The sequence below is a fragment of the Manacus vitellinus genome, unplaced genomic scaffold (assembly GCF_001715985.3).
Source record: "Manacus vitellinus isolate BGI_N305 unplaced genomic scaffold, ASM171598v3 scaffold_15_pilon, whole genome shotgun sequence".
Lineage (NCBI taxonomy): Eukaryota > Metazoa > Chordata > Aves > Passeriformes > Pipridae > Manacus > Manacus vitellinus.
Genome location: NW_021939122.1, coordinates 13,201,597 through 13,489,954, shown reverse-complemented (window position 1 = coordinate 13,489,954; position 288,358 = coordinate 13,201,597). Strand labels below are relative to the sequence as shown.

Sequence of the window (288,358 nt, the reverse complement as noted above, 5' to 3'; positions counted from 1 at the left end):
TCAAGATCTGTCACTTTGCATATGGATCCAATATTGGCACAGGTATGTCTGCCCCATCTTCTTCTCTAAGTAAGTAAAGGATCTAACATCCAGCAAAAGAAGTTGCAGCTGTCCAAGGCCAAGTATGTTGAAGACATTCACAAAAAGCTCTAAAATAGGAGCAAAAATTACTCAGTGAAATGGCCTGTTGTGAAACTAGATAGACATGAAGTGCATGGAGGAAATCCAGCACCCTGCTAATTGTGAACCATGCTTTTCTGTAAAAGTGGCTTCATTAACCTCTGGAGCAAGCGAGGAAAGCAACCCACAGGCAAACTCAAGTCTAAAATATTAGAACTAAAGCTACCTCCTCTACCCACTTTTGAAAGCATCTCATTCTCCAAATATTCCCCCTTGACATGGAGAGCTGCTGCTACAACTCTACTTCAAAAATGATTTTGTAAAAAGTTACCGGGGAAAAATTGAAAATATCAGACAAAGATACTTCTAAAATTTCCTGTTAAAGGTTGTTCTGAGTTACTACACAGACAACATGACTCTTCTCATGGCAGTGATGTAAAAATATCTCTACTGTCCTGTGGGGTAATAACAGAGTTGGACAGAGCTCGTTAATCACAATCCTTGGATCCTGTTGTGGTTTTACTTGGTGTAACATATAATTTAATGTATTAAAATCTTCCTCTAAGTTTGCATGCAAAATTGCTAATTTTCCAATCCTAAATTGTCATGTCCTACTAACAAATTGAGTTGACTACCTCATGTCTTTTCACCTTCAAAAAAAACTAAGCTCTGCCTGTACCATTAAGAGCATCTGACAGTGCAGATAACTATTGTTATAGGCCTCTTTTTCTTTCTCAATTTAAATAGACCTTATTTTGATTGCTTTTATCTATAGGTCATGTTTCCTCAACCTTTTATTATCTATACTGCTTTCCTTTGGACTTTCTCCATTTTGCCTAAATGTCTGTTAATGTAGGATGTATAAAATTATACCTTACCAAAAGGCCTCATGAGGGTTATGAAATAATTAAATCGCAGGTCTTGCAAAATCATCAACAGGGGAAGAAAGGTCCAGTACAAGTTATTAAGTACATAAAGACCACCTTCCCTGAGTTTTAAACTGGTGGTGGTCACAAGCCTATTTTGGAAAGAGGTCTACCTTTCTGACAGCAATGTGCTGCTGAATCCCATTCATTTGTGGCTGACAAAAATCCTCAGAGGCTTGTGTGCAGCCTGGCAGCATAGCTCTCTCCTCCTCACTACATTTCACCGAGCCTACTTTTCAGTTCCTCTCTGGGATATCTTGCATGTATCTGCCCTGAATTTAATCTAATTATAGTCCAGCTCCTCCTATGTAAACATAATCTACCAGAGAAAGAGAAATAAGCTGCTTCTTTCCATAGGGCAATTGTTCCCCTGTCACATGTTTGACAGCTCCTTTAAAACCTTGATTGTGCACAAAGAGAAGGTCCTAAAAAAACAGAGCCTTTCCAACAGGGTCAGTAAACTTGTTATGTAATTAAGATGTGTAGAACAAAGATCTACAGGTCTGGCCATCTGTCTTGACTTGTCTGGCCAGGACAAGTGACCCACAACAAACCTATATTTAATGCTTGGATGTGGTGTCCGGTTTGTCAATGCTCATGTCCGTCTGTTTGGAGGGCATGCTGCCCATTATTCGTTACTGAGGCACTTGGCACTGCTTTGAGCACAGAGAGCCTTGTGCAGGCAATACACACTGGCTAGCTGGGTTGCATCTGTTCTTCTGGATCTCCCACTGATGTGTTTTCTGGCAGTGCAAGCACAGCTGCCACAGGTCTAGTGTTTACCTCATCTCTGCTGAAAGACCCATGCCAAGGAAAACCAACAAGGAGCACGGAGAAACTTGAAAAGACGAGAGCTTGTGATAACTGACTTTCTTGAGCTGGGCTAAAGGGAACTCACCTTCATGAGTTAAACCCAGAAACACCCTTTCCAAAAGCACCGGGGCTGTATCAGCCTCAGTAGAGAGGCTTGGGAGAGAAAAGAGTAGAGTTGTCAGACCTGTCACCTCAGAGGGAACCTTGTCACTGTAACAGACTCACATACTCCCACTGACTTCGGACCTAAAAAGCATGTCCCAAAGGCTTTCCTGTACTTCAGCAACCTTGATGCCTAAACATGCTATGTGTTTCCCACAGTGCTGTAAGCTTGGAAGTGCCTAAAGTGTACACCATGAGCTCACAATGCCTCCAGTACCCAGAGGTTATTGCTCTTGTTTGTCCACCTTGTGTATCCTTGGCTACACAGTGATTCAGCCTCAGAAAAAGAGGAGCAAAGCTGCTTCATTCACTCTACTCTCAATGTCTATTAAACCAGACCCTTTTAGAAAAAATGTGAATTCAAATCCAGACAGGTTGAGGAGGTATAAAGACTTCAGTTTCACAATTCTTTGGCAGGTCCCCAGTCTATTTGTTGAAAAGGTTAGGACTTTTCTCTCTGCTTTCCCCAGAAAAAGCTGAAAAAGGTGCAGCTGATATGATGCCCAACATTATTTGCAATGCAATTAAATAAAGGAATCTCTCCTTGTGTAATAATTAAAGTAATAATTACAGTGACTTATTATTTGTATCCCAATACTGGTTTGCAGCCCCAGGTGAGAACCCAGTAAGACAAGAACTTAGAAACACAGAATAAGAAGGCAAAGAGCAATTTTAAAAGTATATAACCACTACGGTTTTGTTCCACAAGCACTTCAAGTTTCCTTTTGCAGCTACAGAGCCAAATTCTGAAGGAAGAAGTGACATAAAATGGATTTACACAGGAATCTAAGAGAAAAATCACCTCAGTGCTCATCCTTTTCACTATCCTTGCTCTGGGCTGTGGGATGGAGCAAGGATGGAGATGTCATGTTGCAGCACAGTCCCTCCTTTCCCTTCTTTAACCTGTCAGCAGCACCATTGCATTGGGCCATGGACCCAGCCCTGACATATGACAGGTATTTTGGAAGCACCTGAGACATAACAAAGGCAGCAAAAAGGTAGGTGAAAGAGTAGGAAGGTAAGAAGAATATGTGAACTACACAGTCACAAGAAAGCTCAGGAATGGGACTATGAAGATAAGCACTTAGGATAGTCTGGAACAACTGACAAAAATACCAGAACTTACTCTCTCTGGCCTTTGGTGTGGAGCTGGAGTTGTCCAGTATATCAGTCATTCTGCACAAGACTGACTGGGATTATCTCGCCCAAATTAGTCACTAGTGCTGCAGTGCAGGTCCCCACTTATATAGTCTTAAGTGAGCGAGTTGGAGTGGAAATAGTGTGAGTGCAGAGGTGTAGGTGTGGTACAGAAAGACAGGGAGGAGGGAGTTCAGAGATGGTGCTGTAGGACTCTCATGAGACATCTAATGTTCATGATTCTATTATATTATCAGTATCATTCCTTCTGAATGGGCTAATAACAGGATAAATTAAAAGAATTAGGTGCTTTGAGAGGAGAGTCATTACCAAAATCAAGCTTTGCTTGTTTAAATTCTGTGTAACAACTGTGGAAGTTTCTCCCACCCTTACTTCCATCCAGCATAAATTTATTGGCAGTTCTCTTTTCATTGTTGAAGTTATATTCAATTTTACCAGCAACAATGTATTGTGATTGGAGTGAATTGAATTTTCTTTTCCATTCAAAAATTATTAGATGCACAGTGTAGAACTGAATAATAAGCACCTGTTCATAAGTGTTTTGCCTGTGGTTACACGGCATCATGTGCCTTCATCACTGCTGTACACAGAAAATATCATTACAGGGACTCAATATGATTGAGCCAAATGGTCGCTTCTTTTTAGTTATGTCAAACACTATACCAACATTGTAACCTTGGAATAGAATTTCTTAAACAGATACCAAATATGGGCTCCTAAGGAGAAAAAACCCTCACTCAGTTAGCAAAATCAATTAAAATTATGTTATGAAAAAGAGGTTGATTTCATTTTCCTATTTTACAATTCTATAAATAGATTATGGTCCCAGTGTTAAGTGAAAGTCTGCAATTTAGATGGTTAGAGGCAGGGAGCAGTGGTAAACTGAACTTTGTCAAAACTCAGTGACATTCTCTGCGTCTGCCTCCAAAATATTTTTGAGCTTTTTCTTGGAGGAGGGTCCAGTTTCAGGAAAGAAAAGCTGTTTCTCAGGGTCAGGGTGAAGTGTCCAAGATTTCAGCATCACATTACTTCCCATCTTATCCCATTTTGACATGTCTGTAAAATGCACATATAAGCAGATGAACTGTATTAGAGCTGGGAAAAGGAAGGGAGAGAAAAAGAACAAGACCCAGAGTACTGAGACCCCAGAATTTCTTACCACACACACATCATCATAGCATTACTTTGCCTTTCACTTCCTCCTGCTGTCAAACTTCAGAGAGATTAAAGTCAGAGAAGTCTGGAAAGGAAATGAGGCTGCTCACTTTATTGCTCTTGATTAGCAGCAAATTATTCTCCTAACATTTACTTTCCCTTCATTTATTTAAGAGTGATTACACGCAAATAGCAGTTAAAAACGTCACGTTTTTAATAATAGTCTTTATTTACCCCTGTAATTACTTCTGTAGCATCTCTGAAGTCTGAAACACACCCCTCCTTACACAAAAACAAAATAGCAGTGGTGTGTCTTTCTCTCCCTAAAGTACACTCTTCCAAAACATTATGAAGAAAGTTGTAGGAGTTTCTTATTTACCATATTTCTATGTATTAAGTATGTTATTTACTATGCTTGATGCGGTCCAAGCTCAAATGCTGTACCTGTAGTCCCATATGGACAACTCTTAAGACCCATTTTAATTTTCTGTTCCCTCAGAAGCTTCTCAAGTGAACGAGTTTACTTAGCTAACCTGTTAATCCATTCTGCCCTATGCTTTACTCCCCACTATCATATTTGAAGTGCAAAATCTCTGACTGGTAGGACTGTCCTGCAGTTCAGGCAGACTGCAGATGGCATTGAAGTGTGGGAGCTTTTGCTCAGCCGTGGTTTTAGCCTTCCAAACTACAACTCCTATTAAGCAACACCAGAGGTAACGTGGTCAAGTATTCACTTGGATGTTCATTGCTAAATGTTCTGCGAACATCTTTTTTTACCCCATTACCTCTAATGAAAAATTCCCCACCAAAATACCCATACAGACTAAATTTCAGCTCCAGCTGGTGGTTTCTGTCCTCCTGTAAAATCCATGACTGGGACAAAATCTGAGAGTCTGTCTCAAAAGGGAGGATGTAGCACCTGCCCTCAGAGAAAATTCTTTAAGCTTGGTATTGTTGTGTCCTTGTCTTTTTTTAAATTTTTCTTCCCTAAATGCTGTTTATGCTTATTCCTTCTGCATCTGAGGGCTAATCCAGACTAAATGTCCATAATTCTCCAGAGGTACTGTATCTCCAGGAGGAGTTCCCAGGATATCTATTAGTACAGATTCACTCGATTTCTTTTCAATAAAATCTAGCACTGGTGGGAACTCCAACAGCATCATCTCAGAGTGAACATGACCTTCTGGTGAAGGAAGTCAAGCAACCTTTCCCCTCTGGGATTAGAGCATGGTTGTGCCTCATTACTGCGAAAAAATTTTCTACATGGGTTTCTGCATGCATGAATATCTGGGCAACTTTACAGTATATGCAGATGTAAATAAATAATTGCTTCCTTTAAGTAGAACCACAATGTTTAGGGGTAGAATGAGGGAAGTATCCAACTTTCTGCATTCTTAGTAAGAGGTGTTTAAAAAATGAGAAAAAGGCCTTTCTCATCAAACCCACAGGTCTCTGAGGAGTTACAAGGAGTAGATTTGTTAAAATCAGAATTGCCTGTTTTGCACATTTACTCTTGGAATACCACCACATTTTAAAACAAAGTTTATTAGAATTCATATCCAGTTATAGAGCTGTACAGAACTCCTTTAACAAGCACAGTCTGGCTGGAGGCAATAAATCTGTCTTTGTCACTAATGATGTTTGTATTATTTTAACGTTGTTGATACTGGGGATTTGTGGGGGGGCTTTAAGCAATCATCTTTCAACCACAGCACACCTGCCCTGCATGCTGATTTAAAAAAACACTTTTCCCTCTGAATGGCAGGAGCACAGTGGAGTACAACAGGGGACATGTCAAAGTATTTCAGTCACTAATTCTGGTAGCCATAAAACCCCCTTGCAATTCCAGTGACCTTTACCTCCTCAGTGGAGGGAGTGGGTAGAACTTTTTTGGCAACATTTTTCAGTAATCTGCATCTTTGTCATATTGTGAGTGTGATACTCTGCAGGAGGTTTGTGATGCGGTCATTTGGTAGATAGTAATTTTCTGAAGGACTAAAGCAACCCTCATTTTTTCAGATGTGAAGGAATCCTGCGCCTAGGCCAGGTCCAAGCTGTTCAAATGCTGTAAAATGTGTTTCCAAGGTGCAGTTCAACTGAATCCATTAAACATGTTTATATATTATATACTATATACAATATAGTACACATTCTATACTATATATTATGTACGATATAATATATATTATGTAAAAGCATATATATTTAGAGGTGATTTGGTAACAGATGGAGACATGCTGTATCTTTTCCTTCTGTCTTGTAATGCTACTCTGACGATGCCCCACATGTGATCCCCCAAATACAGATTAGCTGTATTCTTTTGCTTTAGCCATGAAAGAGAGACAACTACATCTGCATCTTCCCTTGGCAGATATATCTCTTGCATAAAGTTTCTTTTGGTTTGCCTGCTTTGCTTGAAACAATGGCATTAAATACAAGGCAGGGATGTGATGGTGATGTGGAAAGAGGGTCCCACTCCTTGCCCTAGTTTCTGGGAGCAGAAAGTCAAGCGGTGTTCCCTGGATGAGAAATGAGTGTGACTTAAGAGTCAGTTCTAGAAGATGGAGGAGGAGAGAGCAGGGAGAGGTCCTGCATCTGTTTCTGCTCTGTGATGCTCTTTCTGAGCCTGAGAAAGAAACTCCCTTGTCACACTGGAGAACATATCCCTTTGAACAGCCTTGGCCATACAGCTATGCACAAGTCATGGTCAAATGGAAAATTCAGTGTTGGGATTACCCAAGTGCTATTGCCTGACCCCAAAAACCCTATAGCATGGCCCAAACAGAATAATTTCACTGACCTGTGCTAAGACATCACTTTGCCCTGAAAAATGGACAAACTCTTGGCGTGAAATGCTGACTGTTGTCTCCTCTCCAGCTGCTTGTCATACCTCAGTTGTTGTGGATCTGGTAATATTGAGGCACATGCAATTTTTAAAGTAATATATATAATTTCTTTGCTGTTGGCAAGTGAGCTTAAAGAGCACATCCTAACACTGTTTTTATACTTTTCTTCTTCAGGGGAGAAAAACTCCCTGTATGTTTTAAGCTAGAAACTGAGATCCATTTAATTTTGAAGCAGGCAGGTAGCACTTGTACTGAAACCTCAAAGAGAATGACTGTAGTCATAAACATGGATTTGTAGAGCTGCACTTTCTGCCACTGCTGCTTTAAATGCTGGGGTCTAGTGATTCTATTTTTACCTTTCTGGTGAATCCTTAGAAACTTTTGTATTTTTTTTCCTTCATAAGATTTTTTCTTAACAAAACCGAAATGGAAACTGTAGACAGACATAGACTTTCTGAATATGTTTTCCTGAATTGAACCCAAGTCTCCTATTTTTAACATGGATGCCCCTGCTAAGCTATTCTACAAGAAGATCACCCTTAAGTCCCTCTGATTGCCTTTGCTGCTATAGGCAGTACTTCAAGTATTGAAGACCATCGTGAGACGGGTTAGTTTTACCCCACTGATTCTATGAAGTGACTACTAAGTTTAGACCTTATATGTGAGATTTAGACAATGTTACAGGCAAATAATATCAATGAGCAAAATGGAAAAAGCAAGGATTTACTGATGAAAAATTAGACATCTTTCATCTGAGGATTTTCAGGGTAATCACTGTTGATTAAGCAGTAATATCGTGTTGTGGGTACCAGAGTTGCATAAATTCACACGAGATCTTCCCCAGATCTGAAACAAGGAACAAGAGGGCTTTTGATTTCCAGAGGAGGTGTACAGGGTATTTAAGATTCTGTCATGCTTACATATCCATCCTCAGTTTCTTGCCATGGCACGATGGAGGATGGCAAGCATTTCCCTGCTCCCTTTCAGTATCCCAGCCCTCTCTGCTGTGCTGGCTTGAACAGCAGGCAAAGATCATTTGTGTACCATATTGGATTGTGAACTACAGTGGTAGATACTTGTCCCCTCATGGCATAGAGGGATGGGTAGTAGCTCAAGGCTATTTACATAAAGAAATATTTTTCTTAGTCTTTGAAATCTGTTGGTTTCTTTAACCTAGACTGGGAGACTGGCCACAAAATTAAAGATCTTCTCCTATGCTCCAGCCCTAAAGAGGGCACTGAGACCTGAGTGAGCAGGGGTCTGTTCGTAATCATCCATAGAATGTAGGAAAGTGTCAGCACAATTCATTTTTATTCCCGTTATAAAAGATGCGCTTTTTTGATGAGTAGATAAGGCATTTTGTCAGGAAATGGTTCTCAGCAGACACAAGTCTGCCAGGTTCAGAGAGTGGGTTGGATGTCTACTTGCACTTGATGCCCTAAAGAAATGAGAGGGCTGTATACCACCTGCTGTTGTTGGACTCTGGAACTCAAGAACCATGACAAATGGTGCACAAGGCAAAAATAATGTAATGAAAAAATGATCCAGAGTAACCGAGAAAAGAAAAAGGTTAATATTCCTTGGCAGTTGTTACTTAAATATTCTTTTTTTTTCTTTCCTTTTTTTTTTTTTTTAGTGTTTAAATTTAACAGAAATGCCCAGGAATAGAGTGAGCATTTGACAAAAAACTTCCTGGTTTTGAAAAAAATGAGAAAGGAGAAACCAAAAGTCCTGGCACTAACAGAATACTAATCTGGGCCTGTAGCAATTAATTAAATTGATCTTAATTAAATTTTTCCTGCTGGATTCATGAAACAATCTGTAATTCTACCATCTATGCTGTAAAAATGTAACATATTCCCTTTGCATTTGTAAATATTGCTAACTGTTATTTTTAATCAAAGGTCCACCTGAGCTTAATTGTTCCACAGGTTTGGTGAGCTTAAAATACACAAATTTCAGAGGTTACTTGCAGGCAAAATGATAATGTGATTAACTTTGCCATCTGTGATCTCTTCTTCATTACCATCACTTGTCCACAGACCAAATATTCAGAATATCATTTAATCCTGAGTCAAGTCTGTGAACTCAGGATCAGAGTCCCAAGCCTGTGTGGTCAGTTCAGCAAAGTGAACGAGAAACAATTTGTGAGTGACAGAGACACAAACTGACACCCTGTGCCATGGTTGTGTATCCCCTTTCTGGCTATCTGAAGGACAGCATCCACCATTGTGCATAGAATATGTCATTGAGCAATGACTTGCTTGCAGGAAATAAAGATAGATTAATTGAAATGTCATCAATAGAACACAGTTGTATTGATTTTTTTTTTTTATTTTTTTTTTTTGGTAAGGAGTAGTGAGGCCTCCAGGAACATCTACTTAGGTAGAAAGAAAATCCCTTTAAAAAGTCTTAGAGAGCAAATCCTTTCTTTCTTATTTCTTGGAGCAGCACTCTCTATATTTTTCCTTCCATACCAGACCAGAGAGCATAAAAGATTCAGAGATGTGATCTCCCACTCTCTCTCCCTTCTTCTCTCTCTCTGTTGTAATGGCTAAATTTGACCCAAATAGAGCTACAAGGCCCTGTGTGACTCCTCTGAGCCAGTGTACCTCCTAATGAAAACATTCACAGTCCAGATGGCAAATCCAACTTCCAAGAGATCCACGGACTGAAATTCACTTATCCCTAATGGTATTTTGAATAATATTGAATGATTTTTCAGAGTGCTACTGTACTGGGCACTCTCCAGATATCTCAAATGTAAAGGTGGTTGTTCACTTTGGAACCCAAAAAAAAAGAATCATTACTTTTATGCAAAGACAGAAGACTGGAACTGTAGGTGACGGTTCTGCATTACTTACACGCTTTGCAAGCTTTGGTGTGAAACCTGTTTGTAGGGTTGCTCACAGGTCTTCAAGGGAGTTGTGATGGAAAAACTGTTTGAATTTCTTCAACTGGCTTAGTATGAGGACTTAAAGAGGATTTTGCATAGACAATAGTGAACTTTGACTACTTTGACTTATTCTTTATTTTGTGTTTTTAAAATAATATGCACCCCAGGATCTCTTAATAGTTGTCACTCATAATAGACTACTTTATTTAAAATGAAAATAAAAAGTATCCAAGTCTTTATTTTTCTCTTAACAGACACAAATGTAAAACCTATTTGCACATTTTCAGTTAATCATATCTCTCAAGAAAAAAATGAAACTGAAATCTTTAATCACTTTACCATTTTTTAATGAGGCAGCAAGTGTTCAGCTCTCAGCTTTCTAGTAGTACCAGTAGGGAGGCTGCAACAACTGCCTAATCCAAAGGTTAACTACCAAACAGTAGGAAAAGGTATTCTTGACAATTAAGATTGCCTCTCCAAACAAAGATTGCTAAAAAGGCTCAGAGCTTTGTTCTCAAGCAGTGCCTGCCAGGAATCACTTCCCAGGCCTGAACGTACAGTACTGGATAGAATTATCTTCTGCTGGCACATCCATCCCTGAGCCTGGTCAGGACTCTTGGGATACCATGAGGAGGATATGATGTAGTTCCCCAGGGCATATTTCTAATCTCTGTCCCTAACTCAGCAGGATCAGCTCAGCTGTGATAGCAAGAGCTTAGAGAACTTTCCACTAGAGCCTCTCCAAACCCTGCTGTCTGGAAGATATAACAGTGGTGCTGCAGGTGGTCTTACTGGACACGGGTGGTTTTGACATCAGGATTGTGAATGATTAAAAGAAACATAATCAGCACTGCTTTTAACATAAAGCTGCTGAAGATTTCATCAGAGACATGATGGATCTACCAAAGAACAGTCTGGTAGCTGTACAGTTCCTGTGACAGGTTTGCCTGCACTGGGCTCTTCCTGGGAAAGCTGCTCCCACAGGCCAGCTGAAGTTCTGATTTGACTCTTACAGAGGCTTTGTGGCTGTCTGAATGTACCTTTCTTTGCTTTTTCCAAACTACCTCTGTTCTTGCTCTCAAGAAAAACCACTGGCACTGGGGAACATTGGACCTTTCCAGGTTATGAGGATAGTCCATTAAATAGATAGAAAAAGACAGAAGTCTCGATTCCTAGTCCAATGAGTTTATTTTTATCCCATGTTCTTGTATGCATACAAAAATTCTGCATTACAATCTTTGATACTGTCTGTTGCATTCTTAGTGGGAAATTTCACAGTGTGTCGGCAAATGAAATTCAGCTGGTTTGTGTTTACTTATCCTATCTAAGAGCTGAAAATGCTGCAGTAATGAACAATATATCAAAATGTCAAATTTACATTCAAGCTCTTTGGAATTCTCAGTTTCCAAAACAATAAGGCAATAGCTTTAAAAAAAGTGATGTCTTATGCACCATCATTGCAGTGCAGCTAAAACTCCTACATATTAAATGCTTCCTTCTCCAGGACATAAAAGCATTACAGGCTATTAATTACACTATGATTAGCTGAGACATCGTAACTGTAAATCATTGTTGCTTAAATACAGGCTACAAAGGATTAATTGGCAGCCTGCCAGTTGAGGGAAATGAAATCTAGCACTAGAAATACCATCAAAGCTAAAGCACCTGTGAAAGAGCCTGAGAGCAGTCTAGAAGCACACACCATGTATTTACACCATGTATTTACATCATGTATTTACATCCACAAGCTGAGTTCCCCACACCTCCTACAGTCCCTTGTGACAGATGGCACTGAGGGAAAAGTCCATCTCACTTTTATTCCTGGTGCTTGCCCCCATAGCATCACTGCAAAGCGTTGTGGACTTCATGTCAAAGCCTGGTCACGGCCACCAAGCAGCATCCAAACACTGGATTCGAGAGATTTCAGGGAAATTTAGTGATAAGTAGAGATATAGCCACAGTTTCTGGTTCTATCTGGAAAGGTTCCTCTAGACAGGTACTTACACCCACCCAATCAATATTAGTAAATCAACACTGTGTGACAAACTTTTAACAAACTGCCTTTAGAATTTACAATCCAGAGCTCAGCCCTGTGAGACATCCAGAGATATAATCTTTCAGATATGAGAAAAACAGAGATTGCTGCAAATCTGATATCTAAAATTAAATACAATTAGCAGCCTTTGTAACTTATCAAACAAGGAAATGTATCCATGCTGTAGTACAAACAGAGCCAGCATCTGACAATAATCCTATTGAAGTAACAATCTCTGCTCATGCTACTATCTTCCGTACCATGTTGAAATTTCATTTAGAAAGATTAAAAATGAAATAAATGTCATTCATGTTTTTTTATTTTTCCTCACATCTCTTCCACATGTTTAGGAAAGACACTGCTTTTCTCTTTTAAGGTCATAGAAGATGTCTGGGGTCTGTTTTCTATGAAATACAATTTTCTATACACTCTGGGTAGATATCATTGTCCTTAATGTCTGTAAGATGCTCATCGTATCTATTGCAGAGAAACCCCTTCTGACATCTTCAGAAATCAGGATGGACTGTGTTGCTGGGATCCACTCCAGGTTTCCTTCCCACAGCATGGCTTTCTTTCAACCAGTGAATTAAAATCATGGAGCTTTACTCCAAACTGAAACGGCTGCCCAGGAGCAAGGTGGACATGATCCAGCCACATCTATAAAAGAGACCCTCTGTGTATCTACCACAAAACACTGAACTGTTGCCTCCAGCTTGAAGTCATGGCCAAACTAAGATCAGCAAAAAATAGTGCTTTGTCTCACTTCCTTGATGGCACACAACAGAATTCAGCAAAAGTTTTAAATGAAATGACCTTCATAAATGACTTATAGGAACTGCATAGTTGTGACTTACAGGAACTGCATAGTTATTACTTCAGGGATCCTAGGAAGCATCAATAGGCATGGAATTTCTTTAGTATCACCTCACTGTCTCTCTACCGGTTCATGAGAGACATAAAGGGTGAGATTCATAAAGCAGACAGACATCTCTAAGTCACCCTCAACATTGTTGACAGTCAGTGGAGAGAAACAGACACTTCTAAGATGCCATTCATCCAAGTTGTATGAGTTGTGCCCTATTTTTCCTTCAGTAATTAGCATGGAAGCCTAAGGTGACTTCTTCGGTTAGTCATCCAGAATTGTATGGGAGGAATTCCAAACACAATGAATAAGTTCCTCAAGAGTAATAATCTTATTTATACTACAAAGTATTTTGTGCTTCCTCAGGCTGCAGGAAGGTTTTAGCTGGTGTAAACATATCGCCAAAATGGATCTTGTCCTTGGCTGTGCAGCCTCTCCCACTCACTTATGCTGGGGAGAAGTCTTGATGTGACTATGTAGTAAATTGCATAAATTGCTGTGGTTGAAAACAAATGAATTTCAAGGCTTCATATGCTGATAAATCTACCATATCCTTAGTCACCTTGTTCAGTGATTCCTTTCACTGTTGCAAGATGGGTCATGCTTTATGTTTTGAAATCCATGTCACTAATTTCTAATTGGCCTTTTCTTGCTAGATTATGTAGTATGTACTGTCAGCAGTTTCCCTCGACATATTTTCAAAAATCAGAGTCAATAATGTCATGGTGAGGCACTTCTTTAAACAAACTCAAAGACAATAGTCAGTGCCACTCCATCTGATGTTCTACAGTGGGTCTACTCTGATTTCTGATTGAACAAAAATTTTCCTTAGATTTGGAGATCTAAAAGGATCAGTTCATAAAACACTGCATTTCACATCATGTGACAAGTAGCTGTAACTCTACAAATTCATTTCCAGCTGGTGCTGGAGACAGACATGTTCCGCGTGGGATTTTTTCAAAGCAAATCATCATAGTCTCAGTCTCTATTCACTGTGTGTTGTAAATGAGGCTTGAGAAGTCCATTCAAAAAGAAGTTGTCCACAAATACACAAATTAAGAAGGATAATGCAACGTGCCTTGCCTTAGAAAATTTTACCACCTTTTCTAGCAAGAGTTTTGTAGCTGTATGAATCAATCAATGATCCCTGTCTCTCCCAAATGAAGAGAAAAGGAGCGCTGTGCCATACACAGTGGGGTTGCAGGGGCTGCAGAAGACTTGGATTCCTGGCAAGGGATGTGTTGTGCCCAAAACACAAAACCAGTATCTCCCACTCTTCTGGCACTGCAGAGCCTTAGAGGTTAGACACTTGACACTGACATCCAGGTTAAGCTGTGAATTATCACAGGTGGATGGATGAATCACGAGTTGGTGAAGGCTTGTGTTAGACATGACATTTTCTCTTTACTGAAAAGCTTGAAAGTTTCACTTGACTGGGAACTAAGTCAAGGTGTCAGAGGACTACAGGGTTATGGATGCTCCTTCCACAGCCTTTTGAATGGATCCTGAGCCATGAGTGAGTCTATGAGATACCTATGGGCTTGCTACCATCCTCTGGTCAGCTTGGGTGACTCAGGCACTCTTGTAGCAGAGTCACCCACACTTGCTATTAACATCAGGGTGCTTAGAGACAAACTGCAGCCTGCTTTGACAGTGTTCCTTCCAGGAGATGAAGTGTAGGGGTGTGTGGGTATGTCTGTGTGTAGCAGATTAATCAGTTATCATTCAATTCCAAGAAGGAAAGTGTATTTTGGAGCCTTTACTTGGAGCTAGTTGCTTATGAAGAGCATGCACACACTAGCATAGGCCAGAGACTTGGGCATCAGGCACCCATGGAAGCTGACAGCAAACCTCTGTATGACCTTTCCTAAATTTGCCTCTTCTCGTTTTCAGCCACTTTCCTCCTCTGATAAATGTTACATTTATATTCCTTAGCACACTGTCTGGAGGGCTACTCAGTGCTTATTTTGGGAAGTGCTTGGAGACTCACCAACACAAGGAGATAAGAAGGGAAAAAGTACAGTTCAAAACTGAAATGGTTAAAAATGATCTTCAAATGTCAGGCTGCCTCAGGGAAACAAGAGCTCACCTCAGCTCCATTTAGAGTGATGTCGGGTAGAGGGAATTTTATTCTTTCAAATGTATGTGCATTTATAATGCATAAAAATGTAGTTAAATGCAGGCCTCTGTGTGACTGAAGAGTGAATATTAAACATAAACGGGTTGCTTCACATCTGGAAGGAAAGCAAATCAGCATTGCTTCTCCACAGGGTGAAACTTAAATGTGAGCCTTGCAATGTTATTACTAGGCCAAAGAGAGATGAAATACAGAGTTGAGGATCAGTATGAGGTAAAATATGCCATTAAACTATCAGATGAAATCAGGGCAAAAGAGAAAAAATGCAGGTAGAGGAGAAGAAAGAACAAATTTTGTCTTTTGGACAGATTGAGGGATTTTTGTGTGATGGCCTAATGCATGTTTTTAGGAGCTGCTATGTCTCAATGAGTAAAACGTTAATTTGACAGGAGGTTTCTATGATCTTCAGCAATTTTTACCTCTTTTTTCTGCTGTCTTCTCTGACAGTTTTTTGTGTGCTTTGTAACTTAAAATGAGGAATTTAAATGAAAAGTCTCTTCCATGAGCTGGTGTGGTAGAACACTAATCCAACCCAAGATATCAAGTTAGTTGGGAAAATGTAGCTTCCTTACATGAAGAACACAAGGGCTTGACAAACAGGTAGGAAATACCTGTGTATAGATGCCCTTATTGTAACCACAGTTTGCATAATCCTTTTCCAGCTTTTTCCTTTCCCCAAAAAACCTTCCTGGGAATACAGTCTTATTCAGCAGATAACATGAATACCTTCACTGAATAGGTACAGTGGCAGAGACAAGAGTCAGCTCTCATTAGCCAATGAAAAATTCTGCTTCCAGTGAAAGGAATGGTGTAATTGGTTAAATCTATTTAATCCCTTATTATTCTTATTATTATTTTCCTCCTTCAGTTTGTGAAGCTTTCCCCTTATATAATACAGTTTCTAAATACTGATGTCTCCACCAACATAACCATTTAAGATTTTTTTTTAATACAATCCTGACAATGCTTATGCAACGTGCCTGCCTAGAAGTATGAAGACAGTTTATTTAGAAAAGCAAAACTAACATCTATCTTTTAAAATCAGAAGACACATCATCAAAATATGTGCAAAACATGCCTCCAAAGCTGTCCATATGTGTGTTTAAATCTCCATTTACTGATCCTTATTCATTGTCATGAGGTCCTAATCTCTGGTTCATCGTCATTTTTGTCTGATTTCAGACAGTTACAGGAAAGAACCAAAATAAATTTTCTGTCATCCAGCCCACCAACCGAAGTGAAAAGTGGAAGATTGAAACAAGCATCCTCTCCAGAGGTTACTGCCAGCACTCACAGAAGCTCCACAAATATCAGGTAAATCTGGGATTGCTGTGCTTTGCCTGCAGGAGGTGGTTTACTCTTCTGAAAGTAGAATAGGTTTAGAAAGGACCTCAGTATGTGATGACAAGGAATAGGAATATAAATCTTTATATCTAGAGGCTGCTATTAACTTCCATATGCTCCTCGGAGGAAGCTTATGTGTGAATAATCTGCTGAATAGGACTGGACTATTTAAAGTGAATTATTTGAAAGACAAAGTGGGAACAGTTTATTGAAGAATTTGCTCAGAGCATATACTGATGCTGGTTTTGTTTCAAGTTACCCAACACTGTTGCAGTTTACATGAATATTTTTTAGGATTCTAGAGTGGTATTGGCCCATTAATTTTTCCTGAAGAGAGAAGACAGGAAGCAGTTTGATGAGAAAAGCAGGATTAGGCTGCTGTAGAGTTGTGTAGGTTTTTTTTCTTTGAAACCTCTCAGCTCTTACTTTAAATTTCAGACCTGGAAAGATTGTATTTCTCAAAAATTTGTTTTGTTTGGGTTCTCTATCATACTGCATTCATCTTTCCCCTTAGTCAAGCAAACACCACCACATCTGTGCTTTATCATGAAGTTTTGTTAACAGAAATTAAATGAGCCAGAAGGTGTGAGTCACAGCTCTGGTGAAATCTCTCCTGCTAACTCAACACTTGGCTGTACCAACAGATTAAATAAGGCTAAAGAGCACTCCCTGGCCTAGTGTTGGCATAGGTGATCTAGGACTCTCCAAAGTTATTTTTAATTTCTAGGGAGATGATCAGAGACAGTTGCAATAAGCAATTTTGTATACATTCATCCTATTTCTGCAGAGTACAAGACTTTAGTAATATTGTTAGAAATATTTTTTGATGTCTGACCTCTGTTCCACATAGGAACTTAATATTATACATAACGCACCATAATGCACTTCTGATTTTTCATGCAGTGAATAAGACTGCAGACATCTGCTTTATTTCATTCATTTTGTTACCCCGCATGCTAGAACTTTTTGCCACCTGGTTCCTCCTCTTCCTTATGCATCTAATTTACAAGTGTGAACCCCACATTGTGATTGGTCTTTCATTTGTAGTAGTCAAGAAAACACCCAAATGTAATAGTTCTTCCTCTTCATTGGTAGCAAAGTTTAAATTCAACCCCAGTGCAATCCGAAATCTTCACTCATGCTATATCCAAGCTGCTGACTGGATTCACTGAAATCTGCAGAGACTCTAGATTGTTCCTGATTGATGGGAGAAGATATTTATATTCTATATCCAGATACGGAATAGGATCTGTAGTTATGAGTGCATTATGATTTTTGTCACTGAGCACTTCTGGTGAAAAGTTCCTTTTCTTATAAGCAGACTTTTGAATACATCTAGCTTTTCAGTCACCCTTCTTTTTTTGTAGTTTAATAATTTACATTTCCTTCTCTTGCTAAGAATGAGGTATTTCTTGGGCACTGGTCATAATTTCTGGGTCAGTTAATAAACCCTCTTTTTATTTCCTCCTTAAATGCTGTGTATTAGAGAATTGTTGAGTTGGAAAATGTTAGCTTCATTTAGCTATTATTAAGTTTTGCTGAGAAAGGAGATGGCTAGTTCATATACTGTGTCCATTTTCAGAGGTAAAATGCATTTAATTGGGCTATTTTTGCTGCAAGTTCACAAAGTTTCTCCAGCATGGACACCAATTAAGCAACTGTATCTTATATGGAGTAATTGAGACTGACCCAGCTGTCTTGTAGCACCGCAATGAGTTGCTGTGGATGATGAGAGGGATCAAAGTTCCCCAAGAAGTGCATTCACATCACATAAAATAAAAGATGCATATGCTGAGGTCCCTCTAGGAGTTCCTTATGAGAGTGGGTTAGAGAATGCAGCTAACCAATTCAAGCAAAACAATGTGAATACCTTCCACTGCTAATAGCAATGCTTGTGAGATGTAATGTCAGGAATAAGTAAACTCTGATGCCTCACAGGATCAGACCTAGGGCTGTGATTTTCCTGACCTAACTCCAGTTGTTTACAGTGTGAGCATCTCTACCTGTGCTGGTTATCACACCTGCTTCACAGTCAGTGGTAAGAATTAAATACACATCTGGAACACAATCTATTTGTCTTCTTATAGATGTCTGGTTGATGTTGAAATAAATTGTGCACAGTTCCTCTCCTCTCTCCCCTGAGGTGATTAGCTCAGATTCAGGAATCACTTTGTAGATATTTACTTTTAAACAGTTAAAGTCTACACTATTACTCTCAAGTTGATCATCCAGAATCAGTGACTGATCATATCTGCCCTCACTCCATCTCTGGGCTTTCACACTGAATTAAAGAAATCTCCAGGTTTCTGGAGTCAAAGAGAACAGAAAAAAAGGAGGTTCTAGAAGGGTTCTTTATGAATAAATTTATGAGGCAAACTGAAGATAAGAAGTTACTATTCACTTCCCTGTCTAAAAGCCCTGTAATGTAACAGCAGGCAGTTCCATAGATTACAGTCGTGATAGATTCTGTTAGGAGCTCAGTTATACCGATGACACAGTAAACCCACAAATAATTGTATATGCATAGTTGTTGCTGGCTTCCAGTACGTGTGCCTGGGCATCCCTAAGCTGGTTTGGGATATTTCTATGAGTGTAAACTGTTGGCAAGGAGGATTGATTTCTGCTATAGAGAGCAGGTGGGTTGTGAGGTCTGGCTCTCCGGTCATCGTGGTAATCAGTTGTCTCTGCCATAGCATATACAATCCCAGTAAGCCTCTGAAGTCAGGAAGAGCTTCTTTACTCCGGCATATTGGTTATCCAACCCAATTCAGGTATCTGACAAGAGATGTCATCAATATATTAGGTGAGTGCACACTAAAGGAGCCAGTTTCCCTACATGCAGAGAATGGACTTTCTTAACTTCGGAACACAGAAGTCTTCACGAGTCTCTAGATCTGATACATATCTCTTTTGGTCTGAAAAGTCCACTTGCTGCAGGACCACCCTTATCTCAGTAACTTCCCATTCTTTCCTGGACAAGATCCTACTAAAGCTCTGCTTAATCAATCTCAGTCTTACATTATGTACCAGTAACCTCTGCTATGATGCTGTTTGTGCAAGTTCATATGCATTTTCCCAGCAGTCACTTACTGAGAGAAACAGGCAAATAATTAAGTAACTCTTGCTCCATGAGTTCTCAGGCCATGAGATCCTCCTTAGCAGTAAGCCATTTTGAGCATAAATTCAATGCATCTTTTATTCTGACAGTCCTTTTTGAAGAGTAAAATTTCTTTTTTCTGTGTTCCCAACACTGGTTGCTTGAGCAAGATTTGGAAGATCCATGATGCATTGTATCCCCTTGCTGCAGAAAGCCAGACTGGGCTCTGGGATGCAGGCATGGAGCTGTGGTTACTAATGTGGGATGGAACTGGTTTATCATGGCTTCAGCTTTTGGCTATAGAGCAACTCTTCAGTGCTAAACAGCTTTCTAAAAGAGGTTCAAATTTTCCTTCAATTAACTATGTTTCAGTTATTTGAGCTTGCCAGCAGCTAAGAATGGCTAGAAGATATATTGCTGGGAGATCAGAACACCTCACCCTCTGCACAGAAGAGAGTTTTGCTTTAAATCTCTCCTGTCTCTGCAACTTTGTTTTCCCCTGGGTAGAGGGAATTCCCACTCCAGTTTCAATCAGCTTCCAACATCAATTGCAAGGCCCGCAGGTTTGATTGAAGTTCCTGAAGCCATCTTCAATAGTATAACATGTTGTCCCGTGCTTAGAACTGCTAAAGGAATCTCTGTAATTTTCTGGGTGCAGCAGCCTCTGCAGCATCCTTAGAATTGCCAGGTGCAATCACATCACCAGTATATCTTACCCAGCACTTTTTTGGGTTATTTTTTTCCTTGGGAAAACCAGCAATACAGGAGCTGCAGAAAAGTATAAATCTCAGGTAATACATGGTTTCATTGCCCATTGCTGAATTCCTGTTATATCTCCTGGTCTCAGCTTTACTTAGCACACCCATCTGTCTCTCTGAATATCATTCTTAGCACTGCAGTATCTAACTCAATACCTCTACAAACCACTTGTGGACTTTATGAAATGAGATACTTCAGCAGGAGACAGTCTCTCTTGCAAGGTATCGCCAATACCTAAGATGGAAAGTATTGCTAGGCTGTTTATCCTTTGAATATCCGGCAGCACCAGGATCTCTATGAGTGATTATCGGAGATTTCTAGAAGAGCTGGTGGAGGACATCTCTTTTACCAGAATTATGCAATAGGTTGTGAACAGAGAGGTTTGACCTGTGGCCCTGTAAAACCCATGTTCTTCAAAGGATACCCCATATTTCCCTCTGCACTGTGTGTCACCACCCAGCCCACAGCCCCAGTACAGCTGTGGAGAGAGAGCACAAGGGACATCACGTATTTTGTAGGGGAATGTGTAAATGGCTGAAGACACACAGGGGCAAGAAAATATTTACTGCACTCCACATAAAGATCCCACTGTGAAAGGGAAAAAAAGTGTAAACGTAGATGAGAGATGCCAAGAGAAAGAAACAGAGAGTACTGTCATTTACTTCTATCTGCCTTCAAGATCAGGTGAATTCTCTGCCATCTCATTTGTCCTCCAGTCCCATTTTCTGTTTTGATTAGTTCCTTAAAGGCAGATCACTTTGCTCTTTTATTTTCCCCCTGTAGAAATAAGACTTTTGATTATAAAATGGAATTAAAACTATACTTTACCAATTTTTTTCATGTGTGGAAAAAGATTTAACAGTTGTCTATGTAAGCTGGAAAAGTATAAGAGCCCACTTCATAGATCCCAGTGTAAAATCACTTTCCTGGAGAACACTTTAATGTAGGGTGTCCTTTCTCCCTTTCTTCCACCCCCTCCTCTGGTGTTAAATATTGCAACATAAGAACTGAAAGCCCACTGATGAGGGCTGAAGGAATTTAAGGGCCATTAAATCATTACAGTAATGGGTGCAGTGAGTGTGTTCTAGGGAAAACAAATATACTACTAGAGGTAGAAAAATAGAAAGATGATTGGATGAAGTCAATTTAAAGAGACAAATGTACCTGCATGGCAGGAGAAACAGAAGATGCTGGAAATAACAAGCATTTGGGGAATATGTGGTTCCAGGAAATAAAGAGATTTTTCTCTCTAGAGACCTGACTATGCTTTTACTTACAACATTGCATAAGTGTGTTGATGTCAACAGAGAGGCTAGATTAATTGTGAGCAGAATTGGGAACTACTCTGTAAATAAGGATAGCTGCACTGGAGTCATGAACTTAAGCAAGAATCTGTCATTCACAAACTGATTTAGTTTCAGAAGTCATTACTTAGCTATGGATAGAGTCCTCTGTAGAAGGATTAGATTAAGTCTTTCAAATTCCTAGTGGGCATCTATCTACATCCGAAGTCCTTCCACCTTCCCTATTTGTCATTACACCAGCTACTCCACCAAAGATGTCAGAGAAATCAGACTGCAGGAATCAAATTTCTCTTTGATATGGCTTTAAGCTGTTACAACAGCCTGTATCAATGTGTGGAGTGTAGTTTTCGGCCAATGCTGGACAACCTGAATAAAGAAAAGCTTCGGTCTCCAGAGTTATTCTTCTACCACTATTCACTAACAGAACAATTCTTTTTGATTTTAATCAATTTTCTTCACATCTAGCCAAGCTTTCTTTCTAGCTTAATCCAATAATGGTTATAATCCTTCATCCATAATGCAGCCATACAATATTTATGCTGCATGGCAATAGACAAAAATGATCACAGCTGTCCCAAAAGCTAGACAGAGCACATAACCAACAGGCAAAAGCCTAAGGTGTGACAGCTCTTCTCACTGAAGTCTGCTACCTTCAGAAACAACTCCAGCTACACCCACCCAAAACATATTCCCTCAGCTCTCCTACATTTGCCAGTAGTGCCTTAATGTCTGTTCTTGAAGGAGAAGGTGAGAAAACCAGAATTAATCTTAGTGACACCAAAAAAAGCAGCACTGCTCTGTGCAGTGCTCTATGCACTGAGTATCTGCACAGGTTTTGGTGCTCAGTTGACCTTTGGTGAATTGGTTCTGCTCAACAGGTGATCAGAAAAGCCACAACCAGCAAAAAGTAAAGTGTTTTTTGCCTGCTTTGAGTGCTGAACCAGTTCAGCAGGGTCACATGAATTGGCACAGGGAAAGAGAAAAAATCAGGATGAGGAGGATAAGGAAGAACACCATCTTCCATATTAATAAATTCTCAGTTAAAAACCGCTCCTCATGCCTTTATATAGTAGTTTCTATGACTTGAAAAGGAGCCCCAAGTATTCCTAGTGACTTCAGAGGCAGATGGGCTCAGGTATCAGAGAGCAATAATTGGAGCAATCAGTGTGAAGTAATGACAAGTTCTATCTCTACTCTTCACTCCTAATAAATGCCCTTTTCCTTTTCCCTCAATGTATCTTGTTTCTGAGAAGAGCAGATCCTCCAGGACCATGGGCACAACTCAGAAAATAAGCTAGATACTGGACTAATTAAATATCTTTTCCCCCTCCCTCCAAGACTCACCTCAGACAAGCAACCAGTGGTGCTGACTGGTGCTAATTGCAATGGGTTCATAGGAACTCATCTGATTATACTGTTCATTACAGCAGGAAGAAATTTTTTTCTGTTTCCTTAATAGTATATGGGTTAATGTATTCATAAGCAAAATCAATACTTTTTTTTCCTCCCACTGTTAATCTTGAAGGGCGTCATGGTGATTTTTCTAATTATTAGAAACCATATAGCAATTATATTTCTTTATATCTCCTTTCTCTGGAGTCTTGTTTGGTTAGAAATTAATCATTAATTGATTTCAAAATGTAAGCTTTGGGAGCTTTTAATTTTAAAGAAATTTGAATTCTAGTGCTTCAGATCCTGGCTCAAGCAGAGAGTAACCTCTATACTGATTTTTAAAATAACTACATTTTACTGTTTTTCAGCATGTGTGCAAGGTTTCTAATAGATTGTGAGTAGCTGGGGTAGTCAGTAAAAACTTGCATATGTCTTCAGCTCTCATTGTTAGTAGTACCCTAATTTTTCTATCTGGCCCTTAGCTGTGAAATCCTCTTGTGCACAGACCCAGTGGGAGCGTCCCAGATCTCTCTTTCAAGCAAAGAGAAGGAGAGACAAACTGTACACAAACACAGGCACACACAGACACACACGCTTCTGTTACTAATACTAGTCTGGCAGCTAGACATACACAATGACAGCTCTAGCATGCTGATAATCCAGTTAGCAGGGATTTTATGAGACATTTAAATATTGATAAGAGAAATACCCCAGCTTCCTTTTGCTACTTAAGTCAGCAGATACCAAACACCTTGTTAGGCAGGGGATTACCAATAAGTAACATGTAATTCCACTCCCCTTAAAAATCCCCGCAGGGTGCATTATATAACGAGGATGGATTTTTATTTCTTTTTTTGTTTTCTTTTTCCCTTTTCTTTTTTATTCCATTTTCTTTCTTTCCCTTTTCTTCCCACTTTCCAAATGCTGAGGCAATTTTGTTGCACAGAAAAACATTATCTCCTTTCCTTTGTAGTAATTTTATACGTTCTAATAAATTTTCCCACACAGATAAACATTTGGTTAAAAAAAAGTTAAAAAGTAGTCTTCTTTTGTCTAGCAGGAGGGAGCGGGAGACCTTTAGACCAGATCTATAAACATCTAGCATTTTTGAGTCAGCTCATTTATCCTAGCTGATGATCTGGCTGGTTAGAATATATGGGGAAGCATCTATGCCTGATTTAACTAATGCTTTAGGAATATAGTTCCTATACAGCCAGTAAACATAGACCTCATTCCAGGCATAGTCATTTTTAAGGCTCATTCAAAAAAAACCCAAAAAACAACAAAAACCAACACCACTAACAACAAAAAAGTCAAAAAGTCTCGAAACTCACAGAGCAGCACCCTTAATACTGGAAGATGTCTATGGCTCAACTACTAAAATTCATCAATAAAAAAGTACATTCACCTCATGTAAGTTATTTTAAAAATGAGTGGACTTAAAGCTTTATATTCCTATTGCTTCCTGAGCCTAAGGATTTTGTGATTTCAAGGAGACTGTTCATCCACCTAAGCCAAGAGGTACATAAGTTTCTGCTCCAAAACCATGAGAAAAAAAGAATTAAATGACTCTTGCTGCAGTTGCTGGATATGGCATGATGTAGAGGGAAGCAGCGCATAACGGATGGGAAAAAGGTGAGATGTTCCCTTGTACCATAAGAGGAGCAACAGCTGAGCTACGTGTTCTGTGCATGAATTAAAAACAACCTCTTGCTTAGCCAATTGCTTATCCAAATGAGGAGAGCAAGGTGTAAGGCGAATTCATTACTTATTGGCTTGGTTGAACAGTCCCATAAGTACTCAAACCTAAGAGCCATGTAATAATCAGCAACTTCCATTGGTGGGTACATGAGTAAATTTCTACAAGTGTCAAATAAAGTTTGATTATAACCAAGCTGAGCCATAATTGAAGATAATCGGCAGATGCACAGTCCAAGGTATTGATAAGCAAGGATGGCAACATTTCAGTTTCTCAAGAAAGGTATCCTGAAGAGAGGCTAAAGACTGGTTTATGAACCTTCAGGAGGCACATTGAATGCTTTCCGTCACCTGTGAGCTCTGAGGTTAAGGTGTAATATCAGAATGCTCCTGAAACATGGCAGTGTCACACTTCAGGTATCAGTGTTCCTGTTTAAAAAATAACATTTCAGTAAAGAGTAAATGCACCAGTCCAGCCCAATATGAAAGCAGATCTCACTGAAGCCCTTCATCTGGACCTGTTGCAGGTCTCCCCATGGCACCAGGGCTATGCAGACTGGCTAGTAATAAACAACAGAAAAGGATGAAGGCGAAAAAATGCTGTAAGACAATCCCTTCTACTCTTTATTCTGCAAGAGAAGCTGCTGTGGTCCTGAGAGACAAGCAAAGATGAGGGAGGTTAAAGCATAAAAATTTAGCCAATTTGCAAATTAAAATGCAGATCCCCTTCCCACTCACCTCCTGCCTATCCACACCTCCCAACTGCAGACAAATAGAACTGACTAAACCCATTTTTTTACTTATTTAAGAAATATTGTAATGCATTCTCTGAGGAAAAGAAAAATCTCTGCTCATGCATACATCTCTGCTTGCTCCAGTCATCCTGAATATGCATCACTGACTGCTACTTACAGCAATGTTCCAGCTCCTCTCCTCTCTTCCCCTCTACTCCCCTCCTTTCCCCTCTTCTCCTCTTTGCCTCCTTTTAGGGTTGAGCCAGAATAAGGAGAGGACTCTCCAAATTGACCCTCTCTTGATTTCCTTTTTCTGCCCACTTTCTATCAAAACATGAATCCCATCCAGGTTTGGAGAGCTGCAGGCAAGGGAGAACACTGCGTTCTGTGCGTGAGCAGAAGGAACTACCCTGTGGGAGATGCCCTCTTCCTGTTGTAGAGCCAGGGCTCCCAGTGAGCTGAGGGAAGGGCAAAAGCCCAGGAACAGCACAACAGAGTCCAGGAGCCAGACTTGGGAACAAGGCACTTAAGTAACTGCATCATAAGCCATTGCTGATCTTTATCCCCAACTGGGAACAAGGCCTTTGATAAGAAATGAGCTCTCGGACTTTGAAAAGGCCAAGCAGTTATGCAGGCTGCATCAGCCAGGTGTAACCAGCTGGCTTGCAGTCTGAAGTTGTCTGAAGCAAAAGCTCTGTGAGACTGGCACATTTAAGAAGGAGTAAATAAAAGTCTTGAAAAGCCAGAAACATATCTGCTCACTTTGGAGACAAGATGAATTTATTAAAGGAATATGACTCCAGGAAATGGTTCATATTACAATCCACCTCCTGTACCTTTATGTAACACCTTTCAGACAATCATACTCCAGATGTTTTCTCACACTGACAGACTGAGGTTGTTTCTTATGATGGAAATGCTTAGGTACTCCACTCTAGATCACCACTGTGCTACACAAATGCATGGAAAATCAGAGATCAAACAGTCTAAATAAAAACACAGATGGGAAGGGGTGGCTTGTAAAGTGACTTTTGCAGCATGACCCATCACAGTCATTGACAGATCAGCAAAAGGATATCAGATTTCTGAATCTGGCATCTTGGCTAGTGGCATGGACTCCTACTGTCTGCCTCTCATTCTGTTGTCATAAATACCCCAAAACTGACCCACAAAATGTTTAGGTGTATCTCTTTTCTTTCAAGTATGGATGAGACTCTTGTCTTTTTTGTAGAGCTGCCTCTCTACTTGTGTACATGTGCACTGACAGCTTTATACTGCCAGGGCTTTCCATCAGAAGTTTGGGGTTGATGTCAAACTATGTCAGCACGATCTCTGATGTAGCCCAGTGCTCATCTCTCCAAGGATGCACCACTGCATAGAAAAGGAGAGAGTCAAGGGACCTTGCAGTTACCCTGGAAAGCCAGGATCCTGCTGACTGCACAAGTCAGCATGGAAGAACTCCAGTCTTCATGCCAGGCTGGAAACCCAGCAGCTTTTAGGTTGAAATTCAATGCTATCCTCTCAGGGGCTGTGTCTCAACACTGGCAAACACACAAAACACACAGACTTTCCAAATTAATCAGGTCCTTGGTAGATGCAAGCCAGAGCTGACAGGCCTGCAGTGGTACTGGTTTCCTCCTCTCCCTATCTGTGGGCTCTCTGGAGTCTCTCTGCTGAGCTCTCCCCAAGCAGATCTAATGCCAGCTCCAGTGGGGGCCCAAATTCCATTTGCTGGGTAAGACTGGCCCATGTGGCAAAGTTAACACATTCTTCATTTGGGCAATTCTGTGTTCAGGGCCACACATAAACACTTTACTGCTGGCCATTAAATTTTATTGCTCTCTCTAATATGCTTTGAGATAACTAAACTCATGCCTGAAAGAGGCATTTAAACTGTTTTAACAGTATCTACTTCACATAATCTGCTTTATGGCAGCATCTTATGGTTTTACCCATTTAAAATGTGTTTGTTGTTGTTTTTTAATCAAGGGATTTGCACTCTGACCTTTGAGCAACAGCAGTCCCTGCTAGAAAACAGCTGGCAATGCGGTGTGCAATACAATCTATGGAGATTAAATTCATTTCATTCCCTCTTAAGGTAAATGACTGGGAGGCTGGTGGATCCACTGGGATTTTAGTGATTGAATTATTTTTTATTTTAAAAGGAGAGCTGAAACTAAGAAATAATAGACATATTTTTGCTCAGTGGATTTATCCCTGACCTGAATTACTTGGCTGACCCGGATAAGAGAATATACATCAATATTCTTGTGCCAATCCATGGGGAACGGGTTGGAAAAAAGTGTTGGTTGTGTGTCATGAGGGACAACAGTTTTGTTCTGATGAGCTGCTCTTCTGGTAGGTGTCGTGAGGTTCAGTATAATCCTCCCTTTTAGAAAACTGAGTTGCTCTGAAAGGTTAATAACAAGATAACCTGATCTTCTGCTGTACTCCCTGGCACGGGGGCTCACATCCTTTTGGTGAACACAGAGCAAGTCCTGTTCTTTGCTGTAGGGAAGAAGGAGGAAGGGAGTTTATCTGGATGCCTTGTTGCATGCAATCTTTGGGACACAGGTACCCGGTTACAGAATGCAACTCTCTCCTGAGATACTTTCAGCATTAATGATCTATCTTTTTTTCCATATAGTGAAGCAGCTGGTGCAAATAGCTCAGGTTGGTCTATTAAGGTGTGCAGGGTGTTTCCCAGGAAGCTAGAGAAGACACAGGTTTGTATTTCTCATGGGCAAAGACAAGAATTGAACATGTTCTTCACTGTGGGGAGGATCAGAGAAGAGGGAAGGAGGCAGCAGGCTCCCCACAGACACTAACACCACACCATCTTTTAATAAAAACATCAGTTATGAACTCCGGCTTTGGTAGATAATGTGTGTTTGGGTGCATGAGGCCCATATACAGAGGAAAACTTTGTTCAGGCTCAGGTCTAGGACCAACAACAAGTTTCCAGCCCTGGCAATACTGGTATACATCTAGATACCTTTGTGCAAAATATTTAAAAGCTAAACCCAGCATTTTGGCTCTTCCCAGCTTAGCATGGAGCTAATCTTAATTTTTGGTTTAGTTACCTAAAATGAGATTTACTCTGTAGTCAGAAAGGAGTTGCTTGATATTTCTGTTTATTTCTTTGTCATAGCAGACAGAAACTCTCATCATTTGAGTGATGTAGGTCACTCAAATGTGTGGGTGAACCTGAGACTGCCCCAGAGCCAGATTGAGCTTCATCAGAGTGAGCACACAGCAACAGCTTCCCCAAAAGCTGTTGTATTTCACAACAAATACAATCCCATAATTACAATTATCTTCATAGCAGCTGCAGGTTGAGGGCACACAGCCACCTTCCATCACTCAACTGGCTCAGCTGCCCACAGAGCCCATGAGACTAATGTGTGTCAGAGGAATGTGCCATACAGAGAGTTGAGCAACAAACCAGAGAGATAATTTGGGCACCTAAAAACTTATCTCTGCATACACCTTCCAGGTAATTAAGCTACCTTTATTGATACATCACTGGGCTGTCTTTGAAACAGATTAGGCAATGCTTTCTCTCCAGCATAATGCAGGGCTCCATCATCAGTTAAGGCATAGCAAAAGGCTGCATTAAAAAATTCCTTGTGTCTCAAGAGCTTTGGGATTGTTTCTCCAGCTTGTGTACATGCCTGAAGGTTCCTTGAATGCTCCACATGACAGAAACATGGCATGGCCATTCTGAAAGCATTTACTCCTGTCTGTCTTCAAAAAGCCCTTTTGCCATGATGAGAAACACCCTGATGTTTTGTCTTACAGGAGAGCTCAGAGCTGCCTCAGAGAGATTTCTGTTGAGCCTTCAAGTCAAACTAAACATGACCCTTCAGCGTCAGCCTCCTGCCTGAACTCTAACCTTGCCTTCCAAGCACAGGGCAGACATGAAATGTCAGCTGATGTGGGGAAACTTTCCTAAGCTGTTCCTGGGGTGCATATTTTGCTGGTGTTTTTTCACCCTTTGGACAATTTCTATAGATGCCATGAACCCTCAGGAAATAAAAGTGGCCATCTATCCCTTTCCACACCTTTATTAGTTTGCCAAAACCACATAAACTAATGAACTAACAGAGAACCATATAGGTGAAAATCTGCCACTGTGCACAAACACACAGCAAAAAGGTTTCCTGCTTGCCAAGATGAGAAACATGTTTGGGATGATAAGGATGACTGGAAATCAGAGAGTGTGGTGGCTGCACTGTGGGGTTTGTAATTGTGAGTGGCCTTTCCATTTTGGGGGTCAATGTGCTAAATTAACAACCTACAAGAAAGCATTTAATTTAGGTTAATGGGGTGTTTGAATGTTAAATGGATTAAGGCAAATTATATATTTTTTTCTTTTAAAGAGGAATTAGCCCCACTAATCTTCAAGGTCAGATTCTTAGAGGGTGTAAATCTGTGTAATACACCAAAGCTCAAGGGAGCCTGTACAGTTTTTCACTAAATGAAGGAGTCTGTGCTATTGTAATTTTCCCGTGTACATATCTATGAAACATGTGCTTGGCTTAAATTTGTTCTGTCTTTTTTTCCCCCATTTTGAGGTTTAAAAATGAAATTATATGGTTCCCTGCTTATACTCTTCGTTTCCAGCCCATTAACTTTATCCTTTTGCTTTTCAGGTTCTACAAGTAGAATGGAAAACTTCCTTTATGCATAGGGAATTTGGGGAATGATACCATGATATATGGGGGGGAAGGATGCTGGTAGAGTATTGTTTGGAATCACAATTTTCAGGACTATGTTTTAATATAAAATGAGGAGGAAAATGTCTTTCAGCAGAGCTATTTGAGAGTACATATTTGAAATATTTGGTGGATGGTTAGTTTCCACTGCAAGAAAAATATGCAGTGGGAAAATGTTCCCACTGCTTAAAATCAAAATCATATTTTTTTCATCAAGGAAATACTTTGTTCCATCTCAGAAAGTGAAAAGCACTGCCCTTATGCTCAGAAGAGGCACATTTTAAATTTTAAATTTTGGGGAAGGGAAAGTCTTCACTGTAATAAAACAGAGTAAATGTTTAAAATGATTTTTAAATCACTGCCCCTTCACACCACATCGCTAGGTAGGCTTGTTAGCTCAATGCTACAGAGTTTCAAAGCCTGGTATTTCACATCCAAGACACAGCAAAATGGTAACTCTTGTCTTGCTTTGGGCTGAATAATTTTTATTGAAAGAATATGATGTCTTCAGGGTCTTTTTTCTGAAGATATTTCTGCATCACAAAAGTTACCATCACACAGAGACATTAAGTGCTTCTCCTCATTTGTAGCCTCGACAGAGGGGGCAAGGACTAAATGGGTCAAGATGACTAAAAAGTCTGGAAATTAAAGGTAGTAGGAGCACTTAGTTTTAATGAATGTACTTCCAGGTCAATATTGTGCTAAAAGATTGAGGTTGGTTTAGCCTGTTGTCCTTTAAATTCCTTGTGATTAGTTCCTTAAGGCCAAGTTTACTGGGCATATTGACAATTCTATAGACTTCTGGAGGAGGAAAAAAAAGTCTTTTCTTGAGCCATTTTACTGGGTTCATGATACTAACGATTATTTGAAACTCTTTCTGTCCCTCTACTTTTGGCCAATACTGCAGCATAAGATTTCCTGTTCATATGTCAGATCAACTTTGTATTGTAATGTAAAGAGCAGAAAAAGGCACACTTTTGCAGTTTTATTTAATTGGTCACCATTTGTGCTTACAAGACAAATGGTCTCCAGCATCAAAGCTGATCTGCCATATCAGTTCCTGATCATGCTATGAGTATGCAATAAAGAAACTAAGCTGGTATTTCTCTCAGTAGCAAAACTAAACAGTGAAAAGAAGTGGTGAAACTTTTTTTTTTTCTACACTGTTTTCTCATCATTCACCACCTGGTTCAACTTGTCTGCTCTCTCTAGACTAAATGTACACCCCTTCTGTGATTGTCCACCCTTAACCCCTCCACACGCCTATAGAAAAGTTAAATTTTACATTTCATCAATACTAAGGACAACCTGAAAAGCTAATCACACATTTAAAATTTTGTTAACTAAATTATAAAGGATGTATTTTAACATGAACCTCTTTTGCCGAACTCCCAAACTGTTCTGAAAATATCTTCTATTCAGAGCTTGCCATGAGATAAGTTGTAAATATGTATCAGCAACCAGATTGAGAATCATTCAGTCTTCAATACTAATTATAATCCTGCACAAGAGTAAAAAATTATATACATCCTGACTGCCCTAGAATTTGCAAAGTCCCTGTTGCAAAGAGTGTTGTTAATTCATGCTAAACACACCTGAACACACGGCTTACCTTTGCTTTCATTTTTATTCTTAAAAAAAAAAAAAGAATCTACAATAAAAAAAAATTAAAGTCAACTTTAATACTTGATTTGCTTCTCCTGAAAATACAAAACAGCAAGTACTTTCTTACTGAATTGTCGTAAAATGAGAGGTATAGAGCAGATTTGGGCGACACTATCCAAAAGATTTGATTTGGCTTGGAATGTCCTTCCTAACAGAGTAATGGAATATTGCTAAGCAAGTGTTTTATTGAAAAAATGAAACATTTTCTGAGGTTTTCATTAATGATTTTCATGTATGTTCATTATATGTTTTTATTATGTATACAAATCTGAAACAACAAAGAAAGTTGGAGTTTTTTAAAGTAAAATGTTCAAAATTTTGTAAGGAAGAATAATAATTTTGCCTGCACTGCTATCAGCTAATTAGCCTCCACTGTGCTAATTGAATCCAGTGAAGGATCTAGTCCACTGCCTTAAAAACATCCAAAGAATTTTCTTCTTGCAGATATTCCTGTTTTCCAGGAAGATTCTTCTGCATGGTAGGCAAATGAAATGAGGTTCAAGAATTCTCCTGATATGAAATAGTCTGGCAGGGGGAGTGTTTGAGGGAAGTTGAAAAACCACTTGTCTCATTCTTATTGTTCCCTAGGCACTTGCTGATGGCTACTGCTGGAGACAAAACTCTGACAGCTCTTGATCTGAACAGGTACAGATATTCCTATGTTTTCATTGTACTATTAATATGAAAGATCAGCAAAGAGACTAATAGTCCCTTCCAGGACTTTGGAAAGGATGAAAGTAGTGATGTGTGCCAAATATTTTGCTGCCAATGTGTCAACTGATGTTGCATTCACTCCAGTCCGGGATGGAAACTAGGCTTGGGGTAAGATTTCTAACTCTTGCTGCTTGAGGTAGGAAGAGAAACATGGCTCAATTGTTGGCTTTCTCCCCCTGAGACCTATTTCCAGTGTGACAGTTTCTGTTTCTGGTGAAAAACTGCAGCCTTTCTTATAGGTATTTGTTTGAACCTCAGGATTACTTGAGGACAAATATATACTTACTGAAGGCAGAGCATCTTCAGAGTTAATCTGAGCATTGCCACATGCTGTGCAGCAAATGAAGGTGGAGGATAAGAGGAACACAGGACATCTACACAGGCAAGGAACTTACCTGGACCATGTCTTCATAAATATATGGTAAATCATATCCATATTCCATATTCACAACATTCTCTGTCTTCTGAAAACATATGCTCACAGTTCTTTGCAGAAATACAGAAGTGAGTTTATTTGAGTGATTACAAGCCGCTCACCACCAGAGAGCCTCACAGTTGTGTTGGCAGTGCCCTGTGCACTATCTGGCCTCTCAGGCAGTCTGGCTGGCCCAATAAAGGGGCTATGATGTGCCTTGAGGCTTCTGGGGTAAAAGTGTCTTATGTCCTATCCTCTCTAATAACCTTATTAGAAAAGGTTTGAGATCCTCTAAAATTTTTAGATCCAAATGTATCTAAGGAAAACTTCCCCTCATTAGTAAATTGGTGATCCTTCTGATTAAAAAAAAAAAAGACCTCTAGTTCCTTCTGTCAGTCATTGTTGCTCACAACTCTCCTTCACTTAAATTTTGGCCTCCTAATTCTTTAAAAGATTTACCATAGTCTAATTCCCAGAGCAGAGTTTGGAATAACTCATGTGCCACAAGGAACCTGTGGAGAGTGAACTTGCATCTCTGTGCAACAGTGAGTGGACACAACCTAAAACTGTACTTCTTCAAAGGAGAACAATAGATAATTCAGTTCTCATTCAAAGAATCATCACTGGGAAAAAAGATTTTAGCTGTTAAAGTATCCTTTATGTTTTGTTACCTTTTAGGTTGAAATCTAAATCATAGAGGTAAAGAGACGGAATCTTGGCATCCTTAAAATGAATCTATTAGAAAAAACTTTTTTCCCTGATCTCACTTGACCTCTCATGTTATTATCTATTATATTCTCCCCAGATTTTCTTGCCTCGAGCCTTCAGACCCACAGAAAAGATTAGGGAATGGCAAGACTGCAGCTATTTATAATAATAATCCATTCCCAGGCTCCACTGTGGTAGTTTTAATCATCAGCTATTGTCAGGCATCAAGATCAAAAAGATTTGAGATTTGATTTGTTTGGGTTATAAAGAAGTCCTGAATACCAAAGCATTGTTGCTTAAGCTGCAAAGCACAGCCCCTGTGCGAAGTAGAATGAACTGGTATTGCCCTCTCTGATCTGATTTGTAGCCATCAAAGCCCTTTAAAGTTATCTGATTTGACATCAATTAGGCAGTTTTCACAAGGGGAAAGACTCTTTTTGCATTTAGTCCAGTATCAATGTCATTTTCCTCCTAAAATGTGACAAGGAGCAGACTGCTTCAGTGTGCTTTGCAACTGGCACGAAGAATAGGATAAGGAGGAGAAGAAAGGCTTCACAAAAAGGAAGAGAGGAGTTGAAGGGCTGAGAAAACATTTCTACTCCATATTCCTATTTGTGGAGACATACATACACAGAGAGACAGAGACAGTGGGGGGGGGGGGGGAGAGAGACGAGACCTCCTGCTCAACATGTGTATTTTGTCAGTACACTTGCAAGTATTGCAGTCACTGTAAGGGTGCAGAGCACTTCAGACCTTGGAGGACAGCAAGTCTGATAAACAGACAAAAGCATTTGTAGAACCTGAATCCTGGCTTCATTTCATCTTTCAATATTCTGCCTATCCTGCACAGTATTCTGCCTATCCTGCACAGTGTCCAAGGATATATATAGAGTTACTGTAGCAAACTGCTGGTAAATGTGTTGCATGTACAATATTCTGAACTAATGCACCGAAGCAAAACGCTCCCAAGAGAGAAGAGCCAAAGTGATTGGAAATTTCTAAGTACTAAAGGTTTTCTAAGAACAGATGTCAAAGAAGATGACCTGTTTTGCTGAGCATCGTGATATATCACAATTGTTGTATTCCCCCCTTGTAGTTGGATGCAGCAACAAGATGGACACTGTGTATATTGATGGAGGGAGAGTAGAAAGAGTAAACTGTTCTGTACATGAAGGAGCTGAGGCATTTTGATGGACTAAACAGGGGCTTGCGAAATCAGGAGCTGAGACAAGCGCAAGTCCATATTAGAAGATGCAAAAAGGAGAAGAGAAGGGAGCAGAAAAAATGGCCCAAAGTGTAAATGAACACTTTATGAAAGCTGGTGTCTCCAGATAAATGTTATACAGGTTTTCAGAGTGGGTTTTTGTTCCTCCCAAAAAGGAGATACTGCAAAAAGCTGCCTCTGGGACATCTCTCATCATATTGTTTATCTTCATGCTCACACATCTGCTGTATTTCTGGACTGTACACGCAAGTCCCAGAGGGTAACAGTACTCCACAATTTAGATCCCTCCTCAGGGTGCTGAATGATCTATTTATTGGTTGCTTCCTTGGCTTTTCCCAACTTGTAATGTAAAATGTTGGAAAAAGATAGAGGAATACTCTAACACGCACTGAAATCTACTTAAACCTTTTTTTGCAGTCTCATAAGAACACAGATCAGATCTGCCACTGCATGATAGCTTTTATTAGAAATGTCACACATAGGCTGAACCTGGGACACTACAGCAGGTCAAAACAGCTGCATTGCTGGGGAAAAAACCCAAGGATATCAGTCAGAGGAAAAGGCATTTTCTCAAGCCAGGGTGATGTCAACCTTCAAATGAACTGTTACTTCTGAATCCTTTAAGCACATCATGTTAAAGCCATTTAGCTATGGAAGAATTCATGATAGTGCAAAAATTTCCAAAGTGCCTAAATATTTTTTGCCTTTTGGGAATGGGTATTTCGATGATGCCAAGCACCATGCAAGATTCAGACCTCACCTATAAATTCAGAGTAAAGCAGTGTAATAATTCTCTGTCAGGAGAAGGCAATGGCCTAGCCCTGAGCAGCACAAAAGTTTATCAATAAGGATTCCTCTCTAAATTGTTAATCGCAGCTCTGTCTCTAAAAGACACATGGAGTCGTAAGAGATCCATAGGCTTGCAGGGTGCATTGTGACTATTTCACACAAAAGGCCTCTTTCAATCCTAAAAGTATGAGACCCTACTCCAATTAATGCACAGATCAGTTACCAGCACTGAGTAAGTACCTGAGACTGCATTCTTCTAGAGATGCAGATAAGCAGTACACAACTTGTTTGTATCACACATTTGCATCTTTACATTTCTAAGGAGAAGTAGTCTCCATTTCGTTAGTCACAAATGAACTGAAATACAGAAAGAATGCCTACAATGAGATTCCCATAACTGTGATTCAATGAAAGGATAGAAATATTTACTCACTTGTCCAGTGTACAAGCAGCTTTCCAGACATGCTGATCATGGCTGTAGCAACAAGACTGCTTGTTGGTGGTAAAAACACAGTGATGGAGAAAGTCCACTTGAAAATAAGCCTAAATCTTTTGGGGGGATTGACCCATCCCACATATAAACCAACTTTCTCCTCAGTCAATCAACGTGTGTTACATTGTGTGCAAGGCAACTTGTCAGGAAGCTACAAGTAAAAAATGTCCAAGGTAAGGTTTATTTCCAAAATCACTTCCTCAGCCTTTAGATGGCAACTGAAGGCTTCAGTGAGTGAGGGAGAAATTTTGTTTTATTTTCCATTTGCCTATAATTCAGTCCCACAAGAACTCCTCAGATTCATCCTACGTTTTTTGCTGTGTGGCAGCAGGGAGTGAAAGGCATCGCAGAAATGTTCCCCTGTGCTCTGTCCCCGAGATTTTGCTGATCTCTGAAAACTCCTTGTGCCAGAGATACCACTTCTGTGGTCAAGGATGTTTTTCATTCCAGTAGCTTAGTTCTGAAAGGTCTTGGTGCTGAGGACTTGCTAGAATAATCCCTCTTTCTAGGTTTTGCTCAGGAACATGCAACTCATACCTTTTAGTTTCTGAAACTCAGATTGAAGTGGGGCATATTTGCTTTGGAGAAGAGGCAATAGAGTTGTTAATTTGGGCTTGTAATTATTTGCAATTAGCACATTTTTCCTTCTTTTTTTTCCTCCTACTTATTTAGTTATCAGATCCAATTACAAAACCAAATTACCAACCCTAATTTTTACTAACAATTATTCAGACATGAATAACAATGAAACTGAAGCAGCAGAAGGGTGAGGGAAGGCTGGATAACTTAGCAGGGTTAAATCAATACTTGATAAATTCTTTACCTAATAGTCCATACAAAGCCTTATCCTGCATTGATAGACCTACAGCATTAGCAGTAGATTAAAGCCAGTGGAGTCTGAAGGAAGCTGCAATCTCAGCTCTGACTGCAGGCCATCGTAACAGAGTGTTTAAATCAGTGCCAACTGCAACTCCCCTCTTCCAGCACCTCCTCCTCCTCCTGCTTAAATCCCATTTACGTAAAATATCAGTTCAGCTGCATTGATGTAACCATCTGGTGAATTACGTTCTCTGATCAGTCACTCAACTGATGTAGGTTAAAAATAAATCTCATAAAAAGGGGTAAGGGAAGGAGTGGTTATTTTAAACCATGTCAGTTCTGTGATCTAGATAGCCCTTAGAAGATCATGATGAAAAGAGACATGTGGGATCACAAATACATGGCCAAGGGTGGGAAACAGGTGACAAGGTACTGGGTGCTTAGGAGAGGAGCCCATCTAAAATAGGAACAACTGCCAGAAATGCTTTTTGTAACCACAGCCTCTGGAATGGGCAGACCCACAGATGAGAGGTGTTATGGCTCTCATTTCATAAATATGGACCTGGCAACAGCATTTACACCACTGACCAAACAAAGGTTGATGAAAGGGTTTCTATGTCTCTAACTGAAATCCCTTCACTGAAGAATAACCAATAATTTATAAAAAAATAGTTTTGATTTCTGTCATTATTGTAAAGATTAAATAGTAAAAATTCTATAATTGTTATTTCCAAAAGAAGAAATGGAACTTCTGCAAAACCTTTGACTCAGCACAGCAGAGCTCTTCTCAAGTTATTTTCTCTTTTTGCTTTTTTCATGTAAATGATTCACCCATAACACCTTGAATTTCCAAATTCATTCGTTCTCTAGCTGCTCATCTGAAAAGGTTCCTCCCAGCTCAAGATATAATGAAGGACTGTGAATAATAGTGATCTGAACTGAGAAGTAAAATATAGAGTATAAAACCCAACAAATCACCCCATCACAACTCTGTATGAAGGAGGAAAAACTGCATGAACAGGCAGATGTTCTAGATGATGAAATGCTTATCGCTGATTAATCCAGGGGTAAGTTTGTCATTCCTGGGACACAAGTAGAACAGTTAAAGCCTGTATTTGTGTTTGCAGGTTTTGCATTTTTTGGTTTTAATGGATACAGGTTGTCTTCTGCTGAGTTAACCCAATTCCACACCCACACCCTGAGACACTGCTTATGTAGATAATGCAGAGAGTCCAGGGAGACTATCAGTAGTCAAATCCAGATCTCTTGAGTCTCATTTCCATGTGTGAATACTGCAAGACTCTCCTTCTTTGCAAGTAACCTGGTTATTTTAATAGGCTTTTAAAAAGGGAGAACAACAACAAAAAATTCAGGCAGAAATCATAAACCTTGTTGGTATGACAAGAATAGCATTAGCATGATACAGCTTTACAAGGCAAAAATACGGTCACATCGTTGGGATGAATGTCTGAGACTTGAGCTGCATTTTTCCCACTGAGGAATCATTTAGTAGTATCCTACCATAAAAAGAAGCCTTGGACCCCTTCTAACATTTCTTTTCCTTTTTTACTTCATTGATTTTGGACTAATATATTCATCCCTCTCAATAAATTCTAGTCTATTCCATTTTTAATTCAGAGTTTTTCTTGGTGCTTGATAATGTGTGTGGTTTGTCATATCCATCAAAAGGCAGAGATGCTAAATAAAGAATCCAGGCTTGACTTCTTCATGAAACTCTCCCTGTTTTCACGTCACCCTTTGCCAAAAGGTGTTACCAGGAAATGGGAATCCATTGTGCTATCTTTTCTTTTTTCTTTCTGATTGTGATATCAGAAGGCTTTTTCTAGGATTTCAGTTTGATAATTTAACATGCATCACCTCATTCAAGAGTCTTGGTTCCAATTCAGGATCTACAAGGTTTTCCTCTGATTCAAACCCAGACCTTGACAAAGGAAAGAAAGGCAGAGTGTCACTGGTTTCCACTGAGAAACAAACTGAGGCACAGGAGAGATCTGTATGGCTTTTTTTTATGGACTCAATGGTAAGAAGGGGCTGGACACCAGGAAACCTCATTGTCCCCCCCTGCCTCCCCACTCTTTCACTCCCAACCTGAGCTCTTTCCAGTGAAATGAGGACAGGCTTTTCTAGGATGCAGCTAACAGGAGAAGAGCTATGACCCTGGCAGTCAGTTAAGAATGCAAGTAAGAAGTTTTTGGGCTATGTCTGTCACGACTTCTGTTCAGTGGGTTTTGGGTCCTGAAAAAAAGAACATCCACTTCAGCCTTCTCCCTGTCCTACCTGATCTTATTCGAACAGCAACTCCAGGCTAATGAGAAAAAGGCTTATTGGACTTTGTTTCTTACATGTAACCCGTGTCCAGGAAATAATACTGAAGATTGTGAGATACTGAGGTGTTCTGTCAATATTTGCATTTTATAATTGTTTCTCCAGAGAACTGGGCAGGCGAGACTCTGCTGATGGGGCTGTGGTCACCTGCTCCGTGACTTGGGAGAAAAGACGGAATATTAATAAGGTTCATTTTGGTTCCCTGTGCAGATCATTTACTCTTTCTCTCTGTTAATTGCTCTTTTATAAATAAAATCTCCGAATGAGTGACTGGAGGAAGCTGGCAGCCAAGGAGGAAGGTGGGGGAAGTTTGCACACCAGCACAGCTGTCTGGGAGCAAAAATGCCCTCTGAAAATGTATGTCTGTTTGTAAATACAATAGACCTGTCCCTCAAAGCCAGAGGGCTCCAGCTTTATATCACTATAATCAAAAGTAGACTCCAGCCTATAATCCTCTGAAATTCAGCCTGAGCTGTGCAGTCTGCAGGAGCTGAGGGACTGGAGTAAAAGAGTTGAAAAAGGGTATTTTCTACCCCAGATCCACTCTTGATGTTAATGGGGATCATGGAGATGTACTATCTGATCTTTTTAATGGGACTAGTGGAGCTCTGTCTTACTTTACAGAGCAAAGATAAAAAGCACAGAGAAGTACTGGAGAACATAGAATAGTGTCTAGAAATTGTGTTTCAGTAGGAAGCAATTCAGGTAGCATCTTAAAAAGCTAGTGCACAACTGTTGGCCAGATTGGTAATCCATCACTGACAAAAAAAATACATCAGATTCACTTAAAATGGATTCCTGACAACTTTCCTTAGCAATGGAGTAGAAGCACACCTATGTCCCTCTGCACAGCTGAGCAGTCCTTACTTATTATGTGTAAAATTTGGAGACAGTTGTTGCTTGAATCCACATGTATGAAAGATTATTTTTTTCTCTCAGAAGGTCTATATGAGGAGTGGCTGAGGAGATTTGCTCTGTTCAGCCTGGAGGAGACTGAGGGTAGACCTCATTGCAGTTACAACTTCTTCCTGAGGGGAAGAAGAGGGGCAGGCACTGATCTCTTCTCTGTGGTGACCAGTGATAGGACCCGATGGAACGGCCTGAAGTTGTGTCAGGGGAGGTTTAGGCTGGATATTAGGAAAAGGTTCTTCACCCAGAGGGTGGTTGGACACTGGAAGGTGATGATAGTAAAATATGGCCAATAAAGAGGATAAAAACAGGAGCAAGAGTTGCCAGTCTTATAGATGGAATATTCCAATTTAAAACAGAGTCCTTCAAGCCTCAAGCAATGAAGAAAACTCTCACTGTTCTTCTGCTCAGCTGTCATACCATCTTATTAGCAATGAGCAAGTAACTTACACCAGTTTGACAAACCTCATCTCTTTTTTTCCTTCCACTTTTGAAGAGTTCTTCAGCCTTATGCATTAATCAGAAAAGAGACTCCCTGGAGGGTTTTCATGGTTTTCATCAAGATTTGATGACCAAGAGCTATCTGGGTCTGTACGGAGTTGAGCAGCATATTGTCTGGGCACCATGGAGCATGTGGCAATCAGTCCATCCCCCTGACTGGCTGAATGGCTCAGGTGCAAAGGCTCTTGCAGTTTACTGATGTTTTCCTGGAGTATTTTATTAACAGAAAAACTAAAAGGGCAATGTGGTCATTTCAGATGAAGGCTTGGTGGGGCTTGCTTATATTATGATCTTAAGCTTTCTCCTGCACCAACTCTCTTGGGATCTTGTGTCAAGCCTCATGTCTGTGCCTCTATCTATCTGTCTGTCCATCTATCCACTTTTAGATGCTTATGAAATTACTTTAAAATGTACATACTTAAAAATGCTAGTTTATGAAACAGGTCATCCTAAAGCCATTGCAGCCAAGATAAGCAGCTGTGAATGCAACTTACATCAAAACAGAGTTGATTTTATCCCACAAGGACTTGTTCTGTGCATGTAAGCATGATCTCTAACAGAGGGAAGAGGCCAGAGTAGCTCCAGTTCAAGGATTCACATTGCTCAGTGGGAATAATTCCCACAACTGAAAGTGACCCATATGGTGGATTATTAAATGCTGTGAAGAGCAGTTTTGAGGATGATGCAGGTTAAATACACCACCTGGATGCATGCATGAATGAAAGGACATCAGGGATTTGCTTGTAGAGACAGTGCTATACACATACAGAAAAGGGCCAGGAGTAATTCAGTAGCTTATGGCATTGTTTGCCTTTGGGATTTAAATGCATTCCTCCAAGATACTCTTAAAATTCAGACATGGCTGGAAGTCACAAACACTTGTTTTTGTTTGCGTGGATTTTTAATTCTCGGGAGCTGTGCACTGTAAACATTAGAGAAACCAGGCCTGGTCACTTCCTGAAGCCAGTCAGTGAAAGCCACATGCACCAGCTGTACCCATCCTCTCCAACAACAAGGGTTTAAATGATTCAGCATTAAAAGAACATCTAAGCACTGCTTTGCTCGTTATGCTGTGAACCCTTTGCTCCCATACAGCATTAAGCACATGAACCTGTTGGCTGCAGACAAAGACCACCAGTTTTTCTGCATAATAATAAGGTGATCCTGGAAGCCATTCTGCACTTGTCAATGTGGGTCTGTTTCCGTGCACATACTTAGGTCACAGAATCACTCTAAACACCATGTCTCCCTTTGCTAGCACAGTATGGCAATTTCAGTCCCTTAACATCTCCCTCCAATGTGCTTTAAAGTTGTCTGCCAGTCTAATTTATATAGGCACAGTGATTTGATGGTGAGTGAGATGGTTATGAGTAGATGTCACATTTTGCAACTTCTCAGTTGTCAAAACATCCCTCCATTTCATAGTGTACTAGATGGGGGATGGAGGACAGCAGCTCTCTTGACTAACTTACACTAATATTAAGGTCAAAGCTCTTAAAAAGACGGTACCCTTTTTGGAGCAAAACTGATCACTTATTACTACTATTATTATTTTTGAAATGAGATCTTATCTTCTGGTGACAGCTTCTTCTGCCTACTTGTATAACTTATTTGTTTATTGTTTTGTTCTGAAAGAGAATTACGGGTGACACTGCAGAAATCTTAGTAGGGCACCACATCAAAGCTGCATCATAATGTTTCATCCCACCAGTTCAGCGTCTCCGATATTAGAAATTAAAAGATCCCTAGGAAGAATATTAGAGCAGGACAAGGAAGCAGCAGTACTTCCTTGATACACTCTCTCAGGCTGCATTAAGCCACTGCTTCTATAGTTCTTAGTTTTGATGGATTTTCTTTCATGATTCTGTTTGATTCTATGGGGATCACTAACATTCACACTGCATACGTGCTTCTTTCCGGCTACACAGCCTTCAGATGCAATGCAGCTTTGTCTTTAAATGTGGAGAGAGAAGCCAGCCATTTTCACTGGAAAAAAAAAACAAACAAAAAAGTTTGCTTTCCTCTACCAAAGACAGTCTTCTAACACTACCCAGGCTACCGCAGGGCATGTGAAACACACTCTCATCATCATAGTAGGAAAACAACAATTTGGCAGGCTGCAGCATGGCCCTCTCATTATATCAGGCATTTTGAGCTGAAACCTGGAGCTTAAGAGGAGGCTCAGAGAAGTCCTCAGCTGTGTGTATGGCCACTTCAGTTGAGATGGTGCCCTCTGTAAACATGTAGCCAGGAGGCAATCTGCATCAATTGCTGGGGATGGCCGTGCCCTCTCCCTCCTGTGAGTGTTTTGCCTTCAGGAACTGAAAGACCTTTGCATCAATGCCTGGTGTCATCAAAGCATGGTCAGAAAAACTGTGATATCATGTGGATATAGAGACCTTGCTCAGGTCTTCAAGCACACTGTGTACTCTGCCTTGGGGAGTAAGATGCTTCCAGATGGTTTATAACTGTGTTATAACTGTTCAGCTGAACACCTGGATCTGATGTTTTTTTTTAGCAGAGCCAGCACAGGTATTTGATTCACAGGGTGCAGAAGTTGCTGGTGCAGAAACAGTACTTGTCAGGGAGCGTGAGAGGTTGGTGACAGACAGGAGCAGTATGGGTTGGGTCTCATTGATGGGATCAGCATTCCAGAGAAAGCTGTTTTCACAACCGAGCACTCCCTACAGAAAATCAGGTCAATTATTGACCGTGTGAGATACAGAATATACCCCAACAAAACAGCTATCAAGATCCTTTCATCAAACACAGTCAGATGTACATCTCAAACCTGTATTTTGTAGCAGTTTATCGCAGGTTTTTCTAGTCTATATTTTCCTTCTTCCTAACTTTCAAATTTGAGAGCTAAATCAAATTGCAACATTATCACGCTATCTTACTAGCACATATTTTTGTGTGTGTCATACCCTCATAATTCTTTTTTCTAGCACCTTGTCCCACAAGATCGAATGAGTTAAATCCAGGAGAGCACACACTGCTGGATTGTACTCCTTCAAATAATTTTCCCAAACTCATTTAGTTATTGTTAAACAGGAACCTGAGATTCTATTCACCTCCCCGTTCAGCAGCAAACCACTTCAGGGCAACAAAATATTTGTCTAATGTCCCCCAGCTTTGAATTTTTAGCTCTAAGATGAGGATCGCGAGAGTCTCTTCATGCCTTCATCTGGCTTGTCAATTTAAACAGTATGCTGTTTGAGATAGGGATTTTCTTTTACTATGTGTACACATAGGGACTGTACAGTGACACTAGTCGTCCTAAAACATAAATATTATAGTGAGGATTAAGAGCTAATACCATTACATACAATTACATATTCCTTCCTAAAGGAAAAGCATGCCAGACTGTTTCAAGAATTATAGTAGAGCTAAATATAAGGCATTGCTTCTTTCTCAAGATAATAAAAAGAATGGGACTTTATTTCAAACTTCAAATTTTCACTGAGATCACAATTTTCTGATACAATCTGTTCTTGGAAACTGGTAATGCTTTAGACAGAGAGTCTTCATAAAATTGAATCCATCCATCACCTGTTTCTGATCACCTGTAGCCAAAAGTTCAAATGCATTCTCCTCCACGATCTTCAGAAAGAACAAACCAAGGGAAAAAAACAACCAAACAAAACCAACCAAACAAAAAACCCCAACAATACAGGGAAAGGACTATGCAGTGTGTATGTGGTGAAAAGAAAATAAGAATGGAAAGGAAAGAAGTGGAGGCCTGAAATATGGCTGCTCTGTGTTGTTGTGTTATACTTGAAAAATTAGAAATTACATAGTAAAGGAGGTGAACTTTGTGTTTACAGTAGTGTACAGAAATTTAAGCTAATTAGCTATATCTGGGCATTCCATTAATTTCAGACTGTGGCTTCCAGCAATATAGTTCAAAGGCTACAGATGGGATATGGAGAAGCAGGAGATTTTGCAGCTGTGTGAACAGAAAAGGCTACTTCCTAATTTCCTGTGGGCTGAGCTGAGACTTGTGCATTCTTTGCCATTCTCTCACAGGAGCTGAAGCAGCAAAATCTGGCAGCAAAACAGAGAGCCAGTTAGAGACTATAGTGAGTCAAGAAATTAAGTGAAGCATAGCTAAGACTGATAGTCTGATGAAGCAAGGAGGAGCTGGCAAAAAAAATAAACCAGTCAACAGATTAGACCACCTTAAATCAGGTCTTGTCATCCAGCAGAACTTTAAATCCTAAACTATGACGAAGGGTTACTTTAGAAAAATAGCTGAGCAGTTGTCTACCCAAAGAAGAGGACAGTTAATCGTTGTTGATATAACTGAAATTTAGGAGTTAGTTATTGTTAACACATTAATCTTCCTTATTAGAAATTTTTATTGTTTTTCTTTCAATCTGATCTCTACTTACTAGATCAGTGGTCTTTCAAGGAAAGAAGGAGCTAGGTTGCTGCCAAGCCATGATATCCTCTGCCCACCCATAAATGCTCAATCTACCCTGCAGCACAGTTCACATAAATGAAACTCTTGCTATTTGGAGTATCTCATTATCCATCTTCTCTTTTTCCTTTCCATTTAATTGATTTCATAAAAATTCCTTGGTTACTTTCTTTCTTCCTTTTGATTGGACTAATTATCAACAGTACATAACCGTAATTACAGAAAATTACTTCATTGTGCATCAGTTGGATCATTTCTTGAAAGTGCTACTTACAATCACAGAATAAAACCAATTCTATCTGTATTTACAGGCTGCACTGAGCCATATTAGTATATGCTTGAGGGGGTAAAAGTGCTTCATTAAGAAGGCAAGAGCTGGGTAGACATCCAGTTCTTCAGAGTAGAGCCGAGAGCCCGCACTCCACTTCCCTGTCACTCCTTGTGCTCAGTGATTTCCTCCCTGACTTATTCTCCAGGATCAGAAGGACCTATTCAGATTGGCTTGAATATCAAAACTATGACATTTCATTAATATTACTAATTGATAGCTGATTATCCAACACAAAACATATCCTTGGACCAACATATCTTCCACAAAGGCACCCTTGATGAGAAGGCATCAATAGTGAATGAACATGTTCCTTGATAGTGTGTTCCTCTAATAATCTATCATAATCCTAGTATTTCTACTTTTTTCATTCTTCCCAATTTCAACTTATCTGACATTATTCTTAAGCTTATGTGCATTGATTTTAAAAGCTGGAATTTTGATCCATTCCTAGTAGGTAAGTTTAAGCACTGGCTTTCATTTTTAATACAGTGCACTGGTTTAAAGGTAAACCAGCAGGGGAAATGAACTCAACTCAAAAGAGAGATTAAAGCAGAATAACAATTTAATAAAATAATACAATAAGTATAATTATACAGACAAACAATTGGTTTTAACCCACAAAACCCAAATGTATAACCCAGCACCCTGGGGCATGAACAGAGTGGTGCTCTTTAGGCCCTGAGTCCAAAGTAAAAGGAGAGGGGAAAACCCGTTGTAGTCTAGTTGAAAAGTGGTGGTTGCAGTCCAGTTGAGAGTGGTGGTTGCAGTCTGGTTGAGAGCGGTGATCTGCAGTCTTCCTCTGGATCCCATGAGTGGTTAAAAAGGTCCCAAGACTCCAAGATTATATATCCTCCAGTTCAGGCAGGAATGCTCAGTACCTCCCTCAGGGCGGGGGGGTTCCTTAATGGGCGTGAGGACAAGAGCAACTCCTATCTCGAAGACCTCTTAGCACCTAGTTTATAGCCTGAGGAGTCAGGCTCTATGTGCAGATGGTGTAAATGGTTCGTTGATAACAGTTTCTGGGAAATGGCATGGAAGGCTATAGAATACACAGTTTTGGGTTACATCCATCCAGTGATGAACTGGTCTCAGCTGTCCTAACTAGGACATACAGCCTTTTCTGTGGAACAATATACAGACTGTATTCTGCAGCTTCTTCTTGGGACAACTGGGGATTTCTTGCGATGTGAGTTGTTTGCTTAACTGAAAAGCATTGTTCTTGGTATTGCTTCTAGTTCTGGAGATGTCTTGTTTCCAATAGCCTGGATCTCTCCTCTGGGTCATTATATGCACAAGTTTAATGTTTTAAGCTTGAACCTATTCATCTAAGATGACCTACACCAGGGATCTAAGAAAGGCAGAACCACTGTTTGTAAAAAAAGAAGGTAAAAACCTCTTCCCTAGTAATACTATCAGTGATTCTTAATTGCCTCTGTTAACCCATCTTGACTGTTGAGTATCTGTTGGCTTCCCTGGTGTAAAGAGTTACCTCGAAAGGAAGATACTTAGATTTATATGAATCGCTGCTAACCACTGACTTGAAAGGCTCAGCTGTAATTTCTCACTGCTACTGAAATGAGTTTTCTCATGCTGTCTTTATTTATTCCACCATCTCTCTGAACAAAACATTTATCCTACTATCTCTCCTCCTGGATATTAAGCACTTGCAGTTCTTCCAAATCACCAAGAAGGAGAGCTTTCTTTCATGTTTGTTTTTTTGTTGTTGTTGTTGGGGTTTTTTTGGTTTTGTAAATGAAGATTAACTGCCTATCTATTACAATAGGTTGGTTCTTAAATCACTGTCACCAAGGACTGGAACCATCATGTGACTGTCTGGGTGTAAGAGACATATACATTCCACTCATCATTCATTGTTGGTTTAAAATTCATTTTTGCTGTTCCCTGATTAGGTGACAAACTCATTTCCAAATAAGAGAATAAGGAGTATTGGGGAAAGCTATTCAAGTAAAAACTCTTTTCTCTTGCACATACCATTCTCTTGGCTAGGTAAGTGTGCTGCTACAGAAAATTCTAATCCCAGTGTTTTCAGGAAAATGATGAGGAGTAACCAGGGTAATACAGGAGACAGACATCTTGATTTAGCTGAGTAAAACCTGCAACAGAGACAATATTGTTCCTGAGGTAATACTGGAAATATAGTTTGGCTCCAGTTTTCCCTAGAACAAAACATTTTCTTTGTTTCTCACTTCACTCCCATTCCTGGAATCACAGCATGACACTAAAAGGTAGAGACTATGATCCAGACCCTATGTTGAATTAAAGGACTTATTGCAAGTTCATCCCCTTATCACATGGCCCAGAGATACCCTCCTTTTCATTTTCATTTGTAAAACTGGTAACCCTGAAAGTGTGACTATGTTCTTCTCAGCACAGCACAGAGTTGCAGTTCCTCAGTGGTTCTATCTACAAGCGCCATAGTGGTGATAATGCTGACTTCACCCTGCAACTGCACATTCCCCAAATGAAGAAAGATAAGGAGACAAGGTGGCAGTTGGTTTCTCTGAGATGTACTCAGACAGATCCTCTCTTTCTATTGGCTTTCCAACTTTCTGTCACCTAGCAATGCAATTTGCAGGTATATCTGCTCTTGACGAAGAGCAAACAGTGTCATCTCTGCCTCTGTGACAACTAGGCCACTATTCCTCCCAGCATTTACTTAGATGGAAAAGAAGTCATAGATCTATCAGCTTTTTAGGTTTTGTAAGTGCATTGAAAGTCATCAAGGAGACTAGAAAGTTCAAATTTTCCCTCTTTATGTGTCATACCTTGAATTAAAACATGACAGAAACCTTGCTCAAAAATGCAGTGCCTGGGATGACAAACTTAATGACTGACTTCTATGCCAATGTCAGCCCTGAAAGCAACCTCAAGCAGAAAAAAACAAACTTTAGCTATTACAATCTCACATCCAAACTGTTGCTAACATGCCACGTACAATATGTACACAATAAATAAATGTAGATCAGATTCCCACTTACTGTTTACAAAAGAATTATTTTAAAGTAGCAGAAAAGCAATATGCCTAAGAATAAAATATCTATGACGTAGTGAAACAAAGAACTTCAAAAGAAAAGAAAATTGAAAGCTTTAAACCACTTTTATTTTCTGCCTATAAAAGTCTTCAGGTGACTGGGCAGTCAAAAGGAGAAAGTTATTCTATCCCTTGCCTTTCCACAATATCAGGTGAAAGTTGAACTTTACAAATGAATAGGACTTAAACTCTGTGGCTTTCCTTCTTGGGATGGAAAATGGAGCCTAATGAGCTAAATGCTAAAACCAGTGATGTCATGGGGTAACCGAACAGCCCAAGCCAGGACACTTTCTTTATAGATGGGAAGGTATTTCTCAGAAAAATCAGAGCCCCATGTGCAACCTAAATCAAATAGTAATTTCTGTACAAATAGTCTTACTGTCTTAGTAGAGAACTCATTTTGAGACTGAAGAGTAAAGGTGAGAGGAAATGTCTGTTCATGAAGTTTGAGTGAAAATTGTTCTGTCAGGTGAACTTTCATAGTAAGTAATTAACATTATTGTGTGAGAAAATACACAATACCCATCTGCATATATCATCCTATTTGTAGAAGAAAAATAAGAATCCAATATCTTGATCACTGTAAGATTTAAAATGTTGCTTTATTTCTCATCTGTTTTTTGTTCTTATTTTTTCACCTACCAGTACTACAAATGATGTCGACGGATGCTAGCTGATCACCTTTGCATTTCAATGCAAATCTTTAAGAACCCCCCTAACCCCAATGTTACCTCTCAAAACAGGAAAGATATGTTATTTCTGCAGCTTTTCTAAGTGGAAGACACGTCATATGTAATTGCATCTGTTCCTAAAAGAAATGTGTCTTTAATAACCAAGATGACTTCTGTATCTTCTTTTAACTTTAGTATCTTCTTTTAACAGAACACTCCAAATGTGTGGAATGGAGGTCTTCTCTGTGTTGGATAGCATTTTCTGCACTGTACCTATACTGGACTGCAAAAGAAGGAAAGTCTTCAGGGCAAGAGATTGTTTTCTGGAAGCTACAGGTATTACATCTGCTAGAAAACCATGAAAAGAAAAAAAATAATAAGAAGTATTTTCTTATAATTTCACTGTGAAAATCCTCTCAAGTGTAAGACAGCATTTCTGGAGACTGGAAAAATCTGAAACCAGAGTCCATTCTTGAAGACAGAGGAGTGGTATGGTCTGGCAGTAGCAGTGGTAACACTAGAGAAAGCAGCGAGAAGCACTTACCTTTTAAGTGCCAGGAATCTCTAAGGCTTCAGAGAGGTGGGGCTGAACAAGGTGTCTCTCCCCTTCTCCATCACATTAACCTTCTACTTCCCAGGTGACATGATCTCTCTGGGAGCCAAGAATGGAAAGGCCTTAACGGGCTTCTCCCCTTGGTGGAGACCTTTGAGCAAGATTAATATTTCCTCTGAAGTAACTGAAAATTTACTATTATAATGGCTCAGTCCTTTGTTCCTTTCAAAGCAAAAGGCCTAGCATCACTCAGGAGAGGATTCGATCCAGGATTGAACTCTAAGTTGCCCAGAGCACAACTTTATGGGCCAAGAAGAGGAACTGTGTGTGCCCTCAGGTTGGGTTTATGCTCAAACAGAAAGTAGAAACACCCCAACGCACCTAAAGCTTCCCGATTCCGGAGGGGAAAGATACTGCAGACCATCTCAGTCACACTATTGAGGCTAGGTCCAGCCCTCCCCAGCACCCCAAAGTTCAGACTGGGCTGAACAGATATTTGTGTCTGCTGCAAAAGTAGCAGCAGTAGCAGACATTTCTGTAGAATAAAAAAATCCTTCCTTCACTTCAGCAGCAGGACCACTAACCTTTCCATACTGTCTGTTTGCTTCTTCCACGAAGCAGGCACTGCCTCCTTCTGCATCCCTGACCTTTCCTCAATGTCTCTCTATCTCTTGCTTCTGTCCTTTTTAAAAAGCCTCTTATTGATGTTTTTAAACTGATGGAGGAACATAAACAAGTAATAAAGAAAGGTTAACAGTACTGAATCGATACTACAGAGAGAGGCATCAGGGAGAGAGAATTGAGGAGGTTGACTGAAGGAAAGCAAAAGGCGAAATTTAATCACAGTGCTATTAGTAATTAAATTACATTTTGGGTTGATGTTATTTAAAAAAAAAAAAAAAGTAATGAAAGCACAAACTAGCATTAGGGTTTCACAGAAAGGAAAAAGGATGAATAGAAATTATGACCACGGGCTTTTTCATATCCTTGCTGTGAACAGAATGATTTATTCCAGATTATTGTGATCTTTTTCAGCTGCAGCGGAAAGTAAAATGCTCCTGATGTTAAACTGGACAGTTCTGAAGGCATGGGCTTAGATCTGATCCAAGCACAGGAATGTGGAAATGTGTACAATCTGTATGTTCCTGAGAAATTTTCTGTATCATAGAATCACAGAATAGCTGGGGTTGGGAGGGACCTCTGGAGATCATCTAGTCCAACCCCCCAGCTAAGGCAGGTTCACTCAGAGCAGACTGTAAGGTATTGCATCCAACAGAGTTCTGAATGTCTCCAGAGAAAGAGATTCCACAACCTCTCTGAGCAGCCTATTCCAGTATTCTGTCACCCTCAAAATAAAGAAATTCTTCTTCATATTCAGATGGAACTTCCTGTATTCCAGTTTGTGCCTGTTGCACTTATCATGTCACTGGGCACCACTGAAAAGTCTGTAGTCCTGGTAGTCTGTTTCCACATCTAAAAAATACTGTGAACAGAAAGGGTAGATTCCAGTTCTGGACCAGATAGTTACAGCATATCACTGTGATTTGCCTAATGACGCCAGTGCCTAGTTTTGGCAATTCTCTGTGTGCCGCAATTACACAACTTTCTTTAACTGGTCTCCTTTACTGACAGATTGTTTTTATTTTATTATTAGCTTTGTCATCAAAACAAGTTTCCAGTCACCTCTCCACATTATTCTTTAAAGGTTTTAAATATGTGTAAACACTGAATCTTGCAGACAGATCTCTCTCCTCTATTCTTGCAGTGTTATGATCATGTCCAGCAGCTTAACGAGTGTGCAAACAGACACACTGTACTCTGAACTTCATCTATTCCATACAATCTCTCACTTGGCCAGGTGAGAGGCTCTTCACATATCAAGCCAAATTGCCTTTTTTTTTGGAACTGGTATTTCTACCAAAGTCTTGAGAAGTCTTCGTTGTGATTGTGATCCACACAAGGTATGAGATCCACAACAAACCATTCTTTCTTGCCTTGCATTTCGGGGTTAAAGGGGTGGCACACACATATGACTAGGTCAGCTGGTAGTGGTAAGAATGCCACATCTACTCATGTGCCTCCAGAGCATCTCCCTATACGAGCTACCAGCTGGAAAACATAGGCTTATTATTTGCTTGGGAGCCTGGTTTTTGTTGTACCAGGCTTAGTATTTTTTTATTTTCTCCTTGCTAATGGTCTTCTCAGAAAAAGCATTTAAAGGCTCAGATGCTAATGAGTAGGTCCCTCTCATTATGGAAGGCAAAGCTGCATAATGGGAGCAAGAAAAGAATTAGTTAGAATAAATGAGGGAAGGATATTGAGGATGGGAGGGTGAGGAGTGACTGTGTTTGTCAAAACTGGCATCATCGCCATCCAGAAGCAGCTTTGAATGAGAGGTTGCCAAGTTTAGTTTGTGTGCTGCCTGTGGTCTCCAGATTTCAGATGAAAGGCGCCAAATGTGAAAAGAATGAGAGATGCATAAGCCCCGTTAGGCTCTGTAATAGGAAAATGCTACTTGCTTGCCCTCCACCAGCTGCCATTCAGTCACCTTTTCCCCTTGTCTTCATCGGCTCTCCCTCCTTCCATAGGAATTGATGAGATTGTTTCTCTGCTCAGTAGCATTACGATCCTCCACGTGCAAGACCATTTAATTCATCTCCTTCCCTTGACTTTGGGCAAGCATGGCAGCTGGCTGCAGCAACAAGTCTGTCGCACAGGCGTTTTTAGTATTCCTGCTATATTCCCAGCCTGGACATGTAATTAACTGAGGGCAGGAGGGAGGGAGGCAGGCAGGACAACTACAAACACAAGACTTAGAGCAACCTGGAGAGCTGTGTGGTTTGCATTTGTTTTTCCTTTCCCTCAATTTTTTTTCTCCACCAAAAATAACTCGTGGCAATGCCCCAACTGCTGCATTGTGCATTGTACTGACGGTCTACAGGAAAGGGTGGATTGGCCACAATGTGCTCACAGATCCAGCTGGCAATGACTAATGTGCTCTATAATCCAACAAAATGCACCTGATCTACAAATAATGTCCCATATTTGACATAAATACTTTAAGGACACCTATCAAGGATCCCTAGAGCTGCTTGTGTTGCTAAAACAAGGAGTGGTGGTCACAGGTTTCAGCTTGGACAGTCCAAATGGGACAGCAGGCAAAACTTCTTTACAAGGAGACTGCTGCAGAACAGGAATAGGTCACTAGAAGTGTGTGATCTCTGCCCTTGACAGATTTCTAGACTCAGCTACACAAAGCCACATCTGGCCTGCTCCAGCGTTGGTGACATTCCTGCTTTGAGTGGGGAACTGACCAAAGACCTCCACAGGTCCCTTCAAACCAGCATTTCTGTGATTATTTTGATGGAAAATTCTGTCTCAGGAAGTACTAGAAATCTCTCTGACTTGAATTTTTCTGCTCATGGCTGTAAAGGCAACCTAATAAAATGTACCAAATGCAGAAACTCTTACAAGTGGGGATTTTGTAGTGTCCACCGCTTAACACAGAAAGAAAAGATGTGTTCCTGGAGTAGATACTACAGCCCTGAAAGTCAAGAGGGGTACCTAAAGAGCCAGGTTTGGCACATGTTGGCTTTTATCGTCTTCCTCATTCTGGGATTCACATAAGCTACAAGACTAAGCCTTTTTGAAAACACCCACTATTTGCTTTGTTAAATAGTAACTTGGTGCTATGATAGAACTCACTGGCCCAGGAATGGGTACAGACTCCTGGCTAGTGAGAAACCTTCCAGCTCCCCCTCTGGTCCTTTTCAATTTAGCAGTAAAAAAAAAATTAATTATTAATAAAAATATAAATAAATATTAGATTTTTTTTTCCTGGGTTAGAATTAAAATCAGAGGCTGTCAAGCCTCCAGTTTTGAAACTTGAGAAAAACTATCACATCCAGCCAAACATATATCTCCCCTCCAGGCTCTGGAAGAACATTGTAATACGGACTTGCAGGATGTGTAGCCACAGCTCTGTCTATACCAGCTGATGGAGTTAGGGCTTGAGAGAGCTAAAGGATAACGTGTTTGCACCACCAAGGCATCCAAGAATCAATGTGCTCCTGCTGCTCTAGGGGAGCTAATAACTAATAGTGTCACAAGCTTCATGTGGTATCAGTCTTCCAAAAAAACCAAAAAACCACCCCAGAGTCAACTTCCAGTCCATAGGTTGATAAGATACCTGCTGGCAGGCTCAGACTGAGGATGGTCCCAGAACAGTTTGTCTCAGCAAGAATCAAGAACAGCAAAAAGTGGCAATTTTTTTAACAATCATTCACTTTTACACAATGTCTTTGAGTTCTCCACTGAAGAGAGAGCTTGCTCTGCTTTCTGCCATGGAAAAATCAATGCACTGGGCACGCACAGATCACAAAGAAAATGACACTGCTCTGGTGGATGCTTCTTTATGGCAGAGACACTCAGGTCCTCCATTGCCTGTGAAACGGAATTACCTGTCTGCAGAATTTGTGCTAGGGAAAGGCAGAGGAGGACAGACTGATGTTTGATCTGCTTCAAAAAAAGAAAAAAATGTTCTCTTTCCAAATTTGGCAGCATCCTTTCAGAACTCTTGCCTCCGATATGGGGCAGATTTATGCAATTCCTTTAAATATTTACCTCCATAACCATGCCACATAGATGCATTATTACTTTTTAACCAACATTAAAGTTTAAAACTAGAATAAAAGCCTTGCCTCATACAAGAAGAGCTTGTCCTTCAGAAAAACAGGAAGTGCACCACATCACGTGTCTATGAACGTAAAGATACTCTTAAAATTCCATTATTTTTCGAAGAAAAAGTAACCAAAAACTTAAAAATGCACTTTCTGTGGAATTAGCTTAAATTTCATCTGTGATGGGTGTTTTTAGTGGGGAATGCTTATTCTTAGTATTGGTTCTGGACAAAGAATTAAAATCAAATTAGAGCTCAGAATGATTACCAGTGTGAAGATACATACATACACTTCCCGAGATGAGAAAGAGTGGAGTGTACTATATGATTTCTTCCCAAACAAGTCGTATTACAGGCATATTCCCCAGCTTCTCCACTTCCTTGAGTCTTGAAATATTTGCTCCCTACACCCTGTGGTAGAAGAGGAAGGGAAGACAAAAGAATTCAAAAATTGCTGAAGACCCCACCTCTCATCAAAGACTTGTTCTCCTCTTTTCAATAGTAACTTTTAAACAAACTTGATCCATCATTTCTAAACTGAATTTCCTGGGGAGAGAGGTATATATTTTTCTTCAGACTGATAGTGTTTGCAGATTTCAGCATAAATTGTTCTGCAGGGTTTCTCTGCATTTGAAATTGTGCTCTTTTCTACCATTGCTGAACAAAGTATTCCTTGGGGAGATGTCACCCAGCTTTAATAGGGATCATAACTCACAGGAGAGACCTATACAGTAATTTCCATTGGGATTAATACAGCCTGGAACAGTTGCCTGCTGTTGACGTAACATTGCCAAATATCTTTTCAGTGCTTTATAAATGGCAAAACATATAGTTGCTTATCAAAGAAAAAAAAATAATTCAGCAGTGGATTCTATTCATGGAGAATCAAAAGGAAAATAAATCAGGTGAGCCCTTATTTGGCAATATGGATTAAGCAGCTATGACTTGGCAATATCACTGACAGGCGCAAAGGGAGCAACTGACAATTAGGACACTCTCTTCCCACACGTCAGTGGCCTAGGGCCGGCTTGATTGCCTTCTTCAGTTCACACCATCAAAGTGTTTTGCTCTTCACATTAAAATTTGAAGCCTGCATTTTCCCTAGCATTAAAAAAACAAAACCCAAGGAGGTGTACTCGGGTCCCCAGAGACAGTGTAATTCAGCTCTAGCTTAAGATTTGCTAATGCATTGAGGTCATTAATGTTTCATGGTGGTTCCATTTCTGCATGTGTACAAAGCCTTTACACCACCCTGGCTTTAATTAACTTCTCCTGTTTCCCAGGAGACCTTTGGAAGCAGGAATGGTTTCCCCTAATGAAACAGTCCTAGCTCTTTGTTTTGATGTTGTTTACATAGTTAATATCCCCTTAAGGAGAAACAGCAAAATAGAAACTTGTATGTAGAGAGTTGCTGCACAGATAAAGTACACAAGTCACTTGGGGAAATAAATCATTGAGTTGTGAAGATTTCGGGGGTATGGTTTTTCTGGGTTTAATTTTTTTTTCCCCCAGCTAAAAGTTCATCTCCACAAAGATAAACAAAGATTTTCCCAGAGGGATGAGGAAAGTGAGAGAAGAGACCAAGAGGGATACCAACCATCCTACAAACCATTTGTTCCTTTTTATTAGAGAAACTTCTGCTAAAACCGACCCTACCTCTTTGCTCCAAGTTCTTGACTGAGCATAATTTAGGACAATAATCATGATTTGGATAGTCTGGGGGAGCACTAATTCTAGTGTTTATGGTCAGAACAGCCCTCCCTATCTTTTCTGTTTCTAGGTGAAAACTTCAGCATCTCAGCAACTCTCTCATCATTAAGTCCTGTTATTTCAAGTGCAGGAATTAGTAAATTAAACTGAAAGATAAGTTCCTGGCCATGACAGAGAGTAGTGGTCCTGGCTGTTGTCCCCTTTGCCCACCTTTTATCTGCATCTAACTCACTAAGCCCATTTCCATGACAAAATTCAGAAGGAGTTCAAATAGTGAAGGAAGGTGTGTAACACTCTGTAACTGTGGTTTCTGATAGTTACCATGGTGGCTGTTAAACCTTGAGAATAAATAAGCAGCCTATTATTTCTGAGACTGGAGCTCGATAAAAGCAAACCAAAACAACACCACACACAGGCAAAAACCCCAAAGAGGCATTCAAAGTGTCATTTGTATAACTCACCTGACACAGTCCTGGTATTATAATTTCACAATGAAATATGCCTATAGCAAAATGATCCAAATTGTTAGTGTCACAAGGCTGATAGTAAAATGTCTAGGAAACAGCAGGCTCCTGATGAACAGCTGAATGTTTGCATTTTTAAAAGAGAAGCAGGAGAGGGGAAGAGGACTGGGACCAAACTGCCTGTGCAGAGAATGGTGTCTTGTCACAGCAAAAGAGGAAATGGTCAGGCAGAAATGAAGACAGTGGGACACATTGCCTAAAAATTTGAGAGGAGGTGAGTTGTTTTTCAAGATAGCTGAGCTCTCATTTACCAGGTGAATATATTTTAATCAGTCCTTGGTAGAGGGTCCCTTGTGCTACATGGGTTCATTTGAAAGTCCCAGCTGATGTGGCATAGATTTTCTGAATATCTCAGACAACCGAAGGCCAAAAGAGGTCTTTTATAGGAAGCCCAGAGGTCCCCTGCAGGGAATTTCAAGTAAAGTTTAAAAGTAACAAATTCTCATCTTTATTCAAAATATGATTTTTTTTTTGGCAACGCAGAGTGGGGAAAAGTAGAGCAAGAATAGACAGACGAGATGCTGCTTACTCCAGCTGATAGGGCCAGTGAAGGGTACAGGTTCCTCACAAGCACTTCATGTGCTGTAGCATAACAGTCATTGGAAATGAAGCTCTGGTTTCTGATTTGGAGTTTTCTTTTCTGTTTGTCATGCAACCAGATTGTGCAGGCAGTTTCAAATGGTGCATACACCTTGCTTGGCTTAACTGGGAATGAACTGGAACAACTGTAGAGCTCCTGGACTCAGACAGTTGGCTGGGCAGGTGGATGAGGCACAGGCTGATGAGTCATGCCATTGTAAATCATTTTACTTGTTGGTTTTGACCCAAACTAGCAGGAAACTGTAATTCTACCTGACAGTGAGAGGTCAGGATGGCATTTTCTAAACTTCACCATCATCTTCTGTCTATTTGACATGAATAGATCACAAATAATGGTGAATGTTGTCTATTTCGTGATTCTCAGCCCAAGGTGATGCACCATGCCATAAGTCTGCCCCACTCTCTCTTAGCCAAACTATCTAGTGCTTTGATCCCAGCAATTTGATGCTATTTTGTCTTCTATAGAGGCTTCAGTGTATTTAGGTAAATCAATGCCCATCACTTCAGTTTTACAACTAGTGCCACTGCTGTAACAGTCTGATCCACAGCAGAATCCTGCAACTCAAAGCACAGCCCACTGCTATATCAATTTTCCTTGCCGTGGGGATTGCAAAATTGCTCTCATCTGTGGAGTATATGAACCTGTCCTAAACAAATCAGGGATGCCAGCTCCCCCTTCAAGATGTTCCCAAGTACACAGAGAAGATGGGTCTCAACCTTTCTCATGCCAACACTGTGGATGTCTGTCATCTGTCCATGTCAGGGCCAGGGTTGGCATAAATCAGCATAGGTCTGCTGGGAGTCATGATGATTCACTGATGTCAGAGTAACTATGTTTATATGCAGCACCTTGCAGTAAAACCGCACATCCACTTTTTCTGTATGGCCTATGCCATTCCCATTGGATCATCACAAATAATTTTCAGCTGTTCAGAGTTCAACTAAAGTTGGCTTAGCCAAAAAGCCATCTGAGTGCATGAACGCAAGTTTATGGAGCCTATGAATTCACCAGTGACACCAGATAAAAGACCATGCAGCAGTCACCTTCCTGTAGCATCTCAATTGCAAACAGGAAGAAGGAAGCAAAAAATGAATGTAAATAACATTTTTTTATGCCTACTTATCTCTCATGTTTACATTTTCCATAGTTCTAAACAGCATACATGTAAATGAACTCCCAATTTTTTGTGGGGTTTTTTTTGTAAGATATTTTTCCTTTCAAAAGAGAAATATCCCAGACTGCGGTTTTTGAATGGCAAGGAGTATTGTGCACAGGTACTATCTAATTAGCGCTAATTGAACAATAGGAAGGATTGCTACATTTTCACCAGAAATGAAGACTTTACAGCAGAAAACTTTTAATTGTAGGGAAAGCACTTAAGTCAGGGCTCACAGGTTACACCTGTGCACACTGAATAACTAAAGAGCACAGTCTATTCTGTCAAGTAATGATCCTTTTTTTTTTTTCTGCTAGGGAAAGAAAAAAAATTATCAACTTTTAAAGTACATAATGAGCATTTACTGAAGGGAAAAGGAGGACTAAGTCTTCCATTCACAAGCCAGATGTTCCTATTAAACAATGTTTTCAAGAAAACTCTGCTCATGTGGAAAGAGAGAACTCCAGAGTTTAGAAGTAGGAAAGAGAAAAAAAGTTAACTTGTAAAATAAGGGCAACTGCTGAAGAGATTGTTCCTGATTTTGGCCTGGTACACATCAATCCAGCACTGCCAGTGGTCAGAGCCAGGGCTGGCATAAATCAGTGCAGTTCCCTGGAAGTTGGTGTGAGTGACTGGTGTCAGAGCAACTCTGATTTACACCATCCTCCCAGTCCAGCAGCTTCGGGAGCTGATGGGCTGTGACCTCTTCTTTAATACCTTTAATACCTCAGGGACCTGCAACTACTAGCACATTTTCTGGTAGAAATTACATGTGTGAGATTTTTCAGTATTTTCTTACGTGAACTTTAGAACCTCCTTAGGCTTTTGCAGAGGTCTTGGAAATTAAGAGGTTTAAGAGTTCAAAACAAAGCAGACACCTCCGCAAATTCCTCATAGTCTTTGTCCTGTTGTTAAAAATAACACTCACTAGCACAGGCATAGTGTATATGGGTACTGATACTGAGGGCATAGCTAGGATATCTGGATTAAGGGCATAGCTAGGACATCTGGATTAACTTAAGCCTCATTTGATCTTGGGCACAGGCCGAAAACTCCTCATTTCATTTGGAGTAGCAGCCTGGCTTGAAAGAGTTTGCTCCTATGCTATTTGCCTCCACTAATTGGTCATCTGCCTGGTTCAGCCCTGCTGCTCAATCAGCACGAGAGCAAACCATGCTGCCTCAGCTACCTTTCTCTCAGCATCACTTCATAATTTAGGAAGAAGGAAGAATATTCAAATCACAGGTATGTGATTTCTCGTTGGACCTCTCACAATCTGTTTTGTCAAATAGGTAAATCAAGGGCTACATGGGCTAAGTTTAAACCCCAACTTTCTTTTCTGAACTTCACAACAGCAAGAGGGGATGAAGTTTGCAAGTATTATGGTTGGGGTGAGGCAACCAGAAAAACAGACTTTGCTATGTGGCCAAGGACACAAAAAAAGTGTATTAAGGCCCTTTATGTTTTCTAAAAATATATTTCTCACCCTCACTATACTAAATTGGACCCATTTAATCTAAAGTGACAACCACCATGTCACTATTTTTTTCCCTGGGTCAGTTTTTCATTATTTTATCCAGCTTTCCTGAACTTCAGTGGAGATCTTAATTACAGTTCTCCTCTCCCAGGCTCCTCTCAGTTCAAGTTACCACCACATGCCCTTGATAAGTCAGAGCTCAGCTCTGCTCCCATTGCAGGGGTCCATTTCCCATCAGAGGCATGTTGCTGCAAAATGACATATGGCTCAGTGCAGATCATCTAACACTCCTTGTTATGGAGCAAAACAAGGATTGGTAGGTGTCCAGCCACCTGCACAGGCAGAAAAATGCACTTGTGTGTCATGACAGGAGCAGCTGGCTGAGGAGGGCTCTGTGTGGTTGTGTACAGTGTACCAGTTCTGCAGTGAAATGCCTGATGATACTTCTAGATCTGAAATGCTAGCAAAACAAATAGCTGTACAACAGCATTTGACATCCTTAGATGATATTATTGCATTGCTGGTTTTGCTGCTGTGGTGCTACACACTATTTGGTAGCCCTGCATCCAGAAATGCATAACAAATTTGGTGAAAAAGTTATCTGTGTTTAAATAGAGCCTGTGTCATGAAACTGGAATCACACTTCATAGGCTATGAGGAGTATTATTCACAGAGTTCCGTCCTGCTGAAGGTCATAGCACCTTTTTGCAGACTAGAGGTGCAAATCCTTGTTTGTGGGATGTTTGCAGCAACACTACAAATTGCCTCTCCTCTTGCACCCACATCAGCACCTGTGACACAGGTATGAGAGAGGGCCTCAGGACTTTTCTCCCGTCTGTTGTACTTTTGAGGCCCCTTGGTGTGAACTGGCTCTTTTAATGCATTTGAAAAGGACCAGGAAAAAAATTAAACCTTTGTTTGTCAAACATAAAATGGGCCAAGACCCACCCATGTCATCAAGACCCACCAGGAAATTCAGGACATCTGCAAGCCCTTCTTACTACCCCTTCTCAGTGAGTTTGGGGATGGTGCTGCCAAGTTTGTGCCCTGGTGCAACAGCAGCAGGGACAGCCCTTCCTCCCTTGCAGGGGTAAGGAAAGGGGTGACAGCTGAGACTGCTGAAAGCAAGGCTGTGCCACACATCCTGCATGCTGTCAACTCAGTCTGCCTGCCCCAGGGATGCCCTGCTCTCATTGCTGACCACTGATCCCTGTGCAGGACCTAAAAATGGTCTATTTTCCGTCATACAAATTGTTGGGGAGTTGCCTTCCTACATCTTTGCCTCAAGACAGCACAGTTCATCCTGTAAAGGACATGTCTTGCCTGTGCACATTAAACACACCAAATTCACTTCAAAACACCTTTCTTCACACTCCAAGTGTTTATGGCATCAAAGATCTTACCTGCAACTGCAAAATTAAATGAGGCAGGTCAGTCAGTCACCCCACACTGAGAGCTGCAACACACCCCACATTGAGATCTGCAACACACTGCTCTGCCCAGCTCATTTTGAACCTGGACACCCGAAAAACAGGTACTAGGGAAGCTGTGAGCTGATGATGAACTCTCCCTCTGAACAAGCACTAAGAACCAGAGCAAGAAAATGTCACTTGTTCCCCTAGTACTGATGGGGCAACACAATACTCAGGGAAGATTTTATGGATCACATCTCAGCTCCTTCTTATCTCTTGTTCAAGTTGTTGACAATGGCAAAGGAGAACATATTACTTTAAAAAAAAATTCTGCTAGAGCTTTTGCTGTCAAGTAGGTCTCTTAAACCCCATGGGTAATGTTCTCAGATGACAAAGCTGCTCTCCTTTTTGGTAACAGTCTTTTATCAAGCGATACAGCAGCACATTTTCAATCATCTCCGTATCACAATGAAGAGACAAACCCTGTTAACATTGTTCTCCAAAAATCATAAAATGCAGTGGCTCAGTACACCTAGGGACTAGGCTGGGCTTTGAGCTTCTGAGAATCTCAGCAGCAGTGGGAGAAGTGTAATTCAATCTTTTTAACTTGGTGATATATATTCATGTCAGTGGCTTTAAGATAAGGAAAAGACTTTAGTTGAAGAATGAAACTTTTGATGAATAACTGAGAGTACGATGAATAATGTACAAATATTTCTTTCCTCTCAGTCAAAATGATTCCAGATCCTTTTTCATTTTAATCCCTGTTGTATTCTTCATTTTAAAAAAAAATAAAATAAAATTAAAAAATGAAAAGAGAAGAAAAAAACCCTATATTTTTAAAGGACATTGGAGTTCTAAAAGAAGAGCTTCTAAAACAATCTTTCCTGATTGCACAAAAAGATATTTTTATGGTTTCTTTCTTACTGTTAGAAAACAGAAGATTGGATACTGGCAGTAATACAAGTAATAATGATGGATTACTATGCAAAACCTCAGTCTACCTGTTCATGCTCTGCAGAAAATGTGTGATTGATCAGAGAAAAATATGTCCCTTTACCTAGGAGATATTTCTCATCAAATAAAAAATGAAACTGTTACAAACATTTTCTTCCCTTGCAACTTCATTCTTAATTCTGTCCTGCTAAAAAGTGATGAGACCAGCATGTTTAATGGTAACAGGGTTTCTAAAGAGAGGCAACAAAATCAGCAAATATAAACATCATCCCTTTGTTGTCCAACAGAATTGGAAGGGGGAAGCAAGATAAACTGAGCATTACTTGAGAGTCCTGCCCATTTCTTCATATGTTGCATCAAAACCTGGCCTGAGAAAGACGCTTTCAGCAGAAGGGTGTCACTGAGATACAGGCAGACACAGCAGGTCATGTTTTCCCTGAGAAGGAGGGAGGTCACATTGCCTGGAACTTTTTGAACTCAAATTTTGTGACAGTCAAGTTGCAAAAGATGGCTGTCCTCTACACCCAGATTTCTCTTCTTCCACACCTTTGAACTAACAAGGGCGAATTTCACCTCCCCACTAAACTGGCTGCATAGGTGAGAATTTCTGAGCAGGGATATGATGCCATTTGAAAAATAAGGAAGGCAGAGAAGTAGCTGGTGGTGCAGGAGATGAAAGGAAGCAGTTAACTAGAAAAGCAAACCATAACACAGTCATTGGAAAGTATCTGATTATTAAAAAGAGAGAAATGCAATAGGTGATGTTAGTTCTGACCGTGGCACTATCAGCAGGAACTGGAGACCCATTTGCTGCAGTCGGGAAAACAAGGTCCAAAGCAATGCCTGGTGCACTGTGTAGGAAGTGTTACAGGTCCATGAAGCAAAAAAATATTTAATTGTAGATCTCAGGGGGATGACCATATTATCTGTGCTTGACCCAAATCCCACTGTACAGAGCTCAGAGCAAAGTCAAAACTGACCTTCAGAAGTTTCTGGAGCAAATCCATTCCTACCACGTGCAGGTTTCTGTCCCCTCTTATTTATGGAATGCAGGCATATTGTGAGACACGTTATATGAAATTGCTGGAAGGAAAAATTAAGAAAAAAATTGTTTGCTGAAGCCAATGAGGGTACAAAAAAGCCCTTACTGAATGGAGTATAAATGATCTCTTGTTTGAAGTTGGTCCCTGGAGGGACAAAAGCCTGTCAACAAAGTATTTTTCTGAAATGAAGATGAGGGAAACACATTTCAGAATACCACACATGAGAATAAAACCCTTTATTTCCAAGCATGCTGACAAGGAAGTGGGTCACTGTATGCTTTGATTCACTGACTCGTGCCTGCTGTAATCACACGAGTGCAGTAAATGCAGAGATACCAGTCCAGTTGCTGGTGACAGCTGGCCCAGGATCTTGGCAGTGGCCGGTTCTTACCATAGAGTAGAAAGGTTTGCCACTAAATTGTTTGAAATCTAACAGGGGAGGATTATTTTCAAGGTCAGATTGAATACTAATTGTCTGCATTAGCGTCAAGTACTTTAGATGAACTATGGTGAAGCAACCAAACTGTCGTTTAGCTTTCCATCTTCACTGGCTGGGGTGGCCTTGCTGTTCTGCAGATATGTTGGCAGGTCCCTAGGCCATCTATTCATCCACCCATTTCAAATAAACATAAAAACACCTTTTGTATGACAGAAGGAGTGATATTGCTATTACCCAAGCCAAGGAAGTAACAGAAAAGTGGAAATCAGGATGCCAGTCTCCTAAGGCATCCTGGTCAATGGGAAGCAGAGAAGATTTTCTTCTAAATAGTATCTTAAAGTATGACCCTCTTCTCTGGAGCAATTTTGAAAAGCATCCTTAGGGTTGCACTCTGCTTCAGACAAAATTTCCACTGTTTAAGGAGAAAAGGAAAAGGAACAGCCAAAACTTCTAAAAGTCACTTTTTATGCAGATGTCTACAATGCCAAACTGCCTCCCTACACACAAAGACTTTACTTGCTTCCCAAGGATGCTGTGCTGAGAATCCAGGGCATTTCCCTCAAAAACTGTGCTCAAGTGTGATTTATAGTGCAGGGACAGGCCTTCAGTTTGCTCCCCAGACTTTTCAGTGATGCTTTCATCAAAACGTTTTTGGTTGCATTAAGGTCTAGGGTGTTGATTTATTTTCATGAATTCATTTCCTTTTTCCTTTTCACATTCATAGATTTATGAGGTTAAAGAGCATGAAGCTAATTAAATAATCTGACTGGTTGAACATCTGTTGAAACATAATAATAACTTCTGAAGCCAATGTTCCTGATGAGCTATTAATTCTGATTTAAAAATTAGAGTCTTCATTTTACTATCAAAGAAAATCAACAAAACAAAACCTTAGCAGCCTTCTGAGCTCAGAGTGAACCTTCAGCCTCCCTTTGAAACCTTTTCCACCCACTTACACCTTTCAACACCTTCCAGTCCACTGACTCAGATGTCCCTTTTAGACTTCCTCTCAGTCAGAGTTCCTGATGTAAGGAAGCTGGTCTGTAAAGGAGGTCCAGTCCATCTTGAAGATTGTTGGTGTGCAGCAGCTACAAACAGAAATTCAGATCCAAATATGATGGAGATTCATGCAGGGATCCACCTTAGCCCAAACCAGAAACTAATGCATGATCTTATGTTAGAGGTTTAAGTCCAAATAGCCATTTAAGTGAGGAACTAAGCCTTTTCTTCAGTTCCATCTTGCTCTCCATCCCCACAAAGCAGCCCTGGACTTAGTAGTTCCCAAGCCCAGAAACTTCCATCAGACTGACATGCAGGGACCTGGTTCCCAGCCCAGCATAGTCTGCCCTAATTTTCTTAGACTTTGCATTGTCTTCACATTTTGCTCTCAAAGTAACTTGGTAAAAATTCATTAATGGAACAGATAAGTAAATAAATTAGATCAATTACCTCCCACTACTCAGGATCAGTTAATGTTTCAAGGCTGATGCAAATAATTTGAATGAATAAGTAATTTGCAGTAGTTCTTAAATCCCCCTCATCTGCTGGTAAATTGTGGGAGCTGTGGGAATCATATAAGTGTTCATGCAGAGTGGGGATGTCGCCCAAGGACTATAGGAGCTAATGACAAACCCACAGTGAAAGTGCCAACTGATGCCAGAAGTATCTCCAGGCTCTCCAGCACCAAAGCCACAAGACTGCACGTTTGCCCTTTCTATGACTTTTTCTTTTAGAAACAGACAAATTGTTCATACTGTAAATATTTTTCATACCGTAAATTATTCATAGTCCCAAAGTACAATGGGTGAAGGGAGCATTGAAGCTTATGCTGCAACTTTGCTGCATAACCTACAAAAGGAAGGGAAGTTTTATACAAAAATGAAGAGGAAAGTCCCTCAGCACCTTACAGTTCAGTTCAGATCTCTAGCAGCCTGTAGACTGAAACTGATAGGAACATTTCAAGGTTAAAAAAAAAGATTAAAACCATAGTCTCACAAGTATTCCTAACAACATCTCAGATTATTCCAACTGTAGGTGATATTATTAGGCAGTAAGGTCCAGAGCCATAAATGGATTTAAACTCTAAAATTTGCCTGCAATAAGCTTTAGACACTTTACCACATGCATGCTGTGGAGCAGAGCTCTCGAGGTAACAGAAATCTTTCTCCTTCTGCTGGCAGCACTGTCTGTACCTCAGCATCCCAGTGGTGTGCTATGGCCACATCCTTGTGGACTCTCAGGAGACCCAGAATCACTCTGAAAAGAGGGGTGTGTATGTTTTGTGCAGTCAAACATTTCCAGATCTGGCAGCAGAAGGAGCTCCCACGGTAGATTTTGCTTTATCTTGGTTGTCAGATTGTCTCACATTCATTTTCCCCACCTCTTTTCCTCCTTAAAACTTCTCTAATATCCCTGGTTTCTCTCAAGGTCTCTTCAGGGAATGCTCATTTCAGGGACAGGTAGCTACACCCCTCCTCTTAGTCTAGTCAATTGTCTTAGTCAGTTCTTGATGGCCCATTCATTCCCTGTAAAAGCTCATCCTTGTCTCCCATTCCAGACAATGATTTTAACTCATTCCCTCACCCAGCATGCAGTCCAATTAATATCAAGGAAAGAGGAGTGAGTCCCCTGAACTGACAAATATTGCACAGTGTTTCATAAGCCCATCTTCCTACCCTTTCCCCACTGACCTATTTAGGTTCATTTTCCCTACATCCCACATCAGGAGCCATTTCTTTTGCATGGCAACCACCCAACCCATTGAATACAATTACATCCAAACCTCGGTTGAGCTTTGAAAATGACCCACAAATTCTGCCTGAACCCTCACTCACCCACCACTGCTCTCCAAGGAACCTCAACACTCAGCACTGCTATTTCAGTAGGGAATAAGTTGCTTAAAACTTGAATTTCAATGCTGAGTGTCAGAACGTGGAAGCAGAGACAATTCCATCTTATATGGCCTGCGTGTGCTACATCTCCTGTTGATTCAGTTGATCCAGCCTGCAATTTTAGAAATTTTCCATGCTAAAACCATTAAATGATTAAACAACCATGTGCCTCTCACTGTGCCTCCTGGTCAGCCACAGGATCTCAGCCAGTCTGGTCCATCTCTTTTGTTCCTCACTCTGCTTCACATCTGGTTTCCAGTTTTTCTCTCCTTTTTGCCTTCCAGGTTCATGTAACAACACAAGATTTTAAAAAACATACATCGTCATAACATTTTTGTTTCATTTAATGAACATACTTCTTCAGCCTCCCAACTATGTCCTTGTATGTGGTTTTTTATTAGTAATAGTATTACAATCTCCCTAAATTTTGATTTGAAAACTACTTGACATTCACAATGAGGTATTAAAAAGGATTTATTTTGTCCTTGAAGTAGGCACATAACTCCTCTTAATGGTGAGAGCTCAGACTGGTGTAAATCAAGACTAAATTCACTGATATTGGGGTGCCTGAACAGGTAGAACCAGGATAAAGCAATGGTGAAGCAAATAATTTTGTATTCATCAAGGGTAAAATCCCAATAGCAAAGAGAACAATTGCTTTCTGTCCTGCCTCTACCTGAACAACTGCCTTAAAAATATAGTCAATAGAACTACTAATAATATTTTCTTCTGAAATTCAGGAACAAATGTTTTTTTGTTTCACAAGGACAAGCCTTTCTTTTCTGCTCACAACAAGACACTGACACATACTAATCTCATGAAACAGTTCACAGTGAGCAATTGTTGCTTCCTCCATGACCCAAAATAAACCCATTTCTATGGTCTCATAGAGAAACATCAGCAGATTTGTTTAATTAATTTTTCAGGGTCAAGGGAAAAATGTATAGATAAATATATTTAAAGGCTTTGAAAGCTTCATGGCAGCAGTCCAACACTTTCTTTGCCTTCACTTGCTGTCTAAGGGGAAAAAAAGCAGCCTACAAAGCTTAGAAAAGTGATCTGTCTCTGGGTCTGGGGTTCCTGTCACCTGTCAATTCCCTGATGTAGCACCATGATATATAACAGCAGACCAGCACTCAAGTGATGTATTACAATAATATGTCAGTAATGCAATGGTGCTTTGATAGTCCTTAATAACCAGAGTACTTCACTGGGGAGAGGGCCAAAGGAAAAGGAAGACCTGGGCACAAGGCACATTCAGCTAAATGCTGCCTCATCCTGTTGAAGTATGTAGTGCCATGAGCTCTGGATGGGAAACACCTTGTTTGTCCCCAGAACAAGGGTTAGAATTTGAGCAGCAGCATTCACAGGAAGGTACCTGGCATACAAGGTGTCTTATCTTGGGCATGAGAATTTGTATTTCTGTTTGCAGCAAGACCTGGACTGAACCAAGGGAAAGAGGCTCCTCTCGTACCTTGCCAAGCTGGGCACACTGCTGGCAGGCAGGAACACGGGGAGTAATGAGGATTTTAGAGGGGCACTCATCTTTCAGAACAATACAAAAGGTACATCAGGTGCCTGTCAGATTCTGCCTTGCAGCAGGAGAATCCAGCCTAGTGTCCCAAAGAGGGGGAAAACAGAGCCTGGGCTGGTCCAGGCATGCAACCCCTCCATTCCTGGGTGAGGATGCAGCCAGGCCCAGCCAAGCCTTGCTGCACTGGTGCTCTCCATGACAAACATCACTGCAATGTGGTTTATTGGTGGGGGGCACTGAGGGATGTGCTCTCAAGCAGGCCATCTGAGTGGTGCCATTGCACAAGTAATGGCAGGTTCTCCCTGCATAACAAGAGCATTGTTGTGCAGAGAGCCCAAACCAGGTCAAGCTTCTCAGTAATAATACTGAGGGAATAATAATAAGCCAGGGAAAATGGCCTTTATTTTACTTTTGTCTCCTATATTAGAGGTGTCCTACACCCAGCATGGTAGCCTTGGGTCATATTGGTGTTTTTGAGCACCACAGTAAGGACTGAAACAAGACAGTGATGTGCTGACTCCAGGAGTACTTATGACACACTTTTCCTGACAGCACCATATTCCCTTATAGAGGGGTATTTGGCACAGCCATGAGAATATCAGATGTAGTAAACAATGCTTACACTGCCTTTAATAAAGGGAATGAGAATTCCATGCAACACAGCTGGATTCAGGCAAAGATTGAGCCATTGCTCATGTTTCTAGACTGTGATGAGGGCTGATGTTTAAGTGCCTGCATTTGACTCAACAGCTGTACTTAGCTGGGTTCCTAATCACTGGGTCTCAGTGGTAGCTTGTTAAGCTATGGTAATTTAACCACTTGTGCTTGTCTGTTCATAACTTGGATTTCAGGATCCCATGAACAGAAATGTTGCACTAGCATTGCTGTAAAGAGTGCCAGACACAAATATTTCAAAAGCCTTAGCTTTTGAAGGTCTTCTGCAATTCTGGAGGTCCCTCACACATCACACTCAGAGAAGGCCAACCTAGTCCTTCATTGTCTCACCCTTTTAGCTTTCTGACATAAAGGAAAAACAGAAACAACTGAGCTTTGGATATAAAAGGGAAAATAAACAGACACCACTGTATTCTTAAGTAATATATACATAAAAGTTTAGCTGCATCAGGTCAGAGAAAAGATTTGGACCATTAGTCTGGCCTCCACCAGTGACTAGCAGTGGGCATCTGGGAAGGAGTATATGGAGGAGATGGCCATGGAGAAGAGATATTTCCCAGGTAGGTCTGCCACACTCCTGAAATTTGCAGTTTATGGACCTACAGAGCTAAAGGAAAGGGGTGGGAAGGGGGGGGGAAGATATGTATGCATGCATGTGCATGGGTACAGTTGGTTGATACATATCCAGAGACATATTTCCATATTCTTTTTTCCTTTTTAAACAGTCTCTTCTACCACGGAGCGAAGAAAATACTTTTTCTTTCTTTTATTCTTTTTTTTTTCCCTACATAAACACTCCACAGTCTCTTACAGGCTAAAGTCTGTTAGGTGAGAGTATGGGGGGTCATGTCTGCACAAGCAGATAGTTTGCCCCTTCTATTCACCTCCAAGGCTCCAAAGATAATCAGCCTGTAGAATGGAAAGGTAAGAAGATAATTATTTTTGGAGGGGAGCAGTAAGAAGGAATGAGAGGTAGTTGTTTTCTCTTTTATCTTAAAAAATCTTGCCTTAGAACATTTCTCTGCTGACCCTCCATGTGCTTTGCATGACCCTGAACAACAGAGTTGGAGGGCCAGATATGGCAAGGGAAATTCAGAAGAAAGAGCAGACTTTGCCGAAAGGAAATATAAGAAGAACAAGGACTGAAAAAGCAGCCAGGGGTAACTCTGATGTACAAAAATACATTTATTTTCAACAATTTCAAAACCACTGCCTTTTTTTTACAGTAGAAATATTCAAATGGAACAATAAAACCAAGAACAGTATATATATATGTATATATATGACTCATGCAGTTGTGTTACTGTGTTCAATACAGGTATTGCAATTGTCTGTCTCATTTAATCCTTTAAAATCATGGTGGTGGTTTGGGTTTAGTGCAGTGTCTGACACGTGAGGATTCTGGTTTGGTTTGTTAGACCTGGAATGTGTGTGGGAGTTGATTGAAGGAAAAGAGGACATCAGGGCATCTTTGCACATCCATGAAACCAAAGCTTAGTCCAGAAGAAAACACACACTTACTGCACATGGTCTTGTTGATGGCAACTGTGTCTGAAACCCTCTGCAGTCTCTAGTCGCTCTAGTCTTACCTCTGATCCATCTGGGCTTAGTGCTGGGGGTCTCAAGCACTAGTTAAACTAAGCAGAGGATCTGTTTGGTGTTTACATCAGGTTGTCAGCCATACAGAGCCAGAAGTTGCATCTAGTCTCTATGCCTTATGCATTATTCTGAAATTATAGCTAATACAGTAGAATCCATCATGGGGGAAAGGCTGGCAGTGATAGAGGGCACTGACCCAGTTTCTTGCTCTCTGTGTGTTTCTTTTCTTCTTTTTACATAACTAGAGTGTGGGAGCTATTTATGTTCTAGTCATGCCATGGTCTCTTTCCCTCATTACTCAGGTAAGTAACAGTCTACAGCTTCAAGGATTCCCAGTACATTTTCCCCAGGGGGGAATTTTTCCTGCAGGGGAAAAAATCCTAATGACAACCTCAAGTTATCTTGCAGCAAGACACACACAAACAAAAGTGGCCAATGCTCCAGTCTGTGCTAACACCACAGCTCAGTACCTTCCAAAATAGATGAACAGTGTTGATTGCCCAATGCAAACCTTACAGAGGTCCCATGGATAGATAGATACAGCCTTCAGTATCCCACTGGAACACAGTAGTTACCCTTTTAGTATCCTAAAGGAGCAGCTTTCAGTTATGAACACAAGCTTTTTTCAGCTACCATCAGCCATGACTGTGCCCTAAGGCAGCAGGTATTATTTGGCAAGTCTAGTCCCATGCACACCCTAGGGAGCTCTTTACAGATGTGCATGGAGCACACCCTGGTCCTGACAGCAGTGTGACAAACTACCCAGAGAGGTAGTGACACCCACTAAGTCTCATGGAACATGAAGTTTGAGTGAACTCAAGAATCAGTCAGGTTTTTTTGACATTCAGTTCTGGCTCCACGGATCTTTTTTATCTGCTTTGTAGAATATTTTAGGATCATTTTGGATTGAAAATGGTTTTCTGGATAGATGTTTCTCAAAAAATTAATTGTATCATTCAGAAATTCCCTAACCTTCATTGAGATTAAATTTCTTTTTGAGAAGTGAAAATGTTTCCATTTTTTCATCATCTTACTCTCAATTTTCCCTCTTCGCTTCCTCCCATTTGTTATGACACATTTAACAGCCATCTTTAAAAGTGTGAAAATTAAATTGCAAAAAGAAATTGTGAAAACTGCAATACCCTGCCTTTCCTGTTAAATCAACATGATATCAATCCCATGAAAAACCTAGAAAACTCCAAACAACAAGGAATATTTTAACTTTGTTTTGTGTTTTATAAAAGAGAAAGTTAATACAGAAAATAATGAGTACTTTACATTCAGTTCTCTGCAGCAGCTCCCCAAATTGGTCCTTTGAACCCTAATGATCAGCAAAGACTAAGATCAGCCCACAGTTTAGCTCAAGGCCCATGGGACCACTGTTTATGTACAACATCCCTCCCATCTATACCTGAATAGAAGCTATGGCCTTGTGCTAACAGTCTTATCACCAGACTAGGCCATTACTGTAAACTACTTTGATGTTTCAGTAGAACAAAGACAGTAATGCAACAGTTTATGCACATGTGATGGATGGAAACTCAAGGTTAAGTAGAATAACACAGCCATCACTCTCCAGCTTATACTAGAAACCAGAGCAGAAAAGTGAGGGAAGAAATAGTAGAGAAATATTTTTAAATCAAAAGAAAAGGTCCACAAGCCTGACTGAAATGAAGAAGAAGAATTGAGAATATTTAACTTTAGCACTTCTCACAAAACAGTATTTTCCTAAGTTTTGGTTTTACAATTTTAATCTTGAAATACCTCCTGTGTTTTTCTGCCAAACTGTGTTTAACCACTTTTCTCTACATCTGCAGACCCATCAGGATTTTAACCTTTGATGTGGAGTCCTGCATCCAGATCCTAAAAAATTACAACAAACATTGTCACCTGGTGTCATTTCAGCCTCCTGTTATCACGCAAAAAAAAGAACATCTTCCCAGACGCGCGTTCAACCTTCCTTTCCCTCCAGTGGGGTCATACAACTCAATACTCTGCAGAATAAGGTTCATTTTTGACATCATCAACTCAAGAAAAATGGATAAAAGTAACTCATCACTAGGTCAACTTCTTACCTCAGAACTCCATCACTCCTAAGGGATATCTTCAATTCAGTGTAGTAGAAAATTTCTAAAGAGCTTTTTCAATACATTTTCTTCATTACCGTCCTTGCTCTAATTAGGAAGCATCAACTAGCACACAGAAATTACTCTGATGGCATTTCCACTCTGAATTGGAAGCTGCTGTTCTGCAGCACTCATAAGAAGGACTTTTCATAGCTCATTTATACAAGTCTGACCCTTCATTGCCCTCTCCAAAGAGCAGTCCCTAATCGCATACATCTTGTTCAGCCAAAATTTACTACTCTTACACATCCTAAATAGCACTTCACTTCATCAGCTTAACTGCTAAAAGCATAACTTCTCCCTGGGAATAAAGCTACTGCAGCCTGCCTCACTGTTGAGTTGAGGTTGTACTAGGTACTGCAAGGCCACTGATATTTGTCCACACTGAGATGGTGATAATTTCATGATTGTTTTCCTCATTTTCACTAACAAATGTCACCAAGATCCTTCTCAGAAGTTGACAACAGTGACAGAGATGAGTAAACAATGAACATCGTAAAAATATTTATGACAGGCTCACAGTCTGTCCCACTAATATCTTCTGCCCCATCATAGGAAATGACACCATATATATATATGTTAAAAAAGGCTTGCAGTTATACACAGAGAAATAAACTATGCTGCTTATAGACAGCTGTGTCAGATTGAAATATGACAGACAACTGGAACACACTTGGAACCAAAGCGTGATTCAGCCACGGTCCCTGGTTGGCTGACGTGTACGAGCACACACGTGTGTGTGTGTGTGTGTGTGTGTGTGTGTGTGCACGCGTGTGTGTGTGCGTGCATGTCTGTGTGTGGTTCAGGTTCTGTTTTAAACATATCTTCTTTTACTAAACATTAAATTATTTCCCAAGAAATAAAAAGCTATGTACATTGTAATTATCTACAGTAGGCCTTCAGCATCCTCGCTATTCACATGCACAGGGTTTAGGCTGCATTCATAAACTCAGGCGTGCTCCTCCACTGCTTGTGGTGCTGCCCCCTCCAGCCAGTCTGTAGTCCAAGGAACACTGATGTGTGTGTTTGCTCTGATTTTTTTTTCCTTTCTCAGCAGTCAACAGTGCCAGAGGGTGACTGAAATTGAAAGCAATTAAAAGAGGCAAGATCCTGCAAAAAGCTGAGACATGCACGTCATCGGGAAGCAAGGGATGTTGGCATGTTGCAGAGCCTGGTCTAACAGCCCAGTCTGAACCCTCTGGCAGAATGAAGTAGATGATTCATGACTTAGTTTGAAAAGGGCTGAAAAGGGACAATTTACTTACAACATGTTGCCTAAGGTACAATACCTATCTGTTGGATTTGAATACTTAATTCCTGTTCTGTGTTTAACAGGAGGCTGGCATTCAAATCCCATTGCACACTGGACTCATTCTTTGCTTTTTATTTCTAATCTGATGTGTATTTCCTAAATATGAAGAACCCCTGCTATTTATGAATGCAGCCCTGGTAAACACAAAAAGCCCACCCCATCCCCTCCCAAATGATAATAATGACATATAACTCTTTCTTTTTTCATAATAATAATAATAATAATAACAATAATAATTACAAATAAAAAGTCAGAAATATTGTAGACCAAGTGGATTCTCAGTATTAAACACTAGTGCAGTTGGGGATTTCCTTTGTGCTTTCACTGTTGGCAATTGTTGAGATGCTTCCTGTGGAGGAGAAAATGGAGAAGAAAGTCAGTGCAGTGGCTTTAACAGTTTGGTCTATATTGCTTCTCACTCCTTCTTAGGATGTGCTTGTTTAAGTGTAAAGACAGCAAAGGTGTTTAGAAGTAAGACATCCTCTTTTGTATTTGCAACAAGTAGGGAGCATGCAGAAAACTCATTACTACAGCTCAGTTGACCAGCAGTAAACTCATTAAACTATTAGGGACATATTTGCTTGCAATCATAGCACACCAACAGTGTAAGCTTGGCTCAGCTGATTCTTTGGAGGGTTCAGCAAATTTGGTACTTCACAGGAGAGGCAGAGTCATGAGCAGGCATAAGTGAGAGACACAGGCATTACTAAGTCCCATATAGCTATTGTTGGCTACAGGTTCCTACCCCGGTCATGTAACACTGTGGGAAAAGTTGTCAGAAAAACTCCCTGTTACTATGTTGCAGAGAGAGATTAACCCCTATCTCAGTGCCTCAGGCTCTACTTGTACCTGGAGTCACAGTCACTGCTTCTCTAATACCCCAGTGACCAACATCCTCATCCAGACTGTGGGAAAAAAAAAAACAGTGGAGGGCTCTCACCCATCACTCTTGTGTCCAGCTCTTTGTCCATCAGCTCCTCAGGGTCTGTGAACTCACTCAGAGTGATTTTGGGGGCATTTTCACTTTGGCTGACAGAGCCAATCATTTCCTGCTCCTTGTCATGCTGAACTTGGGCATAGATGTTAATCCAAGGGATTTTCCTGCACAAGAAAGGAAAACAAGAGGCTATATTTTGTAACACAGGAATCCTCAGCATGTCATTTTTTACTCAGACAAATTAAACTGAGACCAATCCCAGAAATGCAGCTCTGGCAGTGAGCCCTCAGAATGGTGAAAGCAACACAGAGATGTTCATCTCTAAAAGTGCCATTATCATCCACTGATTCCAATACCAGCCTAAAGCTACCCCAAATCCCAGGCCACTGACAGCTGTAAACCCAAGTGTTCTGGTCCTGTCCTTTTAAATGAGAAGTCGCACACACAGTGGACACTGTACTCAGCTCAGAGTGCAGCAATCAACTACGTACAATCAGCTGCAATTGTCAGCTCTCTCAGTATTTATTATATGATCAGTGGGGCATTGGAAACCAAAAGTAAAAATCCATTTGAGCACTACTATCAGTTGAGAAAAAAAAATTGCTAGGCTTGCTGCTGTTGACAAGCCCACACTGACTCAATAGGAATTGTCACAGAAAGAGTTATAAAGAATTGGTCCTGCCTCAGAGTACAGGATTTGGAACTCATAGTACCCTTCCAAAGTCTATTTGTTACCATTGCATTGCAAAAAAAATGTTTGTCATGCTATGGATCATGCAAGTTTGCAGGGACTTATTTTCCCTTGCTGCTCAGGAACCCAAAAAAGTTAAGGGAGTATTTCTTCTTCCTTCTTCCAAGTGAAATTAACTTGGACTGTTAGAATGGTATCCTGGAAAGTCAGTTAGTTAGACAGTCCACGCTGCTCAAAAAAAGAAAATCCGGAGAATATTTTCAGTTCCTAAAAGCACACAGGAGAGAGAAAGAAGATATGTTCAAAAGAAATTATATAAAATGTTATATCTTTATGCTAATCTGTCTGCTGTTGGACATGTCAGAGACTGAAAGCAGTGGAAATTGCCTCAACTCTCATGCATTCAATAGATCTATGCTGATACTACTCCAGTGAAGTTTTGGCCTCAACCAACTAGTCCTATTGGCTTGAGCTGGCATTCTGTTCTTAACCAGCAGCAGGCCAGGACATATTGGGAATGTTTAGTAGCAGATAACAAATCTCATTATCTTCTCCCTTTCTCCTAATCTGTAATGTTAAAATATGCCTTACGTGACACTAGAAGACATAAGAACTACACAGGGAATGCAAGAGAACTAAGTCATTCCCATAGGATTTAAGTGTCCAGAATACATCTGGAGATGTGTAGAGACATGGACATGAGAACATGCCTGGAGATACTGGAAGACTTAATTTTGCTTCCAAACAATGCGATGGCAGAGAAGTGATTGTCTTCTGAGCTCGGAGAGGAAAGGTGAGAAAAGCTTTTTAGAACTGTGAATAGAGACCCCTCCACTTCAGAAGGGGGAAAAAGAGTTAGGGAAAGTTAGGGAAAAAAGAGGTGGCTGTACATATGTGCATCCATACACACATACCTAATTCTGCTGTGCCTCGCAGTACAGACACAGGTGGACACAACATCCCACCACACAATTCTGAGCACACACACTCCTGCAGTCCTGTCTCAGGACATGCACACTCCTCGACTGCTCCACCACTGCTCACCACTCATACACACATAGTATTGACCTGCTCATACTACTAGAAATGAAACCACCTCTTTACAGTTTATTTGCATACTCTTCCCTCTTCCTTCCTTTTCCACCTGGACCTGCTCAACAGGCATCTCTCTGGCAGCAGTGTTTAACATGCCTGCTGAGTCTATAAATTGAGGGATTCATAATAAGGAGTCTGTGTGCAAACCAGCAAAGTACCAAATCTGTGAAGTTGTAGAGTTAAAAATTCATGCAGGCCTATTCTCTCCCCACAACATTTCCCTGTACACAGCAGTCCTGTATTCAGGCTGGGATCACCATTAATCAAAAAAGTACACATGCCTAATGGACCTCTGCATCACTGAGAGGTAGAGGAAAGCTTTTGGGTTTGCCCCCCTTCTTCCACTAAGAATTGTTGCATGCTCTCATTTCTGCTTCATTGACCCAGGGGTTTTAGAGAGAGCTGAAAACCTGCTTTCTGTTCTGAAAAATCAAGTAGAGAACTCTCTGTGTATCTGACTTAATCCTAAACTTTGTTGGTTCATTCTGGGTTCATCCTCTTTGGGACAGACCAGATAAGGGGGGACAGCAAGTTGATGAGCTTTTGTGCTAAGCAAAACTGATGCTTTAACCACCTTCCTCCTCACTCCCAATTTGTAATACCTTCAATTTTCAGACAGATTTTAACAAGGCAGGTCTTCCCAGCCCTGGAGCACAGTAGAAAGCTGATGGCTGCGATGCTCAAGGCTCAGGATGCTAAAGTAGTACAAGAGTCAGTTTTATGAGCTGTAGTAGTATAACGTGACCTGGAGACTGCCAAAGCAGATTAACAAGCTCCTCACTGTTTCTGGCAGCTGGAATATACAGATCCTTCTTTCTCATAACAAATTGCTGACAAAGACATCAGTCCAAACAAGAAACCATCTCACCAAGAAAGAAAGGAAAGCATGTCTTACACAGGTTTGTACCTACACCTTGACACATCCCCCAGAAAGACTTCTTTGCCCTCCTCATCTTACATATGGGCATGAGAGAAATCATCAGATGTCTCCCCAGCACATTATTAAACCAATGCCTTAAACAAGTCCCATGTCCCATTCCCCATTCATATGGGAAGCTGTATTCCACCTCACAGAAGCAGAGAGAGGATTTCAGACTGCGATTAGGAGGTCATGCTGAAGGCCTTGAAATCTGTGTCTGAGCAGATTCACATAAATGCATTCTCTGGAAATTATCCTGGGCTACTGAAGTCAGTGGGAGCTTGGTCACAGATATCAATGTGCACAGGATGAAGCACTAGAAGCAGGGTCACTCACTGATTTTGACAATGGTTAACTAAGAGGTTAGAAATTAGGGAAACTTTAAATCTGAAGAAGAGGATACATGTAGTATTATCATTCCATTTTTAATATTGTTTGTATCCCACTATGATCATTAAAGAGTACTAGTATTATTCTGGAGTGCAGAAAAGCTGGAGAAAGAAACATAGCTGGAATTGGACAGGAAAAGCTGTAGTTTCCCCCTTTGAAGGAACTACTATGCCCAGGAAGTTTGATTTTTTTTTTTTTTAATTTTTTTTTCTTTTTTTTTGAAATCAGACTCAGCTTATGCTTCTAATACAGTATTTTACCACTGGGCAGGATCTGGGCACATAAATCATTTTATATAGTAAGTACTGTACTGAATGCAAAGTTCCTTCTAAGGAGCTCCATCTGCCTAAAAGATATTCTCATAAAGCAGCCCTAGAGCAAACAGGTCATTCTTATCACATATTTTGTTTCACAGCTTGCAGCAGCCAAGTGCCATGGGCCAGCACTGGTCCTACCTGCTGCTGGAAGCAAAAGGTTTACATTAACATCTGTCAAAGTAAATCTCAGCACAGATTCCCAAAGGCATTTTGATGCTTTACACAAAATTTTCTGGCTTTGAGTCTCCCACCTTTAACATAATCACACCTGTTCCTCTGCAAAACTAACCCATTCACTTTGCAAGATACAAATGAGATGCTGCAAATGAGAAGGCAGATGGCCAGGTGGACATAGGCTCTATGAAGCCACATACTATGTGGTTTTTTGATTAAGCCTGCCCTGTGCATCTCAGTACCCAGAGAGCACAGAGGATTCCCGTTTCTGATGTGTGGTTCAAACACATCTGCTGAAGCAGGCTACAGCTTGATTTCTGAGCTCTTGATGAGCTTTTGGAACACTGAGTTTGTGGTCAAAGGGCAGTAGATGGTTTTCTCTTGTAGAAATAGGGAACTATACTGGTCTAAGTCTCAGGCCAGCATAACTTGCTCTACGTTTGCAGTTCAGGCACAGCTCTGCCTAGTTTTTCTATAAACCACTCAGTGTCTCCTTCTCCCATCCCAAAGTTTTTCAACTTACCTCTTGAATTTGTAGATTAAAAAAACAGCCAAGCCTACAAACACCACAGACAGCAACATCAGCATCGCAGAACTGCTGTGACCCGAGCTGGAATCAACAAGGGGTGCTGCAGGACGAAAAGCAGAGCATTATATTTTCAGGATTTACAAGGGAACACATTAACTAACAGAGACTTGAGCTCAACTCTGTCTTTGTCACATCTGCTTTATCATCAGTGCATGGTGCACACTGTTTTCGGAAAAACTAATCAGTAGGAAACAAATTGACTCTCTCGTCCTTCAAAAGTCAAGCCCCCTTTTCAAGACAGTGCAGTCTAACATCTCCGAGTGAAAAGGCACAGCAAGACATGCTTAGCTGAATGCCTGATCACTCCTGTGTTAACAGTCTGGGCTATTTCTCTTCAGGCTTTTCCAGGGACTGGAGTGAAAATGAATTTTATGAAGCGTGTCTTAATGCATGTGTATTCCCCTTTGGAGAAGCTACCTCAGAGCATCAATGAACAGCACGACTCCCATCTTCCAAGGACGTATGTCTGTCTCACATGTGACAGTCTTGTGAGAAGCCTCAAGGCTCATCCTGGTATTGGACCTTAGAGACTTTTAAATCGAGTCAGTTTTCATAATGTGGAGGAGCCCAAGCAATAATCCTGGACCCAAGCACGCAATACATTATAACATTTTGGAGATTTGATCCATCAATCCTTGACATTTTCGGTGGTTTAAATACAGTATATTCCTATACCTTGTTTATGCAGCTATTCCCACAGCTCATCAGAGCACACCATCTTAATGGCCTGAGCACTGTGCTGAGAATCAAGTGTCTGATGAGAAGTCTCTAATGAGGCACAAATGATTATAAGTAGCAGCTAAGTGTTTCTCATTCTGCATAAATATTTGGTTTTGGTGTTTTACTATTCTCTATTCTTTTTCTGTCACCCTGAAGATGGGAACAAAGTCATGCAAATATAGTCACTTCTGATTTTGTTGCCAAACTTCCACACCTAACAATCTGATCCTGCCAATATTCTGCTACTTATACTTCTGACTGTTTTATGGAAAAGAGTGTCACTTAATCCAAGGCAAAATACTATGGGAATGGTCATGAAACATACAGTACCCACACCGGAAGGGGTGCAATAATAGTTGTGCAATATATGTTAAATGTGATGTCTTGCTAGAATAAATCCGAATTCTGGAGAATTCGAGCCACCTGGAGACTGCCGACATTTGTATCCCACTCCCAGTTTTTCAAATTAAATAATTCCAGCCTACTCCTGTTAACATCTGACTCTCATCCCCAAACACTGTTAAAGAGTGAAGGTAAAAAGATATTACCTGTAGGGAAAGTCACGAGCTTTGATTTCCCCCAGTTCTTGGTTCTCTCAGAGCCTCTCATAAAAAGAAGCTGAAGTGTATTACTGTGGAATAGGAATCCCAGTCTTTCAGAGAGGCTATCAGCAATGGTACTTGCACAAGATCCCACATTGCAGACAATTGCAAGGGCAGTCATAAAAATCAAGGGCAAAATTAAATCCATCACCTCCTTTGTAACCATGACTGTCTCACCAATAGCTGAGAGCTTCACATCAGGGTAGTTTAAAGCAAAGGGGGTGATGAAGCTTAAAGTGACTGTTGGTTACTCTGTTCAAAAATGAAGATAGGTTGAAATTTAAATAAATTCCAATTTGTAGAAGTCAGTATTCAGGCACATATTCCCTGTAAGAGGCCTAGATCTTCCTTTCACGAGTACTTTGCCACTTTAAAGGTTTTAGCTAGTAATAACTGTAACAAGCCCTTTGCAATAAGGATTTGATCCAATATCCATGTAAGTTAGCAATATCTCCCCTGAATTCCACATGTGCCCAATGAGGGCTCTATAGAACACCATTCACCTGGTTTTCTAAAACACTTGAAAAACACCAATGCACTGGTTGATTAAACCATAGGGAACTCTTACAAGGTACTTTTTATACTTGTACAAACTGGAGCATGAAGATGCCCCTGATGGATTGTTTTTAACACTTCCTGCTTCTACCACAATGCCTCAATGAGTCCTATGTGTCCCAGTAGCACATACCAAACTGTGAGTGCTCTGATGTAAACTGGTTCTCCTAGAGTTGTCTGAAGCCTCAAGAGAACCACAGCTAGGCATTTGACTCCACACTCACCTAATGTTAACTGAGTAACATACACAACGACTTCAACACCAGGCTTCAGTTCAAACTGGACCAGGTTCTGGTTGAGAGCATTAAAAAGGATTTCTACCACCTGAAGAAATAAGAAGAGGTACAATAGTTACAATATAGAAGATAGCAAAGTCTGGAGAACATTCAGGAATGCACATAAGCCAAGAAAGGTGGCTAATTTCTCTTAGTGCTTTCAGGAAGGACTGAGGAAGTGGAAAGATGTACATGTGTTCTATATGGAACTCAGTGTTATTGTGTGCAAATCGCCCTTACAGGACTTTTGAGACTTACATAGTATGTTGTTATATCTCTCCTGAGGAGCAAATCAAGAGGGTTAGCAAATTTTTTTTTATTTTCTGGGGAGGCTACAGGAGGAGGAGGGAAAATAACTAAGGATCTTTTTACCCTCGACAATATCCTGTGAGTTTGATCAAATGCATTTGGCAATCACTGACCTATTGGCCTTTTATTGGTGGATAATGGAACTAAGTTAGTCTCATCTTACACTTCTTTATTCATATTGATCCTGTCATATAGCTTCTATTTAAATAGGCTATTGGAGAGATGAGACAATCCAGTTTTTAAGATTAGTGAAAAATTTGCCATATTTCTCCATCACTTAGAAAAGCAGCCTTAGACTGAAGTTTACTGGAGTTGCTGAGCTGGGATATCAGCAACCCTGCTATGATGTATTTATTTGGTCGCCCCAGAGCACACACTTGGCATGTCACACTGGAACCTGAGTTTGTTGATTCCTGATCTCCATAGAGTAGTTCTCATAGACAGGGCACAGCTACTGAGTAGTCTTGATAACCTACTCTCCAGGGCAGAGCTCCTCAAGCAGAAGCCAACAACAGGTGCCAAGGTACAACTGAGTAGACTGTCAAATAAAATTAGAGCACTAGAGCTTCAGGCCTCATGCCCACTTAGTCAGAAACCTAACTGAGCTGTCAGCATAAGACTGATATATGAAATATTTACACAATAGCTTGTTCAGATGGAGTTCTAGTACTGACAGGTCCTACTGAACAGGATAGACATGACTCCCAGAACACCTCCTCCAAAAAATCTTTCAAACCTTCCCACTTCAGTGCATCTCTTCTGCACTCTGAACACCATAAATTTGAGAGGCCAGCTTTGCTACCTTTCTAGGACAAAAGTACTACTCTACAGGAACTGACTTTACTCAGTGGGTGATAAGAACTCCCACTGAATTCAGTAGTCCTCTGAATTATTTAATATTTGATCACAGAAAACTTAGTCTTCCAAGAGTTATGTGGCACTGGGCTTACCCATAGCTTGCATGCTGCTGCATAGCTTGTATGCAGCACTGTAAAAATGCTGCATACAAGAACACTAGCTAGAGCTGAGCAGCCTTTCCAGCAGCAGTACTTCACTCCTTTGCCTTTATAGACTTGATTTAATCACTTGGTAATTCTAACATGAAAGCTTAGCAGACTAATGCTGTTGTTCCTAGCTCTTTCCTTGCCTGCATATCACTGTTGCTATTCATCACCGTAATTACCTATTTATCTAAATGGATGGATATTGTAACTTCCAAATATAGTTTGCACAGGACATTCGCTGCTGCAGAAAAAAAAAAAAAGAGGTCTTGTTCCTGTGATATATGAGCTGAAGAGCCTGATTTATTTTTAGTAAACCTCAGTATATTATCTTGCTGCTTTGGCCTCTGTCTATTAGCATTCCTCCAGGGACTAGAGGGAGTACATATTCAAGGTTCCTTTGGCCATAACTACCGTAATAAGGACACACCACTGATTTAGTAAGAATTTCTTCTAGTGGTAGACTGTGACATATTTCAGTGAGGTATTAGAAATCCTGTTTTTCCTCTGAAAATAATTTTCTTTAATGCCATAAACTGTAGCACCACAGTCCCAGACGCATCAGTTTCCACCACACTTATTGTAAGTATTTTCAATGCTGCACAACTTAAGGGGCCCATCTGCAAATGATACAACAGGAATAAATGTTCCATTAATTCTTCTTTCCTTACTTGCTCTAGATCACCCTCACTGCTTTTCCTCCTTTCTGTTGTGTTTTTATGAGGCAGTATGAACAGTTCAGCAGAAGTAGGTAGTCCAGGAAACACAGCTACCAAGATCTGTTCATCAGGGATACCAGTCACCTAAAAAAAAGTAAAAGAAAAGCAAAAAGGAGGGCTCTAGCTGCTATTTTGTTAGTCATATTTCTATTCACTACCAGAAATGGTGCTGCTGTTAAATTTTTATTTGCCCATTCCAGCGTAGGTGTTACGGTCCTAAGGAGCCAGTCTGCCCATTTACTGGGTCAGAAATTGAAGTTCTGCTAAATATCCACTCTATTTCCTTTCTAGAAGTAAATGTAGGCTTGACAACATCCCTGGACCCAAAGATCTCAACCCAAAGTCCAGACACAGCATGTCTCCAGGTCTGAATTTTCCATACAGTTCTTGCTACAAAAGAATGACCCAAACTCAGATCCAGAGAGTGTCTCAGAGTGACCACTGGTGAGTGTGCAAATAACAAGGACATATGAAGAAATTTACTGCAATCACTTTATATTATCAGGTTGTGGGGATCCATATTTGCCATACATGAATAACCATGTCCACAGTGGGAGATTTTTTACTAATGTGGCTGATCAGGAGGGCTGTACAAGGGGCTGCTCAGTTTACTGAACCAAGAGTACCCGACGCTCACAATTGCCTTCAGCACGACCTGCCCACCAAGGCTGCTGCTCTCTCTCCCCAAATCCAAGCTGTGCATCCTCCATAGGGCAGGAAGCCTCCCCTCCCTCAGAAATGCTCAGCTACCTGAGGTTAACTCAATTAGCCTAGCCTTTGGTCCTATCCCACCTCAAACTCCATGGCCTCATTCATGAGCTGAAATATATTAGCAGGGCATACCATTCCCAGTGGGATATACAAGCAAGCACTTCTACAAGATTTCTACTGTTCTCTGTAACCCTTCATAGTTACAACCTAATTAATCTCTTTTTTTCCTGCAAGCTTGACTCTGAATACAGTAAAAGGGAACAACAGTTTAAAAAAATTAACTTAGTGTTTTCTCAGGATGAAAAAACAACGTAGGAAATCTTATAAACTGTGAATTTTGAGTGGGCTGCAGATGAGAAAAGCTGAGCAGGTTTGTACTTTCCCAGTAAAAATAATCAGCCTCCATTTCTAAGAACAGCTGTAGCTGAAGAAAAAAAAGCAAGATACATTTTTGGCAGGATGCAAAACCCACAAAAGCTTGTCTAAATCTATCTCCTGATTTCATATAAAACCAAAGTCCCTGACTATTTGATATCATAAATTATTCTGTCCCCTTTCCTGCAAGAATATGAGTACTAATTTACATATTCTAATTAATCCCAAAGGAAGATTCAGTATTCTTCCTACCCACAGAAGTCTCTCTTTATCCTGTATTTTAAAGGTAAGTTTATTTTCACTCTGAATTCTTATTTTTTTGTCCCAGTTGGAAAGGGAGTAGAGCTCTAAAATGTTCAGCTGCTACATGTAGCTGCATGTGGAACTCCTGACTGAGTATCAGGAAGAGATAAAAATATCTTCCTCCTGCATCCAGCCTACTACAACGCCTGTCTTCTGGGATGAGGTAGATCAGCTGTTTAAAAACACACAGTAACACTAACCAAATATTTGGAGTAGAAAACAGTAGATAATGTCATATCAATTTGTCAAGATAAAAATAATGACAATCAAGAATTTGCAAAATCATCAGGGATATTAAAAGCTAAAAAGTACCACAGAAATATTAATAAAGGTAATTGTAATATTTCCACAAAATTACCAATATAATTTGCCTCTGTAAAAAGATCCAGCACACTAAGAAGCTTTTTATTGATTTTTAATGATAGCTTCATTACTGCTGTCCTTTCCCATTCTTTCAAGCTAGTATGTCAAAAAAGTGCATGTTTTAACCACCTAGTCAATATTAGTAGACACAAGGAAACAGATGCTCACCTGTACTAGTGCTCTCTTGATGACTTTCCCAATGTCTTGTCTCCATTCAGGGATGTCAGGGTTATGGTAGTCCAAGTTGGGAGAAAATGAAAGGAGCTGAGATTGGAAATACTCTGGAATAAAATTAAATGGGCAGTGTTCAGGCTACAGATAAGGGTGCAGAAGACAACAGGAAGACCATAATTATCTTAAAGTAAGAGAGAGAAAAGGTTGAAGGAAGAAAAAGGCTGGCTAACACTAAGCAGGATGGAAAGCTTGTAAGGAACAAATTCTTATAATGGTTCTTATAAAGGACATTCTGCCATAATGCCAGCCTCTGGCTTTCCCCAAAGAGACAGAAGCAAGAATGAGAGAGGTGAGGAGATGTCTTCCCTTCATGATGCCTCTGAGCTTTGCAATTTTGCCACTCAACTTTGTCAGATTCTGCTTGCAAGGAAGTTGACCAGAAAATAAGGCAGCACCTGGCTGAAATTTGGAAGGTCTGTATAATTGTATGCATTGTGGTCTGCAGAGCAAACACTTGCTGTAAGTAATGTTTTCAAAAACATATTATCTGTTTGCTCTCCTGGAGGGAAGCCATGAGTGGTTAATACCCCAACAAAGCAGAACACAGTGGTGCTAATGACTGGCTAATCAAGCAATGGCTATTCACAAAACACTTGGAAATTGCTTCCTAATTGACTGATTGCTGGGAAGAAGAAAAACTTCCTAGACTTCAAATACAGAACAATTTATTTTTTTTTCCAATTCCAACTCTCCCCTCTGGTGTCACCAGAGACCAAGCCTGGAGTCCTTATGACAGCTGTGCACAATGGATTTGGGCCAGTGGAAGGCACAGATCCAGGACAGGAATCAAGCTCAGATTTAAGTTATCAGGGCAGAAGACTCTCCTTTATGTTTCTGGAGATGTGCTGTGCCTCACCTTGAAGCAACTGATCTCCAGGCTCTTCAAACAAGTACCATTAATCATTTGTAAGAAGGCACTAGTTTTAGATCAAGATAAGCCAGCCAGAGTATAAATGAGGAAATCCACAGAATAGCAGGGATGTGCCAGCACAGCATTTATTTGGCATCTTTTGCAAGATCTGTTCTTTCTGTCTAGATAGTGCAGTATCTTTTAAAATAAAACAAGCACCAAAGAGAGTAGGGAACCTCTCTCAAGTTCTGAAGGTTTATCCCAGAGCCTGATATATAAAATCTACTTTTGACCCCTCAGTACCATGTCCAATTTATTTTTTGAGCAAATTCTTCTCTGTTAATCTCAATTTGAGAAAATCCTGGATAAATCTCCTCCACTGATAGCACCAGAAATCCATACCTTCCTGCCTAGAGCCATAATCACTTGACATAGGACACTAGGGAACAAATTTAGCAAAGTGCATGTTTACTAAATGTGTCACTCATTTATGTACTCAGATCTGAATTGATCACCCGACTGGGGGATTGGAAGGACTCCTTCCCTAGACCAGGTCAGTCTGCAGCACAGCACTGCACAGGACTATTTGGACATTTCAACTGGGTCAATTTCTCTTTGTGTTAAAGCCAAAAGATTTGGATCTTTTAAACAGAATGGCAAGATTTCTTCCAAGGTGTTTAAAAACAGAGTCAGGAGAACACTCTCTGGGACGTACTGGGACAAAAGATTGAGATCACCTGTGGGGATCCCTCTTAGATATGCCTGATTCAGGTTTATTCCAGAAACTAGTAGAAAGATGGAAATTTCCCAAAAGTAAGCACTTTGCAATGCTCAAAATCATCAAGTTACTAATACTTGCTAATAGCAAGTTTGGGTATTATTAAATCATATTAACAAATTATTAAAACCCATTGTATTTTATGGCCAGACAATCAATAAATATCTGTTTAGTTGGTTGCTAAGTCTGAGAATACAGCAGGACATTTATATGTATTTAATTACTGAAACAAGACACACATAGTTCAACTACACAGTGCTGGACTTCAAATCAACCCAAATTATTTGAAGCCCAGGTCTCTCACTAAAACTTGCTATCCAAAGAAAAGCTTGTCCTCAAATGTTGTATGCCACTAACTGGATAAGGAAAATGAAGACTGACCCAGGGTGGAAATTATTCTCTGGAGAAATCTCAAAGTCCTGGCCAGAGCTGCTGAGATAGCCCTTTCACTCAGGATTTATCAAGCCCCAAACAGGGTAACCTCTCTGGTTGGCCAAAGGGTCTTTTTTGGAGCCCATGGAATGCAGATACAGCAAGAACATACCAAACATTACCCATAGGGAAATCCCATGGGCTCACTCAGACCTCCAGCTGTGACATGGAAGATGGGCAGAGATAGCAACAACAGTCATTTCTGTCCCCTCTTTTCCAGACCCCTCCAGACTCCTGTCATTTATACAATCACTGATAGAGAGAGACACCAGGTGCATTCAGACCACCTTAACGGTGAACTACGACTATTTCTTTCCACAGCTGGAAAGCTGAAGGAAGGCAGTCTGATTGCAGCTCCAAGTGTTTTTTATTTTTGGGAGTTGCCTGTCTGGGTGTACAGACAGACCAACAGACAAAGGAGACACCAGCCACCTTACTATTGCTGAGTTTACAAATTTGGCTAGCTGCCACACCCTATTCACTTCTGTATTCTGTCATCATGACACATCTTTGTCATCAGAGGTTTATCTCCAGAGGTTCCTCCAGACACTTATTAGTTCCCAGAGTTCATTTTGGATCAGCAGTGTCTGTCTGTCTGTGCTTCAACCCCCTGAGACACAATTGTAAAAGGCTGAGGGTACCATGCACTGCGATCTCCTTGGTGTCTTGGATGAGGGTGTTGCCTCCAGCAACTTGCACAGTTACAGTGTTCGTCCCCTCCACAGTGAACATGTACGAGATGCTGCTCTCCAAGGTGATGAGGGGCTGTAAGAAGCAAACACAGATGGCAATATCAAAATCAGGGTGAGATTAACTCAGGATCACAATGTGCACTTTAATCTACCAGGCAACAACATCCTTCCTCCCTGGTACAGGCATGGTGCTACAAGCTGGCATGTCCTGCCAAGGACTAAACGTGGCTCAAACACAACCCTGTGAGAAGTGTCCCATAGGCAGAGGTTTCTCTCACTTCAGTGAACGCTTCCTGAAATATTCTTCCACTGAACTGCAACCCATTATACTATAGAATTCTTGATACAACACAGTTGGCAATTGCAGAGTTACTGCTGCAGAATGCAATGTTGTACACACATAGACACACACACAGACACACACACACATTCACCCAGCACAGTTGCTATATCAGCTGCCCGAAACACAAGCTCAAATTGAAAATAAACCTAATATGCAGATGCTTCTTCAAACAATCCATATTGTTCAGATTCAGGGCCAGCCTCTGCTTTTATGAGCGTAAATCCATTTATCTATCACAAAGCAACACTGCTCAGGTCAGAGTGAGGACATCCAGCATTGCCCTGTCCATGCTTTGAACCTGTAAGCCAGCTTCAACCATAAGCTGGCAAACTGTGCTAACCAGGCTGAAAGCACAGCATAATTCCTGCTGACAATGCTGACTGAATGTGGCTGTGGAAGGGACCCATGCTGGAGCAGTACATGAAGAACTGCAGCCCATGAAGAACTGCAGCCCATGGGAAGGGCCCACATTTGAGAAATTCATGGAAAGCTGTCTCCCACAGGACGAACTCCCTCCCATAAGCAGGGGAAGAATGTGAGGAGTCCTCCCCCTGAGAGTGAAGGAGCAGCAGAGACAATGGGTAATGAATTGACCACAGCCCCTACTCCCTGCCTCCCTGCACTGTTGGGGAGAGAGGAGGTAGAGAATTCAGGAGTGAAGGTGAACCCAGAAAGAAGGAAGGGATGGGGGAAGGGGTTTTAAGATTTGGTTTTATTTCTTATTATCCTACTTTGATTTAATTGGTAATAAATTACACTAATTTCACCAAGTCAAGGCTGTTTTGCCCGTTACAGTAATCAGTGATCACTCCCTGTCCTTATTGTGACCTGATTTTTTTATATTTTATGTCTCCCGTCCACTTGAGGAGGGCAGTGATAGAGAGGCTTTGGTGGGCACTTGATGTCCAGACAGGGTCAACCCACCACAATTGAAAATCAAAGGGCCATCCCTCACAGTGCCACTGATTCGACAGCTGGTCTCCAGACAAAACTCTTAGTTTAGATTAAACCATTAAAATCGGAATAGTTATACTAATCTCCATTGCACACAGAGATCTAAGAGAACAGATAAAGCCATTGTACCATTGCTATTGTCCCTTCACTACACTGCCAGTTTGTTTCCAGAGGAAAACCTCTAAACATTCACCTTCCAGCTCTCTTGCTTTATCCTATCAGACTGACAACCTGACTGCACTTCACAACAGCAGTCATATATGTCATTTTCAAAGCCAAATCAAAATTTCCACCAGCATAGACCAGACTGGCAAACACGTTTCTCTCTTTGTAGAATGCCACATTCTTTTCACTCCCTCATCTATGAGATGAAAAAGCAGTAAAAAAACAAAAAGTCTGAACACATGGGACTCAGACCAAGGGCTCCAGCTTGTACCTGGCCAACATTTACTTAGATATATGTGGATCTGGGACAAACCCAATGGGCCTGTATCAAACTGCAGTGATATTGATATTAGTAATCTTCCTGGAGGTTACAGGTTGTGGCTCTGTGCAAAGGCAGATAAGAGGAAGCAGTCTGGCCTTTAAAATTACAGTTTTTCCTTTTGGTATGTGTGTATGCTGTACATTCCATTATCATGGATGATTTCACCTCCATCATAGAGTTTTAACATCCAGCCAACTCCTTAATTTTAATTCAAGCACCAACACCTAGATGCTAACTCCAAATTAAATTAAGTAGTTTAAGGTTCATTTGCTCAAACCTATTAAGACAGTTGGATACATTTATTAAACTGGACCTGTGTTAATCCAAGCAAATTGGCCTTTGAGCATACTGCAAAAATCAGCACAGTAGAAGAGTTCCAGCAGGGTGGGGAGAGCAGTAGCAGAGCCTCAGCCAGAGTCCTTGAGTCTGAGACAGAATTCACCAGTGCAGGAGCACAGAGAGTGAGACTGCACAGTGACACAAGACACATCTAGTTCTGCCTGGGATTACTATGGGCTGAATAGGAAAAGCAGCTGCAATCCCTCAGCATGGAACTAGAATATATTATCTAACAATGCCAGTCACTATGCACAATATTACATACCTCATCCTTTAATTCACACACAAATCAGTGTCCCCATTTTCCAGTTCTGCATAGAACACCAGAGTTTATTCATGAGTGGGCACAGAGAAGAATCTGACATGCACATAAAACATCCCAGAAGGAATTTGGATGTGGTGCAGACTGTTGTTTTGAAAAAAGGGTGGCTGTTACTGTTATGTCTATATCCTTTGCCATACTTCTCTCAGAGTTGAAGTACATTTGATGAGGTAGCTGGAGTTAATGCTTTGGAAAGAATCTTAGATTTGGCCACAAGTAATTGCTACCATGTTTACTATTCCATATTTCAGCAATGCGTGCAATCATGCCAGCTACTCCATGCACAGCTATGTCCAAAATGTCTATCCCAAACACACCCATATCTGTTTGTACTCTGTTGCCTATGGTCTAAAATTTAAGCTAGAAGACAAAACAGATCATATTTGCAATCCAGGTGCAAGTACCATGAGAACTGCACAGAAATCTTCAGCAGTAAACACCACTGCTTTCCTCTACCTTTTTCAAATTACTTTCTATTACAAAAAATCTTTTTTAAGGCCCTATTCACAATCATCTTCTATATTAAGGACTAAAACGATGGAAGGAAAAGTCTGATGCCTGCATACACTGGAAGGCTTAAGCAGATGAGCAAGTTACCAATACCTAAATTGTTTCAGATTTACTTTGACGGCTGGCTGTGTGTGAGCACTGAGCCAAAAATATCTGAACTTTAATGTGATTTTGCATCCCTCTGTTTCAGTGCAGTATAAACTATGTGGAATTACCTGGTACTTGTCATGGACTAGATGTGTGTATGTGGGTGGTTGCCATAGCTCAGCTAGGGCACAGCAACTTGCCAAGTTACAGTAAGAGGTTTTTGTTCCTGAGCTCTTCCAGTGCCTCAATTATGCTCCCACAAAAATAATCAAGTTCTTACAGTAAGCTTCCTAACTTGATGTAAAATCTCCATAAACACAGCCTTTCCTGTTCCCCCCCCCCCGGCTAATGTTTGTACCTAGGGTAAGAGGTTAAAACTCAAGCAGCTTTGTCAAAGAGAAAACAAAATACTTGTTTGCTTGCTATTTTTTATCTCAGGTTCCATATTTCATGTAAAATCCCTGTTTCTTTCTGCTGTGATCTCACCTCAGAGTACACCTTCAATTGCAAATGTAGACAATGATGTGACTTGAACTGCTTTTGTAAATAACAGCAGATACTACATTGCAAAATTTTCATCTATACAGTTCACAACTGTAAGAATAGAGAATAGTGCCTGTCTCACTCCTAAAGCCTAAAATAAAAATTGTAGCTAATAAGCAATCCTGCTCTCTCCATTTGAAACATGGCATTAACTTGTAGTTTCACTTACTTTAACTATTGATAAAAAGGCTTTTTTTGATACATTTGTGCCCATCTTTTGAAAATTTGCTACAAAGAAATCTCATCTCCCTCTCTAATACATTCCAGACTGTGAACAATAGTCATGGATCGACCCAAACAGTTCATTCAAGCTAGACTCTTCTAGCATGAAATTCTAGATGCAACTTTTTATTTGAACACCAAGAGCTTTAAAGTACTGTGTTGGAATCCAGCATTATATACTGCATACTGGTACATAATGGAAACCCCCATGGTTATTTGAACACCAGCAGTTTTAAAACAATGCGTTGAAAGCCAGTATGATTCCATATATAGTGGTATATAGTTCAGTTAAGTTGCAAGTGAACATTGGTAATAACAGTGGTCTCCAGAGCTCAGTAGGGCTGATAACAACCAGGTGTAAAAAAGTAATGACTCCTAAGAACAACACAATACAGGAGGAAATAAATTCACAAAGGTTGAAGTTCAGCTAATGACAACCCTTTTTAGACAAGGAAAAAACTAAAATACAAAACAAGCAAAGATGAGAAGTTTTTATTAGGGCTGAGAGAGTTCCCTGTCTGGTGGGACAAGCTTGGGAAGTGAAAATAAACCAAAGGGTATCTGTACCTTGGTGCTGTTGCCAAACCACCAGAAGTAGGTAAGTGTGCCTGCCTGGCTGGGCCAAACTACAGCAGTAATGTTAACATCCTTATTTCTGATGGCAACAAAGGGAACACTCAGATGGACGTGCTCCACTGGACCTGTGGGAAGAGAGAGTTCATTATTTGAGCCTTTGAGTTAAATCCTCCCTGCACAGTTATGAACAGCAAGAGTCTTTAAATGAATCACATGTTCTATGTCAGTAGCAAGACTCTAGTTTAGCAATAAAAGAGAATTTCAGCAGTCAATAAGCAACAGAAAAAGATAGATTAATAAACACTAAATCTTATTTTTTGTTTCCTCTTAATTCTAGAGTAGCCAGAAATGCACATTTTCCAGAGTGCTGATTTCAGACAGGGTCAGCACTGTGTATAGAAGAATTCTTTAAAATGCATTTTGTGGAATAACAATGAACTGGCTTTGCACTAAATAGGGAAGTTTCTATTGAATGCTAGAGGGATAGGACACGAGAGAAAGAAAATATAGCCACTGAGCTACTAAGATTTGTGGGGAAATCATTTTAGCCAACATGGCTTAAATCTGGTTATATAAGAGGCATTTATGACTTGATTAAATACCCCTGGCAGTTTTTTAAAAGGTCTCCAAAAGAAAGATTTATGATTTTTAGAAATCCTTGGTATGTTTTTGACTTTGGCTGACTTTGGGAAGTGTTTGGGGAGCCAGTTACCACTAGCAAAAAGTCATGAACTACTTGAAAGAAATGTGCATTGGTGTACCAAAGCATCTAACGTTCAGAAGCACTTGTTTCTGAAAGATTTAAAAAAATAACAAAGTACCAATGCAAAGTTCTATCTAATAAATGCAAACACCCACAGTAAACCCAATGAGTTAAGTCCAGAATTAAGACAGTGCCTCTCTAGAAAAAACAACAGGAGTAAAAAATACTGAGGTTTTGTTTGATAGTTTGTTTAAATCTTTAGTATCTCCATTGTTCTAATTCTCGTTTAATCTTTTGTTTTTGCTGGTACTGAATTTCAGCTGATAACTGCTGTCCATCAGACAGTGCTACCTTCTGAGTAGTACCTTTAAAACACCTTTAAAACTGACAGACTATCCCTGTGAGATGGAAAGGATGAAATAAGAAAGACATGTTTTTCTAAGACATTCATTCTGGGAAGCAGAAACTTCAGTGATTTTTAACTGAGAATATCTTCTTGTGTTACCTCTCAGCTCTTCAGGCATGAAACGGGGACATTAATCACTTCTCCATCTACTTAGATTACAAAGATTTTGGATAGCAAAAGCTGTTCTTTTACCACCAGAACATACAGTTCCAAGCACAATGGGACACTATTGCTGCTTTTGACTCCTTAAAATTTGATCTTTTTTTTCCCCCCTTTTCCCAAGGGGTGTCTACCACCAAGTCACTCCTGAACTCTGATCATAGAAAGTACTTTGGGTGCTCAAGAATAGCAGGTTCCCCAAACAGTTTGTGACAGTGAATGTAAGAAGAAAAACAATAGTATCTCTGCTTCCTTTAAATGTCAAGATAAGCAGCTTGACAGCAGATTCCAGAAAGCTGAAAAGTTGACTGACCACTAATAAAGCTGCAAGGTAGAAAACTAATGTTACTTGAGGCCGAGGAGCTTTTTTCTCTTTTCATTTTTTTTTTTTTTTATTTTCCAGCAGAGGATTTCAGTACCAGACAGATCATATAATAAGAATGATTCACAGGCATTTTTGTCTGTACATTTGAGCTTCAAGGTCAAACATCCTATATTGACTGGTACATCAAACTAAATTAAAAGTCATCTTATTTCAGCATTAGCATGAATGTAAGAGTTCGCAAAATATTTCCCTAGAGATAAGGATAAGCTGGCTACCTAAGAACACTATAAAAGTCAAAGGAGAGATCTGAGTAGCTGATGAAGAAACCAGTGGAATAGCACAACCAGGCCAGGGAACTGTCCTTTGTTGCATTCTGCTTTAAAATCCTCACCATGAAAAAGTAGTTCCTATGAGAAAAATCAGAGAATCCATACAAATCTGGTTGTTATTACCAGGTAACCATCACTTTTGTCAGTTAATGGCCCAAGGTGAAGGTAAAAACAGTTAATGCTCTAATAACAGGTTGTTAAGTGCAGCCATGATTGACTTTGAGGGAATTATGGGCATAATAAAAGCTTCAAGGAACATTTATTCCTTCACACAGGGAGCTTGAATGTAAAAAGGAGAAAAAGTTCTTGAGTTTTGGAAATTTCTAACTTGCTACCTTCCAGCAGGAAAGCTCAAGTAAAAGATAGGCTAGGGGACATTCTAACAGGTAAAGAGGGAAGACAGACATGGCTGTGAATACCATTAGGGGTAAAACCAGATGGCATTCTCTGCCCAGAAGATCTGATAGTCTGAGAGCAGGACGAAGAACAGGGCTGTTCCTGTTTCATCCTGAATTCCATACCCTCTGCTTTCTCCTGTGGCTTTGAGAAGTTGGCTGGGAGCTCTGTATTTGAGTTTGCTCATGTGTCAACTGGAGGGAAATTGCACTGATTTACCAAACAGGACAGAAACATCAGGAATGCATGGCAAACTCATGAAATATGGAAAGCAGCCCGTTAGCCCTCGGCACGTTCATATCCCAGGAAGCATGCTCAGCATAATCTTTTATTTCATTTAATAAGCACTGTGAACTCGAAAATCCTGAATAAATGAATCAAATTTTAGTAGTTTAATCTAAACCTCTTGGAATTAGACATGTTTTGAGAATACACATTTAGACTTTGTTTCATATGCTGCTTGGTCTCTGAACCTTTCAGGAAGACCAAGAAACTTTTTTCTGTATCACTGAAGACTGCAAATATACTTGTGTTTAAAAAAAAAACCTTCCCTTTATCTCAATTCAATAATTTATTTTACTATCTAGAAGAGTGCCTAAAAGGCCAAGACTTCAGAAGAGCATGAGCTGCATGTGTATGTGGTTTTGCAGGTATACTTAGGCACCACTGAAGTTGCAGGGATTTTCAGTGAAGTCAGATTTCACCCAAGGAATCCAGCAGGTGGAAGTACTTACAGACCACATGAAGGAAGAGGACAGCAGTGTCAGAGCCCAGGCTGTTCTCTGCATATGCTGTCACCTGGAAGATTCCAGCATTCTTATACACATGTCGGATGCCATCCTCAACAGGGCTGAAATTAGCATAGGATACAGCAATGCCATCTCCAAAATCAAGCTGAATGTTTGTCCTTTGGAGATCACCCTGCAACAGAGAAGGCTTAATTAGGAAACTGGGTTGACAAGAGGGATTTATATTACTCTGCATCCTACTTCTCTGTTCCATTTCATTAGCACATACATAAACTTGTAACTTTTCCAAAAAAGCCTAGCTTTGTTCTGTCATTTACCAAAGTGGCCAGACTCCAGTCAGCAACTGGTAATTATATACAAGTAATGCTTAGAATAACTGATCATTTACACCTATAAAGAGATGTTACCCTCCATCTTGGGTTTAAAGATTTGGGGAGGGCAGAGTGTTCAATGTGCACATATAAAGGGGACCATGTTTGAATCCTGTAATACAAGGCATAGTGGGGGATTAAGTGTTACTGGAGTGGCCAGGGCTTTCCACAGCCTTTTTTTGAATTGGTGGTGGCCAACAAGTACCTCATCAGAAGCAGTGAGATGGGAGACACTATGCTGGTGGTAGGTTAGATGTTAACAGGAGAGCAATTCCCATGTGAACATGGGAGCATTGGGAACACTCTGGAGACAGGACAATGGTTGAAGTGGCTCCCCCATACATTCCAAAGACATAGAACCTAGTCACTGAGTCTAGCCTTATCTAGTTTTCCAGGTTTCCTGTACAGTCAGTGAAAGAGAGAGAAAGCAAAGACCAACACTCCATCCTAAAATAACTGAGACAGGTGACATGAATCCCTGCAAATATCCATTCCTATACCCTGATGATAGAGAGTTTAGAAGACTAGTTTCAGCTAGACATGTAACTTCAGGATGGCTGAATTTATACAGGTTGAGTCTCACACTGAGGACTGACAGATTTTTCTGTCTAATGTCAGTCAACACAAAGACAGGGCCTAGATACACAGGAGAATGAAGTAGATGATGAGAAAATCTCTTCTAGGATTACTGTCAATGACAGTTATTAAATGAAGGAGAGAAAAGCAGACAAGAAATTCCAGCACTGCAGGTATTGTCTAGAGGCAGTAGTTGCACTATTTTAATTTAATTCATGCTTTAAACTGCTGCAGTTGAACTGTAGAAGTGTCTGTTATTTCAGTTTCTTGGAGCCTTACTTTATACTTGCCCCCAGCTGACTAATGGTAACACTAAACAAGGCTAATTTAAACAGAGCTAAAGCCCACTGCAGCAATTTCACTAAACTGAAAAAAAACTAGAACTCAGATAAAATCTCTGTAGCTTTAGCTTTCTGCATATAGATAAGATGTTTTGTCACAAGTCCCTTTAATGAAAGGTCTCCACTTTATTCACTATGGATGAAGAAGATATCACTACCTTTTGGAGATGTTCCTAACCCCAAACTGAAGCCAATCCCTAGATATATGGAGGATGAAATTAAAAGTTTAAAGAAAAAATTGAAAAATCCCTACTCCTAAGGTAACCATTTTTTTAAATAGGGAATACAGAAATATTTCACAGCCATCTCATAAAGCCCATTATAGCTGTAAACACACAGGGTCAGGATCAAAGCTAATGTGCAGTTTTAGCACATACTGATGTAAGTAAGGGAAGCAACCTTATCTCTCACTGATGATTCTGACAGACCTCCAATCCCTCCACAGCCAGTTCAAATCCTACAGGGTCCTAAATCCACTGAAAAGGACCACGTCACACTCATAAAAGATTTTTCATATGGTCTGAACACATTCATACATAGCACAGATCCATTTTGGATCATGACTTCTTACCACACCAGGACATGGAAAAAGAGGTCCTTAAATCAAGATTAAATAGCTGTCGGGCTGTTCTGTCCCACATGGTCAGCAACTGAGATCAAAGGTGCACAACAAAGGCACACATGGAGACAGAAACATTCATTAAAGGCAAGGAGTCCCAGTTCTTGCCTTCCACTGACTCCAGACTGACTCATGGGAGCTGCTGTCTGACTGGTAACTGCCATCAGCCTGTATAAGTGGCAACTGCTATACTGACACAAGCAGGATGCTATGTTCTGCAACTTGTCCCTGTCCTGAGAGTGCATCTGACCTTGCCCTTTGAATGGAAACCCACAATGAAACACACAAGAACACAGACCACAATGAAGCAGGTCCCCTGTGAAGGTGATCAGGACCACAGCAGCCCCCACAGACTTCATCCTCCTCATAGACTATGCCTGCATTAACAAATCAGTGTGCAGGAAGGGTATTTTTCAGATGTGAATTTGCTTTGAGTCTGTACTAGGGGTCTTCAGATACACACCCATATAATCAGGATTATTGCATGTAGTTTCTGAAATATGGATATTTGATTATATATGTTAGATCACCCTCCTTCCTTGCTCTATCATTCACATTCCACAAGAGCCAGGGTAGTTTTGGCTACTGAGTTGATCAGGGCATCCTTTTCACCTCTGCCCTTCTAGGACATTAAAAATCCAGTATAAACTGAAAAGAATACATGGAGGGACACTAAATCCTATCTATAATATTGAGTAGTCAATAACATTCTTTAGACAGAGAGGTTTTTAAGTCACTAAAAAAATTCTCTAGCAGGAGCAAAATGACACTCTTGGGATATTCAGGTATTTGATAGAAAGGCTCCCATAGCTTGGAAACCTTTCAAAATCATTTCTCAAGGGAATGTATTAAGACTGCAAGTTCATCTCATATGGAAGACACTGAACAGAGGATAAAAATGTGATCTGGGCTGGATTCATAGCCGATGACCTCAGGCTGAAATCTCTTGCACCAATCACAGCAACTCATCTCCCTTGCTCTTTTCTATTTCCTCCTTGCTTCTTCAATATGATTCTATCTGAAATGAGAAGGTTTGAAGTAGAGAAGCAGGAACAGATTTTTTGTGACTAAGCAGTAGCAGATGATCTTCCCACCCAGTTATGAATTGGGTCTTCAACGTAAAGCCTGCCTATCACACTAATTATGTTTTCTTTCTTCTTTCAACACATCTGTATCCAGTATACAAAATACTAAAACAAGCATGCTAGTCCCACACAGTCATATCAGATATTCTGGAGTTTATGAATATAGATTAAAATCGAAATGGAGGCATTTCAAATGGAAAAAAATCATTGCTCTCCATATATATTCAAAAGGCACATTTTATTGCTTTAAGTCCCATAAACTACTGCAAGGGAATGAGGTAGGGGCTGTCATAAAGATTGGAGCTCTGCTTACTTCAATCAGTGAGCAGACAAAGGGTAGTGAAACGGGTGGAGAGGAGTATTGCCATAGAACAGCCCTTCAAAGTCATATCACCATCAAGACTAGCCTGGAAAAGTTTTCCTGCCTGGAAGCCACACTAGTGAAGTGACAAAAACTCTAAAGTCAGAACACACAAGAACTGTAGTTATAGGTTGAAATTTTGGCTTTCTGAAGTTAGGAGCCAAACTCTCACTGATTTCAGGAGGGCTGTATTTCATCTAACATATGCCTGGGGAAGGGGTGAGGGGAGTGTATCTCCATGAGGCATTTTGGTTCTTTTCTAACGAAGCTCTCAAACTTTTTACATAAAAATATGACATGGTTTAGATTAGATATTGGGAAGAAATTCTTTACTGTGAGGATGGTGAGGCGCCGGAACAGGCTGACCAGAAAAGTTTTGGGTGTTCCACCTTTGGAGGTATTCCAGGCCAGGCTGGATGGGGCTCAGAGAAACATGGTCAAGAGGGTGGCATCTCTGCCCATGGTAAGGGGGGTGGAACTAGACAATCTTTAAGGTGTGTTCCAAACCAAACTATCCTATAATTGTATGATGTGGTTATCTCTTTCTGTAAACATAGTTCAGCAATCCTTTAACAGATGTGCAGAACTTCAATACTTGCTCAGTGCTGGTCACTGCTTGCCTTCTCAGCTCACTTGCAACTACAACCTTGCTACAAAGCCTTGTCATCCCCTTGTAATGATTGAAAGAGGGAAACTATGGGGTGACATAAACAGCAGATAAGGGAGCAGAACACTTCAGTAACTGGAGCTGCCATATAAACAACCATTAACCCTCAGAGGAGTTTATGTACCGTTCAGAAGGGAGCTGAGGATGCATGGCAAGATCAGGTGCAAAAATAGATTCATAGATGTGGTCAAGAACACAACTTCATACAACAGCAATTTGGCAGTCTATTGTTTCTTCATGATCAAACCCAAACTCAGATTAAAAAAAAAAAAGTCTAAAAAGGTTCTTATCTACTTCACATGTATACACAGTCCAAATCATAGTCCAGTCCCATATTTCTAAAAGCACAGCAAAACCATCAGTCATTCTGCATTTCTTTGTTCATAGTCATTGCCACACACGTATTCTGAATACTGCTATGAACAGTAGTACTAAAGTTAATTCTATAAATCCTGAGAAATTCAGATTTTTTATTAACTATGGTGAAGTCTTCATTTACCATTGACAGCATTACGGTCAGTCACATCAATATATTGAGGGTGTGTACTAGAAGGTAGGGAAGAACTTGTTAGGGTTAGTCTGAAACAGTTGGAAGGCTGAATGAAGACCACACAGATGTATCCATAGGAGGGTTTGTCAGGCTGGCTCAGAAAGTCAGTTTAAACATAGGTACAAAACAAACAACCTGTTAATAAACAGACTGACCAGAGAAGGTGGAGGAATTCAGGAATGAATCTGTATGACAGCAAGGTAGGTAATAATTAAGACTTCTGCAGAAATTTTTTCTTCCAGCTACCAAGGAATCCTTTGATGACAATTCTTCTCAGGTTCACACTAAAAGACTGGAATACTTTTGTCCAAAACCTAAGTGCTCCTTTTATTTTCGTCTTGAAATGTCTATTTTTTAAGAAACAAACTCAAAAGGCAACACATCTTTCTGTGGAATAAGCTGTTCACCTACAAAGACATGTTCTTGAAGATCCTCTTCCCTTAGAAAAACAATCATTTCAATGAAATATTTTTCCAACTATTGTTATTTTTCAACTACGGACATAGAGTGAATGCCCTCACATATTTATTCAGCTGCCTCTTCACTCTCTAAAGTATTGTAGACTCCACTCTACAGGTACCTTGACTACTGCCTTATTCCCCATCTGTTTATCATTCTTTGTACACCACAGTTCCGCTTGAGTTCCTTAATAAATTACTTCTAGATTCCTAATTTTTAGATTATATCTGTTCTTTTATGAACTCCCACTCATAGTGTCTATACGAATCATCTTACCATGTCAAGTCTGCAGAATATAAAAGAATCAGCCAAGTAGACAAGAAATCCCCTTTGTATAAAAGCAGAGCATGCATGAATCTCTGAGGAAGCATGTAAAGAGGCCCTGTCAGTTTAACGTGGTCGCAATGAAACACTTAGTTACTGTACAAGAATTTGATTTAGCGTGAGTGTGCGTCTCTCTTTGTCTGTCTGTGGGTGGTCTGCCTCCCAGCTCTCTCCAGCTACTGTCCCAAAATTATGTACACAGGCCAGAGTAGATGACAAAATATACTTGTGGTCCTCAGTCCCTGGCTGTCCCTCCTGAGACACCTAAGGATGTTAGAAGTGAGGCTGTGAGTGGACTCTTTCATTTAACCAGAAAACAGACGCAACACAATCCACTGTGGTAAGATCACTATTGGACCTCCAACACCACCTTCCATGGGCAGTCAGAAGCCAGCAGAGGAGTGCATCGGCTGCAAACTCACTAGAATTTTTTTGTGGTGTAGTCACATATATCCCTAAACCCCAAATCAAATCACAGGCCAGAAGCAGCATAAGATCATTTGAAAAAGCCTCCTATCAGTCTGAACACATACTAAGTGCCTGCTTTAGCTCTCCAAGTCTGAGTCACAAACCTTGGTGACACAGGCCACACCATCTGTATTTGCCAAACAGACAATTACCTGACTCAGAGAGACCACCAGAAGTGCCTAAATATTTTGATGCTTTGGGCAGCAGCATGGCCTGGTATCATTTATGCTGCTGTTGGCTACAGAGGGAACCATACCAATAAATAAATACAATAGATATGGGCTGGGAGGGTGCTTTGAGGAGGCTCAATTCCTACTGCAAAACAACAATGTCCCTCACTGTTCCCTATGAGTCTGAAAATGTTCAGACTCAGTTAAAGCTTTGAATCTCAAACACAGAATTATTAAGCATAGAAACACCATTTCAACCTCACAAACACCATAATCTGCAGTTCACTGGAAGCAGCAAGAGGCTAGTGGGGAAACAAATTTTTGTCCAGATCTTTCTTTCTTTAATATTGACTTCATCCCCCCTGATAGACAAGATAACCTGCCACACACCAGCTTGATAATTTGCTTGTATGTTTCACCCTTTTCTATTCATTCTCATAAATCTCAGGACTGTTGACCATTTCATAATCCCACTTGATTGCTATTTTCCTCTCAGCAACCTGAAAAGTGAAGGAAAAGAATGCCAGTCCTGCCACGCAGAGAAAAGTTTGCTGAGACCACTAACACACCTCTTCCATAAGGATGATGAAGGTGGCATTGTGTCCCTGCTCCATGACCAGCTTTCCATCAGTAGTGAGGATGTGCAGTCCCCGAGGTGCTTTTCCAGGGCACTTCTCCATCTTGGCCATGTACTTCTCTCTCAAGCCATCTGTGCAGTTGTTAGACACAATCCTTCGGTACCTAGGGAACAGTCAAAAAAGGAGATTGGGCTCAGACAGTGGATGGAAATGTTCCTTTGTGGTTTTTTTGTTTCTCCTCATTTATGGATGTGTTTTTTAAAAGGCTAACTGCCTGTATGATTCCCTCACTGAAAGGAAGAATCAAAACCCAACGTTTTATTAAATGGGAGAAAGCCAAACCAATCACAATCCAATGTTCTCCAGAGATTCTCAGCAGCATCACTGAGAAAAGACACATTGTGGAGGTGAATCACCGTGCCCTGCTAGAAGGCAGAGAACTCCTCCAACTCCTTATGCCTGCAGGATTGCACCCTGCATCCCAGCTTTTTAATTATGCTTTTTATTACATTTTGTCTGCCTCTACTATGCTAGAAGGCACTTGAAATTATCTACCAAGGGCTCTGTCCAGTTCAATTTTAAAACGATTCAAGGAATAGTTTTCTTCTCTTAGCTCTTCTTGGAAGAGGTTAGCTAAGAAGCAAGGCACTTGGCTATTCCCAGTGTTGATGAGGGGGATTAACCCTTTCTATTAATTTCACAGTAAAAATACAAGATTGGTTAGGAAGACACGAACCCCGAGAATTTTGCAACAAGTCAGTGCAACAAGTGTTTCACAACATCTCCTGTATGATAGAATAACATTTGCAAAGTGATACTACCATAATAAACCAACACTTGCCATCTGTTCTGGATAAAAACAGGAGAAATCAGCACATACAGCTTGCCTGAAATGCAAGGCATTGTATATACAAAGTGAAAATGGCAAAGGAAAAAAAGAGGCTAAAAATTGCTCATATAAGCCTTCCTAGAAGCTGATACAAATAGGAGCTGTAATATAGTAAGAGCTTCAATAAAAACCAGTGGGAAATACCTCGAACCTGTACCTTTAAATGTTCAGCTGTCTCTCAGATAGACCTTCTTGATTCATGTTTTAATTTTGCAGCAAAGGGGAGCTCCAAGTCCAGACTCCAGGGATCACACATCACTTGATAGCAATGCAATATCTACACATCACGTATGTTAACATGCTTCTCCCTGTCTCTGAGGAATGAGGCAGTGTTCTGTACAGATGCTGCTGCAAACACTACCTCATGAATACGACTGGAAAAGTGTCAGATGGGATGCAGAGAAAGAAGAACCATCCAGATTCTCTTTGTGTACTGCAAAGTCACCGAAACCAGACGGACTGCAAGACTCACTTACCCAGTGCTGTTCCAGTAGTTCTGACCAATGCTGCAATCCTTGGACAGGGAGGATGGGCTGAACCAGAAGGCTGGGATACACTGGTTGTTGCTGTGCCTCTCATACCCATAGTCACTACGGAGACAAGTCAGGAGTGCATCACTGTACCCATCTACTGGATTTAGCTCAGAGTTTTAGGTGACATCCCCAAAGCACATGTGTGTTGGTGGTTCTCTGCTGGATGGCGTGACATCATGGATTGGGCACATCCAGAAACAAAGTACTGGACTAGTTTGAGAGGCAGGAACATGATTCACAGAAGGCCTATGACATCTGACAACACCAGAACTACTTACCTTGCAGAGCACTGAAGGATTTGCACTTCATCTGACAACCAAACACGGATGGAGATTAAGAAAGAAAATTGTATTGTTAATTTCTTTTCCTATTAATCTCTAATTTAAATTTCACTTTTGGGTTCTTTTGGTTTGCTTGCTTTTTGCAGTCTTTGCTTTTAGAACAAACCAGACTAATTCTAATTTTTCACTTTTTCCCAACGAAGTGGCTAGGAACATAAAATACTAGGAGCATTTCCTGAACAACTAGCCATGGCATGTATATTTATGTATGTTAATGACCTCCCTGCTCCCTGACTGAGCTATGACTTGCCTGAGAGAAAAATACCACTGATGTTTTTCTAATGCTGAACTAAAACAACACAGCCAACATGGTAGCCTAAGGATTACATGGTATTGTGTCACACAGGGAAGGAAATCTAGGGTATTGATGGTTCTTTGGACCACCTAAGAGTGGAAGTGTACACAACCACATGCAAAACTTCTTTTTACAGCTGTCTTTGTGTGCCAATACAATGATGAAGCAATAGGATTAATCCAAAGCTTTCCATAACTTTTAATAGGCTCTGGATCAGGTTTCTATGCATAGCCTTTATTGATAGTCTGGATTCAAAGGGCAAATAAAAAGAAATCCTGGATTTTTGCCTGAAGCAAGTTAACAAATGCCAACACACTAAACCTCAGTGAAAACAAAGACACTGCAGAAGCCACTATCTTGAAACATCTCTGTGCCCTTTAGGACAATCTGAGTTTTATCCTTCCCCCATTCAGAGTCTGAACTGCCAACAGAAAGACTCTAGGAAGTTCTTTGATGAAACAAAATTGTGCTATGTCCCCAGTGACCCCGACTGCTACTGTTCCTTTTTTGGAGGACAAAAATTCTGCAAGCTACTTTAAAAGGTTTGGAGATTCCCTAATGCTCTTTCTCTCAACATTCAATTTAATCATTCTCAGTGGGTCCGACCTGCACAGTCAAAAATGCCTGGCAGGGACTTGATAATTAAAAATATTCAGGAGGAGCTGTACTGTGCCCAGGAGAAGAAAAGAGCTGCATAAATATTTAATAAAATTAAAGACAACATTGCTGTGTGCCCTCAAGGTTCTGTGCTTGTTCATTAACTTCTGGTAAATGTATATTAAAACCTCGCATGCTGCCCACCTTCCTTCTCATAAGCCCCAGGGTTTGCATAAGTTAAGGAAATAATCAAGTCCAGCTGCTGTGCTGTCTTTGTCAGGAAAGCTATCTTGACAGAGTAAATAAAGAAGCAGGAGGAGGGAAAAGAAAGATCAGCGAGTGCTTTAATAACACTTTGGAGTTCCTTCTGCCAGAAAAAGGCCAGGATTTGCTTTTGAAAATGACTGCAAGGGTTGGCAGGAGTCACCCCTGATCTTGACTCATGAGGATTTGTTGAACTGGGGCCCTGGATCATAATTTATGCCCCTGAATTTTAAATCAGCCTTATATCTAATAGGAAAAAACAGCACTGCAACCGTGAGGCAGAGAGGGGCAAGGGCACTGTGACCAAATGGGAGGGAGCACAGCCCTCACAGCCTTGCTATAGGGCTGCTGCAGTCATTTGTCCCATCTCCATGGCTCTTGAAGTCAGGCATCATCACACCTAGTAGCTTGGGATGCTCCAAGACCAGCACCAGCCTCCAAATCCACTTAGTGGGGAAGCAGAGGGCCTGTCTGTTGGGACTTGCTGGTCAGTGCAGTCACACAGCCCCAGCTGCTGACCCTCCTGCTTTCCCTGACACTCCACAGGACCTGCTCAGTGCAACACAAGAGACAGACCAGTCAGTGCTTTCAAGAACAACTGGACACTGTGAACCCAGCCAGAAAAGGCTGAGTGGACTTTTTTTTTTTCTTGAAAAGGAAACATTTTTCTTGAAAATTCTTAAAGTGAAAGAGTAGGAGCTTTCCTTTCAACTGTCCTGTCCACCTTCTAGTCAGCACAGAGAAAAGGGATTTCTCATACTGACATCCCAAAGAAGGTAGATGAATCTAAAATGTATTCTAGAATAACCCATATTTTGCCACTGCTTAAATAACTGTCTCATCCTTTAGAAGTCACAAGTCAGAGCAGATGGGTTCACCTTTTTCTCTGAAAATCACTTTTCAGATAATCAAGCTTGGTGCCCCAATTCCAGCACTGCCAGTAATTTCTCCAAACTGACTGCCCCACACCTTCCAGTCAGCCCTGCCAACTAGCATCAAAACTCACCCTTAAACTGAAGCATTTTCTTCTGATTCTCCATCACCAGCTAAAACAATTCTGCATTTGGAAGCCAGTTAACAATTCTGTTGGCAGTGCAGGGTCTGAAACAAAAGCCAGCTTGCTGTCCTCTAATTGCATTTTCTCTGCAGGACTGACAGGGTTAACAGCAATATTCTCTCATGTTAGCAGGAAAGATAAGCAAAAATGATACTGAATGCAAGCAAGAAATCCGCCAATTGACTGAAAAGGTGTGTTCTGATGCAGGTCTTTTTCAAGGCAGAACAGCACTTAAGTCCAATTTAGCTACCACAGTTTTCCACTTACAGCTCGGAAAAGACAAACTTCACTGTGAAAATAGAAAGCCGATGAGGCATTAAGCAGTGTAAGGGTAAAAAAACCCAAGTAAACTCATAAGTATCTCTAGAGATTGGTTCTTGATTCACCCCAGAGGCATATGCCACTGCCAAGGGCAAATACTGTAGAGCAAGATAGTTTGTCCTGCAAGTTCTCATGACGATAACAAAGGGGAAAGATCTCACAAGTCAAGTTAAGGAGTCTCAGATGTAATTTTGGCATTAGGAACAAATTAAACATCCATCCAGATAAGATGAAAATCTCTGCTCTATATCCCTGAACCTCTCTTAAAGCCAAACTACTACGATATTCAAGAGAACACTTTTCTTAATTTTTCTAAATTTCAGTACGTCCATGCTCCAAAACAGAACGACGAGTTTCAGCTGGCCTAAGTCCAAATAAATGTATAGATCTCACACCTCTTCAGAAGGTATTCAAAGGTAAGAGAAGTTTTTGGAAATTATACCAATACTGAGTCAGACATTGATCCTGATAAACTACTATAAAAATTAAAATGTTTTTTCAGCTGATCAGCTTTCAGGGTATCCTGAATTCTATTTAAACGATATTCTGATTATTTAAGCTCAAACATGACAGATATTGACGGTTTTAAATCTTTAAAATATTGTCTATCACAAGTTCTATGTAGTAATTCCTTGTGCAGAGATCCTGACTTGTGCATTCTCCCATCTCCTCTCTCTGATTGTCAAGCAGTATCAAACAGTGTTTCATTTCCCCCCTGTTTTATTTTTAAGCTGCTTTCAAAGTGACCTTAAAGCAATTTGAAAATTATGACCCTGTTAAGTTAGAAACATCAATATTTATGCAAAACAAGTAGTTATATCTGACAAGGGTGGGTTGTAGTCGTCACAGAAGCCCTTTCAGAAATTTCTCAATAAAACATTTTTAAAAAGCAATAAATGGTTCCCAGCAATTCAAAGGAATAACAAAAAAATGTGCATGTTTTCCTAGCTTGCTCCCTAGGTATTCAATGACCTTGGAAGTGAGGACAGAGAAATTCCCTCTGTCTCCTGAAAGGGACATGCTTTGGACCAGAGAAGTCCTGATTGTCACTCTTCTAGAATGACAGACAAAAACGTCAAACAGTACTTGCAATTTTTTGCTTTTGAATTCCAGGCTTGGGAACCTCCTCCACACAACAGGTATGGGGGTCACAGCTCTGCTATATGGTGCAGTCACAGCTGCAAAGCTGCATTAGATGCAGTTTCTCTGCAAGGTTTTCTGTCTGGGTATTATTTTGACCACTACAAGAATAGCCCATGCAAAAAGTCACCAGAAACATATACTCACCACTCGAAGTCTCCTTGACCACAGACACACGGTTCAGATACCACAGTTTGGGAATAATCTTGACTTAGGGAACACTGGGCTCCAGGCTTGCGTTTTTTATAGATCTTCCTCTCTCCCATGACACAAGGCTCCCCCTTCATTAGCCAAGGAACAAGAGAAGAAAGAGATTTGTAGTGGCAGCTGTGTCCTCAATGGAGTATTTTGTCAAAAGATGCAAAAGGCAATGAAAACAAGCATTTACCACTGGGAGAGTTGGAAGCACAGAGTCCAGCTCCCTTTTGTGTCTTTGCAAAATCAAAAGTCACCATGGGAGGACTCATGAGTGCAGTGTGTTCAGCACTGAGTTGGGATGCTAATGACAATGTGCCCAAAATATCTGGATACCCAAGCCATCACACCCACTTATGCCATGTTTCAGAAGGCATCCACCAATATCGAGTCCTATGAATTATCCTGAAAAGACAATGTGGGTGCACTCCAGGGTTTCTTCCATATGTCAGATAAAATCTTCTGCAGAAGGAAGTGTCCAAGCCTGAAACCCAAGGCAGGGACAAAATCTAGGTGTGGAACACAGGATTTGACTCCCTTGCTCTTTCCTTAGTAGACCTGGCTTTGTTATAGATCTTGAATAATTCTGATGGTGTGTTTTGCTGGGCTTTTTGAATGCAAAGGTTTTCAAGAACACTACTGGAGTACCTAGTCTAAAAGAAACATTTGATATTTAGGTGAGTTGCTATAAACAGAATTTTCTATGATGCAAAAATAATTTGTCTGCATAGAAATAAGAAAAAAAAGACAACACCTAATTGAAATATTTCTCTTTCCCATTAGCAATGATACCCTTGGTTACACACGTGTCTTCCCTTTTCTTTCATTTAAATTATTTCCGTTTATTCAATTCTATGACTTCAGTTATCTGACACATCCTTGTAAATTAATGCTCATTTCTAATTCATGTATTTCATTCAGGAATATCACAGTGCCAATGGTTCTGGCCCTTGTTATGTTCCCCTGCAGGGTGTGGGACATCCTGCTGGTGGCAAGTAGCCCATAAATAATCTGCAGAGGGTATTGACCTCTCAGTTCTGGTCACTTCAGGACCTAAATATATCCAGTAGGAAAATAAGCCAGAGTGTATGAAAAGAAAAGCACGTATCCTTGAATAGAATGAAATAATTTGGCCTTCTTTGGTGTCTTTTATTCAAGAGTTCCCCAGAGTTTTATAGACACCTGCATGACCTGCAGGATGAATACATGTTTTTATTTTCATTTTTGAGTAGGGAAAATAGAGGTAAAGTAAAACAAAATTATTTTCATGAGTCACGGATAGAGCTACAAAGAGTTCAACATCTTCCACAATTCAATCACAAGGTGAGGTTTTACATTGCCCTAAGCACTGAGGCCAAAAAGATCCATCTGCTGGAATGGATTATTTTCATAAAAATAGAAGTTAATCTCCTGAACTTGCCCACAGAAGACTGGCCCCATGTTTATTCATGCATATTCTTTAAGGGATGCAAGAAAATCCATATGTTTTGCTGGAAATAACAACTGCATTCCTACCAGGCAACACAGAGTACAGGAAAAGGGACACCCATCGACCCCTCCCTACATTGTGGGAATACCTGATTGTGCAGATGCCAGGTTTGATAGTCATCTTTGTTACACCTTCGGCTGAAGATAGACTTGTAATCCACCTTGACCAGCTGCCACTCAGAACGGAGACTGAAGTGCCCAAAAACTCTGAGCATGGGACACAAAAAAAAGGAAAGAACCAGAGTCAGCCAGACACGCTTGCATTAAGCAAATAATGTCTCATTAATCTCAGCTGCAGAAACCAATACAGCCTTGGAGCTTGATGCCAGAAAATGGTATTCAGTCATGAGTAACATTTTGCTGTTCCTATGACATCCTAAGATTGTTTATCCTTTTCCTGACACCTCGTACAGCCTCTTTTGGAAGGTCTTTCCATGACTGTAGTACCTGGCACAATGGGACCCTAGTCTAATATTTATATCACTCAAGAACATTAAACAACTAGTTTAGACACTAGCAATGTGTCTAACATCAAGGGTTTGGCTGTCTCAAAATCAAGCCTTTCTTAAATAACACAGTTTCTTTATTGTTGAACATATGTGTTTCACAAACTTACTACTTAATGAATTGTGAAACACCAGAAATTAACATTTGGGATATGGACTAAAGACAGTAGTGTCCCTTCCTCTTAGAGAATGCTGACTGCAGCTAGTAGGAGTGGAATTATAAATGATCACCACTGCAGAATTTTTTCTTAACTCTTGTGAGTAGGTCACTCATCATCAGCAGTCACTGATCACACTCCAGGGTTCATCTAAGTAATAAGCAATAAGTTCATTTTCAGGATGAAAATGACACATTTTTCACACAAATCTAGTATAACACAAGACTGAGTAAGTCAGTATATGGGAGCAGCTGGAGCTGAAGAGTCAGTACCCAAAAAACAGGGGAAGGACTCCGACTGTAATCTGAAACTCAGGCACAGATCTATTACAAATAGAATGATGAATGATATAAAATTGAATTGTAGCAGAGGCTTCTCCTCAAGCTTGGACCAGAACATTGGGAGCAGAGATGGTTGTCAAACACAGGTCTCTCTAAATTCCATTTCAACTATGCAACCTTCCTTCACATGCAGGTAAAACTTTGTAATTTTTTAAGTGCCCAGAAGGGAAGGACCAAGGCAACAACGAGCAGTGATGACACACATCACCAATGTACCACCAGGTATTCTACATGTTGAAAGCTCATACCTTCACCAAAGAAAGCAAAATCATAGCAAACCCATGGTTTAATTAATAAATTAGCACTAGGCACCCAGTCAAAAGACTCCATCTTCATGAGTGCTCAGTTTTCAATCAAAACAGATTCCCATTTCCTTGGTCCGCTCTGATTTTCTAAGTAAAGAGGAACTTTTCAATCCACTGCAGCTGGATTTACAAGGAAGTGTATAATATGAGGAGATTAGGATGGGTAATCAGGCTTTAAAAGCCATTAATAAAACTACAGCTTCTCATCGGCAGGGGGAAATCTCAGTACACATCAGCAGATAAAGATCAAGTTGATTTGTCCTTATAACATGCCAAGGTTTTGACTATTTTGAATATATAAAAGAACCTAAAACTTCATCTAAAACACGAGTCCCAGATTTAAAAAATTCTGTATGTACCACAACCCAGATCTTTTCTGACGCTCAAGAAAGGTCACTGCATCAGCATTATTGCAATATTTAGAGGGTAGAGAATGATTTTTTTCATTATTCCAAATCTTTCACCAATTTATATTTTCACCCAAGTCATTTCTGAGACTAAAGTTTTTGTTGTTTTAATTATTCCAGAGTAACAAAGAAAGAGGGAGAAAGAAGATTTACAAATTTTCCTATGAAATAAGGAGAAACAGAAGAGAAGACTTCCACACACTGACCACAATTCAGATCCCACTGTGTCCCCAGTGTGATGCCATTCTTTACTCTGGATCATCTTAGTTAACACTGTAATCATACAGAGTGTTGGCTTTGCTCTGCCCTCAGTCTTTCTGTAGACTGTAACCTTCATCAAAATTCCTCTGCATTGTGCTGTTCTTTGTGAAACAAAGACCATCCAGGAATCAGTCATGTTCTCCCACTCAGACCTGTCTCAGCTCATGGGTATCAGGGAGAGAAAGGTGGGTGGGTGATATCTGCGAGTCTGGAGCTCTGGGTTTGCTGTGGACACCTTTCTGTATCCAAGTTCTGCCTCACAGAGGCAAGCTCCACAAAGCTGATAAGGAGGAGAGAGGATACAAGAAGAACCTGTGCCAAATAAATATTCAGTTAGAAGTGAGTAGGTAGGGAAGGACTTGTCTGGTTGAATGAGTTTATTAGGTAGCTTGTTGCTGCTCTCCAGAATAATGCTCAGCGTAGTCCTAATTGTACGTATTACTGACACAAAATACCAAGACATTCAGGTGAAGGTACAGAAGAAGCTGCAACTCCTGTTCCTCAGCAGAGAAGGCACATCCTAGACCAAGAGAAACTCACAGAAAACAAAGCAGTATGGGGTGCCAGGGCACTTGTTGAGAGAAGAAGGGAAGAAAGCGAAAGAGCGCAGGAGGAAGGATGAGGAAAGCCTCCAAAACTGTGCTCAAATAGGAATTCTAACTGCTGTTCCCCTTCCCACTTTTCCTTGGCACTGGGTAAGTCCCATCAGCTCTTACACCACAACTGCTGTCAGCACAATCTTGTCTGAGCTGGATGTGAAGCATGACTGAAACATCCTGAAACATCATTCCTGCAAAGCGGCAATGGAGCAGGCAGAAATCGTTTACCCGGCAGATTTATACCAGTTTAGATCTGACTTGGGTGTTTATTACACAAAAAAATATAGCAAAAGGAGGAGAGAACATGATCAAACACATACACTTCCCTGAACACAGAAGATAAAAGGGCCAGAGAAATCCAACACTTTGGCAGTCAATGCTTCTCAAGGAAAATTTTGTTCCTCAAACTGACCCTGAGCTAACTGTCCATCAGGAGAGCAAAAAGTTTCTTTTTGCTTTTGAAAAATTGTCAGAATTACTTGATTTTTAAATCTACTAAAATAAGCTAAGGTAGACCTCCGACATTGAAATTCTTCCATGATAATTAATGAAAAAACCTCAAAGTTTCCTAAGTGGAAAGCGGCATATTAGCATTCCAAAAGCACAGAGCATTAGATAGTCTTTAATTAAATGATTTCAAAGATGATCTTTGTGTATAATTGCTATAATTTAGATGGAAACAATACTACACTAAATGTAATTAGAGGAGTGTGAACAGAGAGGGATGTTTTCCTCTGTGCTGCAGAGATGGTTCTGGGTCAGCTGATTCCTAAAGTAGTGAGTTCCCACCCCACCCTCCCCTTGCTAATCAAAAGCTCCTTAGGGCTAATCAATCACTGTGGCTCAGGCTTCAGAGATAAGAGTTGCAGAGGAGCCAACAAGCACCTCCACCCTGTGTGAGCACTGCTCACCAATACTAAATGCCACCTGGACCCCTTCAGAATGGTTTCATTGCCCAGCCAACATGATGAAGGTTGTTACAGTTCATGATGACTTTGTTGTGCATTTGAAACTTCGACGAGTTGCTATAAGCAAACGTAAGGAATGGAAAAGAGATCTTTGTTATCTGTGGGGCTCCACTAGTGTCTCAAACAGTTTTCCTTGGAAAGTGATGGAAACCTTCATTGTTTGTGAAATTTAAAATGGGCTAAACAAACCATCAAAGGGCACAAACTCTGACTGAGTATGACCAGATAGTGCAGCTGAACTCTGCTTTCATCAGTTTTGTGAACTACATCACTGGATCTTTTTCCATAGAGACTAAGGTGTATGCACATGACATCTTCCCACTGTATTTCTCGGGGTGGCCAGGTCCCAGAGAGGGTTAGACAGACAGAAAAGAGCTGTAACATTTTAAAATTGCTAGTATTTGGCTCTCAATAACTGTTAGCACTAAGTGCTCCAGCTGTTACATAACAGTTTCTGTATCCAGTGTAAATAAACAAAGCAAGTCCCAAGGAAAGAGATGCAAATAGAGATTGGTGGGAGTTTTTTTCCCTACTCAACTGGTGAGTCCTCAAGTTGCTTTGAAGATACCATCTCATTCATCTTACCCAATTTCCACGTGCCTTTGTTTTCATTTACTTTGCCTGGTCATTAAATTAGGGGGGTAGATGCTTTTAACAAATATAGATAAACTACCAAGATGATACAGGGGAAAAGGAAATAACCTACTACAAAGTTTTTATCAATGACTTTGTCGACCATGGTCTAACTGAAAGCTCTTAATTGTTTCTTGAAAGGATAGAAGACAAAAGAAGAGAGCTGGGTTTTCAATGTCCCACTCTGGGAAGCCAAAAAAATACTATATTTTGATTTTTCTAGATAAGCAGCCTGATCTGGAAGTCCTTGAGAAGCAAGAACAAGAGCCCAGATGGTATTTAGACAGGTATTTAGGTTTTCTGACTAGGTTCTCCAGCCTAAGCCATAGAACAGTAATCTACAAAACCTGGATAGGTTTTGTTCTAGCTCTTCAAGTAAGCAGTTGAAACTCCACATAAAATCTTAGCTAATAGGACAGCATCCTCTCAACTGGTTCTGTGCATAGCTCACAGTGGAATCATTGCTAAGAAATCAGAAAATGTTTCCCAAGCCCTTCTTTGGAGAAATAGGGCAAGGCTTTTATTGCCAGGACTGGATGTCATTAATTTGGAGAAAAATTGTTAGAAACACGGAAAACACTTCTGAAATGCCTACAGATTCATGACGGACTCATTTTAGAAAAGGTCACTAGTAATGCTGCTATAATTATATCTTTCATTAATTTTTTAAATACACAATAACTTACAAATGCAGTATATATTGACCTGATAACCTTGTACAGAAGCCCTTTAAAAAGCTTTTTACATTTATACAGTGCTCTCTTCTCAAATTGCATTGCTTTTACCTTATCATTCCTTGCATCGTTGACAGTTGTGCTTTTTATGTAACTCAATACTGTTCATTTCTGACAGGTCAGTAGAATTAATTGAGGGTCACAAGATAACAATTCATCTACCTCTGGTCCATAGATTCAATCCCTATCCCTGCTTAAGGTTTGAGAAACAGATCTTAAGTAATAGCTCCTGTATTGCTCTCAGGAAGGGAATCAGCTGTGTCCGTCTGGATCTATCCCTGCTGGCACTTTCAGATGAGCTGCCCAAGCATGAAAATGTAAATGTCTTCTCATGCCTAAATCAAGTTGCCTTCTATCATTTCTGAAGTAAACCAGTAAGACATTACATGGAGCAAGCAAGCACTGAAGCTGCATGTACTTGACTGGTCTGGTCTGGATACGGATGGAATACTTTTACCTTCACTAATCATCCTACTGTCTTTGAGTGTAACACCTGCGGCACTCAGCTGTGTCCATCATTGAAACAGATGACCAGAGATGCCATAGAAGGAAGTAGCTGATAAGGTAATCTTCACTGCACAAAACATCAAAAGTACCCTCCTTTCTGAAGCATCTTCCCTTCACTGGACATCAACAAGGCGAGAGACATGAAAAGGTTGGGCGTTTTTTTGCTTTTCTCAAAATACCCTTTGGACCTCTGAAGCCAGATTTTAATAAGATTAGGCCCCACAGGATAGACTGTAAGGATTTTTTAATATCTAAAAGTAAAAGCAAAAAATATAATATACTCAGTTGACACCATCTTTTGAGATGAACTACACAAGCAGACAGATGGATGGATCAACAGAAAAGTAAAGCCAGAACAACAGAGAGCCAAATATATACTTTAATTGATAATACTGAGAGAAAAGCTAATTGCAGTGTCATCAAAAATAGACTGTTTCATTTAGAAAAGCTTGAAATTAACCTTGATTTTTATTTCCTTTCATTGTAAAAGAAAAATGATTGCAGAGGAAGTGTCTTCGCAAGCAAAAAATCCCCAATAGTAAAATCACCCAAATTAGTAAATGCTTCAGCTGACCTGAATCTGTGCTTTTGTTGGGGGAATGTAGAAAGGGACAGAGTCCAGCAAGATCACCATCTGATTTCAGTTAAAATCCCTCTTTATTTACATCTGTGCCTCTAACAGGTAGTGACAAAACCTGATATTTAATAGGTGAACCCAAGAAGTGCCATGAAGCACACTCTGGAAGAATCACTTCCTGGCAGGGAAACAAGCATGTGTTCTGGTTTTTTGTTCTAGTCCCCTGGAGAGGATGATTTTTTCTGACCAAAACCAGGGGGAGTCACAGATCTGGCCAATCACAGCTCCAGGAGCATTGAGTAGTTAATCCACAACTGAAGGTGTTCATTCTCTTTTAAGTCTGCCAGACAGAACCACATGTTGCTACTGCTGCAATTTTAACAGATAACCAGATATCCAAGGAGACCATACCTTCCCAGGAAATATCACCAATGCTGTCTCATGAGCAGTGTTTGGTCAAACCCACCCTAAAAGTAGTTGCACAGCACAAGTTGGAGAGTTCCTCTGTACAAACAGCTTTGATAGTATCAGACAGGCTGACACACAGGCACCCAGGGTATGTCCATGCAGCACCAGGTTGGGCCCATCAGTGCAAAAGTCAAGGACCAGATCTATTCAAATTTGGCTGGTCTGCTCTCGTGAACTCTGAAGGCATTTAACATTTTGGGCATGATGTGTAGACATGGACCTGAGAGGTTGCCAGGTAAAGCCTGTATATGTCTAAGCTCTGCATTTCCACTCCTGTGGATCTTGGTAAGCTTGGGGAATAAAGTTCTTCTGCCAGAGCAGGCACTTCTACAACCAGCACCGAGGTGGAGATAAGAAGCCTAGCCAGAACAGAGTTGTGGTTTGCCATTGGTTACTGTACTTTGTATCCCAGTGCTCCATGTTCTGATTAGTTCAGCATGACTAAGGCATGAATACTGGGTGCTCCTATTTCCTCTGATCCAGAGAGCTGGGTAACATGGACTAGAGATAAGGGAATGCTCTGGAAGAAACAGTAAAGATTCAGCCAAATATACTAGCTCTAGTTAAGAAATTATTGCGTTCCTGTACAAGGTTCTTTCATGTTCATCATTCCCTTGATTTGGTTTGGATTTTTCTCCCTACTATCCAGGCTGGTCCTGCATTTTCGGGGAAAACGCTAGAGCTGCTTGCTCAGGGAACACTTACAGAAGGTCTTGGTATCTAAATGTACCTCCATTCTTTGTTGACATTTATAGTTTTTCACACAATAAAGGAAAGTGCTGACAATTTCACACAAAAGAAAAGGGCCTGTTAGGAAATCTAGATATAAGCCACCTCCATGTAAGAAAGTAGCAGTAAAGTAAGACTAGCTCCTATGGCTGAGCTCTTATGGCCAAAACCACACAAACAGCAATGGAACAGTTTCAAGTTGTGCTGGTGGGGCCATATTTTACAAATAGGTCGTGAGAGAGGAGCTATTTTCCCATGAATTAAACATAAATCATGACTTATGAGAAACCAAATGGGCTGTGTAATCTCTCAATTTTTTTTATTAGGGTTTAGATGGAATTAGCATTAAAGGAGGTCGCTAGTTACATGGAAATTGGATGGAAAGGGACTGAGACAAGGAAGTAGAACTTAATTGAAAGAGACACAGATCAGCAATTAGGGAGAGTGGAAGAGGGAGAATTACGCTATCTTATGCCTGGCAAGATGATGCAGGGAGTAAGAGACTGGAAACAAAGGAAACATAAAAAATGAAAGATGACACTGGAAAAGCTGGCAATTGCCAACAAAAAACACTGTCTAATTCTTTTCCTAAACAATAAATACAGTTTTTAAGAGCCGCTCTGGAGCTTTTAATTCAGTTGCTTTGGGCTGACCTGTCAACTAGGAGCAGTAGCCTGAGGGCAATGGGTGATGATTCAGGGCTGCTGTACTTCTGTCTGTGGTTGAAAAAAAAGTAAATTGGCTTCTTTTTTTTTTTTTTTCCAGAAAGAAGAGGTGCATCTTCTTCCAAATAGAATATACCATCCATTTGGATCTAGATTTTCAGATGGTGCAAATTAGTGTAATTTAGACCATCTAAAGAGACCATCTCAGATATAAAGCCTTGTTCCACTGCTACTATTCAGAGGGAGAAAAAACAACGGTAGTGAAATGAACAAGAATATAGCAAGATCAGACAGCAGCTTCCATGAGGGCAAATTTGTTCAAGAAAATCTTGGTCTATATTCTTTTTCTCAACAAGAAGGCTCAAAAGAAGAATTTCACAGAACTTCTCACGCAGATGAAATCTGAAGATGTGGTTTATTTCCACTTCCAAGTGAAACTGAATGTCATGACATGGAGGTTTTCCACACGAGAGAAATTCAAAGAGCTGGCCACTAGCAATCCATATTGAACTAGTCATGGAAAGGTGCATCACTGCCAGATTTCAAGGCAAGAGGGAGAGAGAAGATGGGGCAGGTGGAGAGTTTCTGTAAATACAAATTAAAAAAACAAAACCTTGCAATAAAAATCCTGCAGTATAGCCACAGCAGATCCTTTTCCCTCAGCTTTCGAAAACAGTCCTGGGATTATTCATCAGCTCAATGGGCACTTCCTCTAAAGTGCTACCAGAAGAGGAAAACCACTGCAAATGACATAGTACAGCATGATCTTTTAGTTAGCAAGTAATGCCAAGTGCGATTAGTAAGTAATCTGCAGAACGTATAATTACAAAGCAGCCCTACAGTTTGGACCCGATTTCTCCATTAGCTGCACAAACACTGCAAAAGACAGTGGGGGAGACAGGGACTCTTTTATTATTATTTTTTTCAAATAGAAAATGCTATCAAAATAAGAACTTACTGAATGACAAACCAAACCTTTTGAAATTTGGTCTCTAAAAAATTTATTGCCAGTGTTTTCAAACCACTTTACATGACAATTGCTTCAAAAGAAATCCCAGCAACATGAAAGGGAATATGAGACACCTAGGACGGGGGATGGGAAAGCACATTAATTTTTAATGCTGTTTTTCAGAAGTGTTCTCTCTCTTCTTCGAAGCAGTCATGGAAGAGAACCAGTTTCTGACAGCTTTGAAACCTGAAGATGCTGCCACTCTCTTCTAGAAAAGATACTGGCAGGTATCAGCAATCTGAGTGTTTCATCCACTAACGAGTCTGTGGTCTCAACAGAGGCAGGTGCTGCTGCTTTACGAGAAGCTGGATAGCACAGCACATTCACTCATTTCAATCTTTCATCCTATGAATCAGCAGATTTCTAGCCAGGGATGTCCAATACAAATGTGGAAGCCATTGCTCAGAATATGTAAGCTCCGAACACACGTGACAGGCGAAGCAGGGTGACGAGCTTTGCCTGGGTATCAAAGAAGAAGGCTCAGAAGAGGGAAGAGGGAACATCTGGAGAGCTGCTTTCCCAATGATTAAAAAGCTGTTAGAGTGAACTCTGCAGCCAACCCAGCACTGAGCCTTCAAGCTCCCACAGAAGCTGGTGTGCTGTACCACCCTTTGCCCTGTGGAGGATCAGGGCCAGGTTGAGCTGGAAAGGAGCTAAGGCCATGTGGTTTCTCAGTGTCCTGAGGGTTGATGAGATGAGGGCACCAGAATATTTCATGCCTTGCTCTAACAGAAAGGTGAAGGAGTCTGAGGAGTGTATCTGTACACAGCATCCTGCCCCTTTCTGTGCACCCCACACCAGGTCTGAGTGCTTCACACAGCCTAGCCCGCCTGTTGGCAGGACAGCACAGGACCAAGATCCATGTCCTTACTTGGCAGCACAAGAAACCAAGCACAGTAGCCTCTATAGAGAATATTTGGATTGTGTTGCCATCAGGTAAATCTTGTCTTGTTAGTGAGGTAAAAGAAATCATCTATCAGCCTGCTGCTCATTCTGGTTTTTTCTATAAGGGCCTTTTTTTTTTTTAATTCACTTCAGTGAATACCAGCCTCCAGTCAACACACCTTTCTCTAGTCCTCCTCCCTGCACAGGTTTACCTCACCATACACTTTTTCTGAGCATAACAGATATGACTCAGCATCTCCTTCCCCCTAAGGAGTGGCAGATGTCTGCACCTAGGACTCAAGAGACCTACAATAATTCTAAGCTCTCCCCATGACCGGCTCCTGAGTGACTGACCATGGCATGTCCCTTGTTCTCTCTCAATTCCCCTACCAGCACAATACAACTAACAACTTCTTTAGCATAATATTTGATCTACTGTCCATATACAGCACTTGACTCCAATGACAGTAATGCTTTCCCCAGAAAGCCAAAGATAGACAACATGTGTCACGAGCCCAGTGCCCTATCTTCATGTGTTAGGGCTTCTGCCAGGAATCTTCTGAGTACATGGTGCAACTGCTGGGAACAGATCTTGGGTCACAGACATATTTTTCCTAAAGTCAAATAAATCACACGATGCTGTCTGAGCAAGATTACTCTAAGTAGATGTTCTCATCACCTGATTTGTCTACTCAGGTGCCACAGAAAGACCTCAGCTCATACTGCAAGTATTAACAGCACAATCAATATTGTGCCTCTGTGGACAGTTTAGGTGAATTCATGCAGTGATCCAAAGGCTAACAAATAGACTAGTCCTTTGGCAGAGAGGGGGATGGAAGGAGGAAGTGACACTGATTAATCTGTGATCGTTAATAATGTTTTTAAGTCTTGCAAATGAAGATAATGATATGGGTAATCAACTGTCCTACTCCAGGGTATAAACTGATCATCTGCTGGGATAAAATGGGAATTCCTATAACATACATTTTCTTGTCCATTGTAAAGTCACTTGATGGCATTAGCAGATTGATCATTTTCTTGCAAAGTCCAAGCTATTCATTAGTTCCAGAAGGTTTTGAAATTAGATCAGATGATACAGGAATGCAGCTCACTAAAGCAAAGGCCAATATCCAATCCATCATTTTGGTTTCCTCAGTTAATAATTGTATTTGGAATTTTTGTTCTCAGATCAAGTTCCAAATTCTACTTTTATTTCTGTGTGCAGTCATTATTTTCACAGATCCATTTTAATGTCATAGATTCTATTCTGAAGAGTCCTTATGTATGTTTATGCACTGCACTCTGCACAGCCCCATGAGTCAGGACAGTGAAATGAAGTCACAAGGACACATCAGAACCTTGCAGGAAAATCTATAGCCAATAACAGTGCCAGTTGCACCACAAACAGATATTGCAATTAACAGAAAAAGAAAGGAAAACTGAAATGTAAGATGAAACCACAACAGGGACAATTAAAACTTACCAGTTCTTTTACTATCTAATGGTACCTATGCAATTTGGATAAACCAGGCTTTGAAATCTGCCCTCCAATCTTTTAAAAATCCTGCAGTTTTGCTGGGCCTGAGAGTATGCACAGCTCTTTAGGACTGTCTTAGGGCATGTATACATAGCCCAAAGCGCAGAAGATCCAAAAAACCTAGGATATTCATACAACAGAGACAGATACTGCAAATGCTCACATAACAGCCATGAAGTGGTATGAAGTTCTGTGCTAAAATGATTGCTGCTTCCTACAGCCCAGAGAGCCCTTCACAGTATGCGGCAATGAAGGCTGGGAAAGTCATTCTACTGATATATTGATTTTAATAAGATAGTATTATGATAATATTGTTAATAATGCAATATGTTAGTAATAGTTGGAGCATAATGACTATTTAATACACATTCCCCTCAGAATATTATTTTTTGGAAGTAGTTGAACACAGACAATTTTGATGCAAATCTATGGAAAAAATTTTCCCTAACAGGAATCAGCCAAGACTCCTAAGCGAAATATTTTGCATTTTTGAGGATGAAAGACAAATCTTTAAAATCCACTCTTTAAAAGCCACTAACCTACCCAGTCTAGCAGTACACAAATATACCCAGTCTTTGTCCCTCTGCCTCAGCCGTGCTTCTAGTGTAAGCACTCCCACTGACCCCATGATCAGCTGGGGGATGCTAATCCCAAACCATTGTGCTCCTCTCATCTTGAAACTTCTTGAAATCTTTGGGATTTCTATCTACAAAGACAAATTTCATGTCCCTCCAACCCACCATGTGTTATCTTGGATGGCCAGTAGCAACAGAAAGGCATCGATTTCTTCTCAGCCAAAGTTTCCACAAGCTCAGTATGATCCTACACTGCCCTTATAGATGCATTCACTAGAGTTCTCTTTGTGAGAAATACCTAAGTGATTTGCATAGAAATGGTTTGCATACAGGCTTTACAAATGGGCCCTTTCCTCCTCAGTTCCTTTAATGCTGTGGATAGGAATTTCTCTAAATATTTATTGCAAGTGTCATGAAATTTCTTTGTATAGCTTTTACAGACTATTAAGAATAGTTTTAAAAACCGCTAATGATGACAGTAATAATAAAAAACAATAACAATAACAATAGCACTGGCAATAATAATAATATGCCTGCAAAGATTTAAAAAAGTCAGTTCTCAACAAAGCTAATACACAGTATTCAGGAAGATAACTCACTTACTGCATTTTTCACCAGAAGACTACAGAGATATGAAAAAACAATAAACTTAGATTTTTAATGCATCTTTCATCTCAAAAGAAAACTGCATTGATTTATAAAGTAAATGGGCTAAATCTGCAGCTAGTTGCAACTGAATAGCCCCACTGATTTGAATGAAGGTGCTGATGTGCAGATTTATGTGATCTTGGATCTGTCTCTCTACACATGTGTGCATGTGTCTGTATGTGTGTGTGGTTAGCAAGTGACACACACTGCTCACTGCATAAAGGATTTCACAGAAAAGCACTACATTACCAACACAGAAAATGACACATTATCATTGCATAGAGTGCTCAGAATTGCAGGTTCTAATCTTTAGCTGAGAGTTGGCATATATTTCCCCAACAGGATGCTCACAGCAGTCTTGTGAAAAGGCTCACAGGTATATCATATGCTGTTGTGTTTTGCTCTTGCAAATATAGGGGCAATGTTTGCAGATAGCAAGGCAGCAGATGCACAGATATATTCTTTCACACAAACAAGTACTCTGATTTTATGAAGAAAAAGCCAAAGCCGAGACATCGTTTTGGAATAAAGGAAAAGCTGTCAATGCTACTGGAATTGATACCACCTGTACTCCGATAAAATCTCAATAGGTGTCTGTGACAGACACAGAGGCTGCCTTGTTCTGCCTCAGCACTGTTTGGAAATAAAGCATAGGAGTGCTCCTGCTTTGCTTTATATAAAGGCATAAAGGATAACCATAATTATTTAGCCTGGCCTTCCAAAGACACTTTATCTCAGGAGATCCAGGAGTTGGCTATGCCGTCCTGAGCCCTTCAAGACTACAGCACCAAAACATTTCTTCTGTCATGGCATAGATGGCAAAGAAGTCAGTTCAAACAACCCTTTGTTAGAAGAGTAAAAGAGGATTTTCCCCCAGCCCATTTCTTGCAGTTAAGATGAGCTTAACTTGAAATACAGACTTCTCCTCAACACAGTCACTTCTGTTTGTGTAAAGCTGATGTAGATATGGTTTTTGAAAGGCATAACAACACAAATCATGCAACAGAGTTGGAATAAATTCAAATCAGTAGCAGAAATGTCCAAGACACACAACAATTACCCTGTCCAAACTTCCTCAGAAACTGAAGACAAGCACACCCAGCAGTCTATTCTCAGTTTATCACTACCTGTGACACCAGCAATGAGATCCACCCACACATTTCTGCCATATAAGTAGGCAAATGGACTGAAGCCTAGAAGAAAATAAACTTGGCCTGAATCTCTTTTCTCTTGCAAGTAGTGAAAATCTGCAGGAAGTGCAGGTGCAGAAAAGCAGGAAAAGCAAACTGACTGCAAGATGAAATTTACAGTCTCTCTGCTGTCCCTGAACTGGAGTGATGCAACACTGCCTGATGTGATTAACCCAAGGCACTCCTTCATGCCACTGTAGATAAGCTTCACAGCCATGCCTCAGACTAAGGCATCTTAGCCACCTTGCTTTCTAATTCTTTTCAGAAAGCTGTTTCAGCCAGCTCAGAGAAAACACAAGTAAGAAGGCATTTCTCCAAGCGAGGAAGGCAATCCATCTACTCCTTGCTTTATTCAGAGTCCCAGAACAGATTGCTCTGATCTGCTTTGTGCAAGAGATCAGATGACTCCTTGAAGATGTCTTAGAACTTAAAAATTTCCCTCTCCCCTGGCTGTTAAACTCAGATCCTGGCCTGTTCTCGGGCCAACATTACTCCACCAGGTTCACCAGCCTTACCCAGCACTTTAGCACTCTTCGGAGGAGGAAGGTGCAAGCACCTTCACTGCCAGTCCAGGCTCTTCCTTTCATGGTATGGGTGAACCATGGCATACTACCTCCCAGATCAGGAAGGCTATTATGAGCTCAGTTTTGCACATGCACAATGAGAACACTTTTACCTTGCACAATGCAGATAGCAAGCAGTGAGGTTTGGGGATATTCACAGCCAGCAGCAAGCTCAAAAGACAGTCATGCTGCACAACTGAAGCAAGTACAGAAGTGACATTAGGTGCAACCATATAGATCTCTGACTTATGAAGAGCACTGATTCCCTGGGCCATCAGATCCAAGGAATACAATCTCAGCAGTAATTATGAGAAAGGACACCACTCCCCAGAGAAGTAGATTTACCTACTGTCCTATGTGAACTCCAAAGCTACAGCTTGAGACCACCTCTCCCTGTTATACCCCCTGTCACTACTGGAAAGAGTTTGATTTCATCACCTATTTGCCACATAAGGCATGGACATGTAAACCAGGTCTGTGACCACCAGAAAATCCCACAAAACACCACCATGCCTCCATGCAACACTACATGTGTAGCTACACAATGCTGCACTGCACATCATGAGGCTTACTATGCACTTGGGGATCTCCATGCACCCCCTCTGTCATTACAATTTGAAATAGGAGCTGCTATACTTACGTCATTATCTGGGTCTCTATGCCAGGGTCTACAAGTGATCCATCCACAAAAAGTGGTGTTGATGTGAAACTGTATTTACTCCAGGATCTTCCCTCATCAAAACTCATCCTGGGATAGAAGCAGAAAACATTTATACACATAAAAACATTACTCTAGAGTAACTGCATCAATTAAATATTGGCTAAGATCTGCAAGCCCCAGCAGCTAGATTTATGGACAAGCACCAATCTTTGCCATTTCCTAGCCCACTAAATTCATGCTCTTAAAGTACTTTGAAAGATCAAAGCTTTAGAAAGCATAAACACTGGCAATAAGGACATGGATATACTTGATGCAGCTGTACATCAGACCTCAAGAGATCAAGAGGCATTGCCAAGACCTGTTTCTGGATCTGGAATAGCACCTGGCATGAAGCAACACTCAGAGCATAAGCATCCCTGGCCTGAATGCATGAAAATTGCTATTGCTGCCACAGGACATTTTGACCCATCCATGGATCAGTGCCACATGGCATTAGCTACCAGCTCTCTAGCCCGATTAATACTTCTTTTCATGCCCTTTCAGAGTTGGTCTCTGTTTTACAGACAGGTGGCCTCAGTCCATCCATGTCCCTACAGAGCTGCTCAGTGTCCAGGGCTGGGGCTGCCCCTGGCTGCTGGGCTCCTGGCTGGGCTGATGGGATGGGGCCTGGCTGCCAGATCCTGTCCTGCTTCTCCAGGGACCTCGGTGGGCTCCTGGCTTTGCAGCCCTCTGAGAGCTGCCAGCCCTCACTTTCCCCTGACAGCCTGTGACCACAGCAGTGCAGGAAACAGCCAGAGGAGGGTGTACACACCCAACTGCTACTGCAGCAGGAAAGACAGGCATCCTGTCAGCACCCAGCTCCCAGACCTGCTGACCATGGACACTTCTGAAAGCAACCGAGGTGTTCTCTGCTCCCAGACTCTCCACACAATTGTTCCTGCACAATTTCTGCCCAGAATTTCAGCTCCAAATTATATAAGCAAAGTAAGAACAGAGAAGCACAAAGGCTTATTGGCTACAGTATTATTTGATCCTTTCCAAGCACGGCTGTTACAGAGTTCTCTGTAATTCTGTGAGGTACCTGGGCTGTGAAGGCTGAGAGATTACTTTCAACAGACATTACCAAAGACATACAGCACAAATTTCCTCTTTGAATAGCAGCAAACACTTCTTATTTTAAAGTCAGCATAAGAGAAAATTTGCCCAAATTGGCAGGGGTGGGGCTGGGGATGCTGAATGTGTGCATTCACATGTGCATCTGCATCTGAATGCAAGGGAAAGTCTTAATGGGAACTGAATGCTCCCCACTCCAAGTACTTAGGACACTATCTGAAATGCCACCAAAGGATCAGGAGGCCACTGTAGTGTGTATTACAAACCAGGGGTTACACCAATCTCAGATCTCTGGTATGGAAAGCCAAGGCTGACAGTTCCTATTCCCTAACTGTTACTCACATCATGGAGAAAGACACCTTCACCTGGCCTACAATGCACATGTGCCAGAATAGGAAGTTGTCTTTAGACTAAAGACAGAAAGCTGGGAGTACAACAGCATACAAAAAGATTATCTGCCCTAAATCTATTTATTTAAATGTATGTATCTTCCCATACACCTGTGCATTTGTATGCGTTCTGCTTGCATGCTTATCTCTCTAAATAGCATTTCAATTTCTGGGGAACAGCATGCTTCATTAGCTTAGCTAAAGTTCTCTCAGCTTTTCAATTATCCACCCCTCTCTTCTCCAGGATGAAACTTATTGTACAATGTCTCAGCCTGAGAACTAATAGATTTACATGTACCCTTTAATCTATTCCACTCCTGCCCATAAAACAGGTGCCTACTGAGGCAATATGAAGTAAATTCCAAAGCCCCTAAAGGTACAATTTTGGAGGAAACCTGTTGGAGCTTATTGATAACAGATCTAAATCACTACTTGTTTAATAGAGTGGGTGGGACACTCATAGTACTGCACATGCCATTGCATGAGACTTACTGTAAAGGCAGAACATCTGAAACAAACCTCTGCAAAGCAAATAAAGGTGAACTGAGCTCTCAGCTTCTATGGAAGGTCAACCTGGGGCCAAGTCTTTCCCAATGTCTAAGTACAGGCACTTGTATGTAATGTGCTTTTTATGTCCAAAGAGCCTTCACAATTAAAGACACAATTAAAATAGTTACACCTGGCTTGAATAATACAGTAATAAATGGTTAATATATGACTTGCAGCTCTTTCAGTAAGTGGCTCACCTTTCACTCTTCTGGAGCTCAGCTTTCCAGTCTGATGTAACTACTGCTGGTGACACTACTCTTGGCTAATACACACTTCTCCTGCCTTGACTCATACTGGGTTTAGTCTAAAGATTTTGACATGGTCCTGATGTCCTCTTTCCTGACAGCACTTTAGTTATAGTCATGAGAACTGTTACCTTTCAGAGGCTTATGTTTCTAGTCACACACCAACACCCTCCAACAACTGACTGAGTCTGTAGCTCATCACTGAGCTGCCCTGTTACTACTTTCCTTCATATGTCCAGTTATGGAGGTTGTTGACAAGAGAGTGCTGGCCTAGACTAACCCCTGGCCCTGACTCATTTACAGCCATGTATATTAAGTTATCACTGCAACAAGTTTGTTTGTGATAAAACAACCAACCCGTTTCCTGAACATTAGAAAGCAAGACAAAAATTGCAAGCCTCATTTGGCATATAATGAAGTCTTGTAATTCCACATTTTCTGTTAACAGTGTTAGTTCTGAATTTCTGAATGCCTCTCTCCAATGTTTCACTAGTGAAGGAGCCAGAGGGGCAAGAGCTGAGGAGAGGATAATTTTGGGTGGTATCTTTAGGGCTTAGAGTGTTATAACTCATTTATAGCAAAACAGCGTCTTCCGCTGAGAAATCATTTTGCCCTATTTCACCTCCAATTCCATTCTGTTGCCAACAATGTATCTCTGGAAACCGATAGTTGAATACCAGAGAAAACAGAGATGTTTGGAACATATCTCTGTTGTCCTTATCTACACCTAGTGCCCTCTCCTCTCTCCCTTTATCTGTTTTACCAGCTAATGTTAAATTCTGTAAACAAAGAGCAGAAATGAGACACATCCTCTCAGAAAAACCTGATGCACAAAGGATGACAGTATGTATGTGCTGTAGGAAAGAAACCCCACCTGGAGGCTCATAGTACATTACCAGTGCAAAGACTAATTCATATATGTATGTGATTATGTTTAGACACATTATATTTATAAAATGGTACGATAATCATTGTATTAATCAACAAAACCAAACTGATGGTAATAATGACTTAATTTGCTCATTGTAGAGACTCTAGTAGATGTTGACCAGGTGATGCCATATCTGTCAGGTTATCTCCATCAGGAAACCTCAAAGTAATAACTTTTCTTACCACATGTGCCGAATGGGCACCGATGTGTGTTTCATGGCCACTAGTGCCCCTCCCCAGTCCAGAAACCATACATTGTATTCCTCCTCGAAGATCTGCAAACAAATTAGGTACTCCATGAGTGCTCCACTCCACTGGGAGGAGAAGAGTCAGAAGAAGAACAGCAAAAGCCTCCATGCTTTCCTTTGCTCTGAAAACATACCTGTCTCCAGGAATTGCCACCATCAGAAGAGATGAACACGCCAGCATCAGTGTAGGAAAGCTCAGAGCCAATATTGCCTGAAACACAAGTGTCAGACATTCTTGTATGGATGAACACAGAACTGCACGATATGAAAATAACTTGGCCTGATCACTGCTTTTTTGCTGTTCTTGATTCTATTCTCATCTAAAACCATCACCATGGTTAGGTGGCAACATTCATTTACAAGAGCTGTGACATTTCCAAATTGACACCGGGAGAAACCATATTATCAGCTTATCTTCCAAACAAATAACATTGCCCATAATTGCCAGGCACTGAAGCCAGGCTTACTGTAGGCAAGGACCTACATACCCAAAAATCTGTGTATGAAACCCCATGCCTATTTCATACAAATCACCAGAACGGCAGCAGAATAAATAGTGGCCACTGTCCCCGGCTACCAGATATTTCACTCCATACACATTTTTCTCTGAACTTCCAGTCTTTGTGCTCTGGCTGGTGAATTGCATCTCTGTGATCTGCCAGTCATCATCAAGGGCAAGGTAATTACCTCTCTGTCTCTGCTTTTGTGTAGAGGAGAGCACCCAAGGGGAAGTTCCTCATACAGCTGAGTTTAAAGGTGAAACCCAGACCCCACTGAAGCCTACAATTATGGGGCTAGAAAGTCTAGTCAAGATTCTGTCAAAATGCTCAAACACATAACTGATCTCAGAACCTGTAGTCAAATAAAGTTTCTTACTTGGTCTATGAATGGTTTGCAATTGATGAAAACTATGGTGTAATGAAGTGTAAGTTCCACTTGTAGAAAATCTTGTTTTAGTATGAACCATACCCAGGGGCAGAAATGGTTCAGAGAATTAAGTTGGGTCAAATGACTTTGTAGCACAGACGTAGAGACCGGGTTGAACAGCATTCTAGACAACACTGACTGTTCTCATTGACCTAAACCAAATTGTGAGTTTAAACTTACCAGTTACTTGATACAGTTCTCAATATTAATCTAGTAATTTCCATTATTACAGAAACCATTTTGCTGGCAGCCTTACAGGGTGAACTACTCTGCCTCACCATACATTCGGGAACAGATATCCCATACTGAATACACAGGCTCACTGAACAATGCAGGTCTGCTCTAAATAAAGCACACAGTGGTTCAGGGAAAAGGTACCAGTCACTCAGGGACTATTTTGTTCTTTTTCAATTTTGTTTTTTTTCTGCTGGACCGTCAGCAGTACCTTCAGTCAGTCCTAGGTGGGATTCTGGTGGTATGAACATCTGCTCCAGAGGAAGCAGGCAGCTGTAACACTGACAGATGCTCCATCAGAAAGCCTCCCAATTATAAAGGACCACTGCCACCATATTGTGATCAAACACACATCTTCTTTATTCAAAGCCCTTTACTCATAACTTCCAAATGAGACTGTTTTTAAAGCAGATGTAAGTTCCACAGAAGGAACTATTTTTTCTCCAAAAATAACAAAGGGAGATGTGGCATTCCTGACACATCTGTAACATCAACAAGAGTATAATAAAAACACACTAGTGAAAATGTTAATTAAATTTCTGGCATTTCATGTTGGAAAATGAGAAATTAAAACCCATCTGTGGGTTGATGGTCTTCTTTCATCATCATCATGGAATCCAACTAGCCACAGTGTTGTGCCAGTGCTGTTTCAAAAAGTTACTGACTCCAGGAGGCAGCACAACTCAAAAATCAGTGCTCAGGATGTAGGAAATGTCACATTGTCCATCTACCTAATTTTATTCCTTGACACCAGCAAGAGTGACCAACTGCTTTAGATGAGGTTACAAGGAAAACCTGATGTGGGCAACCATATAGAAGGTCATTTTATAGGTACATCCAGGTTCATGAGAATAAATCTGTGTTAGTTTCAAAGTCTTTTTTGCCCAGTATCTTATCATGAGTTGAAGTCCTCAAGAATTAGAAACTGATTTAAAGTGCAGAAGTGTAAGTTTTGTATCATCATATTTTAAATACTGAAATAGAAACCCCAATTTTCAAACAGTAATTTTCAGACTGGAGGAAGAAAAGGGAGTAAAACCCCAAGATTTTGTTGCTATCACTTCTTTCTGTCTTTCTGTTCAAACCTGTTCCAATATTTTCTTCATTCTCTCCATCTAGTTTCTTTCAGCCTACATGGATTCAACCCCCCCAAAACATAACTAACTCTCAAGCAAGTCAAGAGGATTTAACAGCTGTACAATTAGATACTAAAACATAATTCTTTCATTTGCAAGAATCTAACCTCTGTCCTATACCAAGAGCCCAAATCTCCAGTCATTGCTGGAAATGTGCCACTGTAAATCAAGACACAGAGGCTTTGAGCAGCCAACGCCCATGAGAATAAATTGCAAAGCTTATCTTTGAACACATTCACCAATTTGGTGAGACGTTCCTGTTGGGAAACTGGCTAGTGGAAACAGATATGCATATTCCCTATCGGTTAAGCTTTTTAATGTACAAAGCAGTAAGGCAGAAATTGTATTCTGCCTCCTAAAGATTAATTGTTAGACTTGGAAAACATTCATCCCATGCACTGGCAGCTTGAAAAGAACCTAATTTACCAACAATTTAGATTAACACCTAGAATCTCACTGTCCTGCTGTCTCTATTTTCTTCCTAAAAGGTTAAAAAAAAAGCCTCTGCAATTACAGCATCATGAGTAGGGCTTGTTCCTAAGCATCCATCTAGCAAGTGCAACCTGCCAGGAGTGATGACTCCACTTGGCTAAGCATAGGGAAATCTGGAGGTTTAAACCAAATTATCTCACTCCATTTGGCCTGGATCAGTGAACTGGAAATCACATGGTGTCTCCCTTGTTGAGATATAAATGTCATGAAGGGAACCTGTCTCTCAGGTTCTGTCTTAGTCTGGCAGACACATGGAAGCACAGAAGGACAAGAGAATGAAAATGGTTGGAAGAAATAGTGTAAATTCATACAGGCAATATGCTAACATGACACACTTGCAAGCCACTGCTAGGCTGAATAGGACAAAGGAGATAAACTGAGCCTTAGAAAGAACAGTTAAGCTATTTGGACATATTTGAGCATATGTAGGATTCTCTCTTTGAAAAGACAGAATAGCCCACATAATTCAGAGGCCAGCTCTCAGTAGCACCAGCCATTCAGAAAGCACTTTTTTGGCCCAGCAGCTCTCACAGAGCTGCAGCCATCCTGAGTGTGGCTGGTAGCCCCATCCATACTGATTAGGCTACATGCCGTGAGCAAACAGGACCTGGGATGGTTGTCAGGTTAATTACAGTGGGTCAGCCATTGCCACCATGAAGCATTGTAACAGGTTGCCATTAAAACATCATGACCTGCCAAAGCACAATTTTGCAGAACAACCCACAGTAACAGTGGCCCATGCAGTGCTGATGAATTGCTGCTGGTCTTGGAGCAACACAGGGTTTAAAGTAGGTACCATGCACAAGGAAGATACACATGAAGCCCAGGCTTCACCTGACAGACTTTGTGGCAACTCTGTGCTTGCTGCTCAAAAGGTGGAATGTGTTGATACCTCCTAGGAGTGTAGCCCTAGGCACTATTCCCATTCATGGCAACTCCAGCAAACAGGTGGGCACATACATCAGTGGTTGTAATGTTAAGTGAGAGGACTAAGTAATGCCAGTTGGTAATGGTCCCCTGAAGGTGTGGGCTTAGACCTGCATATGGGTTATTGCAGAGCAATAAACACCTGACAGGCATTGCCTTTTTTGAACTTGTGTCCATATGACTTCTTCTAGCCCATAACAAATGGGAGATAAAGTGAATTAGCTCAGAACTTGCTAAAACAGAGCTGAAAGCTTTTGCATCAACAGGGAACATCTCATATACTCTCAAGCTCCCAGTGAGGTATGAGTGAGTGGTGAAAAGCACTTCTGCTCTTACCTGTGGCCACCAGCAGCCCAGGAGCTGTTTCTTTGCTGGAAATGCTTCCTGATGTATATGGATTCTCTGAGAGCTGCAGACGCAAGTGCAATGAGCAAAAGGGCTGTTGATAGAAAACAAACAAAAGGCAGAAGCTTTAATATCCAACAAGTTAAATGTCAGAGGAACCCTGGGTGACTACACACAGATGCTTCCATCCTTCTGAAAATGACCCCTCTGCTCTTAGCACTGTTAAAAATAGAAGCATATGTTCATTTGCAGGATAGACACCATAAAAGTAGATGAGAACAAGAGAATCAGGAACTCTGCACCACAAGCAAGCATGTCTGCCCTAGTTTTTACCAACAGCCTGATCTAGAGCACTTTTCCCCCAAACTTTCTTATTCTGACTTGAGTTCCATTAAAAATGTCAAGGAAGATGGTCAGAATTTTTACTTAAAAGTTATGAAGCTATGGATAAAGAAATCTATTTAATTCATTAGCACCTAGCAAATCAAGAGAGTTTTGTTAATTTAGTGACTTAAATAAGCAGCTCTGCAAAAAGTCAGTTGTGCTCAGAAAAAGATCTGCCACTCACCAGCTGGCAAAGTACAGGATCCCCTCTTAGATCAGTGTCCGGTGCCTGCAGCAAACGCCAATCTCTGCCCTTGTTGTAGGTAATGAAAGTCTTGATTTGGTCATCTATCTTCCTGTTAGCAAGGAATATGCCTTTGATCCCTGCTACCTAGGAAAAACGGAGTGAGATGAAAAAATACATCGGAAGAACAGGCTAAAAGCAATGTCCATCTGAGCACTCAATCCAGCCTTAGAAGACTGTGAATGGCATTAAAATACATCTTGATGATGGCTGCAAACTGAAAGGCCTCATGTGGTCTCTCTCTCGGGAAGAAAAGGACAAGGATGCTCACAGAGCAAATCCCTGGGAAACAGCCCACTTTAGGATTTCCTTGAGTGCTTGCAGATGGGCTGATGATGGACTGGAAGGTACAGCATGTCACAGGTGAGCTCTGTGAGCTTCAGGATGGGGTCTGCCCCACTCCCTCCATAGACTGCCAACACATGGGAGACAGCAGATCACATCAGAAGCAATGTGGGATCTTTGCATGTAAAAGAAAAAAAAATCAACACAAAAGATGGAAATCCTGAATATGCGGAAACACCGATGTTTTGCAAACTTGAATTCTTCACTTTCCTTCCACTCCCAAATTCTGACAAAATCAACCCAGTTGTTTCAAATGTTTTGATTTTTGTCAGCAGAACCCAGTACAGCAAAATATGGTCCTGTCAAAACATTCCCAAGAAGATTTCATGTTGAGTCTGCTCTCAGTTGCACAGCTGTGAAAGTGAGACAGGAAGAAGGAACTTGCTGCAAATCTGCAACTTCCTGGCAAGAGCCAGGATGCAAATCCTTCTACTCTAAAGCCCCCAGAGTGATACTACTTTTTAAATGACCCTGTGAAAATCTCTATTGGCATTTAGCAGTAAAAAGTCTATGATAAACCACTGGGGAATACAGAGTTTGCCCAGGAATTGGAAACAATGCATATTTATATTAGCTGATTCATCACAGCAAAGAAATATACGTTTTCATAGTCAGGAAAATATATTTAACTGGGTGAAAATAAAATATAAACCCTGGTCTTCATACTGATATATGTGTTATTTGTGAGTTTTCCCTCATTGACTTAAACTACCTGGATTTTTACAAACAGGTTGTTAAATGAGCATCATTCTGGCTGAAATAAACAAATGTGTTGTCTTAACTTCTACAGGTAGCTGAAAAACATTTCTCCATGTAATAGCAGAAGTCATCCTGAAACCATTACTACTAGTATTACTTCTTAGTTGTTTGCTGCTGGCAAAGCACTGAGCCCTGAATTTCAGCAGATCTTCCATCCAACAAGCAATGACACACCAAAACCGGAATGCTCTGAAGAAACCAGGAACTGGAACAACTGCTCTGAATGGACTGCTGTTGGCCAAGGCTGACAGGTCTGGCAGAAGAATGAGAATGGAAGATAATTTGGGGTAGAAGTTATCCATCTGTCTTCTTTGGGCAAATGGCACCTACAAACTTTTGCTTATAGTTCACAAACTGTTCAGTGCTCAGAAAGGTGGAGTCCAGATTCCCTGCCTGTGAGCAGGTGTCTCTAGATATCCAAGGGGGAAAAACAGTATTTTGAGTCCTTTTATAGACATCCACATTACTATGAGAAGGATAATGGTTTTCCCTTTTGGAAATGACACATAGCTAATCAGTCATTGACTTGAAAGCAACCGGTTGTTGCACCTATAGCAGAATGCACAGCATCTATTCCCACATGAGTGAACTCAGCATCAAACCCAGTAAATGCCTCAGGGCTGATTCCAAAAAAAAATTAAGATCCTGGGAGGTTGGTAAGAGATTTACACTTGCTTGAACTATCAAGCAGTTGCTGTTCTTTGCAGGGTGACCTTTACTACATACCTCATAAAGGTCAATGACGATATTCCCCTCCAGCCCTCGACTGCTTTTCACATTTTCCAGGGCCAGGGTGAAGTAGACCCCTCGAGTGTCCGAGATATACAGGTTATATGTATCATTCTGGTTCCACTCTTGAACAGCTGCAAAGACCTGATTCTCATCTGTGCTGATAATGTGCATATCCTGTTAAAAGAAGACAAAAGGCCTGTTACTGAGGATCTCGGAATTTCTTTGCCCTTCGGGACATGTAGTAATTACCATGAATTATGAAAGAATAGAGATGGAGCATGAATTATAGGTATGTTAAACAACTTTCTGTTAGAGCAAGCCAATAAATTACCACCATTGTGACTTTTCTGCATTTCCTTTTTTTAATGATCACCAGCTGGGCAAAAGGTTTTTGCTTTCTTCATTTTTGGTAGCTTCAAGGAATTTCATCCAGTTTCATTTTTTATTTATAAATTTGAAAGCCAGTTTTATCACTCCTGGAAGATTCACAGCCTTGGAGTCCTAATAGTCACTAAGCATGGTGTAGCACCAGGCTAAAAGCAGCGATAATTTCCATTCACATGCTGAACTGACAGGCTTGTGCTTCCAAGTGGTAAAGGGATAGTTTAAAAAAATCTGGGAGTTCACATTTATTTGGAGGTGAGGTATAGGGATCAGTTTGAGCTACTGCTGATAGGGATTTTTAATAACACACATTCCTATTGAGAGTTTATCTGAGATCAATTATCCCACTATATATAGACTATCAAATAATCCACCCACTAACCTTTGTTGGATTTCTGCTGCTGACCAAGATATAGAAAGGCCAGTAAGGGTTTCTCCATTTAGTTTTAATATCAAAAAAATTTTACAGTGCATTTTCTCAGTATTATTTTAAAACAGGTTCATGGAAATTATTTCCACAGTCTTGATGAGTATTGAAGGACTTCATCCTTGCTGCTATTGTTGAACAAACTAACTCAGGTTCGGCTAGAAGCAAAATAACTATGGTTATATGAGACACCATTTATCTATTTGTATCTATTTAAACTTTCCCCAGGGTGCCAGGAGGCCTTGATTAATTCCTTGCACTGTTTCTGCATCAAGAAACCATAATCCTGGAAGTCTCCCAAAGGGTGAAGTGACCTAATTTTGGGGAAGAATATCTGAGGGAAGATCAGTTCAATATCCTCAAGTTAAGGGGCAACTTAATCTTTTGTGTGAGGGACCTAGATGAAAAGTTGGGATTGATTAGATGGGGCTATTTCTAATAGACCTAACATAGCCTATCACCATGGGATGGGGGGAAAACCATTTGAGGGCCTAATTCTATCCCAGCGAGTGCAATCAGTGGGAGATTTCCCATTTCCTTCAATGAAGGAAGCCTAAATCAGGAAGTTTGTTCTCGCCCAGCAGCTATAATTCCTTAAAGATTAAGCAGGCATCCAACGTATTCCAACAGTGTGAAAATAAAGCAAAATGCCCAATACTTCAATCTGTTTTGACCACTTGCAGTGGGAATACTGCATTACCCTAGTGCCAGCCTCACATACGTACAACTCCAACAGAGTTCATTAATCTACAGTTGACAGGATAGTTATTACTGTACAGCAAAAATATTCTACTGACTAAGGGTAGAATAAACAAGTCTCCTTTACATGGCTACAAGACTTTTCATGACTAGCTTAAAAGTACTTCATTTTTAAATTACAAAAATATCCCTGATTTTATACTATGTACTAATTCTAAACCAGGGCCACCAAAAAATCTGTATTATAACAGGCCAACCTGCAACAACATCAGTCAATAAAGCGGGACAATCAAAGGGCATTCATTCCCTCTATGCATTTGACTTTTTAATGAGGGACAGCTTTCAAGGTCAGACCATAAGGTGGGACTATAAATAATGTTTCCAAAGATTGGTGTGTAGTCAGACAGTCTGAATCCCACACCACCACCATGAAATAACAAACAAAAGAAAATGCATCTGTGCTATACAGGTTTCAATACACTGTGGACTGTGATCAACTCAAGTGGAAATGAGTTGAGATGTAACATTGGGAATCTGAGATGCAACTTTCTCACAACTTTTCAAGTACAAGTTAAAGCAAATATGCCATATCTGCTGGACTGCAGATATCCTATAGACAATAAGAAGGGTAGATCCATCCATAAGGCAAATCTAGTCACCTATCTTACAGCTGCCCCACCAAAATTTTCACTTGTGGAAGAAAGGGGACAGCCCTCACTGCTGATTATCAGCCCTCTGTGAGAGTAGCCTCAAGAGCCATTACAAGACTCCAAAGTGCAGCAGTGGTCTCAGCTGCCCATTAGTTTACCCAAAACTTGTATTCAGCCTAGGCATTGGAAAGGTTGGTCCCTTCTGCTCTACACAGTCCCACAAAATGACTATACTATGGCATTTGAGTATAATTCCATGGACATATTCTCCTTGTTGAGACTTATTTGATATGGATAGAAAGCCAGAGGTTGTTGTGGTTAAAATGCAGGACTCAGTGCTTCGCTTTATTGAACCTCCTATATTTGGCCCCCCAAAATATTACATATCTGTGTTCATAAAGTGTGCACTTACCTTAGGAAGAGAGTATTTGGGCAATTTAATCTGTGCAAAAGGCTCCCGTCTGTACGACACGTAGTAAGTTGCTCTTCCGCCAGTTGTCACCTGTGGAAACACCAGAGAAAGTAAGTGATGACTATTCTGAGACACTCTGTGCTGTCACCTCTAAGATCATTTTACAACCTTTCTTTCAGATATCTTTTCTATGACATGCACAGTTGTCCCTAAAGGTAGCGTAGCTCCAAAGAAATCCCAAATTTGAGAGGGCTGGAGGTTATTTATTTAAGCTGTGCTATTGAACTTTCCATTTTGTCTCTCATGATTCAATTCCGGTGTGATTTTAACATCTCAGGAAAAAAGGGAATAGTGGATATAAAGTTTAAGGTCCTGAATGGGAGGAAGAGGATCATCTGGTTCCATCACATGGTTCCAACTCAACTACCTCGGGCAAGTAATTTAAAGTCTCTGTGTTTCTGTTCCTCTCCTGTAAGTAGGAGATAATCCCTCTTTTCTCTGCTGCTTCTCAGCCTTGTCTACACTGTAAGTCCCTTGAGGCCAGGATTGTCTTCCAACAACCTTTTACAGTGACTAACAGAAGAGATCCACACCAGCACCATTTAATGCTAACAGTAAATGTGCTCTTGGAAAGCTGGAGCTAAACTCTTACATGCCCTTTGTCACTATAAAACTGGTTTCTCTGAAGTCATACTGTCTCTGAAAGAGGATATGGGGGGGAACTGATAGACATCCAAATCTGCAGATTTATGGATTGAATGAATTGTATAGGCTACACATAAATGCCATGTAACAATGAGACCTAGCTCTGATAATTTGTAAAATATGGGATTTCAAACCTGTCGCTAGTCACTTTTGCTGTAGGTGTTCATTCCAGCACCATTTCAGGTCTGGCTACAACAAGGTTTACATCAGTGAATTTCCTATATTCTGCTGGTTTGGCAGTCTTGCAGGTCTTAAGATAAAAAAAATGCACAAAGCACTTCTCTATTATATGGAATGTCATTTGTTGGTTTCTTAAGTTTCCAATAAAGCTAACAGAAAGGTCCTAGATTCTCTGCTAGATATACCTCCTTTATCTGACAGTGATATTTCAGAATGAGCTTACATAGAATATTGCTACAGCATCAATTGTATTCTCAGCAATGATATAACCTCTAGATAGTGGCTTTCTTCCCTAGAGAAGTTGTCATTCGAAGGACACGATATTACTGGTCATGAAATTTGATATCTAATCAACTCAAAATAATGTTTCTTCATTGAGAGTTTGAAGAACTGTAAAGAAAGAAAAGTTTAGAAATAGGACTGCCTTCTACATTAAGACTTCCCCTTCTGATTTTTTCCCATTTTCACTTGTAATGTTATCATAACTGCATTTAGCCCTCCCAAGGCAAAAAACCAACCACTATTATACCACGCACCACATAAGGAGGTCATAAGAATGACTCATATCACAGCAAACAAACTCTATACAGATAACATGTAGCTAAAGCCAAGGGTAAACACAAACATGAAAATCTAAAGTTACATGTTTACAGATCCAAAACAAGCCAGTGGTAGAAACAAGGAGAGAACAAGAGTCACTTCATGAGAGGGTCTCACTTCATGTGAAGTGCACTGTGGACTGGCACAGTAGTTAGCATTTCAGGGTCCTGCACTCCAGCTGTGAGGATCACAGACTCATGGAATGCTTAGGGTTGGAAGGGACCTCAAAGATCATCTAGTTCCAACCCCCCTGCCATGGACAGGGACACCTTCCACCGGACCACTTGTGCAGTGTTCAAGGGTACATGGTGTGATTCTTGGGGTGGTCCTGCACAGGGCCAGGAGCTGGACTTACATGATCCGTGTGGGTCCCTTCCAGTTCTGGATATTGTATGGTTCTATGTAAGCCCCATCCAACTTGGCCTAGAACACTTGAAGGGATGGAGCATCCACAACTTCTATGGACAACCTGTTCCAGTGCCTCTCCACCCTCATAGTAAAGAATTTCCTCCTTATGTCTAATCTAAACCTACACTCTTTCAGCTTAAAGCCATACCCCCTTGCCCTATCAATACATGCCCTTGTAAAAGTCCCTCTCCAGCTCTCTTGTAGCCCCCTTTAGGTACTGGAAGGTGTCCTAAGGTCTCCCCAGTGCCTTTTCTTCTCCAGGCTGAAAAGGTTGAAATAACACTGTTGAGTGTTATTTCTGAAGGATGTGTTTCACATCTAATACTACCACATCAAAATAAGTTTTCACAGGAGAGAACAGACTATGCAGTTGACTCACGCTGAGTCCAACTCAAAGGCAAAAATTTATGTTTGAAGTAATTTTATTTCCCTCAGCTCTGGAAGCAATGCTCAAAGGATCCCACACTTCTAGGTCATATTATCTAAATAACACAGGGAATATTTAAACATCCTCTCTTTTGTTATTTCTAACCTCCAGTGGAAAATCCAAATTTTCAAATGATATAACATTGTCACATGAACTCATTTTACACCATTCGTGATTTCAGCATCACATCATTATTTGTAATGGAGTCCAGATAGGACTGAACGTGTCCAGTGACTACTTGGTAAGGACCCTGAGTTCAATATCCACCTCTTCTCTTGGGCTGAGACATGGTCTTCAACTTGTATTTAACATGCAGACATGAATATTTACATACTTTGTAAATGCTGTGATGACCAATTAAAATTTGGAACAGTCCAGCAATCTTCCAGTTAATCCAATGAACATAAAGTGGCAAAAATATCAAGGGGTAGTCAAATTCCCCTTTCTGTGCCAAAACAGGATCCACTACAAGTCTGCCACACTCAAAAGGTTTTACACAGGTTTTTTTTGGCTTTATCCCACTGCAAATTGGTACCTGGAGGTTTTTTGTTTGGATGTATTGCTTGTTTTTCTGATTTTTAATGCAGAAAGGCAGGATTAAAACAATGTTCAAGTTCACTGTGCATTAGTTAACTCCCTTTCAGCCCTCTACCTGGACTAGGTCACCTTGACAATGGTTTAGAAATAAAAATCTTTGTGGTCTGTGGTCTTTCTGAGCCAGTTAATATGAAGCCACCCACAATTCTTTTGGCAGGAATTGTGTGAAGCTTTTCCCAGCCAGGATCTCATCTTTGCATGATTTACATGCACGGTTATAACAGTTCCAAAAAAATGATCAAGCCTTCAATAAAGTTTTGGCAAGCACTGTGGTAGAGAATGAATTTTGGAAGGCCCAGCTTAATTTATTTTTATGAACTTTTTCTTTTCCTATGAGCAAACTCTCTAACATTGTAAATCCCAGAGATTATGGTACTGTTTTGCCCTCCAATGCCTCCTTTCGGTTCACATTTGATGAATGTCACCCAATTATTTGCTGTGAGCTCATCTGTCATGCTCAGTACAGAATTAGCTGGGTTTGTCTTTTTCCTCCTCCGTTGCTAATGACCAGATCATTAATCTGTTTTTCTGGATTTCTACTTTATGTGTTTAATTGGGCTTATGGCCAGTGGAAATGATTCCTGTGGACAAATGTTTGTTATTAAACACATCTGTCTTTCCTAACCTGTGTTCTTTCTTCCTGGGTCCAGTCATGATCTACTAATTTTCTTTAATACTTTCACATTTTGTATCAAGACAAAAATCTCATTTAACTTATATCAGCTGACACTGAAGAACAGAAACATGATAAATTTCTCTTTAAAAGTCCTGAAAGTTTCAGTATGTCAGCTCATTCCCTCTCCTGACCTGTGATGAGACAGAGCCCATGAAACACAGAAAAAACACAGTATGTTCACAAGACTGCAGAGAATTATAAAAAAAAAATCATGGAATATATTGATCTCCATAATTTCTGTGACATATCTAGAAACACACTAAGCCATTTCTCATGTTAATGATTGAATATGATTCTTTAAGGGCATGTTTTGTTTCCTTCTTTTTTTTTTTTCTGAGATTGAAGTTAATCTTAAGCAAAAAACACATGTCAGGTAAAAGAGTTTGGAAAGCAAGCATAATGAGTTAAGAGGTCCCAGGATGTAATGACGCCTGGATGATGCCAGGAAGTGTAAACCACAGTGTACCAGGCTTCCTTCTCATCTTCCTGGCTAGCTGATACTGGGACTCATAAATTCCAGTGTCAGGCAGGTATTGATGTAACAAACATGGAACTACTAAATCTTAGAAATGGCCCTGGGCTAAGCAAGACCCCATCTACCTTCTGCTGCTGAAAGAACTTCCAGAAAAGTGAACGGAAAGCTCACAGAATCAAATTTTATAGTTCTTTATATTAAGTAGTTGATAGACTATACTTGATATTTTTTTCAGTGAACACTTCACTTGTTTTCTGAGGTGAATTCCTCTGCTTGTAGAGTTCCCTCCCTTCCAGTTAGATAAAATGAATTGTAGAAGTCAAAGGCTGAGAAACATTCTATCAGTATTGTAATGGCATCCTGGATCTGTGTTCTCCAGTTCCATAGGGAGCCCTGGCATCCCTCTTCACTGCTTTAACTTTAGGTTCCTTTTCTCCTTCTTGTGGGCATAAAATCCCCTAAATCAAATTACGGCTTAAAGCATGGAGGAGTGATAACAAGGTCAGGAGAGAGGCTGCTCCATTCACATCCTTAACGAGGGATTTTGAGGTTTTTCAGAGCTGGCAAGTGCCTAGGCCTTGCATAGGTTTGCCAGTATGAGGATTGAAAAGCTGTGCTTCCTCTCCTAAGCCTAACCAAAATGACAGTCACAAGAGATTCAGAGGGTAAGAACACATCTACATGAGCCTAGTGTAATGTGCTCTTTCTTGATTATCCACCATGGGCAGAAAAAACCATCTTCCAGATATTTCTGTGTACGGAGGTTCTCCACTGCTCCAGCATAAATCCCATCATGATAGCTACCATCTAGTCTGAATTCCCTCCCTGTGGTTTCCATTAATATAATACCTTCTGCACAGCCATTAAAGCAATCTGCAATTACTGAGTGTGCCATGGGGACACACAGATCAGTGTTTCCGTGTGCAAAGCACCCTCAAGCTGCCTGGCAAATTCAGCAGGCATGTTTGAAAATATGCCACTTTCTAGAGTGGCAGACCCATCAGAGAAAACTTGCTAAGACAAAGGAGCATTTATTATACTAGTCCAATCTCTGTTCACCTCCCTCTCCCTTCAGAGCTATGATGACACAGCTATAGCAGAATAATCTTGAGTGAAAATATTGCATTTGTTTTAAAAGCAACTCCTGCAGAAAATGTGCACAGTTACACCATAACATGAGCCACGTCAGAGCTGCAGGTGCACATTACCCACACAGAAACCAGCTTAAGAGAGGAGCATAAGTGTACACATTATAGCTCTTTTTGAAGGATTTCAGAGGAAACATATGGCTTTGCCAAGGTGACACTTTACATTTTCAGCTGATAAATCAGACAACGCGAGGGGAGGGGAAGAGAGTGGTAAAAGAAAGTACAGCACAAAAAAGCCTAAGAAGGAAAATCAATACAAATAAATAAATAAAGGAAAATGTTAATAATTTTTTATCAACAGATATTTAGGTTCAAGTTCCAAATCTGATGTTTGGCACAGAAAAGATGAAACTGTGCTAGAAATGGATGAAATCACCCAGTAGTGAATAGGAAAGTAGCTAACTGCTTACTGCCTGTCTTGCTTTAAGAAGAGCTTTTAACTAGCATGTGGGATGCACTTGCTTTCATCTGTATGGATTAATTTCCCCCACTAGAGTGCTGTCCAGCATTTTAAAAAGGGGCAAGAGGAGATCAGCTGTAGCAGGCATTATTCACCAGTAAAACAGGTGTAATCGTGTTCATCATTTAAACGTCTTCATCCTATTAGTTTCATAATAAGCTTTTAATGATTCCTTCAATAAAAGACTCAAAAACCAACCCTTACAAGCTGGAGAGTGCTTCATTGTCCCGCCAAACCGTTTTCTCTACCATCGATTGCAAAGATAAAAATCAATCGTAGCTAAGCAGGGTGAAGTTAAAAATAAATTGCATGGATTGATTTCTGTTAAGACCTTTGGCTCCTAGTTAATGGAGGAAAAAATGGAGGAAAGAAATTTATATTTGAACATGGTGTATTTAGTTTCTATGAAAATAAAGAGAAGGCTCCATACTGGGAAATCAGAGTTTAATTTCTCCCCTCCTATCTTGTTTCACTGCTGAGAAGTTTCACATTAATTTAAAAAAAAAAAAAAAATCAAAAAACCCCTTTCTTTATTCCTAGGGAAATTTACCACTTATTTAAGTTATTAAATTGATAGCTTGAGAACAGAAGTCAGGAATCCTTATGAATTGGTATAATCCCAGCTGTGGCTGCTGGTTGAAGTCTACTCACCTGATAATTGACTTCAGTCAGCAAATACACTCATTTAACCTAGCCTTAAATACCTAATAAACTTGAAACATACACACATTTCCTACTAAACATAAGCACTTCTGAGTTTTTCTAAACAACCGTGGTTACAACCAGTATTAGTACTAAACTACTTCTCTGATCTGAGCTTAGCCATATATAGCTCATAGAACCAGGAAAATTTTTTCCCTCCTCTATAAACCTGAAAGAGAAATGTTCCTCCACCACAATTCTAATATTATAAATAGTAAGTATTTTTCTTTTTATTGAGGCTGGGGAAAAAAAGTTATCATAAATATATCCACTTTAAAAAAAACAGAATTCGATTCAGATAAAAAGTCTACAGATGTCATTTTACGTCAAATGACTTCAGCTGAAATTTTTGGACACACTCTGATGAGACTCATCCAATAAAAGAAATATTATCCACAGGTTCTGTAAGAATCTATCAGTGATTGTGGGTGAATATGGTGAATACTAGCATCTGCATATGTTTTAAGGAGACTTTCTGATGCAAAAGAAGATCAAATTGGTTCAACAGCTTTTGGCAGAAGTATTTGCTCCTCTGAGCCAGAGGAATTATTCAGATGTGCACTGTAAGGCTCCCACTCAGATGAACCACACAACAACATCTGGAGAAATTTTGGGTCTGCTCATTCTCACTGATAGTGGTGAACAAGCAGATATGCTGCTTGCTGTGCAACTCCCTGAATTAGGCAAAAGTCTTCTAAACTCATAATTACTTCAGAAAGTGAAGAAGAGACAGATAAAAGATCAGTATCAAAGTAGAGCATTTTGACTTAAACTTTTCACTTTCCACATGTAATTCCTACAATTCCCACAAGAATCACAGGCTGCTTCTACAGTCCTGCACGTGCAAGATGTGAATAACCACCATCCCCTCTTCCTAAATGTCAATGCCATAGACCCCATCGCATTCAGGAGGATTACAAACTACAACCAAGACCTTCTCTCTCTTCCCAGCTTCCCTCACCTCCTTTCTTCCTTCCTCACATCAACCCCAAAACAAAGGGTCATCAACAGAGCAACTTAGCTTTTTAGACATGAAACCGTCATATGTCCCAGGACAACCTGACCTGAAGGAATCTGGAGTCAAGAGAAAGCTGTGCAGTTCCTAAGGTTCCCAGGAGACTGAATCACAAATGAAATTACATAGAAAGCAGCCAAGAAAGCTTCCAAGGAGGAGAAGTAGCAGCAGAGGCCAGGTGAGAGACAAGACACTCATGAATTTTAACCTGCAGTTAAACATCTTCTTGAATTATGCCATGGGAATGAAAAGGGGAAGGGGCACCTGTGTTCCACTCTTTAAAGGAAAAGTGATAAGGTACTGCCTCTCAGAATTGCCTCTCTTGTTACTGGTGCAAAGCACTTTCCATTTAAAGTGGAAATGGAGGAGGGTCTGAAGCAAAAGGTCAGTGCTTTTCAATCAAAGTTTCAATCAAAGCAAGTATCATTCCTCGTCTTTAGGAGGTAAGATCGGTAGTCAAAGACAGATCTGAGTGTGTTCATCTCCAAAGGCATTTGTTTGGTCTGCATCACCCCTAAATTCAAAACAGGTATCAGCTTCTTAGTCTCAGAGGACCAGTAGCTTTGTCACTGCCATAGAAAGTGCTGAAAGTCTGAGCTACAATTCAGATCAACTTCAGCTGCACTCTGTTGGGATAGCAGAGTCTGCACCATCCCAGAGAAAAATAAAGACATAAAAAACAACTGAGACAGGTATTGATCACCCATCCACACATCTCTGCACTGACTTACAGCCAGCTCAAATCAAAAAGGCCAAAGTTACCCTGAGGGTCTCCAAGTGCTGACAGAGACAGAAGCTTTAGAGAGGAATGGGAACGATGATAACCATGTGCTGAACTAGACGGGTGTAATCTCTGGGAGAAAAGCCACACACTGAAGGGTTTATACAACGCGACAAGATTAATAGGGGGATGGAAACATATTTATGATACCTACATCTACAGCTGGGGGAAAAAAAAGTCCTTTATGATCTTGTGAGTACACCCAAAATCTTACCCATCCCATTTCTAAGTCTGTCAGTTCCAATCTCTTAAAGAAATAGTGCCTCTCCCTGTAAACATTGTCTCACATCCTTAGGCCACCAGAGCCATAAAAGCAGTAGTGCCAACAATCTTCATGTCACACATGCTGAAGAGTTTAATCAGTATTATTGTCCCTCTCCTGATACCTAGGGTGTGAAAATACAGTCCTTACAGGGGTCTTCACCAGTGTGTTGGGAATGTCATCCATCCCTGCTAGCAGCTAGGCTTGTCCAACGTGGGATTCCAGCCATCCAGCAGAACCACTGAGCCATTGCACCTGAGACAGCTTGCACACAGCCTTTGGGTAACTGGGAACAACTACTTTAACTTAGCAATAATTAGCTTCCTATAGCAGCCATAGGTCTTCCCACATGAATGTTGCTTTCCGTGGAATCCACTGTCCCAGAGCAAAGCTGATTCCCAGTGAATGCATTGCCTTATTCACACCCTTTGGAATTCTCAGACAACAACAAATAAGTGCCACTGTGCTGGGACTTTTTTGGTCCAGACTCCTCACTCCCTTTGTAAGTGATGATATTTGCTCATGCTTTCTTGCATTTTCAGTGGAAAATTTTCATCTGTTGGCAAGGAAAGATACACAGATCATTCCTGCTCTTCTCTTTAGTCTTTAAAGAACTAAGTAGCACTGATGTTGTTTGTTTACTTACAGGAAAATAAAAAGGTTTTCTCCAAACAATGCTTTCTCTCTCAAAATAAAATTTCCTGAAAATAATCTTCATTTTCATTAAAGCCTATGGCATTTTTGACTCTTTTCAGCAACCTGAGCAACTCCATTAGAAACCCTGATACAAGACTTGCTTCCACAGAATTCCCTCTGTGGTTTATTTTTTAACATTTAAATTCTCCAAAGTATCAATATTCTAGATTCATACATAAACCAAGACTATCCCTGATCCCTGTGTTTCATAATGTAGGCTCTGCACATGAGAATACTGTAGCAGTTCTGGTCATTGTCAGGAAATCAGATCTTTTAGGCAGTTGCAGGTTATGTCTGCACATAAGTTTAGAAAGTGATACTTTCTTAGTAGCAAGTACTCAAAGGTACCAACAAGGAAAGATGTAGTACAGCCATAGAGAATGGCACATTACAGATATGCAGAAAGCATGGGCTTCACTGGTGCACAGACATGTAATTGAACATCACTGATGCTGACCTTAAATGGTAGAGTTGGTCATCAAATTAGCTCCTTTTTGGTATAGTAAATAAGTCCAGATATATTCCACGGTTTTCTCACTAATAAATTACCTGTTTTGCAAGTTGTATGAATTTTAAGTATTAAAAGGAGGGCAGGATTTACTCTTAGTGTAGCAATTCATGCAGCATTATCCAATCCAATCTTAGTGATGTGCTAGGCACTCCTAAATAACTATGGATCAATCAAATAGAAAGTCAATCAATAAATTCTGAGTGAACACCTACTGTTTTATTCATAAGAATTCTTCCTACTCTCTCTTAGTAGCCATTTCTTTCTTCCTTCCACATTACCTTTTACATCTTTCCTCATGGGCTATGTTATTTAACTCTTTTGCCTGGTAACCAGTCACAGTCTTTTTCAAACTCTCTTCATGGACAAGATATTTTCAAGTAGAGAATCATTCTCATTTTCTTTCTTTGTACTGTAATTCTGCAGGGTCCTTTCAGAAGTGCTGCACAACAGGAATCATTGATTTATAAAGGCATTACAATATTTTCTTTTTTCTTCTATTCTATTTTATTCATTATGCACCATTTGCTTTGAGTGCACAGTTATACAGGTTAATGCTTTCCAGGAATCTTACACTACAGGCCTGTTCATCAACTTGATTAGAATGGATATTCATGAGTAAATAACTGTATGCAGATAATCTAAAACATTGATATCAATAGCTGAGATTTATCTTCCCTAATTTTAGCTGCCAAATATTTAGGGGTCTTTGCTAAGCTATGCTTAGGTTCCTTCTAATATTAATGAGAAAGACATATTCCAAGAGAGATCTATCTCATCTTGAAACAGGTGAAATGGGAGAAGGTAAATTGCCCCGAAGGTTTTGATCTCTTTAGAGGAAAACTGACTATGGATTTAGACTAAAAATCTGCTGGTTTAATGACAAAATTTAAAAGAAACAAATTCCTCTCTCCACTCCAAGACATTAGTTCTGATTTGTTCCAGCACAGAAAGATCAGAACTCATGCACCAATCCTTTCTGCAGCTATTAAACCTCACTAGGTTCTTAACATTTAATTTGATATTTATTTATTCATCTCTGCCTAGTATTTGAAATTCTAAAGATCTGGCTCCCATAGTTCTGTCCAAGATTATCCAGACTGAATGATACGCATGAGACGTTGCACACAGAGTCAATCTGACACATCCCAACTACATCACACGGCTTGTAAGCCTGATACATCCAGGACATATCAGCAGTCCTACATATGTACCGAGCAAACACTCTGCATAGTCCATCGACTCTATGCTGGACACAGTGGATTTAACACCCCTTCAGCTCAGAGAGGTATGTCCTGTGAATCTGAAGTGTCTGCGTGTTACTTGAGCATCACATGGACTCAGTCCATGTCCAGTTTCTGCAGCCACTTTTGCCAGGCTGCTGGACAGTCAGAAACCCTGCAAGTGTGATACCGAAAAGAGTGAAAGGGTTTGACAACCTGTGAATGGAGAGTCTCCTGCCCAAAGCAGCGAAATGCTCTGTTTGTATATGTAACAGTTTTTAAAGGTGCGGGGACGTAATTTTCAATTCAAACACCCATTAAGCTACAATAAAACATTACTAAGAATAGTCAAGGCACTAGAACATCACATATATACATATATATGTATACACACACATGCATTTTTTTTTTAACTTGAGGTAGTTAGCAGCTATTAGTTTGAGCTACTCACTGCTAATTTGAGGCGGAACACACACACACCAGGCCCATGTCCGCACTTTGAGATCAAGATTCTAAAGAGAGCAGCCTTGTTTTAACACAGGTGAGAGTTGTGGAATGAGAAACATCTGTAAGGCATCATTGTAGCCTTAAAGAACTGGGTGTTCCACAACACCCTCAGCCACAGACATAAACCGCCAGATTAAGAGAGTGTCTCTAAAATACTTCTTGGAGAGTAGAGCATTTATTCATTGGAAAGCCACTGCCTCTAGTAAAATCATGACTTACTAAGGTTGCGAAACCTGCATTCACGGTGTTTTCTAGCAGCAGGTTTTCCCCATGATACCAAAGGAAGCAGTAGCAGGCTGGGTTCATGGGGGATTGAGGGGAACTGTGGCTCCCATTGCAGTAGGTCACCTCCAGAGCAGCAGATTCCCCTAGTCACAGAAGAAGCCTGCCAATGTTACTCAAGTGCATGCAGTTTTCATACTGCAGTCCTCCCAGGGCATAGAGATCCAGTCCTCCACCTAATCTCAGCACAGAATTATCAGCCTTCCCATTTAAACTCCCATTTATAAGAAAATCTCACAATAAACAGAGCAAAACTTTCTCATAATTTGGATACAGTCAGGAAGAACATTCCCCCAAGGAAATAAAATAGGAGCTTAATGGAACCCAGTCTTGCCCAAAAAGGGAAGTGTACGTCTTTTTAGTACCACCTGAATCAAGGCTCCACCTCATCTCATTTTGTTCCCACTGCTTCAGCATTGGTGACAAGCAGGTAGCATCATCCTGCCTGTAATCTCTGTGTCTCCTGAGCTTCCTACAATCTGGAATCACTGCAGCCTGGGTCCCAATTTTCACCCAAATGGTACATCTTCAGGAAGTATTCTTACATACTGTACAGTTCATCCTCAGACTACCACAGATACGAAATGGAGAGAGATGGCATAGTTCCATCCACCCTGTCTATTCTCAAAAAATCTCAAAAACAAGTAGTTTCTCATTCAATTTCTGTCACATTCTCCTCATCTCCAAAATCATCACCAACTAGCTGACAAAATTACAGCCATCTTTCACTTTGAAGTTGCCCTGTAACACCTTTTTTTTTTAATCTTTCTGCTATTTTTCCTCCTACTGCAAATTTTTGTCCACTCCTCTAGCATTAGTTGACTGTCAAATCAGCATAAACCTTTCCTGTTGTTAAAATAATCACTCACACCTTTCCTTTGTTCTTCTCTGTCCTCTTCAATTCATCAATAGCTTCCTTGTATTTTACACGTAGCCATAAAAATAGCACATTAGAGCTTCTGTGAAAACCATGGACCCTTGATGAGTGAACTTTAAAATATTCACCATAAGACAAGTGATGAGCAGAGAGATCAAATGTTTTGCCCCAGACTGCACAGCCAATCTATAGAAGGCAGATATAGACTCCCAGTTCTTATGACTTGTGGTCCCATATGCTGGTCCTAAGAATATGCTTCCTCTCTTGCACAGAAAAAATACCTTGTGCAGGCAGCATTCATGTCATGTTTGCATCAAGCCAACATACCTGGATGAAGATATATTCATCCTGAACAACAAGGGAGCTGACATCAATGGAGCGCGAAAATGGCCCACTCCTTTTGGTCTCTGAGCACTCTTGGATCCGACAGGTCAAATAGTGGGTGTCTGTAATGGGAGAATATGTACACATGAGAAAGGCCCAGGTAGGAGCCAGTTGTCTGACAACATCAGCAGCAGCTCAAAAAAAAGGTCTCTGAAGGGAAGTCTAAACCTCATCTCCAACTATATAGATGTTATTCCATGATCTGCCCCCAGCCTTTAGCACAGTAGCTGCTCTCTCTTAAGTCAAGAATTCACCACTCTTGAACATTCACCATTCAACCCCATTCTGCAGACTTCAATCTCAGGAGACTGAAGTTCAAACCAGAAATGGATGTTACCAACCTTCAATGCATCAGAAAGCTGATGGTGAGTCTACATGGAGCAGAAGAAGATTTCAGAAGCCATTCAGGTAGAATTTACCAGTTTCAATACCCTGCTGGGACTTATATCCCTGTCCTCCCTCTGAAATACCCTGGCCTTGGTGACTGGTTTTAGTTGTGGTAGTAACACACACACACACACATACACACACACAAAAAGAAGCCCAAACCAACACTATTAAGTTTAACTTATTTTGCTGTGAAAATAACAAGCATCTCCCAAAATTAAACCTTTATAGCCAACACAGACTAGGTATGAAAATGCCATGGACATGAAATAGCATGACCAGTTAAGAGTCCTAGCAGTAGTTATATGCACTGCAAGAACCATCAAGTGCTTCTGAACAGAAACAAGATGAGAATACCATCATACCAATGGGATTTTGTCAGGCCTTGGCATTGTTTGAGAGGAGGAACTGGACTGGGAGAAGAGCATGAAGATAACAGGAGGTAAAGGCAGACATATAGAAAGTTGCTCAGTGCAAGAAGAGATGTGCTGATCTCCAGCAAGTTGACAGGAGTTATAGGGAATTAAGCATTATTTCACTCAGGCTAAGAAAGGACCTTATGAAAAGAACAATGAAAGCATTGTGTCTCTGGATGTATGTAGTCTAAATATGCCCTCTCTGCTTTTCAACTGCTCTTCTGAAAACTGCAAATTAGGGAGAAAAAGAAAATACTACTAAGATGACAGCTGCAGTGATAAAAGGGTCATATCTTTTACACTGCAGCACTTCTACAGGCTTCCTAGATTCAAGTGCTTGTTTTCTTTTCTACAAAGGGTGAGGACAGACCATCAACAAAGAAAACAGCAAGTTTATAAAGGCTGGGGTGAGCCTGGTGCTGTGATTTTGGTTTACAACAGAACCCTTTAACATGAATCTTGTCAGACAGATCCCAAAATGATAAAACAGAAGTTTAAAAGGACTGTACTTGCCTAGCAAAGCTGCTTACAGGATTCTATGTACCAAAAAACCTGCTACTGTCCTTAGTTTGTGTCCTTCCAGTGACAGCAAAATGGGGTTCAGTGGAAAGTTCTGGGAGGTACGACCCAAATCATAAGACTCAGCTAACTGCCTTCCCAGATTCTAAGACTAGATTCACAGACTGATAGTTTACCCTTTCATTGTCTTGTCCCATCAACACTCTTAAGAATGCAAAAAGAATGCAAGTCAGAGGTATTAACAATAAAAATAATAATAATAAAAAAATAAATTGTCTAAAAAGTCACCAACTACAACCAAGCTTTAACCTAACAAAGGTTCACACCCAACCTCCTAATGGCTGAAGTCCCATGTTTGAAGGCTGCAGATCTGGTTCTGGATTGAGGCATTCGGGATTCCAGGTTAATAAGAGCTACATGGCTGATTCAGAGCAGTTGCACAGGTCTGATGCAGCAATGAGATCGTAGTCCCACTGAGAATGCTAAAGCAGCAGAAAATGTTGCTGGTGCCAGCTCAGAGTATCTAGAGATAATTAAAGTGTATGGTGAAAAATATCTGACCCAGACACAGTGCCAAATAACCGGAGTATCAGAGTTGTATTTTCTCCCAGCATAAAATACCAGCAGCAGTGGAGAGGTCAGACTTTCAGCTGGCATAAATTAAGGTTCTTCATCAACTGATATACATATATATACACCCTTGGTCCAGAGCTGCTATTTAGTTCCTCAACATGGAATCTAAGGAAATTTTGCAGTGGGTAAAAGCAACTTCTCAGAAAACAAGAGGGTCTTATATGCTGCCACGCTACTCAAAGAGATCTACAGACATGGCTTGTTCTTTGAGGTAGCTCTAAAATTAGGTAGAACAAGGAGGAGAGGTCAGGAGGCATATTTTTAGAAGCTCATTGCCTCCAGTATATTCTCCCACACAGTAGCCTGGATATTCTTATCCTTCCAAAAAGGGGATAATTTGCTGCTGCTGAGTGACAGAATGGGAAGAGGAATAAAAACCTGTCACAAATAAATGCAGATAAATCACAAGTGTTGACATGACAACAAGCTTCCTGCCTATTGGGAAATGTGTCATTTTGAGTGTGTTACACCAGCAATCAAATATACTTGAAGAATGACACCTGATTAATATTCACAAGAAGATGGTGTTAGAGAAGGGGGTAGTCCACTACCCATTTTCCACTTTGTCTCTTGCTTTATTTATTTACTTTTGTGTATTTTACAACACAAGGTCTATGAAAAAAAACAAAACCCCACAGACAAAAAAATTATCTTCAAACCTGTCTGCTTTAGGATACCAAAAAACGTTCAAGTCTTGTTTTTGTTTTTTTTTCTCCTGCATTAAAGAAAAGGAAATACAATGCCCTTTAAAATATGTTAAAAAATCAGGTAAAAAATATGACAGCACCCAGTTTGGTTCCCATTTACACTTTGAGTGTGCAACTCAAAGTGAGAAACATTCCCAAGTCCTTGCTCAAGCTTCTTAAAGAGTATGATCCCTTCCTGAGCTATGGTCCCATTCATAGAAAACATCTTCCCTTAGATAGAAAGTACAGCATCCCTCAACAAAAATCTCAATTAAGAGAGAAGAGGGCATCCTAACTTCCAAGCTGTTATCTCCCTCTCCTCCAAAATGAGGTGATTTTTCACCCCTCTTTTGCACAGCCACAAGGAAAAAGGACGTCCACTCAGAAGGACAGGTGACATGAGCCCAAGCTCTAGAGCCTTACTTTCACTGGGAGATATGTGTCTTAAGGGAGATTGGGGATTATTTCTAATGTCCCGTGCAACACCAAAAATAAAGGGTTTGGGTGTTTTGGCTTTGGTTTTGGTTTTTTTTTGAGTGGGTTGGGGGTTTTTGTTTCCTTTGGGTTTTTTATTATGTTCCACCGCAAAAGGAGTTGAAAAGAGCTCCCTACTTCCCAGACGGCATAAAAAGCTTTTCATGCTTTTAACCAACATCCAGCTACTTTCTCAGTTCATCTGTGGAGGCAGCAATATGGACATCAAACATCCTGGAGTGCTTGCTGCAGCTCAAATCCCAGCATCCATACCTCCACACAAACCCTTCCCACATCATTTAGGATTAGGGAATGGCTTTCGCAGATGTACAGCCATTTTCCCGTTGAGGAGCTTGAACCGCCTCCTCACTGCCATTTAACACAGTCTCCCATCTTGAGAATTTGGAGTGTATTTTTACCCTTTTAGAAGTGATAAAACCAAAACAATTTCTGGAAATTTGAAATGATAAATGGGTGAGATAAGCCAAGCCACTACATCTCCTCTTTGCCTGCCAGCCATGCCAGCTTTGGCAGGAAGCAGGAGCACAAGAGGCTCTCTCTGGTGAGTACCACCCAAAGATGTGAGTCCTGGAAGGGAGGCTGTGAAACAGTCAAACCTGTCACTGTACTGAAGGCTGCAAAGGGCCTATGTTACAATTACCTGTGTGCAGTTAACTGTGGCTTATAGAGACACAGGACAGCAAGTCCTGGCAGCATTATAAGGCAGCATTATAAGGCAGCTGAAAGCAGGGATGGCTGACCAGCATGGCTAACAGGAAGAAGGGCTGCTGATGGTACAAGTTGCACATTGGCTCAGCTTCAGTCAGGCCCTGGTACCAGGCAAGACTTAAAATCAAACACAGCCAGTGAAAGTTTCCATGGGAAGAAGAAAAAACTCACCGGCCTCAACAATTTTGCCCCTGAAGCAAAAGAGTATTTAGAAATGTCGACAGTATTGTAAATTACTTTCCAGGAATTACTTACCCTGTTTTATCTTACTGGTTAGCATTTTTCCCCCCTCTCTTTCCTTTAACTCAAAGCCTGTTTATTGCACCATATCTGTGAGTGGGGAGATTAGCTCACTGAACGTCAGAAAGTTTAATATATCCTTCCCAGGAATGCTGGTGGATGCTTGTGTAAGTGTATTCATAATAGTTCCCTTGCATCTAACCCTGTCCTTGCTGCTGCCTATTACACCCAAGCAGAAGGTACAATGCCCAAGGCTCCTACATGTTTTTATAATTTAAAAATGCAAGCCTTGATTATTATTCTGCTACAATAGCTCTGCCAAGATGTTGGAAAAATGTGAAAAACTTAATCTGCTACAAAAGACATGAATAGCTTGAGATAAGATAGGCACTGGAATTATCAGCATCTTGCAAATATTTAAGGAGATTAGACACTGGGGAAGATGTTTTTTTCAGAGACACAACCATTCCTAATGACAGGACAGACAAAACCGTGGGGCAAGATATTTTGAAGGACAGACACCAAGAGAGGTGAACAGGACTTCCACCTCCCGGCTCCACGAGCTTATTGATAGCCCTGACTCATTTACAGATGAATGAGACTCTACCATGCCCCCCAACCTGTTCCAAGCTCCAGTGTCTGAATTGCTATTAGATAGGTTCTTGAATCCCATTACTGCTAAAAGAAAAAATTTAAAAATAATAATTTTTTTAAAAAATCAAGTTCAGAAGTCTATTCCTAAATACCATTTCCCTTTCTCCCCACCACTTTTTCTCTTCACATTTTTTTTTTAAATAAAAAGCATGGAGAAATACAGAAGAGGAAAGAAAAATATCCCATCTAGAAGAATCATGTATTTTTAAAGTAGCCAGTGACACTGAAGGCATGGATTCTTTTCCCTGAATTGAACTGACCAATGGGAATACTTAAATCCATGTCTGTTAATGCATCAAATAAGTGACTGGGCCATCAGACTGACCTAAGAGGCATTAAAGAAGCCTATCCTTCCTTCTCTACACTACTGAGGAAAACTTTCATCAGAAACTTTCTGATCAAGAGGAAATAACTGCAGGGGCCCATTTTCCACCAGGTGGAAGTGCCTCAGCCATTTCACTGAGCACATGAAAGCCCAATTTGGTTACAGAGCTTATTGGAAGAAAAGTTCAGCTTCCCATTTCTAGGCACACAGAGCTGTACCATTTCACACCAGCTGAGGCTATAGCTGTGAGGCAGTTGCTACTTTGTAACACAAACTAATATCGTTTCAAGCCTTAAAAACTCTAATTGGAACAACACAGTTCTTTTGTGCTGTGCTTGGCTGGGAGAGGAGTCATTTTGGTGCTGTGCCCCAGTGGTACCTGCCAGCAAGGCCAGCACAGCCCGACGGGTCTCCGCTGTGCCTGCTGGGATGATGGCCTGAAAAGGGGCTGTTTTGCTGACACTACTGGTTAAGTCTGACTTTCAGTGAAACCCTCAACACCATTACCTGCAAACTTCAAAATGCTGCATTTATATATCAAAAAAGGAACAAATAGCAAACCCCTGAGCAAACAAGACTTGAAGGAAGATAGCTGTCTGCAAACTGGGGACACATCTTTAGAAAAAGCATTTACATCCCTGAGACATCCAATATTCAAATAGCTGGGCGAGAAAGTTTAAACTCAGTTTGAAAACAGACTCCATCAGCAGTTTGTTTTACTTGCTTTTGGCCACTTCTCTCAGCATACCTGCAGCAGCAAAGGCACTGAAGATGCCTCCCTACCTTGTCCACCCACCTGCTGGCCTGTTTTGCTTTTTCCACATATTCAACAAACAGCTGTCACCTCTGAGCTTTTATTGCCTGGTTATTTATTCAGCTGCCATCACTAAATAGCAGTGGGAGGCCTGAGAGTGATTTTAGGAGATCCACAACCTCAGAGAAGCCACCTTGATAGACAGGAGCTTGTTCACTCAGCATCTGGCCTACGCAGTGCTTGACTAAAACAGGAAATTTTGCAACCAACAAAAATGAGGCTTTTTCTTCCCAGAAATCCTCTAAAACCTCAGTCCTATGCTGCTTTTATGAACTGTCCCTGTAGTGAAAAGGGACACTTGTCCCATTTCTCCCATTTACTCCCACTGGAGTAAAGTTCCACACCAGGAGCAGATGCATTACTATGCTGTAGTTCCTGAGAGAAATATCTAAAACACTATCTGTACCTGATACTGTCCTTCCTAACTACATAGGAATCCATTCTACTACAAATGTGACTAGATTCATTTCAGTGAGGGGCTAAGAAATGTTTTTCTGTTTCCTACTTCAGATCCAGGCATCTTTCATGGCCTTTAATGTTTTAGTATGGAACACCTATCCATCCTTTTAAGCAAAACTAAAAAATACTTTCAATACAAGACACAGGGACAAAATGACATCCTGATGAGAGGATAAGTCTGACTGCAGGTAATTTCTTAAATTTCCAGGTACAATCCAGCTCTTTTGAGCACCTCTGGAAATGCACAAAGGCTGCAGGGCATAGTAGAGGTATCCCATCTCTTTATGATTCATGTAAACTACATGATACTGAAACAGCTAAATAGGGAACAGAATAGATGGGTCCTTAGCCCAACAGATTGTGCTTTTGCCCACTCCCTCCAAGGACACAAGCCCTGCAGCCAGTGACTTTCCCCAAATGGGCTGAGGATAAGAATATGCCTCACATCAAACCCCCATGACCCACATATTTCCTACCAATTAAAATGTAAATAGGAAGATAAAATGAGTAAAGTGACTTTTCATAACCACTCCATTCTTGGCTCAAAGGCCACATTTTTAGCATTGTCTGCAGGCACTCACGTCCATCAGCTGCCCGGGCTTCCATGTGCACAAGATCAGGTTCTTTATCCAAACCGGTCACTGACCTGGGAGGAGAGAGAAAGACAAAGAAGACAGCCAGTTAGCTGAAAGGCTGCAATCAGACAGAGAGATGGTGAGGGAAAACAAAACCAGTCCAAATCTATCTTGTGACACCTGGTATGTAGGTCTCTACCTTCTACCACAGAATCACAGAATGTTCTGGGTTGGAAGAGATCCTCAAGGGTCATAAACTCCAACTCTTAAATTAATTGAATCCACAACCTTGGTGTTAATTAGCATCATGCTTTAACCAAGTGAGCTAGTCTCAGGATCACTACTAACTTGTCTCCTTTGTGTTTCTACTCAGACCACTCTCAGGGACCCTATAACTTCCCAGGCGTGGGTGAGTGATCCTGCCTGTCCTTTGTCTACAAGATCAAGACTAGTATGATCGTTCTTGTGGTGAAAAAGAGAACTGGTTCCAAGATCCAGTAAAATCAGATGAGGGCACAGCAGCCTCACGCTTATAGAAAGCAAATTGGAAGGAGGTTTTATTTGACTGAATAGTGACATGAAAGACCAACTTTCCAGATTTTCCCCTGGTTTGCTGGGCAAACTTGCAATTGTTCACCTAAGTTTCCCTTTCTTCAAAAGAAAAACAATGATGCACGTATGGTGAATTTCTGATTTTAAAAAAGTGAGAAAGTGTTCATTATTCACCATATGAACCCATGCCACAGTCCTTTATAATCATGAAACAAGGCGTGATGAGTTTCTTTAATCTCACTAGTTGAAACTCAAGCACCTCAAGTCAAATCCTCCTGTGCATTGTTATTTACTCCCTAAAAATGTTTTTCCAAGCACATTAAAAAGATACTTCTCCTCCTGGCAGAGGAAAAGTCAAGCTCAGAACAGAAATGTTATTATTAGTGTCCTGGCTGATAAGAATCTCTGGGAGATGAACATTTAGTCCTAGCAATGGCTCATAGGGGGAAAAAAAATCCATAGATGTCCACGTGATTTATGGAGCTGCTTCTCCTGAGTTAACCAAAGGGTTAGATTAAAAAGGGACAACGACAAAGATCAGTTTCTAATTTGGTGGGAGTTGAATTTGACACAGTAGATTGTAAATAATAGATTCCCTCCAAGCTAGCCAACATTCAGAATTCCCTAATGTTCTGAAAACATTTTTTATCACAATCTGTTGATGCTTCCATCCTTGGGGCATCAACACTAAAAAAAGAAAGAAAAATAAAATAAAAAAAAAATAAACCAAACAAGGAAAAACCCAAACAAAATACAGATGTTCTGATACATTTTTGGATTCTTATAGCAGCTGAAGCAATGACAAACATACAAATGTGCTAGAGTTCAGCTAAGATCTGCCAGTGCTGCAAATGTCGAAATAACGACAGTATGACCCACTGGGTAGGTAACTGAAACTGGCATCACTTGCTAACTAGAGCACCACATCGACAGTGTGTCCATTCACAACACCCTGAACTGCAGCCAAAAAATACCAACACAATAAAGCAAAGCAGCACAGGCAGATCTTTCATCATTCCACTCCCGGTGAGAAATAGTCTGCTCCTTAATCGCTACCATCAGTTTCAGGGTGATCCCACAAGGAAGAAAGTACTGTCTGTTATCAGTAAGGATGCCAGAATGGGCCTGAGTTCCTGTGGCCATGTAATTATCAGGGTCAAATCTTCCCAAAATCTGGACACAGTTAAAAGTGACAGTAGGACAAATAAAAATTCCTTTAAATGTCAATGAAAAACATTATGGTGTGCAGTAACATTATTTCCCAGCATATAGAGAAAGAGCACATATCTGTCTAGTGCATAGCAGAAGTTTTCTGTCTTTTACAAATTAGTAGCACTAATTTTGTAATTTCAGTCATTCATCAACCTTGTCCCTTACCTATGACATGCCAATAGGGGCAGAGGTACATGCCTATCATCCTATCTATCCATCACAACTTTATCAATTCCAGCAGTTTGAGGTAAATGTTTGGAACACATTAGGCACCTGCCCTGCAGTCCTTCCCAACAGGTTTCCTGCTTAAATCCAGCCTTCCCCCTGGGCCTGCACACTCCAGGCACCCATCCTTCTGGAAGCCAGACACCAGCTTTCTACCCAGAGACATTTGCTGTGTCCTAATACCACAATGACAGACAGCCCTGACACCTTCTGGATCCCTCCCTTCTAGAGGGAGGGGGCACTGTGTCTCCCCCTGCAGCAATGGGGCAAACCTACTCCTGACCCAGGTAATAGGATACATCAGTTTGCCACAATACTATTCATTTTAAAAGGGACTATAATTAGAAGAACCTAAGAATATCCAAACAAAATCCAGAATACTCATTACAATTGTGCATTTGCATACACAAGCTCTGTGGATCTACTCATAATGCCTATTAAGTGTCCACCAGGGAATGAGAGGAGTCTCCTGAAACGTGTCATTCTAGCTTGAAGTTCCTTTGCAGTGCCATCTACTTGTTTCCTTAATTAGTTTTGACAAGCCTAATGATTCTTTTCATTACAACCATGATGACAAAAAAAGGACTAGCACACAGCACACCCCTAGCACTCCTCTGCTCACCAAATACTACATTTCAAGTAGAAAAGTTCACAAAGCGATCTTCTGCAACCCAAAAGCAAGACAGGCTCTTGTTATCTGCAGACAGATAACAAGCCTGGAAAGTGATGCATTGGTCATCCTTCCTTTGCTCAAACCAAGTCACTCTCATGTAAAAGACTGATTGCAAAACAGATCCCCAATCAATGCTGTTTCTTCATGTCTCACCTCATGTCTGTTTTCACTGGCATAGCTTTGCTTTGCAGTGCTCTGACTCCTCCTGAATTCAGGTATTTTTAGTAAATCATCATTTTTCTGGAGTAGCTTTACATGAAGAATACAAAAAAGTCGGCAGTGGAAAGAGCAAGATATGTATGCAGGTCCTGAAGTGCAGCTGCAAAAACACACACACAGACTGTAAAGCTACTCTTTTATCCCATGTTGTAATTTCTGTAGCATTGAGAACTCACTGCAACAACCTCTCAGGTCTGGCAATACAGCAACAAAACAAGAGACACCTTCACAGCCTTATATTTTCTCGCACGTTATCTCTCTGAAGAACATTTGGAGGATGCACTGCTCAATACTATTTAAGCAACTAAAGCAAAACAAGGAGAGATGTCAGCATCCCCTGACTTTCCATTTCCCTAGTGTGTCCTCTATAACCAAGTGAAGCCCACACAGTGGGGGGGCTGAGAAGGGGTTTCATGATATTCTGGCTGACAAACAGCTCTGTTCAGAGGCTTACAAAGACAGGAGTATTTAACAACACTCAGAAGCCTAAGGTAAGCCTGAAAACAGTTTTCCTGGCACATGGTCACTCCTCAGGATCCAGGTACAGCTCAGCTCTGTGTTCTCTATGTACATGAACTCCAGACAGCAAAATCTAAACCAAGGTCCACAAAATACACCCATGTGTGCTGCTTTCTTGGGTTGGCGAGGAGAGGAAAAAAGGCTATCCTTTATGTGAGAAATCATGCTAAATCAACATCCTCCACCATCCCTATTCATTAATCACCCCTTGCATGAGAAAATGCTGAGAGGATGCAGGCACAAGTGACAGGAAAGGTCAGTTTTTCCTGCTGACACGTTCCCCAGTTGCTGCAAAAGCAGTTTTTGAAATGAAGAGCCTGCAGCCAGAATTGCAGTGGGCACAGGATCATTCGCCACTTAAGAATTCAAATACCTCTGAATTCCACTAGAAGGAAGCAATTGTTACTTTTCCCCCTATCTCCTGCTGCTGCTTTTCTTTTTTATTCTCTTGGTAGCTCTTGATTTTCACAAGATCTTTCCTCCCTTCTTTTCAGAAGAGAATTGTGTGCTCTTGAAAGTTGAAGGATGGACAGGATCCTGGCAAGATCCTTATCTCTATCCTGAGGGAAGATCATTGTGCTTGGATACACATTTACTAGGCTGCTCTGCTAATATTTCATCTCTGACTGGGAAGAAGAGCAAGGAAGACGGGCATTAGGAAAACACAGCACTCTGCACTGTAACTAGCTATTCCTGAAGCATTTTCATGTAAGATGCTATATACTCCAAAATTAAAAATGTTAACATATGCAAAGAAAGGAAAAAAGAAAAACACAGACTTCCTAGGTTACCTGCCTATTGCACACCACAGCTCACTTTTTCTATTAACTCTATTGCCTTTCTATGGAATAAACAACTTTTGCATTGTTTTCTACCCATTTTCCAGATATCAGGCATTTAATGGCAAAAGGCAGCATCGAGATTTAGCTATGCTAGCATCTTAGGTCAAAAATGTTGAGCAATTCCAACCACCTGCTATTGATCTTTGCTCCCTAAACCATCAATGGAGAATAAGAGATGCTCTATTCCTTCATCTCCTGGACCCAGTAGTTTGGGAGGTGTGAGTGGGTATCACTGATTGTGAGCAATATTTTTGTTAGGGATTTACAACAAGGTTAAAAAAAAATACGTCCCAAGGTTCAGCCTTTTAAACTTGGTCTGGAATCTGCTGGACTGAGTTTTTTGCCAGGGGTGTGCCTAGTTTCTTACCAATCAAGGGGGCATTCACCAGCTTTGAAAACAAAATCAAAACTTTTATACCAAATTGAGACTTTCCCAAGATGCTGACTAGAAAACTCATTTTTGCAGGTTAAGATGTCAGACTGAAGGCAATTGCCAATGTTCATGTAAACAGACAGAGGAAACAGATGGAGAGTACTTAGCAGGATGTTGTGCAGTAGATAAGGGCTAGAAATGGGAAAGGAACAAGGCACATTTATTGTGCAATAATATCTAAAGGGGGAAAACCTCATCCTCTTGCTGCAGGCAACTGCTGTCAAATTAGTGGATGTTGCCAATTAGTCTGCTGCAATTTTAATTCTACCCTTCTCCAGAAGTGAATAAATACTTCTGTGTTGTACCAGGCAAACAGTGCATGGGACTTTCACCCAAGCAACACAAGGGCAATGCCTATATGGACTTGTAGGAGCAGAAAGTAATCCATATAATTCCTGCTCAACAGAGCTGGAGCTTTTCCCACTGCACCATTGCTAAATTACACATACCTTTCAAAGACGGGACAACAGGCTACCTTCTTTATCTGACACTGCATCACATTTGTCCAGGTATCAATGACTGCAGTTAGCTTCCTGTGGTCAAGGGAATTCTGTGTATTCATCTGTCATTTACTGCAGTCAAGTCTAAAATTAGTTCCACCAGACATTAACTCTGGGCACGTAACAACCAACAACACAACCTAAACAAATACCAAGCCCACAACACATCATAAACTACCATAGTTAAGAAAAGATACAAATGGTGAACTGCTGTGGGAAGGAATGCATTTATTAAACACATAAATACAGTACTTTCTTTGTGGTTGAACAGGGGAAGACATTGCTGGATGTGTTAGGAAGTGATGAGGTCTCCGAAGAATTATGGACAAAACCTCCTTGCACAGCATATTTCAAATGAAGCTTGCGAAAAAAACTGGGCAGGAAGATACTATAAGAAACCATCTTAGCCAGGTCCCAGGAGCTTTCTACATCTTCTCCAGCACTAATTTCCATGATGCTACAATTCTAGACATCGGCAGAAGTAATTGTTGTGAGACTTAGCTTGCAAGATAAGGCAAAAAAATTGCCAAGTGTTTATTCTCAGCTAATGTCTTTTCGGCAAAGCCAATCCTTTCTAAAAAGATCCCAGTGAATTTTAAGGAGGTGTTCTGCCTCGTATCTCAAAGGAAAAAAAACTTAAAATGTTCATAGCGTCTGCATGTGTTTCCATACGTGCATACATGCATCTGCCTACCTGCATCTCATCCCCACTAATACTGAAAGTCTAAAGCTGTACCTTACCTGTAAACTCAGTGGATTGCATGTTCCAGAACTACAAGGTTGCTAAACATAGTTATTTCATGGATACAGAAGGCCAAGAAGAGGAAAGGGGTCTAAATCAATCCTCTTCTTGAGGGCAAAACTGACATTTAGGCTCAACCATATCACCCCCCACCAGAGAATCTATGCAAGACAGCAGGCTCTGCTGCACACAGAAACATTTCTTTCTCTTCACAGTACGTAGAAGGTGACGCATTATATCTCAGAAATTAGCAGAGAATACCTTTAAAGTGTATTTATCAACAGAAAAACTGCTGTTGATTCAGAGTTTTGATTTGCCCTTTATGCTAGCACCAAACCCTAAGAATGTACAAATAATTCTCCCTAGTTCTCATCCAGTTAATAAGTCTTAGTCCTTTAAAGTCCTTTGGCATTTCTTCCCCAAACTATACTATAAACCCCAATAAATATAACCAAATTTTTGTAAAATTTACTGAAAAAGTGTGTGGGTAGAAGGCTAAAGATCCATATTCACAGCCCTGTCAAGGTTTGAAAGGGTCAGCAGCACAGGCATGTGCTGAAGGTGGCATCCTGATTCCCCAGTGGTGCCTGAAATAACTTCATATGGTGACTGAGGCTCCTGCAGGGAGTAGGTCAGCTACCTCAAGCCAGCACTCGTAGTGGGTCACTCCCAGGTGCAGCCACAGTCCTGCTGCTCACTCAGGAGCTGATCATGCTGCTCCTGTGCAGCCTGCTGCTCCTGAGTCAACAGGGTACAGCTGATGCAGGCTATATAAAACCAGTCCTGAGGGTTTGTCCTAATTGAATAAGAAGCCTTTTTCTGCCAATTCCTAGCAGCACCAGCACTGGGATATGGTGGAAGTAGTGAAGCATCAGCTCATCACCTCAAAGCTTGAGTGCACAATATACCATCAGCTCTCTATCCCATATGCATCCAACATAGACAGTGATGCTTTGGAGAGAGCATTTGTAGAGAGGAGAGATGGGATTTACCTGGGATTTAGAAGTCTGTAAACTTTATGGTGGGCAAGTTTTAAACTTATTCTAACAGAAAGGTTTGATTCTGTTTTGCCTTCTGCAGGAAGGGACACATTTTTCAGGACACTTTTGATGTTATTTTTAATATTCAAGATGTCAAGTTCTCTTATAAAACAAAAATAAGAATTTTTGCATTTGGTTAAAATTAATTTAGTGCCTACTATATTATGAAGCCCAGTTAATTAATGTTTTTCTAGTGCTTGGCTACCCTCCTTCGAAAGTCATGTACATGGGGAATTGCTATAGATTATTGCTTTGGTTTCTCATGAAACATGAATCAGGCCTATTTCAGATCACTTTAGAAAAGCAAAATGCATGCTCAAACAAGTCTTCAGCTCAGTCTAGTTGTCTTGTAGCCAAAAACTTCACTGGGGTAACTCCTTCCCTCCCTCAAAGGAAATGTTTGTAAGACTTGTAAAATCCCTCTGAATTTGTCTCCTAGAAAATGTGTCTTAAACATGACTCATTGAGGAAATGTTTTACACCAAAATAAGGATTCTCAGTTCACTATGAGTTTAATTGCCCTCATTTGTATGAACATTTTCCAGCTGCAAATATGACATGCCTGAAATGCTCAGGCTCAGTGATCCAGCTATTAACAGAGTCCTAGGCAGAATACAGCACCTCTGAAAAGCTTCAGAGCATCATTTAATAAATGAATGCAGCAGTAGATGGATAAAAATAAAACTTAAATTGTCTAAAGAGGGGATGCCAGTATGAAACTTGGCACAGACAATATGTATAGGATTTGCTGATGAGCCCCATATGCCTATGGGCATTGTACATTGAATTAATTAAGGAAGAATGAGTCTCTACATTCCCTGTTGCAGGATATTGTGAAGAATCACCCTGGGATAACATCTAACATTCTGGAAATGAATTTGTGGTTCAGTTCATGCATTTTGGATAAAAACAATGTGGAAAAATAGATTTCTGTCACAAACCTTTTGTGACAGTTGTTTCTCTGTGTTTCAAATGCTAACCTGAAGAGAATAAATGGATTATTTCATTCTCTGACTTTTAATCATCAGCTAGGAAATGAAGAGACAGAGAGAGAGAGGAAAGAAGGAGGATAAGGAGGAGAAAGACAGAGGAGAATAAACTATTCTGGACCAGCAAGCATAAATGCATCGACATGTCTCCTTGCCCCCAAAAAATCACACTCAATTAGCTGTTGAGAGTGAGATGCTCATTTGTCCCAACATCACAAGAGGGAAAGACAAAGAAGCAAGAAACAAAAGGGATTCTGGCAGCAGACAGATATGCAAAGACAGACTCTGTCTGTAGAAACAGCAAGTCTGTGTGGCTATGATGGGTAAAGGCAACACTGAGAGGAAGTCTGCAGATCACCACGTGTTTGTGACATGCCAGGTTTGCATTCAAAACAGAAGCATTTTCACAGGCAGAATGGAGAGATGAATAAAACAGCCACAATCACTTGCAGGTCTTTATCAGTAGAAGAGGGACACTGTAGCAGGAGAGACCAGAGAAACCCATGGATCTTTTGTGGATTCTTTAGCTTCGAGTTAGATGGGTGACCAAACAATAAGGAGACAAGGCTGCCCAGGGAGCTGAGCACTAGACACACTACTAGTTCTTCACAATGGCCCCAAAGCATCCTCACCCTCAAAGCATTACACTGTTCAAGTAAGAATGCTCAGGGCAGAATGCTGCAACGGGAGTCTGTGTTACCCACACATCAAGAATTAAAGTTGTATGGTCAAGATGTAGGAAAATCAAGAGCTTCTCTTTGTTGGGTTCTTAATCGACTGTTATAGAGGAGCAATAAAAGGAAAGAAAAGTACAAGGCCAAATGAAAAGTAATACTCTGCTGTTTTCTAGCCTCAAGGCAAATTCCAAAGTGTCAGCACAGAGTTCAATCTAATGATTTGTAGAAAGAAAAAACAGAATTCTGGAGAAACTACAGCAGATCCAGAAATGGCTTTAGGGAATCACTATTACAGATTGCCCCTAAAATCAATATTGTAATGGAACATGCCTCCTTCCCTCAAAGATTTTCAATCAAAACCTGAAAACCAAAAAAAATGTAAGCAAAACCTAAGAATCCTTCTGTATCCTTTGGCCAAAAACCTGGCAGGGTTTTTGGCTTGGTTTTCCTTATTTTCTCCAATAAAAAGCAAGATTTTCTCCTATGGGATAAAACACAGATCTACTGAAATCAGCTCTGAAGTCTACAGGTATAATTTATTATTTCCTAAGTAGTTGCTGACAGACACAGGTCAGTATGTTTCTCTCTCTTAAACTTGGCTACCGAACTTCTGATGTTTCACTAAACATGGAAATGTGTCTACATCCCATTTTTATTGCCTTCTGCACAATGGAGGACTATTATCTTTGAGACAATTACAGAGCTTTGATAACCACTGCTATCTCCTATTCCAATTAGCTCACTACAAATATCCAAGTGAAACAGTATCACTCACTGGCTTCTCATCCTTGTTCTGTATATGATCAGCAAGAGACAAGTTACTGAATCAACATTATTTAAAAGAACCTGTAGTACAGCTTATAAGTACTCCTTCCCACTCTTACGTTCTGATGTGGCTTCATGCTCGCTGTGCTTAACAATAGCAAAATTAAAGTCATTTCATTCTACAGAGGAGGCTCAGGGGAATGCCAGGGAATGAAAGGATGGGAGTTTCATTTTCTTCTCTTGCTGAGAATGAATTCTGCCTCATATAACTGCTGATGACTTGTCGTTTTAAGAGAGTTTGTTAATTTACAACAAGCAAAAGGCATAAAGACGGACCTCCTTATCTTAAATGGATGTTATTGAACGACATAAATGGTTCATGTTTAAATGAAAGCAGAAACATATTGTCTGTTTTGCCATGATAAGACTGTTCTTTCTCCACAGCATGGGTTCAGCTTCTTCTGTTAAATAAAACAACTCTTTTTGTTCAGCTTAATGCCAGGCAAACTTCCAAAGGTTCAGAGGCTGAAGTCAGTTCAGGAAAATGAAATGGAATTTACCTGGGTCCTTCCTGATTCTTCTTGAGACAATCTCCCTGAAGAGCTTTGAGGCATGACTGGAAATCTAGTTTCCAGTAAAAATGGTCCCTGATACTGTTGATGAACTTGTTGATGGATAAATCCTCCATTAGATTGCAACTTTCTCCGATGCAAGAATGCTTCCAGTCCCAGATACTGTAAAGAAACAAGCTGTAAAACCCCCTCAAGGGTGCATCTCTTGAAATCCAAGTGGGTCATCTGAGATAGGATCCAGACAGAGGGAGGCTGGATCCAGAACAGATGCTTGGTCCTGATGCCTGTAGGTGTTTTGCCACTGAATGAAATGGCTAGAAAATTATGTCCACAATCAGAGTATGTGAAGAGGTTATTAGTAAACTTCTCAGAACAGTGACAATTTTTAAAAGAATTTCCAAATATTTCTCTTTCAGTCATCTGAAAGCAAGAGGGATTCTCTCCCACACTGAAAATTCACCCATTTGCCCAGAAACAGAGAGATTAGTATGGTATAGAACAAAGGCCAAAACCTAAGCCAAATCCACCATAAAAAAAGAGTGGGAGACTATTCCCTGCCAGCCAGCAAGCACAAAAAACGATGCTACTTTGAGCCTGGCAGCCTGACGTTTGATTAGCTTTGCCAAGCTATGACAGTATGGGAGATTCCCATATGCCTCAGAGGGATGCATTATTCAATATATTAATTAGAGGACTGGCTTTCACCACTGCCTCCTACAAAGTATCACAAAGAATTACTCTGGGACTGTTACTGACAGGATGAAATTAATTTGTGTCTGAGTTCACGTGCATCAGGAGAGCCAGCATGAAGTCCAGGCAGACTACATGAGCTGGCAGTAGAGCATTTAATCTTCCAACACTGGCTTTTGAAACACAGTGATGAAGTTTAGAAATCTTATCTGATACCCTCTTGCATGAGAATAAAACAGATCCTTCCACCCTGCACTACTCAGAGACAAAGCATTGGGATCCAGTCCAGGGATCAATATAAAGTGGGAGAAATATTTAACAAATTCCTCCTTAGATCCTCCTTATTAGTGGTTTATCTAGTCTGCTTCAATCCCAGAGACTTAGTCATAAGAGAGTGTGGGGGAGGTGGGGGAGGTGCTAATCATCCAAGATTAGCACTGGGAAAAATAAGAGACTGGCCCTTGGGACATGAAGAAACCTGATAGATGAGAGACCAAAGTAAAAGGCTTTTTGATGATTGAAAGCACTAACTGCAGTACAATATATAGTGGTAAGCATTAAATTTAAACCCAATGAACAGAAATATTTCAGCCCTTACTTTTCAACACTTAAAAAAAACCACAACTACCTGCCACAGTACATTAAAGTCATGAATATGACAAGCACCACAAATTGTACTAGAATCACAAAAAATCTCAAATTCTAAAAGCCAGATAGTATTTATGGAAGGACATCCACAGTAACATTAGTGGAAAAGGGGTAATCCTTCCTTCTGCAAGATATGCTGTGCTTCTCAAGCAAAAGGAGGTAAGAAAGAAAAGTTCCTCAAAGACAACTAATTCCAAAATTGCCCTTCCAGAGGATATACATCACTCACTGAAAGAACTCTTTCTTGCTGCAACAGCAGCCAGAATTACAGTCATTATATGTATTGAGAGTTTGCTATCATGTGGCGCTTTTCTTGTTGTTCATTTATTATGTAATTCTTGGGTTTTAAAGGGTAATTTTAAATTATTTCCCTTCATAATCACACAATCACACACAATCCTTGTAGCCAGTATGTTATTCTTTTTTTTTAATCTAGCTAAGGAACCTTTAGCCCAGGTAGCCTGATAGAATGGCATCCACAGGACTATAAAAAAACTCAAACACTTATTTTCCTAGCAAAGCAGGCAGTAAAGAGAGGAGTACCACAAAACAGCAAAACATCAGCTACTATTTAGAGCTTACATTCATAGTACAAGAGACTGTTGTACAAAATTCCTTTGTAAAATGAAGTCATCAGTCAGCATAAAGTATAAATATACACCAAAACCCCAAATATCTTTGGTTTTAGTCCCAGGTAAACTAGAAAATATTCTGTAATACTTCTCCAGTAGTGTACTAGGTTTTTTCCGCACCTTCTACAAAGATGCTTTCCCAGATCCAACTATTTCTGTCTATCTCTCTTAAATTAGTTTAAAAAAACATGGACCATGCTCGGAAAGGGGAATAGTAGTCTGAACATTACACTAACTGTAGGCACTAATGGAACACATGGGGTCTGTGCAGTTTCTATAAAAAAAGTCCTGAAGTGTTTCTGGAAATAGAAAGTGAAGGATTTTCCTGTTCTTAGGTCATTTAGGATTTTATACTCTTAGATATTCATGAAATCTACCACAACATCACTGGAAGAGCACTTACCAGCCTGTAGTTGAAAAACAGCATAGGATTACCTTTAGGAAATAGTATGCTCATGGACAAAAGCAAAATATAAAACTTATAAAGTCTGATGATCAGTCTTGTAGACTTCTGATCACAGTTATGAAGTAATAAAGCATACTGAACATATAACTGGGATATTAGGGACCAATATCTTCTCTGCATTTCAGAAGACCAAGATGGGAATAGGAGTCAGGATCTCTCTCAATGTTGGCTTTAATCACACACTTTGTTTCAGACTGCATTCTTTTAATTTTAAAAGATTATATACTGCAAAATGAAGTTTTATTCAAATTTTAAAATCATTTAAAAAACCTTTAAAAACTGCCAAACATTTCAGAATGTTCTTCTGTTTAATTTTTGAGAGAAACATTTTGATAATTTTTTCATTAATTCTACAATACCTTTATTGACTAGAAATTTTTTCAACAAAAATAAACACTATTTCAGCCCATAACGAGTATGCAACTCTGTATTTCTATCTCTGTCACTGAGTTGCTGTGTAATCACAAGCTAGTCACCTACAATCTAATGTTTGGAAAGACTGAACCTCCATAGTGCCAAAGGCATTAATTGAAGGCACATAAAATGAAAATAAAATCCCTAGACTCACAGTTTCCCCATTTGCTCTTCTTTTAAGTGAAAAGGAAAATAAAATTCATTTTATGATCACCATGGTTTTGTGATCTTTAACTAAAGTGACCTTGCAAGGAAATCTTTAATGTATGTCAAGAACTTTTAAGAAGGTCTCATCTCTCCTGAACTCTTATTACAGAGCTCGAGGCTGGAGTTTGAAAATTTTGTTCTCAGCCTAGAACAGTTCATGGTCATGGTGGCTTAAGTAACACATTCCAGATTTATGTTAGCTTTACCCTCCAGGAGAAAAACGTTTCTTTCAGGTGTTCTTGCCCACAGGGCAAGCAAAGCAAGTCCCTTAACAAAGCCAAATGAATCATTAGCCTGAGGGAGGCTCCAATAATAGCTCCTTGTTCAGTTCTTCATGTGCTGTCCATGTGAATAGACCCTGGGTAGTGTCTTGGTGATGCTAAGAGGTGTTATCCATGGTTGCCGAACTGGAATCATTCCTTTTATCCATATCTCCATGTATGGTATGGTTTTAATTCTGAAAAACTCTAATGTAGGATTACTTAGCAGTCAATTTGACATTTACAAGACTATGTTTTCTTAACGCTAAACTTGGCTGTAAAAAACCAGGCGATGTTTCCCCAGCACTATGCAATGACACCATCTGGTAGTTAATGATTAGGGGGATTTACAGGAGAGACAGGCACATATTTGACTAACCATTTCATTGCTGGCAAACTAGGCAAGTAAAGTTAACCTTGGCTATATCCAAAGGTCACTACTGGAACTGCTGCTGAAACAGTCTGTGTGGACCAAAATTGGCACTGGAATTAGGAAATATCAGCGCTGCCACAAGGATGAGGAAATAAAAAGAGACACAATCGTTTGCCTCAGAGCAGATACAAACCCAGACCATAACCTTTTGAAACACTGAGGAAAACCCCTTATCTTCTCTTACATTACTCTCAGATATCCAAGCCAGCCTCCACTATAGCCGTCACGAAATTCAGGCTGCAAATAAAAATAAATACATTGGCTATATTTTATCATCTGCTCCTACCCAAAATCACGAAAAGGACTGAACACCTTGCCCTCCAGAGACAAAATTTGCTGTCTCATTCCTCAAACAACTGTGATAGAAAACCCTTAACTCCAAACCACAGCCTAAGTTAGTGGATGCACAGCTTCTTTCCTTCGTCCAGTGAAAATACAGCCTTTTCCCTTCTCCCCCTTTTTAATCCTTGATGATTAAAACAATTGTAGCTGGCATTCAATGGATACCAAAACAACCAGAAATCTGGTTGACTATCATGGAAAAAAGAGAAAAGATAAAATTCTGGGGAGACTCAGTGCGGGAATCAGTAGTGTATTTGAGAACTGCTTTTTCCTACTTGCAGATACAAACAGTGCTCCTTGAAGCCAGGCTAGTGCATGTTCTATTTTCCTCCTCACACTGTCTCTCCTTTCCTTCCTTGGTGTTTTCTGTCCAGCTTTCATCACTAGTGTGTATTTCAGTGTCTTTTACTGACTAGGCTCATGCTGGACATCGACTTCAGGGCTCCAAATTTCCCCATAGCCATTAGAAATGCTGTGCAGATTTTTCCCCCTTTTCCACACAAATGGGTTTTCCCTGCTTTCCTGCTACCAGGCTTTCACAGAATCACATACGGTCCCAGGGAGCATGATTTAAAAAAACAATAAAAGAGAGAAGGGAAATGTCTAGCTGTAACAGGCAAAAAACCAAACCAAAAAAACCCACAAAACCAAAAACAAAAAAACAAGAAAAACCAACCAAAAAAAAAAAACAAACAACAAAACAAAACCAATAATAATAAAAAAAACCCACAAAAAATGCAAAAACAACAACAACAAAACCACCAATAAACTCCAAGGAAAATGGTTCCACATTCACTACTTCATAATCGCCAGTGATGACGGGAGGCAGGAAACACAAATGTGTTCTCCAGTAAAGAGCAGCCTGGGGAGACCTTAAGAAAGGGGGTGGGTCTCTCAAGGGATATAGCTCTGTCCTCTGCACAGGATAGTGATCCCTGTGTCTGCTCAGCAAACACAAGGGCCTCCAAAGACAGATGAACAGGGGATAAATTCACAGCCATTTAGCCGATTAGACATAAAACTCCCCTTGAGAAACTCCATATTTTAAGGAATTAAGCCATAAGATGATAAAAGATAATATGCCACTAAAGCATCTTTTAACTCTCTCTTGCCCTCCAATGCTCTTAATCCACTACTGTAGTACTTCATATTACAATATTTTAGTACTTCACCCACTACACTTATCAAGGTGCTCTCCTATCCCAGTCTCACCTAGGGGGTAACAAGGCAAAGTCAGCTTGAGTTATCCAAGATGGCAGGGAAAAACTGTGGTCCAGTTGGGGATGCCCTATCAACCAAACTGTCCTGCTCACCTGTTTAGTCCCATTGTACCACCACAGGAAAAAGCAGAGGTAGTAAAACAACTGAAGGACAATTGAGTCCTCTGAGTTTTTATCAGAGTAGCAACAGCATTTAGTCAGCACAGAACACACCATGTGTTTACAGACAAGGAAACTTCCCCAACATTTCTATGGTACAAAATATGGACTTTGGTTTTTTATATCCCTCCACATGGCAGCACAGGTGTCTAAGTGATAGTGAGATAAAATGAACAGGGCCCAGAAGGAGCTGCAGAAACGTGTTTTAGAAGAAGAGAACATTGTGTAGGTCTTTAATAAACTTTGCACCCATGCTGATTCCAGTTATCTTGAGTAATTTCAGAGAGATGAGTGATCTTGGAATTTCTGTATCACATTAGCGTAAGCTCCTATTTCCAGCCTTACAGGATCCGAAGTTATTAAAATCTCTGGGGCCAAGGCACGTGGGAGCCAAATTTGGATGCGTGTACTCACATCAAGTAACGCATTCTGTTCAAGCTCTACCAGTGCCATCAGTGGGTGTAGTTAACAAATGAATCACTACTACTAAAGTAGAGATCTCAAATCCTAGTTTTTTATAACTATCAGTGGCCCAGAGGCTCAGCTCATGCACAAACTTTGAGAGGGCTCAGGAACTGATGAGAGATGTTCCATCAAGTGTGGGACTTGTGACATCCGTATGGGATGAAAACACAAAACTACAAACTCGTGAGTAGCTCAAATACCTAGGACTAAGGAAAGAAGCTGAAGGAAAGAGCCAGGATACAATGCCACAAATCAGGATTGGAGCTTAGGGCTTTGGTTTTGACCAATGGGGAGCCATCATAGATGCTGCCTGGTAGAACTACACCAAAATGCACAGTGATTTGTGTGTCCATGACTAACAGACAGGTCTTTCTTACTCTGCTGAGTGAAAATTCACATCCCAGTCTCATGAGCTCAGAAGCAATAATAATTTTATCCTGGCCTTAAAGTCTCTATATGTGAGCTCTCTCAGGGAGTGTATAATTATTTGGAAAGGTCTCAGAGAGAAAAATAAGACCTTTCCGTGTAAGGCTGACTGATCCTATGAACCAGGTGAAGTTTATAGTCTTCACAAGCCCATTCTCAGCAGCCTGAGAGATGAAAGTCATGTTTTGAAGGCAAAAACATTCAACAAAGCCTGCCTCAGATAAAGCCAGCTGTATTCAAATCAGATGAAGTCTGTCCCATTTGATGAAGGACGCTTACCTGAGCAGAGCAGCACAAATGTGCAGCTTACCTCTGATTTTGGCATGTCCCTATCATTATTATTTCAACTTTCATATAAGTTTTAATTAAAATGTTCAATAATGTAATATTTGATAGACTGATTACATGGACAGTGATAGGCTGGTGACATGGACAGTGAGTGCACATTCAGCAAGTTTCTCAATGACACCAAATTGTGGTGCTGTCAACATGCTGGAGGGAAGGGATGCCATCCAGAGGGACCTTGACAAGTTTGAGAGTTGGGCCTGTGTGAACCTCATGAAGCTCAATAAGGGTAAGTGCAGTGTCCTGCACCAGGGTCAGGGCAAACCCAAGCATGAGTACAGGCTGGGCAGAGAATGAATCAAGAGCAGTCCTGGGGAGAAGGACATGAGGGTGTTGCTTAATGAGAAGCTCAACATGAACTGACAATGTGCACTTGCAATCCAGAAAGCCTACCATATCCTGGGCTGTGTCAAAAGAGGTATGAACAGTAGGTCAAGTGAGGTTATTCTGTCCCTCTATTCCACTCTTGTGAGACCCCAGCTGGAGCATTGCATCCAGCTCTGGCACCACCAGCATAAGAACGTGGACTTGCTGGAGTGATTCCAGAGGAAGCCATGAACATGATCTAGGGGCTGGAGCACCTCTCCTATGAAGACAGGCTGAGAGGGTTGGGATTGTTCCACTTGGAAAAGAGAAGGCTCCAGGAGAACTTATAGAACTTTCCAGTAGCTAAAGGGGTGACAAGAGAGCCGGAGAGGGACATTTTACAAGGGCGTGTAGTAAAAGGACAAGAATAGTGGCTTTAAAGTGAAAGATGGTAGATTTAGAACAGATAACAGAATGAAATTCTTTATTGTGAGGCTGGTAAGACACAGGAACAGGCCATACACAGAAGCTGTGGAAGCCCCATTCCTGGAAGTGATCAAGGCCAGGTTGGATGGAGCTTTGAGCAATTTGGTCCAGAGAAAGGTGTCCTTGCCCATGGCAAGGGGGTTGGAATTAGATGATCTTTAAATTATTTTCCAACCCAAATCATTCTATGATTTCATGAACTCCAAAGAGTAGTGGCTCATGTCCCTCTGAAGCCTATAGTTATGCCCACTTTTCTCTCTCTTTCATAACCTAATAAAAAGAAATCAACAAATTCCTGAGGCTAAAATGGTCTCTTTGCATTTTTTTCTGTACAGATCTTACAAGCCAGAGCTTGTAAGCCATCACAGTTTGCAGCTTTAAAAGGAAAGAAAAGGAAAAAAAGAAAGAAATCAGCTAATGAAAGTTATTATGTTCCACAATTTCACTACCTCGATGCTCGCACTATGAATTGGTTCAGATCACTCCAACTCTGGGAAAAACCTAATTTGCTCTCTTGGGAAGCTTATTGTCAGTGGGATTCTACTGTTTCTGAGTGGAATAAAGATTTCTAGGTCTATGTCTTACAAGTTTTAACTATGAAAAACTTGTACATTTCCTAAGAGAAAAAGACACCTGAAACAGAGACATTATATGATGCAGTGTTAAAAAACAGTGTTCAAATTATGCAGTCAAAAGACTATGAAAAATGAGGTAAACTGTGGAAAGGATACATTTTTTAGTGTCAAATGGACAAACAAGCAACTAGCCAATATTATATGAAAGTAGAAAATAAGCCACAACATCACAACCCGTCCTTTAAAAAGAGATTTTGCTTTGTTCCCAAGTCAGCTTAGCCCTTGCACTTTATCCTCCAAGAAAGCCTTTCCTCTAAGTTCACTTGTGTTATTTGAAGGGTAGGGTAAATTTATCCCAAGGACCAGCTATTCTATTCCAGTTGGAGAGGATTTACACTCACCATTGTCATGTGCATCCAGCACGAATACTGAAATCAAAGGATTTTTAATAGTTAAGTCAATCATCCACCTGCCACCAGAAACAGGAGAACATAAGGACTTCCTTTCCTTCACTATGGAAATATGGAACAGTAACATGGTATGGTCAGACAAAATGGTAGATATTTGATATATTTTCAGGTTTGTGTGACTTAGGAGCCTTGCAATTTCTTTTTCTTGGTATTCAAACACCTTCTCACATTGTCCATAATCCACAGGAACACTAAGGCAAATCTGCCCAAAAGCCGTGTTTTAAATGTAGGAATCTTAAACTGTTTAGGGAGATTTCCAGAAGGACATAGATAATTTAATAATCCCATGAGTTGTCTATCTCCACTACAAGGTGTGGAAATACTGCAAATACAATCCCTAGATATTTTGGGTCTGGATTCCAGGTGCTTTTAATGAGGTGCAACAATTTCTGTGAGAATTTGACTCTATAAATCATGCTTTGCAATTGGGAGTCAACTTTTAAGTTATCCAAGTCCTTCTTAGTTTTAATCAGTCAAAATAAGACCCTCCACTTCCTTAATATTATGATTTTCTTTTTGTTTGGTCTTAATGACAAGACACCTCTTTTAAGTATACACAGATTCTGTAAATCAGCACTTCTACACATTCACATGCACCATCATCTGGCATGTAGTAAGTACAGCACTAAGAATCTGATCCAAGCCCCAAATCTAAGTTCAGCTACAGAAGAAACTACAGTTTTCTCTTTCTATCTAAAAATCAATTCTTGGGTCTTCACATGGTGGAGGAAAGTTTGGAAAAGAGACATCTGAGACGGACGAGGCTGCACATGGGAACTCAATTTGTTTCACCATCTGATTTTAAGACACTCTCCCAGTCTGGGAGGTTGACACTTGGGAAATGGAAAGGAATTGAGTCACAAAACAGATTTTTAGCAAACTGTGTGCTGATCTTGGGCTCTCACCAGTCAGTAGAGAGAAACTGTCTCCTCAGAGAGTGATTCAAAGCAGAGTCTGAATCATCCTTTCTCATGAAGATTGCATAAGGAGACTGGTCAGAATGGCTGGCTCTGCACAAAGACTGTGTTCTAGCCTAAAGTAGCTCTCTGAAGGGTTGAAAATAGGAAGTTTAATGATGATAGCTTTGCCACTGAAGCTCTGGGCAGTTTCTCTGTGTTAGTGTAAGTAGATATACAACAAAGAAGAGAGAGTTTGATAATTTTGCAATTATCGAAAGACTTGTACTTGTTTGTAAAAGATACCACCTGCTCTCAGATAAGGTACAAACATGAGACTACTGCACTGCAAGATATGTACTAAGGACTGAGCATGTAACATGACCAAAACTAACGGTATACTTAATGTTCAGGTAAAGCAACCAATCCCTTCAAGTTAGATGCCCTTCTCCCCTCCATGACCTCCCCAAAGCAATCCAATTCAGAGTCGATAACTCACCAGTAAAACCTGTTTGGGGTGACCCGTTCGTGCATGAGCTGCCATTTTCTTCCAAAGTCCATAGAGCTGTACAGCTGAAAGACAAGAGAGAGAGGAAGTATAAACTTAAAGAAAGAAGAATAAAAACTGTTGCTAGATAAAGTATTAAAAGTGGTTCAGATTAAAGAACATGAATGGATTGTCCTACGCAATTATTGATCAGCCTTGTTGCCAGGGTTGGCTAATGAAGCAATGTCCTCCCCTCACATTTAACTCAGACTGAGCTCCTGAGAATCAAAAGCAGGTTGACTCTTCCAAAACCTTTTCAAACATCTTTGTGCTTCCCAATTTCAGCTGTCAACACATTCACTTTGGCTGCCATATAACAAAGCTGGCTCCCCCCTGTTTTTTTCTGCTCAACAGGAAGCAGGTGATTGTTGACCTATAAATTCTTAAAATTAAATAGAAAAAAGACAAATCAGATTAGTCAACATGACTCTGATGTGATAGGTAGTGACTATACTCAAGGTCATGCTGCAATTTGTTTTTATGGAGTGAATTAGATCTCTTCTGTGTGGGAAAAAAAAAGTAAATTGCTCCTAATTTGCATCTTCTAATATTTAGAATGAGGTCTAAATTTTGAGATAAGTTAGAAATCAATCTGCTCATTAGTTAAACACTAAAGATAGTGAAGTGGCTCTTCTTGAAAGCCAAATTTTCTTTTTGAGTCTTTCTGGTTAACAAATGACATAGCTGTAATGTAAACAAAGTTCCATGAAACTCCACACTAAGTCTCAGACATAGGTTTGCTTCATGCATACTCTGCTTAATACCACAAACCTCATTCTCCATATAAATGGTTTATCACCCACAATGCACTCTCTCATCAAAAATATGTAAGCTCCTTTTCTCCAACTTTGAGCAAGTTTGGTTCTTAGAAAAAAAATACACTTTGAGAAATAACTACTATGCTTTACTACTAGATTACAGAGAAATAAATATCAGGCAGCATTTTGAACAGGATTTCAAACAAATTTCATCTGATATAAATTCTGGCTTAACAAAACAAAGGCTGATTGCAGGCTAAGGAGGTAGATAACCGAGCTGAAAAACTTAGATGATGTTTGTAATACCCAAATTTAAGTCCTTAACAGGAAAACGATATCATTACAGGTTCTGCATTTGATTTGATTTTGAGTAACTGGATTTGCAAACTGGAGGCAGGTCCATGTTCAGATTAGAGTGGTTCAAAACCTAGTGATGTGGACTGTGGTATGGCTATGATGAATGGCTAAATGTGACTGGGAAGATAAACTACATGTGCTTGCACTGAATATTAAAGTTTCTTTGACCGCAGAGATGCAGCAGCCACATTGGAGCTGGACCACAGAACAATTTAGAAAAATGATTGGAAGGGGCTGTTTGAGCAGTGTCCAAAGCCTGAGGCAGTTAATTAATTCTTGCTGTTTGTACTCTACTACACAACCAAAGCAGTGTATAGCTAGCAAAAGGAAATTCAAAACCTGAAATTCAGACCCCACCAAGTATCTAACACAAATGGTATGTGTAAAGACAAAAGAATCAGTCCCTTGCATTTATGCAAACGGGAACTCCTGTTTTGGCCAATAATAGCTCAAGCTACCAGTAAAAGCATATAAGGGGAAAAGAGATGGAAGCAGGCATCCTCCAATCTTCATGTCAAAAAGGGCTTCAATTATGTAGACTTCACTCCAGCCAACATCACCAGGTTTGGGGTAAGAACTATTAGGAAAGATTTTCTGCCCCATGCTCTTCAGGAGATCAGACATCACCTGAATGTTCTAATTTGGCCATATTTCTTTAGCATTCTCACTAGATAAGGTAAGATAGTGCAGTAAACTCCACATTATCTGGACTTCCTCGGTTTTTCTGGTCAACCAATCACAGTGATTGTCTAAAAAAATATGGTAGAGAATCCTCTGCCCCAAAAGGAATTCTGCATAGATACAAAATAAAGCATTGCTTATCTTTTTTAATTAAAGGAGTCAGGAGAAGAAAAGTCCTTGTCCAAATTCAAGACTATGCTTATGAAGTCAATATTAAGATAATTACCTTCTTGGAACATCCAGATTTTTAGAAACAATAACTGAGAATCCACATTCCAAAGACAAAACTCTACAAGTGCTACAACTCTGCCCTGACTTTATCACAGTGCCTGTCAGTAATATTCCTTGAGTCAATTGACATGGTTGACACATACAAGGACCTCAGCACACAGCGTTGCATCAGTTGCATCAAACAACTTGGTCATCCTTTCTATTTGCTGGCTGCAGGTACTACTCACAAATTGAGCCCTGGGGCTGTACAACCATGGTGCTGTGCAAATCACAGGCTCCAGGCAGCTTAGTTAACTCATTACCCTCAGTTAACTCAGGCTCACAAGCAAGGGCAAGTGGGTCTAGCATCCTGATTGTATTCTGCAACAGATTAACCATTCTTGCCATGAGAGGAAAGGATTAGCAAAATACATCCATTTCCTTGGATTCTCTTTTATCTTTTGCCCCTAGCATTTCCTTTTTTGCAGCAGCAGCAGCCTAACAGCAGCAGCTACAGATAGCTCAGCAGCATGAAGTATAATCTCTTTCTAACTACTCATCTCTCCCAGTGTCTCATTCAGGGAGCATCCTTCTCTATATCAAGTTAAAAACCAGAAACCAGCTGCTGGTCTGGTTTTTTCCTCCCTTCTCTCTATTAGCGCTTGGACTGACTGATGGTAGAAGGATTAAATTGAACTTACAGCCTTATGTGATTTAAGATAAAGAGGTAAGGAGGATACTATTAATTTCAATAACATTTTTGTATTTATTCACCTTTTTATTCTAAGTGTCCACTTTGAATTTTAACCAGATGACTGAGTCTTAAAGCTCTACGAAAGAACAAATTCCTAAAAGGCCTCTCTGGCCTGCTTCACTTTTATAGTATTATTTACAGATGCAAATGTAAAGGTTAATGTTGAATTACTAAATAAAACATACAATAAAGAGATTTCTAGTATGCACTAAAATTGAATATATGCATACACTTTCTGTTTATCTCCCTTCATGAGAGAACAGATATTTTTAGAGAAGAAAATAAATTTAGTGGCAAGTACAGCAGATTTCAATTGAGATTAATTTGTCCTTTGCTGAATACTAAGCAAAGGAAGGAAACAAGGTAAGTAAGGTGCCAAGGTTTTACTTTTTTAAAGCTCTGCTCTGGCTCTTTAATGACAAACAATCTCTGGCATTTCCACCTCCCAGAGCACTCCAACACATCATTTCAAGAGGAAGGGACTCCAGCATACCCTGAGGGTGTACTGTGAGGGAGGGTATGCCCTTTCAGAAATCCCCTTGTGTTACTTCACATGCTCTGATGACTGAAAAATTAAGACCATTATGGGTAGTTATGTTTGTATGGGCTGCTCTTGTCCCTCAATGCAGCTGAAGAGTGGCATGTGGAGGATTTGTCTAAGGAGCAACTCCAAGGCAGGACCCAAAACAGAAGGACAAAATCCTGGTTCAAGGCAAGGGTGAAATAATTTGGGGTTTTTTATATGAAAGTGAACTCAGAATCCTACATCTACTACAGAGACACCTCAATAAACACAGTCACAGCATTTGGCCTATCCCAGCAACAACCTCTGCACCTCTTTGAGCTGACAGGTTCCAGGAGCTTCTTGAAAGACAAGGTGCTAAACACACAATGTTCAGATACCCTACTGAGCCCATCTGAATGATACTTATCAATCTCATCTACCCTTACAGCAAGACAGCCGGAACATTTACTAGTCATGGCCCTAGAATTCCTGCTTGCCTACAGACTGGCATGTGACACTGCTACAGTACAGATGGGATTCAGAAAGATGAAGGGTCCAGCATTTTGTGTGTCGGACAAATGTATTTTCTAATGTGCTCCCATGCCTAATGAAGTACCCAAACTATTGCCCTGAAGAACCAGCCCTGTGTTAGTGTGCCTGGTGATAGACACTGGCAGAATTCAAGAGCAGCTCTGCTTCCACACCTGGCTTTGAGGTCACCCCAGTTGAGTAGTACAGCTACAGTCTTTGAAAAAGGGTACTGAATACTAGGGGAAAAAATCATGGAGTCATAGAATGGTTTGAAAAGGACGTTAAAGATCAACTTATTCCAATCCTCCTGCCATGGGCAGAGACACCTTCCACTAGACAAGGTTGCTCAAAATCTACCTGTATTCAGGAGCCTAGTTAGATCTTTCATTTAAAAATGTAAAGGCTGTAAATAGCAAATGTTTATCCAAACAGCATCACGATACTCCACACTCAAGGATCGTAGCACCAGGCGTATCACATCCACCAACACAGCCCCGCTTTTTACCAAGAACACAATCTGTGCGAGCAAAGACATTGGCAGCCCAAGTGATATAGAACTTTGTTTCACCACAGGCCAGAACCTTAACTCATGCTTGTTTTGCTCAGCACAAATCTGAATCATAAAGATACTACATAGCATAGGCAGAATGCTTCCTCTTCAAACTCTAAGAATACTTGAAACATTTTATTTCACACTAGCATTGTTTCCAAGTGAAGTGGCAAGCCCCTTAAAGATGCAGCTTTATCCCTGGTGTCAGATTCTGTGCCATAAACACATGCAATGTGCCAGAAACACAGTCAGAACTACAGAGCTGTAAAGGAAGGAGATACACACACATACATCCACAGAGCTGCATATGAAAAATGCTGTTGAAATTCTCCAGTACAAACTCTCAGGGTGATCTTGTCCAGGGTTTGTTTTGAGTGTTTTGTTTATTTTGCCAATGAGAGCTAGCAAAAAAATTGAAAAGGATGACTTTCCTGAGAAACAAAGCTTCTCAGAACTGGAACAGCATGAGAAACTGGTCTGCTTAAATTCTACTTAGAGAGAGGGGAGGAGAATGTGCAGTGAAGGAAACACATGGAAACCCCAAGAGATTCAACCCCCTGATGTTAGTCACACACATCTGAGATAGTCACCAAGGCTCATTTTTAGACAGGCAAAAAACTTCTAAAATTCCTTTTTATTCAGGCCTTAGAATCCTCCACCTCTCTCAACAGACACTAAAAACAACAAGCAGTGACTAGTGCAGAAGGAAATGACCCCACCACAGACACATGATTTAGCTGAGATGGATTTCATGTTAGGTTCCCTTTTTCCAGGTTGACCTGCTTGGTCTTCATGGGGGAAGTATGAAGAAGAATGAAGATTCAAGGCAAGCTGAAGAAAGACTAAGCATACAAGAGCCTGGGTACACTTTACCACAGCAAGAAGCACATATAGATGTCACATATAGACTGAAAAGCAATAGATGACAGACTAAAGAAATTTATAGACCTTTTATATTTATAGAATTTTATGCCTAAGCACACAAGAAGGGCATCAGGAACATATATAAAGAGCTTATAAGCAAATAAAATCAAATACTCTTTGTTGCTATGAAATCAGATCTATTGCCATCAGAAAACATCTGGTGAGAATCTCAATAGTTTCCTCTCTGCCAGCCAACGCTGGAGTGCAAATAATGGTGTCAGACAAAGTGAGGAAGAACAGCTGGACCATATGCACTTAGAGAAACAATTCATTTATTACACAAAAAATTAGACTCCACCCAGACAATACATCCAGCTGATGATGGGAAGATGGATTCAAAATAAATGCTGCAGAGTGAGAGTCAGTCTAGTGGTAATAACTGGGCAGCAGCTTACACATGATGGAAGAGGAGGGTCAGATTAGTCTGGCCTGCCATGGCCTCAGAAGAGCATGATCCCGAGCAGTAGATCAGATCGCTTACATGAAAAGATGGCTCTGATCCCAGAAAAGCACAAAGCAAACTAAAACCTTCTTTACCAGAGCTGGTGGGAAAAATCTACAAGATGTGTGGAGGGTTCCTGCCAAAATCTCAAACCGGGACAGAAGAAAAATAAAATTAGGTCAACATTTCAGCAGGAAATTGAACTGCAGGCAAATGTACTGCAAAGAATAATTCAGAAAAGAAAGTCTGTTGCAGGGTCTTACATTTTCTCTACAGAGGAAAAATGACCATGATCACTAGAAAAAAATTAAAGGCTCAGAAAAAGCTGTAAACTCTCAGAAAATTGCAAGGTTTGTCTCTTCGCTACATTTCTGTGTTACAGACAAAATTCCAAAAGAAGAAGGTGTCATCATTAAAATTCCAGAAAGTTCATTCCTAGAAGGAAAATGAACTAGAGGAAAAATTCACAACACTTTTCAGTCTTGAGAATACAGAACAGATCAGCCATGTCTGCCAACTGCCAGAGCTGATCCGTCACATGGCACAACAGAGACACATGTAACTGTATGGGTTTGCATGGCAAGGTTTGGGTAGCAGGGGTCTAGAAGGGTGGTTTCTGTGAGAGCATGCTAGAAGCTTCTTCCCAGATGTCTGACAGAGCCAATGCCAGCTGGCTCCAAGACAGACCCACTGGTGACCAAGGCCAAGCCCATCATCGATGGTGGGAGCACCTCTGGGATACAGGAGACAGGGAGGGATTGGGGAAGGTAGTTTAAAATTTAGGTTTTCTTTCTCATTATACTACTCTGACTTGATTGGAAATAAATTAGGATAATCTCCTCAAGTCTGTTTTGCCTGTGACAGTAACAGGTGAGTGTTCTGTCCCTGTCCTTGTCTCAACCCATGAGTCTTCCATTAGATTTTCTCTCCCTTGTCCAGCTGAGGGGGGAAGCGATAGAGTGGCTTTGGCGGGCACCTGTCATCCAGCCAGGGTCAGCCCACCACAGCAACAAATTTAAACTGCAGTGAAAATGTTTCATGAGATAACATCAACATTTTTTTCTAAAGATACACTGAGCAGCTGAGTACTGCAAGAGAAACATTCTGCAAGACCTTGGAACAATATTCAATATAAAATGAATGGATGGACTCACTTTACCACTGCAAAAAAAAAGATCTTTTTTCCATGCCTAAAATGGGATTTAGGAACAATTAAATAAAGTTGCCTGTAAAGAGGAAAAAACCCAACAACAGAAACAAACAAACCCACCAACCAAAACAAACAACCAAACAGAAAAAAACTAAACCAGAGACTGCACCATAAGAGATAACTGTTTCAGCAACTGAAAGGATATGAGTAATAACTGCATTTCTCCTTCTCATATTTCTTTCAAGTAACTCCAATATAGCAGCTACTCCTACTCAACCACTGCAAGACTACTCCTGAAAGTCAGATCCGTGCGCTCCACTTTGTTGAATTTAGCACAGAAATTCCAAGCTGTCTTCATTTGAATATGGTATCTTTTTCCTTCAGCTCCAGATGAATCCCTGAGACACTATCTCCCTATAACTCCTCATTCATACAAATAGAAACCAGATCCTCAAATCCCCAAGAAATTCAAGTTGGAACATTAACTCCCAAACAGCCAAGACTGACCCAAAGACTTCTAACCAATATCCACAATACACATAATTTCCTCTTAATGATTTTTCCATTTGAGATGTCATAAAATTGTGGTTTTCCTCCTTCTCATAGCCTCACATGCTAGATCCACTTGTGTAGACCCCACTACAACAATTCTGAAGCATAAGTTGCCCTCAGGAACTGGCATGGCATGCCTTTGGGAGCAGAGCAGACTGTGAAGCCTCAACAGAGAAAATAACAAAAGACAACAAAACCAAGAACACAAACAGCATAGATTTGGCGTAGCCATGAAGACAGTAGTTGGTAACACAGAAACATATCCTACTTCTACATCACATCTTCCATCTTGCCTTCCTTGCTTATCATCCATCCCTCCTTTTTTAAGGACAGACGGATACCTCTCCCTTTCACAGCACCAGTATAATGTTTAAACTGTGTTGTCTATGCAAACCCCTTTCTCAGGTTCTCCTTTTGGCAGGACATGCTACTTGCACCATTGTAGGTGCAGGCTCAGGTCTAACATACTTCTGTTGTGTGGCTGAAACCATATCAGGAGCAACCCTTGCTGTGAAAGGGGCTTTATTACTCACAGTTGAAAAGGTTGCATTCAAGGAAAGATTCAGGGCCTTCCTCTCTTCCTCTCTTCCTTCTGTTCCACCATTCCCCTCAGCCTGGGCCTTAGGGAGACACCTCTGGAGTGTCAGGCAGTTGCCATCACGGACGAAAAGGCTAACATCACCTTCAAGCTGATGACCAACTCAAGAACAATTTTATTATCTGTCCTTATTTCTTACACCTTCTCCCAGGGAAATACCTGTCCTTGCCACCTTGCTTTGCTGGGACTCCAGTGGTGCCAAGATCTGAAGCTTGGAAGCACTTCTGGATCTTTAAATAGTGGAAAGAAGAGCTTATCACACTTTTCTCTTGCCACAAATCACAAGTCAGGTAAAGCATCCTTTACAACTCCGCGCTAAAGAAGCTAAAAATAAATCCTACTTCTCAAGCCAAAAGATTTGTGAAGCAGCTGGTGGAGCTGAACTTAGGAGAAAGAAGTCTAACAGCATCATATTTATGGGTTTTGTTTACACAGGGTTGTAAAAACTAGTAATTGTAATGAAAACAAATGGGCCAGTTTATCTTTCTGCTTTGATTTCCTTTCCATGTGATTAAAAGCTGCATCAGGAGACCTCATTGCAGCCCAAGGTTCTTCTCTAGCATGGTACAGCCAGACTGTCTTAGGCATGAAAAGAGAATGTGCCCAGACTACTGCATGTCTAAGACTCATGAGACCTACTCATTTCACTATAGATGTTGTATAGGTGGGACACTGAAAATTAATTTCCATCATCTGTCTTATAGAGGGAGGGAAAAAAAAATATATCAGAGAGTAGAAAGTTCTCTTTGCACTTTAAAACCTGATATACTGAAATATTTTACATGCTTGCTGGCAAAAGTAGGTCTTTAGGCAAAAGAAACTCTGATTCCATCTCACTACTGTAAGAAACTGGTCAGGGATCTTCTGCACAAAGACCAAATGCTTTGGAAGTGTTTGACTTCACGTTGCAATTGTATAGCAAAATCCAGACCTGACTTACAAAGAAACGAGGTAGGTTAAGACAATACACTGTTGTCATGTTTCATGGTTTCATAGTTTAATACATGCTTTCACCTAATGGGTCCACTCATAGCAGTGCAGTTTGCTTAAACTTATGCTCAAAGTAAGACTTGCCTCTCTCTGCTTTGCCACTTCATCTCCAAGAAAAAGATGAAAGTGGATTAAACTGGTGAAAAAAGCCCATTCAAAAACCTTCACAATTCAATTTCTCTTAAGCCTTATTGGTATGAAGCATACTCAGCCAAAAATTTACTATTTCTGCCCAGAAAAGAACATCTTTTGCTTTTCTACTCTGTAACTGGGGTGCAGTGGAACAAGAAGTCCAAGTTTCAACAGAAGCAGTATCATAAATGGGTATCACAAAGAAGTTAAGGCATGCTTCAGCCCTGGAGGAAAAACAGCCTCTCTTTTTTTTTCTACTTTCTACCCACCTCCAAATATGCTGGAGCGGCTCAGAACCGAGATGAAAAATATTACCTCCAGATTTTTTCTTAAACCGAAAATCTGGGGAAAAAATATGTTCGCTTTGGTCATTCAAAACACATTTCAATCATTTCTAAATAACTTAGCTTTAGATGCTTTCAAAAGGTACTATAAATAGAAATACCATTTTGAGGGAAGGCTAACTTTTTTGATTCTTGTTTATTCCTTTCTCTATGACATTTTAACCATTTCAAAATCAGCTACAAAGTTTGGGGGAGGACTAAAGTAAAGTAGTATGTTGCCACTGCCCCCATTCTGATGAGTGTTTTGTTAACAACTCTTATTTAAAACTGAAGACATAAAAGGGGAAAAACCAAAAAATCCTACTTCCAGATCGAGAGGTAACAGACAAGAGAAGCAACACGTTGTGCAGGGGGACAGTTTCCCATATCAGCGATGCAGACCAGAGAGTAAAACTAGACACAGAAAGGAACAAGGATACAGAATGGGGAAGGAGGGAACAATACTGGAAGTGTGAAGAGATCAGAATGGGATGGAGGTGGCAGAGCTGCCTCCTGCTACCACAGTCTACAAGGTACACCAGGAGTTATCTTTACCAGTATATACCACTGGCATCCAATAGACTCAGCCAGAGGTAGAGGAGGGTTGCAAGCTGCTCCTGTTGTCCCCAGCTGCTTCACTCCTTTTTCCCCCTAGGATCAGCTCTTTAACCGTCACAAAAGAGTGAATCAGCTCCAATGGCTGCTGATTTTTCTGTGTCCAAGCCAGGTTGGTCCCTTTGTCCAGTTTCTTCTCAGGTTAAAAATCACTAGGCAGTTTTTGGTCTGAGGTCTGTGCTAAATGGATCCATCTGGATGAAGGCAATGCTGCTGTGCAGGTCAGCCTTCACTGGGGAGCTCTGTGCCCTCCCAGCCCAAAAAGGAAAATCTTGTTTGCTCCTGGTGGCACCACACTGCAACCCTTTAGAAGTCCCTCCTTACACTCCATCAATGCTTATACTCCAAAAGTTTAACAATAAGGAGAAATAAATGGGAGCCACACGTCTAATGGGAAGATTTTTCATTCAAATGTGCTTTATTGGGTGATATATGCCTTTAATTACAGTGTAAGCATCTGGGTACATTTGTTGCTATTACAGACCAATCTTTCATGTTTATTGAGCATAAGACTACAAGGGAGAAAGCAGGAGAGGCTCCGACATAAGGTAGAGTGGGACATAAAACTACCATCACATGCTTGGTTGTTCCTCTCCTCCTTCCTTTATAAACCCTGTGGCACTATCTGTAGGTTAATCTCTATATTACACAGAACAGGATTTAATGGTAGAGGGTTTTTTCAGATTAGTGAAAGAAAGAGATTTCACACCACCAAATCACCTTCCAAATTTACATAAGATTTTTCCAATTTATTTCTTTAAGTGGAAAAAACATTTCTAAAAGTGTGTACATGGGCATTAATGAATAGGTTTTGAAACTGTATTTAGAACAACATTTTATTCTGAAATGTAATTACTGTTCATGTAAAAAATTTCACATGGCTTCAAAGAAATACTAGTTTGGGCTCAAGCATAATATGTCATTTAGGCAAAATGAAAGCAATGCATTTTGCTCCAGGTTAAATTGTATGCTGTTTGACACACACCCCTGACACCCAAAATAGTTTTGCATTCATCAGCATTTTCTCAGACAAGGGTGGTTACTCAAAACAGTTTCCCAGTTGTGTGACACATCACCCCTCAGACACTGAGAAGACACACACCTGAACTGATCTAAATCACACAGGTGAAAATGCTGTTCCCACTTGGGGTCAGCCCTGACAGTGGGTAGGTGTCCACTCTCTTCATACAGTTCTCATCTCACCAGCTGAAGACTTCCTTAAGACCTTCACCCCACTTCTCAGTGGTGTTGTGTGACCCTATTTCTTCACAAAGTCTGAGCAGTCTCACAAACTGTCCATATTCTTGTACTTCATTCACCCTATGAGGGCACCTCAGCCTGAGGCCATGGGTTCTGTCATGGATTTATGATGCAGAGTAAGCATTTATGGGCTGCCACAACACACTGGGATACCTCTGTCTCCTTTGGTCATGGATATGCCCCCAGTGTCATCCTGAAAGGCTTCTGGGAGACTACAAGAGATGAATGGATACTGCTTAGGAAGTGTATGGGTTTTACACTGGAAGAAATCCCTGTCTGGACAACTCTGGCCCACACACACAGTCTATGCTCTATAATGCCTGGGACCAAGGCCAGATACTGGATCAAACCAGCCCAGAGAAAGGCACACCTTAGTTAATGGGGGTCTTATGTCCCCCAAAAGAGAGCATAGAAGCTGTTAGGACAACTGTGACTGTGAAATAAATTCTATGAGTAAAAAATTATAAAAGCAAGGTAGAAAACTTCAGTTTCTGATAGCATTGAAGATGCAGCTTCAGCAAATATTACCCTAGCTCTTGTACAATCTTCTACAATTCTTTCTTTTAGGCCACCTTCATTACCACATACTTGTCTATCCTGTCCTATAATGAATCAAGAAGCAAGTTTGAACATATAATAAAGAAACTTGGAGTTCCTTTCAGCTTTACTCTCCTACTTGGTGGCCAATTCTAGTCTCCACCAGGGGCTCTGCTAGCTTGAAGATGTTCTTCAGTACTGCTCTTACTATAACACTCTTAAAATCCCATGGGGTAACTCAGTTCATCTCTATCTACCCAAAATTTTTTTTGACTGGATTCCCTGGCAATCAATGCATCAACAATAGACAACTACTGAAGGGAAAAGCAGAGCCTGATTATATAGGCAGTCATCTCCACACATACACAAGCTAGAGATCATATGTAGGAAGGGAACAGAAAGTGGTTTCATGGGAGATGAGAGATGGTGTCCTCCCTGCACTTCACAGCGATTAAGTTCATCCTGATCCAAACGTGCAAGGGAGACTGCAGGAGGAACCCAAATGAACAGCATCATTGTAAACACCAGACACCATCAGGAACAATTTAGCTTGATGGCTGTAGCAGAAACTGTCACTGCACCGAGGCTTCACTGTCAGAAAAATCACCAAATGAGAAACTCGCATGTTTCAGGGATCCCTTAGAGCTGCTGGCCCACACCATTTACATTGCTGTCTTTGGTTCATCCATCACCCAGTTCCTGCAAACAAACAACATTTATACCTTTGGAACAAATGAATCTGCAAATGCAGATCATGTCAGAAAAAGGAAGTTCCTAACTAAGCTCTCTCAGCAGCTCTCCAGGTTTCTGAATGTTCTGTGCTATCTATATTTAAGCTATTTATCCCATTTAATTCAAACTCTAGGTGCCTTCAATTCACCTCATGAAGTAGAGTGAAGGAAAAAAGCCCCCATAAAACCTCAACAATAAACAAAGCTGATTCAAGGCAAAAACTATGGCAACTCACCAAACTTGATATAATGTAACTCTAATTCCTGAAGTTAACCTAAGTTCACAGTGATGGTACAGCATAACTCATACCGGAAAGCGGCAAAGGAAAAATAAAGCAACCTTTTCCATGCTGTCACTAGAGAAAAAGCACAGCTCATCTGGTTGGGGACTATCAGACTTAATTTTGCTGCAGAACTTTCAGGCTCATCACATTTGTGCCACTGGGTATGTGTGCATAACTCTTGTGGATTTGCACCAAGGTCTGAGAAAATCAACTGGCCTGAAGCAAGTGCTGTGTTAGAGGACGAAGTCAGAGTCCTGTTTTAGCAGCAAAACTTTTGATGACATTATTGTTCTTTTACTATATGGCAGGAAAGCCCCCTTGGGCACGGTATATTCTACTAACATGTTATTTGTACGTGCTGTTATCTCTCGAACACTGCAAACATAAAATGTTACAAAATCTATATTCAGACAGTTTATGATCACTGAGCTGCTGGCAGAAATGAGAGGCCCAAGGTAGGAGGCTGTGGGAAGGATCCTGCTTTCCTCCTTTTGCACTACAGAATCTCAAGAATTTTTTATAAAGCTTTAAGCTTTGTTGTTTCTTTGATCAATTGTCCTCCTCTCAAAAATATCACCCTTCATTTTGATGCCTCAGCTCCTCCTTTTATCATACCCACAATACTTCGAATGTGTCAAAATTTTACTGCATCATGCCCTAACTTTCATTTTATAGCCACCCATGGTCCTATAAAAATCAATTGAACACAAAACTAAAGAATTTCATTACTCTAGAAGAACTTCTTGTAACTGTCACAAAACTGCTGTGGGGTTTCTACTGCAAAAATTCAAACATGCACACAGGCATGTGCACACCCTGTACAAACAGGCCACCAGTCTTCTCCCAGAAAAGCAATATGGATACCCAGCTGAAATGTGCACCAAAACACAACTGAAGATGTGCAGCAGCATTTGCAATGAGGAATAAAGATATGGAAGTATAAATGGCCTGCAGCAGAACAATGCTGGAATCAGGACATTACGAAAATCTTGAGGGTTTTGCTGCTTTTATTTTTTAATGATAAAACTTCTACTTTTATTAACTGTGAGGAAGCATTTGAAAAACATGGTTCCCAAACCTTTCCTCAGACATGTAAGCATCAAGAGAAATATAATAGAGGACAATTGAAACAATTCAAACACCTTCCTGATTTTTTTTCTCTATCAAACTCATGACTTTCAAGGGATCCATTAATTATTTCCAAACACTTGGGATTGTAGTTCGTGAGGTGCTAGACCAAAACTCCAGGCACTGGCCTCCTTTTTCACCACTGATGCAATGATCATGAAAAACTGAAACATACACGGGATTACCAATGAGCATATGGGACATTTGAATCATCTGTGCCTACTGAGGGGACAAAGGAGTTACAGCTGTTCCTCTGGTACCTTTATTCCCCAGAATAATATTGATTACATGCAGTTTCTATCAAAAGGGAAAAAAAGGAGAAAAAAAAGGAGAAAATAGGAGAAAATTAAAAACCAATATTGGCAAATTTTCATATGTCAAGGTTGAACAACAGAAATAGATAGTTGCCTTAATATGAGTGATAGCTTGCACAAAGGCAGATGAGCCCAGAGACTCTGCATCTCTCAGCAGGCAGATTTTAGGAGGAAAAAAACCTGTACACAGGAAGGCATAAACTACATCTATCTTGTTTTATGTGAGAAAAGAATACCATATATGTTTACAGGTCAGATCATCCAGTGATGTAAATCAGCATTTCCCAGATAAAATCAATGGACTCACACTGAATATCAGCTGCTACATATGTGACTGTACACATCTTTGTAAACCAACTCAGGTATGCTATTAGATCAGAACATGGTCCATTTCCCTACTGAAACCAAGCACCGGAGACAGGGATGGTTTGTAGTTACTCGAAAAAGGGAGAGAGCAAGAGAGAGAAACCTATTTGTAAAGGGCAATCTGAGACAAAACTAGGGCCACATACCAGGTTCCAGTATTACATACAAAAGACACTACGATTTGATATTAAATGTATGAGGTTTTTAGTATACTGCTGTGCTGCAACATAAAAGAACATAAAAGAAGGACCATCTCTGCCCTTCAGAAGAACCCTGTACATTTACTACTATGTGAAATTCCCACACAGGGGCCCCACCTTGACCACACCAAAAGTTCTGCCACAGCCTGAAGCCTGGGGAGACATGGGGTAGCAAGAAGCTTTAACATTTTTGTAGGATCACATGGACCAGTGGAAAGGAAAGGAGAACATCATTCAGGAAGTCTGAGTAATCAGCTGTTACTGGTTAGCTGGCTAACCTTGCACAGCTCACTTCACCTTCCTGTGCTTCAATTGCCCTTCAGCCTCTCTCATTGCCTCATTGACTTTGTCCCTGTATTGGCCACATCCAGCTGTGATTTCTGAACCAGTTAAATGTCCCTTGCATGGCAGTGGTAGGTAACAAGCCCAGGACAAGACTGTGGTAACACTAACACTGCTGGGCAAACCAGATGATTTGTCATGGCACAAAAGTACTACTGAGAACTGCATGGTGTAAAAATCCCCAGGGTATCCTGGGATTTACAAAATCTAGTTGTATTTCACAAGAGAGTGGTGGAGAGGAAATGTCAGCTCCTGCCTGCTCCTTTCTGGAGCTTCTGTTTCTTTGGCTCTCAGATATGCCTCTTTCAACTGTATAAAAAGATTTTGATAATATACTGATGAAAATATCATATAAAAATGGTGTCCTGTTAAATGGATATGGATATAACATGCCCAGCAGGAAATCATTATGTAGGTATTGCCGTCATAGGATCCCCACTGAAACCAAGTCAGAAATGTTCTTTGTGGTCTAGGACCAGCCTATAGGATCTGATGACCTTACTGGGCCCTACATATCCTCAATTGCAATGGGAAGCACAGCTACAAAGCAGTTAGAAGCAAGCTAGAAAATCCTTTGGTCGACTGTACACATCCTAAATGTTCCCATCCCTGGATTGTTCACATAGCCCTCTTCCAGAGTGCTAGCCTTTTTTTCAGGTTATGCAAATGTGCCAGAGGTTCCACAGCTCCTAACAGGAAGCTAAAAGACCACTGTCTTAGGGGCAGAACTCAGAGCAAGGGATAGCCTGCTATTTCCAGGCCTGCTGTTCCTACTCATGACTGCAAGCTCCCAGTCCAACACACGGAAATGCATCCCTCAGGAAGCACCCTCACAGACTGTCCCTGTTCTTGGCCGTTGATCATGTAACAACTGTGCATGTAAGGTGCTTGCTGGGGGGGATTGAGAGACACTGGATTATTATATTAATTATTGCCTTTCTTTTTCTGTCCCTTTCTTTACTTCTCTTAATCTCCTTTCTTAATATTTTGGGTGACTTAGGACTGGATGGGTTGGATTTTACTAAGTTGTATGGGTTAGCATGTGCTAAGTCAATGCTTGGTGGAATGCTTTGTTTTGGTTGAATGTTACCCCTTTAAACTTCTGCCAAATACTCTTACTTCCTAAAGTTTACCAGTACAGTACCTCCTGAGAAAATGTGTGCAGTGTCTTCTCCTTTGCACTCTCTCTTAAGGTGTTAAAAGAACCAAGGACTCTTCTAAATACTTCAGCAGGATAATTTTTAGGGCCTTGAATATTTATTTAAGTATAACTCCTTTCATGAACTTGAGACTTGGGATCTTACAGCCTCTACCCCTCAACATCATCCATCTAGCTGGCTGCCTCAAGGACACTAGTCTGTGCCATCCCAGTCACCCATCTTTAAGGACTTTAAAGAAGAAAACATTATCTTAAGTAGCCTACTACCATCCCAATGTGCAATATTTCTCAACAGCAGGGTCTTGTATTGTCAAGGTAATGTACAAATAGTAATAAATGCCACCATTACCTGGACAGAAAGAACAGTCCCCATTGGGCAGACTTCCAACAGCTGCCTAAATCACTGATAGTAATGGGAGCTGCTGGGTCCCAAATCCTTCTGGATAAAGAATGACCCTAATGGTTAACAAAACAACAGCTTCTTAATTTTCACCTCCCAGCAGGTACTCTAGTCCAAGGGAATTAGCATCCCTCTGTACTCAATTCTACATGCCCACAGCAATAATTTCAGGTGCTGGCAGACCTATCTTCCCTAAGCTATAGCTTTAATGTCCTGAAGCATTAAAGAAAGATGAGAGAGCAGCAAAACCCAGGAGACTGAAATTACTTAAAATCCCAAGAGTTTAAAATCCCCCACATAACTTGTATGTCTTTGCAGACACTTTGCAGTACTGAAAGTCTGTCTGTATAGCCACTTCACATCCTAATGTGTAAAGGCTTACATACTTAAAGGCCTTCAATCACAAAAGCATTTATGTGTAACCTTAAAATTAGGCCCAGACTAAACAATTTGGCTGCTCTGAGGTCAGGGTTGCCTTTTATTCTGATAAGTTTTAGTAAATTCACACGTGTTTACATCCATTGTCACAGGCTCGTCTTGTTACTTTAGCTGTGATATTTTAGGCAAAATTAATCCTGTTGTTCTTTACTGCGGAAAAGTCACATTCTAAACTCAAGCATCCACATTGAGTCAACTTCTGGAGGAGAAAGGAACCAAGTTTTTCATGGTCAGCATCAGCAAATATCTGAGGTGAAGTGAACACTTGGCAAATGTTCTTTCTTCATCTAATTCTGCTCAACAGATTTTAGAAGAGATTTAATGTTGTCATAAGGACATGTAAATACTGAGAAAGAGCTTTGAAAAGCAATATGGAAGGCAAATAAAAGGGAATGGGGATTAAAAAAAAAGGAGAGAAAGCAAGAAAAGGGAAAAAAAGCCTGGGAAACCTTTCTGGGTTCATCTCATTTACCTGCAGCCTGGCAGGTAACTCACATCTACACAAATGAATCCTGATAAAGAAAAACAAAAGACTGTGAATTCCTTCTGAGCTTGCACATCATGTTTGGTCTCTCCTCCAGGGTGGAGGTCATTATAATCTATAGGCATGATAGGAGGAGCTAGGAAACTTAATACTTTTTGCTATTTTGATCATGTTGGAATCATATCCCATGTAATCCATTTTGCACACATCCAGACAGCAGGGTTAGTTTCAAGTCCCCTAATCTCAAGTAATACAGCAAATAGTTACATCCTAGGAAAGGAAATTACTGCCTTGACAGTCAGTGGAGGCCTAGTCAATACAAATGAGTCTAAGGCACAATTTACCTTATCCTAAAATAGTCACCTACATTTGCTTCCAGAAATCAATCAACACCACTTAGAAGATCACCACCAACTACAATGTGAAGCCTCAACACCTAATGTAGGCATACATTGCAACATTTTAGATCTCTACAGTCAGGTAAAATAAATCATGCCCCTGGTGTTCTTATTCTTCACCCTTTTTCACTCCTTCATGTTTATTCCCATCTGCTGTATTTATAACCACTCCTCACCCCACTTAGGCTCCAGATAAAATCAATATACAGTCATGATTTAGCATGGCCCAGGAATAAACCAGGGGATCCTTGCTCTGTTACACAATAAATGAGGTTGCTTCAGAAGAAGAGCACATTTAAGCATCAAATATATCTCGCTCCATTTATCTCTGTATTCCCTTTTCAAAGTAAAACCTGCTCATGAAGTATCTATAACATAAATAACAAGCAATAGGAAAGTCTGTTCTAACTAAATCAAGTGTCACGAGCCGTTACTTTCTTTTTGGCACCACAAATCATCACAAACCCAAAGTTCAGTATTTTGCCAGGACAAAATTCATGGGGCATTTCTGAAGTAGAGCCAGGGTTGCATAATTTAATTTCTCATCTTCTGTTAAAACTGCCAGGCTTATCATAATCAGAATGATAAATGTAGAGTCATACGTCTTCTTTCCGACAGTAATGCCCATCGATACTTCAAATGCAAACAATTGTGACATCTGACTTTATAAAAACTACCTAGTGCACCAACACCACTTAATTAAATCATTTTAAAACTGCTTTTGTTACATTTAATGAATGATATATTATACTGCAATGAAACATGCAGCAATACAAATACTTCACAATGCCAACAATTAAGGCTCACTTCACTTACAGCTATTGACAACACAAGTGCTCCTCACTTCATTCAGCTTGTGCATTCCAAATGAACTGGTTAGCGAAAAGGGTGCTTTTTTGCTAATGAGTTTTGTAATCAAGGCATCTATTTTAATTTCAAATTGGCTAGATTGGGGGAAATTGCTGAACTAAATGACTAGTTCTAATTAGGATTATAAAAATATTCATCATGCAGCAGAATTTAGCGCAAGGTCTTGATTTCCCAACATTTTGCATATAGCTTTAGTTTAAGAGTGGAAAAAACCTCCTGATAAATTGTCTTCCTTTTAATGAATTGAACAAACACTATATCTGTTTTAGTAGTCCTTTCATTTAAAGGCACTGATACATATTCATGATTTGTAAATGAAGTTAAGTGATTTCGATTCTTCAGTTCATTATCATATTGGAGAAGAGACTTCTGTAAATTGCCCTTAAATATTTCCAATCTCAAGGGTTTGGTGTGGGTTTTGTTTCTTTTTGTTTGGCTTGGGTTTTTCTAACTTTACTAACATTTCAGTTTATCTGTTTGATGGAGCCCTGCCTGCCTGGGAGAGCTGCTGGCAGGTGGCTTGTCCAGCGACAGACACATGATATGTTTGTAGAACCTGATGTTCTCAGAAGAGCATTCAAAAGGCAAAGAGATGAAAGGCTTATTTGTGATTAAGTCATGGGAACAGGGCTCTATCTGCCTTCAGCTTCTGACTTTGTTATAATCCTCAGTGGTAGTTAGGCAATGAAACACTTTAATGACCTGTGCCTGAATACACTAGAGATACTCAGGGGACAACACTTTGTCAGCCTCACGTTTAATTGCAAGCACTCTTGGGCAGGGATTGCTTCTTAATATGAGTGTGTAATACAATGCACCAGTCAGTATGGTAGGGATTTCTAAGAGCAGTTACTGTAATATGGCTTGTATTAAACATGAAACACTACATGTTCCTTTACAACTGGGCAATGTACTCACTTTATTTCCTTCCTCAGTATGGCAGGCTGGCAGGAGTAACTGTTATTATGACAGCTTTCTCAATTTCTTTCCCTTTTAAGTGAAGAAAAGAATGCAATAGGTGTGCCTGTAGCTTCACTCTGTGGGGTGCCCAAATGCCAAGTGACTGGTGCAAGATAAATCTGAAAGCTGAGCATTGTATCCATAGAACTGGAACCACCATCATCATGCTCTTTAAATATCAATGAGTTATGATGAGAAATTAGCCCCAGTGTGTTCTCTCACATCATACAATGAAAGGGTGATTCTACCATCAGGATCCATGTGGGAGCAGAAAGAGCTTATTTTCCCTGTTAAATGTTATGTTCACATCTTGCTAAGAAAAGCTGACTTTTACCCAAGAGGTGCAGTCTTGAGCTGTTGTTGATAAAAAGAGAGGTTACTCACACTTCTGACAACTTCTGACAACTACAATTACATTTAAATTCCAGGACCAGGAATGTTGCTGAGGAGCAGGTGACAGCTCTGGGTGCCTGCTGATTTATAACAAAATGAGATGTGAGGCAGCCACCAACCTGCCTCTCCTCATTAGCCCAACACCTCAGTTTCTAAGAGAGAAAACCTACAGGCCTAGGCTGGAGTCACGTCTCACTTCAGACGTGCAGCAACTCCCACTGCTTAATTTCAGCACACCTGCAGCTGCCACCCTGGAATCGTACTTTCCGACAAAAGGAGTTCCAACTCAAAGTGCAACACCCTCACCTGAATACAACCCTGAAGCCCTCATGTGCCTAAGTTTTCATGAGTGGCACAGAAAAACCCAAGACCAGGGGCTGGGGCACTTGCTGGGAATGAAGGTAAATACAACTCCCTACGTCTTTTTGCCACTGAAGCTGAGCAGAGAAGACGGAGGGGGAGGTAAACCTGAAACCCTGCAGTCCTGACACCCCCTGAGACACAGAGACCAAGGGTCCTTCAAGGCTCTGAAGGCTCTCTTAATGGCCCAGCTCAGTGACCTATAATGGCAGGAAAAGAAGAGATGGGGACTTGTCTTTTTCTCCATATGTGTGTGTTTGTCTGACTTAATACCTTTATACAACTCCTCTTCACAAAGAGCCATATGGAGAGGTCAAGAGGCAAGGGGTACAAGTTGCATGAGGAGAGGTTTCATCATGGTATAAGAAAGTAATTTCTTACAATCAATCACTGGAATCTTCCATTCCCTCAGGGATGTAGTGGAGTTCCCTTTAATAGAGGTATTCAAGACAGGACTGGACTGGGTGCTAGACAATCACATCTAGGCTCCCTTTTCCATGAAAGTTTGGACCAGATTATCTCTTGAGATCCCTTATAGCTTGGACTGTTCTATATGTCTGTTTAAACAGCTCATCACAAAGAATCCCAGACAAAGATGGAAGACTCCTGGAATAAGGTACCTATATTTCCAGAAGAACACAATCCCAGTCTTATCCTCCTCTCAGTGAGTACCACAGGATTTCTTTGGCATCATCCTACTCAACTGGACAATGTCAGACAAAAAAAACCAAACAACCCCACACTTAACTGCCTAACTTCCTTATGTCATACCAGGAGCCTAGGTCTAAACTCCAGGGGAGAATTTTGCCTGGTGGCAAAAAGGCAACGCCTTCATGGCTTTGGCTCTGTGCCTAGGATATTTAAAAAAAAAAAAAAAAAAGAAAGATAAAGCAAAAACAAACAAACAAACAAACAAACAAAAAACCACAAAAAACCCACCCTTTCCCATATAGGCACAGTGTTATCTGTTTTTTGGGTTTTTTTTTTTAATAAATTCAGCAGTGTCTTGACAAGATAGTCAGGGTTGTGACATGTACTGCATTCAATTTTCAGGTCATAACTTGCCACATCTCCCACACCAAAGGAATCTCTCCAGTCAGATCTGATACTGTCTGCCAGGTGCAACTTGGTGATACAGCAGAATGTTATCTTACACATTTTATTTATCACCTCATTCGAAGAGATAATAAGATACCCATTTTATTTTGTTCACTTCCTGCTGAAGAATAAGCCCTATGGAGGGAGAAGCCACTGATTGCCAAACTCCTTGTTTATCCAATGTTCTCAAATTTGTAATAGTGTAGCTGGGGAATTTAAATTGGTATGTTATTGAATTATTCAGTCCTTACCTCTTCCCAGCAAGCTCCAAATCATAGTTTGGCCTGTAAGGAAGAGGTCAAATTTTATCTCTCTGCATAGCTGGGGTTTTTTTCCCTTAACAATGGTGATTAGAAATATTTTAAATATCTTTCTCCCTATTCTCTAATATTTTCTCTTTTAAACAAATTATCTTTTTTTAATTATTTAGTAAACAAATATTCATGCAAGAGACTTGTGCATGTTGCACTGAAAGACGTTTCAATGTCATTCTGAGAGAAACTCCATGGAGTTGGAAACTCCCTTCTGTTTCTCCCTCCAGACTGATCCATTCCCCAGAGAGGTATTGGGGTGTGGAAAGGTTTGCTTCTTGAGAATTAGTTGGTTCCTTGGATAAATGAAACAAACAATAAGGTACTCAACATATTAGTATCAGAAATGTAAGATCAATTCAAGATATTCATCCCCAGCTGCTATGAATGGCAGCAATGAAAACTGTACCTTAAGTATACGCTGGTAGACTCTGAGCTTTCACAGCACTCCACAAAGCTGTTTCTCATACTTTCCAGTCGACAGTGTTGCACCTTTTTTGTATATTCCCCTTCCCACCACACTTTGTAACATTGTTTAAAATGGCTTCCTATATATTTTCTGGGGGAAAAAAATCCATGAAAATTGTTGGATGAAGCCCCTTTCCCTTTGTATTGGGTGATATGTCTAAGTGTCAATATAGACACTACTTGTGAGATCCAGTCTGACCTGAAGCAAATTGGCTGTAACGTTCACATAGTGTCCACCTTCTGACAAAGGCCACAGGGGGGCCATTAATGGAACCAACACGTGCACCAACATCAGATTGCACTATTTTATCAATAAAGTACACACACACACAGAAAGCTACTGGGAAAAGATCCAAGATTTTCAACTCACAAGATGCAACTAATCTCACAGGGCCTGGTGATTGCACAATGTCACGTGACTGCTCAGGGGGAAGTAGTACACCCACCCATGCTTGCTTAAAGCCCTGTAAAATTTCCTCCTGCCTATGCTTTACATGTTGTGAGAAGACATCAGGGTCTATGAACTTGCTACGTGGTCATGCCCACACAAACAGATTTCTTGGCTCAGCCATGCTGTATTTATTTGAGGATACAAGCAAGTTTACAACGCAGAGGAGGGTCGTAATTGGCTATAAAAATTAAGAACAGGAACGATATGCTGTGTTGACTCTGGTACCTCGGTTATGTTAAGAAAATGCTTCAACTGAAAAAAGCACTGCTCCATGGTTCCATTTTAGGACCAGATTTTAACCAACACTTCAGGCCATCCTTATGAGCAGCGAAGAAAAGCATCCCAAGTGGCCTGGAATGCAAAGGCAACTTTGCATAAAGGAGAAGCCTGAACTTTGCATTGCTCCATTTCCATTTGACCAACAAGATGCAGACCATTTTCCTTGTCCTTCTCCTGAGCAGAAGAGAGCAGCTGAGATGTGCACACAGATGCACTAGTTTGAAGGAGCAGGAGCAAAAATCCTCCTGGCCTGCTATTGCTGTATTGGACCAGGGGAGTGTAATTACCACCTCACAGTCCAATCACATGTGCCTACCTTGTATTTTGATTTCTTCTGGATGGCTATCATAAAAAGACTATAAAGCACTAGGAATAGAAGTCCAGTGCTTCAACCCAAGAGCAGATGCTCTGCACTCACTACAGACGGATCTCTTTGCAAACACATACTCAGTATGTCACATCTGGCTTCTCCCATTCACAAGCACCTCATCAGATGCCTGTTTCTTTCAAGGCTGTCTTTGTACAAACACCATATTCATGCAAAAACTTTACCTCCAGTTTAAAAGTGATATCAAACCATTTTGTGACATCAAATAAATTGATTGGTCTTTCTAGACAACTTCAAAATCCCTCTTACATTGAACATCTGAGTGCAGAAAACTATTTGACATTTGACTACCTCCTTCATACAGTGAGGACTTGACACTATGAAAGGAGTGTATTTACAATAGCTTTGTTCTTGCAAATGTCACCCAAGAATCAGCAGCAGCACAGCAGCAAAACACCGGGTGCCATACATTCTGTTAACGACTGGATGGAAAGGTTGCATTGGGAAGCAGAGCAGTAGGACCTTATTTGATTACACTCTCAGTAAATCTTTTGGTAAAGACTTGCACTAGCCTTTCAAAGGAAATTGTCAAATACAGAGGCACACTATTTTAGCTATACAGTTCTTATAGCTGGGATGTGAGACTGACTAGTTTAGAAAGCTTCAACAATAACTGCAGAAATTGAGAATCCAGGTCAGAACACACACACACATCTGACAGACTAACACATGTACTTGGTTTGAGCGGCAAGGTTTTGACAGCGGGGAGGGGGCTACAGGGGTAGCTTCCATGAAAAGCTGCTAGAAGCTGTCCAACAGAGTAAATGCAGCCAGCTCCAAGATGGACCCACTGCTGGCCCAAGTCAAACCCATCAGTGATGGTGGTAGCACCTCTGAGATAACATGTCTAAGAACTGACTAAAAAAATCCAACCAGCAGCTTCAGCCAGAGAGGAATGAGAGAATACGTGAGAGAAATAGCCCTGTAAACACCAAGGTCAGTAAAGAAGTGGGAGAACATGCCCCAGGTTCCAGAGCAGAGATTCCCCTGAAGTCCATGCTGAAGACCACAGTGAGGCAGGCTGACCCCTCAATCCATGGAAGGAGAAGAGTTTGTGTAGGTGGAACCTGTGACCCCATGAGGGACCCACACTGGGGATAGTCTGTTACTGAAGTCTATTTCCTGCATCCCATGGAAAGGAACCACACTGGAGCAGTTCATGAAGAACTATAGCCTATGGGAAGGACCCACATTGCAAAAGTTTGTGAAGGACTGACTTCTGTGGGAGGGAGCCCACACTGGAGTGGGGGAAGAGTGGGAGGAGTCCTTCCACTGAGGAGGAAGGAGCAGCAGAAACAATGTGTGATTAACTGACCACAGCCCCAATGTCCCACCCCCCTCTGCTGCTGGGGTGGAGGATGTAGAGAAAATTGTGAGTGAAGCTGACCGCGGGAAGAGTGGAGGGATGGTAGAAAGATGGTTTAAGATTCAGTTTTTATTTCTCATTACCCTACTCTGATTTGATAGGTAATAAATTCAATTAATTTTCCCAAGTCAAGTCTGTTTTGCCTGTGTCAGTAATTGCTGAGTGATCTCTCCCTGCCCTTATCTCAAACCACAGGCCTTTCACTATATTTTCTGTCCCCTGTCCAGCTGAGGAAAGGAGGGATACAGTAACTTTGGTGGACACATGGCATCGAGCCAGGGTCAACCCACCACAAGGAGAAAAATCTTAGTGGCTATTCGGCATGTTTTTGCTTTCCAGAGTCTAGGAATGACAGAAAGATGGAAGCTTGGCAAGTTTTAAGCTTTCTAAAATTTTTAACTTAGTCATCCAGCCTATGTTGTAGCTTCGGGCTGTAGCAGGCACTACTGCACCAGAATTGCAGCACACAACTCCTTAGCCACAGCACTTTACTATCACATTACACCTGCCCCACTCAGCACCTTTCAAGGTAGATGAGTGTTACGTAAGAGCAAACTTGCTAAGGACAAAGTAACAGACTTAAGTGATGTCTCACTAACAGAAGGCACTGCAAAGTGACTTAAAAGTGGCACAGAGAAGTTTGTCATCCGTTGCTGCTCCCTGATCTCCAGATAACTGAGTTCAGTTTGCAAGCAGAATGAGCACCCCACAATGCTCAACAGGCAGCTGTTACAGGCCAACTCAGCCTGAGTGCTCCATCCTCAGAGACAACTCAGCAATCAGAGCCTGCAAATCAATATATTTTTAGAACACCTCCATATGTCATGTCAAATCTCTAATTCTTTTCCCAACTTCATCACTTCACCACACCCATCCTGTAACCCATCACTGTAACACTCAACTCCTTTTAGTGAGCTTCCTTTGGAGTCACTGGGTGGCTTTTGAGCACACTTAAACCTTCAAAGTGAGAACAGCGAAGCACACTATAATTTCTACATCATCTCTGAAAGTGCACAGTTCTAGACAATATCCCCTTCAACTCCTAGCTCATAATCATTGAAACACAAAATCAATTGCTCACCTTTTGATCCAGACTATAGGCCAAGATCCACTCCTCCTGCCTGGGGTGGAAGAGCAAGCTCTGGATATAGAAGTTCAAACGGTACTTCTGGTAGGTAGCCCCTTCATCAGAGCTGATGAGGATGCTGCTCTCAACCTCTGGATCGCTAAGAAGCATGATCTAAATAGAAAAATGGAGGCAAAAGAGTGTTAATGGAAAAGTGAAATTAACTGAACATCATTTAAAAGTAAGGTCATACAGCACTAACTACTATTAGATGTACTGAGAACAGCACTCAACAGTGTAACAGGCCACAGAATTTCCAAAATAGGGTGCTTTTTTAGTGTTTTGGTTTCATTTTATTTGATGATTCACTTGCTGATCTATTTAGTGATTTCCTTTTTTCATTTTAATTTTATTCAGATAAATTCAGAAAGGTCAGTAAGAATGAAAAAATGTTATGTTGGTATAAAAGCTGAACTTGGTTGGATATAGCAACCTCAGGCAGCCACAGCAGGTTTTCCTGACCCTTGTTAGTCTACTACCTCTCTTACCAATTGTGGAATCCTCTCTCTAAAAGTAAAAAGAGCACTCCTGAGATCTAAGGATCATTATTTGGCAGTTTGCAGAGCTATGAATGAGAGCATCACTTCACTGGAAACACAAAATGCTACCTGGATCAGCTGCTGCCATCTGAAAATGTGCATATGCACAAACATTGATACACGATGTCATATATCATGCTTCCAATTTGTACAGTAAGAGGTATTCACTCTCTCAGTGAAAACATAATTTTCCCCAAGCACGAGAATGTGTATGACCTCAATTTGTACAGGGAAGAAAACACTTCTGAGCCTCTAATTTTAATTAGAAAATTATTACCAGTATTTTAAAATGGGTTGATTCCACACTATCAGATGGCATGCTCTACATAAATGTTATCAAGAAAATGTTGTGGAAACATTAACACCACCTTATTAACATCTGGAGAAAATGACTCCACATTAAAGCAAATGCCAGGACCATAAAATAAAGGCAAACAGTGGGAAATAAATTACAGCTGTTCTAAACTCAGCAGGTTATTGATACAGCAGATGAATCAAATATAGAAACTGTCTATCAGCGGGAAAACAGATCCAGGAATGGCCTTTTTTAGCTCACTGCAGAATGATCACCTAGCTGAGATCTGCTGCAGTTTTGTTACACTCACATGTCCATGACAACTTTTATTATCCAGATTCACAGAGCTCCAGCTTCAAGATTACAATAGGGAAACACATTAATTTTGACAGCAAAAATCAGTAACAAGGAATGGTAAGACCCTTGGAATGTTAGACCTTGATCAAGCAAAAAATTTCAGTGCTTGTTTAATCTTAAGCAGCTCATTAACTCCATGAAGTCATCAAGGGAAAGTGAATATAACATAAATGGTGTCTGATCCTTTCCACTAAGAAATGAAAAGCTGAACTAGAACAGAATGTTTTCCCAGGGTGAAGCCACCTGTATGAATCCAGTTTGAGCTCAAAGCTCCTTCAACATCCCTCACATATACCACTTAATCAGTCCCAAAAATCAACCTCCACCCATTCCCACAGGAAGCCACACCACAGATCCTAAAGGAGTGCATTTTCTTTGTGTTCTAGTGCACAGTCTGGGGAATGAGAAATGTTCCCATATGCAACTAACTCCCTGGAAATTGGCCTTGAGAATAGATCTCAAAGGTCTCCGCCTAGAAGGAAGCTTTGGTACATTTCTTCTTTCTAATCAGATCAAGATATCTATTTTATTTGTCTCCAAAAAATAATGATTTAACCACTATTTCCAAGATATTTTTTTCTGTCATTGGTAACCTAGACTTCAGAGATATTTCATCTGCCCGTGTTCATCTAAAGCATATTGTCTGTGCCAGAGAACTGTAACACAGTTCAGTAAAAACCACTTGTTTCTGCAGAATGGAAGAAGGATGTAAAGCTGCCCACTTAATAAGATAATCCAGAAAGATCTTACATTTAAAATAAAGGAATAAAAGTATTTTCCACCTGATGTCATAGGGGGTTACAATGTTAATAATGCTGTATATTAAAAGGTCACTGTTGGAGTACTGCTCTCAAATAGGGAGCACAAGAGAGCTAACAGTACACAAACAAACGCACTGCCCTTTCACAAATGATCTGCAACACTTTGGTGTTCAAGGAATGAGTCATATGAGATGCAAAAGGCAGCATTTCCACCAAATGATTCACAAAACTGGACAATTTTTTTTTTCTGGATGCATAACAGTGGTTGCAAGATCAGATAAAACCATCAAGCTAGGAAAGGTGGAAGAATCTAACAACAGTCACATGTAGTGGTGACATCACATAAGTCACCTCCTGTCCCTTTGCCTACTTCCTATATCAACTCTCCATTCTTCAAATGAACATACACAACACGTCTTTTGTCATCTATTCTCCTAGGCAAGGCTGATCCTGCACAGAGCAGGATGGAAGAAACAGGAGGCTCAATCAAGAGTGGGAAAAAAAAGGCCACCACCAGCCATGCAGCTAGGACTGGCACACAGGTTTGTTACATGGCAAGCAGGAGAAGAAGAGTGAGAGACTCTGGGCCTCATTTTGATTTTTGGTTTCATACTTTTTCTCCTGGAAGCTATCGGGGGGAGGGAACTTTTGGCAGGGGAAATAGCACGACATTTGTCAAAGGCCTGAAACCACCACTTCTCATTATGGGGCCAGGATGAAGGATCTACCCTAGTAGTGATTTAGATTAATCACTTTTCATTAAGAGACAATAAACAAACTCCAGTCAGAATGAGCATTTCTGCCAGCACCCTGTGTTGCCATTTATAATTGCCATAAGGAAGAGCAAAGGAGCACCAGAGAGTTGTCAAATGTAATTTATAGGGTCTTAAGATCTAATAATTTTCTATAAAATTAAATTAAATGGCAGTCTTTACTTAAAAGGAAATTACATTTCACCTTTCTACATTCTAGATTTTATATATATATATACACGTGCATATATAAAATATTCTTTTCAGTTGCTATCTTCTCTAGTTTAAGTGGAGAGGGGGAGGGGAGGCAGGATTGGTGACTGCTAAGGGTAAGTCCTTGAAAACATACTTGAGATGAGGTAGTTTATGCTACGTCCTTTTTCCTGACCTCCAAAATGCAGTGAACAATGAATGGCAAGCAGCAGACTGAACAAAACAGGCTGAAAATCAGATTGAACTTCAGAGAGTTCCTTGGGAATGGATGCAGAGGAAGAGAGCTGTCTGGGACATGGTGCACCTCCTTTAAAGCAGGAGCTTTGGGGACAATCATGACACATACAGAGCTGTTCTGGATGAACCCCAGTTGGGCAGAACACCAGACACCAGCGGGAAAAGCACACAGAAGGAAGATGATACAGAGAGGCCACCCTGCAACATTAACTACAGTGTATGGACTGAGATATTCAGTAGATGATCAGGAAACATATCCAGCTCTGAACACTTCAAGGAGATTTAACCCAGGAAACAAACAGCACAAGCTGCAGGCACAAAGCACAAGGAGGGGAGGTGTGATACCTATATCTGCCATGATGAATTTGGTACACAAACCACAGTAAGAGTCACTCATATTTGTTGGAGAGCATGCAGGACCCTTAAAGCAGCTTTGAACAAATGCAGAAGTAGAGAGGAAGGAAAATGATACCATATTACAGCACAAATGTACAAAGAAGTTATGCCCTCCAATGGGGCTAATATAATAAAAACTAGGGTAGGACTTGTAACTAAGAATCTGAGTTTCTGCTACTCTGATTAAAATTCCAGATGTGTCAATGGGTTAATGCAAACACTTTCCTCAGTATTGCTTTCACACAGGCTATGTGCAGGTGGATGAGTTAAGATGGTGACACATTCCTCTCCCTCTGCTCCAAGCTAGCCAGGCACAAGACAACTGTGATCTGGAATACTGAACTGTACCAGTAATGAGCTAGCACACTTCTCACAGGCACAATGCTACAGCATGCCCAGACTCTACTGGCATGGAGCTACGGGTAGCCTGAGCTCGTATTTGCCTGATCTGTCTACTGCAGTTATGCCAAGGACTCCCCCATAGCTTGGCACTCAGTCCTTCCCTCAGTACCCTTCATGGCTTTGCCCTCATGTCAGCAGGCACGCTTGGTACATTACATTATCCTTCCTCTTCTGCACCTGAGGCACAAGAACACACACACACACATTCCCCATGTTATTACCTGCATCCATAGCATCACATTCAAAAGCTTTATCACCACCCTTGCTCCCTGGCTCTGTGTCATTCAAACACAATAGAAATCTGTCTTGTACACAGCTGAATTTGTTAATAAACCACCACTGGATAAAAACACTAAAACAACATGCCATATAAAGAGCATTTTTATTAATATTAGTTCTCAATGAACATAAACTTTCACTGTAAATTACCAAAGGACATCTCTCTAAATCAGCACAGAGCAGTTTTACGGGTACAATATCTGTAGAAGTAGTACCACTCAGTTACATTAGCAGGAAGGATCCCAGTAAATGAATAAAGAAGCCAGGTTCAAATATATGTCTTTTGTTCCAAGAAATAAGTAGACAGTATTAAACCATTCTGTACTGCCTCCTGATTCTACCTTCACTTTAATGCATTTTCCATAAGTGGTCCTTTTCAGAAGTCCCAGTCACATTCTCATTTGCCTATATAAAGTGCTCTTCTAAAAAGAAATAAATAAAACGCTTAAAAAAAGAAATAAAAAAACAAACAAACAAACAAACAAAAAAGAGATAAAAAAACCCTACAAACCATGCAAGCCTCCATAGCCACAAAAGAAATCCAGCTCCTTAGCAAAGTATTAGAATTTGCTCTGTAGTGCTGCATTATCCTCTCCTGCAACTGAACTGAAAAGGGTGTTCTGCCACAAAGACTACTGCAAAGACAGAAATTTAAGGTTTCATGTTTACAGCTTCATAGGGATTTCCATACTGAATATGCTCAGTTTACAAGTGAAAAGGCTTATTTTGGAGGTTTTTGGCCTCTTCCCACTGGTCTCTCAACTCAGAAACACTTTAAATCCTTCCTAACAACAGGTCATATCTACATCATCAACAAGAAAACACAAATCTGATTTAAAAAAAAAAAAAAGGGTTTTTTTTTATTTCTTTTCCATTTTGATTTAAAATATTTAAGGGGTTGTATGGTCCCACAAGACCTACGGGGCCAAGCCTACTTCCCACAAAGTTCCATAGTAGCTTTGAGTTTAAAAAGCCAAAAAGTTTCAACAATTTATGCTGAAATGTCAACACAAATGGAAGATTTTTTTTACTTTGTTTGGATTTATTATGTCCTTTCCTCCTTTTGAAACTGAAAAACTGAAATCCAATGACATTTAAAGGCTTAAAGATACAAAAATCATTTTCTTCCTTCAAAACGTCAGCCCATCACAAATATGTTCAATATGAATAGTTTGGAAATCTCATATGGGAAAAGTAATTTTTTACCACTGAAGCATTTTAGATTAAATGTTTGACCATCTGAAATTTCTCACTGGCAAATAGTTGGTTATTCATTCTCCTCCCATTCTTTTCCTCTCCAACATCATGACTGCAATTTACTTGCCCTGCAGGTTAAAGGATACCCTCGAAGGTACGAACACAACCCAAACCTTTTAGAATACATCTGAAGTCCTTCTCTGCTGTTCCCATGGAGGACAGGTGCAACTCATTGCAAAGAAAGTCTCTTCCTTTTTTACTTCTTTCCTCATCATGTGTCAGTTCAATTAAAAAAACTTCAGTTTAATTAAATCAGCCCAAACCCCTCTGAGACAAAAAAGTGCTGGTGCCACAAGTAATAGTCTACTTACCAGCAAACGTAACACCCGTATAAATCAGCTAAGCTAAAGATAGCTTTGAGTTATTTGCACTGGCTTAGAAAACACACCTTAACTTTATACACTTTCAGAGATGACGTTCAGTGATGGCTAAATACCTGCTCACTGCCCTGTAGATATACTGATCTCTGCAATAATCAGGGGAAAAGGAAAGCAATCTCTGTTTTCTGGTCACCAAGCATATTAGTCAGACAGGAAAAAATGGGATGTGGCAGTGATAAAAATCTGCTCTAGAGAGAAATCCCATGTATTTACATACATGCAAAGCAACTCACTCCATTATTTAGTGATCAGCAGCTGTGACAAGAGGGACATCTGCTCTCTGGAAAGCCAAACAAGACATCCATGAAGAGGGCAACAAGCAGCTTTCACATAATTACTTACTTTGTGACCCAAAAGGAAAACGTTCATTGCAACCCCTTGTGTTACAGAGTAGCCTAGATTTGGGGCTCCTTCTTCCTTCATATGGCTCAAAAACTTCCTTAATGTTCAGGATAACCTGTGGGCATCAGCCAAGCAGTAAAGGTGTGCCGAGCTTTCATGAGAGATAAATTGTCCGGACCTACCCCATTTCAACTTCTTGTAACTTTGCTTCTTATTGCCCAAAATTTAACATTAATGGCAAATTTAATTAATGAATATAGCACCAGATCACCAACTCTCAGAACCATAGCACTGTAATCTTAAAGGATGAAGTGCACTGCGCTCACTTTATAAGGGTTTATGAAGCATGTGTTATAAAAGTACCTCAACCATAAGGCTTTTATACCTTGGCACTCACTTCAATACAATCCCATAAAATCCAAGTAATCTTTAAGTGTTAAAGGTGACTTTCACTACTGTATTTATTATTGGATAATGAAAAATGACTCAGACACCCATAGAAACTGAGCAATGATATAAGAGCTTCCTGAGAATTTTGCACTGGGTCTGTATTATATGTACCATGACCAAAGAACCAAATAGCTCTCTCAAGACTTTTCAGACACTTCATACTAACCTCTCTCCAGAACTTCCTTCCCATCAGGACTTCTCTGTAATTACAAACCAATCTGTACAATCCCATTGCTTGTCACTGAACTTCACAGATGTCAACAGTTGTTTCTGTAAGCATTCAACTCCTGTGAAAGACTTCTTCCATAGACTCCTCCAGCTGTGCTGGAGACTGACAGCTCTCTAGTCCACTAAACTGGTTTGAGAAGACAGTGTGGATCTGTGGCACCAACGTCAGGGGGACCCCATCTGTGGGTTCCCCACCTTTGCAGCACTAAGAGAGAATGATCAGAGCACATCATGCAGTTCAGATTACATGCAGCTCCTATATCTCTGTAGAATGTTTTGCCTTTTGTAGAGGGTACATGAAAGAAGAGAACCACAAACAGGAAGAAACTAACAAGCTATAAAATGAAAACTTTTTTTTAACCCAAAACAGCAGGGTCTACTGGTGAAACTTCAAAACAAAAATGGGCACCACCTTGCCATCTCTGAGGAGATGCACATCAGCCCACCATGCTTGTTTACAGGGAATAATGCTGGTTAAGCTTTTGTTGACCTCTATTGTCTCTCATATCCAATCATATCCAGATACTAATTACAATTAATTGTTCCGATTTGTACAAAATTACAAGAGGCTCTTGGCACTGCAGCCACACCTGCCATAAATTGCCATACTAAAACAAAACACTTCACAGAATTCCAGGCTCGCACACCCCATTCCCCATTGAGAGATCACTTCATTTAATCACCACCTCCAGCAGCTGCGTGAGAGCACAGATGCACCTTGCAGGATGCCCTGAGGATCAGGAGCGAATCAGGGCTAAATTGGATATAAAGCAAAAGCTTTTCAAGGAAAACCAATCTGCAATCCTTACTGGCTGGTGGGAAATGAAAATACATCATGGCTATAAAACTGGGAAAAGAACACAGATACTCTAAAGCTGCCATCCTAACCTGCTCGCAATGCCAAATCCCAGGCTGGATCCAGTTTGCATGCCAACATACTAGAGGCAACAAAGCAGAACATCTTATATTTGTTTTGCTGCTAAGCAGGTCAGAACAACATATCTCCCCTCTTTCTCTTGTCTTTTTGGCACTGGACACATGTACTTTTCACTTTTAATTACAGGGCACAGCAAGCATTTGCTTGTTGAATTTCAGGTGCCAGTGGGGATGGAAGCCATCCAAAAAGCATGTGTTTGACCTGGCAAAGAGTGACTGATTGGCAACAGCCACATGCTTGGTTGTAAAACCTTTCATTGTCACAGCAAAGCAGCATTTACCCAAGGTTACTCCAGCCCATTATACTCTTGTTAGTGTTGCACATTCTCCAACTCCCCACAGATCATCAGAGCAAAGTTCTCTGCCACAGTAATCCCACCTTCCTAAGGTGCCATGTGCTGTTCAGCTATTTTGCCAAGGGCTTTTCTGTGTCACAGCATGTTCGTGCACAGTCCTCCTCCAGGAGATGCCAAATGGGTTACAACCATCACCATTTATGGCTGGTTTTCATATATCCAGTTTGACCAGCAATTCTATGACTGGGCCCAGAAGTAGGAGCCTCAGCTGGTGACCTTAGGCACCAACCAGTGCTTTCACACAAATTTAAAGCTTCTGATCTGTATTATTATATTGTTCTGGAGTCTGGTATTTCTACATAGCATAGTTCTGCATGATGCCTTTTTAGTCTTCTTTATTCTACACAGGAAACCCCTCGCTGTTACTACATCTGATGCATTGTTTTGGGGCCACCATCTTTTTTTTAGTGGCAAGGAAGAGCTCTGGTCCCAAACTGTGCTCACAGAAAGAGAAAAGCAGCATTCACTGCTATAATTATATGTTATTTGAGTAAATGCATGGTTGTGCTGTTCTCCATAGAACTACAAAGTAATTTTCACCATTATGGTAACTTACCGTGTAAGCAGAAATAGTTACAGAAAATAATGTTATCAGTAAGGAGAGGCTGTGTGCACCACAGCTGCTGGAACTGAGAACACCATTTATATAAAAACACTCTTCTGATTATAGGTCTCACTTGGGAGAACACTTTACATGTGGGTATAAGTTTACTCACAGTAGTTGTCCCATTACAGAAAACAAAAAGATGTGCATGGATAGTTACTCATGGGATAAACTTTTTCAGCCTGTATACAGCAGTCTATTTCATTTGAGGACAGTAGAGTGTTTCATGGCTCTATAGAAAAATAAAAATTGTGTTATGTGTTTCTCTTGAGGCCATTAAACCTGAATACAATTTTAAATGCATCATTGCTTCTCCTTTGCTTACACACTTTATTTTCCTGCTTTTTAGTCAGATTGCAGAGTGTACATAGACAACAGTCAGCTTTATCACTGTTCACATCCAGATGCTTATGATCTATCTCAATTTTCTTACCTGGCATCTATTACTCGTGTCTCTCACTGTCCCTAATGTAATTCTCTTCCTAACATCCCCCCACTGGAGGAAGTTAAGATGATAGGAGAAGGTCTATCCATTTTCTGCATGCAAGGCTAAGGCCCCAAAAATTAAAGTTACAAAACATGATGGCATTTCAGTGCTCTGCATGGTAGCACTCAGCTCTAAGCTGTCCAGCAAGCTCTGCATGCTAAGTCAGGTGCCAGAAATTCCAATATCGGAAGATATTCAGGACCTAGGAATGGGATTCACAACTACCAGCTCACTGGCTTTGACATTTCCTATTACTTTTAATAATTATCTCCCAATGACACAGTCCTTGCAGGTTTATGGTGGTAGTCTTGTCTGCAATTACACACTGAGAAGGTGAGTAACTGTCCCAGCAGCTGTGAACTACAGCTGCTACATCCTATTCCAACAGGATCACTGACACCTCACAGTCTTGGGAAAATCATGTCTTTTCCTTTCTGTGTTCTTCCATGTGTGTACATGAGCCCTGGCCACTGCAGTGTCCCGAAGAACTAGTGTAAGAGGAAACAGAATTGGAAGAGAGAACAAAAAGGGTTTATCTGCAACATAACACTGACATTTTGTTTTAACAATCAATTGGCAAAACTCAGAAAATTGCCAAGCTTACTCCGTCTTTCCACCCACATCTGGATCCTGAGCACTACCTTCCTTGCCTCTACTCCTTTCCCACTCACATCTCTGAGTACAGCTGCTTCATGAGATTTGTTGCTTTCTTGCAGTCATTTTTAGTGATCATGTTGGTCTGCCATGGGATAATTCCAAGGGAGGTAAAAGATGTCAGATAAGTTTTCTTGTCATAAAAAGGACAACCTCATTTGTTGCAACAGATAATTATAATATTGTACGGCCTGTTGGAACAGGCAGCACCAATCTCTCCTCAGAGACATAAGGACTGGTCTAAGTGTTGATTCCTCAGATTTATAAGAAAACTACAGCCTGAGTTTTCCCTAACTGCATCTGAGCACCACTTAGAAAATCCTTATCAGTTCTTTTGTAGTCCAGCAACATCTGTCTGGATACAATGAATAAAAGCATTTTAGGATGGATAGGGTCAAGGGCAATGAACTCCGACTAATGCAAAAAGAAGCCTCAAGCACTCCAAGACATGCTGAAATACCTGTCTAAGATCTAGCCCAGCCAAGGTCTATTCTGAAGAAAAATTGATTCTAACACATTTACAGAAGGGTTTCCAGGTTTGACAGTGCTGCTTGGGATAAAATATTTTACCCAGAATTGATCACACTAGAGCTGACATTAGAGTTACTGCATTTATACTATAAGAGGTAGATGTACATATACAGCAGAAATCAAGACTGTGGCCAGCATGTGCTGAAATTCTATATTCTTCACCTTGTAAAAAAATGAAATAAAAAGATATTTTGCAATTATTATTGTGTTTGAGGTCTGGGGTTGGCAGGGGTGGGGGACAATTTTCCTTCAAGAGGAATGTCTTGGTGAACCAGCTCTTACCACTAAAGATCAAGGTCAGAGAATTATATGGTCTTCAAAAGGACCCACCTGCCCCTTTTCCAAGAGCTGCTCTCCACCCATTCTATTATTTTTCCTCCTTTTTAATAACAGGACATTGACTCACCATTATTGATTGATTATCCTGCTGTCTATCCTGATGTCCCTCCTCGTTAATTCAAAACTACCTCATTTTTCATACTTCATAAATTAACATATTAGTGGAGTGCAGCAGTAAGTGAGACGGTCATGTTTCACAGAGAAGTAAGGAGGATGGAGAAAGGAAAAAGGTCTCATAAAACTGCCCTACATTGGGACCTGCAGCTGTGTCCACCCTGCTGACAGTCTGGGTGGTAAATACAGGTAGCCCTGTATTTAAGGCAGTGCATCTTGACAGGCTCTCTTTTCCCTCTAAACAAGGCAGGGCACTCATGAAGCTCACACAGGTCCACTCTGCCCATTTCATAAAAGCAATGGCCATGCTTCGTGACAAAATTGCAGCTTTATTTTAGTTGATATTATAACTTCTGATCTGTCCTGATCTGGTTAAATTAAAGCAAACTACCTCTGTTTTTCTGACAGCCAGCTCTGAGAAGTCTACATCTGAACCTCTTCAGTCTTGCCCCATCTCTTCTCTTTACAATCCCATAACATCCCTAAGGCTCCCTAGGGCCCTGACTCCAGCAGCAAAAGGTGAAGCAGGCAGAGGGTACAACAGGAGAGATGTACTGAATTTTAGGAAGCCAGACAAAACAGCCCTGACACAGATGTATACCACTATCCTAGCAGGTTCATCACTCTTACCTGGTAACTGTCCTTTTACTCCAAAAATTGTTTGCAAATATTATGAAAACAAAGTGACATATTGTCTTGGGTTTCTCCCATCTTTCCATCTCACAATTTGGATCTCCAGTCATTCTAGTAGACAATGAAGTGCTGTGAGACCCTCCTCCACCAATTTTAGGGATTGTTTTTCGCTTTTTTTAGGACAATAGGCTTGGGAATTGTATCTTTGAAGTGGTAGCTACCTACATTTACCATCCACAAACAACACCAAACAAACATTGCTCACCCACTCAGTTCTTACAACAAAGCAACCTCCGGGAAGTGTGCATGCTAAATAAGTCAAAGGATTTGAAGTCTGGTTTGCCTTTTCCTAAGATCTGTGCCTGCTTTCATTCAAGTGGCCAATTTTCTTTTTTCCAAAACCACAGACAGAATCTAAGCAGGGATTTCAGGACCACAGTTCCAGTCCTTGACAGATAAATGATGTAGCAAGTGTCTGAGTCTTTTTTTCCTTATTTTACTTATACATGGTGTCTACATGCTTACTTTTATCAACTAAACTTGCAAGCTCTGGGAAGACTAAAATGACATTTTTTTAAGAAAACATTTTTCATGAAGCCAACTTTGATGGGCCTCTTTTTTTTCCCCCCTGCATTAGGTTTCCATTCCCTTTACATACTTACCTCAGCAATAACAAAACATACATTAAACGAGTTCAGAAACCTATGAAAAATGCAAATAAATACTCTTGGAGTATATAGGTACAAAGATACAAAATGCAGATACATTAAGTACACAAAGACAACCCTAATTCTGGAGTTTTGTAATATATGAACTTTTTTCCTTCATGAACACTGAAATGATGACTTTTAATGTAGATGGCTTTAAGATGGCTATCTGTTTCTGTTTATACCTATCTCTCTTCTAATTCTCTCCCCTTCACCCCCATTAAACAATGCCATATGGAAGCATTTTGTTAATTATCTCAATTGCATTTATTTTTAGAAACAGTTGATGAGCAGTGGGCGAGGTTCAGTGGGTCTGGAGTTTTTTTCTGTGTTTCTTTTTTAATGCATCTGCTTCTTCAGAGAATTAACTAAAAAAAACACCATAAATCTCCATTTTTCACATTCATGCATACCAGGGGACAGCCTTCCTTGGAGTGGAAGAATCCTATAAGAAAGGGGAAAACTTCCATTGGGGATTTCTCATAAGCTTGGGTCCCAATTCTGTGTTGTCTGTGCTGACAAAAGGTCATATCCCAGACCACAGATCTTACACGGCCTCTGTTTATCTCTATGATTTATGTTAAGTCAGAAGTAGTAAAATTAAAACCTGCAAGCAAACAGATAGTAGTTTGTTCTTTCTTGAGGGACAGGAGCCTACAGGTCAGGTCAGGTTCCAGTGGGGCATCTGGCATGCCAGACCCCATAGTCTCTGACTGCAAGAGGGCAAAGGATTCTCTCACAGGAGCCTCTTGACTACAAAGATTCACAAGGAGGCACAACCCCAAAATACAGAAATAATAATAATTAAAAAACCACAAAAGACACAACAGAAAAACAAAAGGACGAACACAAAAAAACCACAGATTTGGACATACTGACAAATATCCTATATTTAAGAGTATTCTAATAACACTCATATTATGCCTTTACATGTCAGTGTTTTCCATTCATTGATCTTGAACCATATTAGAAAGTCAGCTGGCATCAGGAAACTATATTTCTTACGTAGGAAAGGTCAGAGAAACCTACTCTGAAAACATGACTTTTCTGAATTCAGAAGAGACAACAGAAAACCCTTCAAAAGGAGAAATTCCTAAAGTCCTCTTCTCCAAGTATAAGAACACATCTGTAACTCAGGAGATTTCTTTCACACAGTTGCAGGTCACAGTTCTGTGAACATTTACAAAAATGATCTCTTTTCACAGGTGCCAAATTCAAGCTGAATTAGTTGGACAAATAGCGAGAATCCCATACACAAGAGCTCACAAGACTACACCTTGTAGACAAAACACGTCATGTCACATATCCTCTCACTCTTCCATGGGTATTGCGGGTGATCTTGAGAAAATCATCTTTGCAACACCAGTAAGTGAAGAAAAATATTACTTCTTCATTCACATTTTACTCCTCTATTTAAATTGTCAGTTCTGGAGACTGACAGTGACTGTCCCTTGAAGTGTATTTACGAGATGGAACACACTGTGATGTTACCCAGATCACAGTCACATTTGTACTATCCACTGGTATAACCACAGCAAGCAAATCTGAGCTCCACTAACCCAGGAACTGTGTTTCATAGCCACAGCCTTTCCTATCTGCCCCCATTGACTCCAGACTGGGTGGCATGGATTTTGGAGTGCTAAGAAGCACAGGAACACCATATGCAGCTCAACAGGTCCAGAGAAGGGCTTCACATAGAGACCCATTTGCAGCTCAGGTAATTTAGTCCTTGTTAATGGCAGCTGCAAAACCAAGAGCTATTTAGTGACTGTATTCCCTTAGACTGAAGGGAAAGACTAGGGATAAAAGACTGTAGAAACAACTAGTTCCATCACTCCCCCCTGTGGCTCCAACTCAGCCCCATTGCCTTTGAGTTATAAATACATTCTCTGAGATCACATCAGCAAGTGCCAGTTTGCAGCAAATACTGTTTATCACAGTGTCAGCACAATGAGGAAAAAGGGTCCAAAGAAACCTTCCATCTGCCAAATGGCTTTAGGATACTCCAGAGCTCAGTTTCTCATCAATAGCTTGAGATGCAATCTTAGGAAAAAGCGGCAGATGACTAATGGGAGCTGTTGCTAAGGATGGCAGCTCAGTTCAGGTTGGATTAGCAAGCATCAGGTACGTGCTAGAATATCTGCCTCATCAACCTATCACACATTTGATGAGTAAGGAAAAAAAATGCTGTGGAATTCCCTTTGGGATCTCACGAACTAAGAAAAGAAGGTAAAACCAAAATTAGTTTGAACCATGGTTATGCCTTGAGGCTCCAATCACAGCTCAGGAATTCCTTTTGGAGACACATGAGGCCAGGACAGTGTTTGCTCTCAGTTACTCTTCAAGTGAGCAAGAAGAAATAAAGAGGAGCTCAAAGCGGCTTATACTCATTTTGTGATCTGCAACTTCTGTAAGAGGTGGTGTCGCTCCCAATGTTTTAGCTGGTCACCAGTCAGGTCGACGCAATCCTCTGCAGTTTCAATATTACAGTTACAATTACCTTCTTTCTTCATTAACCTGAACAGCAATGCAGCATTGCTCTCTGCTCATAAACAGCTCATAAACAGCTGCAGCACTTCACCCCCAAAAGCTGCACAGAAACAAACAAATCTAATCATATTTATCTTCCGGAGCTCCTGACTCTCCAAATACCTTTAAACATTTCTCCTTCTGACAGGCCAAGTTCAGAGGCAGAATGAGGTATGAGAGGTGTGGCATGACTTTGGCTTTTATAGCTTCAGTGATTTGTACTGCCCCTCCATTTTGATTCTATGACAACTAAGAAACTAGTCTGCAAAACCATTTTCTCAGAGCTCTTTAAGTGAGCACTACAACCTTATTTCTGATTTATGCTGTTTGCAACTACTGTTCAAATCACTTATCTAGAAGTTCTATCTATAAATAAACCCTCTAACACTTCAGTTCTGGTATAAGCAAAAAATGGGGGGAGTCCTCATTTCATTCACTGCCCCTGGGTGGTGTTTCTGTTCAGTCAGCCAGCATAAAAGACTAAAAAACTCTTAATTCTTCAAGTTATCACTTGCAACAGTGTTTGTAACAGCTCAGGAGAAAAGCTAAAGAAAACTGCATCCAAATGAATTGCAAAGCAAATCCATGAAGGAAGGTATTTCTAGGACATCAGAACTGTTGCCTCAGCTCTTAACTGCAATCAGGACCTCCCATTTATCCACATCTCATCTCAGTAATACTATATACAGGAAAGTGGGGTTTGGGTTGATTTTGTCAGACTTGTCATTCTCCCCCTTTTTCCTCTCTTTCTTTTAAATGCTTTTTAACTCCATTCACTCAACCTCCACAGTATTCCCAAGGGCAGACATAAAAGTTTTGTAGTGAAAATGGGTTTTCAACTAAACAACATCTTCACCAAGAATAAGCACTATTCACAGAATATTTCATGGAAAAAAGTAATACATAAAATCTATGGTTTAAGATCAATTCCATGAGATTCAAAAATGCACCTCAGTGCCTGAAGAAGCAGTGCTTCAGATATATGGGACTTTGGTTCTCATCTTTCTACACCCTTTGGAAGGACTTTACATCCCTCCATGAGACATCAATTTTAAAATGAATCCTGTTATTGGCAACCAAGAAGAAAGCAAATATTCTCAGGACAAGGCATCTTACCCAACAGACCAACTCATGACAAAAAATAGGGAATCACAGCACTGTGGCTCCAAACAGTGTCATTTTGAAATGCAGGGAGTTAGGCAAAGAACCACAATCTTAATTATTTGCGGAAATTATTCCATTTTCTAACAGAATTTTTCCAACAACCATAAAAAAAAAAAGAGAGAGAGAGAATTGGGATATAAAGAAAACAGAAATTTAAAAAGCCAAAAGAAATGTTCTTATTAAAATAGAAGAGATTTTTTCCCTTAGTAACAAACAATTCTCATTCCCAGGTTGCTGTGAAAATCTGCCTCTAGTAAAATGTAACTAATGCCCAAAATATAGCATTAAATTAAAGGTCAGCAGGGAACCAAGATCTCTGCCCAGCAGAGAGTAAGCAATCTTTTGTCATATCCCCAAAGACAGACAAAAGGCTACAGGGTACAAAAGCCAAAGCTATGTGTTTTGCAAGTCTCAGCTTTTCAGAGCACTCAACCATCTGCCCTAAAATCCCATTCCTCTGTAAGGAAGGGGTGCTGCAAACAAATATTTAAGTTTCTCCTTTCTGAAGTTCACTACAGAATTGCAACCCCTTTGGCAACTGGACAAAGTAGGTGTTTCTCACGTGGTCTCTCTCTCAGGCAAACAACTGGGTGAGTAGATGCACTGAAGGGGAAGATGTGCCCTGGAATACGCTCTGCCTATTAGAGCATCTTCATGGTGTTGGAAGTGTCAACATGGAGGGACCTGGCTTCTCACCAGGGCTCAAAATGGTAACTCAAGAAAGCCACTGTCCCCAGGACTTCAGCTGTCTGACTGACCTGATCCAAACACAAGTCCCTACTGTGCAAGTGAAAGAAGCAACAGCCCAAGCATCTGCAGGAGAGTAGATAAAAGTCAGAGGCAGAGTCAAATTCCAGCAGCAGAGCCTGTCCACACACTTGCAAAGCACTGTGAAACCCTGAACTTGTTAGTTCTTAGGGGAAGGGTATTAGCAGTACAACAGCTCCATAGGAAGGTGTAGTAGTCCTGGTTCACGGCAGGGAATGTTTTGTCTACAATGCAGCCAAAGTCTCCAGATTCACAGTGGATTGCAGAATGCTTAGCAGTTTCCTTACTTCAGCACCCGGTGTGCTCTCATTCAAATAATGGGTGATCTGAGATCACCAAACTTGCCTGATCACTAGCAATGATACCTGAGAAGCAAGAGGAATCGTGGCTGGCAAGAAGTATTCTCAGCAACTTCCTTTGGTATCTGCATATTGTTATATTGATTTAATTAGAACTGCAAATGTCAAATTACACAATGGCAAAGTACCTTTTCCAAACACCTTCTGTGGTTTCTAGGAAATGGACAGCCCCTATCTCAGCTCCAAGACCAGCCCTCAGCAGGTTGAGGTAGCAGCTGGGAGTAGGCACTCTGGGACCCAGCTCTGCTGCTGCCCCTGCACCATGTGAATACAGAGCCAAAGCCACCTCATCTCAGTCTTTGCTACACAGCTCTGTGCGTTGGTTATCTTTGTGCATGAGGAGCGTTGATATCACCCAGCTGCAACATGTAAAACCCTGGAACAGCCATAGCCTAAATCTGACCTCCAAGTGGCAAGCACTGGCAGAGCCAAGAGGTACCCAGAGAGAAGCAAAGCTGCTCTGGATTTATCACTGTCATAGTCATAGAGGTTGTGTTTCTTCACCTCTTCCCCTCTCAGCTGCCTCTTTCGCTTTCAGGCACAAAGACATAATCAGTGATTTCGCCGACTGATAAACGTTAGCAACTGATGTGTTTCCCTGAGGAGCAAAGGACAGGACTGAGAGACCAGCTGCTGTCAAGCTGCTCCAGCATTTTCCAGTCTGCTGTGTCAGGAAAGACATTTCAATACTTGGCAAGACTCCAAACACAGACAGAGGTAATACTCAACACCCAGATGAGGATCTCCAGTTAGGGCTGGGAGATACATTCTGAACACACTGTGAAGGTGCTAGAGCACTGGAACAGGTTGTCAATCAATTAGGAATGAATGTATGGAAAGCTTTTCTCCTCCTCCAAGTAACCGCTAATCCTCTAAGCACTAATGAGTAGACAGGGCTACCAACATGTGCAAACTCAGAAGCTGAGGCATGCAGGGTCCAGTCAGCACCTGGGAGTGAATGCCTCAGGGGAAAATATCTTGCCTGGAAAGGATCTGCATGGTTCACGGTGGGCACACCAGCCCTGTGCACGTGTTACTATTGATATCTCCCTCCCCACTTATTGCCACAAACAAAGACCTTTTCTGCAGCTCACAAGAGATCACTGCATCATGTTCAACGAGGCAGCACTTCTGGTGCTGGAGGTGATACACAAGGGACTTGGACTTTTTCTACAGGAATGCAACTGATTCACCTACTGCTTTGTGATTTGCTGTTGGTTGTTCTCAGGAGCTCAGCAAAACCATTCTGCTTACTCCCCAAGCCAGTGGAACAATATTCATCCAGAGAAATGGAGAAGACTGCAATCCAAGTGCATTTTTTGCAGTGCATAGTCTCAAGAACCTGTTAGGGGGCTGGGTGGACAATAAACCCAAAACTGAATATGACAAATTCCAGGTGCTCCAATCCAGTGACACCTTTTTCAGGCATTTTTCAAATGTTGCATGAATGTTTGGAATTGCTTTGGTGGTTGACAAAGCAGAGTTCAGACAGATCAGCTGTCTAAGCATGCACAGTAACATTGTTTATATTTTTTGCAGAGATAGAAAAATAGAAAGAAATTGTTCCCACAGCAGCCAGCCCTGAAGATGGTCTCCAATGGGTTTTCCCTACAGTTTGTAGGGAATTTCATAAGATTTCTCAGAAAGGATGAGAAGGGGACAGACAGATGGGTCCAGAAATCATTTTCTTAAAGCAGAAGACCAAAATATTTCTTTAAAATTGTCATCTCAAATAAGAAATCACCAGGTGAAGATAGGTCTCCATGCCACTATATGACACAATGTAGGTGTTTTTAATTAAAAAAAAAAAAAAAAAAAAAAGGAGAGGGAAGACTGCTAATCTGTAAAGCTCGGTAGCTTGAGAAATTGCCAGAAGATAATAATAGATCCTCATACTCCAATTTCTGAGGGAGTCTTTACACCAGTGACGTAAGATTTGTAACCGAGCATATTGCCTCTGTTTTTGGGTGGGCAGAGTTGCTTTGGAAACAGAATGAAGAGGAATTAACTCTTCAGTTCTCACCATATTGGATATGGGAGGGTTATGAGGGCCAGGAAAGCACATTAAAAAACATCTTAATCTATCTTGTTCATGAAAAAAAAAAAAACCAAAAACAAATTAAAAACAAACAAATGAACAAAAAACAACAAACCAAACAAAAAAAAAAAAAAAAAAAAAAGAAGCCGAGGTAGTTGTCACAATAATTCAGCTTCTGCTTCAGGAAAAATATAAGCTGAGCCCTGGCCACTGCATTCTTCCTCTTCCCTGTACATCCAAATACGCATAATAATCAGAGCAATGTCTGATACACTGAAACAAACGTCAATCCTGGAACCTCTGTAGACTGACCAGTGATGGAAACCACAACAGTAGTAATAAGAACAGTACAAGTAGGAAGTTACTAGTTTGGAAAACCTATTGATAGAGACAGAGTATGGCAGTTTGGAAGTGATCACGCTGAATAGGTTGCACCCCATTTAAAAGCAACTTCACCGTCAGCAATTAGCTTCGTGCTGCAGCCCTCCCACGCTGATTTCTGTGGGCAGCTGAAAGCGCCTTTGTCCCACTACCTCCCCTGAATCAACACAGGCAATAATTTTAAACCAAAAGGCACTGAGGAGTAACTCCTGGACTGTGCTCTGTGAGCCAGCTGCAGCCCTAATTGCATCATGTGGGAAGCGTGAGCAGGGGGTTTGAAAGCTGTAACCTCATCTTCTCTCCTACACATTCAAATCAAATTGTAGGTCTCCCACCCACTCCCAGGCATATTCTGCTTTCAGCCCCCCTGCATGATGCAACCAGTGAAAATGCCATTTTCATCTTTATCTCCGAATTCTAGCTAGGGAAAGCATAAGGGGAAAAAGAGTCAAATGCAGAAATAAACGCCTCTTACTCAGTATTTCTAATAATAAGGAGACAGAAGGCAGGGAGAGGTATATTAGCCAAAGCCAGTGTAAGCAAGAATCCCAGAAACATTTGTGTGAATTCAGCTTCTTTAAAGGTGAACAGTCAGAAGCAAACAAAAGCAATCTTTTCATTTCTCTAACAGGTTCAGCCGGGAATTAAATGCTCCATCCTCACCACAAGTAAAACAGGATCAGTTCTACTGGATTCTGTGAAATTGTACTAGTGCAACCTAGGCGGTAAATTCAAGCTCTTGCGAATTACCACCAGATTTCACTTTAGGATCATAATTCCTCTCAGAATGCTGTGATTTTGTTTCTATAGCTACCAGCTCGATGGCTCTCCCTTACCTTTCTCTTGTTAGTGGGACTGACATATAGGTAGCTCAGCACAGTCTTCAGGCCTACTTTGTCATTTAGCTTTTCATAGGTAGTGCCATAGTCTGTTGACCTGGAGAAAAGAGGAGACAAAAAGAGTTTATGTGGTTATTAGAGCTCTGGGGAAAGGAATGACTGTGTGAACAGATGCTCAAAGTCACAGCTTGAGCATTATTATGCTTAAAACCCAAGATTTTGTGTTTCATTCAGGGTGACTAGCAGAAAAGAGAGGAAAACTTGAGTCCTTTGGGGCAGGGTCTGTCTCTGTATCTACTGATCCTAACCACCTGGGCAGCTGTGGTGCACCCATGAAGGTGGGCTTTGGGGGAAGGCTCTGATCTCATTTACCAGAGTGGGACTGCAAATGGTATCTAAATGAGGGGACTCTGATATCAACAGCATCCTTAGCACAAATTCTCTTTTCAGATAAATCCAACATAAGAATCCAAATTAAACCCATCAACAACGGTTTTATTTAGGGAGGCTGATTTTTGTCTTGGAGATGGGAATCCAAATGTGGCTCAGAATTGTAACAGCTGAACTCATGTCTAGATAAAAATGTGCCTAAACTGATATCTTGAGTCCTCAGTCACCCCCATTCTACTTTGTGCCAGGCATTTAATTTTTGTGAGTTACAGATTCAGGCCCCTACACTAGCAAATCCCACCCAGAGGAGCAGATGATCTGGGGGTGGTATTATCCATTCGTGACTAGGGAAAAGGGCTGCCTCATCACAGAGGGTTTTCTGTAGCTTCCTCCTCCTCATTTGTGGGCATGTTTGAGACCTCACTTTGCCCTGCTTCTCTGCTGTTTTCACACTCTGTTTTCCTAACAAACAAGATTTTCCCACCAGAACAACTCAATAGCTACCTCGTACAGGATGCCACACCTGAAGAGTGGTCAGCACCAGCTCACTTTAGGAGGGGTATCACAACCTGCATGAAAAGCCCGACCACCCCATCCAAACAGTGGGGAGCTTCCAACACTACACAGCTTCTGTCATAGGGACAGAGTAAACACAACCTGTAGCAGATGGACAAGGAGAGACCTTCACAAAAAGCCTACCTGGTCATACCTATGATTTTAATAAGATGAGAATCCGTGGCCCCTGCCTTCCCTTCCAATCACGCTTTTTACCAAACAGATGATCAGAGAACATGCAGCAATTCAATGCCTTTCCCAGTAACTCGCTCCAGCAATTTTCTGAATTCCTAAACTCAGCAAGCCTCTAGCACATGCAGCTTTGTGGTTCTCCCTGAGACCAATTTTCTCTTCCTCATCTGTCTAGGAGACAAATGGCCCAAGCCACCTCCTGGCATCACAATGAGCAGTGCCACTGCACCCAGCAGCTCAAGGCACCCACGCAAGTGGTTGCAGAAACTGAGCAATGCCAGAGTCTGCATCCAGCTCTGCTGCTTTCCTTGCTGCTAATGGAGCCCAGAGTGACACCAAAAGGGCCAAGCCACAAAACCAGCCTCTGGTTTCAAGCTTCCAAGTAGAAGGACTCATGAAGACAAAAGCTTTTTTTCACTGATGTGGCTCCAACACATTTGCTTCCATGCATCCTTCAAAGACAATTCCTAAATATTTTGTAACTGGTTCTTTCCTTAAATGGGTTGAACAAACTTTCCTCCTTTGAACAGTCAGCAGTCAGGTGTGGTTCAAGTCTTTAAAAACTTGCTTGTGTTCTGGTTTAGCTCTTCAATCCTGAAATAGAGCTAATACTAGCTCCTTTTTTTGTGTACAAAAGTACTTTTTTTTGTACTAATGCATAGCATTGTTACCCACTGGGCTTCACAAAGATGCCCCAAGGGATATTACAATAATGTACTCTATTTTCATTAAAATTTCCTCTCCAAAGTATCTGAAGCTCTTGTCTCACTAGGTATCAATACCAGAAAAAAAAACAAAAAAAACAAACACAAACAAAAAAAACCTAACAACTTTCCTCCTCCAGCCATGCTTGAAACTGAAGCAGCTTTATGAATAAAACTGAATAATCCAGGTCGATTAATTCCAGTACATGAGGCCTCCTATAAATGCAAATTCAACAGGTCAGGAATCCTCAAGTGACACTAAGCTCTAAGCAGAGGATAACACACAGAGGGCAAGCAGAGGTACTTCCTTGATCTCACCCTTCCAACAGCACTGAAGCTATGAATAAGCCACTTTTGTGACTACACAGGTGCCAGCCAACAGCCAGTGAAAGAGATCACTGGTTTCAATCAGCATTAAAAGAGAATACAAATAAAAGTTTAATATTCTGACAGAGCTACTTTTGGTTTGTTCTCCGAGTAATTTTAAGTTCTCCCAAAATGCTTTGCACTTCTAAAGATGCAGGCTGGATGCCCTAATGACTCTTTCTCATTAAATCATTATCACTCATTGCATTTGCCCTTTCAAAGAATAGCTAGAAAGGAAGTAGGATCATTATTTCGTTAGGTTCTCTGAGGCTTTTTTTATTATCATGACAGTCACCACTGACTTCACAGAAATGTCTCAAAGGATATCACAATAATATACTGTATTTCCATAGCACTTTCCCAGTCAAAAAATCCAAAGCTTTTGTCTCGTGCTAATCCATTCAAAATAACAAAGTCCCAAGAGCCATAGTGGGAAATATTATCTCTATTCTAGAGATGAAGAAACTGAATATAGGTAATGATTCATTTTTTCAAAAGCAGGCATCTACAATTAGCCATTTCAGCTTCTACAATCATCTACTGTGTGGCTTGATACTCAAACCTGCTAAACTCTTACCATCAAACTGCCTAATCTGAAAAGCATTTACCAAAAAAAAAAAAAAAAAAACCAAAATTGCCTCCTGATTTTAGCAATCTAAGCCTGAAAATTTGAAGACATATGACCCATAGGTGAAACAGAGCAGTTCTGGCTCAGCTGCTAATCTTAATTTAAACCTTTCTCCTTTAATAATTACTTCTAATTCCAAATTGACTAGCCCACACTTCCGTACACTTGCATGACACTGCAAGTAGACTGGATACCATATTCTCTTCCATTCCTCTGGTCAGAATAGAATCCACTTCAAAGCACATTATTAAAGGAGTGGAGGGGGAGAAAGGTTGTGGACTCAGTGATATAAAAGACCTTTTACATGAGTCACACCCAAAATGCCTGCTTTAACTTTGGTTTGGCCTTTTATGGCAAATTAAATTGACCTGAAAGCAGTCAATTGGAAGCAGTATGAATTTGGCTTGTGGCACTCCTGCTCTTCTGCTACTTCTTCTTCTCCTCATTTGCTTGGTGTTTCTGCCTATGGCAGGAGAGGTAGAACTAGATTATCTTTAAGGTCCCTTCAAACCCAAACCATTCTATGAGTCGTTGTCCCTTCTATCCTGCTTTCCATCCTGCAAATCAAGATGCTGGCAACACTCTAAGAAAGGTTGCACAGTGAAAAGCAATAAAAGTCAAGGACTTGCCCGATTTTGAATGGGCCTTTTTCTATTCCAGTTCAGCCTTTTGGTTTCTAACTAGTGGTTTCTTTCAACCATGAGGAAGAATCTCTGCTAGTTTTGGTTAGCATGAAGAAAGACTTGATTCAGTGCAACACAAGTTGCATATAACCAAATAAATAAGGCCTTTTCCTGAACAGACTGTAGCACCAAATTCTACATATTCCCTTTGGAAAAGCAAAGTTTATAATGTAGCACTTTACTGGGATACTGCAAATTCTCCCATAATCATATTTGGTTATTAACAATTGGGGGGGGGGGGAATCACCTGCGTGATTCCACTGCCCTCCCTTGATGGGCTGTGATGTGTTTAAAACATTGCTGCAATGTCCCACAGTTTGGCAGCTCATGGGCAAGAGATACACCCAGGCAAAGAAGCTTCTCTCTAGAAAACCTGATCATAACTCAGTGCACCAAGAGCTAAAAAAATCCATTTTTCTCCTGTAAATCTGAGTGTCTGCTTCTCTGTGAGTCAGACAAACAGGCCTGAGCCAGCAAACTTCAGTATTGAGGTAAGACTTGCTCAATCCCAGGCATATGAAGTAGAGGTGTGCAGAGGCAGAAATAATGCCCTGTGAATACCTTTTAGGGGAGTTGTTCTCTTGGACGGTTTTCATCTCAGGGGCTCTGTCACACCGAGAAAGGTGGGCTTGTTTGTTTGCAGCCTCAGATACTCAGCTATGGAGATAGGCTATAAAATATGTATCAGTCTCTCAGGAGAAAAAGAGGGGCAAATACTGGCACTGGATGACTGGGAGGGACAAGCTGACCTCCTTGTCTGAACATGTGCCACCAGTTCTCCTGTCAGGGGGTTTCTCCTCTGCACCTGTGACTCTCCCTGACTGTGTGGAGAAGGAGCCAACACGGTTTTGATTTTAGATTCTGAGCCATTTTCTGAAGCTTATGCATTCATCTCCAGATCACAGTCCCACTACACATACCTGCAGCCCCACACTGAGAACTGTCTGGAGGCAAAGCTCTGCTTAAATGAGCAGGAGAATATCCCTATTCTCTGTGCACTTCAGAGAGCAACAGGAACACATACAGACCAGATTAATATTTGCTTCTCTTCTCATGGGCCTGCAAACTGTCTGCCTGCAGTGTGCCTGTCTCTCCATATCTCCCAAACAACTTCTTGCTTTTACTCATTGGCAAACTCTCTCCGAGTCTGACAGAGAAAAAAAAAAACCCAAGAGGAAAAAAGTTTCTACAAGTTTCATGAAAACCAACAGTCAGAAAAAGCACAGTAATTATGAGGGCTCAAAGAAAAGCTGCAGCATAAAACCAAATCCCATGAAACATGATAGCAGGCACATCTCTCTGAACATCCAGCTGCAGGAAAACATTCAAACACAGCTCACACATTAATACACTACAAAGAACACAACTTCACAACACTTGAATTCAGGCTGCCAATCTTCCATTGCTTGTGAAACAATTTGTTTCTGTCTCTCACTTCCCCTTCTGCCCCCTCAAATTATCCTCCCTGAAATAAAGGCCTTTCTGAAGCTATGATACACTGAGAAAAACCCCTCCTGAGTCAGAGTCCATGGGGACCACCCCCAGAGTACCCCCAGCTGTAAACCCCTCTCACCAGTTACCCTAAATGACCATACATGGTTCAGGGCTGGGGCCAATGCTGTCTCAGCGCTAATCCCACCCCACTGCTTAGCACCAAAGGGCTAAGTGGGTTCTTATCAGAGCACAGCATTCAAAATCAAGATCAGGCCAACCACACAAAACTTACCACAGCATGAGAGAAACTGGTCCCACTGATTTACAGGCAGGGCAGAAGTCTGCTCCCTTTTGAAAGAATATCAGTCCTTGAGCATGTTTTGGCCCCACCTCTCTGAACCATTTGAGATTATTTCTTTTCTTCCTTGTTGAACATTTTAAACTAGCTCCTGGCTTTTGGTGACTATGGCCGTCAGTAGCTGAACATCCTCCACTCCCAAAGCCAAAACCAAAACCAAAACTAACCAAAAAATCCCAAAACAAAACCAAAGCCAAAAAAATACCAACACAAATTTAAAAAGAGGTTCCCTCCCTAAAAAAGCTCCACAAAACAACAAAATCAAACAAAAAAACCCACAAACAAACAAACAAACAAACAAACAAACCAGCACAATTTAACTAGGTCATCCCAAAGGACCTTCTAACCCCACAGCCAGGACACCATGTGTACTGTTATCTTATAGCACCAAAAATGGCTTCAATGGAGATAAAAAACAAAGTCCAGCTCTTAGTCCTTCCCTCTCTGGAGCTGGTGTAAGTCTGGATGGGGACATTCTGCAACAGATGTATCCACAGAAGCTCTGTGGAGCTAAGCCTACTTACTAACCAAGGAAATTCCAGTATCTGTAGTCTGTGAATCTTTCGCTTCACAGAGCACAACATTTGCTGGAGCTTGTTTTTACCCAATCGTGACTGTAATAAATATAAAGCCAGAATATTTTACAACTGCAAACAGAAACAACTGCCTCCCTTTGTCTCCATCTCACTAAAGAAAACTAAGGGCCACAATGAAAGTCTGGGGAAGTGAACAAAAACCAAGCAAGCATGTGGTACTGCTTCCTGGTGAAATTTCCCAGCCTACAGCAATATCACAGACTTTCTAAATTGAAGAAAATGCCTTTGTGTGCAAGAGTCATCAGTGGGCTTTTAGTTCCATAAATCTGTCTAATCCTGCAGGGAAGCTTTTGGCAACTTCTCTATCACATGGTAATAAACACCACAACTGGGTAGTGTATGAAGAAACACTCCCTTTAGTTTTAACTTGATAATATAATTCAGAGCCCACTGCTGCCACTTAACAAGTACAAAATCATGGAGCCCCATGCTGCCATTTTTGATTTCACTACTTGTTGTCATATTCCCCACAGATTTTGTTTCCAGTCTTAAGATTCCCTGTTTATTCAGCCACTCCTTGTATAACCTATTCACACCTCTGATCATGCTATGACTGCTTTTTCTAGTCCAATTACATCTTTTGTGATGGATGCCTCAGGGACCAATCTTTATCAGGAAGATCTTTCTTAGAAAAAAACCACAACTATCCAAGTATATCAGCATAAATATAACCTAAATAGAACCACTTTCTGCCATCATACACAAGGTTTTACATACTCAATACTTCTGGAACTATAACACATCAGTTCTAGAGGATTTTCACTTCCACAGTGTTTCAAAAGCATCTAAAACCTGAAACTCCACTGGGGAAAAAGAAGTTCAAGCACATCATGGTTTTGGTAATTTCTCTTGAAAAATCTTCTTTTTTCCTTTTATTTTGCATGTCATGTAAACAGCAGAATATCCACCCCAATTTCTATTATGATACCAGAACCCTTCCTCCACCTCCTTTCTTTTTTGATTAATGGTAATTGCCATCATCAAACATTTGAAAGACTTGAGGATGACCTTTGTTGAAAAATTTCCATCAATATTGTAAGGTGGAGACTGGTAAGGAAAAATGAGCTGCCATGATGCGTTAGTCATTGTGATTCGCAGTTCAAAATGAAGGTGGTAGGAGCCAACTAGGAACACTGGCTTCCTCTTTGGTTTTTTTCTCCTTGCAGATTTTTCTCTTCTATTTTTGACAGGAAAGGTATCCTCTCTTGTTTATTCAATACAAGCCTTTAGGAGGACACTGGATGTCTCAGAGTTGAACAAAAGGATACAGAATATTGCACATCTGGATTTATGGCCAATAGAACACAGAAGATGTGAATATCACTTACATTTCTAGTGGCTGATTACTCATCAGCATTTCATTTGATCACCATCTCACAGAGTAGAGGGACTGTTCACACAAGTCATTCCTTAGTAGAGGTGGCTAGTGAGATGGGCATGAATAGCCTTTGGAGACACAGTTTTTGTATATTCACCCTACAGAGATGGTGGGGACTGACTTGAAAGCCATATGTCTGCATGACACTTTTACTTGTCCTGTAGGAACAGAGCAGTGCTCTGGACATCCCCAGCAACCACTGACCATCCAGAACAATGTGTCATTGGGTGCCTAAATAGTGTTCACCATCAGAAAATGGGCTGTCCTTCCCCAGACTCTGCTCTATCCTGCACCTGGGCCTTCCTTTACCTCCAAATACACTATTTCTGTGGAAAGGCAGAAGTTTCAGATCTGAATCTGCAGAATCACCCCAACAGGCAAGAGCCTCTCTTGAGACACAAAGAGGGAAGATGGAGGGATTGCAAGAAATGGGTAGAATGGCAGAAAAAGAGAGGGATGCTTGACAGAACAGAAGTAGGAGTCACAAGATCAAACAGAAAAACCACTTGGAGTACCAGACTGGCATTCCCTGCTCTAGGACTTCTAGAGGCAGTGTATCTCAGCCACTGTGGGGGACAGATTTGGCTAAAGGCAGCTCTGGAGATGACTCAACATTTACCTTCTACCAGAGGATGGCAAAATCTCTACTCTGAAGCAGAAATAAACCAAACCAAACCGATGGATCCTAACACCGGATGGCAGGCAAGTGTCTGTAATATAAAAGCCTATAACAAATTATTCTGTTTTAGAGAACCTGGGATTCTGATCAGAGCAAGCAGGCTGCAGGTGTAGTGGTTCCTAAGCATTGCTTTATATTTCTGCTGCAGAATAGCCCACAACAAGCAGGTACAAAAGCAACAAAGATTGGTGCCTCCTACTGTGAAATTGAAATAACTCTACTTCCCCAGTTGTAACATTCCATCTTCTCTATGCCATGGCCATTTTTCTCATCTTAAATTTAGCCACCTAGAACCTAGGTAACTCTGGCTCCCTAGCCTGTCCACATTTTTTCTCTACCTATCAACAGAGACTGTTAACTTCAGAGGATGACTTATTCATCCTAAGACAGATGAGGATATATTGCTCTCTTAAGGTGTCTTCCACCCTTCAGTATATAAGGGAGACCAGAGCAACAAACACACAGAGTAAAAGCAGCACAAAGCAAGGTTTATCTCACCCTAAATGGATTAGAAAATTTCATGCACTAAGCTGGCAGTACAAATGAAGGAGAGGAACTTCTGTCATCTTGGCTGAGATCAAAAGTTCATGATTTATCATAATGCTCGAGTGGGCTACATTTTAAATGTTATTATTCTGTGAGGATATGTATGAGAATTACTACTAGAAGCAGGTGCCAAATGGTATAAGGACTCTGCTGTGACTTACCCATTACAAAATGAAGACAGCAGAGATAAGTAGAGAAGTATGATATGGATTTCCCAATAGTTACTGGTAAAATAGAGTATAAACACACACCTAATAAAATGTGAAATGGCTTCTCCTCAAAAGCTGGGATAAGCACTTCCCTTAATTGCATGCTTGCCCCATTACACCACTGATGAACTGCTGGCAATTCTTGTGGCCAGTCAAAGCTGATGCCCACTGGGAGAAATGGTACCTCACAGAACCTTATCACGTGAGATTAGGACACCACAATCCTGAAGCCACCACTCAGGACAGACTTCAGCTACCATGAAACAGGGCCAACCTGGAGCTAAGATAGTCTGACTTCAAAAGGGCCTCTATTTTTTTTGTTCTGGTCATTTCACTACCACAGAATCTATGTAAAAACAGTACTTTTTACAGCTCTGAAGAACTACACTTCATCATTACTCATTTTTCATTTGTACTGTCTAAAAAATCTGTCATATTTATCGTGTTCTTGATTCTGATGTATTCTAATTTTCCAAAGAGGTGTTTTATGCATTCCTGACAAGGCAGCATACTGATTTGATTCCAAGCACTTGACTAACTCAGTAAAGATGGCCTTATCAACACATATTCAAGAAATTTGGTCTAGAGGACACTTTAATAGCCTCAAAGATAAAAGGAAGCTTTGATGACAAAGCCTCATTAATTAATCAGATATTAATTAGATAATTAATTAGAGACAAGGCCCTTCCCAGGCCCTTTTCTACTTTTATTACTATAGCTAAAAATGTTTCTCTAACGGTTCTCTGAAGTAGCTAATCATTTTAATTGGCATTATTTTATAGCAAAATGAAGTGGTTTGAATGTAGGATTTTTCTGAAGCAGTTGGAGAAGTTCAATTTAACATCCACGCTATTAGGTGCGTATTTAAACTGGAACTCCATTTAAATGTGTATTGAACAATATGTCAAGGGGAGACTTTGGAACTGGCCCATCACTAAAGTCTCTACTTTTGTGCTAGATTGGGATGTCAAAGAAGTCCTTCCAAGCACTCAGAGAATAAGCACACACTGAGCTACACAAACTACCCTGACAGGAGGTCACCACACCCTTCTAAAACAGGGGGACAGGTGACTCAAATCTCAGTTTCCCAGTTGGGATGCAAACATCAGTGTCCACTCATGGCCCCTGGGATGGTGGCTGTGGCCAGGATGGTGGTTTACCAGAAGCTTGCCTTTGACACTGTCTGTTTTGGGATCAGTCGTAGGCAGTACTATGGGGACATTTAGATCAATCTGAGTCATCTCTAAAATAACACAAGGCATATTCAATTTTTCAAACTATCAGCAAATTTTTGCAAAACTGAATTAAAAAAAAAGAGCATTTGATAGAGGTAATTTAGTCTATTTCCTTAGACATAGATATTAAATATTGCAGACAATTCCCAAACCAACTTTTACAGTCAGCCTGCAACACATTCCAGGCTCTACCTCAGTTGACCCCTCTCCCACAAGCCTTATGTCTACCTGCAACTCCTCTACATGTGACCCATGAGAGTTACTGCCCCCAGCAGCACACCCACACAATCTGAACATAAATACAGCAAAATCCTGACTGACCCCAGGCAAGGCTCCTCAGCACTCCAGTTTCACATTTAGTTAACTTAGCTTCCTGGGGAAGAATTGGCTCTTACTGTTCCCGAAAATAAAAAGCTCATGAGATGGAGCCACCTGAGGCAGCTGAGAACAGGCAGTGCAAGACCCTTCTAGACTTAGGAACACATCTTTACCTCCAGTCACAAAATGACTGAGAGCCTCTACATGCTACTTCTCCAGAACCAAAAAGACAGCACTAGATCCCAAATTAGTCAATGTGACCCTATTACATACAAGTGAGCAAATAACACTGATAGATTTACACAAATTTACACAAAAAAGGTCAGAACCCACTATATCTGTGTATATTTATAAAGATATAGACTTATAACAACATTAACAAGAGGATGTAATGCATCTTGCAAGCATCTCACAATTTTGCATTTGTGAGAATTCTGCATTTCTAAAAACTTCAAAGTTTAAACCTGCGTGGACAAAACAAAACAGTAGTGCAAGTTCAGTTTTCTCAAGAAGTAAACAGATTTTGGAGCCTGAAAAGAACTGAAGTAAGTCTCAAGATAATATTGCTCTCAACAAGTATTTTGTGATTACATACTCCCAATCAGAACAGACTTCTCAAGAACAGCACAAGCTCTCTTTCAATATGTGAAATAAATATATAAAACAAAACATAAAATCAGCACAGTCCTGAATCCTTTGAAGCAAACCCTCCCAGTCTTCTGAACTAACATTTTGTAGCATTCCATAACACAGACATCATAATTCACCAGACAGAAGGAGATCTCAGGCCAGATTACACAGCTGACAATGCTTTTCTGTAGATTGCAACACTTGCTTTGCAGGGTGACCTGGTTATACAACTTGGTCCCTGGGCAATAAGCCAGGTTTGTTCTGAATAGTCCCAAATGACTCTGTTCCTTTCTCATCCAGACAGTCAGATTATGACACTGTATCCTCTCCTAGTTCCTCAGAGTGGAGAATTTTGGTTGAGAAATATAAGGACAGAGATATAAGTGCAAAAACGAAAGAGAGTTGTCACCCAGTTTCTTGGCTTGGGCAATAGTCAGATCAGATGGATTACACCTCTCATAATGCAGTTAAATCCAGTGCTACACTGCATGTAGGCATTTCATACTGGCACTGGAAGTGTGAGTCTCATTCATTCCCTGAGAACGAGGATTAAAGCCTTGACTCTAGTTAGTATGTTTCGAAGATGCAGACACTGGGGTCTAAGCTTGCATCAGTAGAGACTTTCCAAAAAGATAAGCTTGTTTTTTATTACCAAGGTTAACAAACAGCTGTGATCCATAGGGCAGGTGCTCAACGCAGGGATCCCCCTCTTCCCCACCAACTTCTTGTCACTTGTGGGCAGTTCTGAAAGCACACAACTGATCACTCCCACACTATCATGCCCTAAGACCTCACTGCCTAATATCTTTCAAACCACAGTTGGTTCAGCCATAATTTTACCCCAGAAATGCCTCCTTTTCCTGTCATCTTTTGCACTTAGCACTCAGAAGCTCATCTAACACAAAACACTTTGCCTTGGGAAAATAAACCTGTTGGAATTTTTTCAGATGGAAGATCAATAAAGTGGGAACAGCTTGAAAAGTCAATCAGCTCCAGCAAGTCCCCCAGGAGATAGCTGGGTGATTGTCTTTTCAATAAAGGAATAGTAAATGGAGCACAAGAAAAGGCACATCCCCTTCAAACTCACAAGGGAGGATATCTTAGGCTGAGACACAAGGAAAGAAAAGGAAGCACTGCAAGAGAACAGTCATCTCTCCAGTCTGATAGAAATAGTCTCAAGGAATAGTCAGAGAGATCTAACATAAACTTCAAGCTGAGAACTGGTTCCAGTACTACACTGTAGAATGGTATTTCCCCCAGGTGTTAGAGGAGAAATACTTTTGTTTGGGACCTCAAACACAAGGATAAATATCCCTATGCCTTTGCTCCTAAGTAGTGGGCTGAAAATGTGGTTCTTATTCAAGTTGAAGTCTTGACTTTTATCTAAATGGAGTTAATGAAGAGTTAAGTACCCTGCATATTATCAAGGTAAGTGAAAGGGGAAAATTGTCTGTGATCCAAGATGGTAAAGTCCTTTTCCTAAACACACCATAGATTTTCTTTGTGCATTTGGATTTAATCATGGAAAGGCTCAAACATAAACAATCAAGATGCAGACTCTGATAATCACTGAAGAAATAATTCTTTTGTACTAAAGGCATTGGAAGGTATCTTCAGAGACCTTCGGGTTTCCTACTTTGCCACAGACTTCCTAAGTGGTTGAGATGTTTTTGCCAGAGACACATGAGGACATATTTTGCTCTTGTTCCAACCGTCTAGGTTGGAATATGACATCTCCCACAAAGGTTCACATGAGGCAGACATTTCGAACTGCAAACTGAGATCCACACCTTCTTATCCATGACAAACTAGACTTAGTGAGGTCCTGTGCCCTGTGCTATGACAGAGCTCAGAGTCCATCCATGAAATGGTCTATCCTAGCATTCAAGTCTGTGACTGTATGTTTTGGACCTCTGGCCATGAGTTCCACTTGAACTTGGGCTCTAGTCTAGCTCAGGGTATCTGCCTAGTGATCAACCAGTTGTTGCTTGTGTTTCTGATAGCACTATCCATGGATCAATGTTTTTTTTTATGAAAAAAAAAAAAGAAGAAAAAAGAAATTAGAGCCAAATTCAATAAATTGTGAAGTGTGTCTTTAATTGTACTCTAACCCAGCATGGTTCACTCACAGTCCCTGGAAAGTTTTAAAGCAGTGACACTTAAGTTCTTTCAGTGATATTATTTAGATCAGGAGAGAAATGGCTTTTTTTTCTTTCATCCTACTTAGCCTGATGCTTCAAAATCCAATGACAAAATGAAGCATGATACTACATTTCTGGAGGGTACCATCAAGTCTCCCATGGATAATGTCAGCATTAAAGGGTTGCCCATCTTTTAGTAGGTAAATTGCAATAGCCTGTGATTAATTAGGAAATAGTGGCAGCTCATCATTGGCCATTTCCTTATCCTTTTTAGCTGCTTTACCAGAAGGCACGTGGTTTGTTTTAACATCAGCTTTAACATACTGGAAATGAATCTTCTTGCAGGCTGAGTAGTAATGCTCTGAAAATAAATCCCTCGTAGTCAACAAGGATCTGATCAACCACCTGCTGCAGGGGTAGTTCTGCAGACTTGTCTGTGCACATCTCTACAGGTTTTATTGGCTCTGGGGACAATGGGGAAACCAAAATATGGGTACAAAAGAGGAAGGCTCACATATTGCCATGATTTCAAGCATAAGCATTTAGTCATGACCGATACATCAATGAGCAGTGCGTGAACACTCTGAGCATAAGAATATGTAGGAAAAGTGGTGCATCTCTGCAGGTTATTCCAAAGGATCAGGGCAGTCATGAGTGGCCAGTGGCTCAGAACAAATGAATATTCTTCCCTCACCTTTGTCCCTTCAGATGGTAAGTGGGAGGGTATCTGGACAGGAAACCTGCAGGATTCACAACACTGCCTTGAGTGTGTTGCAGGTTGTTCATGGTTTAATATTAGACCCTCAGCTAGTATATGTCCAAAAGAAACTACTCATCACATCCAAAACTGGAAGCCTCCACACAGTACAGCATGTTCCTCAGAGCATTCCCTCCACATAGCCCCATCACTCACTTTTAAACAAGTACTACGGTGAACTTGCATCATTTAACCAGTTGAAAATATAAACAAGTAGATGAGAGGATCTCCCGCTACAGGAAATCTGCCAAGTTTAACCAAGCTTCACCCAAGTCATTTCATCCCATTCCTCCCTCTTCCAACACCTCTTTAGCCCTTCTGGTGTGTATCTGTATTAATCACAGTCCATGCAGTCAAAAAAGCCTTTCCCCAGAGTCTATTTTAGACACACATATTTACTTGTGCTTGACTCAGATTCAAGGGAATATGTCCATGTTAATGAGCTACAGTTAAGGATCAGTGAAGTTCATATTGAGACTTAAGCACAGTGATTACTGAGAGAGTGAACACAGAAAGAGATATAACATCATGTACATATGCAACTATTACACAGCTGCAATGATTTAAAACAGTGCATTTGTAATAACCAGAACAGCATGGTGAAATAGCAGCTGTCTTTTCAAGGCAATTGTAACAGCCTGTTGGGAGTGCTTTCTGAAGGGGTTATTTCTTTGTCCATACTTTACTACATAACTGATGGTGAAAACAGAAAATAAATAATGATGAGTTTTTGGTACAAGTAATTATTTTACAAAGATTACATTTTAATAGCTCTGGTACACAAGGTTTTTCATTAATTAATCTCACTTTCTTCATGAATGAGGGCAAACAATAAACATGGGCTCCTTTAACCCCCACCTTCTATCTCTCTCTTTTCCTTTTTTTTGCATCTCACTCTGCCACCACTTATCAGTATCCCTGCAGCAAAAAAAGGGAAAATATTAAATGCATTTCCAGGAATGCTATCTCATCCTTAATGACACCATCAATAATTGCTGTCACAAGCTAATACAAGGAAGATAAAGAGGCAGAGTTTTCAGATCGAGGTTTCTAGACAGGCTCTAAATGGTATTTTGCTACATGCTTTGAAATGCTTCCTGGATAGCTCACAGGGCAGTGGGAACTAAAAACAGCTTGAATCCAGACAAGGGGCTACTAAAACTAGGGTTGTCACAGAAGAACCTCCTGGAATCGTGTTGGATCCAGAAAGTAGGATGTAAATAAATACAGCAAATGCTGTCCTTAAAGCAAGGCTTATAACTTTGGATACCAGGATATCCTCAGGCAGCTGTTTCTTCATGCATCAAACAGATTCCAGTGATGGCCCATTTGGCAGTACCCAGATGTCCTTTGGTCCCTGTGCCACAGTGCAGGTAAGACCTCGTCATCATAATATATACATCATTAAGAGAATTTATTCCCCAAGATGATTTAATAAAAAAATAAATGAATGCCTTCTAGTTGAAACCTGTGGCTGGAGAATTGAGATCAACTTCTCTTCAAATATGGGCAACTTGGAGGCCTTGACACTACTTGGCCCTCACAGAGACCTGCCCTCACACCAGTAATCTACAGAGAAGCAACAGTGCTCCAGTTTCCTGAGAACCTCTTGTGAACATGCTGAAGGGCAGACACTGGCAACCACTATGTATTTGCACAACCAAGATCAAGCCCATCGTTTGAGTGCTTCTCTCCACCCTACTAGTGCATCCAAGCATGTCCCTCAGGTTGAACAGAGAAGGAGACAGGATTAGCACCGTCACACTCAGCTTCAGCTGGGAGGTAGCAACTCCAAAGCCCAGATATTTGGTGCCACTATGACTTCTAGGGTGTCTGAAGCATTAATTCCCAAATAGAATTTAGTATACTAATCAATAGAAAACAGAGTAGGCGGAGAAACATGCTGAGAAATTACTATTAATTTTGCACATTAGAATCTTCATGTAATTAATATTTAGCATGACACACTTGCACTTCTCATTGCACCCCCTGAGAAAACTCCCATCAAGAACTTTGCCAGATAGTGTTTCATTTCTAGTCTGGCAATGAAGATATTCCCTCTGCTTTTTCTTACTGACAGTCAGCAAACACAGTTCAGACCTTCTCTCCTGAACAGTCTACTGATGCAGACCCTCTCCACAATTTGGTTGGAAATCTCACCCTGCTTTTGTTTACTCCATGCTATCAGCCAAAGGCACCATTCAGCAAGAAGAGACCAAAACCAAGTCACTAGTCATAGACTGTAATGTTTCAGTATGATAAACACACTGCTGGACATGAAAAGTCTCTGAATTCGACAGAGGGATAGTGGGGTTGAAATCAGATCTCTCCACAAAACACAATGATTTGATTCATCTTTAGAAAAAGGTTATGTAGATGATAGAGAAGGGTAGAGTTAAGGTGACAGCAGAGAGTGAACCATGGATGTCCTCAGTTCCACACACTGAACCCAAGGGCACAGTTTCAATGGTGCCAGAACTTGTTATTCTGGAGCTATGTAGACCCCATGACATGGAATTCTGAACCATCACGTCAGTGCAGTCAGTTCCAAGAGTCACAACGTCTAAGCAAGAGTACCATCTCAGAAACACAGCTGTAAAACATTTTTCCAATATCAGTGTCTCATGCTAAGCAGGACAGGAGAGCAGATCCAACAAGAGAAGTGGAAAGGTACCGTCCAATAATTGCATCCAAATAATTCCTTTGCTTTGCCTACACAAGCCAAGATTTTCTGCACTGCATTACCTCCACCAGACCAGGGTATATGCAATGCAGATGAACCGCCGAGCAGTATTTGTACAACAATAATAACTTGGAAGAATTTGTTTAATATCAGAAGACTTATTGGAGCAGATGAATGGCTCTGACATGATATCCATGGGATAGAAATTCAATTAAAAACTGCAAGTGGCACAGGAGTGGTAGTTATTGTTCAACGTGTACTGTGAGACCTTTGCTGAAATACAGCTATTAGCTGTACTGGTTGAGAAATTCTGGGGTTTTTTAATGGCAATCTGTTAGCTTGTAGAAAGTTAAATTAATAAAAACACAGAATCACTCTCATGTTATGAGAACAGAGCAAAGCCAGGGACTAGTTGTGTATTTTATAATTATGGATTAAGTGCATTATGCCAAGGAAATTAGAGATGTCACAAGTATAATAAAAATTGAAAGATTGTCTGGCTCTAATGCTGATGACATACTGGTTTGACAAGTCACCACATGCTGGTTTGCCCATTCTTACCTCCCCAGGATGTTAATAATTATTCCTAATGCTAGCACCTATATTCATCCTGTGTTCAGCCCTTGGTGGAGATACACATGCATGAGAAAGCTACCTCCCCACGTGTTCATCACAAATTCATCTTCTGTCTTGGGAAGTTTGTTTTGTCCCCAATGAACAAGAAAAAGAAGGATGGAAGGAGAATTGCTTTTGTTCTTTGCTGTTTCTTTTTTAAGTTAGGTGGAGGACAGAGCTCAGAGAGAAACAACTCCCTAAGCCCATTCAACTTTTGCTAAGTCCCAAAGATGGGAGAGACAGGAAATCCAAGATCAAAGTTGCATCCTGGGGAGGGAAGAATCAGGCCTGATCAACAAGGAATTGATACAAATGTTTTTCATTAAATCTGCATGACAGCTTTGGAGTTCAGATCACTTGGATTTCAGACATTTGTCTTCAGGCTCCCTACTCCACAAGTGGAGAAAAAGCCAGGTCTGAATCACCTGTAACTGAGATGAAACATTGTAACTGAGCCCACATCTTTACTCTGAAATGTGGTACCACATTGACTCCTCTCCAGTATTTCATCTGTCTTGTAGAAAACAGCTTTCCCCACCAACAGAACTAATTAATGGGAAAACTAAGTAATGAAATAGTCATGACATATTCTGGATGTGGCACCTTGACTACCATTTTGCTTACCCATAATCATCAGGAAACTTGTAGCATACCAAGAAACTTCAGTGAAGTCTGGCTCCCCCAAAAGCAGCCCCAAGTGCCCAGTCAGACACCACTGCATCTCCTCAGCACCAGTGTCCCTTCACTTTCATCACCCATCAGCCACCACTTCCACATCTGAGCCACCCTCTCAGCTGTGCCTACACCACAGTGTCACACGGCAACGCACTATCAAGGGGCCAAAAATAGGTGATAAAGAGGAAAGTGGCCCAGGCAACAATATAGTGCCTTCCTCCCTTTATTCGCCTAAGCAAAGCCTTCTACTGAGGCTACGCTCAAGAGCCACGACTAAATCTGACTGAACAAATTCAGGAGGACAAGCCATGTCTCTGGGCCCAACAGTTCTGCCAAAACAGTGCCACAGTTCTCTTTCTAGACTCTCTTAACTACCCCCCTTCTCTCAGTACATCCAAACCTTTGGCCTCCCTCTGCAGAAACTGCCCACACATAGCTTGTCTTGGAGCAGCTCTAAGACACCCATAAATCCCGGTTGCTAATGGTGACAATCACAGTGGTCAGCAGAAGGAAAAAAAACCCAAACAAAAAAACTCACACGACACAAACAAACCAATACTGGAAGAAACAAATAAACAACTCCCCCCAAAAAACACATACAAAAACCCAAACAAATCAACACAAAACAAAAGAAAAAAAAACCAAAACAAAAAAACCCTGCATTAAACCAAACAAACACACTTTTAAAAAATTACTTTGAAATACTGGATGGTATTGAGACTATTTCAAGTCTCTATTCACAGTTTTCCTGACCTCATTTCTAACAGTAGATAGCTAAACCCACATTCTCAAGTATGTATACATCTTACCTCTCCTGAGCAGAAAACATGAATTCTTAATCTCCCTTTTCACTACTTTTGTAGGAATATTGTTGTTGCTGCTCATGTTTGAGCAAGCACGATTATAAATTCCTTTCTGCAAATGGAATATCAGTCCCTGTAAGGGATTGATATCCCCTGTAAGGGATATTTACCTTTCATGGATGGCAAAGTTCATTGGCACAATGCTATTTTTTCCCTGTCAGGAGCTAGATGCATCATGCCACTCAAAATTAAAAGCACCTTAACACTCATCTGTAATAACGTGTGATAGCTGCCTTGTTTTTAAAACTCCAGATGGAATTAGGGATCTCAAACTAATCACTTGGATCCATCTGCTTTGACAAAAGTAGTTCAGGGTACACCTGCCTTGTACTGAAGACATCCTAGTTGTAGGTAGCTGACATGAGCACAGTGCAAGGGGAAGCAGTAAATCATGTGGGTACTCTGCAAGCAGCCCTTCTGCCTCCAGATAATTAAGGGGTTATTTTAGTACACCAGATTGTTTTTTCTTGTAGAGTTGAGGATTTTAGCAACCAGCCTTTGAGCAGAGATTTCAGTTGCTCCCAAGAGCTGGGTTTATTACCTATGCTGTGTAAACACAATGCCCTTTGCTCAAGGGAATGACCTATCAGAAGATGCCATGTTTCCCTAGTGCAAGAACCCTTCAAGTCTAGTGCCTACAAAAATGCTGCACAGGTCAAAGGGTAGGGTGTTTGGGAGAATGAAAGGCTCTCTCCTCCCTGCCCATCCACACAGCTCTGCAGGTGGATTGTGCTGAGTGAGAAGAATAAGTAAACTTACTAAACCACCCCAGATGGGATTTCAAAGGAGAGATCTGTTGAGGCACTCAGACATGTTTGAGACAATGCATGGCAAAGGTCTACACTGTGTTGAATTTGAGGGGCTCTTAAAACATCAGGGCAATACAAAGAGCTTCCACACCTTGTTTTGCCAGCAGCCATAAACAAGGCCATGAGCTTTTTTTTTTTCCCCTCCCCATTAAGAGTTCCAGTTACCTCTGGCTGGAAGCATTCACTACGATCATGAAAACATCTTGCCAACTCCACTGCTTCAGTTTTCCACTGAAGAGAAGAGTTGAGCATGGAGATATCTAATTCATCTTTGCAAAAAGCATCTTCTGAGCTTATTTACATAGATAAAATAGCTAGTATGACCAACAAGACCAAGCAAGCATAGAAAATAAAGGCACAACACAAACAATTCCCGAGGTTACATTCAGATCTGTCCAATATAGGCACTTAGCTGAAGAATTGTAATTTCCATTTCAAAAACATGAAGAGCTATTTGACCACCTGCTGCCCAAGGCTGCCAGGCCATTAGTCCACACATAAACCACAAAGAGAAATCCTCACATTTCCATTGCAGGTGAGTAACAGGGGTATCATCAGCATGGCCCTGCATCACCAGAGGGAAGTGTCTCACACTTCCACTGCAAGAAGCAGCAACTGCACGAGGATCTACACAAGCTGCTTGCCAGCAGTGTCACCTGGGCTGCTTCAATGTGCAGTGTATCAGTGTGCAGAAAAAATGAGCCAGCAGCCTGTTTGTCATCATCTGTACTCCCCATCAACCACCCTCCACTTCTACCATGTCAACTTGGCATCATCCCGACAAAGAAAGAGAGAAATCCTTCCCTTGCTCCTGCCACATGCTCACCTCACCTTCAATCCCCACACATTGATAGAAAGGATTAAAGAGAGTGCTGCTTAAAATAAAATGGATACAGGATTCAAAACCAATTACCAAAGAATAATCTTGCTCAGATGGGCATGCTAAGAATAATATCTATCCATAAGATGAATAATTGTTGAAGACACATAACAGAAAACTGCATAATTAGATATAGCAACCGATCCTCATTTGTCTACTGAGCAATTCACATTTAAAAGCTCACCTGTATGCATTTGGGCAAAATACACTTTGGAGTTTTCATGGCAGTTGAAAGTTTCGAAAACAGTAAAAACAGGAAAATAAAACAGAGCAGGAAATATAATCAGCTTGTCACCAAAAAAAAAAAGGGAGGAAATGGTAAAATCCTGCTCTGGGCACTGTTTGCCCTTTAAAATAATAACCTTTGAGAGAAGTGAAAATATCTTTGATGTCAGCTTACACTTGGTCCAAATAAAAGTTTTTTCTAGAAAGGAGCAAACTGATGCAGAAGCAAAAGGGAGCGCAGTGCCAGGTAGTTTTCTCAAGGTGCTGGTTGCAGTGTCTGTGTGCTGAAGGAGAGCAGCAAAGGCAACCAGACACCACATCCCAACAATTCCCACATGGCACCAGCCTTCCCCTATCCACTCAACCAAGGGACAACTGTCACCAAGCATAGGTGTCAGTGGTGATCAAGCCAAGGATACCTTTAGTCTTCTGCACTCATACTGTTCCGTTCTCAAGATGAAGCTGTTTGCAGGTAAAAAAATAATAAAATAATAATAAAAAAAAAGAAGCCTTTTTTTATTCTTGGCTGCTCTGCTGTCTGTAAGGAAAAACAATGCCCAGCATAGCATGTGACCTGACAGGTGATCTACCACCATATGCCAAGTACCACAAAGCCCTGTCAGCCAAGCACCAAACTCTTCCTTGAACATGTGTCATCCAAAGCTAGTTACATTCTGGCTCTCCTCTCCATGGATAGATACTCTTTCAAAACTTTGCCATATGGGGTTTTGACAGAAGAGTGTTGCCCTGACACATAACTACCATGTTGCCAAACAGGTGAGCCAGAATCCAGAGAAGGATCTCCAGCAGTGAAATAAGATGCAGAAACCTACCAATTGACTGTGGTCCCCAGCCACAACATTTCATCCTTCGAGAGAAACTGTTAGTCTCCAAAGATAAGAGCAACAGTTCTCTGTAAGTTCTATTACTATTTTGAAAACATGTATTCCATCTCCAGCTGTCATTTTTCAGGTGCAACAAAACATGCGAGTATGAATGAATGGTTGAGAGATATTGGCATTAATCAAATATTCCTATTTAGAAAACATACTGAGTCCCAATGAGAATATCAGAACAGCAATGTTCATTTTATTAACTGATTTATATAAATACTATTAGTAGCTGAATGGGACAAATGTCTACTTATCTCATAAATAAAGTATTCATCTACCTTCTCCCTTAGAGAAAAAATATTTTACAATTTGGAGGCCAGATACATTTTTGTGGATAATATTATCTGTATAAAAAAACAGGAATGTATATATGTAAATGGAAAGATTTGCAAAGCCACCTATCTGATACAGATTTCCAGTTAAACTCAATGAGTGTTGATCCTCAGTTTAAATATGCAACACTGACAACCTCAATCAAAACACCCTAAGTTTTCCTACATCTATCTCCTGAAACATCTTTCTTCTTGCAATCCATTTTGCTTTGTCACTGAGAGACTAATTTTCTCAGTAGCACCATCCCTACAGCCCTCCAATTTTGCACATGAACTCCCCAACTTGAGCAATAAACACTGAACATTAAACATGCAAAAAGTTTTTTACTGTTGACAATATGTGAAAGAAGCAGAGGCTGTCCTTTGAAAACTGTCAGTCAGGAGAGTATGACAGCATTAAATCCCTGTAGACATTATCTGAAAAATAAAGCTTTCACGCACTCAGCTTGGGGTTTGGAAGGAAAGGTGAGGTTCTGGAGGGTTTTTTACAACAGATGCTTTTGATTCCATGTTTAACTTTTTATAGAAAAAAATACTTGATGTTTACACTAATAATGCTACAGTTTCCATTTCTGCAATAACCTGAATGCAGTGATTTACACATCCCTCAAGTGAATGAACACTGCCATCTCTATATTGCCAATGAGAAAAACACAGAAACCTCAGTCTTATTCTTGAGCTTTGCCCCCACCTGAAGAGTCTCATCAGTCTATACCAACTGCCAGACTCCAGAGATGAGGCATTCAGACCCTATTTCCAGTGAATTTGCTTTAAACTTGAATAACTGCTGGAAATAGATGGACACTGAAATGTAAAGTTTTCCATGCTAAAGGTAGATCTTCGAGGTATTGTAAAGCATCCATATCTCCCTCATGGGGGACTTTGAAAGCACCTGTACAGGTGTCTGGCCTCCTGTACCCCAAAGAGGTTGACCTCTCTGTCCAACCACAAGGCAGGGGAATAATCACAGGGTCTTACAGATTGAAATATGGCTCAAGTCTGTTACAAGAAATTGATGCCAAGAAAGAAAAAAACAAAAACATATTTGCAATATTTGTTTTCAACAGACAGAAAGAAAAATATCAGCTCAATTCAATAAATACTCCATTTGACTCACTTTCTTTCTCACGTGAGCTCTGGTAAAATGACATCATGTGAGGAACATTGTCTACATTTTGTCTGCAAAAAGGCATCTGAAACCATCCCTAACCCATGAAACATTTTTTTTTTCTTCTAGATTATTGGTATTTTGATACAAACTAATCCAAAACTATTGAAAGCAAGCTTCCATTTAATGGAAACCACCATCACTCTGACTGTTGTATAAACAATGCCTTTTAAGTAAGAAACTATTAAAATATTGTCTGCCTAAAATCCATCTGTGTATCCACTGGAAAACCATACTTATACAAACAAATCTGAGTCAGATCTTAGCTACACTGTGTTAGGGATATCCAATGAATCCAGCAGATTTATTCTCAATTCACTGACCAAAAATCAGCTTTTAATCACACTGTGAACTGAATAACAAAAATCTGGGCAAAATTCATAGAGTAAATACAATTAAGTGTTCCAGAGTGAAGCATGTTCTTTGCAGATAAGATTAAAATAATTAGGTATACAATTTGGCAAAGCAAAGACTGGGGACCTGTTAGTAATCATTAGAATGTGAAAGGTCTAAAAGCTTGATTCAACTCCTGTTGGATTCAGTCAGAAAAAAAAAATATTCCTATTTACCTCTTCAAAATGGGTGCAAAAATTCAAACTAGAAAAAGGAAACATTATACCAAATGTCACTAAATTCCTGTAACTTGCAGAATCATCAGTAGTGCTGGTTGGAAATACTTCATCAGGATATCTAGATGGACAAAGAAATTGAAACATCACTTTCATATCAGAAAGAAAATTCAAGTTCGGGACAGCTCTGGCACTTAAGATGTGGAACTGTCTCCTAAAGAAAGTTACCAAAATGTCATTCCTTAAATGCAACAAAACATAATTGGCCATGTTAGACATATGCAGCAGAAAAAAGAGCCCAAACTTGCAGGGAAGAGGCTGTTCTCTGCAGAGGGATTTGTCAAATTGGCATCTCATTTGGGCCCTCCCTTAGCACACAGTACCAGACACACAAGCCCCAGAGCTCACTTGCAAGCCACAGCAATCAGCCACAGACACCACCATTCCTGTTATTTCAGCAAAGAGAATGGAATTGAGGGACATCTCACAATTTTGCTTCGTAAAAACAGACTCTGATGGAATAAAGTCATGTTTGCAGAATGTAAACAGAGATTTCATAGCACCAAGTCTTCATTTTTATCACAGTAGATAGCTCTCTCTTTTTAAAGAGAGCTCTAAGGAAAGATAACTGAAGGTTGTTAAGGCTTGCTGCATCTTTGGATTTATGATGGAAAACCATTTTTTTTCCTAAACTATTGCAACAAATGTTGCTAGGCAGAAAAAGCCAATAGAAACACTTGTAAATGCTCTATTGGGAGGCAGAAAGGTAGCAGGTGACAAATGCTGAACTGACCAGATGAGGTTTTAATTTTAAAACCCTATGAACAATATAACCAGTGTTTAATGGTAGGGAAAGAAAGAGAACTTTTTCCCCTTAAAGTATGGGGATCTGCAAGCCAATACAAATACATAGCGTGCCTTATTTTGAGCAATGTGCATCTCAGCACCGCATCTGAAAATACACGAGAGAAGTAAATAATATGGTTGCAAGGCTAAAATAAAATATCCTAGTCTAGGAAGATAAATTAAAATACATATACAAAGTGCAGAGCCATTTTCAAGTAACTAATAACATGAGGAAACACAAGCACGTTGTTCCAAAATGCGGAGCCATTTTTTTTTTGTACCAGAATGGTCAGACTAGCTAACACAGTGCCTCTAGAAAATAGTATTTCAGCTCCTGCAGCATAAAAGCTGCATGTTTTATCTGTACCCTCCTGTTCTTATACCCACAACAAATAAAATCATCCCACGTGAATCTACTGTTCACCACCTCCTATTTCAGAAGAACAAAGCCACGGAATTGACACATTATGATTTTGTTTCTCTGGAGCCAACAGGAGTTTTTGCAGAGGTAACAATCAAGAAGAAGCTGGGCATCTCACCCAATTTTCATGAGAGTACAATGTCTTTAACCCTACAGCTGCCCTTATCCCAAACAAGGCAGACAGGATCTTCACTCCAGGGTCTTATTGTAATGCTGATGTCTTGTCCTGAGCACCTGCCATTCAGTGTATTAAGCATCTTCATTCCTAGCTGGTGATGAGGAGTTAGGCCCACTTAGCACCATTTCCTGTTTGATAACAGCTCCCAGGTGATGTGAAGCCTGATGGAGGCTGCACCCAGTTTGCAGATGTACCCACATAGCACGGAGGCCAGCAGACAGTGCTGCAGTAATGGATCCCTATACTGATAGGTGCAAACAAACCTTGGCTCCTCTGTTCAGCCTTGGGACTGGCTGCATCCAAGGTCCCTGCAAGATAGAATCTTAATAACCTATCTTACAGCAGCATTGAACTGAAGTAAAGATTCTCCTTTCTCACAGCCAGATCCAAGATCCACTGAGAACTTGAGTCTCTGTCTGCACCCCTCCAGGAATACACTCATCAGCCACGAAGCCTTTGGCAGAGTTGAAAAGGAAGCAAAACCTTCTCAATCCTCAGTCTCAAGAAGAAAAATTCCCTGCTTTCAAGGGTCTTTTAAAGATCAAAAATGCAGCTCAGGAAGAAAAAAAAAAAAAAGAAAGAAAGAGAGATTCACATGAATGAGCCAATGCTTTATTTCATCCCCTTGAAATTTACGCCCTCAGCTCTTTTTGCAAATAATTACAATGCCATGAAAGGGGAAGTGAGGAACAAAAGAGCTCCAGGGCTTAGTTTTCATCATCAAGGAATCATGGCTGCAATTTGAAATTTCACAGGTGCTGAGGCTCTCGGATATGTAGCTAACCAGCCTGTCTTTCAGCATCACTGAATTTGGCCAACTCAGCCCAGAGTCCATTTGCTGCAGCATCAAAAATGAAATGCGGTTCTAACAGCAATGCAAATCAGATCACATAATTGAAAGACTGTAAGTATTAGTAAAGACTGAATATGTTCCCAGCCAAGAAGCAATACTTCAAACTACACTGTGGACTCAATGTAGAAATTATTGAGTAAGATTCTCTGGACTGCACTACACAATTAGATTATTATCATTACTTCTCTGTGCTTTAAATCTATGAATCTGAGGACATGCAGAGCTGCATTTCTATGAAGAGCACCCTCTGGAGACTTTCCTTCCCACATTATAAACCAGAACATGAGAAATTTGAGGACACTGAATTTGTTGCTGTGTGTGAAGAGAAACATCACCCAAACAAGAATCATTAGAGTGGAAAAACCTGCTCCATTATGAAAAACTTCTGGTATTTAATCAGGATGTGAGTACCTGGTTGGGGAAGTAGAGAGCCTTTCCATGCAGTCCACAAAAGCACAAAGGGCCAAAACCTGATAAATTAAGGTTAGACAAATATGGGTAGGAGGGTATTTTGTTCTATTTTGAGTGGGGTTTTTTTAAAAACAGGAAGGGCAATTGTTCCAGAAGACTGTACTAATGGATGAGGTCAATTCTTCATTACTGATAATTTTACAATCAAGATGAGATGTTTTCCCAAGAGTTTTGCTCTTGATCAAACAGATGTTAGTCTGAGGAATTAACATCTGCTTAGTGTCTATGACAAGTCATCTTCTTCTCCTTCATGGCCTTGCAGTGTCTGAGCATAATACTCCTTTCTGCCTTTATAACTTTGGAATTGTTTTAATAATTACACATCAATGAGTCACCAGTGACACAGTTATTACTTTACAGTTTCTGCCCATCGTTGCTTCTAGATAAAATTTTCTTTTTATTTAGGATTACACCAAGAGCATAATCCAGTATTTTCAAGAGATGTCTGCTCTGAGGAAGACTCTAGTGTCAAAAGATTCCTTCTCTAAAATTTATCTTCCCATTATACAATCCCACTCTGCATACAAGTAACTAATCTTTTGATAATTTTAATCCATGAAGCAGGGTGACTATTGGAAAGCAAAGCAACAGTCTGTTCCAGTGAACAAGGTCATAAGACTCTCTTTATGGTATGAGCTCTCCTATCCTACAACCATGAGCTAAGAAATCACTGTCAAAGTGTCCTTGTCTGTATTCACCACTTTTCCTAGAATTATATCTAATCATCCATTGCCTAGCTTTACAAACCAACAGCATTTTACCACAGCTTCATGTCTATTTAAGAAAGAGAAGCCAGATTCTGAGCTGCTCAAGACCCTTCACATTTCAAACACATCTTTTTGGTATTCCACCAGCTATTCAGCCAGCACACTGTTGGCTTCAACACAGTTGCTTTGATAGCACTTGCATATTTCCAGCTGATTTATGCCCTCTATTGTCTCCATCGTGTAATCACTTGTAGACAACATCAAAGAGCTGAGAGCAGAACTTCTCATGCTCTCAATCCATCAGACCCATGCATCCTATCAAACTGCACACCTGCAGTGCAATATTTTGCTTGTTGATGGGATCTAAACTGGAACTAATGCACTGCAGAAAGCACAGCCTCCATCTCAAGTTAACACTTATCACTGCACATTGTCCAATTTCCACACTGGCTTCATTATCCCATTTACATAATATTCTAATGGAGACATTTCAAGACAAGGTAGGATGGGTCACAAGATGCAAAAGAGTGCTGAATGCACTCAAGGAAAAATTATTCAACCTCTCAGCTCTTTTCATAGTTAGCTTCTAATATGATGCCTGTTGTGCTGCTTTTCCCAAGGGATGTGGGTAGAAGGCTCTCCCATCACTGGACTACAGAAACAGAGCTAAGTAAAAGTCATTAATGTTCTCCCTCTCTCCCAAAGGAATGACTAAACAGAACAAGACACTTACCTCAGAAGGTTGTCTAGAATGTACCTAAAGTCTTTTAAAAGCAATCCGTGCTCAGCTTTAAGGATATTTTTCCTAAAACCTGCCTTTGTACTGCTGCAGATTACTCCATAACTGGAGAATATACAATGGGAGAATGGGATGGAGGGAAATGATTGTGCTGTATATATTTGCATACTTATAGGACTATATATACTATAAGAACTAAGTGTCCAACTGGTTTTTTTCCTTAACTGAGCTGCTATAGCCTGGCACCTCTTTCCTAAAATTAGCTCCACTTATAGATGTTACCATAGTATTTGTTGCTATACCAAGGCACACTTCATAGGTGATGTCATTTGTCATACAGCAGAACACCAGAGCTATTTACCAGTCCCGAGTCTTGCACAATTCTTAAAGAACATCTGTCACCTCCAGAAGTACCCACACAGGCTATGCCTTATTGGAGGCTTTGAGAGGAAATCCCTGTCTGAGCTCTGCAGCACAGCATCTGCACCCAGGAGCCACAGCTCTGCCCTGACACCCAGCCCAGGCAGCAGCTCTTATGAGCTTCTCCTGAGGCACAGATTTCCACAGGACTGCCCCAGGGTTTGCTCTGGGGAATTTCTCAGGCCTTCTCATATATGAGGATATGTTTCCCTTCATTACTTTTACTTTTACAAGACCTGATCCAAAGTCTGGAAAAGTGCCTGGAAACACTTTGACTTCTTTAGATTCACAGAATAGTTTGGGTTGGAAGTGACTTTTAAAGGTCACCTAGTCAAACTCCCTCTGAATTTGGATCCTACATTAGTGACCTATGTCTAAATTAGGTTCCACTACCTATTTCCTCTGTCCAGATTAAATAACCATTGTACAATCCATAGCCATGCTCAGATTTTTCACATTTCTTCTACCAAGCTTCTGTTACCCTTCCAAGAAGCATTTGCAGCTCAGATAAATTTAATAGCAAGCAGGGAAATTTTATGAGTCTGGGCTGTTTTTTCTTGCGCTCACTTTCTACTACTTCTGGAATCAGATATATAAGCAACTAGGTTTTAGACAAATCTCTTTGCATTGGGCTAATTTTTGCAAAAGCTGGAGCCAGAGTTGACCTTCTGCCATGTTTTCTTCCTGTCCCTACTCCCAAGACCTTTTGCAGACTTTTGCCAAGAGCAAAGACAAAAGTTCAGACATACAGAAAGAAATCAATATTGTTCTGACTTCAATCTGCCCTGAAGTGTATTCTCAGGTTTCTGTTGCACAGATACAAAGCAGTTTTGAGGAAATAAACAGTTTATGAGATTCTAAACAGATTTTTTTCTGGATCCTCTACCCACAATGAAAAGTTGCAGAGAATAAGCACCAGGAGAGACAAAAAAGTTAAAAATGCATTCCATAATAATCACAACAGTGCATTTTCCCTTATCCTAAAGAGATAGAGGCTCCGGGCCAAATTCCAAAGGGGACTCAAGTACAACTCATGTTGAATTATGGAAGGGGAATCATGTACAACACTTTCACCTACACAAGTTTCTTAACTTTCACAGTATCTTGAACTCCCCTTACATCCCACCATATTGTCAACAGCTTTCCCATTTTATCTAGGTGTATGCAATTCCTTGTGGATTTGCATGCATTTCAGACCATATCTTAAACAGTCAAAACACAGAATTATAGAAGAGAAGCAACAAAGAGCAGAGACCAGCACATCAGCACTGATCACCTCTACTCCACACATTCATTTTCCATACAGAGACCTGGAAAATCTACTTCACACACTGGGCTATAGCCACCATCCCTGCTTGCGTGGGCCATGCATAACTGCACACCTTCCTGACCAGGAACAAACAACAGATGGTTTTAGAAGAGATGCATGTGCTGCCCACAGTCAAGCTGGGGAGAACCAAACACCAGCTAGAAATCCATGGCCATTGTGTGCAGCAGCCAGGCCTGCTCCCTCTGTGCTTTGAGCTACCACAAACAGCAAAGGCTCCACAGCTCTGAGAGTCTGAGAGAGCACAAAGCAATTAAAACATTCTGATTCACGAGATTAAGGTCACTTTATGCAATACTTCTGAAGGGAAATCCTTCAGAATTTAAAATCTTTTGGTGCCTCCCCATCTTGTTTACAACTTCCTTACCTTGAGAACTATCAATCACATGAAGAAAAATAAATGCAAGGAAAATAATACCTTATGCTCCAGCTGTTCTTTGAAAAGCTTCTAAGTCATCACGTTAACTGAAATTCATTGAAGTCATTAAATCCATTTTTCCCCCAAGCAAGCTCTCTCTCTGGACACCTCTACTGTTTGAAATGGCAAAGAGAGACAGTGATAGGACCTATTTATGCTTGTTTGAAGGTGAGTCTGCGTTATCTGATTTTAATTCCAATCCATCCATCACAATCAGGTACACAACACTGGTCCCTCAAACCACACATTCCCAGCAGCCTGACCACTGTGGTAGTGTCAAATTCCCTCTCTCCACTCACAAAGGCACCTTATGCTAAACTTTAAAGCACCACTTTCCAAGATCAATGATAATTGACTGATTAAGTATGCCTAATGCTGCCAGAATGTGAGCTGATTGTATAATGGTGCTAATTAGTAACTGCCAGCGCTCATTCCAATTATTAACCTTTAGGAATGTCATTTTTGAAGATAAGAGTTTGCAACACAGCTTACTGCAGCATTTGTAATGGTTTCTGTCACACAGGATGAGAGAGAACACAGTGACCAATGAAGCTGAAATAAACCATAAGAAAGGAGCGCTAGAAAAAAAGGATTCTACCTTTGCTTTCTGCAAGTGATAGAGACTGTAACAGTAAAAAGGTGGAACATCAGTACTAAAGGATTCAAGAATGCAGTTTTCCACAAGACATATCTCCTCAACAATGCCACTGCCAAACATGCCTCAGAAGCTTCCCAGCAGTGCAGGTACCAAACCAACTGCCTGATTTGCCGGATGGGCTTGTTTGCAGAGGGCCATGTCCAGTGATGCTTTGGAACCAGACAGACACAAGAAGAACAAGTTTGCTTCAAAGCACCACCTGTCTGCACAGCCACAACTCTGAGTCTTCTGATATCTTATGCAACAGAAGATATTTCATGATGAACCACATCATGTACCTTGCTTGGATCAGACATAGCCAATCAACTAAGTTAAACCACAGCCTACTTAAGTTCACCCTCATCTGTCCTCAAGCAAACCACATGCACCGTCGCTATTTAAAAGGAACACTTCCAAAACCAAAATATGGGCCTCTTATAAATCTCCTACCACTGTAACAGGGCCACGTTCTGTTACATAGCCAGACTTGTGCCCATCACTGTTAAAATGCCACAGGACAACAAACTCATACATACTTTTCAGGTGGTGTGACTAACACCCCTCAGCCCCTAAAATTAGGTAGCACTGATACAGATGACTCTCCAAGTCCTCAGAGAGGCAAATGGTCCACCACAATCTCACCCACCATATACTCTCTGAGAGAAAAAAAAACAAACCCAAAGCTCTTCTTGCTTTGTTTCCCATGCCTTGTACGAAATAGAAGACACTTGTGGGTACAAAGCTAAATGTTCTGTGTTAGCTCTGTATTCCTCATAGACATCCTTTTTACCTTTATTGGTTACAGATAATAGAACCAATGGGATTTTAATCTTCCATGGGACATTTACTCTCTGCTCTGCTAGAGGCACACTGAATGATGTACCATGGTCCACTGCTTATTCTGTAGCTTAACTACTCCATGGCAATATAACATTATATCTGAAATCTTACATTTTAACAGATGATCTTACTGCTTGATTTTCCTCAGCCACACTTACATCTGCAAGTAGCCCAAAGAAAGGACAAGGCCTCCTACATACTGGCTTTACAGAGACCTGTGTCTGGGGCACCTCATGGATGGATCACACTCTGCTGAAGTCCTCCAGGGAACTCATGCTTGATGCTGTATGTTGTGTGATCCTCCTGTTCCCACACCAAGACCTGTGTGGGTCTGTGGTATGTGACACTCCCTGTATGTGTGTGGGCTGCTCTTCATCAAGCTGTTTCCAACTTCTGCTCTGAACCTGTTTCTTGTTCTGCCCCCTCCAGGACCAATAATCAGCAACCAGGCTTCCTTCTTAAAACAAATCACTTCAATTTCTAACATTTCAGAGGAAGAGAAGCAAGAGGACCAAGGCTAAATGCATTTCTCTTTCCACAGGGCTAATTACTCCTTGTGAGCCTCAGACCCCCAAAAGGCTGGAACCCAGGTCCCAAGGATGGGTTGCCCTTTCTTTCTGCATACGTCTCCCTGGGTGGCTTTGGAACTTCCAGGACTTGTACAAAGGAGTGCCTTGCACTCCTGGCAGTAGTTACAGATAGCTGGAGACTGTTGCATTTTAAATGCATCAGAATTTGCCCAAGTTCATAGTGTGTCTCTCAACCCTGGGCAAAACCACTACCAGACTTTGGGGTAAGGCTTGGCAGTAATATCTGTATTAACAGCCCGAATATCTTGGACTGTTACCCGTCTCCTATTATCATCTTCCTCACAGATCCCCTGAGCTAGACTACAAGATCTATAAAACAATATGTAACAGTTCTGTTACACATGCCATATGATATTCTTAGATTTATCGTGGGGTAATATACCTGAATTATTCCAATTCAGCACAACATTTGCATCCCTGACTAGATCTGCAGGACACTGAATGCCCAGCTCCTGCATATAGCCTGCTGCTAGATTCAGGCTTCTGGACAGCAAGCTTCGGGGACAACTGGATATAAGGAACTACTAATATTTATGGAGTAAATTTTCTAAAGTAACTTCTCCTAAAGACCCAGAAACAAGCCCTAAAAATCTGGTTACAGAAAGGCCTCACTTACCCTTTACAGTTTTTATTCAGAGGCAGAAATCCTACATGTAAAAATGCCCTACCTTCCCATGATCTAGTAGTTTACAGGAGCTTTCATTTTCACTTGGTCAGGCATACACTGCAAAAGAACTGGCTGACAGATTTTACAGATGAAGCACATGTGGTAAGTAAATAAATCAAAGGCTGCCTTCCAGGCTGGGGGAATGTAGCCCTTTGTAAATATTATTTGGAGAAATGACCACTTGATACAGGCCCTTATTAACTACATAAGAAGCCTAATGAATACACTACAGAGATAATGAGAGAGACAGATCAGACTAAAAGAAAGATAGAAGGATTTCTTGGATGTTTTTTAACAACACTTCTCCATCCTTGAGATTATTTACAGACATTATAAAATGGCAGTGCACATGGGGAAAAAAACCCAAAATACCAAACCAAAAACAAAACCACCACAACATAATAAAACATCAGTATAAACAGACACATTCCATGTTAAAGTACTAAATTCTACAAGCCACTGTACAAAGCATCAAAGATTTATGATTTGGTTTGAAGCCAAATTGGAAAGAACAGAAAAGTCAAAGGAGGAGGGAGATGGGAAGAGAAAGGAAAAGAACAGCTCAGTAAAAGAGAAAAAAATCATGTAAACTGATGCAAAACCTAGCTTTAGTGTGGACAGGAATATTGCATCCTGCAGCAAGCATGAGGTGGCACCAAAAGAGAAACTGTTCAGTGCAAGAACCTGGTGGTTCCTTACACAGACCTGACTGCCTGGAGAGTACGTGGCAGTACCTATCTGTCTCTGCCTAACTGATCAGAGGCCAGGGAACATTCTGAGCCAGAGATGTAATACAGTCCTTGACAGATATTGGTTCTGACTCTAGGAACTCATCTGAACTCCACATGAACCCATATGAACTTTACCTGTTCACACAGGTGAAATACTCATGCAATGAGATCCACAGATTAAGTACATATTGTCCTAAGAACCAAAGTCTTCTATTTGCTCTGAACCTTTGTCCAATGCTCCTTTATTCCTCATGGAATCACAGAATTGTTGAGGTTGGAAGGAAACTCTGAAGCTCATCTGATCCAACCTCAGCCTTTCCTCGTAGCAGAGATGCTCCACCCCCTTTCTTTAGCGAAGGCCCTCTCCACACCATGTATTTTCGTAAGATTTTTACCTCACTCTGTTCTGGGCATCTCTTTTCAGGTTTTCCCAATCCTACTAGATCAGATCTAGTATGGAAGTTCTTATGCAATTTATTAAGGAAGTTTTATTTTGCAATTATCTATTTGCATATTTATAAGTTAATGTAATGTGTGGTTTTCATTAATATTGGCACATATCCACGTTGAACGCATCCGCTGCTGATCTGTGCCAACCAAACTCCTCTGCACAGCAAAGAGTGATCAGAAAAAGACATTAGTAAGGCCAAACCAAATTCATCTCTACATGTGGCTTCCTGCAAAAAGTTTTGCAGTCGGCATCCAAATCTAATTAGAATGTAAGATGAGATAATGAAAGGAGCAGCTCTCTAGTGAGAGCAATGGAATTGCTGCTCCAAATGATAACAAAGAGATGAAATAGCCAATTCCTGTTAACAGGTGCAGCTCTGCTGATGCAGCAAAAGTCACAACACACCACAGGATCTGCAGCAGGTTCTTGGCTACAAACTGCCTCCTGAGCGCTGCTTTGCTACTCTCTAAACAAGCAAGTGTAGCACTACAAAGACACTTTACCTGCTAACCCTGACAAGACAATTTCATAGGTCAGTAAGGCTTCAAAAGCACATGATCTCTGACCTTCTCTACCAAATTCCCAGGACTAAATGACCAGGAAATGACCAGAGCTCAAAATTCATTTTTGAGAAGAAAAGATGTCTTCCCTTCTTGAGGAGCTCACAGTCAAAGAAATTCATCAACAAGGACAGAAAAACTATATTAAATATAGCCCAAATAAGCTGAGAAAACAGGGGCAAGCACATTCTTGCAGCTCCCTAGAACACTTTATTTTTTTCCTAAACAAATTGCATTAATTCACACTGAGATCCTCATGATTATATCAATACCAGAAATATTGTTTGGCATTAAATTCCCTATTTTATCATCTAGTTTTCTGGAATGGAACGACTAGAGATCTGGACAGGTTTAAGTTTCCATTGATGCAGTTGAGTACCTGAAAGGACTGGCTCAAAAATTAAATTATGCCAAAGATTTTTTTTATTGGTTTGGTTTGGTTTTGTTTATTGTGGGTTTTTTAAAACTACAGTTTCAAAGACTACTTTTAGTCCAATAAAATAACTTTACTTAAAAAATGTGATAGCATCCAAGGCAGACACCAGTTGACCAACTGAGAGAGAGCCCATCTGTAACCGAAGACTCAAAACCCGTGGTTGAATCAGGTGGCCAAAATAGTCACATCAAAAATTTGTATTTTGTAATTGCCTGCTTCTCTGCCACAGAATATTCTAGGGAAAGTATATGGAAGAGATAAAAGAAAGTATGATTTCTTCCCATGGTCTCTCACACAGTTCTCTTGACTTAGAGACCTCCAAGTCCCAAAACCACTAAAATGCTGTGGCATATCATGTCTCCAGCATAACTCCAGCTATTCCATTAGAATACCTAAAGTATGAATAGCTCAGTGCTGACAAACAGGTAACAAAAAATAGAAGATGTTTCTGCAACTCTGATCCAAAGGCGGTAGACCTGCCTCTTCCTCCAATGTTACATCAAAAAATAAAGAATGTAAGCCATCGGCTACTGCCACACTATCACGTATTCCAGCCACCAGCAGAAATATCCTCCATTAATTCACTGAATCTGCTTCTGAAATCCATTTACACTTTTATTATTTCTGCCTCACAACATCCTGTAGCAATGAGTTACACAATTTAATTACTTGAGGAATAAAAAAGCACTTCTCTTTATTCAGAGCAAGGGCTTGAACTTGGATCTTCACACATAAGATTAGAACCAGTCTCTCCCTGGAGAGATTTTCAGTCTCTCCTGTTGGAGCTCTTTTGCAGAGTATAAATAATTCAAGAGTTACAAGGGAGGGAGGAAAATAAGGATGGCTGGACATATTACCTGAACCATGGAAAATTAAAACAAAACACAGCATATTTTTTCTCTCTCTACATTTTGTATGGAATTCCACCTTTGTCCCAAAAACATTCCCTCAAGAAGTTAGGAGTTTGATAAATTACCTTTTCTTCTTGCTTCCCTGTCTCCAGCCAGAAAATAAGATGTATGCAAAAATTGCCATTATTTTTATTAAAATAAAATTAAATATAAATAGAAGCATTCCAATAACCCAGTTATCTATGTGATCAAAGCATACATACAATCACAGGACCTTTCTAGACCTATTCAATGAGCACATTCCTCTCACAAACATATTTGCAGCATCCACTGTCAGCGACCAGTACAGTCCTCCCACAGCCACATGTTTGAAGGTCAAAAACTTCAGCAAAGCAGCTCCACTTTCAAGCTGCAAAAGATGTGTGAACGGAGCACAGGGAGGGGATGTGTAGCACATGTTGAACAGTGAGTTACATGCACACATAAATGTGAACCTCTGTGCCACCACCACACAGCACCCTCACCAAATCGAGATTCTGGGGCAGAATGTAGCCAAAGCCAAGACCTACCTCTGTCTTCAGAAATTCACAGATATCAATAAAGCACTCTGAATATGTTTATATTTTTTGAATTAACAGGCTAGCTAAAACACTATTACAGTCTGAAGCTCTGTTTTTATTCATTCTCTCCAATTCAGCAGGAATTCCACCAAGGAATAAGGATGAGCAGATGGAGGGGGAAGCACATTAATAAATCATAAGTGTCATTAAAATTTGTAAACTAATATCTTCTGGGAAGTTTGGCAATTAGTCTCAGAGCTTTCTTGGCAAACAAAAAATTAATAAATCCAAAAAGCCCCCTGTGTAATGACATCCCCGCCCCCCCCGAAAGGTCATTGATGAAGCAATTAAGAGACACAACAAATGGACCAGCCAGAAGGCTGGTTCACGAAAGACAAATGAGCTGCATGAAACAAGATGAATAAGACATCTTAATAAGCAAAGGTGGAACATCAATCCACACACCATCCCAAGACACATACAAAGGCGTTTAGACTCGCATTTGCTCAGCTATGCTTTTCACATGATTTTGCATCGTGCCCCTTGGTCTCCACCATCTCTGAGGAAACATTAATGTGATTACTCATTAAAGCAAAGAACCATCAGAAAGCAAAACTGTGAACATTACTATTCCCTTGTTGGAAAATCCTGTGGGACAAAACAGGACTAGGGAAGCATCATGAAGAAAACAAATGAAACTTCTCTCCAGAAGTTAGTCTTACAGCAAAACAAAGAATTAAATAATGAAGTCTTATTTTTATTACCGAGTTTACCTAACTCTAAAACATAGCCCTAAATTTAAGATAAGCCTAATATTTTTCATTGTTGGTTCCCAAAACAGACATTTAAAACAATTTTAACTCACGTAATCCCTTTGTTGCAATGACAGCATCTCCTTCTAGTTTGAACTGCAAAGAATGTATGCTTTGGACACTACCTGGGACTGTCTGGGACATTTGAGAAGGGCTAAGCCTATGGTTCATTCTATTCAGCTCCTTGAATATTGTTTTTTTTTAAATTACCATGTATCCTCACGTTCAGGCACACACAGTCCAAGCAAATCTGAAGAACCCCTTCTATACATTTCCTGATGTCTACAATGAAAGATTTGTTTAGATCACATTATAAAACAAATGCCCTCAATCCTCATTTGGCAGCAGATAGCTCAGGCATGGGCCAACATGCACCTACTGTGCATCTCCCAAAGAGTTCAAGTGTGGCTCCCATGCCAAGATGACTTCTATGGCATCTATGACTGAGAGCCAGGCTGTGCTGAGACAGGGTACACTGGATCACCCACTTTGGGGAAATAACTAATAATCAAGAGTACTGGAGATTAAAAATTGCATTATTCTAGGATGTTGTTGAATGTGTACCCTAATTGCAACTCAGGATGCTGAGAGTCTTGAGCAACAATTCTCATCTCACACTGTGGTCATCTGCTGCAGTTCCCCATTCCCTTAGTTCTTCAGCAAACTGCACCTAACAGCTCTCAGCCACAAAGATTTTCACAGGTGGTTCCCATACCCTGAAAAAGCTAACCATCCTCAAGCTGGGCTATTTATACTTTAACAAACAGCAACAGTGGAGATGCAAAACTTTTGGGTACCCTGGTTTTCAAATCCAAAAGAGGTCAGGGACATGCTTGCACACACACCTGGCTCCTTCCCTCCATGCCCTGATGGCTGACTGCAGATACAAGAAACTCTTCTCCTCCTCAGCACAGGATTTCTGTACCTTGCAATATTATTAAAAAGTGCCAAATAAGTTGCAATAATGTGAAGCATGACTACTTTGAAAATCAGCTCCATTAATTTTATGCCTGCATACAATCATCCAGAAAATAGCATGTATCTAAGATGCACGTTGTCAGCATAAAAGTGGAAAATTATAAATGTAATCAAATTTGACAATACTGCAGGGAGATGTCGGCTGCTCATGGTGTCTCTCTAGAGACTGCATCTCAATATAGCAAACTCCAGAAAAACTACAATGCCTCAGTGGTGACTGAGCAGTCACTTGCCATAAGCAAGAGGTTGTGGCACAAACCAGAAGTTGCCATTCTTAGCAGCACAGTCTAAACAATGTATTGCCACTGGGAAAGAAACACTCTTAAGAAAGCTCTGGCTTTGCCATGACCTATTTCAGGTTTAGCTTGTTTCACGGAGAATTATATGGAAATTTGAGTCAGGCTTACTCAATCTCCTGATCCCTGACTTCTTACCACTCTTAGAGGCTGCAACATTTGGAGCATGCAGACTAAGCCCCAGTTCCTCAAGGGAAAACCTGGCACTTCACACCGCATTCACCTTTTCACACCTATGGAGCAGCCCTATCTGAAGCCAGCTCCAGGTGCCACACACCAACCCAGAGCACAGGAATCAGTAAAAGCTGTGAAATTTGCAAAAGCAACAAATGCTAGAGGCACACTGAAACATGCTGAGGGTCTCTGGAGATCGTGGGAGGCTTAAGAGGCAAGGCCATAGGAGGAAAAAGCTTAAAGCCCTTTGGTAATTCAGAGGTGAATGAAAGAGCAATGCACAACATAAAGCAGCTTGCAAGCAAGCTGAGGAGTTTTACTCCTCTCTGCTCCAATGCAGCTGCTGTATTTTGCAGCTGTCTCTATTAAAAAGCTGAAAAGGTGTTTTTTTCCTAACTCAACATAGAGACTAAGACAATAGCCTAACCTCTTTAGGCATAGCAGCCACAAGCTGCCACAAAAAAAAGCTTAGGGATTTTTGACTCCTGACATGGAAACATAATTTCTTGGTTAATAAACAAGAAAACAAGAAGGAATATATGTAAAAATTCCTTCATCACCATTTTAGCCTCTTAAACAGAAGGAGTCAGTCACAGTTTTTGAGTATGGGTTAATGCGTGGGCCGGCATTATGTACCATCAGATAATTTAGCTGGGACCATGACCAGAGGAGGGGAACTCCAGGAGACCCATCAGAGCTGGGTAAAATGGTAGCAGGGACTCAGAGCTGACACATGCAAGTGCTTGCACTTTGGAAGAAAATCTGAACTGCTCCCCACTGCCCAATTAGCTGATGTGTTGCAGTCACGGTTATCATATTGATCATAAACACCACCCTGCTAACTTGTGCTTCTCCTGTCTGCTGGGTCGCCTGGTTGTCTCCTTGTCTTCATCTGAGATTGAAAGCTCCCTTGAGAGGGAAGCTGTCTTTTTAGCTACTGCAATCCAAATAAATAAAATAAATGAATACAATCTTGGATACTAAAAAAGGATACAGTTGGATACAGTTATTTTAGCAGAAAGAAATTGCTCAACCCACAGTGGCTGAAACAGCTGAAAACATTTTAAATATTACAATAGCAACTTTAAATACTTGTCAGAATGTCATGTTCACAAAATCCCATCTCAGCAGTGTACAGCTAAAACAGGAGACAGGATGAGAAATAAGGGAGGAAGCATTCTTCCTTTGCTTGTAAAATCTGTGAAATCCATAAGGCCTGCAGAATAAGAAAAGGAGCTCAATACATTCCTCCTGATTATTCCCTCTCACAACACAAGAAGAAAACAACTGGACAGCACTAAGTTTAACTAATGGACTTGCTGCCTGCGATACAACTTCCAGAACACCCCATATAACCTTTCTGAACACAACATACACCTGAACCCAAATACCAAGATGGTATTTGGAGATTGCATTGCACTCTGCTCTATCTTAGCATCCTCTGAAGCACTGTCATGTGATTAATTGCTCTCTGCCACAAAAGCCACTCCTCACTTGTGGAAGCAACTGTATTTGCCAAGTGTTCAGAATAGATGTCATATAGCACTACTGCTCAGATGGGTAGGGCTCCTGGTTAGCAGAAGGGATCAGTCATATTTCCAGAAATCAGGACGAAAAAAAGCAAAAAATCCTCTCTTTGAAATGTCCAGATCTCCTTCTGATAATTACCTGAAGTTACATTCAGTTTGTGACCCATCAGATCTGGGGTCTCAGAGAGAGCTTTGAGTCTACAAAAAGTAACAGGAAAGCAAACCTATTGGCAGGAGGCTTACATTCACTCTGCAAAGACAAATCCTCCTTTTGAAAATTTCACGGTCTCAAAAATTAAAGGAAAATATTGAAAAGCAGCAATTTAAGTAATGCAAAGATTCAGGGGCCTCAATGTGCAAATAGAACAGAAAATCCTGAGAAAAGGAGTATTTCTCTGGCTTATTTCTTCCACTTAGTATCTATTTGCATTTCCACTATGTCCTTTCCAAAAAAACCCACAGCTGCTCCCTAAGATTTCACACTCCCCTGTGAAGTGCAACATGACTTAATCCTGAATTTTCCAAGGGGCAAACTAAGGTTTAGAGTCCAGGAACTCTACCTACTAGCTCTTACCCTGACCTTTCCTCCCAGACCTTGGAAAAGAATCTGGGAGGTTCTGACTTCCCAACATCTCTGAGTCTCCAAGCCCCACAGTGGCCTCTATTTCACTGCAGAAAAGATTCAGAAGTGTTCCAGAACACACTGAAACACTCTCACAAAGCAGTGTGTTTCCCCAGCTGACCAAGCGCTGGATGTTTCCCATTGTACTGATGATGAATTACACTTCCATCACCTGGGAAAACTCCAAAACGATGCTGCTATTACCTTTCTGCAAAGCCCAGGTGATGCTACAAGCTCAGTATTAGGACTTGATTTGCCTTTTTGTTACATTATTTATGCAGAGCAGATTGGTTGGCAATTACGTTTAAAGTACAAACACAGTGCCATTTGTACTCGCTAGGTAAAGAGGCAAAAGTTTTTAAAGCTTTAATACGTTGAAAAGTACCAGGGTAAGTGGAAATGACTGTTCTCTCTTATTAGCTGCATGGTTATTTATACTTTTGCAGATTACCGTGGTACAGCGCAATTAGGCTTTTTAAGTACTGTTCAAAATGAGAAGTTTCAAGAGCTCTACTGAGCAATTAACCCTTAAATACATGTACAAGAACAAATCTGCTCCAAGCAGGGGCTTTTAAATTAGCTGGGAAGAAAGAAGTACAAGACACCATCTGCTAAAAAGCTTCTGTGCAGCCACACCTGAGCAGTGGCTACAATGCATTGACAGTTCCACCAACTACACTTTGAGCAGGTTTCATAATAGCTCTAATACACCAGCTAAATGTGAAACAAGGCACTTGGTCTCATCAGTCCCTAGCTATTTTTGTTTGTTTGTTTGTTTGTGGTTTGGGTTTGTTTGTTTGTGGGGGTTTTTTTGTCTTGTGGGTAAAAATCACCTGGTAACAATTCTGTTCAAGGCATACCCTTTTCACACCACAGGCAGGATGAAACAATTTGGTGATTTCAAATGTCAAGGAACTGACCTATTTATAGGGGTGAGTTTGGGGGCTGAGGGGATTTTAGTTTCTTCTTTATTTAAATGCAGACACATACTTACAAACACACACTCTGTCCAGTAGCATGCTTCCCCAGGTTAGGACAGTCCATTGCTCACACCAGGGGAACATGGGAGGTACAAGACATCATCCAAGTACCTCCACAGCAGACAGCAGAAAAGTCACCAGCATCTAACTGTGATATCTCTAGTCCTTTAGCAGCTACTGTGCTTATAGCCCAAGGCAATGCAGATTCACTACCAAATGACCATCTCAGGTCACAGGGCTGAGGAACAGCTAAGATTATCTCATGCACTGTGCTGTGCACCTCCTCAGACACTGTTCTAGCAAGCATGTACCATCTGTAGAGCTTGTTCTCATTGTCAGTCTCACAGCGGAGACTCTCAGGAATGAAGAGATTTGTGTAAGGACACTCAGCAGTGAGAATGAAACCAAGTTGTTCTATGTGCCAGGGAAATGCCATTACATCATGAAACCCTCTTGTTCTTCATTAAAGAAATGTGTTCTTAACCATATATCTCTCTTCTAAAAAGTAACTGCAGTTATCTCAGATTCTATCCCAACTCCTCCTCAGATGAACTCAGATACACCCCCCATGCCCACCCCTCCACCTAGCCCCCAGTTTTACAAGAGACACAGTGCAACCCTTCCATGCCAGTTACTATGATTCCTACGATCCACATACCTCCACAGTGAACTCTCCGTAACACTCCCCAGGTTGAAGTCGTAGAGCTTTGTCAGAATGAGAATCACCTACAGAGGGGAATGGGAGGGAGGGGGAGAAAGGGAAAAGAGAAAAAAAAGTTTTCCTTTAGATTTTGTAAGAATCACCCAAAGGAGAGCTTAGCATTTATCCATTAAAGTTTTGGTATTATAGGATAAAGTCAAGTTTAAAAAATAAAAAGGAAAATCATTAGTTTAATGCATCATGTAACCACTAGTATTTATTTTAATCTCAAAATGTTTTGCATTTGAAATAAAACATGCCAATAGGAATTACTCAGAATTTGTGAGCTGATCTCTCTGCAACTACAGTTATTCAAAGTCAGGGATAGAATCAGATGCGCCCTTGTGAATTCAACAGTCCAATCCAAAAGTAGAGTCAACCTGTCCTGTCTCTCAAAATGCTACCACTAATTCTCTTCCTGCTCCCACAGCAGTGGGACCAACCACCCCTTTCACTTGGGTTTCCCAGCTGAGAAGCTGCTGGGTGAAGAGTTTAAAGCTTTGCAGAAAAATGCTAAAGGATTAATCAATATCCCAGCTGCTGCAGCAGTCAGGTACTGTCAGCATAATACCAGGAAAAAAACTGTTCAAATTGTGAGGGACCTTGGCATGTGACTATGCAGTCAGCACCCAACTTAATGGCTTTAGAATAGATGTTCCAAGCATTCCTCTCTCTACTGGATTCATTTTCATCATCCCCAATTGCATTTTTCCCTTTATTTCCCCACGCAGAGACCTTTAGGAGGATAAAAGTCCAGCTGCTTCCAGCAGGGTGTGAAAAGAAACCTGCCAGGCAGTTTTGAGTCAGCATATGCAAGTCCATGTCAGCCTAAACCATGGGGAAATAAGGCTAATATTCATTTTATTGCAACTTAAACCCTGCACACACCTTCCCATAAAAAGGGGGAAAAGACAGCTGCAAGCTGCAGCAACCAAGTGTGGGAAGCAGGGCAGCCTTCTCCCAGCTAACACCTGATGGGAGTGACATTTTTAGGATGTTCCCTATATTCCCACGGCACTCAAACAGGACTCCTCTCAAGAGTCTCTAGAAAGTCATGCACCACAGCACAAGCCCTGCACTGCCTGAAATTACACCCTTCTTATTGTTCACAGCTGTGGTAAGGTTTCATAAAGTTAGTTTTCCCATTTCAGAGAATCACACTGATGACAACTGAGTTCAGCAGACCCTGGATCTGTCCCTAAACATAGTAAATAAAATCTCTGTGTCCTGGTCAAATTTCAACAGAGTAATTCTACCTTAAATTGCAACTACAACTAAAGGCAGCATCCATATTCTCCCAGCCCTTTGTGTGTCTCTCCCCAGATATCCTATGCCCTATATTTTTGAGGATGTCACTTATCTATTATAAACCTTGCAAATCAGCTTTACAGAAGTGGGTTGAATCCTACTCAGCTCCTGGGTATATATTCATAGTAAAAGCATGTTTAGTATGACTTTTCTGGATTTTTGCCCAGGATGACAGACTAACATCCATCTCTGCTTGTTAATGCACAGGAAGCAAATGTGTGAGCATCCCTTTGCAATATCTCACAAAGGGTTTCAGGAAATAGCAGGAGTTGCCTGAGGCAGTAGTAACACAGAATACAGCCACCTTCAGCAACCTGTCCATAAAATCACTCACCAAGCAGACTCAGGCCAGGTAACATTCTTGCACCACAACCCCAGGTGGCTCCCACTCTGTCCCCACTTGCTTTGGAGACAAGGCACTCCAGATTCAATAAACACAACTCTTGCACTGGTTTGGGAGTTTGAAAACCAGAGAGGATCTGAGAGTCTGAACGCACAACCATCACAAGGAAAGCTGAGAAGGCACTTTTCCCCCAGACACTGCCTCGTGAGACCTTGGAGTAAACATAACTGCCAAGGAACCATCACAGGGGCTTAAGATACAAATCAAAGCCTGAAAGGAACTTGCTGGTTCCCCGGCTGTTTTCATGGGGTGCATTTCACATGGCAGTTGCAGAAAAAACTTCAAACCCTTTCAAGAGGCCGCTCAGAGGTCTCCACATCAGGCCGCCCCAACCACTCTAACAAACTAAAACCAGGGACACCAGGGACAGATGTGGGCAAGTATGAGATTTTCTAAGACATTCCATTGTTTGAATGGTTTAGTAGAAAAAGAAAGGAACAAAGCATATGAAAAATTAGACATATTTTCAAAAACTGAATTCTGACAGGAGAAAAAAGGAAAAAGGAAAAAAACCCTCATTGATTCAAGCTGACACATTTGATTCCAATTTCTGGTTTTTAGTTGAAGAAGCTCAGCTTGTTTTTGTCAACACTAACAAATAACCCTGTTTTTTTCGTTCCAGAGTAATATTGCATTAAAATCTTGGCTGTTTTCATTTTAAAAGCTGAATTCAATTGAAAATTGAAGATTTTGCATTCTACGTGCTATTTCAAAACAAAAACATTCTCTTCCCCTGAACTGGGAGAAATATAGAATTGCCATCCCACAGAAAATGCCCACTCTGCAACCTAAATGAAGAGGAAATCGTTTTGCTCTGGGGAAAAGAAACACAAGTGAATAAAGTTCCAAATAATTCAGAAGTAATAAAATCTTACACTTAGGCATTATTTAGTCAAAATAAAGAAAACACCCTTATGGTGCCAAATTAAACTGCTTCCATTCATCAAACCAATCTTCCCAAAATTAATTCCAAGTCAGCTCAATGCTGAACTGCATTTTTCTCTGGGATCATACTGCTCACTTTGGGGAATACAGCTCAGATATGGAATTTCCCCACATCCTATGGCCAGGCTCCACATACCATACTGTGCTTCCCAGGACACCCCAGAGGCAGGTGTCCCTTAGGACACCAAGCGGCTCAGCTGGTTGAGAATGAAAAAAATGGGAAAGACAGTCTGCAGAATAGAGTGTGGAAATAGGGAGGCTGAATTACAGCTCCCTTAAGGCAATACAATCCCTCTGGAAAATGCAATTTCAAGCTAAGCTTACACAAAACTAAATGACCTGAATAATTTAACAAACTGTTTTGGTTTTGTAGACAGAACGGGGGATGGAGAAAGGATAATGAGAAAAAATATATTTTCTTTGGAACCAAATGATGTTCCAGTCTTACAAGAATTTCCTTATGCACTTTATTTTACACACGTGCCTCTCCACAGTGTATATGGGGTTTTTTTTCAGAAACTACACTGAACACCTACTGAACACCCTGCTGTAAGGCTTGCACAACAAAAATGCCAAACCCTGTCAATTGCTTACCTTCAGTGGTCTATACTTCAATACAGATTAAGAGCCTCTGGCACTGAGAAATCCTGGCATAACGCCGTATAGCAAAATGAACCACTAAATCCAGATTTAATACCATGGACCTCTTCTTCAAAATAAGGCCAGCAAGTATCCAAGACTGTCCCATTCAGCAGTCTTGAGTCTTGACACAACTTGGCTGGCATGAAAACAGAAAAAATATAACCAGAAACAGTTGCCCACATTGCATTCTGCCTCAAAAATATATCCCTAAAGGGATCCCTATTGTTCAGATGATTACTAGGAATCTCTGAGCCCATAAATCACAAAAATACTCAGAAGCTCTTCAGAGTATTTGGTGGTGTAACAATCTTCCATGCCTATAAAATTTTACTATGAACGAAAATTACTTTAGTTCATTAAACTCATCTCCAGATCTTGCCAATTCTTAACTGGCAAAGTGCTCTGCTTATACCCCACAGTGGAATATATAATGCCTGTTTCCCACAAATTAGAGTGCAAAGGCACTGCAGTTCCTTCAACAGGTTGACACTGAACTTCAGAACAACCAAAAAGTGCCACACCAAAGGCAGTCATGCTCCTGTACCAAGGGACAGTCAGAGAAGGAGAGAGAAGAGCACAGCAGCCAGAGAAAGTAGGTGATCATTTCAGACAGACATCTGAAAGGCCAGCTCCAATTCACTTCATGAGATTCATCTCTTCTCTAAGTGATCCTGCTATATTAGCACAGAGATTAACACAGCTCCTCAGTAGCCCTGTGCACACGTTTACCAAGTGTAATTAAAAATGAGTAAAGGGACAAGCACTGGTCAGCACACAGCACAACACAAAGAGGGCAGACAGATTTATGTGGGAAAAACAAGAGCTCTCCACTCACTTGCTCTGGCTTGGTGGAATCTTCATTTCCTTCCCACAGTCATATTTCCATGACGCTCGCAACCTTTTCTGTCCTCCACACCAGCCACAGGAAGCTTGTTTGCAATTTCCATCTGCCACTTCCCAATCCACATGAGAGCAACAGCACCCAACAAGTTTCAATCGTGAGCAACCACAGGATACCAGGAACCAGTGTCAGTAAATTGCTCACAGCCAAAGGCAAATTGGCTTAAAATGCTCCAGGACTTAAAAGCCAGCACTGCCCTATGAAGGTCCCTAGTGTTTCTTTCTTTTGGATTTTTTTTGTTTGGGTTTTTTTTGGTGGTGGTGGTGGGTGGTTTTTAAGGCATGAAGTTATTAATGAAAGGTGAACTGTTTGACAAGAACATGGAAGTATTCATGATGATGAATCTGCTAAGTCACTCTTTCATATAATCTCTACATTCAAAGCTAATTCTGTCAAAAGCCACCAATACCAGCCTAATTTTCCCCACATAAACACTCGAAAGACGGGGAAAGGGCCATTTACATGCTCAACATACATTTGTGCTTAAGTGTGTCGTGGGTTGACCCCAATCAGCAACTAAGCACAGACCTAGACTCTTGGTCTCTCCCGACCCCAGGGGGCTGGGGGAGAGAACTAGAAAAGCATAAGTGAGAAAAACTTGTAATTCTAGACAAAGACAGTTTCATTAGTCAAGGAAAGAGAAGAAAATATAAATAAACAAACTAATGATGCAAAGGCAGCGCCCCCCACACCCGCAGTAGATCAATGCAAAGCCAGTCTTGGAACACTTGGAACACAGTTATTGCTGCTGAGGATGATATTATATGGGACACAACACCTCTCTGGCCTACTCCTAAGGCAGGTAGAGTGACAAAGAGAAAACTTGACACTGTGAAAATCTGTTCAACTATACCTAAAACACCAATGTTTCATCAACACTGGTTTAACCAGAAATTCAAAGCATTGCATGACAAAGGCTTTTCTGAAGAAAAAATTAAATCCATTCCAGCACAAGTATTTTCCTAGATTAAGGTACAGTGATTCTGTACAACAATCACTACATAATCCTGGTACCACCAAAATCAATTCACATAAATACACCTTCAAAAATATTTGCATGCATGTGTGTGATCACACTGTACAACATCACTATCCTCATTTCCCCTGGAGGTCTAACTGCAGTTGCCAATACCCAAGAGTGCCACCTCCAGTTGTGAGAAGCATATAGAATTATTACACAGCTCCCAGGTGAGGAATTTAAATTGCAGAGGTGTTAACAGATTCTACAGGCATCACCACTATGAAACAAGGCAAGTAATGTCATCTTTGTTTTACTGATGAGGAACCAGAGGCAGAGAGAGATTAAGTGAAAGATTAAGTGTTTCTCTACATGGAAACACTCAGAAAGAAGAATCCAAATCAATTTTTAAGATTTTGGTTCAATTCACTTTGCAAATACATACGAAAAATCAAATTAAAGACCACTTTATTCTGAAAAAGAGTCTCCAGCTAGGAATTTAACATAGCTGAAATAATCAGATTCAGCACATTTAGATGTTTTAAGCTAAGAAGCATCACCTGGAAGATAAAGCACCAATCCAAGTTCACCCAAAGTAACAGAATGATTAGCTAAAAGAGGAACACATACACCTTAAATACCAATCTACCTTCTTTTCCACTGCCTGGTGAACTTAGCTGAAGAAAACTTATCTCTTATTGTTAACACGAGTTAACAAATAGCACATCCTAAAACCCAAGAAGAAAACAACAGAGGTACTAACAAAAAACACAGGCCAAATCCTGCCCCTGGAAATCAGAGCAACACTTGTATAAGAGTAAAGTGATGCCAATTTAAGCTGCAGCAAAGAACTTTTCCTTTTTTTTTTCTTTTTTTTTTTTTTTAATCTCTAGAGAGATAAAAATGATCTGTGGGTGGCTTCAGGCAGTGCAGGCAAAAGAACCCTCTGAAATTGAGAGAGACAAGTCCCAAGATCACACACAAAAGCAAAACATGTTCCAGTGAACTTGTGATCTCCAAACAGCTGAGACTGTCAAATTTGTCCTCAAAACAAGAACCAGTAACTAAAAGGAAGATATTCTACTTTAATCCTCCTTTGCCTGTGTTGCTTATCATTTTTCAGTATGAAAACTGCCACGGTATGCTCTTTTGGTCTCCTGTCCTCCTCCCTTTCAATATAAATCAGGCAGCAGAATGGGCTGGAGACAGAGCAGGAGAAGTCTTCCCCTGGATTCCCCTTGGGGCAGCTGGAGACAGATCACATTATCTTCACAGAAGTGCCTTCCAGATGTAAACAGCAGTTTGAAATTCCCATTTACAGGGCTTGCACTGAATGAACAGAATCTTAGGGTGTAAAAAAAAAACCCAAAAAAACAAAACCATTACAGTGTTTTGCAAAAAGAACCAGAATGGGAAAGGCCAACTCTCTCCTCCTATGCCATTACTAGCAAAAGCAGAGCAGGAATTTTTTGTATTGTTTCTCTGCTTTGGCAATTCAAGGGCAAGCCCAGCCTGTCAGACAAACAGCACCCATCGGCGTCAACACGGAGAGAGACACCTCTTCCAGGGTCACAGATTTACCTTTCTGGGTTCACACAAATCTAGAACGGATTTCTAATTGAATCTGACAGGGTCTCTCATGCTTTTGGTTTTAAACATTTAGGTGCAGGGGTGGTAATTTAGGATATGTTCAGAGATGCTTTGCACATAGAAATCCTTCCCGTGGTTTGGAATGCAGCTAAATAACACCACCACCAAAGCAATGAGTAAAGACTCCAGGACTCAGAAGAGGAACCTGACTATAAGGTTTTAAAATATTGTGGGAAAACAAGTCAGATTTTCCCCCTCTCAAACCACAGGTTCCAATTATCAACCAAAGGAGGGGCACTCATAGCCAGCAGCTGTACACTGGCTGCAAGTCGGTCGCATTGCTCTTTCATCTGCACTACACATTAAACACTGGACAATGTCTCTCACGCAACGTTTTTTCCAAGAAAACAGGGAAAAAATGGTAAATCCTGCCTCAGTTTCAATAAATGTATCTCTTGAATACCCTACATGCTCACCTTTAGTGCACACACACACAAAAATAGCAACTACAATCGCAATTGTGCAAAACCTCCTTATTAAAGAAATAAATGGAAGGCCTACAACGAGGTTATCAGTCCTTAATGAGCAGCTGGATTCTGTCCAGAGGCTGCAGTAGAGCACATACACGTACACATGCATGTGTGGGTGTGTAATATAAAAGCTATTATCAGCTACACAGCATCAGGAGAGAGTGTCTGGAAAAGGTGTGGTGATTAGGAATAAACACACTGGAGGGGAGGGTGGACACGACAATACTACCAGAAGCTTGTGAGTAGTCAGAGAAGTCAGAGGTAGTAAAGATTCCTCAGATTACCTGATTCACCCCCCCTTAAAAGGCCCCGTCGTGCTCCACAGAATCTTTCCCAGTTCTTCAGTACGGTCTTGCTGCACATAAACAAAACATTCACACCAGAAAAGGCATCTAGATTGCTTAAAATAACAGAAGCCTGAGCTTTATCTCTGTGTAACTCAGTTAAACATAAATACAATCTCTCCTGTCAGGTAGTGATATGATTTAAGGGTCCCATATCATACTTTATAAAAGGTGATAGTGAAGAGCTCATAATTTATTTTTATTGATTCAACAACCCACACTGCATCATATCTCCCAGTTCTTTCACTTTGCTAAGTAGCCTCCACTAAAGCCTCAGAAACTTTAATTTTTTGTTTTTCCCTTCTCCATCTTCCTTTTAAAACTGTTGTGTGCACGTCTCTAAGTTCAAGAAGAAAATGAAAAGGCCCCAGTTCCTTTACTGGCTCTGTTCTTATTCCAATTATCTTCCAATACCATCTGTGAACCAGCAGATTTTGTGCAGCAATTTAACTCTGTGAAGTCAGTCACATACCTGCTGAAGGGCCATTTAAAGCTTCTGACGTGGGGGGACAGAAAAAAGAAAGAATGACTTAAACTCCAAGTGTGGGTACACTACCTTCACAGGACAGTTCTCCATTAAAAAAAAAAAAAAAGAAAAAGAAAAATGTTAAGAGAACACAGCCCTTTGAGATCTTATAAACAGCTAGGACAGACGATGGTATTCCTTGAGGACTGAAGGTAAGACTGTCTGGTTCTATAAAGGAAACTAAACTATGTGGAGAATCTTGTATCTAAGCCATTTTTGAAAGGAAAAGAGAAAAAAAGCTCCCATAAAGCTGACATTTCAAGAAAATTCAGGCTGCTTACTATCTTCCACTTCAGACTCCACATTCTACTCAGTAACTCTCATTCCTCTCACACACATCCTCTGCCTCTCACCTCTCCCCTATATATGTACACATACATATATAAATATTACTGATGTTCTTCAGATTCCAATTAGGAACTCAAATAATTGGTATTGGGAAGTGCATGAGCAAGAGATTCTCTCTCCTCAGGGACAGAAGATGGACCAATACCCTGCTGAAGTCCTTTCCAGCCTCATGTTTATGATCCAGAGATTTACTTCACGTGAAAATGCCTCCCTGCCAGCTAGCACAGAAGGGAATTAGGTGTCACACATACACATGCCTGTTGTGTTCCCTAAAATATGGAGCCTTGCATTCAACATGACAGCAGGGGTTGGGTGCTGGAGAAGCCACTATGTCGGCATTGCAGGCTGGTCACTCAGAGCAGGAAAGACACCAGAGCCTCCCCACTTTATTCCCAGTTTGATACCAGCTCACCCATCTGCAGATAGATTAATTTTTATCAGCAATGTTATTCTGAGACAATATTATTATTGTCTCCAAATTATGCAATATTATTAAATTTCTATCAACATTACTCTGAGAAAACATCCTCTCTCTCCGGGGGAACCAGTCCAAAAGTTGGAGTTTCACAAATGTGACGAAAGAAAAGAAGGTACCTGTTGGGATACAAACCCTTGCATCTGCTTTTATGGCCTGTTAAAAGACCTTCCAGTCCTGCCACTGGATCCTTATTAACAACAAATCCAAGCACCTTAGACTTTGGCTTATTTCCTTCCTCGCAACAGCCCAGAGAAATAAGGATTGTTGCAGTTTGCCAAGAGATGAGTTTAGGCACAAAGGGAAAAAGGGCAAAATGCAGCAATTGTTCAGTTATGGTGCTGGAACTACCAACATCCAATACCTAGAATTTGCTACCACATTTAATACCCCACCTTGAACAACTGTAACATCATTAGTACAAACCCATGATATAATCACAATATTTTAAATACGCGTACTGAGAGTATTTGTAAATATAACTAAACAGTAGAGAAAGAGAAATAGGAGAATCATCAAAGGAAGAATAAGATAAAAATATAAGTGATAGTTTAAAATATATGAGTAACAGGCAACTTGGGTCAGTCAGGCTGAGGAGGTTACACAGAATTGGAAAGTGCCAGAGGAAAGAAACAAGCACAAGTCAGGGCTCTCCACAGACAAAAGGTCAGAAGCAATAGTTTGAGTGCTAACTAGTCAATTAACATATTTTTACATTATTATAGATTCAATTAAAATTAAATGATCTGATTACCTTATATATTAAGGTAATAAAAACGTGGTCTGTCCAATTGACTATACTCTTCTGACCTTGAACCTATGTCTATGCAGTTCTCATCTGCAGATGACAAAATCTACTTTGAAACTTAGTGGCTCAGCTGTGATAAGGTCAAACTCTGCCCTAGAAGCTCCTTTTCCTACTGGTACTACTTTGAAATAATCTTTACTCTTGATTTTAATCATCTTCTATTTATTTTCATTTTCATTCTGTATTCATCAGGTGCATGCATTTCATCATTATCACAGTGACTGAACTCCTTTGCACCATAACTACACAGCTTTTCATTATTATTATTATTATTATTTGTCTTATATCACTAAGTTAAATAAAATTATTTTGATCTGTGAATTTTCACATGTTGCTGTGAAAACACTCTCTCTCTGGGCAATTTCCTTACTTTGCTCCTGTGCAGAGCAGCTCTTCCTCATGCCAAACACCCCTGGAGCCTGGATCTTATCTCCTTAGGAGGGCCTAAGCAAGCAGACTCTCATGAAATCTTGCTCACTAGATATTTTCAGAAACTGGGCTGGGAATGATGCCTAAGGTCTCAAAGAACTTCTATAAGCCAGTTGATGGACTTCCACAGTAGGCAGGTGCAATGGGGTGCAGCTCTGTCTCCAGCTGACATTTAACTATTTCAGGTTGCAGCTACATCAGCAAGAGAGAAGGAACATGATCTGTATCACAACAGCCTGTAAACAGCTTCACCCAGACATAGAGCAGCTTCCCAGCAAATGGAACAGGAAATCTGAGCAAACATTGCCCCATACTGCCCATCTAACAGAAGGAACACATCCTGTCTTCTTCATTCTTGGACACATAAAACTTCAAAACTGTGAATTCAAGGGGACTGATGGGATGTCTCCCCCCATGGCAGCTGAAGGAGTATGCCCCTAAGATGCCCTATTATGGGAACTTGACTTAGGCTAAGGATTCCTCCAGGCAGCAAGAGGCTACAACAGCCACACTCCATGGATTTAGCCCCGGGATACACCCAGGACTTGAGAGGGACAGTAAAGACAGAAGAGGGACCTGAACCCCCAGTTCAGAGCTCCAGCTTGTCATTCAAGCCAGATGACCCAAAACAGCCAGTTACCAGTTCTGATCCTGTTGCAGAAATGAAGCTTTGGAAGATACAGATGATAAAAAGTGAAATTTTTTTCTCATCTAAATATTTCTTAAAGGTAGGTAAAATATATTTGCTTAAAATCTGACCCTGTAAGAAGGAAAAAAAACACTTTTTTTTCCCCAATTTTTTTTCCCCCCAAAAAATTGACCTCTGAAGGACTGGCACCAATTCATGGCAGATGGGGGTGGGAGAAAATGAAGGAATGTGTCCAGATCCACAATAAAATTTTAAATTTTGGTGTCAGCCCAGTAGGTCAATTTTGGGGGGCAAATTAAGAAAAAAATCCATTAGTCTGTTTTTTAACTCAGTAATAAAGAAAATGTTTTTTCCCCACTTTAGAAATACCTTGTGCTAATGTCTACATGGGGACATGTGGAACAGCGCAGTTAAAGCTGTCAAGGGCAATTTTTCTTACAGACTTAAGTGTTCCGTTACTTAAAAAAAAGAAGCTGAGAAAAATAGAGGAACTCGAATTCAAATCTCCTTTAATGTAACATTATGGCTGAGAATTTCAAAGCTGAAAAAGTAGGAAACTCAGAAGTATGGATTCTACATTATGCACATGAATTGTATAAGAAAAAAGAGGCAAATTACCACTGCAGAAATCCAAAGCCCTATTAACTTTTGGAACCCTTACAGGGTTGGTTGGGGCCCAGGGGCAGTTGATAATATGAAAACGTATGGCTTGCTCCATACTGAAAACCTCACTGCAATAGAAAATTTTCAGAAGGTTTGACCTTGTGAGACCACTCTCCTTTTCTTACTTAGGGATGTAAAAACTTATTTGTATGGACCTGAAAAATTCTTTCTCTCCAGCTGACAGAGAAATCTAAGCACAATCTTCATTTCAAGCCACTATCTATATCTCTTCTCATAAGAACTGTGGTTGTGACAACTGGGACTGCTGGCTGACATTTGAACTGAGACTGCTTTAAAGATGAAGATTAGGGATGCTGAAGTCCAAGAGATTTGCCTGTGCCTGAAAAAGGAAATCTCAGTGCTTCCGCTCTGCAAGTACCTGAATTGGCTCTCATTGCCATCACAAGAACATCTGGGACTCACAATCTGGAGGTAGAAATGGGGGAAGAGAGCCTCATATTTTCTGAAAATACTCTGTAGCTCTGCAGGGACTCCAGATGACCTTCAGCAAATTTCATATACATGGGCTATAGGGTTGTTTTGCATGTTGTACCAAGACATCAAAAACTACATGCCACTGGAGAAGGGCTCTAAAAAACACTAATAGTCCCACTGACTATTTCTGCATTGGAATGTTCTCAGTTGAGCACCAGAAATTTCTCAACACTTCCAAAAATCCTTCTGCCCCTTGAGGAACATACCAGGAAATGGCTATGCAGTAAGACAAAGGAAGAATGCAAATTGACTAAACAAGATCTGTAATGGCCATTATACAAGGTCTGTGAGAGCTTTGTTCTGGAATAATCATCAGAATAATCTCCTCTCCCACACCAGTCACACCTCAATGTCCTGTCCTTATGAAAGCCATGAAGTCACAGGAGCAGGACTTCAGACACTCCCTACCCTCTTGTCACTCCCTGCCATACAATCTCTCTAGTATCTGTTATGACTGCAATAAAACCCAAGATTGGCACCTACTCTGAAACAAAAACATGGGCTGGAGGTGGGCCAGGCACACCAGATTGTCCTGTCTTATTAGAGCCTAGACTACAAGGGAGCAATGGTCTCTGGATGGCAGCAAGGACAGAGACAAGTGACAAGGCTTATCTGAAGGTGAAATTCATTCCCCTTCTCACATGACATATGAGCACAAAGTCTTAAATAGGATACTATGGAATAAATTTGCTCATTCCTTTTCAGGTAAAGCTAGGTCATCTCCACAAGTTTCAGCACGAGTTATCTCTCTGCATTGTGATCCTTCAGTGAACAAACCCACCCCCACTCCAAGTTTCATGATATGAAGGCTGCAAACCCATCATTAAGGATACTTCTAATAACAACATCCTCCAAATTCAAGGACTCTGACATAGTCTAGATCCAAAATTCTTCTGTTCTGCCTTTGTGACTGTGCAGAAGTTCATCAACATTACCAGAGGCTGAAGTATGGTGGGGACCTGATTCTTTGTCTTACCTTGCAAGATGCAAAAGTGAGCAGCACATCTTTTAAGTACCTTTGACATACTAAAGAACAATTCCAAAGACCCATTTTGCCCTTGATGTTTTATGGTTGCCCTTTCACAAAGATGATCATCTACAAACTACTTTTTGTAAAGCACCTCCCAAATCAGAAATATTTCTCTGGGCCCTTTTACAGCAGGACTTACAACAAGAGCTCCAAAGATAATCTTCAGTAAGCCCAGTTACTGGAACCTGTTGTAAATCCACATACACAACACAGAAGAATGAAAATACTCTCCAGTCCAGCCTTTCAAAGACAATTGATACAGATGTCTCTAGTAACTACCCCAGCACAAGACTGATTCCAACAGCTCCACAGACTCCTGACAACACTCCTGCAGTCAGAGCAGCTCCTTAGGAAATTGATGCCACAGCAAACAGGCACTAGGGGCAGAGCCTTGAACCTTGTCAGAGCATCACAGAGTCCTTCACTCCCTCACTGAGCTCAAGTTATCTCTCATGGATTGTTGCACTTTGTTTTTCCTGAAGCCCTAGCTCTTGGAGGCCAGTGATGCTTTAAAATAAAACAACAAAATCTCATATGCTCTTTTTTACTTCTTTTTTTTTCTTTACACACCTGTATAGATGCAGCTACATAACCATTTTAAACTCCACTGCATTATTTGTTTCTTTCTCCTAGAAGAAACACAGAAAATCATCTCAGGCTGTTTTAGATGCCTCAGATTAGCAATGCTACAGTCAGAATAACACAGAGCACTCTTGAACAGCTATTGCTAGTACTTGCAGAGCCCTTTGCATTCAAAACTACTGTATTTACATTCAAACATAAAGGAAAATAAAAGCAATTTGATTCACACACACTCTTACATCAAGAGAATAAGGGATATTTTTGGAACAATGGCTCAGCATTCGCAGCACACGTCGTGTTCTTGATTAAACGAGATCCGCACGAACATAATAAACCTGTAATTTTATTGGCCAAGCACTATGAAAACAATTTAGAGTACATGGATTTCAATGTTAAGCAAACTGCAGCCCATGTACAACACCCATGAATTATAGCAGTCTGGCAATGAGCTGACCAGTTGCTTCTCACAGCCCTTAATAACAATCATCCACATCTTCACAACACAATAGAAATTAGAAATGCAAGAGGCCTATTAGCTCATCCAGAAAATACAGGATTGTTCCCTATGGGATAATTGCTAATACTCTGTCCAAAGTAGATTTAAAGCTGTAAAACAAGGTAGCTTCTTTAATGAGATTACTCAGTGTGGCTCAGAAGTTAGTTCCATAAAGCTTTTTCTACACATTAAATTTAAACGTTTCCTCTCTTTAAGAAGGTTTAATGCTAGTCCAAGGAGCCTGGTTTCCTTTAGATTCCTCTCTAGTCAATAAAGAGAGAGGAGAATTGGTCCCCTTTTGCTACAAAGCAGCAGCATAGAGAGACTGACCTTCTCTGGCTAACAGCCTTCACAAACTGCTCTCCCTCCACCCAGAGAGTCCTTGTCAGCTCTCACCTGTAACAGTACCTCAGCATCACCTTTTCCCTTTGGCACTATGCAGGTAGGTAGTCTCATGCCCCCCATCCATCTGAGAAGTCTTCTGGCCATATATATGGATACATGGATTTCACTCTAAATATTAATTCAGTAAATCACATCTGTTAACTCAGTGAACACTCCCATCATGTGTCTGCACATCAAATCCACTTTGGCCAAACCTCAATAGGGACATGTGGCAACACTGCTGGCCCAGGGACTGGCAGCTCTAATGCAAAATATAGAACTTTACTGTGTCCTGTACTAGGGCAGGAGCTCTGGCACAAGGCTATGTCTAGTCAAATGTCCTTGCTGCAAGTAGTGTCAGTCCTTGCTCCAAATACCAAGCTGTATTTCCACTGCTCAGTAGGTCTCCATGCACTGCATCAGCCCCTTGGAAAGTCCAGAATTAGCAGAGATTTAATGTGTGTATCAGAAGAGCTCTGATGTCCTTGTGAGGGAGGGAAGGAGAGGGTTACAGGAGTTGCAGACATAGGAACTGTAGCAAATATGCCACAATCCAAGCTAAATCCAAAGTCTTGCAACAACCAACACAACAGCATCTTGCTTCATGCCCAGGAGAGTCAGTAATGTCATCATAAAAAATGTGTGTGTAAAGGTGGAAACAGCGACATTTAGCACTAATTAGAACTTCAACAGATTCCAAGTGATAAAACTAAAATCTTCAGCCTATACTTTAGGTCATCTGATTATTATTATTATCAACTAATTTTTGAAAAACAAGCGGTAAGAAGGTGAAATGATATTCCACATTGCAAAACAGAGCTGGAATCCGGAGAAAGTGTCTCTTAACACCCAAGTATTCCATGAAAAGCCCTTGCAAACGCTGTTGTTACAGTTACCAGTGAATGGGTAATGACCCCAGTAAAAGCTTTGAGAAGTTTTCCATGCTAGGGACAATGGAAAAGAACATGTACAAATCAAAGTTCATGAGTTTTGCGCCTCTACCTTTATTTCCCTGAGAGAAGTTTCTTCTGAACTGGCTTCTAACACCCCTTCAATACCTCTAGTAAAAACTAACATGTCCATGACTGAGACTCCACTCTTACACAAAATTCCTTGCTATTAACTGAGGTATTGTTAATTGCTTAGTATAAGCATTCAGTGAGTGCCCTACCCACTAGGTAGTGCCTTTCTAAAACAAGCCATGCTCTCTACTATTTCTGATATCCAGAGACATTTGAAAGGAGGATTTCAGCCAGTCACCTGCATACACTCACTCCATGAGCTCATTGTGTTATCATAGGAAGGTGTGACTGTAAGGGACAACATTTTCTCTGGAGCAATCCACAGAACCAGTGTCCCCAGATAATGAAAATCCCAAGACACTTCCAAATTCCTCTGAACAAACTTCAAACCTTCCCATAAAAGTTGAAACAAAGCAAAGTCCCACCAAAAACCCCCAATATAATAGAGCATAGGAAGACAGGAAAGGAAAAGTCAAGGGCAGTGCCACTGTCCTCCATTCTTGCAGTAATGGGGAATCTGAAGTGGACCACCAAGAGCAGTAAACTATGTCAGATACATGACATCTCTCAGCTCCATAGCTGATCAAGGAGACACCTTTTAAATATTCTGCTATTTTAGCACACTTTCCAAAACTCTTTCAGAGTAAGAATTGTCAAACATTTGGCTAGTGTTGGCATTTTCAGAGATCAGGGCACCCCAAAAAATAAGATGTGTAAAGAACAAGAGCACAACTAACAGTAGTCTATTACAGACCTCCCTTCTTTTCCTCAAAAAAAAAATGAACATGTTACAGTGAAGAGTGATGCTTTTATATCTATCATGGTTCTATAAAATGCTTCACGATGAAAATTGCAAAGAAGCAGTGATTTATTAATTCTGATATGAGAAAAAAATATAGTTTGAGGATGTAAGATAAAGTTATTTTTCACCTGAAGAATTACCTTCCTTTTGGGAAAGGTGAACCACCCATATTGACAGAGGAAAATCTTTGGAAGCAGTAGCAGAAAAAGATATTAGGAGTGGCAATCACCATGTCAGACACACAACACTGCAGGGAAAGGGAAGAATGGCCAGATAATGAAATTACAGGGCATTGAAAATGTCAAAGAGTGACTGTGCTCTACCATCATTCACAGGTTATATGAGGCATTAACATGCTGATATCCCATTCCAATGACAAAGATGGCAACAAGAACAGAAAATAGTCCAAAATGAATCTGTTGCTGAGACCAGGAATTTAATGAAACGGGGAGATGAGCAGAAAATTAATCTTATTTTCACTGTGCAGCCTTCAAACTGGAAGCTGCTGGCCCTGTTCAGAAACAGTAATTGCTCAAGGATGCATTATTTTACTTTCCTTATCTATCGTACCCCTATACTTATGACTCATCATCACAAAAAGGAGCATCAAGTCTCACAAAAAAACGACCAACCTTGTTGTCAGGCAATGACACACAAGCTGCATCAAGGGAATTTCCAGTGAGGTATAAAGGAGAAGGAACATGTCCTTCACAATTAAGGTGATTCACCACTACCTCAAGGCCCTAGGAAGGCTGGGGTATCTCTGTTCTTGAGGAATTCAGAACTTGACCGGACAAGGCTATGAACAACTTGATCTAACATCGCTGCTTGATCCAGCTTTGAAGTTGATCTGAGCAGGAGCTGGACCAGAAAACCTGAAGAGCCTCCCCCCAGCCCCAATCTAAATCACTCTACAATTTAATGAGTTCTGCTCCCTTCAAATGGAAACACCATTGATCAGTATGAGTAGCACACACAGCAGTAAAGTCAGAGGACTCTAAATCTATCAGATTTAACTTTTCTAACTTGCTTAAGGTAGCTGACCACTGTAAAAAGAAATCTTCTGCCACCATTCCTCCTATTAAAAAAAAAAAAGACAGGTTGCAGTAAACAAAAATGTACAGTCTGTTTATGGAACATGGTACATAACACAGTTTAGGACAGATGAAAATGAACTGTCAAATCCCAGACAGCTCCACGTGGAGCCACCATGTATACCTCTATGCATCCTATCCAGGTGTGGCTACGCAGCAGAGCAGGGCAGCACCATCCCAGCAACACCACCCAAAGAAGCTAAGGTCATACTAGGAGCATTTCCTCTGCAAAGTTAGATGCAGCAGAAATTCTGCACCCTAAACCTCCAAATTCTGACATTTTTCCTAGGTCTGGTACAGAAATGGTCCTTTTTTCAGCCCAACCAAACAAAATCTCCTATTGGAAGGCTGGGAGCAAGACTGCTTCAAAAGGTTAGACAAGGTCAGAGCTAAGGAGCAGTTGATAAGGCTATCTGGCCTCCACATTGGTTTCTTATAGAGATTGAATTTTCTGTTTCAAAATTGTATTTCAGAACAAAGTTCACCTAAATTTAATCAGAAACATGTCTTTGAAATACAAAAAGGAAAATGAACAAAAAAGCCCATTCACTTAATTTAATCTGGAAAACATAAATAAAGTGGTTACCCCATTCCGTCAAGCAGATGCAAATTTAATTGCAGCTCATTCAATTTGTTTTGCTGTAAACAAACAAACAAACAAATTAAAAAAGCATGGGAAGAGAAACCCTTGGAAACACTCTCTCTTATCACACATAGTGTGTGCGTCTCTCTCCCTACTGGGCCATATCACATTTAGTACTACAGTTTGCAAAGGCTGCTTGCATTCAATCTTCTAAAGGTGCATAATCAATGAGGCTTTGCAAAGTGCATGTCTTCAGTAAGCAAGAGTATCTGGACATCTGTGCACAGGGATGATTCATTGAGAGATGTGTGTAAGACAAAAGACACATCCCTACTGATTTCAAGAAGGCCACATTTTCACCACAGTTTATTGACAGCCAATCTGCCAGACAACAAACTTAACCAGCCTGTGAATCAAAAATCTTTCCACCCACAAGATCATCATTCTTTCCCTGCTATACAACTGTTCTTTGCATCATGCCTGTAAAGTTCACCTATTGCTCGATTAAGGTGTGGATAAGATCTATCACCTCAGGGCATTCTTAAATACAAGCATCTTGTTCATTACAAGGGCATAAGATTCTTCTCTCTCCACTGAGCGATAGTCATGGATCATGTGGCAAGAGCCAGCCTTGGAGGTAGGTAGATGGATGTCCAACTGTTTCATGCTTCATGGTCATATAACCCATGCCTTGTGGAGATCTATGGACAGACAATACAGACCTTGGTAATGTCTTTGTGACTCAAAGCCCATCTGCCACAGCAGTAGAACAAATGAACAATAGCCAGCTTTGAACTGCAGCCTACACTCCTAATTATACCTGAAGTGTCTCTGGCAACATCCAGGACTGGCTGAGATAGCATTGACCTGTCAAAACACATCGGATACAGTAAAGTGTCTCTTTAGAACATAGAAGGAGTTCCAGGTTCCCCATACTTCAAATCACTGCCCCCTCTATAGGAGCCACTCCTGAGATCTGAACAACACACAGGTTTGTCTGCCTGTCTTGCATTTACAGAGCCCATGAAGTGACTGCCTAATGTAGGCACTGCTTTGGGAGAGAGTTCTGTGTTCAGACTGACTAAGGTGAGTTTATTTTAAAGTCAGATCATGCTTGCTTTGCCATTGTGTACTTAAAAATCATCCAGATGCTGCACAACTTAAGATTACTCTGAGACTGCCCTGTAAAGAATGTAGCACCTAGAAATGCAGAGTCTGAACATTTCAAACATAAGCATAAAGGCAATACAATGCACTGACAATTTCATGTAGTTTCTAAAAGCTGTTGCTAGAAGGGGAATGTGAAGTCCCCTCTGTATTGCCCACGTCTTATTTCTTACACAGCTCTTCCCAGTCATCTTTTACATGAACACCCAAGGTGCAGCACCAGTCTCCTGCTGGCTAGTAGTACTGCTATCCTGTACAAAGCTGTTGGGTGCCCAGCCCACTGGGGCTGCAGGGACTGGCTGACCTCACAAGAACTTTAGAGAGCAGTAGTACAGCCTGTGCAACTACAGACTTAGATGGAGGAGACATGGAAAAGAACACCAAAATAAGCAGAACTTACAAACAAGGGGGGATTTCACAGTGCACTGTCACTGTTCCAGCTTTATTACATTTGAATGTCAGGAACAAACTTTGAAAACAGGCACCTGAACAGAACTGAGTTTAGCAGCTTAGTTACCTCCATCAGCTACACGCTGTTACAGTTGGGACGTGTTAAGTGCCTTTTGCTTGCCCCAGCAAGAAGGTGAAACAAGTCAATCTTCAAGCCACGACTAGGACACTATTCTCCAAATAAAGTGGAAATACCAGCAGATCCAGTGGACATCTAGGAAACACCTATGCCGAACAGAAGCAAGTACCTCTGGGAAGACAGAAAGCAGAGCTTCATCTGACTCCATTTCCATATTGGCTGAAGTCCCTCATTGCTCTCCCACCTCTTTCTATCCTGACATAGCTCAGCTTTTCTCCTCAGTTGGAAATTCAATCTTGTCTCTGCCACCCCACACAGGCCTTGTTGCCACTTACCACCATATAAGAGCAGTCTCTATTTCTCCCCCTGCCGTAGGAAGCTTAATCCAATCCTCACTGCAGCGCTTCCTGCACAGCCTATTACGCTTGTTTTTCTTATCATTCTTCCCACAGTCTGAAGTAAAGATGTAATCACCATAACAGTGGTGTAATCCTGCAGAAATTACTTTGTCACAGGGAAAAGTGCAAAAATACAGTTACTTGCTTTAGCTACAGTGGCTTAGAGGGACACAGTTTTAACTGCTTCCTATTTTTCAGGAAAAGACTGAAAACTTGTGCCTGTATGTATAGCAATCAGAAAGTACTTGTACTTTTCCTTGTAGAAAACCCATGAAAATGATACCAGGTCTTATCTGCCAGAATTATATAGTATTTCTGCCTCAAAAAGCCTACATGCAGTTGTATCTACAAAAAAATGTGACAAGTTACTCCAACGGTTCTTGTTATTTAACAGGCCTGAAGAAGAGGCCAATCTGCACATTGATTCTTGCAAATCAAGATGTCATTGACACTCACAGAGAGATGCAACTAGAAGCAAACCCTGCTGCCACTGCTGCAACAAGTGACAAACCTGGAGGATCGTTGAGATTTGGAAGTGTAGAACAATTAACTAGTGAGTTCTAGAGATGTTATCTAACCAACCTCCATTCCCCAGGTAGGATCTAGTTTCTCTGACACTCCCAAAAGATATTTGCCTAGTCTGTTTTTAATGATCTCTGACACAAGTACCTTTCCAAAGAATCTATACCAGGCTTTACTCACTATGAACCTTCTCATAGGAGCTAACTTTCTCTGTCTTGCTGTATTTTAAGCATATGGTTTCTCATCCAACGCTTCACAGAAAAAGGTAAAAGACTGTTTACCTTTAGCAATGGTCTTTTACATTCATTTTATCATTCCTCTTCAGTTTCGTCTTCTTTAGTTGAGCAACTTCCATCTGTTCAAGATGTCCTTGTAAGTGAGGTTACCCTGTGATAGAGCATCTTCATTCTTCTCTGAAAGAGTCTCCCCAAATGATTTTATCTTTCTTTAAGAGAACTTAAACTGGCCACAGAGTTAATGCTAAGGCCTTACAAATCCAGTCTGGCTTTTTTCACTAAGTACATAGGAGGATCAAGTCTTCCAAGCTTACCTGCCATGAGACAGTGCCCTAAAAAAAAAGGAGACTCAAATGCAAAAGGGCCTGACCCACAAACCTCAAAGTGGGAAGCCCACTTCCTAGAACTCAGGGTATCAAACAGGGCTCTGTCACTGACATCTTCCTAATACAGTGAGGCTGGATTAGAGTCTGACCTTTGTTTCAGAAGAAAAAGATGACGCAGTGAAGTCTGCTGGTGTAAGTGGCCCAGAAGAAAAGTCAGAGGATGCAGCAAAGAAGTTTACAGGTTCACAGGTGAGCAAATGAGAACCCAGTCTAGATCTACCTTCCTCTCCTCCCTCCTCCAGACCAACCTGCCTGGAGTCCTCAACAAATATTTTAGTGAACAAATTCAGTGCTACGTAGTTGTACAGGTATTTCAGCAAAGGAATTAAAAGTACCCCTGTCAAATATGGCAGGCATCAAGAATCACTGTCACCCTGTCCTCACAGACAAAGGAAGCAAGAAGACTGGAAGCAACCGGAAAACACAGCCACTGGGCAAACAAAACAATCAAAGACAAGATGAGAATGCTGGAGAAAGAGTAAAGAAATAGCTAGGTTATACTCCAATATGCCAAGCTCTGGAAAGACTAAAGCAACTTTGTCATTAGTGGAGAAGACAGTTCTTGATATACAGCCCTTTCAAATCTGTGTAGTGTAAGTGCAATTTATGGGGACTATAATGCAGTTAATTTATCCCCATAAAGGAAGGAGACAGTGTAACTTGCTAGACAGGTTCTGTTCTTACCACCACTTGTGGTGATATATTTAGCCTAAGTTTCTCTACCTGACTTTTCATTTCTGGGTAGCTTAAGCTACTCAGACACTAACCTTATTGTGACAGTGTCAGAAATGACATGTATCTGGATGCGTTTTTTTAATTGTGGTTATCCTTTTTTTTTCCTTCTCTCTGGTGCACATGAAAAGTATAAGCCTGACAAGAGTAGAGAGCAAGTCATTTATTTTCTGTCACAACAGATATGCAGCACAGGAGAAGTTGCCTATGCATCATTGCCTGCCAGTGTTCATCAGCCTTGGCTCAGGGGGACCCATCTCCAAGAGTAAGAGCACAAATCAATTTTTCATGACTGTTCAGGGTCAGCCTCTCTGTTTGACACCATGCATTTTTACCAGCTGTGCTAGTAGGTTCTGTCACATGGATGTCTATTCACTAGGAAACCCAAACTATGCATATCAGTTGATCTGAGACTCTCCTTTACTTCTATTTCCACAAAAACCTTATTTTCATTAGCAAGGGATTAAAAGCTGGGGTGTTTTTTTTTTCTTTCCACATGTGTGCTCGCTTCATTCTTTCACCTTCCAGGCTGCAGTTATCCCAGGCACACAGGATGGACACACAAGATAGGTACACACAGAGAGAAGATAAAATCTTTCAATAGCAGTGGTAGACAAGAACTCCCAACTTACACTTTAATTTTCATGCACACATCAGGGCTTTTTTAAGTATTTTATTATAACAAGAATATTTTTATTATAGATTTATAAATACACACCCATTTAGTGGAAGATCTTAGGGTATATACAACTGCACAACAGCAGTGTTATTTTGAACGTGTATTTACTTATGTATCTGCCAATCAAGGCTGCTCAGAAGAAAAAAAGCCATGTCAGTAGACTTCAAAACAAGGAAAAAGGAAAGCGATGTAAGAAAGGAATCCAAAGGAATACTTTGCAGCTATCTTTTCCCAGTCTTTATGAAGTATTAAAGTTCCAGTGCAGATTTTCGTGGTGCATAGGTTCATTTTTTGGCGTTGGGGTTTTTTTTAATAATATATATAATGAAACTAGAAAATAGCATCACATAAATCTGTAATGGTAACAAGCCTGAAAAACTGTATCAGTGTAACTGATTCTCAATACATATTTGAGAGCGTAATTCCATAGGATACTTCTTGTGTTCTCTTCTTCGCCCTGTGCTGCAACTTTCCCAGAGGCATATAATAACATAGCTGATGGTTTAGCAAAAGCCCCTGCTTTCCCAGATAGCTGAATTTTAACC

The 288,358-nt window shown here is 40.6% G+C and overlaps 1 protein-coding gene across 1 annotated transcript; it reads right to left on the bottom strand.

Annotated features, from left to right (window-relative positions):
• Positions 1-70,034: 70,034 nt before the first annotated feature.
• Positions 70,035-266,652, bottom strand: SORCS3 (sortilin related VPS10 domain containing receptor 3). Its single transcript, XM_029958577.1, has 27 exons — positions 266,647-266,652; positions 265,116-265,183; positions 222,850-222,949; positions 202,481-202,639; positions 176,295-176,368; positions 156,402-156,466; positions 149,428-149,546; positions 136,572-136,661; positions 133,994-134,173; positions 132,104-132,250; positions 131,527-131,629; positions 127,609-127,685; positions 127,410-127,501; positions 123,980-124,087; positions 109,164-109,281; positions 107,539-107,672; positions 103,320-103,433; positions 101,946-102,117; positions 95,371-95,557; positions 92,310-92,443; positions 87,885-88,008; positions 85,118-85,230; positions 83,150-83,281; positions 81,118-81,217; positions 78,951-79,056; positions 74,845-75,005; positions 70,035-74,253 (listed from the first exon to the last, which is right to left on the bottom strand). Exons 1-27 carry the CDS (start codon positions 266,650-266,652, stop codon positions 74,189-74,191), a joined length of 3,048 nt encoding a protein of 1,015 aa, XP_029814437.1. The 3' UTR covers positions 70,035-74,188.
• Between the last annotated feature and the right edge of the window lie 21,706 nt (positions 266,653-288,358).

Coding starts and splice junctions, on each gene's coding strand:
- SORCS3 (XM_029958577.1), bottom strand. Junction 136,662..149,427: donor ATGAATATATCTTCATCCAG/GTATGTTGGCTT, acceptor GTGTTTCCACAG/GTGACAACTGGCGGAAGAGC. Junction 88,009..92,309: donor GGTTTGGCAACAGCACCAAG/GTACAGATACCC, acceptor TGCTTCTTACAG/CCCCTCATCACCTTGGAGAG.